At 45.4% G+C, this 274,164-nt stretch overlaps 36 protein-coding genes, 2 long non-coding RNA genes and 3 other non-coding genes across 52 annotated transcripts in view; 18 read left to right on the top strand and 23 right to left on the bottom strand.

Moving 5' to 3' along the window:
* Positions 1-2,399, bottom strand: part of LOC100836960 (transmembrane protein 208 homolog) — a 3,444-nt gene extending 1,045 nt beyond the window's left edge. The window contains exons 1-3 of the mRNA XM_003570022.4: positions 2,262-2,399; positions 1,429-1,640; positions 989-1,073 (exon numbers count right to left, since the gene is read on the bottom strand). Coding sequence (XP_003570070.1) covers positions 989-1,073; positions 1,429-1,640; positions 2,262-2,345 — 381 coding nt within the window. The 5' untranslated portion in view covers positions 2,346-2,399. The remainder of the gene's footprint in view (positions 1-988; positions 1,074-1,428; positions 1,641-2,261) is intronic.
* A 157-nt stretch (positions 2,400-2,556) lies between these two features.
* Positions 2,557-3,604, top strand: LOC100845508 (E3 ubiquitin-protein ligase ATL23). The gene has a single exon (XM_014900713.2). It carries the CDS (start codon positions 2,666-2,668, stop codon positions 3,110-3,112), a length of 447 nt encoding a protein of 148 aa, XP_014756199.1. The 5' UTR covers positions 2,557-2,665; the 3' UTR covers positions 3,113-3,604.
* A 1,737-nt stretch (positions 3,605-5,341) lies between these two features.
* Positions 5,342-8,071, top strand: LOC100844900 (protein FAR1-RELATED SEQUENCE 6). The gene is made up of 4 exons (XM_014900580.2): positions 5,342-7,414; positions 7,739-7,801; positions 7,880-7,942; positions 8,024-8,071. Exons 1-4 carry the CDS (start codon positions 5,342-5,344, stop codon positions 8,069-8,071), a joined length of 2,247 nt encoding a protein of 748 aa, XP_014756066.2.
* A 4,213-nt stretch (positions 8,072-12,284) lies between these two features.
* Positions 12,285-14,071, bottom strand: LOC100836647. Its single transcript, XM_024462542.1, has 3 exons — positions 13,729-14,071; positions 12,980-13,144; positions 12,285-12,892 (listed from the first exon to the last, which is right to left on the bottom strand). Exons 2-3 carry the CDS (start codon positions 13,083-13,085, stop codon positions 12,750-12,752), a joined length of 249 nt encoding a protein of 82 aa, XP_024318310.1. The 5' UTR covers positions 13,086-13,144; positions 13,729-14,071; the 3' UTR covers positions 12,285-12,749.
* A 2,223-nt stretch (positions 14,072-16,294) lies between these two features.
* On the bottom strand, positions 16,295-17,236 carry LOC100836341. The gene has a single exon (XM_010237503.3). It carries the CDS (start codon positions 16,986-16,988, stop codon positions 16,593-16,595), a length of 396 nt encoding a protein of 131 aa, XP_010235805.1. The 5' UTR covers positions 16,989-17,236; the 3' UTR covers positions 16,295-16,592.
* Positions 17,237-22,907: 5,671 nt separating this feature from the next.
* Positions 22,908-23,882, bottom strand: LOC100844590. Its single transcript, XM_003572754.4, has one exon. It carries the CDS (start codon positions 23,621-23,623, stop codon positions 23,204-23,206), a length of 420 nt encoding a protein of 139 aa, XP_003572802.1. The 5' UTR covers positions 23,624-23,882; the 3' UTR covers positions 22,908-23,203.
* Positions 23,883-28,469: 4,587 nt separating this feature from the next.
* On the top strand, positions 28,470-32,094 carry LOC100835722 (hippocampus abundant transcript 1 protein). 2 transcript variants are annotated; one of them, XM_003570018.4, is made up of 13 exons: positions 28,470-28,728; positions 28,815-28,926; positions 29,056-29,168; positions 29,284-29,657; positions 29,984-30,059; positions 30,394-30,480; positions 30,625-30,705; positions 30,798-30,830; positions 30,981-31,034; positions 31,120-31,161; positions 31,278-31,356; positions 31,437-31,507; positions 31,592-32,094. In XM_003570018.4, exons 1-13 carry the CDS (start codon positions 28,564-28,566, stop codon positions 31,679-31,681), a joined length of 1,377 nt encoding a protein of 458 aa, XP_003570066.1. In that variant the 5' UTR covers positions 28,470-28,563; the 3' UTR covers positions 31,682-32,094. The 2 variants fall into 2 exon arrangements, with proteins under 2 accessions (XP_003570066.1, XP_014755429.1); XM_014899943.2 differs by having other exon boundaries at positions 28,691-28,759; positions 28,871-28,926; positions 31,592-32,078.
* On the bottom strand, positions 31,966-35,390 carry LOC100835413. Its single transcript, XM_003570017.4, has 3 exons — positions 34,842-35,390; positions 34,248-34,433; positions 31,966-32,458 (listed from the first exon to the last, which is right to left on the bottom strand). The coding sequence occupies exons 1-3, from the start codon at positions 35,388-35,390 to the stop codon at positions 32,153-32,155; spliced, it is 1,041 nt and encodes a 346-aa protein (XP_003570065.1). The 3' UTR covers positions 31,966-32,152.
* A 740-nt stretch (positions 35,391-36,130) lies between these two features.
* Positions 36,131-39,157, bottom strand: LOC100835107 (protein RMD5 homolog). 2 transcript variants are annotated; one of them, XM_010237502.3, is made up of 3 exons: positions 38,880-39,157; positions 38,692-38,765; positions 36,131-37,695 (listed from the first exon to the last, which is right to left on the bottom strand). In XM_010237502.3, exon 3 carries the CDS (start codon positions 37,669-37,671, stop codon positions 36,511-36,513), a length of 1,161 nt encoding a protein of 386 aa, XP_010235804.1. In that variant the 5' UTR covers positions 37,672-37,695; positions 38,692-38,765; positions 38,880-39,157; the 3' UTR covers positions 36,131-36,510. The 2 variants fall into 2 exon arrangements, with proteins under 2 accessions (XP_010235804.1, XP_003570064.1); XM_003570016.4 differs by having other exon boundaries at positions 36,131-37,726; positions 38,880-39,155.
* Positions 39,158-46,858: 7,701 nt separating this feature from the next.
* Positions 46,859-51,080, top strand: LOC100834802 (mechanosensitive ion channel protein 6). Its single transcript, XM_003570015.4, has 5 exons — positions 46,859-49,164; positions 49,461-49,584; positions 49,689-49,982; positions 50,069-50,271; positions 50,461-51,080. Exons 1-5 carry the CDS (start codon positions 47,189-47,191, stop codon positions 50,741-50,743), a joined length of 2,880 nt encoding a protein of 959 aa, XP_003570063.1. The 5' UTR covers positions 46,859-47,188; the 3' UTR covers positions 50,744-51,080.
* A 737-nt stretch (positions 51,081-51,817) lies between these two features.
* LOC100834501 (heterodimeric geranylgeranyl pyrophosphate synthase small subunit, chloroplastic) lies at positions 51,818-53,183 on the bottom strand. The gene has a single exon (XM_003570014.4). It carries the CDS (start codon positions 53,080-53,082, stop codon positions 52,042-52,044), a length of 1,041 nt encoding a protein of 346 aa, XP_003570062.1. The 5' UTR covers positions 53,083-53,183; the 3' UTR covers positions 51,818-52,041.
* An 8,819-nt stretch (positions 53,184-62,002) lies between these two features.
* On the bottom strand, positions 62,003-62,168 carry LOC112272144. Its single transcript, XR_002965839.1, has one exon. It is a non-coding gene; the product is annotated as a U4 spliceosomal RNA (small nuclear RNA).
* A 6,208-nt stretch (positions 62,169-68,376) lies between these two features.
* Positions 68,377-70,763, top strand: LOC100834201 (tRNA pseudouridine synthase A). Its single transcript, XM_010237501.3, has 2 exons — positions 68,377-69,874; positions 69,969-70,763. The coding sequence occupies exons 1-2, from the start codon at positions 68,454-68,456 to the stop codon at positions 70,306-70,308; spliced, it is 1,761 nt and encodes a 586-aa protein (XP_010235803.1). The 5' UTR covers positions 68,377-68,453; the 3' UTR covers positions 70,309-70,763.
* Positions 70,764-71,458: 695 nt separating this feature from the next.
* Positions 71,459-72,650, bottom strand: LOC100833889 (protein GDAP2 homolog). The gene is made up of 3 exons (XM_003570012.4): positions 72,318-72,650; positions 71,909-72,182; positions 71,459-71,840 (listed from the first exon to the last, which is right to left on the bottom strand). Exons 1-3 carry the CDS (start codon positions 72,454-72,456, stop codon positions 71,618-71,620), a joined length of 636 nt encoding a protein of 211 aa, XP_003570060.1. The 5' UTR covers positions 72,457-72,650; the 3' UTR covers positions 71,459-71,617.
* Positions 72,651-78,306: 5,656 nt separating this feature from the next.
* On the top strand, positions 78,307-78,506 carry MIR394 (microRNA MIR394). Its single transcript, NR_126890.1, has one exon. It is a non-coding gene; the product is annotated as a microRNA MIR394 (primary transcript).
* Positions 78,507-83,886: 5,380 nt separating this feature from the next.
* LOC100843680 (GDSL esterase/lipase At5g55050) lies at positions 83,887-85,533 on the bottom strand. The gene is made up of 4 exons (XM_010238543.2): positions 85,226-85,533; positions 84,999-85,135; positions 84,413-84,902; positions 83,887-84,315 (listed from the first exon to the last, which is right to left on the bottom strand). The coding sequence occupies exons 1-4, from the start codon at positions 85,476-85,478 to the stop codon at positions 84,098-84,100; spliced, it is 1,098 nt and encodes a 365-aa protein (XP_010236845.1). The 5' UTR covers positions 85,479-85,533; the 3' UTR covers positions 83,887-84,097.
* A 2,426-nt stretch (positions 85,534-87,959) lies between these two features.
* On the bottom strand, positions 87,960-90,617 carry LOC100843374 (GDSL esterase/lipase At5g55050). Its single transcript, XM_003572752.4, has 5 exons — positions 90,199-90,617; positions 89,132-89,262; positions 88,808-89,044; positions 88,456-88,705; positions 87,960-88,369 (listed from the first exon to the last, which is right to left on the bottom strand). The coding sequence occupies exons 1-5, from the start codon at positions 90,452-90,454 to the stop codon at positions 88,143-88,145; spliced, it is 1,101 nt and encodes a 366-aa protein (XP_003572800.1). The 5' UTR covers positions 90,455-90,617; the 3' UTR covers positions 87,960-88,142.
* Positions 90,618-93,929: 3,312 nt separating this feature from the next.
* On the bottom strand, positions 93,930-95,194 carry LOC100833272 (dehydrin COR410). The gene is made up of 2 exons (XM_003570010.4): positions 94,827-95,194; positions 93,930-94,737 (listed from the first exon to the last, which is right to left on the bottom strand). Exons 1-2 carry the CDS (start codon positions 95,082-95,084, stop codon positions 94,231-94,233), a joined length of 765 nt encoding a protein of 254 aa, XP_003570058.1. The 5' UTR covers positions 95,085-95,194; the 3' UTR covers positions 93,930-94,230.
* A 4,891-nt stretch (positions 95,195-100,085) lies between these two features.
* Positions 100,086-106,731, top strand: LOC100832960 (protein S-acyltransferase 10). Its single transcript, XM_003570009.4, has 11 exons — positions 100,086-100,281; positions 100,377-100,491; positions 100,991-101,065; positions 101,174-101,245; positions 101,348-101,482; positions 101,595-101,628; positions 102,712-102,821; positions 105,061-105,147; positions 105,268-105,351; positions 106,079-106,144; positions 106,245-106,731. Exons 1-11 carry the CDS (start codon positions 100,233-100,235, stop codon positions 106,417-106,419), a joined length of 1,002 nt encoding a protein of 333 aa, XP_003570057.1. The 5' UTR covers positions 100,086-100,232; the 3' UTR covers positions 106,420-106,731.
* Positions 106,732-112,506: 5,775 nt separating this feature from the next.
* LOC100832649 lies at positions 112,507-113,905 on the top strand. The gene has a single exon (XM_003570008.4). The coding sequence runs from the start codon at positions 112,655-112,657 to the stop codon at positions 113,711-113,713; it is 1,059 nt and encodes a 352-aa protein (XP_003570056.1). The 5' UTR covers positions 112,507-112,654; the 3' UTR covers positions 113,714-113,905.
* A 13,032-nt stretch (positions 113,906-126,937) lies between these two features.
* On the top strand, positions 126,938-131,387 carry LOC100832334 (nitrate regulatory gene2 protein). The gene is made up of 4 exons (XM_003570007.4): positions 126,938-128,671; positions 128,819-128,976; positions 129,599-129,822; positions 130,250-131,387. The coding sequence occupies exons 1-4, from the start codon at positions 127,498-127,500 to the stop codon at positions 130,977-130,979; spliced, it is 2,286 nt and encodes a 761-aa protein (XP_003570055.1). The 5' UTR covers positions 126,938-127,497; the 3' UTR covers positions 130,980-131,387.
* Positions 131,388-131,866: 479 nt separating this feature from the next.
* LOC100843073 (probable serine/threonine-protein kinase PIX13) lies at positions 131,867-134,548 on the bottom strand. 2 transcript variants are annotated; one of them, XM_003572751.4, is made up of 6 exons: positions 134,065-134,548; positions 133,590-133,972; positions 133,093-133,240; positions 132,870-133,015; positions 132,646-132,769; positions 131,867-132,546 (listed from the first exon to the last, which is right to left on the bottom strand). In XM_003572751.4, exons 1-6 carry the CDS (start codon positions 134,141-134,143, stop codon positions 132,080-132,082), a joined length of 1,347 nt encoding a protein of 448 aa, XP_003572799.1. In that variant the 5' UTR covers positions 134,144-134,548; the 3' UTR covers positions 131,867-132,079. The 2 variants fall into 2 exon arrangements, with proteins under 2 accessions (XP_003572799.1, XP_014756584.1); XM_014901098.2 differs by having other exon boundaries at positions 133,590-133,969.
* A 173-nt stretch (positions 134,549-134,721) lies between these two features.
* On the bottom strand, positions 134,722-140,323 carry LOC100832040 (bromodomain-containing protein 7). The gene is made up of 9 exons (XM_010237500.3): positions 139,852-140,323; positions 139,219-139,270; positions 139,042-139,120; positions 138,887-138,932; positions 138,700-138,798; positions 137,107-137,175; positions 136,807-137,023; positions 136,550-136,707; positions 134,722-135,669 (listed from the first exon to the last, which is right to left on the bottom strand). Exons 1-9 carry the CDS (start codon positions 140,230-140,232, stop codon positions 135,292-135,294), a joined length of 1,479 nt encoding a protein of 492 aa, XP_010235802.1. The 5' UTR covers positions 140,233-140,323; the 3' UTR covers positions 134,722-135,291.
* Positions 140,324-142,566: 2,243 nt separating this feature from the next.
* LOC100831736 (HMG1/2-like protein) lies at positions 142,567-144,228 on the top strand. The gene is made up of 7 exons (XM_003570005.4): positions 142,567-142,757; positions 142,864-142,956; positions 143,087-143,144; positions 143,233-143,277; positions 143,561-143,638; positions 143,722-143,817; positions 143,902-144,228. Exons 1-7 carry the CDS (start codon positions 142,717-142,719, stop codon positions 143,923-143,925), a joined length of 435 nt encoding a protein of 144 aa, XP_003570053.1. The 5' UTR covers positions 142,567-142,716; the 3' UTR covers positions 143,926-144,228.
* A 1,449-nt stretch (positions 144,229-145,677) lies between these two features.
* TRNAT-CGU lies at positions 145,678-145,749 on the top strand. Its single transcript has one exon. It is a non-coding gene; the product is annotated as a tRNA-Thr (tRNA).
* A 1,870-nt stretch (positions 145,750-147,619) lies between these two features.
* Positions 147,620-149,617, top strand: LOC100831435 (amino acid transporter AVT3C). Its single transcript, XM_003570004.4, has one exon. It carries the CDS (start codon positions 147,893-147,895, stop codon positions 149,156-149,158), a length of 1,266 nt encoding a protein of 421 aa, XP_003570052.1. The 5' UTR covers positions 147,620-147,892; the 3' UTR covers positions 149,159-149,617.
* Positions 149,618-155,549: 5,932 nt separating this feature from the next.
* Positions 155,550-156,985, top strand: LOC100842772. Its single transcript, XM_003572750.4, has one exon. The coding sequence runs from the start codon at positions 155,638-155,640 to the stop codon at positions 156,700-156,702; it is 1,065 nt and encodes a 354-aa protein (XP_003572798.2). The 5' UTR covers positions 155,550-155,637; the 3' UTR covers positions 156,703-156,985.
* Positions 156,986-157,162: 177 nt separating this feature from the next.
* On the top strand, positions 157,163-161,004 carry LOC100842464 (receptor-like protein EIX2). Its single transcript, XM_003572749.4, has 2 exons — positions 157,163-157,343; positions 157,434-161,004. Exon 2 carries the CDS (start codon positions 157,634-157,636, stop codon positions 160,745-160,747), a length of 3,114 nt encoding a protein of 1,037 aa, XP_003572797.1. The 5' UTR covers positions 157,163-157,343; positions 157,434-157,633; the 3' UTR covers positions 160,748-161,004.
* Positions 161,005-161,106: 102 nt separating this feature from the next.
* LOC100842154 (transcription factor bHLH68) lies at positions 161,107-163,945 on the bottom strand. The gene is made up of 7 exons (XM_003572748.4): positions 163,570-163,945; positions 162,876-163,434; positions 162,634-162,750; positions 162,479-162,550; positions 162,325-162,390; positions 161,786-161,824; positions 161,107-161,692 (listed from the first exon to the last, which is right to left on the bottom strand). The coding sequence occupies exons 1-7, from the start codon at positions 163,884-163,886 to the stop codon at positions 161,510-161,512; spliced, it is 1,353 nt and encodes a 450-aa protein (XP_003572796.1). The 5' UTR covers positions 163,887-163,945; the 3' UTR covers positions 161,107-161,509.
* Positions 163,946-166,155: 2,210 nt separating this feature from the next.
* LOC104583817 lies at positions 166,156-172,435 on the bottom strand. 3 transcript variants are annotated; one of them, XR_002964340.1, is made up of 5 exons: positions 172,080-172,433; positions 170,111-170,178; positions 169,898-170,007; positions 166,425-167,195; positions 166,156-166,312 (listed from the first exon to the last, which is right to left on the bottom strand). It is a non-coding gene; the product is annotated as an uncharacterized LOC104583817 (long non-coding RNA). The 3 variants fall into 3 exon arrangements; XR_002964341.1 differs by having other exon boundaries at positions 166,451-167,195; XR_731842.3 differs by lacking the exon at positions 166,156-166,312 and having other exon boundaries at positions 166,392-167,195; positions 172,080-172,435.
* A 2,211-nt stretch (positions 172,436-174,646) lies between these two features.
* Positions 174,647-177,902, top strand: LOC112271499. 4 transcript variants are annotated; one of them, XR_002964577.1, is made up of 3 exons: positions 174,647-176,823; positions 176,907-177,065; positions 177,373-177,902. It is a non-coding gene; the product is annotated as an uncharacterized LOC112271499 (long non-coding RNA). The 4 variants fall into 4 exon arrangements; XR_002964576.1 differs by lacking the exon at positions 177,373-177,902 and having other exon boundaries at positions 174,647-175,356; positions 175,444-176,823; positions 176,907-177,097; XR_002964578.1 differs by lacking the exon at positions 177,373-177,902 and having other exon boundaries at positions 174,647-175,586; positions 175,671-176,823; positions 176,907-177,097.
* A 4,186-nt stretch (positions 177,903-182,088) lies between these two features.
* LOC100830824 (protein indeterminate-domain 12) lies at positions 182,089-189,892 on the top strand. The gene is made up of 5 exons (XM_003570002.4): positions 182,089-182,283; positions 182,496-182,565; positions 182,751-182,980; positions 184,136-184,535; positions 188,213-189,892. Exons 3-5 carry the CDS (start codon positions 182,791-182,793, stop codon positions 189,426-189,428), a joined length of 1,806 nt encoding a protein of 601 aa, XP_003570050.1. The 5' UTR covers positions 182,089-182,283; positions 182,496-182,565; positions 182,751-182,790; the 3' UTR covers positions 189,429-189,892.
* A 10,285-nt stretch (positions 189,893-200,177) lies between these two features.
* Positions 200,178-211,793, bottom strand: LOC100830516 (protein argonaute 1A). 2 transcript variants are annotated; one of them, XM_003570001.4, is made up of 23 exons: positions 211,572-211,793; positions 206,381-207,045; positions 206,081-206,301; positions 205,859-206,008; positions 205,638-205,771; positions 204,770-204,879; positions 204,535-204,641; positions 204,300-204,438; positions 204,061-204,177; positions 203,566-203,673; positions 203,389-203,460; positions 203,081-203,203; positions 202,803-202,968; positions 202,518-202,639; positions 202,287-202,424; positions 201,963-202,105; positions 201,825-201,887; positions 201,691-201,754; positions 201,475-201,613; positions 201,279-201,352; positions 201,110-201,204; positions 200,974-201,005; positions 200,178-200,835 (listed from the first exon to the last, which is right to left on the bottom strand). In XM_003570001.4, exons 1-23 carry the CDS (start codon positions 211,609-211,611, stop codon positions 200,627-200,629), a joined length of 3,231 nt encoding a protein of 1,076 aa, XP_003570049.2. In that variant the 5' UTR covers positions 211,612-211,793; the 3' UTR covers positions 200,178-200,626. The 2 variants fall into 2 exon arrangements, with proteins under 2 accessions (XP_003570049.2, XP_014756491.1); XM_014901005.2 differs by lacking the exon at positions 211,572-211,793 and adding an exon at positions 207,982-208,230.
* A 2,353-nt stretch (positions 211,794-214,146) lies between these two features.
* LOC100841862 (subtilisin-like protease SBT1.8) lies at positions 214,147-216,955 on the bottom strand. 2 transcript variants are annotated; one of them, XM_024462059.1, is made up of 2 exons: positions 216,816-216,955; positions 214,147-216,684 (listed from the first exon to the last, which is right to left on the bottom strand). In XM_024462059.1, the coding sequence occupies exon 2, from the start codon at positions 216,655-216,657 to the stop codon at positions 214,285-214,287; it is 2,373 nt and encodes a 790-aa protein (XP_024317827.1). In that variant the 5' UTR covers positions 216,658-216,684; positions 216,816-216,955; the 3' UTR covers positions 214,147-214,284. The 2 variants fall into 2 exon arrangements, with proteins under 2 accessions (XP_024317827.1, XP_003572795.3); XM_003572747.4 differs by having other exon boundaries at positions 216,800-216,930.
* A 123-nt stretch (positions 216,956-217,078) lies between these two features.
* LOC100830210 (calcium-binding mitochondrial carrier protein) lies at positions 217,079-221,261 on the bottom strand. Its single transcript, XM_003570000.3, has 9 exons — positions 220,951-221,261; positions 219,276-220,446; positions 219,015-219,133; positions 218,794-218,918; positions 218,452-218,551; positions 218,270-218,347; positions 217,879-217,962; positions 217,618-217,703; positions 217,079-217,505 (listed from the first exon to the last, which is right to left on the bottom strand). Exons 2-9 carry the CDS (start codon positions 220,378-220,380, stop codon positions 217,388-217,390), a joined length of 1,815 nt encoding a protein of 604 aa, XP_003570048.1. The 5' UTR covers positions 220,381-220,446; positions 220,951-221,261; the 3' UTR covers positions 217,079-217,387.
* Positions 221,262-224,949: 3,688 nt separating this feature from the next.
* On the bottom strand, positions 224,950-225,712 carry LOC100841553 (elicitor-responsive protein 3). Its single transcript, XM_024461469.1, has 3 exons — positions 225,478-225,712; positions 225,224-225,365; positions 224,950-225,106 (listed from the first exon to the last, which is right to left on the bottom strand). The coding sequence occupies exons 1-3, from the start codon at positions 225,710-225,712 to the stop codon at positions 224,950-224,952; spliced, it is 534 nt and encodes a 177-aa protein (XP_024317237.1).
* Positions 225,713-230,907: 5,195 nt separating this feature from the next.
* Positions 230,908-234,327, top strand: LOC100841246 (vegetative cell wall protein gp1). The gene is made up of 3 exons (XM_003572745.3): positions 230,908-231,415; positions 231,621-231,675; positions 233,718-234,327. Exons 1-3 carry the CDS (start codon positions 230,966-230,968, stop codon positions 233,933-233,935), a joined length of 723 nt encoding a protein of 240 aa, XP_003572793.1. The 5' UTR covers positions 230,908-230,965; the 3' UTR covers positions 233,936-234,327.
* A 2,957-nt stretch (positions 234,328-237,284) lies between these two features.
* On the top strand, positions 237,285-240,025 carry LOC100840940 (neurofilament heavy polypeptide). The gene is made up of 9 exons (XM_024462109.1): positions 237,285-237,349; positions 237,552-237,826; positions 237,925-238,027; positions 238,116-238,193; positions 238,288-238,411; positions 238,480-238,973; positions 239,113-239,222; positions 239,385-239,474; positions 239,721-240,025. The coding sequence occupies exons 1-9, from the start codon at positions 237,320-237,322 to the stop codon at positions 239,824-239,826; spliced, it is 1,410 nt and encodes a 469-aa protein (XP_024317877.1). The 5' UTR covers positions 237,285-237,319; the 3' UTR covers positions 239,827-240,025.
* Positions 240,026-246,943: 6,918 nt separating this feature from the next.
* LOC104584296 (translation initiation factor IF-2-like) lies at positions 246,944-247,456 on the bottom strand. Its single transcript, XM_010238540.1, has one exon. It carries the CDS (start codon positions 247,454-247,456, stop codon positions 246,944-246,946), a length of 513 nt encoding a protein of 170 aa, XP_010236842.1.
* A 738-nt stretch (positions 247,457-248,194) lies between these two features.
* LOC100840642 (tripeptidyl-peptidase 2) lies at positions 248,195-267,069 on the bottom strand. 2 transcript variants are annotated; one of them, XM_024462225.1, is made up of 35 exons: positions 266,949-267,069; positions 266,426-266,881; positions 265,415-265,493; positions 265,243-265,316; positions 264,866-264,975; positions 264,701-264,781; positions 264,335-264,421; positions 264,115-264,257; positions 263,560-263,710; positions 263,347-263,469; positions 263,065-263,148; positions 262,763-262,950; positions 262,312-262,486; positions 262,081-262,202; positions 261,905-261,984; positions 261,153-261,211; positions 260,667-260,821; positions 259,896-260,074; positions 258,961-259,073; positions 258,709-258,879; positions 258,437-258,565; positions 258,263-258,363; positions 258,055-258,172; positions 255,617-255,696; positions 254,818-254,890; positions 254,085-254,170; positions 253,960-254,011; positions 253,742-253,873; positions 253,327-253,398; positions 252,931-253,023; positions 250,300-250,395; positions 249,254-249,352; positions 249,046-249,162; positions 248,664-248,813; positions 248,195-248,575 (listed from the first exon to the last, which is right to left on the bottom strand). In XM_024462225.1, exons 2-35 carry the CDS (start codon positions 266,787-266,789, stop codon positions 248,417-248,419), a joined length of 4,095 nt encoding a protein of 1,364 aa, XP_024317993.1. In that variant the 5' UTR covers positions 266,790-266,881; positions 266,949-267,069; the 3' UTR covers positions 248,195-248,416. The 2 variants fall into 2 exon arrangements, with proteins under 2 accessions (XP_024317993.1, XP_003572791.1); XM_003572743.4 differs by having other exon boundaries at positions 249,070-249,162; positions 266,426-267,056.
* A 416-nt stretch (positions 267,070-267,485) lies between these two features.
* LOC100829599 (probable phospholipid hydroperoxide glutathione peroxidase) lies at positions 267,486-269,801 on the bottom strand. Its single transcript, XM_003569998.4, has 6 exons — positions 269,492-269,801; positions 269,121-269,197; positions 268,708-268,769; positions 268,437-268,555; positions 267,852-268,019; positions 267,486-267,762 (listed from the first exon to the last, which is right to left on the bottom strand). Exons 1-6 carry the CDS (start codon positions 269,753-269,755, stop codon positions 267,730-267,732), a joined length of 723 nt encoding a protein of 240 aa, XP_003570046.1. The 5' UTR covers positions 269,756-269,801; the 3' UTR covers positions 267,486-267,729.
* Positions 269,802-274,164: the final 4,363 nt, after the last annotated feature.

Genomic DNA, 274,164 nt, shown 5'->3' with positions numbered 1-274,164 from the left:
CACATTTAAACGGAAAGTTGTGTTATCATCTACTCCCTCCTTGTCACGAAGGTTGGCGTATTTGGTTTTATTAAGACAATGTTTTGACCAGTAATTCTTTGTCAAAGTCTTGTCTGAACGAAACCAAATACGCCAATAAGGAGGGAGTATTATATTAGATCGTATTTGTGCAAATCTCTTTGATTTATGACAATAAACAAGTGATGTAGTTTGAAGGTGTTACGGACCGCCGCCACCAATTGGGGATACGCTCGTCACTCGGGGTACCGATGGATCGTACAATCAGATTTGCCCATGTTCAGGCCCCCTTGGATTGGGTAATAGCCCTACTTCTGCCTCGATTGTATGTTATGGGAATCATAGAGTAGAATAGCATTTATAATGTGGGGGCTACCCGATGTGTCGTGGGGACTCGGCAGGTTAAGTTTGTGTATACTGTAGGCTTCTGGAATCCTTCGATTCCTCTACCCCCTTTGCAGACCCCTGGACAACCTTATATATGCGCAGTATGGCTGTTGCTCCTTTGTGTCCGAGTACAACTCCATGATGCGCCGGCCAGGTTTCCTGGTTTCTACAAGAGAAACCTGTGTGACTCCTTTCCAAGTATCTCAGAAGGTTTCCTTCAGGACCCCGGGGTACCTCCGACTAGGTCAGTGGATCCCTATATAGGCCCGGCCTAGGGCCCATGTACTCATGGGCCCACCAGGCCAAGTTACAGGGCACATACTGTATATTTATACGTTGCAATAACTATTCTGCAACAGAGAGTAATAGGCAGTGTAACTTGGACGCAATGATGCAGAACAACACCACATAGCTCCATTTTGTAAGATGTATACTGCATGAAAAGCAGGTTTATATACCCTGGACGAAATATGTTGTTTGTTAAAGAAGGCACCCTAGTAATTTCAGCAGGACAATAATGAAAAGTAATTGTGATGGTTAACAGGAATACAGTATGAAGTCACAAGTGGTTTGTGCATCTTACCACTACATATGTCCACCAAAATTTTCCAGAAATAATAGACGCCAGCTGCACAAAGACTGTGATGTATATCACGTCTTCTAAATATCTGCAAAAGGAAGCAAAAACAGCTTGCAATTCTATCATAAGAAAAGAAAAAAGGAGTACCACACATACAAGTTCATATAATCCATTAGTGAAAATAACATTTATCATTTTTTTGGTTTTTACTATAATAATTTTCACAACATTTCGTGTTCCTGGCTTTATTTCAGTTAGAATGTACATTTCGCATTAGCTGTAGACTGTTCCTAAGGAAGCGGAGAGCTATGGACTATGCAGGCCTTCATACAGATGCATGCCTCAACTCAAAGTTAAAGACTAATTGCAAGAAAAAAATCAATGATTCATCAGCAAGTTAAATACAAAAAGCTAACAACTACACTGTGCAGGTAGTTCCTTACTCGCTAATCCCACCAGTGCTCATGTCATAACCAGCATTCAGCAGTTCAGGTTTATCTTCTTTTCTATCAGATTCAGAGTATTCTGGCTTTGTCATACTGGCAAGTTGCTTGTATGAAAGAAAATATGCAGCAGATGTCACCACAAGGCCAAACCAGTGCTTCCAGGTGAAAGATGAATGCATTATAGCCATCCTCACTACCATGTAAATAACCTGCAAAGAAGAAAAGTTAACATGAACTAGTCCTCAAACTCAAAATAGCCAGCTCCATCATATGGCCCAACAAAAATATAGTACTCCCTCCGTCCCGAAATAAGTGACGTAGATTTGTATAGATTCTAATACAAATCCACGTCACTTTTTTTGGGACTGAGGGAGTATAATAAGATGATGGCATACTTTCAGAAATACCCCCTGATACTCTTACATGAACTCCAATTCGACAAGCGATTACAGAAAACCAAAAAACAGTGCAAGTGTTTCCACAAACAAAACCATCAGCAGAGCGCTCCTTCCTCCCGCAATCCCGCTAGCATATGCTTCTTCTCTACCTACACCCCAATCCCCCACACCAAACCCTGACATGGAAGGTTCAATCCTACGCCTTCCAACAAAAGAGGGTGGAACATACACGAGCGACTACTACAGAGCCCAGGCGACTACTCCAGACAAGACAAGCTAATCCTGTTCTAGGCTTCACCAAAATCACTACAGCAAGCTCAAAATCACACAAACTCCACCAAATACAAAGGGTTGGGCAGGAAGAACTACGAACGTCCCCAAGTAATTCACGGATCTGAGGGACGGAAAGAAGAATCAGAGGGGACCGCTTACGTTGGATGCAAGGATGAGGTTCCAGAGGAGGTCCATGCGCTTCTTGTTCTTCTCCACAATCTTCTTAGCTCCCTGGTTCGCCATGGGCGCACTACGCGAGATCCTCCCCTCTCTGGACTCCTTCGTTTGGGATTTCTCTCTCCCCCTCCCCGTACGAGTCAGTACTTGAGAACTAGGCTTCTTGCCTCATTGGGCCTTTCGTCCCTACTTTAAGGCCCATAAGACCAGATGGCCCAGCACCAAAAGCATTTAAATACAGTACACACCTGCCATCCCCTGCATCCGTCCCCATCCCCTGCATCCCGTGCCATCCCACGACGCCACGCGCCGTGAGCCCGTAACTGCCACCACCGTGCGCGCGCGAGAGAGAAAGAGCTTTGCGAGAGACAGACAGAGAGAGCAGGATGGCGCAGCTTTGGGCCGTGTTCTTGGCCGTAGGGTCTCTCGCCATCGGCATGCTCGGGGTGCTCGGCGTCTGGCTCTGCTACCTGTTCCAGGCCGTGGCCATGGGACCGCCTCCCGCCCCGCCTCCCTTGGCGCCGGAGCCGCGCGACGACGACGACGACAACGACAAGAACGGGCTATCGAAGGCGGAGCTGACGCAGCTGGGCGGGGTCGTCCTGGCTGAGGCCGCGGCCGGCGAGGAGGAGGCGCTCTGCCCGATCTGCCTCGACGCCATGGAACCCGGCCGCGCCGTGCGCGTCCTCCCCGCCTGCAACCGCGCCTTCCACCAGGACTGCGTCGACCGGTGGCTGGCCATCTCGCCGCGCTGCCCTGTGTGCAACATCTGGGCCACGCCGCAGTCGCCACGGGCCTCGCCGGCGGCGACCAAGACTGCCCTGGGGTGTTGACATGGGAGCGGCGGGCGCGAGCGTTCTTGACGATTCTGGGTTTGCTCTGAACTTCTGATCAAGAAGCGTTCTTGACAATCTCTAGTTAGCTTTCTTGGCTCCGGGGAGCGGTTCTTGGTGAGTCCTTGTTCATGGGTTGTCTAGAGGATTCTAGGACGGGACTGCATGAAATTACCTCCATTAATTGTAGAATTCTTGTTAGTTGTTAGAAATCAGTAGGTTTTGCAGATTTGGGTCCTTTTTTCTGGTAGGATCATCACATTTGGCCCGATTTGGACTAGTTGATGAACGAGCAAATACTAAATGCTGTGAAGATAACGAATTATGCTGTGGGATAGCATATTAATCCTATTAATCAGACGTTTTCCAATTCTGATTTTGTCAATTTGATTCTCTCTTTGAGCTATCAATGAGCAAACATTGAAAGCCTGTACCTGTAAACCTGTAATTGTAAACCCATTATAAAACGGAAGAGATTTGTAAACTTTGCAATGCGGAGGTTTGATGCATTCATGGTTCTTTAATAAGATTTGCAGTACTGGTTTGATGCATTCATGGTTCTTTAATGAGTTCGACAGTTATGTTGCTCCACAGTTAACTACTTTGGTCTTAAATCCAAATCAAACGCTTCAAAGTTAGATTCATGTTTCCTGTTCCTTGGCATGTTGGTCATCTTGTGATTTGTGAGTACTGGCAGAGCTTGAAGCTTAAAGTTGCTTCACGCCGTTGATATGCACCCTTCTGTTTGTCTTTTGCCCTTCCATACATGATACATGTCTTCTTCTTTTTTCGGTTCATTTTGAGCATCAACTTATGTGATTTGTTAGATACTCCTATAAGGTAAGATATGCTTCAGATTTCAGTTTACTTATGCGAACGAGTGACTTGCGCTCATCAGCTCTAAGAACGCATGCTTTTACCATGTTCCATGGTTCTGAACTTCACGTTGCGGTGTTACCTGTCCTTCCATGCCATTCTTTCAGTCTAACCAGCCAATCTAGTGCCAATGTTGTTATACTAAATTCATAGGTTGTAGCTCACCTAAATGGACACTAGTTCAGTTCAAGTGTTACTAGTGTGATATGCGGTATAGCATTTTGGTTGATCACCTAAATAGGATTCCTGAGCTAGGTGTGTTACTTCTGTTAAAGGTGCAAAGCATGCAGCCACACTCGTCACCGGCCAGTGTTATTATGCCCGTAGAACTTATTGTTTGTTTCATTGGTACAAGTCAGCATTGGTGGGTCATGGTTTGCATAAAAATGTGATGCAGTGATGGCATGTTTGCATGTTGACAAAAATAGGTAGCAGGGGCTCCTATTTAGATATAGAAGATTCAATTCCCTAAAAAAAGATATAGAAGATTCAATTCCCTAAAAAAAAGATATAGAAGATTCAAGCTAAAAAATGTTCTCTTAATATCTATTTCCAACAATATCTGCTTTTGTATTCGCCTTTTGGGGTTTCCATATCATTTTTTTTTGAAGAAAAAAATGTAATAGCACTCGGTTCCATCCGTTTTTGCTCTGTTTTCAACCCTAGGCTAGAGGCAGAGGTGGAAGATGGAAGGCGTCGTGCTCTAGTATGTGATCTTTAGATTCTTTAGTATGTGATCTTTAGATTCTTTTCCCCTAGAAATTGAATGTGATGGTTTGGCCAAATGTTTCTGAAATTATGATTATATAAATATTTCTGATACAATGGCATAGGTCCCTTTGATTGTTGAGTTTGAGCATGCAACATGAGCATTAAAAATAAGCGAGAAACGAGGTGTAAAATGGGTTAATTCGAAATTGCTGCACGTACGACGAATTTTGTCCGATACCTGTACGACGTCGGCTTCGTGCGCTGCTAGGCTTACCATGCCGAGGCCCAGCCCACATCCAAAGCCCAAACAGCCTCTTTGCCCCCACCAAAATCGGCATCAGAAGCCGAACAGAAATTTCTCCACGACTCCTGATCTCCCATCCACAACTTTCACGCCTCCTCCTCTTCCCTCCAAAACATGGTGGTCCATCTTCACAATCCATCTCTTGCTGATCTGCATATCAATCTGCAGCACTACAGAGAAGTCAGATCGAAAGATCAAACAAAACGAGGTATGTTTGTGTCCTAACAGATACCCTAATTTTTTTTGCATTATTTTGATCCAATCTATAAAAGTTCATACTTTTATAGGATTCGGCTAGCAGCATCTTTGATCTTTTTATTGGCAAATTTAGGTAGGTTATGGAGTCAAATTTGCCTTCGGATGAAGTAGCAGATCAACACAATGGAGTATTTCACGAAGATGATGAAGATGCTTTTATCCTGGAAGAGATTGGGGATTCTTTGGATGGCCAACCTAAGAAGGGGATTATGTTCGATAGCGAGGATGATGCCGTTAGGTTCTACAAAGGTTATGCCAAAACAAAGGGCTTTGGTGTAGTAAGAAGAACTGCTAGACACGGTGATGACAGAAAGCTTAATTATTTTACTCTTGCTTGTAGTAGACAAGGGAAGGCTCAGTACTCATCAAAAAACTCGTATAATCCTAATCCATTGACAAGGATGCAATGTCCAGCAAAGGTTAATTTTGCTTGTCGTGGAGAAAAGTTCTGCATTACTTCGGTTACGCTTGACCACAATCATCCTACAAGTCCAAGCAAATCCAGATTTCTAAGGTCTCATAAGAAACTGGACTTGCATGCCAAGAGAATGCTAGAACTGAATGATCAAGCAGGAATCCGTATGAATAAGAATTTTGGTTCTCTTGTTATGGAAGCTGGCGGCTATGAACAACTCGAATTTGGTGAAAAGGAGTGCAGGAACTATTTGCAAGAGAAGAGAAGGCTGAAGCTTGGTGCCGGAGATGCACATGCTGTTTATCAATATTTTCTCCATATGCAATCAAAAGATCCAGACTTTTTCCATGTTATGGATGTGGTTGAGGATGGACGACTGAGAAATGTCTTTTGGGCAGATGCAAGAAGCAGGGCTACATATGAACCTTATTGGGATGTCATCACATTTGACACCACATACTTGACAAACAAATATAGCATGCCGTTTGCTCCTTTTGTTGGCGTAAATCATCATGGAGAATCAGTTCTATTAGGTTGTGGTCTTTTGTCTAATGAAGACACTGAGACTTTTATTTGGTTATTTAAATCTTGGTTATGTTGTATGTCAAACAAAGCACCTAATGCTATAATCACAGACCAGTGCAAAGCAATGCAGAATGCTATTGAAGAAGTTTTCCCTCAAGCTCGTCATAGATGGTGTATATGGCATATCATGAAAAAGATTCTTGAAAAGCTTAGTGGGTATGAAAAGTATGAGAACATTAAATATACGATGTCAAATGCGGTATATGATTCCTTGACCAAGCATGATTTTGATGAAGCTTGGCTGAAGATGATCAAGAAATATGAGCTTCATGACAATGAATGGCTTGCTAGTTTATATGGCAATAAATATCGATGGGTACCGGCGTATGTAAAAGATACTTTTTGGGCAGGAATGTCTTCAAGACAAAGGAGTGAGAGTGTGAATGCTTTCTTCGATGGCTATGTCAATGCTAGAACAACTCTGAAGCAATTTGTGGAGCAGTACGAGAATGCACTAAGGGACAAGGTGGAGAAAGAAAACAAGGCTGATTCTAAGTCGTTCCAAGAGGTCATTCCATGCATTACTCACTACGACTTCGAGAGGCAATTTCAGGAAACATATACCAATGCAAAATTTAAAGAGTTTCAAGAGCAATTGAGAGGTAAAATCTATTGCTATCCAACCCAAGTGAACAAAGAAGGGTCACTTTTTACATTTAGAGTCAGAGAGGACCGCAAGATTTTTTTTGAAGGAGAGGATGGTGAGATTAAAGACAAAAGGATTATCTCAGAGTTCACTGTCTTGTTCGACCAAGGGGAATGTGATGTGCAGTGTGCTTGTAGGCTTTTTGAATTTCGAGGCATCTTGTGTAGCCACATCCTTTCTGTTCTTGCTCTCATGGAGATCACAGAAGTACCTTCTAGGTATATATTGCAGCGATGGCGAAAGGATTTTAAGCGCAAACACACATTTATTAAATGCTCCTACGATGATATGTTGAATACACCGCTTGTGCAACGCTATGATAATCTGTGCAAGCATTCCCGTGAAGTGGCGGAGAATGGGGCAGAGTCGGATGCATTGTATGCATTGGTGATGGATGGTCTTGGTCAGTTGCAAATAAAGATTGATGCACACCGTGCTAGCCAGGAAGTACAGGAGGAGGATCAAACTAAGAAGCATGAAGAAACAATGTCAAACAAGGAAAAAATCGTACTCAGCCCAATCTCTGCTCACAGCGTAGGTCGCCCTCGTTCAAAGAGAAAGGAATCTAAAGTAGATCAAGTGGTCAAACGATTGAGAGCGAAGAAGCAGTAGGTACCAAAAAGTTTAATTTTTTTTTTGTTATATTATTTCTTGATGTTATAACATGCTAAAGTGAAGAACTATCTTATAGCAAAAGTGCGGCAAGAAATCTAAAAATGGGAAAGACAATAATCTCGGGAGTTCACAGCAAACAAAGGTGATATTTCATTCAGATGTAGCAACTAAATTGTTTGGGCACATTTCATTTTATGAACAAACCTTTTTCGTTAGGGAAATACTCTCTGTGAAGGATATGAGGCTCAAAGTGCTTGTTTCTTTCCAAATGAGTTTCAGGTACTTTGATTTGAGCAGTTGCAATTATACATTACTATACTAATATATGCTATACTCAAGCATTGCTGCTTGTTTCAGGTACTCCAAACAAATGAACCTGCTACACTAATTCAGATCAATTCTTACATTGATATTCTCCAGGTGCTACACTTATGCTATTAGTTATTTATAGTTGATAGAAAGGTTTTATTGATGGCTAATTATGTCATTTAAATTTTTAAGGGAAAGAAAGATGTATTGGATCTTCTATCTGCTACCTTGAACGACTGAGAGAATGCATGCTCCAAAGTACTTCTAAATGGATTGGACAGCCTGATTGATAGCACTGGATGCTAATTTATTTTTATTAATGTAACCGTTGTTTTATATGACTGACATTAGCATGTATGCTACATGGCACTGCACTATGTTTTCTAGTTCAATATATATATGACTGAACGTAATCCAGCACAAACAGATCTTGGTCAGAGATTGAGTGCCAGGGTTGGTCCGAAGGGGAACAGAGCCTAGCCTCACACGCGCAAGGTACCTTAGATTCGTCCTGGGCTTGGGCTTAAATTCGTCATGGGCTTGGTACGGGAACGGGAAACAGACGAAAAGGAGATTAATATGGACGCCACACAGCGTCGTACGCGACGTACGTATAGCAGCGCCGGGGTTAATTCATCTCCGGAGGAGAAGCTGACTTTTATGAACTAAATTTAAGGGCTCTCATACGGTACCCTGTAATCAATACAGGCCGTCCGTTCGTGGAGATCCGGCGGTCCGCAGAGCAATGTACTGCTGGATCAAGCGAGCAGTATAGATCCTTTCGAGGGTAGTTTCGGAACATCATAACTTTTCAGCCCAGCAGGCCCCGCTCCCGGCCTCCCGCACGGCCCACACGGGGTCACGTTTCGTTCCCGCTGCTATTCGTCGGCTCGTCGCTCGCGTACAGCCGCCGCTGCACGCATGCCCGCTAGAGTCCGGCCGTCGCCGACCAGCCCGGTCACCACCGCGCGTTCTGGAACCTGATGAGCCGGTCATGTCATCCATCGCCTCCTGGGCGTTCGACGTCGACATCCCGGCCGTGTGCCCGAATTCGCGTGGCGTCCCTGCTCCAAGGGCAGCAAGATGGTGTGGGAGGACGAGTAGCCGAGGAGGTGCAGAGACCGCTAGCTAGCCTGCAAGAAGACGAGCGAGAAGAGGGGCTTGCCGGCGAGGTCGAGGGCTCGAGGCCTCGAGGGTGGCTGGGGCTGGCGGCCATGGCGAGGCGGACGAGCGGCTCACCGGCGAGGTCGACAAGGGCTGTTACGGCGGCCAGAAGACGACGAGCAGCTCGCCGGTGAGGTCGCGATCGAGGAAGGCGGAGGGCAGCGGCTAGAGGGCGACAACCGTAGAGGCCAAACGAACGGAGGAAATGGGCTGAAGCCCATCAGGAATGCCCGGCCTCTACGAATTAAAAAGAAAAATCATTAACTGCTAATTCTTTTAAACGAGAAATATCTATATTACCCTTTAAGAAATGAACGGCGGATGATTATATACTGTTCGCTCTACCCAGCAGTATAGGGGTACGCTCAAATTTAAAGAGGGGTCTTGTGCATACTGGAGCGGAGTTTCTGAGTCTATACAGGTTAACGGAGGGAGCTGCTATAATATTCCAACACCAGAGCAGCCTTATATCCTAGGTTACGAGGCCAAGGAACTACATATTCTTTTTTCTTGAATGGGAAGGAATTATATATTCATAATCCAAACTCAGACGACATCATTAGGTGATAGAGTTCAGAGTGCCCCGAACGGTACGTACATGTACATCTCCACTAGCAACTTATTTAAACGAGAAGCTGAAAGTTGGAGAATGCATATACAGCGGTTGGTGCAGCCAGAGGTTTTCCATGTCAACACGAAACAATTCCAGTGCCCTTTTCCTTGCAGAAATGCATTGTGAAAATATTACATGTATCTAGACGTTTCTTAAGAATAGATACATCCATATTTGGACAAATTTAAGTCAAGAATTTAGAATCAGAGGGATACTTAATGACCTCTCCACTGGCGACTCCAAGTCCCAGAGTAACAAAAGATGCTCAAGACCAATGTTTTTTTTTTACTAGCCGCAACGAGCTATTTATTACCGGTAGAGGTTCAAGACCAATGGTTGAGAAGAGTTCATAGACCTTACATATTCATTGTAACGGTAAGCGTTGAGGTAAGCTCTAGAGAGATGGAGAAGACGATCAAACAGTGCGCAGTGAAGAAGGTGCCGAGCGCTCCACGGTCTCCACTGTATCAGCCTCATGGTCATTGGGTCCGTCCGAGAAGGATAGCACATGAAGTGCAGAGCATCACCTGGGCAGAGATCGACTATCTCATCTCCTTGTATATAGTTGCCAAAGGCGTTTTTTCCTCTTCTTCTTCGTTTCTTCTTTTTCTGTTTTCTTTGCTTTTCTTTTGGCCCCTGCTGGGGTTTTTGTTGTTGCCTGTACTTGCGCTTTCTTTTTAACGGCGTGTTCAAGAAAAAGGAAGCTGGAAGAGGAGCGCCAGCTCGCTGACGAGAAGGAGGCTGCAAGGAAATCAAGACTCTCAAGGCAAGGTTTTTTTTCGGTCGGTGAAAGACAATCGGCGTAATAAACTGATTATCCCATTTGTTACCATTATCTACCAAAAACATACCCACTTAAGTACTATAAACTGGAGTACTTTACAAGTACATAAATAGATCATTTTACAACAGAATCATTTTGATACCCTTGCCCTTTACTTTTCTATTGTATAATATGAAACAGCAAGAAGAATACATGATTTTTGAAAAAAGGATAGACGGGATTATCAATGAGAAAAAGGAGACAGATAAGATGATGGAGGGAGAGATTACCAAGAACAGCAAACAGGATGCAACTGTCACCAGGAACTCTGAGATACGAATTGGCATCAAGGATTGGTACGCTCCCGTCTCCTGATGCTGTCCATTATTCCTTTCTGTGTTCTACTGTTGACCTGGATGTGGATCACACACCTATACAATGTCTCCCCATTTTTGCATGAGCTGGATGCAAAGCAATATATCCTACTCAATAGAATCCACCAGTTGAATGCCCTGTACCAAATATATAAGAATGTAGGATAGAGCACCATATTCTACGAACCTTACTCCAATTTTGCTCTGTGGTTGCTGCCTTTATCAAGGTTTGAAGTCCTCCGTTCTGCAAATAAGACTAAAACTAAAATTATCATACCAATACACAAAAAGTGGTAACTAAAAAGAAACCTTGGAAGTACATACTAACTGGGTTGCAAATATATTTCGTCCTACAAATGTATAGACACACATTGGCATTCCTTATTGTTTACAGGTGGCGAAAAGGCAGTTGTGCATATCTAAATGAACCAGCAGTAACATCCACGGATGATAACAGCAGGTGGAAGGGTACCAGTACCACCGCATGTATTCCACAGAAGATACATTTTTGGTGCTGCTCACCAGCAGTTTACCAGATAAACATGGCTGCTTTTGGGATCTTCTATAAGTGAACCAGACAATGCATTTTACTTCTCCTATTGTGCTGAACATAAATTTGAGCTTTCTGTTGTACTTCGAATATGATAAGTTTGATCAGAAGGTACTCTTGGATCCCTAGTAATTTGGCATATTCAGGGATTCAGCTAATTATAATATAACCGTTTGATGTTGCATATTGACCATATGAACTCATTAGAAGCTAATTAACTAGAAAGTATATTCTACTCGTGATAGTGGACACTCACAATATCCATGAACAAAATTAAACTGACAGTACAATGCATGTTTTAATAGTCATCTATAAGTCCTCATCTAAAAGTGTGCTTGAAGTTGAAGGCTTGAAGCCATAAATCATGATATACTTCAAAAATTGTCCGAATTAAATGTATATCATGTTAGTAAAGTAAATGTCGATAAACAGCAAAAAAAAAATATTATACCATTATAATCTAACTCACTATTTTGAGTTCTTGGCATGAGCACATTAGCAACCAAAAAGGTTGCCAAAAGGAATAAGAAGAATGGTACAAGAACATAAGAGACTTGTTACCAAACAGAGAATAATGTCTTATGTGATAGCTACTTGGAAATCTTACCTTGACTCACATCCGGGAGTAACCTACAAACTTCCTCAAGTGGCATGAAACAAGATAAAAGCATGTTTAATTTCAAGCATACTACTTGCATATAGCACAAATGGACAAATAAATAAGAATTAGCAGAAGTGTAAAATGCAATAGATAAAAACAATATAAGGGGTATTTTATGCACTTCTAAGGTATACTCAACAATAATCCATAATACTGGGAGGGACTATAATTATTTAGACAAATCACAATTATGGACAGTCAGCATGCAAGGAATCTGACTAAAATCTGAATTTTCCGGCCTTCATGATATTCTCCTAGAGCAAACTACTAAACCTTTAGACAATGCTAATTACTCTAATTCCTCATTCCACGTGGATAGATGATGCAGTGGGAGCAAAAATTCAGTCTTCATCTCATTAGATGATGCTACAAAGAATAATGGGACCAACCGTCATAATTGCAGAAGAATAATGTTTCTGAGCATCACATTTACCGATAAGCAATGGCATCACAAATACCAGCATATACCGTCCCTTCTATCTGATTTAAATCCAATGAACACAAATACAGCCAAACTAATACACTCATTAGACCACTAAATTACAAAATAGAAAGGGTGCGGTCCAATCCAAGTGCTTTACAACAGAAGTGATCTGGACCTAGAGATGTAACTCTCCACAGTTGGTACAATCCGTTGATTTGCAGATTTGTACCCATCTAACCCAGATCTGCATTCTCAAATAAAGAGCTGCACCAATTTTCCACAAAATTCTAGCATGCATAGTTTTGCTGTCTCTGAAAACTGAACTGTGTCCAAGTTTTCACTGGAGCAGAGCCCATGATACAACTCAAATTAACTGTTTCCTGTCATGTCAAGCATCTCATCAAGACCTTTTAATCTCTGTAGTCCTTCACTAATTAAAAACTTAATCTTTTGCTTATCATCACAATGGCGATTTTTCTCAATCTCCACTCTTACTGTCTGCCTCAACTCATCTGGACAAAGAACAGAAACACATGGTTAGCTCTTCAAAGATAACAGCAAACAGCAAGATATAAGAATTTGGTCTAAAAATGGCTCACCACGAGCATGCTCAGGGGCTCGGCGAGTCATGCGCAGTGCCTGCCTATAAAATTTCAAGACACGTGCACGCAAGATAAAAGCTCGCAAATCCATGAATTGAGCCATTGAAGAACACCTTACTTAATAGCAAGCAATGATCACACTGTTTGGATACTCCTGTCACACTGAAAATTCAACAAAATTGAATGGATTATAAATATATATAACTATATAAGCACCAATTATAGCACCTTTGACACTTGCATGTTGTACAGTCAGCCAATTGTGTCAGATAATCCTAAAAGAAGTTTGCACTAAAACAGCGACAAGTATTTAGGAACGGAGGGAGTACTCTATATATACAAGTGAATCAGCGGTTACTCATCAGGAATATAACCTTAGAATGTATTACCCATTCTAAGTTAGTAATTTCACATCAATACTACTCCCTCTGTTCCTTTTTAGTTTTATAAGATGTTCTAGCTTTTTTCCTAAGTCAAATTTCTTAAAGTTTGACCAAGTTTATAGAAATATATACTAATATCTATATTATCAAATAAAGTAGAATATGAAGATATACCAATAATGGATTTAATAAAACTAATTTAGAGTCGTAAATGTTGCTAAATTTTCAAAGTACAAGTACAAGACCCCGGAGTTAACTGCAGAGCTATAAACACCGAGAATTCATACACAGAAATAAATAAAGAAAACATGAACAAAATTAAAACAAACTGCGAGAATGTATCAGATGCAAGGAGCGGCTCACCGCATATACACATCTGGGGCAAGCGAACGGGTCTTCAGGAACTTGGAGACTTAGACGGAGGAGGCAGAATGCGTCCGTTGGCAGGGGAGAGGATACTGAGACCGACCGGATGGGGTCTCTAAATTGCGCGCCGCCGACGGTCTCGCAGGTAATGTAGGGAGCGAAGACCAGGAACCTGTGGGGAATAGAATTCGGGAAAAAGAGGATCAGGATGGAGAGCCGGCAGAGGTCGCCGGAGAGGATCGCTGGGGGGAGGGCTGCGGTGTCGCACGACGGCACGAGAGAGAGGGGCGAGGGTTTCCTTCCCGACCTCGCGAGCAGTGGGATTGTTCTTTTTTTTTCCGCGTGGAAACGGCCGGGAAGGATTGGCCGATTGGGTCGGGCCGACGATCAAGTTTGCTCACAGCCCTGTAGGCTGTAGCTCCACCGGCCCATGACATTCTCCTCTCCTTAAACTCAACCTGATACACTCGGACCCCTGAAAATCACAGACTCGCAGTCACCCAGATCCCGTGATGATGATCGCTCTGCCGTCTGCCTCTCTTTGGTGTGATTCGAAATATTTCCCCAAATATTAGTTCTTCGTAATCCTGCAGCTAAGTTGCATCACAAGCACGACTTAAATTGCCTGATTTCTATAAATTATTCCGTACCTTTAAACCGGCGGTGTTGACGTCTCGATGGTTCTCGCCACGGAACTACGTGGGTGCACACGAGGTAAACACGTAATAGCATCGTTTTAAAACGTATTTTAACAGTGTTTTCTTAAGTTGGCATGGTTTAAAAAGAGAGGTCCACATGGTGCACTTTCTGTCGTTTCTGTTCTAGATCCGCCACTTGCGGCAGGGGGTACACCGTACTGCATGTATATTCAGCGGAGGACTATACATATACTACGGAGTAAGTACATGTTGTTTGTAGATTAGGAACAACGAATCCATCCTACAATAATGTTGTTGTTGTTGACCTACTAAGCTGGATGTGCTAAACCGCAAGCCTAGGGAGCGTAGGTTCGTTGAAGTAACCTTGCGGGAAGCAGTCAGGTGATCGAGTAAACCGTAAACGAGACCTCGGGCCAGATGCATGCACCCATGCAACGCTACACACCACATGCAGCAGCAGCATCGTCGGTCGATGTCAACGCGGGTAGCGCCCCGTTTACGACTCCCAAATGTTCGTTCCCTTCTGCAAGTCTCGATCGGTTTCTCTTCTCTCTCGAGAAAGCAGGGCAGAGACGAGATCTTTCCATCTCCTACCACGCGTGCTTTTACAGAAACCTGTGCGTCGTTCAACTTGGCTTTCTCCGAGGACGTCGAGACTCGAAACAGGGGCGGCCAAGACGTGCTTGGTGCCGCGGCGTCTCGATCCTCTTGGCGTTGGCCACGACGCGCGCGTTGGCGCTTGTCAGTTGTCAGGTAAAGTCCACGCGTCGGCTGCGTCAAGCCGAAGCAATGGTTTGCAGGAGGAGGACGAGGGGGTTGGGAGCGATGAATTATCACGCAGAGAGCTATGTCAATGGCCCCCGTACAGAAATGAAAAGGCAAGGAAGACTAGCGGACCATAATTGCTGAATTATTGTTCCTCGGCTGCAAGCTGAGCCGACCGGTGGTTCGTGCTCATGTAGCCCTGCTGCCTGCCTAAAACCCTGATGGGGCCTACATTTCACATCAGGCAGGTTAATCAGCAGCGGCTGGAAATGGACCTGACTACCGTTGAATCTTTTGGTGGAAATCTTACGGCTCTACGTATTTTGTCGTGTGGTCAGGATGGGACATGGCCCCGTGTGCTGGTGAAATTCACGGGCCGGGGCTGCTCACATGTGTTTGGATTCGAGGCTAGCCATGAATGAGTTTGGGCGTATCCTGTGTTGTTGTTTTGCAGGGATGCTGTCATGCAGAGTGCCACGTTATCTATCTTTGGTACGGAATTAGTTTGGGCTCTCTGCAATCGCTAGCATGCCTCCAAACCCAACTGCTAGTATTCTACACCAGCACGGTCGCGTAGCAACACCGAGCACAGAAGCCCAGATGCCATCTTGTACTTGAAAGTCGAGCCTGCGAATTTCAATCTGATGCTGCATGCTTGTGTGGTCCGCGCGCAAAAGATATGAAAGTGAAACAAACAGATTGTGCTCAACCTATTTCTGTTCCAAAACCATGTAAAGAATGAGGAGAGAACGGGAGACGCTTAGCAGCGGCAACAGCAGACACACCGTGGCAAAGCCAACTAATGGTTAACAGAAACAACAAGAGGAGGAGGAGGAGACCGTTTCTTTAATGTGGCAACCATCTGGCCATGTGCCGATGGAATCTTTGGCACCAGTTCTCCATTGCCCAGCTCCCTAACTACTCGTTAATACTTTTGATTACGTTCCATGCTCAACAGAAAGGCAAAACGAACACCAAAGCAGAAAAAGGCAGCAACTTTCATCTCATCTCAAAAGGAAAAAGGCAAGAACAGTTGTACAGTTAGTCACGCGGTGAATACACAATTCACCATTTTACCTCACCAGTATCACTATAGTGCCACTGAGTTTTTTGTCCACAAATAATCATTCACCCACAAGTAAGATACCAGAAGAATTTATCAGATTAATACAGCACTTGCATTATGGTCCAAACACCTCTCCTTGTTTTCATCTCGAAAAATTCACAGGAGAAAAAAATGCACAGACTCGTGGAGTAGGAGGATCAACCAAACGTTTAGCCCTCATAATTAAGGATCCGGAAGAGTCATTCGGAATCAAGATCGCTGTACACATACGTCTAGCATTTAGCAGGAAGTTATCAAAACAAAACCCAACCTTGATCAGTGAAGTGATTGACCATCATCAACGACGCCATCTACTACTATTATGCTCAGACTCAGTAAACCTCCTCGGGGATGCTCTGCAGCCCGGGCTCCCACTCCCCGCTCGCCTGCATCCGCCGCGTCTCCTCCGCCGCCCTCCGCATGCTGCGCCGCCGGAGCGACAGCAGCCTCTGCTCTGCGTCCGTGGTGCCCGCCGCCGCACGCTGCCGGCCGCCGCGGCGGTCCCCCGGCGCCGCCGCCGCCTCGCCCCCGGCGCCGGCCCCGAGCGCCGCCACCATCTTCTTCAGCTCGCGCTTGCTGACCACGATCTTGACGCGCACCGCGCCGCCCACGTCCTCCCTGGACAGGACGCGGCCGCCGTTGTGCAGCTGCTCGAGCGCCTCGGCCGCCGCCTTGGACTGGCCGTGGCCGCCCGCCGCGTCCCTTGGGAAGAAGCACCTGGTCGCCATCTCCGTGGCCGGCCGCGATGCGAGCGATCTCGAGCTGTGGCCTGGCCTGGCCCCCTTGCGCGCAGGGGAGGAAGAAACTGGTGTCCGGCAGGGCAACAAGTACTAGTACTCTCTCTCTCTCTCTCTCTCTCAGTCCGGCTGGCCTCCTGCTCCAACTCCGACGTTCCTTGCAAGTTACAGCAGAAAGGCTAAAGCAAAGGCAAAGTGAATGAATGTGCGGGCTGTCGATCGAGCAATGTGACACAGCTACATGCTTATATACTAGGCGATGCCTTGCCTTTTGGTGAGCGCAGCCACAACCGTCTCCAGATGTGTACCACCTCAGGTCTCTGACACGAGGACCGGGACCCATAGAGACCTGGCGTCCTCACCACCTGACCTGTCCCAAACTTTTCTTCCCAGAAAACTACTAGTAAATGGGTAGTAACAAGGCTAAATTAATACTATGGTGTAAACAAAAACTGTACTGGCTTTTTTAAGACTGTAAACAATCATGAGACAGAGACTAATTGCGATGGGACTTGAATAGAGAAATGGATGCCTCACATGGCAGTCCCTCTCGCAGAGAGAGAGAGAGAGATAGGAGGGCATCATTGGATCGGAGGAGGAGGCCCTTGCAAGTAACGTATTATCACAAATCGATGACCCGTGGAGTCTACGTACATTTGGTTACGGTGGCGCATTTGACATAGACATGCTTGGCTAGCTACAACAATGCCCCTTCCATGTTCCTCTTCCTGTTTCAGAATTCCTGCCACGATGACACTGGAACCCTGCATGTGTATGCTCTATGCTTATCAACCAATTAACGCATGATTAATTCGATCGTGATCGATCGAGATATAGATGACGGGATGTATGATCAGCTAGCACGTATACGTGTATAGTCTCTAGCGCTTTGCAGGAGCAAATTATATCTTTGACAATGCATGGGGCATTTCCTGATTTATGCAAGACAGAGAACTCGCAATCTTTCAGAATTCAGATATGCGTGTGTCCCTTTCAGAGCTCCGGAGTGAATCCTCGCAATAGATTAGACTCGAGGGGTGGAACCGGCACCCACATGATGACCTAGCTGTGCTGACAGAACAGTCGAGCGTCCGGTCGTGAAGACGTTGATCCTCCCCACATTATATTTTTTGAACCCGATACATCAACCAACGGCGCATTTGAAGCGAACTCATAACCGTCAGTGCTAACAACTCTAGACTTAATTTATTTGGAGCCTACGTGCCATGATCAGACACAATCAGCTAGCCCCCCCCCCCCCCCCCCCCCACCCCCACCCACACACATATCAAACGCGGACGGACGGTGAGCGTCCCAATGATTGACTGCAGATTGTACAGTAGTAACGCGCTACCGATCGATGGATCGAATCCTCCGTCAATATAATCAATGCATGCGGGGCCGAAGTCGATCGGAAGAAGACGGCATTACGCATGCATGACGCGACCGATCAAGAAGTTAGATCTCTTGTCCGTAGCACGCCAAGTCGCCAGCTGCTTGTACAAGTGACCATAAGAGAGATATTACAACACCAAACTAGGATACGGCATCCGGGGGTCGTTGAGCGAGTTTACTTGCCGCCCGGGGACACGCATGCATGTATCCATGCATAATTCATCGATCCAAGCTTGCTAACAGATCGATCATAGCCGCTCTCGGTGGTATAGATGGGAAACGAATTCTTCTATGCTAGCTTGGGGCCTCTGCTCATGATTAGAGTAACTAACTTGTCAAAGTGCGCAGTCTTTGGCTTCTCCAGAGGGTATTACATAATCTATCTTGCTATAGTTAGCTTTGAGGCTGTGTACATGCAGTGCATCGCATGCCATGTTTTGAGGAGGAATTGAAGTAACATGCATGGGGCCGATGCATTGGTACAGCTGCTAGCTAGGCTAGCTCGTAGCAGCCATATTTCTTTGTGTGCAAACCAAACCACTGCATAAATAAATCCATAAACAAGTATACAAATCCATTGGAGCTGACGGGGATAATAGCTTTCTTCACATGCAGAAAAGCTAGATCTCGCGCTGTATTTCGCGTGCGGTGCGACCGGGAGAGCCGGATCCTGCCTGGCCCCACATGCCAGCCGCATCGCAGGGTGTGGATCACTAATAATTAGAACTGCCTGAATACCTAATACACGATTGGTTAGATCTGAGCTCGCGCAGCTTCCTGTTGGGGTTTGCTTCCGCGAATGTTCCTCCCGTGCGTATATACATAGTACACTCTGGGCACTGTGGCAAGCGTAGTTAAATACTACTAGAGCAGAGCAGCTCGCTCTTCTGCGGCTGTTCTCGTTTGCTTGCGTTCGGAGCCCGGAATACATGCAGCCAAGTACGTGAGGTGTCCACGCTAAGGACAAGAGTGCGTGCATGTGATGGCGCTACTTTTCAGGTCGAGATTATAGTACAGTAGTACGTATTGAAGCATTTTGTGTTGTGTAGGCCAACTGCGGTCCCAGAGATTAGTTTGCGTCGAGGACACTGTTTGATCAGCAGTCCGTGATTCCGTGATCTGCCGCAATGTGAACCGCCCTACGCGCGCATCCGACGGCGAATACGGCTATCACGAAGAGCGCCAACATATTTTACGAAGGCGGATTCAGCGGTGAGTAGACTAGGTTGAACAATTAACACCCTTATAACAGTGTTTAGAACGTTAATTTATGCCATCGATAATATTTTAGAGCTAATGGACCCAACATTGGCACACGTACAATAGACACGTAAGTACTACGGAGTAGCATACGAAGTTCATCGGTACTGTACCACGAATGCACGAATTCTTTTCACAGGTAGTAACATGTACTCCAGTACTACATCGGTTGGGCACAGTGCACATATTTATATATCGGGAAAACTCAAAGGAGAAAAAAAAGTGGGGGCTTTGGTAGTGACGTGCTGATGATGCTAGCATGACGTGGCGGCGGTACTATTATTTTTGAGGAAAAAGAGCGTCCCCAGCAGCCTATTATTTTCGACGTGCAGGACGCGCGAACGTGATATCGCGGACAAACAACTTGAATAAACGGTGGTCGGGCGGGGCCACCAGATCAAAGACTCCCGTCCACCACGCACGAACCGATCGCAGGACCAGACAAGGCCTGCGCGGCGAACCCATCCAAGCCGGAACCGCTTCTCGGGAACAGACTCGGGCGGACGGACGGCCCTGATGCGCCGCGCGGTGGAGTTCGTACCCGAGACGTGTGAGCTTTCGCCGGTCGTTGCGTGTCGCGCTCTTTCCTGTGTGCCCCCTCCAAGGCTAGCTCGGTCGCTTTCAGGTAGGTCACATGCCGGGCGAGACTCCATGCCGGGCTTATACTAGCTAGCTGCAGGCCACACCAGCCATCCAGCGACCGGCCGGCACACAGGCGGCTGCCGCGCGTCTGTAAATATGTTTGTGCGCGTCGTTGCATCGAGGCCGGTGCCGTTTCGTCCGGTTGCGCCGCTGTTTCCACCGGAAACCACGGAGAGATCGCTCCCGGTACACGGGGCTCCGCCGGCCTACGCGGCGCTATTGGGTAGGGCACCCGCAGTTTCGCATGGCCGAGACTGATCTCCGATGATTGTTTGCCCGGCGTTTTGTGCGTGCTTCCGGTTCCGGACCTCGATCGGGTTTGAGACGGTGCGTGCGGGGTACGATGCGACTGATAAAGCCCAAAGACCCCGGCGGTGGTTTGATTGGGATAGCGGGGTGTGAACTACAGTAGCTCCTAGCCGGTGGTCAAGAAGGCGCTTGGATTGCTCGTTAATTTCAGGTACGGCTACGTAGGACAGGGAGGGATGTGGCATACGATTGGAATTTGGATCTTAATTCCGGGTTTGAAAATGGTGGCCGGATTACGTTGTTTTTGCTACATATGCATATCCTGTTTTGTGATGGGTCGAATGAGGTGTGGGCCAGCTCTGTATCTTGTACCGTGTCTGCACCGGCAGGGGCGCGAGCTCTGTTTCGTTGCCTCTTAGACTATTTTAGGCTGTACTGACACGATGCTTGATGCTGGTATTAGTTGCAAGTAAATACAATACCACTCCTTATTTTCTTTCCGACAAACGAAGTACGTGCACCCGGGACAGCTACGCTCAAATTAAAGACCGTACTCCTACGTACTAGTATATGTGAAGCGCAGAGTACAACCTTTTGTTTTCTCTGGAAAAAAACAGGTTTCACTTGTGCGTGCCTGTCTCTTTTTAACTTGTTGCATTTTGGCAATGGATGCGGCCACAAAGCAGACAAAAGGGGCAGTGACTATGACGATACGGCAGATCAGGTCAGTCTGTACACACAACACGTATGTTCTTTTCACGTGAGACCAAATTGTCACGTATATACTTTTCACGTGCTGTATGTTTGTTTTAAGGATTTCCATAGGAACATTGAAGACTTGGAATTTTTAAGAATTTCTTCCATGTCTGTCGTTTGATTCGTAGATTGAATTCTATAGAAATTTTTCTTAAGGATTCATTTGTACTACATTTTATATGAAAATTTACATCCACTCCAACCTATTGGAAAAAATCTTTTGGTCCAAACAAACAAATTTTGGCGCAAACAAAATCCTATAGGGCTCAAGTGGACATGATATTGCAATCCTACATTTTTCCTGTTCCTTTACTTTTTCAATCATATGAATCCAATAGTCCCTTAACACCTTGCGATCTGCCCAAGGACATGGCCACAAACCAAAGTGGTTAACGAACAAAGGACGCAGTGCTGCCGGGGAAAAAATTAAAAAATAAATCTATGGGACTGAGAGTCCCCGATGATCAGTGAACTCCGAATAAAACACTAACAGACTGATTTCAGTCTGGTTTTACTAAAATCTTCAAAATTTCATTGATGTTTCATTCTTGTCTCACCAAGATAAGTAAACCTGATTAAGTATGAAAACCTTGTGGAACATGAAGGGAATTAGACTGAAATCCAATGAATTGGAGATCGCAGATAGCTGGATTTAGATAAAACCCTGGGGGTTATCAGGTCGTGTTTTGAAATTTGGTTTTAGACATGTCTCTCGCAAGGCCTTTGTGCCGCCGTGTTCTTTCGACTTTTTTTGTGACGAAAGATAGCGGGAGATCAAGTAGCAAACAACATGCATGACACTACCCATCAGTGCTAGCGTCGCAAATGCAGTCCAATGAAAGGTGACGCTCGAACGAGAATGTAAGAAATGATGGAGTTGTACACCTTGCGACGTGACTAACATTAATATAGATGCTCGTGCATAGAAGATTACAAAGACTACATGCGACGGAAAAAAAAGGTTTGTCAGGCCATCAGTCAGTTCATGACATTGCCGATGTTTTTTCTGATTTTTTGTCTCGTTGATCCGACGGTCTTCAGAGCAACAACACCTTCTCTCGACACTCTGTAGCACCTGAAATTAGGATATCCTCGAAAACTTTGCGATTTCTAGAGAGCTAGATGTCCCAATAAGCGGTGATCAGATGACAAAATCCCATGACAGTTGCTTTGTTTGATCTATCCCATTTCTGCAATTAGTCCATTGTATTAAACCAAAATAAAATTAATTAGTCCATTGTATTAAACCAAAATATAATTAGAAGATAAGAGATAACCAAATATACTGAATCAGTCGATCTCATCCTTATCTAGTCGACTCTGAGTCGATCGAATCGATTAGACGCTGGCACGGATGTGACAGATCGATACCATCAGGGCATCTGCCACTGTTGCTCCCATTGGACCATGAACTGTAACTCTCTCGCGTAGTAGATCTTGTCGTACAGCAGAGGAGGAATCTTTAGGGCCGGGCTGGATCCCATTTCCAAGCAAAGCACTCCACCTGCTCGCTGCCACACACATGCAGACTGTAGTACTACGTGGCTACCTGGCGTTGGACAGCAAGATTCAAAAACACGACAGAGACACGAGTTCTCACACTTCGTCGTTCTTCCCCCCATCTAATCATCTTTATTGATTCGTCCAGAGGTACTGTACGTACATCGATCGATCGGGCGCGGAGGAAATATTGGATCCAAATGTCAGATTAAAATTGACGACATTTCAAAGTTGGGACGCAACCATCGGGCATTCACTACTTTGGCCCAACCAAACCGGTCGCAATCCAGGAATTAACGAAGCTGCAAGAGCCCGAAAAGAAAGAGGAGAAAGAAATCAGCAAAGCTATACACGGAAATCGACGACTACACCACATTGCAGGCAGCTAACTAGTAGAAAGGTTATCAGGCTAGCTGAAAGCAGTCCTCCGGGATGCTGTGCAAGGCCGGCGACCACCGTCCTCCCCTGCGCCTCGCGACGACGGCCGCCGCCTGGGGCTCCGCCGCGGCCTGCTGCTTCTTCGCGTGCTGCCGCTTGAGAGCGCCCACGAGCTGCTCGAGCGCGGGCGGCAGGGCGAAGGCGCCGCCGGCGGCCACGGCCGCGGCCACCTGCTTCAGCTGCTGCTTGCTCAGCACGATCTTGACGCGCATCGCGCCGCCCGGGCTGGCCGCTGCCGCTGCTGCGTCGGCGGCGACGCCGATGGTCGTGCCCGTGGACTGCTCCACGGCCGAGACCGTCTTGGCGTCCAGCTGCAGCCTCGGGCACCTTGCCAGCTTTCTGCCATCCCTCGGCATCGGCGCCTGCGCCGCGGCCTCCAACTCCATGGATCTGATTGATGCCTGTAGCTTCTTGCTGCAGGTGCAGGCGTTGTTCCTTGCTACTCACTATAGCTTGCTCCTGTTTTTTTAGCTCGATCGAGTATGAGTACTCGCTGTCCTGATGGGAAGTAGAGAAATGAATATATAACGTTTCTGCGCGTCTGAAGCTAGGGTTTTATATAGAGAGGTTTACGAGTGAGACAGCTCATAGGCAACTGGCCGTGTGTAAAGATTGGAAAGGGACGCTCCTGTAGGTGGATTTTTCTTCTTCAATGGGATTAGTTAAGTTCCGGCTATTTTAGTATTACGGATACAGCACGTAGTAGGTCCCATGCATCACATGCTGCTGGAGAAATTTCTCAAGACTAGCACTAGTGCTTTCCCTGCAGGTTTGATCTGGATTTTCATCAGCTTTACAAGTGGACCGTTTGCTAGTTTGCTCCGATGCTTGCATTTTAGTACTGTATGTTCTAACTTTAATCCTGAGAATAATGTGAATAGTCCTCTCTGTTGTGGGTCATGTGATGTGATCATGTGCCTCTCTATGCGCGCCTGTACTTTGAGATGAAGGGCGCACCAGATGTGCAGATTATTCGCAAAGAAATTAGATCTACATGCAAGAGAAGGTGCGTGTACGGTGTACCCGTACATTAAATGTTATGTAGGCAGTACGCCCAGATGTACGTACGAGTACGATAGGGGGTGGGTGTGATGAATTGTCAGTGCGTACAGATCTGTACGGGAAGAACTGACCGCGCTCGACATGGAGAGCCCTGAGCCCGCCCGGCCAGCAGAACCAGCAGCTTGTTGATTTTTGGCAGAACGTCTCCACCGACACACATAGCCAGTGCCATGTTAATGCTGACAGTAGTAATGCGCTGCTGCTGCAGCATTAATCTGGGTTTTAGGAGACTAGGCCTTGCCAATGTTGTGTTCTTTTTCTCTCGGAATGGAGGCAAAAGATTTGTCTCATCATATTGATCAACAAAGAATGTACAAATGAGCAGCAAACAAAAAACTAGCCGATCCAGCTTACAAATGGATCTTCGATGCAGTGGCCTAGCCAAGATTGAAGTCACGTTGGTCCAATATTTTTTTTGCCACAATATAACATGTCAACATACTACTCTACTATAGAATTAATAAAAACCATATAATCACGGTCTTGCAAGTATACTGAATTCACAGTTAATATGAAAATTGCATTACAAAAAACCATATTTGCGTGGTCATGAATATCTCGATTATATCATCTTCATCCATTGATAAAAAGTACTCGGCAAAGGACCAACAGAAATTCAGTAATTTGCCTTTGAAAAGTGACGCCGAATTGCAATGGTAAGCTGCACTGCAATGTCACTACATCCATAAATTAGAAATAGGACCGCCAGCCGCAGTGCGATGCTCATCCCTAGGGCCTAGAGCTTCCCATTTTGGTGCAACCAAACAACTTCTGCAAGACGTGATCTTGTGTTCTGAATTTCTAGTTATATGATTCAACATGCCATGGCACAATATTCTTGCGTTTTCTATTCATGTGTTTTAGTAATATTCATGAGATCCGAAGAGAAGGCTGATTTTGTAAAGAAGGCTCGAGAATTGCCGTTCCTCGTTAACAATCCCTTGAGCGGTGAGAATAACATGGAGGCTCGTAATCTCGTACTCCGTACTAAAAGCTGATGATTCTCTTGCGGCAGGTCACCGGCCTCCTCGGGACTTTGCTTGTGCTGTATCCCTTCGAATGTTGATCAATAAAGCCGGTCCGTTTGTTTGAAAGAAAAAACAAAGGACATAAAATTTCGCGCCTATGATTTGGGATTAGGAAAATCGGGCGTCGTCGCGTGAGCGTGGCTTCGCCGGTCCCTACGCCGCCCGCACGAATCGCTGTTGTTCCTTGCGCCGCCCCGGCGGCAGCGTGGTCACTTCTACTTGTACCGTACCGTATCGTGGCTACGTGGGCTAATGGGCTTCTTTGTAAAGGGATTTTCAGGGATCAGGCCATCAGGGGGCATGAAGGGATCTTCAGGGATCAGGCCATCAGGGGGCATGAAGGATCGTTGATTTCTGAGAGCAAAAAGGTGAAGGAAATCAAAGAGGAAACAGTACAGTATCCAGCAGTCAGTAGTACAAGGATGAAGGAAATCAAAGAAGGTGATGAAGTATCCAGCGTAGTATTTTTTGTTTCTGAGAGCAAAACGGTGAAGGAAATCAAAGAAGAAACAACAGTATACAGTAGTCATGAAGGATCACAGGATGGGAGAAGCCAAGGAAATTTCCAAAGACACGCTGCGTCGCTGGCTCACTGCCTACGGAGTCACATGGTGGTGATCGCTATTCAGCTCGTGGGTGCCGGTCCTTGACACGAGTGACACATCAGAGATGCACCTGCCGGCCGGCTGGCTCGATGAGCTGGATAACGTGTCCATTTCTCCACAGAATATCCTCGCCTCAACTCGTTCCTGTTCTTCCGTGGAGAGATGGATAACTGTGTGGGCCATAATACTGTGTATTGAATTGCATTTAAACCTCTAGCAGATGAGGCCCCTGTCTTAAAATCTCAAGAACGATACATAATCTCTGTTCACAAATAAATAGTGTATTTTTAGGTTTTATCCTAAGTAAAAAATATTAAAGATTGATCAATTTTATCGGAAAATATAGCAACACTTATGACACTAAATTAGTATCATTAGATCCGGTTTTGAAATGCAGCTTCATAATACGCCGATTTGATGTCATCTGTGTTCCTACTATTTTCAATAAGTTGGTTAAATCTAAAAATGCTTAATTTAGTACATTTATTTGTGGACGGAGGGAATATGAGAGGGGAAAAAATCCTTTCCGAAAAGGACAAGAGAAATAAAGGAATTGGAATGGATATCCATATTTTCAATAAGTTGGTTAAATCTAAAAATGTTTAATTTAGTACAGTTATTTGTGGACGGAGGGAATATGAGAGGGGGAAAAATCCTTTCCGAAAAGGACAAGAGAAATAAAGGAATTGGAATGGACATCCATCTGTTTTATGTTTTGGATTTTGAAAATACATTCCATGCTAACGGATGGTAATGCCGTTGCAAAATGTCTGCAAAGGTGGATTCTGAAAATGTCATTGCAAAATGGCTAAATGCCAAAAACCGCTTTAATAGTGTGCTTGACAGGATAATATTGTCCTTGCAATGAGACAACAAATTGAGATTCACTTTGCATCTAATTAAAAGGAATTAGCAATCTTGATCAATTCAAATGATCATACTGCCCTTACACAAAACTCCGTGTAGTTTGACTAGTTCAATCTCCGGCAATGCCTTCTCAACATTGTCGGTAAGGTTGCTATGTTGATTCCCTGTGCCTAGCTTGACTAGGCTGTGGGTTCACTTATGGTCTTGATCCAATTTTTATTGGGTTAATATGATATACGCCAGTACAATTTTGATGAATTTGAAAAATATCACTTGAAATCTGCTTATTTTTCAAAAAATATGCCACTACAATGGGTCAAAAGATGTCATGTCAGTGCCATTTTTTGAAAAAATAGCAATCGCAGCTAGTGAAGCCTTTTGAATTCACCAAAATTATAGTGACACATATCAAAGTAAAGCCATTTTTATTTAGTAACTGGACAACCCTGTTGTAATTTGGTTTATAAAACTCAACTCTCTTGCGCTTATAATGGATGGAGAAAGCAAACTGCCGGAGTCTGGTATTGAAGACGGCATTTCCTTTCAATCAGCTCAACACTGGCCCACTAAGCGATCTCTTTCATCAGCCCACCATAACCCAGCGAGGTCGAGGCCTCGAATTACTCTCCAGGCACAGGAAGGACAAGACAACGAAGGTGTTTAGCTGCTTCTTGATACTCTTCGGGAGCGCACTGCTTATATCATACAAACTGATGCATTTGAGCAAAACTTTAAATTCTGAAAGTTTTTAAAGGGTTTGTACTTCACGGCGTAATATGCGTGCAGGAATGTTTACTTGTAAATTTGCTTTCGTATTATCAAATTTCAGACAAAATTGAAATCTTTGGGAAAAACAATAAATGTCCACCAAATTTGGAGGGTGTGCCCGGATTGGTTTCGGAAATATCGAATTACCAGACGAAATGTTTACCGGAATCCGAATTCCCAATACGCTTAACTATTGTGCGGAGCGAAATCGTATCAGCATTCAGCAACAAATCACACGCATCCAGGCATAGCTCCACGACCACAACACAGCTGTTGTACGTGAGCATAAACTGCACAAAAAGCCAAGAGCTTCCCGGTGTCAGAGCATGGTCGGTCCCAGCTTTCCCCAAAGCATGGAAGACCAGCAATCCTAACAAGTGAAGATCCAGGTTCCGATCCCATCAAGAGTTTCAACGCAGCAAGTTACACCCAAAGATCCAATCAGCCCGTCCGAAAGTAGGGTGGAGTGCACTCCAGAACACACCGCTCCGATAACACTGTGCCCCAGGCGTACAAGCAATCCACCGATAATTTCCCCCTCGGTCGCTGTCAAGCCGAACTTTCGCCGTCGCCGCAGCAGCACACCAGCCCGTGGGTGGCTCAGGCGTACGTGCTCGATGGAAGCCGTAACAACAGCCGGAGCTAGGCACACGCGGTCACGGGACTGTTGGGTCCGTTTGGGCGCGCACGCTTCGTAACTTGGCGAAAATGGGGCGTGCCGCTCCCACTGACGGCGTCGATCAGTTGGCCAACCACCCCAAGCAAGAAACGAGCTACGCGACGACGACCACGCCTCCATCATCGATTCGATTCTAATAGCTCTTACTTGAAGCATTGCATTTGCTTTGCCGCTGAGTGGTGGCATCTTTTTCAGGGGGTTTATATAACACTTCATCCCCTCGTTCCCCGGAGTGGCATATATAATCCCGCGCATTCTTTTTTACCTGACCGATCTCAAACCGTGCAAGTCTCAAGTGAAGTCTGAGGTTGCTAGCGATGAAGGACTTTGCGGGGTTGGGGCACTTGTTCGTGGCGGCATTCCTGTTCCACTTCTCCTCATACATGGTGCTGCCGTCGATCACCGACGTGACGATGGAGGCCGTCTGCCCCGGCCGCGACGAGTGCTCTGTCGCCATCTACCTCAGCGGCTTTCAGAACGCCGTGAGTCTGAGCTGGAGCGCTCATGATCGAGGTGGAACAATTGATTTATTATCCTTTTTATTTTTACATTGGCATGCACATTGCAGATCACTGGGCTGGGGGCTCTCGTGGTGACTCCTGTTGTCGGGAATTTGTCGGACAGGTACGGGAGGAAGGCGCTGATGACGCTGCCGGTGACCGTCGCGATTTTACCTCTGTGTACGTGGAGTCTGCACTGCATCATGGATGCTTTTTTTTTCGTTGAGTCTCACTGTTGGTTCGAGATCAGTGTGCACCGTATGTATGTACGTATTGAGATTTTAGAGATGTTTTCGTTTTGCTGTGCAGTTATACTGGCGTGCAACCGCTCGGAGGCGTACTTCTACGTGTACTACGTGGCTAAGATCGTCGCCGGGATCTTCTGCGAGGGCAGCATGCACTGCCTCTCCCTTGCTTACGTGGTAATTATTGCTTAAAAAAAACTAAACCAAACGGGAAATGCGCTCACTGGTCCCACGTGCCAGTGAACGGAAGAGGTGATCACTTCCACTGACCAGGCGAAATCTGTGGACGCAGGCCGACCAAGTTGGCACGAGGCGCCGAGCGGCGGCCTTCGGGCTCCTCTCCGGCGTGTCGGCGGCCGGGTTCGTCTCGGGGACACTCACCGCGCGGTTCCTGCCGACCTCTTCCACCTTCCAGGTCGCCGCGGCCGTCGCCACGGCGGGGGCCATCTACCTCAGGGCGTTCGTCCCGGATTCCGGCTCCGCTGTCTCGTCCTTCGGCGACGACGAAGCCAGCTGCGACCCCCTGCTACAGGACTCGTCGTCCTGCAGCTGCTCCTCTGCCACTTCATCTTCCACTTCCTCCGACGGGGAGCTGTCGCCGAGGCTTCCGCCGTACAAGGGCCTGCTGCCGTCGCTGCCCGACATGGTCGCGCTTCTCACCGGCAGGTCAGGTTTCTTGCTGTGTGACTCCAGTAATTGGTCCCGTTTGCTTCTGAACTTTTGAACTGCTTTATGGAAGTAACGGAAAATGGAGTGAACCCGTTTCGTTCAATAACAGCAGTAATGGGACCAATGTTTTTCAAAGTTTTTCTTTCCTGACAGCATCGTTTCTCAAAGTTTATACTTTATACTAGTACTTCTGCAGTTCTGTGTACTTCCAATCCTCACTCAGAGTAATCCTACAAGATAGTACTCCACAATACTACTCTTCATACCAAAGCAATATGAGCAGTCTGTACTCTGTACTGATGTGCAATTACTGTTCCGTGCAGTTTGACCTTGTCCGCAGCGGCAACGATAACTTTCTTTTACAGTCTTGGTGAACATGGGCTTCAGACTGCATTGCTGGTATGCACCTTTTGCTGTCTCAAAATTTCCACGACCATTTATTAGGAGTTCACATTAACCACAATCAATTCCTCGAAAACAAATCATTAACAAGGACCGGAACTCAGAAGTTGTAGCATTCAACAAACATTTGTCTCCCGAAAAAAAGTAGCTTCATCAGTAAAGTTACTGCACTGTTTTATTTCAGTTGTGTAATCTTCGCTTAATCTTTTTTGCGACAATTTCGCTAAACATAATACAGAATATCGGACTACACATTTCCCAGCTCGCAATTAATCCGTGTTCAACCCTTCTCTGTAAGACACTCAAATTAACTGTTGATTGATTTGCGTAGTACTACCTGAAAGCACAGTTCGGTTACAGCAAAGACGAATTTGCTAATCTGCTGCTAATTGCTGGTGCTGCCGGAATGCTCTCACAGGTACAAACCGCATTGTAACTGCTGAATTGTTTAGTGGTTGCATTCTTGCAGCCCTGATTTTTTGTCAGTTGAAGGCCTCAAGACTATTTATTCATATTTCAAAACATATATTTTAATATTTGACTTCTGATAACACCTTTGCAGCTAACAGTAATGCCAATATTTGCTCCAATCGTGGGTGAGGAGATGCTACTTATTGTTGGGCTATTAGGAGGATGCACTCATGTAACATCCTTTTACCTCTTCTTATCTGTGGCTTGTTAGTTTTTCAGCACACCGCAGTTTTAGTTGCTGAATAAAATTGCCATACATTGCAGGTTTTTCTGTATGGCATCGCATGGTCATACTGGGTACTCTCTTTGAACTTGACAATTGTTTCCCAACTTGTTGACATTTTTGTTGCTCTGTCTGTCACAACTATACACATGTATAGTGGGGTGGTTGTTCAATGTTCAGTGCTACAATAATATATTTCTTGTTTACCCTCTCCAACTTCACAGGTACCATATTTTGCTGCAGCGTTTGTAATTTTGAGTGCTTTTGTTCACCCATCTGTAAGCCATATGTTGCTCACCTTTTTATTTTATTTTTCTTCCAAATAATTCGGAACGAACTTGATGAACTTTTCAACATCTGTAGATAAGGACCAATGTATCAAAAAGTGTCGGATCAAATGAGCAGGTAACTGATTTCGGATTGAAGCCAAATTGCTGATGCTTGTCGTGTATTACCGACAGACAGTTTGCACTTGTAGTTAAGTTTGCTCCTCTAATTTGTTGTGTGGTGTTACTTTATAGGGAATTGCTCAAGGGTGCATATCTGGGATTAGTTCATTTGCCAGCATATTAGCTCCACTCATCTTTACTCCCTTAACAGGTAAGGGTACAAGAATGGATGCATGTAATTCTTGGTTTCCCAAATGGTACAAAATGCGAAATGATCTTCTTGTTTGTCAGCATGGTTCCTTTCAGAAACCAAACCCTTCAACTTCAAGGGTTTCAGCATTATGGTTGCTGGCTTTTGTACGGTAGGCTTTCGTTGGAACACATTACTGAATTTTGGTATTTATCCGTTACGATGTTTACTAAAGGTATTCTGTGTTGTTTTGCAGCTTATTTCCTTTGTCATCAGCATTAGGATGCGTGGAGGCAGATACGGAACAAGCGAGAAAATGAGCGTTGTGCAGAACGAGGAAGCATGATGAATGAGTTCCCGATCGAACTAGCATGACGAATGAGCATCCCCTAGTTTTTTCGTCTACAAGCACAGAAAACACAGGTTGGAACATTAGTAGCTTGAACACAAGGGAATGAACTTCTGCGTGCTTCAGGCCTTCAAGGAGAAATGATGCATGCCACTACCATTCTCAAGAAGGCATTTCCGCTACCACGCCGTGCAAGAAAGTTCAGCTCGTTGTAAATCACATGTAGTCTTACTGGGGACCGACATAGTTACACGTAGCTTTAAAAAGGGCATCACTGGCAATAGCTTAATAGGGAGGGTGGATTAGGGCAATGCTGTTTCTGATTTCAGATGCATGGTCTTCACTTCAAATTAGCATTTACTAGCGGTGTCTGCAGAGTCCAGAACCAGAATCAGACCAAACTGCTACTACATCTAATCAAGCATCAGTCGTACAGTGCGAATTGGGACGCCATGGTACTTGCTACTGTCACCTCCCGTCGTGGTACTCGCAGTCGGCGGCGACGCCGCGCACGGGCTTGCCGAGGTGCGCCTCGCGGACGTCGAGCCGGCAGAGGACGCGGCGGTAGAACTTGGACCGGACTAGGAGGCCCAGGATGTGGGCGCGGGCCCGGAGCACGAAGGCCAGCCTCACGGGCACCACCGCTGGTCCCAGGCGGCCGTTGTTGGGCTTGCTGTGCAGGTTCGAGCCCGCGCCGTAGAGCGGGACCTGCTTCCCCGCCACGGACACCGTCACCACGCGCCCGCTCTTCCGCGGCTGGTAGAACTCCTTCATCTGCAAAGGAAAACACAACGACGCAACGCCCGTCAGTTTGAAATATGCCGCACAGTAAGAAGCGCATCAAACACACACACACAAGCTCCCAGGCAAGTGCCCGCGGTAATTTGTTCTTCCGAGATTAGCACGCAGCAGAACGACTGAACTCTGGAACGCTTTCTTTTTTTACCGTTTATCCAGAAACCTTAAGCGAGAATGTGACCTGGCCATGGCCCAAGGACTAGCGAAAGTCTATGATTGATGGCGCTGTCTTGCTGCGCACTGGGGGCCATCATTTTGTTGGCGCAGTACAGGATTCCCTTTGGCAGGCAGCAGCAGGAGAAAAGCGCACACGCCACAGGCAGAGTAGAGTCCACACCCGAATTAACTAGACGCTAAAGCAGCAGAAGGCCAAAGGCGTGATGTCTGAAACCCAGAAAAGCAGCAGTAAAGGCGTTGGTTGAAAGACGGAACAAGGCTCCCCCCTGCCATTTCGCATTGGCCCTTTGCCAAGGGTGGCAGCAGTAGCAGGCCCAGGCCGGTGGCAGCTTGGAGCATGCAGCACAACAGACTAGCCGTTCTCTGTGCTCCCGGCCGGTCTTCGTCGCAAGGAGAGGGGAGAAGATGTGTTCGACTGGGCTATCTCTGGCTCGGGTCACGTGAACGCCATGCCCACCGGCCAGAGCAGAGAACTCCTCCGTGCATTTTACTGTTCTTCCGGCCTACTGGTCCTCGGAACCGCTGGCCGTCCACAGTATTGGTACTTAAGTTTAATCACGTGCACCTCCCCACGGTTTTGAGAAATTAAATTCAAGCACACGGCAATAGGTCAAGAAGGTAACTGCCTGAACTGTGGATCGCGTGGCCTAATTTCACTGGGTTATCAACTTATTTACCGTACGTGGTGCAAGCTGCTGTAGCGGCTGCTGCCGTATGCTAAAATCCAATCGGGCCTCCGTCAGGATTGGTCCAATGCATGGATAGCTTGGTCAGAGATCATCTGGCGTTCCGGTCTCCCGAGGAAGGAAGATTGGAGAGCCCGGATTTTTTTTTTTCAAACGCAACATTATTTTAGGCGTTCCGTCGCAGAACGAATCAGAACGACGACAAATAGGAAGACAACAGTGGGTGCTCTGCTTTCTCAAGTACCTAGGCCATGGGTCGTATACCGTGTAGTGTGTACATATTCTATTGCTGTACCTGTATCCGCGGCTTTGGTCTTGTTTTTTAATTAAAGGAAAACTCTGCTCATGGGAACGCTGACAAGCCACTGGGACGAAAATTGGACGGCCCATATTTGATAACCCACCGTGGATAGCATAGCAGTGATAGGCCATATGCAGCCGGCCTGACCTCCAGATCACATGGGCTGTGGCTGATGTCACCTTCCCTACACTACAACAAGCTGTATACATGTCGAACAAGCTGTAGTAGTGTTTCTATTGCAAATGGAACTACCTGTTGGCAAGAAGTTATCGCTAAATTCCAAAGCCCCAGAGAGGTTTTTGCACGACAGATTATATGGAGTAGAACAACATTTTTGCACGAGAGACGTGCACCTGACGCGACTCGCTGGCATCTAAAACTCAAATGCGCCAGCTATAAACCTGATCACCCGATCTGCACGGTCATCTCCGCGTTTATGCAGCAATAACCCTAAATAAGCAGGGCAGGAGCGTAACGCTCACATGGCCCCCGGTAATTCAAATTTGCCAATCCAGGCAAAACGCGATTAATTCAGGACAGATGGCAATGGCAAAAGCAGGAGGCAACAACAAGCAAATATGAATAATGAATTCATACGTACGTTCCCGGAGGCGACGGTGAGGTCGTCGAAGAAGATGAGGAAGGGCGTGGCGGTGACGTGGAGGCCGAAGAAGGTGCCCCGGTTGCGGAAGCGCAGCCTGACCGTGGCGTTGACCGACATCATCCTGGTGGGGACGCCCGTCCGGTCCGTGCCGCTCTGGATGTGGTACGACTCGAACACCACGCTCTGCAAGCAATAGCAAATGCACCATCGGCCGGCGCCGGCGCCGCCGCCGCACCAAGGCGAGCGCACTCGTGAGATTTATTAATAATTGTACAGTACTCCGTAAAAAAATCGATTTAATGGCACCACCCAGGAACACGAGACGACCAGTCCACGGAGCACTAGGAAGACAGTGTTTGCATGTTTTAAGGTGGTTTAGGGAAGGAATAATGCTCTAGTAAATGCGCTCCTAAAAATATCATATTCCAGTGACTATTATTCTAGAAATCGAAACCAAAGAAACCGAAATGTGCACTCCGGAGAGTACCGGCGGGGGCGGCGAATGGCGTGTTTCTGAAGAAAATGAGAGCAAACGAGGATTGAACTGGACAGGAAGACAATGGCAGGAAGAGGGGCAGGCGGGCAGCTGACCTTGACATCGACGTGGGGCTTGTAGGACTTGCTGGCGCCCCACAGCACGAGCAAGAAGAAGGCGAAGACGCCGACGAACACGACGGCCCCCAGCGCGTAGAACCTCCACGGCGACTGCGACCACCCGGCGCCGCGGGCCCCGTCCTCGTCCTCGCCGTCGTCCCCGACGCTCCCGGCGCCGCTGCCGTGGCCGTGGCCGAGGCGGCGCCAGGGCACGGCCCCCGCGGCGCCGCCGCCGCCGCCTCCCGAGCGGAGCTGGTCGGAGAAGAGGAGGCGGCCGATGGAGGACTCGCGGGAGTGGTGCACGGCGGCGGGGTGGTGGTGGAAGTGGTAGTGGAGCGGGGACTCGGCCGGGGTGGAGCCGGCGAGCGACATCTTCTCGGCCGCGGCGGCGGCGGCGGCCGAGCCCGAGGCGCCGCCCACGGCGACGACGTCGGGGTGGGAGGCGGCGGGGCTGAGCACGTAGTACGCCGGGCGGCGCGGGGAGCGAGGCGGGGACGACGGCGCCAGGCTCGTCACGTCGGAGTCCGTCTTGGCGTGCCGGGCCATTGTCTCGGGAGCCGTGACGCGATGGACGTGTGTGGGAGGATACGGGGAGTCGGTCTGGGATGCTACTGTGTGAAGAAGCGCAACGGGTTCGGGGCCTGTCTGCCTGCCTTCTGTCCTGCTTGTTGACGAAGGTTTTGAAGTGGGACGCGAGGGGTTTTGAAACGTACCATGCGGCAGTGGCGAGCTTGGGTCTTCTTGTACGGGTCGCCAGCCAGCGAAGCGTGGGGCACCAGCTCCTCCTGCCTGATATTTACACTTGTAAATATTGTCATCAGTTCATCATGAAAAGACTATTTTTCTAGTAACTTGTTAGCAAATCACATGACAGCCACCGCCACATATTCAATGTGATATACTGTGATCTTTTGATCAAATAAATATATTGAAAAGAATTTTGTTTAGAAAATTGAAAAATACGAACACGTAGATATTTTAAAACACACGCATGTTTTTTTATCACAATAGGCTCCGAAGAAAAGACTTGCTTCGCGGTGCACAGCACAAACCGACCGCAAGCAACATCGATGTCCAAGGGGAAAGAAATCAATCCCACAAACATGATGGGGATTGGGCTGCCTTGACATTGGTGGCGAAGAACGCAGAACTCTGCACCATCCGTCCCGTTCGACATACAGATGGCCACCGCATTCCGGAGTAGACGCCACGTTTCGCCGCCTTCTAATTTCCCCCGACATCCACCACCGACGAGTGGGCCACCAATACGGCACGAAAGAACCGCCTCACATCATAAAATTTTCATTGGCACCTTAAACTCACAAAACAAAATCTTCCAGCATGTTCCTGATGTTTGTTTCATACTCCCTCCGTTCCATAATTCTTGTCTCAAATTTGCTCAAGAATGGATGCATCTATTCATAAAAAGTGTCTAGATACATGTAAGATTTCGACAAGAATTATGGAACGGAGGGAGTACTATATTATATACCACACACGAGCAATTAAGCACATACAGTACAGGGCTGCCTTCGCAAATCTCAACCATGTGAGATTATCGGAGAGGTGATAAACAAGGCACTCTGTGTGACTGTGTAGGAGGAGAGACAACAAAGACCACTGCACTAAAATGCCCAAGCGTATATTAAAGATTCCTCATTTCTGATCACAAATAAAGCTGCTTACAGCCGGATGTCATCGCTTCAAACGGGCAGTACGGACACTTGAAAGATCGGGAGCTGTTCTTTGACAACTTTAGTGTTGACTGCTTCGACAAGACATGCCCACAAGGCAGAAGCATCGGTGCGTTACCATCACCTCCTTGATCGCGGAGCACAGGGCAGACAAACACTGAGTGGAACTGAAACTCGCTACGAAGGTCCAGTGGGAAAGGAAATTGCTTCATAGAATGCCAGTCTCTCTTGGCAGTTACTACAGTCATAAGTTTAATAAGAATCGGCAATACTTCAGCTCCAACTGACACCGCCGTACCCATAGGATCTGTGGAGGATTGACCGATTAGATTGCAGAACTGTTGAGCAAACTCTTCGGCTAGCATCTCCCAGTTTGTTGGTGACAAGAACTCGGTATATGGCGACTGATCAAGACGCCCGGCCCATAGTATGGAGGCTATCAACCTCTGGATCTCTTCCTTGCGTGTGGTAGCAAAGGGAGCCAGGTATGCCCTAGCATACTGCAGAGCTTGATCTCGGTTTCCTTGTTTAAGCATGTCAACAAACTGGAACTGGTGAAGCTTCAGCTCAAGACAGTAACTGTTTTGCAAAAGAGCGTCATGATTCTTCATTGCCCAACTCAGAGCTAGCTCAGGCTTCCCAGCCTTCAATGCACCGTGAATCTCATACATATTCTGAAACAGTTGTTTCAGCTTCAAAGATGCTGTGCAACTGGCCTCTCCAATAAAGCTATCACCAATGTCAAACAACGCCTCACGATATAGATGGTTTGCAATAAGTTCATTCAGTACATTTGGTTCCATGTCCACATTCCTATAAGCTTTTGAAATGTCGTGGATGAAGAGTTTCTCTGTGGTCTTGACCCACGTGCTGAGAGCAGTGTTCATTTCTTTCTGGCAGCTTTTGAGTTGCTTCGTTGGGGCCATCTCTTTCAGCTTATTCTTCAGATTAAGAAGAATTTCATGGGTCATGTTTGCTGCAGAATCCCCTTCTGTGCCGTTTCCCTGGATAGCTTTGATGGCCTGGTCAATTTCTTTCTCCACATGGTTCACCAGATCTATAGTCTTTGAGGATTTAAGCTTCTGCTTTTTCACGACACGATCAAATACATCCTTCACTGTGTCTACTTCCATTTCCAATTGCCCAGCCTTCCACAACTGTATAGAAAATGGAATATGATTTGAACACCTAGAACGATAGGTTGCAAGGAAATAAATTAGTTGCACAGCTAAGTAGTATATGAACAAACAAATGGTAGAAAAAGCTTCCCCAACTGAAACTGTCAGGATTGCAGAAAATTAAGAAGCACCACAGATACCGAATCATATACTCACTCCGTCCCATATTAAGTGACTCAAATTTGTCCAAATATGAATGTATTTATGCCTAAAAGGCGTCTAGATACATGTAATAGAAAGTCAGTTAATATGGGACAGAGGGAGTAGGAATATTACAAATAACATATTCAGGCCAGTTGCATAGAAAAGATATAGCAATTATAAGGAATACTTGCTCTTCTCGGGGTAGCATTGAAAAATTAGCATCACTAAGGAACAAGAACAGATGTGGTCTTCTAATTCTCATGCTAGATAAGAGAGGATTATTTTACTAGGATTATATTTAGAAGAGTGGGAACATATTCACAAAATCACAAGCAGGCATAGAAGACAGGGCTCAACAGATAATGAGATGAACAGATAATAAATTAAGGGCTACTGACACTTTTTTTTTCAGAACATACAAATTGCATAGGTCATCGCGCAGCCCTGAATCAAGCTCTGTACGTACAGACAGACTGAACACGAAATGGAGTGGCATAAAAGCACCATACTAAGAGAATTGGACTAGAAGATAAAATGGTTTGCAATATCACTCCCACAAATTAGGGGCATTTAATCTGCATCTCCAATGCACAACTACAGCTCTAGACAGCAGAGAGTAGTAACGTGGATTGCAATATTGCTAAATAGGAGTCTAGGATCATCACAATGTTGTGTCATGAACGGTACTTGTCATCACAGATCACGAATTGACGATAAAAAAAGATCTATCAGTAGATGCTACGAAACAGTATTTTCTCAAAAAAAAACTTCACCCCGGAATTCTCATAAACAGCAACCTACGTTTCGCTAACTCAGTAAAGAAACACTAACCTCTCTTTAAGAAAAAGCGACTGCCCCTGGAAGCACAAGAAATCGACGAGACAAACCCGATAGAATCATAGAACCTGTGACGAGGTGGATAAATTGATCTGAATATATACGCTTATCGGAAGTTGATTGCATCGCCATACAAGCAAATCGAACTTGGATTGAAGATGGCTACCAAAGAGGGGGTTTACCATACGCGGCAGCGAGAGGAAGCCCGATGGCGTGCCGGTACGGGAGTGTCTTGTTCCGACTTCCGACAAGCAGAGGCCAAAGGAACGAACCCTAGACTCCTATGGTGGCTGGATCTGGTTAATGGACCAGTTGGGTAAGGCTTTTTTTCTACTGGACACGGGCTGTCCGCGGCGCCGTAAAGTCCAGCCCGTTTAAACATCTTCGCTACCACCCGCGGCGCCGAGTAACCAAACGGCCGCCGGCGCTACGCCATGGCCCGGCCGTCCGAATATTGCTGAGCCACCCCTCCCTCCGCTCCGCAGCCCAGCCAAGCTCATCCATCCCTCAGCTCCACCATTCATCCTACGGGGTAGATTCTGCAATTCTGCTTGATGGCTCGATATAGGCTAACATGACATGTGATCAATTATTATGATTCTTTTATTTGTATATTTCACCGTTAGAAAATTATTCTTGGATGCAAGATGTGTAGCAGGATTATGTATCCCCTGGTGTCAAGTGTGCTTGGTCAGTAAACTGGTAGCAGTGACATCGGTTTCTACTTTCAGGGGGCTTGAGCTTTTAAGCTTCAGACTCCACATGATCGATTATGGGACTGGCATTAATTTAGTTCTGACTGTAAAGGCGATCATCTGGTTTAGGCATTAATTTAGTGGTTGCTGGGACTAATCTCACTTACTAGTCTTTAAAAAAAAAGGAACTCACTTGCTAGCTGGGATACTTGAAATGGCACTTGTGTCTTTAGAAATGATTCTGGAAATGTCACTTGCAGTGAACAGATACAGTTATGATGACTTCTGTTCTTTGTAGTTTATGTGATTATTCCTAAGAATGTAGAACAGAGATTGTTGTTTAATGTTTATGTAACCATTGCTTACATGTGTTCCTTTTCTTCCAAAGAGCTATACTTTGTGCAAAACCTGAAATTTATTATTCAGAAACTGCATACAGAGAACTGAAGGCATTAATTCTACTTTGTGCTACACTTTGTTGTATTCAGAAACTGCATACAGAGAACAGAAGACATTAAGTATTAAGAAATTTTCTTCCAAAGAGCTACAATTTGTGCATAACCATAAACACTCTTCCTTTTCCTCCAATGTACTTGATTATTCCTAAGGATGTAGAACGGACATTTTTGTATTCAGAAACTGCATTTCGGATAAGGTCATAACTAAATTTGGGATCCCAAGAAAAGTTGAGAAAGTATAGAGAACAGAAGGCATTAATCAATGCATGTGTGTTTAGATACCAGTACCAAATTATCATGGAGATTTGAAAGGAATGTGATACTGTCCAGTAGGTGAAGAGTTTAGTGTTGCTGTTCCCGTACTGGTCTGTGCTAACCTGAAATTCATGTGTGCTTGGACCATCATCACATCCTTACTGTCAAAAACTTGCAGCGTAACAGGTGGGTATTACTCAGTTGTATAGCTAAGCTCATAGTACAGATTTGCCATGATGTAGACAAATTATTTACCTCTTCTTTTTTTGACCGAAAAATTATTTACCTCTTCTTGACGCGAATTCTTAAGGATATTTGGATGTTAATAAATCACTGTTTAAATTGACTAGGATGGAGAGTTGGAAGGCTTTTGCTACTTTGTGGCATTTTAGTTTTAGTTCTCGTTAGTTTTTTTAAGGAGAATTAGATGAGTGATCCCGCATTTTGTATGATATTTCAAATTTGTTTATGTGCCTCTTGAATTGAATTGTTATTATTTGGTCATTCCTTACTATCGTAACAATCATTTATAAATATTAATTATGAAATTAGAAATAATTATTATAATATTATTGTCTATGGGACGTATTTCCAACACCACAGTGTGTCCAGCCATGTTAGGTGCTCACCGTTTTGCCGTTAGAGATTAATCGAGTCTGTGCAGATCTAGTTGTTTGCAGTTTCATCACACATCACCAAAGAAGACATGTGTTCGTACAAGTAGCAATGGGATCGGTGTCTATAGTCACATCACTGATGGCGTCAGCTATGAATCACAAATCATCTTGAATCTCCACCATTGCTCATCGTGAGTCAATAATATATATTTAATCAATATCATACTGATTAAAATCGAAGAAAGTCTTTGGTTTAGAGAATAAAACATCTTTATTTTTCAGAGAAGGCTAAGGCAACATATTAAATCAACCAACACTTGCATGACCATCTTTAAAGTATAAAACATTTACACACAAGTCCATATGAGGAAACGACGCCACCTTTCCTGCACTCGCCGGGGCGCGCTGTTAGCGAAACTTGATGTTGTCTCAGGACCTCCAAACCATGTCGGAGTCAGGAAAATGTCAATTGCCGTAGCAACCAGAAGACGCCTGTAACGCCCGAGTGTCACTCTTGACAGCTCTCTATGTTTCAAGACTGGCCTCACGGACTAACACGCTCTTGACAGCTCTCTATGTTTCAAGACTGGCCTCACAACTAACACATGTCTTTCCAGCGCAATTTGTCCTCATTCATGCGCTCCCGAGAGAAACTTTCAGGTCAGTCACCCATCTTCATCCTCATTCATGCGCTCCCGAGAGAAACTTTCAGGTCAGTCACCCATCTTCAAATTGCTCTCAGTCAAGCACGCTTAACTTTGAGGTTCCTTTCGGGTGTGCTGCTAGAAAAGAAGATATACCTTATTGATATGAGTATTCTATCAATCATGTTAAGCCATAGGGCAGTATGTCACAACGCTACTGATAGTGACATGAGAAAAAGACCTCCATCCCGGCGCAGAAGGTGACAAAGAGGATTGGATGACCATCATAGATCCAACTAGCCAGATCTACGAAGAACTAGCTTCACTAGCTTAGCGAAAAAGTCGAAGCTCGCTGAGCGGAGAAGAAAACAAGGACCCACACGTAAACTACTTGCAAACAACAAAGACAAATTAGATCCTCCACGCCCAAAGAGAAGTGACCGATCGTTTCCCCATACTCCTCCGGTGAGGTTGACGAGGAGTTGGGGTAACTTTATTCTTGACTCGCACAATGCCGCCATCGCCACCATAACATTGTTGCCAATTGACCAAACCCTAACTATGTGGACCTATTACAGCGCCAAGCGCAGGCCCGGGGTCCCCAAACTATTCCCCTGCTGAAGCATGAAGTGGAGGAGGTAGGGACCCATCAAATTGCCAACCAGCGTGGAGGAATGTCAGGAGATGAGGGAGGTGCGACCTAGTTTGGCGGCTAGGGTAGGAATTGAGAAACCTTGAGTCGAATAAATCATCTTTGTGTTCCATACTCCGTAAAAAGAGAGAGCCATTGTCTGATCGGAAAGCATGACATGAAGGAAAGTCAAAGCCTGTTACGTTGCCATTGCAAAGTCACGAAGGAAAAAAATCTAATGGCGGATGGAGGAAAAGACAGAAGGTTGAAATATGAATCATCAATTTAGTTTGATTTGGTTCTAGGTGGATTTTCTTTGAAAAAAATAGATACTGATGAAAGATAACACTAGAAGATCGAGAGTGTAGGAGATAAAATTACATATCGGCACAAAACTCTGTGACCACGGATCTTCGATCTTCCGTTAAGTTCTTTCAACAACCTAATGCATTACACAATTTTTTTTACCAAATCCCAACCATTTTATCACTTAAATAATTTTCTGTGAGAAAAATAAAAATAAATAAAATTGTCAAAAATATAATCGAGGTGTTTGCCTACTAACACACTGATAAATCAAAGTTAATATAGTAGTATAAACATGTAAAACATGAATATAACCACATCTAACAATCAAATCCATCCGCGCAAATGTGTGGGTCACCCGCTAGTTTTAAATAAAAGTTCATACAAGTTACGAAAAGAGTTCCATTTTTCCCAGTTGTGAATATGATAACCGCCCATGGCATGCTTTATTAATCAGGAAACAAAGTTACATCGTCTGTAATTACATCCAAGATAAAGTCCGGAGGGTCATTATGCCAAACATCAGCCAAGAACCCATCTGCACCACTAGCTAAAACATGAGCAGCCTTCTTAACTTCCCTAGGACAATGCTCAAACACCACCTCAACAAAATTAAGAGAAGCCAAAAAAAATCACCATAAATTGCTGCAGCCGGGGTAAGATTAAAACGGCCTCGAATCATCGTGTCAATGACCTCCATGCAATTCGAGATTACCACCAGCCAGTTACACCCCGCCAACTGTGTAAGATTCAGGCCATCCTGAAGGGCAAGAGCTTCAGCCGTAACAGTGTCTTCGACATAAGCGAACTTGCAGTTAGAAGCCGCGATCATCACGCAGAATAGCACCCGACCCTCCATCACCAGAATCAACATTAAAAGGAACATCAACATTCAATTTCACGAAATCTTCCTTTGATCTTACCCAGCCATGCGTAGCAATACGTTGTCCTCCCATTGGGACAGCTGTTGCTTGAGCTGAGCGGGTAGGAGCTTGTATCATCTTACCATGGGTCACCTATCGCCGCACCCACCAGATGTACCACACGGCGGTAGCAAACATATCAATTCTCCTGAGATGCGAAAGCAATGGAGCAGGGGCATCTTTACGAAGAAGCAAATGCGCTAAGGCCGATTCACTCTCCCTGTCCATATGGCAAGCATCATCAATACCTTGACGCAAGCCCAAATGATCCCAAATTGCACGAACTCGATGACATTGGAAGAAGGATTATGCTCTCGCAAGCCCAGATGTTCCCAAGTTTTTACTCCGTATTACTAGTATGTTAGGACAAGCTAGCCATATGTGTATTGGTGAACAGAAAAATGAAAAGAACGAAGAAAAAATAAAAATGAAAGCTTACACCTTGCGGGCACCCTGAGAAGCAAACACCGGCTTCTCTGTTCCGAGACTAACACGTGGTCTTGGAGACGGATTGTCTCGCCGTGGTTAATCAGTGGCAGGCGCCGACTGGTACCGTTCAGCTTCTTTTGTTTTGTTTGATAGGAGTGCTACCGTTCAGCACTTCAGCTATGGTGGTCCTGCTGAAGGAGATTTCATATGTGGTTCGGTTTGCTAGGCGTAGCGCGAATGCGGTGGCTCATTGTTGTTCTCGTCTTGTGTGACTGTGTGTGCTCAGTTCCTGTTCAGTTTGATCTGATCGTGCCCGCCTGCCCGGAACACTAGCATCGGATCAAAGCCGCTTATTTCTCGCAAAAAAGAAAGAAATAGAAAATCAGAAGACTAGCCTGCTGTTAAAAACAGAAGCTCTGCTGAACGGCGAACGCGACAGTAGAAAGCTTGTCGTTGCGTTGCGTTGCGTTGTGTAGCCAATAACGACCTCCGAGGCTCCAAATTCGTGTTCTCCTCCCGTCGCGTTGCGTAGCGCAAATCCGAGACGCGCGGTCGACATGGAAAGGACAGAGGGCACGGCCCCAGCCCAGCGCCGGCCGGAAACCCGAAGGGGCGGAACGGAACCTCGCCTCGCCTCGCCTGAAAACAGCAGGCTCGTCGTGCATGGGCACGTCTCCATCCGCCGGAAACGCCAAACAGAAATCATAGAAAAAAAAAATTCCTAACGATTTCCGGCGAAGCACGCGACAATAGGCAGCCGTACGTGCTCGATCCAGCCCACACAGCTGTCCGTCCCCCAGCTAAAATCATCAATATCGCCGAAGCCGTGGCCAACTGCCCAACCGGCACTCCAGCTAGGAAGGAGATCCAGAGCACAGGCTGAGGTCTGAAAACGGGACGCGAACCAAGACAAGAAAAGCAGCAGCCGTCTCGTTTCTGTTGTTACCTGCCTTGCCGCGTGCTGGGGTCCTTCGGGGCGCGTACGCAGTCACGTGTAGATAGAGCTGCCGATAGACGCCAGCGCTTCAATTTTGCAGGGCCGGAACGCTACGCACTGCAGGCTGGAGTACCGGTCGTACAGTTCCCGAAAAGCTGGGCTCAGCCCGTCGCCGTTGCGCCAGCCCAGCCCCGCCGCGTGGCCAGGGTGCGTTTACTGCAGGAAACCTGGTTCAACGCAGCACGTACAGGCTAGTGCTTGCGTTCCAGCGGGGGATTCTGTTCGTACACGTTGCCCTCTTTTCCCGTAGAGTGGGTGAGTGAAAGTGGAGCAGGAGGAGCATTCTTTTACCGGCCGCATCTTCGAAAAGATGCGACGTGCTACTGGTCACGTAGGAGCTGGTGCTTTCTTTACTCTCTGGTCAAGCGAGTGGTCAGAAAGGGCGAGAGGACACACACATGAATGACATGATATGCGAGATTGACTATGAATCGGGTGAGTGATCTGTCGTCTGTCCTGCGTGCACGACGCAACCTACGATCTTGAGATATTGGAGTATAGATAGACTTTACAACACATGAAACCCAAAGCCAGTGCTAGGATACACGGGCTCCGTTAGTTTGTCCGGCTCCATTAGATAATGTTCCATCCCTTCTCGTGTCGCTCAGCCACGCGCCCGGCGGGTGCTTTTTTACCACTTCCAAAATAGTAGGACGTCCTCTCATGCATGCTTTGCTTCTCTTCTTGTTCTTCTTCTTCTTCAGGCCCGCCCTATGCTTAGGTTAGAAAAGAAGGCCCACCCTAGCTGGTACTTGCCCTCGCCTGATCTGATCAGATGTCGCCGTACGCTGATATTTCCGACTTGCCTATCTTTGTTCGTTTCCTGCCAAATAAAACTGGTCCTTACATTACTGCAGACCGTCCTTGCACTTATTTGTTGCTATCTAGGAGTAATTATGAGATATCCTGTGTAAACGAAGTAAGCAAACAATTCGAGATTACTTGCTACAAAAGTAAGGAAACGATATGCATGACCAAAGATGGATCAAATTAAATGTACACTTGTTTTGGACAGGTATATGGAGCTGCTACTATATGTTTCTCTCCGTTTCCATTTATAAGAAGTGTTGTCAGAGATATCTATTTGTTTGATAACATCACAAGAAAAGAAAAATCTGCAGTAGATGGTTGCCACAGTTGTTGAAGAACAAACAACTATATATCCTACAACTCAAAAGAAGCTATGTAAAAAAAATCCTTCAAACTTTTTTTTTTGAGCCTATACGTTCTCCAGATCTACATCCCGAAACTTCTCCAGCGAAATCATGATCTCTGCAAAAGTGGGAGACGTTTCTTATTACCGGTGTGGCACATTGGGGCCAAGCATGGCCTCATGAATCCGTCCGCTAATGGCCAAAAAAACTAATCACTCCATCAAATATCTTGACACGGAACAGCTTACCGCACCCATGTGAAGAATATATGTACACATTTTCGTTCCGCGCTCTGCTAATCTTGTCCGAAATGATATGAGTTGAGCAAGGGCCCCTCTGACTGAAACCGACGGATGTTAAGCCGACCTCTCTGCTTCTGATATGTATTGTCCATTATTATCATTCCACCTCCATGATTATCATCCATCTGAATCCAACCAAAGTCTAAATCACGAGATTACGACGGTAACCAAGAAACGGACGTAGTGGATTGCACTGGTGGCGTGCTGCGCTAGTTGAGTTTATAGACCAGCGACGGGTCCAAAAGCAGGGGATCGGTCACGAGCTCGGCGTGCATCTACAAGCTTTTTGCAGCGATATGGTGCCACTCTTTTCCCGATTCCTTAAACATGGCCGGCACGATAGACCCGAGATTAGCACGGCCGTGATACAACCGATCGCAGACGACGGCAACCCTCGCCAGTTCCCATTACGCTTGCCGTACGGTTTCTCGTCACGCTTTGCAGGCGACGACAAATTATTCTCTTTGTTTCCAACAAATATCTGTGAGACTGTATAAACAGTTTTTCTGAGTTCTGAGACCCAAATATTGGTCACGATTTTACGGTACACGGTTGACTCCCTCCTGTTTTTTCTCTACCTCGTCGACCATCACTTGCCAAAATACGGTGACGCGCTCCCACTTCCGCGCCGCTAATATGGGGCACCAAAATCTTTGGTTACCACTAATAAATCCGTTTGTTTAGTCCCCTTCCGTTCCTTATCCCGACCACGGCACGCCACGTTACCAAGTTTAAACGTGCGGGCCGCAGATGCGAAAGTGCGCTGTCCCATGACAGGCGCCGCTGGCCGCTGGCCGCGGCCTACAAGTAACGCGGCCCGGGCTCGCGGTTCGACGCAGCGAGGCGAAAAGGTTCGCCAGGTGTTGTCAGCTTGCTGCTCCCTCCCCCAGCCAGTTCCACGTTGTTCCCGAACTCTCCATCGCCTCGTTAATACCAGCCCCCGGCCCTAGCTTCCGCAACGCAGAACCCACTCTTCAATTCCACCGAGTAAATAATTTTTTGCGAGTGTAGCGAACGGCCGCAAGGGGGAGGGATCTGGAGTAGTGTGCGCGCGTGGGTGGTGTATCGTGGTCGGCGGCGATGGACCAGGTTCAGCGGAATAGCAGCAACCTGAGGTCCTACGGGCCGGCCAAGTCGCTGTCGAGGTCGGGAGAGCTGCCCGTACTGGCTGACCAAGGCGAGCGGCGGGAGGTGGTTGTGAAGATCGATGCGAACGGAAACGTTCCCGGCGCAGATGGCGGCGCCGGGCCGGCGGCGGGGAATGGGAGAAACTCGGCCGGGAGCACGCCGCGGGCGGCGGCGAGCGGGGCCAGCCCGCCGCGATCGCCGGCCAAGGTATGGCGCGACGGGAGCTACGAGTTCTGGAAGGATGAGGGTGGCGGCGCCGGAAGAGTGGGAGGCGGCGGTGCTGGGCGCCGTGGCGAGGACTTCAGCTTTAAGAACCGGCCGCCGCAGCCGTCGCAGGCGTCGTCCCCTTCGCTCTCGCCGCAGCAGGCGGTGGAGGGCGGCGGCGAGGACCCGCCCACGCGCCTCATCGGGAACTTCCTCCGGAAGCAGCGGGCGTCCGGGGCCGAGCTCTCGCTGGACCTCGACCCGGAGATGGAGGACCTCGGGAGGTCGCCGCAGCTGTCCGTATCCAACTCCCGTGAACGGGAGGCGCGGGTCTCGTTCAAGGAGCGCCAGAAGCGCGCCTCCTCCTCGTCCTCTTCTTCCGACTCCGATGACGGCGGCAGCCGTAGGCGCGCCGCCGATGACGGCGAGGTGATACGCTGCGCCACCACTTCCACTGCTGCGGGAGCGGGACCATTGCTGCGAGCCAAGACGCGCTCCCGGCTCATGGACCCGCCGCCGCAGTCCCCACAGGCTCCTGTCGCGGACGAGGAGCGGAAGTCGTCCGCCCGGCCTCCCAGGTCTGGTCAATTTCTTTCTGGCCGTATGGCCGAAAAGCCCGGCCAGTCTCCTTCGGGCCGTATGGGCGGCAAGTCCGGCCAGTTTCCTTCGGGCCGTATGGGCGGAAAGTCTGGCCAGATGAGCAAGTCGGGGACCATGGACGAGGAGGAAGACGACCCATTCATAGACGAAGACATCCCAGACGACTTCAAGCGTGGGAAGTTGGACGCTCTCACCATCCTGCAGTGGGTTAGCTTGGTTCTCATCATCGGGGCATTGGTGTGCAGCCTCACCATACCCATCTTATCCCGGAAGAAGGTCTGGGAACTGCACCTCTGGAAGTGGGAGCTCCTCGTGTTTGTGCTAATATGCGGTCGTCTCGTCTCTGGCTGGGTTATCCGGATTGCTGTCTTCTGTGTGGAACGCAATTTTGTGCTGCGGAAGCGCGTGCTCTACTTTGTGTATGGCGTGCGCGGCGCCGTGCAGAACTCTCTTTGGCTCGGCCTGGTTCTTGCCTCTTGGCACTTCTTGTTTGATGAGAACGTCCAACGGGAGACAAACACGCCGGTGCTGCCCTATGTGACCAAGGTACTTTTCTGCCTCCTCGTCGCCACACTCATCCGCCTTGTCAAGACGCTGCTGCTCAAGGTGCTGGCCTCGTCCTTCCATGTCTCCACCTACTTTGATCGGATCCAAGAGGCATTGTTCAACCAATATGTCATTGAGACACTCTCTGGGCCGCAACTAGTCGACGAAGACTACGTGCTTGCTGAGGTGTGCGAGCTCCAACGTGCAGGGGCAGTCATCCCCAAAGAGCTCCGTGCCGCAATGCCGACCAAGAACCTATTGCCGCAAAGGAGCATTCGGATATCTGGTCTAATTTCCAAGGGAGGTAGCAAGCAGCTGTCCAAGGAGAAAAAAGAGCGTGAGATTGATGAAGGGATCACCATTGACAAGCTCCATAGGCTCAATCAGAAAAATGTGTCAGCCTGGAACATGAAGAGGCTGATGAAGATCGTTCGGTTTGGGACACTCACGACAATGGATGAGCAGATACAGCAGGCTACAGGAGAGGGTGATGAGTCAGCGACACAGATCCGCAGTGAATATGAGGCACAGATTGCTGCCAAGAAAATATTTAATAATGTAGCAAAGCCAGGATCCAAGTAAGAATTTCTTTGTGGTCTTAGCATCGTTATCTTCTACTTGCAGGCTACATCATTTTTAATTCCTATTGTCTAGACTGTAGATCAGGTATACAACTGTAGTTTATCTGTAAGAGTTGATGACTTATGTAGATCAGGTATACAGCTGTGTTTAATGTTTGTTGCATAGAGGCGCATTGCAGAAGTTTACATGAATGCTTAACCGAAATGCTGTTCTTCCAGTATTTTAAATGTTGTACTTCAAAGGACACAGTGGCAGCTAATTGATTCTGACTATCAATCTACGAATAATGCAGGTACATATACTTGGCAGACTTGATGCGCTTCATGAGGCAGGAGGAAGCCATCAAAGCTATGCATCTTTTTGAAGGAGCACAGGAGCACTGTAGGGTCAGCAAGAGGTCTCTCAAGAACTGGGTGGTAAGGATCTTACTACCGTTACATCGGAGTCTCACTAAGGAGTTATCATTGACTTCTGACTTCAAGATACCTTTACTGACATTGTCATATGGATTCTTCTGTAGGTGACTGCATTTAGAGAGCGCAAAGCTCTTGCCTTAACACTTAATGATACAAAAACTGCAGTTAACAAGCTCAACCAGATGACCAATATTATCGTTGGAGTTATCGTGTTTGCTCTCTGGCTACTTATTCTTGGCATAGCGACAACACATTTCTTTGTCTTCCTGAGCTCACAGCTTCTTGTGGCAGTTTTTGTATTTGGGAATACTATGAAGACAATTTTTGAGGCAATTATTTTCTTATTCGTGATGCATCCTTTTGATGTCGGTGACCGCTGTGAAATTGAAGAAGTTCAGGTAGGGAATCTTGTTATCTTCCCTATTCATTGAATCAAATATTACCTCACACTCATTGACTGATATTTTAACCACTTGCATTTCAGCTTGTTGTAGAGGAAATGAATATCATGACAACAGTCTTTCTTCGTTATGATAACCTGAAGATCTATTATCCAAACAGTGTGCTGGCCACCAAACCGATTATGAATTTCTACAGGAGTCCAGATATGGGAGAAGGAATTGATTTCTCTATTCATGTTGCCACACCGGTTGAAAAACTGGCCCTGATGAAGGAAAGAATACTACGGTGCGTATCAATGCTTTCATTATATCAGTTTGATCAAATCTGTCTTTGTACGACTTTCATTATGTTAAGCAATGTTGCAATGTTGAGATTTAGCCCTTGTTTCTAGGCGACTTTAGCACAATATAGTGTCATTTGCTGCTTGATCTGACCGCATTTTGCTGTAACTAATGTTTTCACTTATGACTCCAGATACATCGACAACAAGAAGGAGCATTGGTACCCGGGCGCGATGGTTGTCCTCCGAGATGTAGATGACACCAACAAGCTGAAAGTATCCATATGGCTCCGGCACACACTCAACTTCCAGGACATGGGGATGAGGTTCGTGAGGAGGGAGCTGGTGCTGCAAGAGATGATCAAAGTCTTGAAGGATCTTGACATCGAGTACCGGATGTTGCCGCTTGACGTGAACGTCCGGAACGCGCCACCTCTTCAATCGACAAGGATGCCAACAACGTGGAATTATTCCTGAAGCAGCAAACATGCGGGCCATCCTGTTATGGTACCACAGTTGCATTTCCTATTTCCAGTGGGGAGAACTGCGAGAGCCTTGTAGCAATTAGCAGCAGCAAGGAGATAGAGAGAGAGATAACGTGCCCGCGGCGATCAGTTTCTGCGGTCTGTAACTAGTGTGTCTTGGTACATTTGGTGATAGGAATACATATGGTGGCCATTCAAAATGGTGCAAGCAGTGAGTTTTGTAGGCAAGCCTGCGGCTGCCCTGAAATCTTTTTGTTGAAGGCACGCTGCTTCTCCCAGTGCTGAAACTTCTGTTCTGATGATGAAACGAGGCCGCAGGTTCACTCTTGTCTCCTCAGTGTCCTTTTGCCTCTGCGTGAAGCCGTGAACCGCTATTCTCACGTCGACAGCTCATGGCGGGCGGAGGAACAGCTTGCCCTGCGTTGTTGTGAAGTCGCATTCGTGGGCAATATATCGGGCCTTCTGATCATCTCTAGTGCATCCGGTGCAAAGGCACGGCTCGTCGAGCGTTGTCGTCTGGTCAGATGGTGCCCATCAAGCACCACCGGCTGACCAACCCCGCGTAATAGTGCAAATGATGGCGGATGCCATCGCGTGCCAAAGCGAGGGCTGCCGATGCCACCCGCGGTCATCTCTACGTGGGTTTTGGGTGCTGTAGGACAGTAGGACTGGTTTATCTTCCAGAATTGATTACAGGGGCATGGTTTCTCATTTCTGGCGGCACATTGCTATGCACTTTTTTTACCTCAAATCTAATATAACCAAGTTCAGGCTGGTTTTACCATCATCGAAATTTCACCTATATTCAAACAGGAAAACAAGCACAGAGAGCATGCTTCTTCGAAGAGGCTGCTCAAAAACAGGGTGGAAAATTGGGTCAGTTTATACGGTACTCGCTCCGTTCTTTAAAATAGATACATTATTTTTTGGCAAATTTGAGACAAAAATTATGAAACGGAGGAAATACTATATATTGCCATGTATTCCCTCCTATCCATATTAATTGTCGAAATATTACATGCGTCTAGATACTTTTTAGGCATAGACACATACATATTTGGTCATATTTGAGACAATTAATATGGATTCAGAGCTATTGCAGTGCAAACACAAAATTATTGGTATTTCGTCCAATAAGGTCTTCTATTTCATCACATCTTATTTCAGTAACCAGCTAAATTTTCAACAGGGACATCAACCACGCATCTAATGTTCTAAACATATAGTAGTAGCACTACAAATTACGAGTTTCGGATATGAAACTTCACCGAATGTTCGCCCGTCAGACGGTCACGGCTTTGCAGCAGCATCCTGCAGCTCAAACCCCCTCTCCACAGCGTAGTCCACGAAGCTGTACAAAGGCAACACCCTCTCGCCGTACTTATCGGCGAACCTGTCCGCCTCCGCCTTGGCCTGCGCCTTGAGCTCCTCCACGATGCCGAGCGCACGGTCCATGCCCAGCGAGCGCAGGACGCTGGCGTTGCTCCTCATCTTGCCGTTTCCCGACGCGCTCCGTATGTCATCCACTAGCTCGTAGAGGACGCCGATGGTGCGGCCGTATCGCCGCAACGAGGCCTCCTCGTCGGGGCCCGCGCCGGCGAGCATAGCGCCGCAGGCGGCGGAGCACTCGGCCATCTCGCCGAACTTTTTGGTCAGCACCTGCATGACCTCGCGCTCGCCGAGGGCAGTGGCACCGGCAAGGTCGAGGAACTGGCCGGCGGCCATGCCGGTGGATCCCACGGTGCGCGCGAGCTCCGCGAGGACGCGGAGGAGGACGGCATGCGACACGGGGTTGGGGGAAGGGGTGCGGGAGATGACGTGGGTGTAGGCGAGGGGGAAGAGCGCGTCGCCCGCGAGGACGGCCATGTCGGTGCCGTAGGCGGCGTGGGTGGACGGGCGGCCGCGGCGGGTGGGCGCAGCGTCAAAGCACGGCAAGTCGTCGTGCACGAGCGACGCCGCGTGGAGCATCTCGAGGGCGGCGGCGGTAGGGAGCGCCGCGGCGCGGGGCGCGCCCAGGAGCTCGCAGGCGGCGACGCAGAGCACCGGGGGCGCGCGCTTGGCGGCGCCCTCCTTGCCGGCGCCCGGGAGGACGGCGTGGCGCATGGCGGAGTGGATGCTCTCCGGCGGGCGGATGGGCATCGCCGCGTCGAGCTCACCCTCGACCTCCGCGATCAGCGAGGTCCAGTAGCGGCGCAGGTCAAAAGAAGGGGAGGCGGTGGCGGCGGCCGCCGCGGCGGAGGTCCGGATGGGGACGAAGCGGCTTGATTTGGAGGTGTAGGGCAACTTCGGCAGCGGAAGGGGAAGAGGGGCGAAGAGAGAAGAGAGAGCCATGGCGACTCAGAAGCGAAGATTTGGGTTCGGATGTGTGGTTTCTTGCTCTTGGAGTTGGATTTGAGGGGAAGGGTAGGTTAGGCCGTCCTCAACAATTATTTTTTTTGAGAGACATTCCATTAACTTGCATGCATGGTAAAAACACCGGCCGCTAGACAAATTACATCACTTGGGAAAACTGTCAAGCCAAAAAAAGTTTCAGCCTGATCACTCCTCGAGCCAAACGCCGCCAGCACATGCGCTGGTTTATTACAATCAAGTTTGCGATAGGCAGTACGAAACTCGATAAAACCAACAGTTAACAGATACTTGGCTTCTCTAAACATAAACATGGCACCAAGAGGTGTAGCATCATACTCTGATCAAGAGAGAGCTCGATGTAGGATTTGACAGTCTGTCTCAACAATGATCTTCTCCATTCCCATCTGTTCGGCGTACAAAATACCTCGGATGAGGGCCTCCGTTTCAGTCTGTAGAGCTTGAGACGCACTTGCAATACGGCCAGCAGCAGCGAACATGATATCACCCACTTCATCACGAGCAAGTACACCCCAACCTCCACAGTCAGTGGCTGCATTATAAGACCCGTCGATGTTTAATTTAATGAAACCCTCTTGTGGCCGTTGCCAAGCACAAACACCTCGTTCACTCGTGCTCTTCTTCCTGATGAAAACTTCAGTCCACTCAGTACAGTAGTGTCTCATAGAGAACTGAAAATCATCAACAGTAGAGAGAAGTTTTCCCGTGTTAGCCTTATTTCTCTCCGTCCACCAGTGCCACAAGAATGCAACGATAGGAATAGCTTTCTCCATGGAGAGTTGCGTGATCAGATGCCCCACTTTCATAGCCGAAGAGCATGCAAGGAGAGCCTAACGATCATTCTCCATATTAAGGGCCTGTCATCTCTTCTTTACTTCTGAGCAGTGAAAAAACAAATGGTTTCCATTTTCGAAGAGCCTCTTGCAGACAACGCACCTAGTATCCACTAGTTTCACTCCTCTTCGTTCAATGTTAATCCGCAGTGGGTGAGAATTCTGACAGAAACGCCAGAGAAAATGGTGTACTTTAGGGGGACATGCAAGCTGCCAGATATTCCTCCAGACATTCTGCTGCCATTCTCTTTCGCCGCCAGCGCTTGAGCTCTCTGCACGCTCCTTTCTCAGCGAAGAATAAAGGTGCACCTTATAAGCAGACTTCACAGAGAACTTGCCCTTTGTATCATAATGCCTGGCAACAAAGTCATCAGAGTCCTCGAATATCGGAACTTTAAGGATCAGATATGCATCAGCTTGTGGCAAAAAATCCCGAACAAGTGTTTTATCCCACGTCGCTGACTCTTGGTCAATTATTTCGGACACCCTTGTCAAGATATTATGTCCCCTGTGAATGCTAACTCGTCGTGTGATCCCTCTAGGCAACCATGGATCGTCCCATATTTTATTTTTTCTCCATTACCAATACGAAAAATCATTCCATCTTTTACCACATCTACACCCTTTAATATACTCCTCCACACATAGCTCATGCCCGACATAGGAGCAGCATCAAGGATGTCAGTGGCAGGGAAGTACTTAGCTTTGAGAACTCGAGCACATAACGAATCAGGTGACTGGATCAACCGCCATGCTTGCTTTGCTAGCAGGGCCATATTGAACGAGTGCAAATCTCAGAACCCCAGCCCGCCCTCATGCTTCGGCAGTATCATGGTCTCTCAGCTGACCCAATGAATTTTATGCTCATTTTCCTTTTGATCCCACCAGTAGCGACATATCATCTGACTAATCGAATCACATAAGTGTTGGGGAACGCGGTATGCTACGCTAGCACAAAATCAAATTTTCTACCGCTTCCGCCCGGATCAATGCTGTAGATAATGGATCACGAGATTACCACTAGACGCGCAGACCCGTAGCGGAAGTAGAGTCGATGTAGCGCGTCGATGCCGAGTAGTCGAACAGCCTGCTCCTCCTCGCCGATCCCACGAACAGTTCGTCCAAGCGCCGCAGGTGCAGCGCCTCCGAGGTATCCACACGTACAGGGAGGAACTCCGTGCGGCGGACTGCTAGATCCGATCGCAAGGCTTTGGGCGTGGAGGTGCGACGGCCGAGTCTAACTCGCGTCTGAACTGGAGTTCACCCTAGACGGGTTGGTCTCCTCCACTTATATAGACGTCCCTAGTGGGCTCAACACTTGAGGCCCATTAGGAGTCTAAGCCCGATACGAGTTGGATCCGATCCAACTCGGTTCCCACCCCTTAAGCGTGTGACCCTTCAGGTTCGCGGTCAGTCGGCCACGACTACGAGCTCGGACTGCGGGCCCGAGTAACACCTTGCTCGTCCACTGGCACCGACTCAAGTCGATAGTTGGTAGCGGCGCCTAGCAGCACGTGCCAACTCCCGAGTAACCACAAGGTATATTGACGAACCATACAATGTGTCATATGCAACATTCCTTTTGCCTCGCGATATGAGTGTCGAGCTCAAGGCGAGTGCGTGTCATCCTTGTGGATAGCTCGAATCTCTTCTCGTTCCTGTGATACAGATTCCCGAACGGGTTAACACTTAACCCAAGTCGCATGGCCATGCTTTCCGAATCTGATCACTCGAGAGGGCCCAGAGATATCTCTCCGAACAGGAGGGGCAAATCCCATCTTGATCAACCATGACTCGCAGCATGCTTCTCAGCAAACCCGAAAGCTACCTTTATAACCACCCAGTTACGGAGTAGCGTTTGGCAACCCCTAAGTAGGCCGATTCACATCCCAAGCTCATACGATGACCTCAGGTCTAGGACTGGCATATACATCGTACTTGAGACTAACAAATGACAATCATCTCGTTGTGTCTCAGTGCGGGTCTGTCCGACTCAACAATCTCATTGTCGAGTCCATGCTATACGTCGGCAACACCTTGCCCTATGACTTGTGAAACATAGTCATCACACTGATTCACATTGCTAGTCTAGGTTATGTGTCCGCATAACCTCAATGACCAGGGACCATTAGAACAACATCATAGAATACATAGTTTCACAAACAAATCACGTATTTATTGATACATATCAGTGATGATGTTCAAGGACAAATAACTCATGAATACATAGGAAATAACATCATCACATGATTGCCTCTAGGGCATATCTCCAACAATAAGCCCTTTGTAAGATCAAAACACGAGATGGCATATGTCGGTATAGCCTGTGCCACAACTTTAATGAGGACCTCCTTACCTGCACGTGAGAGAGTCCTCTCTTTCCAACCTTGAATTCGATTCCAAATCCTCTCCTTCAGATAAGCAAAACATTCAGATTTGGAGCGACCGACATAAAGGGACAAACCAAGGTATTTCCCTCCTTGGACATCGCCCCTCAAGCCCAACGCACGCATCACAGCCTCCTTCTTGTTTCTCGGGCAATTAGCACTGAACATAATAGTCGATTTGTCCCTATTTATCATCTGGCCTGAACACTGCTCGTCCACATGCATAATATTATTTATCTCCTCGGCACTCTCCTTGTTGGCCTCCATAAGCACAAGCGAATCATCAGCAAAAAGAAGATGGTTAACAGCAGGAGCACTTGGCAAATTTTAATCCCCTTTATTTTTCCTTCCACTTCAGCCTGAAACAACATGGCCGAAAAAGCTTCAGCACATAGCAGGAATAGATAGGGTGAAATTGGATCCCCTTGTCGAAGGCCCCGTCCTGGACTTAGTTGTTCAGTGAGAGAACCATTTATACGAAAACGGTATTTGACGGTGCTGACACATTCCATAATTCTGTCGACAAAGGCGGCACAAAAACCCATCTTCCGCATCACTCCTTGCAGGAAAGGCCATTCCACTCTATCATATGCTTTGCTCATGTCCAGTTTAAGGCCACATATCGTATACCATTTCTCTTTCTCCTCATGTAATGGGACATCTCATATGCTAAAATTGTATTATCCGAGATGAGCCTTCCAGGAACAAAGGCACTCTGATTCTCTGAGATCAACTCCCCCAAGATACACTTCAACCGGTTAGAAAGAACCTTTGACACAAGCTTATACACAACATTGCACAGACTAATTGGGCGTAGGTCTTTCATTCTCTCTGGGTGCTGAACCTTTGGGATGAGTACAACCACTGTTTCGTTCCATCCCTCCGGAATACCGCCTCCCTGCAATACATGTAACACTTCTCGGACAATGGTATCTCCTACCGTACTCCAGAATTTCTTATAGAAAAGAGCAGGCATGCCGTCTGGACCGGGGGCTTTTAAATCTCCCATACCATTAAGTGCAGTCCGCACCTCCTCCTCTGTAAAAGGCGCCGTAAGGAGAGTGTTCATCTCATTTGTCACCTTTGGGTGAATATAATCCAGCGCCTGACCAAGCTCAAGCCCTGCCATGGGGGTAAACAAGTTAAGGAAATAGTTAGAAACCAGGGCAAGCCCTCCCCCCCCTCTACCTCCACTCCAACATCATCTTTCAAACTCTTTATAGTTATTTGTTTCTTCCTCTCACTTGCTGCAGCATGAAAAAAAGAAGTATGTCGATCCCCTTTATCAAGCCAATTCACATGAGCCCTTTGCCGCCACATCACATCAAGTTGTTCCTCTAATCTATCAATTTTAAACCTGAGTACTTGCTCCCTCTGGACCGAACGACTTGTCAGCTCAGCTCGTCTACAAGCTTCAAGACTAGATTTCAGCTCCTTAACTCGCTTTTGAATATCACCCAAAACTTCACGGTCCCACGTTTGTAGCTCCAGAGAGACCAAACGTAGAAGGTCAGCGGCACGCACATTCCCTCTAAGCTTCGCTGTGTTCCAAGCATTTATGACAACATGCTCGCACTCCTCCTCCAACAGCCACTTTGCATCGAATCTTTTCAGCTGCTGAACATTATTTCCACCACGCCCAGCCTTCCTCCTACACCCATCAATCGAAAGAACAACTGGGCGATGGTCAGAGTGTTCTGGCTCCACGTTGCGAACATGATATCCTGGAAAACGATTACACTAGGCTTGATTCGCCACAGCCCTATCAAGACGCTCACGAACAAAACCATCAACTCGATAATTATTATTTCTCCAAGTAAAAACATCTCCTTCAAAACCAAGGTCATTTAAGCCACAGTACATCAAAGCATCTCTAAATTTATCCATACAAATCTGGGATCTAACAGCACCTCCTTGTTTCTCATGACTAAATAAAACTTCATTAAAATCACCCATACAAACCCACGGGAGAGATGACTGATTGTGAAGTTGTCTCCTTATCTTGCGGGTGCCCATATATGCCAGTAAATCTCCAACGGAAACTATCCACTTCCTTTAACCATCCACTTCCTTTACTTCCACGTCAATGTGCCCCATTCCCAACCACCTGAGAGTAATTACTCACACTACATTTGGATGTAGATATTCAAGCCTGGAATTGGGAATTGGAATTGGGCAGGCTTGAATTCCAGTGTATGGATGGTTATAGAATTCACGTGTAGAATTCCCTTCAATTCCAGATGCGAGGAAAGGACTCTCCTCGCTTCATAAGCCAATTCGGAGCCTTCTCGCACTGTATCGGGTGGAATTCGGCCTGAGCTCCCTCCGCAAGTGACTTACCGGTTCAGTCTCCCCCCGAAATTAGAAAAAAGAAACGAAAGAAAGCAGGTGCGAGGAGGTGGGAGGACGCGGCCACGCGGGAGACCTATAGGTTGCCGACGGCGCCTCTGCCCTCTCCGGCCGGCACACCTCCCAGCATGCGGAGCTCCGGCGCCGCCAACTCTCCCTGCCGCCGGTAGTGTGCCGAAGCCGTTGCTTCTCCCTCCAGACAGAGTAGTCGTCATCGCCTCTGCCATCTCGCCGCGCAAATCCGGTGCCGCCGCCTCTTCGTACCACCGGCAGCGCGCAAATCCGGCACCGCTACGGCGCTGCCTATCCCCTATCGCTGTGCCCATCTTGCCCTATACTGCAGCCGCACCTCCCTACAGGCAGAAGTCTGCTGCCGCATCTCCCTTCTCGCCGGGTAGAGCCTCCTCCGCCGCCTGAGCACTCCATCTCGTCTAATCCCCATGAGAATCTCCCCCGCCCCGTGAGCCCATCGGTCGGTGCGCCTTGCTCTATTCCTCTTCCAGCCCCCTCCAATGGAGCAGCACAAGAACCCTAATTTCCCCTTTACTAATAACCCCAATTTCTTGGCCAGAGCTTACCATTCTGTTGCATCATTTTTTTCGGGTTGTGTTGTGAGCTTTAGCTGATCATGTGTCTATCATGTAATTTTGTTCAAACTAATAAACATTTGAATTCTTCAATTGTGCATCCAAACAGCAATTGGAATTGGTGTCTTCTTTGAACTCCATGACTCAATTCAATGACCAACCAACCAATAGAATTGGAATTTGGACCCGATTCAGATTCCTTGATGAATTAGTATTCAGCCCAATTCAATTCCATCCCTCCCAATACCAACATACAAAGGAAGCATTACAGCATCTCCAGATGAGGCCCCCATACGGCTTTCGGCGCAGCCATTTTTAAGGCCATTTGGGGGCGTCAGCGCAAAACTTTTTTTAACGTTTCGTCGTGATCCAGCCGTGGTCCCAATACCAACTCACCCAAGAATATATAAATTGGCAAAATTTAACTAAACTCGTTGAAATTTAAATCAAGATGGTGAAATTTCATTAAACATGGACAATTTTTGTTACATAGTTTAACTAAAACCCTAGCCTAGTCGTTGGCGGCGAGGTAGGCGTCGAAGTCATCGTCCCTGTCGATGACGACGATGTCAGGCTCCGTCTTCACCGCCCGCTTCTTCTTCTTCTTCTTCTTCTTCTTCACCGCCGCCTCCTTCGCGGCCTCGTGATGGCTCCATGCCTCGGCTTCGGCATCTGTCATGCCGAGGCTGAGGCGTTGCGCCTCCTCGGCCTCTCGCTGGCTCTCGCACTCCGCCACCAGCTGCCCCGGAATCTCCTCGGGGTCACCGTCGCTTCGGTGCGCTACCCCTCCTTCGGCACCCACTCCAGCTCAGGCTTGGGCCTGACGAGGCGGTGACGGCCGTGCGCATGGGACGAGGAGCTGGCCTCTGTCTTTGATGCGTAGCGCCGGCGTGCGCCGACGAGGAGGAGGAAGAGGGGAGCCACCACCACCCCATAGCGATGGTGGCCGGCCGGCGTGGGAGCAAGGGTGGCGAGGGGTGGCTCGTTGCCAGCAACGATGACTGCCTCCAGCGTCCGACCCGGCTGCTGCCCGAAGGCTCGCCGGTCGGCGATGTTGTTGTGGACCAACGGGAATGGCCGATCGATGACCCGCGTGCGGCACTGCGAAGAACGACGCCTAGGCGCGGCCGGTGTGGCTGTCCCATTCTGGCAGCGCCTGCTCGGCCTCCGACAGGACGCCGTATAAGTGTTCGGCGACGGCTTGCCGGCACCCCGCGCCCGCCCCCATCGGCGGGAGGGGCATTCTGCCGAGGCTGAGCACCCATCCACCCGATAGGTGGCAGTCCGGCGGGGCGGGGAACCCTACCCGCGTCAGCGCCTCAGCATTGCTTTTTATGGGCGGGGAATGCGGACCGGCAGGGAGGTGTGAACACGATGTTATTGTGTCGTGAATGCGCGGGGACGTGGCCGCATGGCAACCGGCGGTCATTGACCCGGCGAACCGCCGTTACTCGCCTCGGCTGGAGATGCTCTTAGGGCATCCGGGTGCACATGCTCCGGTTTCCAAAACATATATTCCAAATGATGAAATCAATGACACGGTATTACGGAGCATGTGCTCTCAATAATTTCTACGCCTCATTTTTCCTGCATGCGGGGGAAAAACCATGACGTTTTTTCCTACTCATTCTTGTTACTTTTACAGATTGCAGATCAATGTACTTTTTAATGAAAATTTCCAAATACTAAACAAGTTACAATATCTATAAATGAGAAAAAAAATTCCAGAACATTTGAACCATGTACAACGACACTTGAGTTTTTCAAAGTAGATAGAACACCTCCTCCAAGATGCCAGTCGTCCGGCCACTCTCGCTATGCACAATGGCGGAGGCAGGAGGCTAGCAGGGGCCTGCCTCCCCTAAAATTTAGAAATTCTATTTCGTCTTTAGAATTTTCATATTACAAACTTGACATCTTTATGCTTTGGCCTCCCTAATAATTCACCTCTTCCATTCTGGCCCTCCTAATATTTTGTTCCTTGTTTCGCCCCTAACTATGCACTTCCCTTTTGTTGCTAAATGCGCCACGACAACATGTACAAGTAGCCCTCTAGGCATCAACACAACCAATTGAGTGGAATATGTCGTGTGCAAGTGACATTGCCTCGCATTTTATACTGTCAAAGCCAATATTACAAGGAGGGATGTGAGGACAGCTATGTGGCTCGGCTCTGGTCCTATCGAGCTATAAGCATCAACTATAACAACGCCCTATTCTAAATAATATAAGATACCCTTTCCTTCAAAGGAATAGGAGGCGAGCACCAAAGTTAAGATACAAATCTGATACATTTACGTACAAGCTGTTTAGTTTCCCGCAATCAGAAGACATGTTGTTTTATTGTTTAAAACCTAGATATCTTTCTTATTCAAATGTAGTACTCCGTATCAGAATTCATCATCTATGATTACTATTCAGCTATGGATTCATTCATCAGGATCAACAATGAGCTATCTGAAGAATTTAGTACGTATAATATTATGAAGGAAATATGCATAAGAGCTAAATCATGGATTCTTAGAATATTGAGAAGGGGAGAAATTTTATAGTCTAGAGTCTAGACTCAAGACAAAGTCTATAAATGCACCGATTGAACCGTCGTACTTCTAGTCAGCGGCGGGTCCTAAACTCCGATTTTGATTGCACTATAACAATTTAAACTAGACATTGTGGGCTTACCCGGATTAGAGGGAGCCCTGCCAGAAATTCTCAGTTACTGAGTTTTTTTTTAAATATTCCCTCCGTTCCTAAATACTTGTCATTGTTTTAGGCAAGTTTACACTAAAACAGCGACAAGTATTTAACAACGGAGGGAGTAGTTTTCAACCAGCAATTGACGCGCCTCGGTATAACCTCACTAGCTGCGTCATTGCCCCAAGCGCACAGATGTGGGTCATGCGAAGACCACGGTTCTCCCTTTATTCTGCTTCCCTACTAATACAATCGATGTGGTACTAATTAAACAAAAGCGATTAAGAGAGCAACGAGCCAGTAGATGACTTGATGTGGAGTAGTTTTTTTTTGAGATAAGTGTCTTTTTCGTCCCTCAATTATCGCGTACGTGCCGACTTAGTCCCACAACTTATTTTTGGTGCGAACTTCGTCCCTCAACTTGCAATACCGGGTTAATCTCGTCCTCGGCCGGTTTAGAGCGGTCAAAACCAGGTTTGACCCTGACATGGCAGATTAGGGGCGGTTTTAGTTGCCACGTAGGTGTTGGAGATATGCCCTAGACGCAATCATGTGATGATGTTATTTCCTATGTATTCATGAGTTATTGTTATTGTCCTTGAACATCATCACTGATATGTATCAATAAATACATGATTTGTTTGTGAGACTATGTATTCTATGATGTTGTTCTAATGGTCCCTGGTCATTGAGGTTATGCGGACACATAACCTAGACTAGCAATGTGAATCAATATGATGACTATGTTTCACAAGTCATAGGACAAGGTGTTGTCGACTGATAGCATGAACTCGACAATGAGATTGTTGAGTCGGACAGACCCGCACTAAGACACAACGAGATGATTGTCATTTGTTAGTCTCAAGTACGATGTATATGCCAGTTCTAGACCTGAGGTCATCGCATGAGCTTGGGATGTGAATCGGCCTACTTAGGGGTTGCCAAACGCTACTCCGTAACTGGGTGGTTATAAAGGTAGCTTTCGGGTTTGCTGAGAAGTATGTTGCAAGTCATGGTTGATCAAGATGGGATTTGCCCCTCCTGTTCGGAGAGATATCTCTGGGCCCTCTCGAGTGATCAGATTCGGAAAGCATGGCCATGCGACTTGGGTTAAGTGTTAACCCGTTCGGGAATCTATATCACAGGAACGAGAAGAGAGTCGAGCTATCCACAAGGATGACAAGCACTCGCCTTGAGCTCGACACACATATCGTGAGGCAAAAGGAACGTTGCATATGACACATTGTATGGTTCGTCAATATACCTCGTGGTTACTCGGGAGTTGGCACGTGCTGCTAGGCGCCGCTACCAACTATCGACTTGAGTCGGTGCCGGTGGACGAGTAAGGTGTTACTCGGACCCGCAGTCCGAGCTCGTAGTCGTGTCCGTCTGACCGTGAACTTGTAGGGTCGCATGCTTAAGGGGATGGGACTGAATTGGATCGGATCCAACTCGTATCGGGCTTAGACTCTTAACGGGCCTCAAGTGTTGAAGCCCACCAGGGAGGTCTATATAAGTGGAGGAGGCGTACCCGGTTAGGGTTACACCAATCCAGACGCGAGTTAGACTCGGCGTCAGACCTCCACGCCCAAAGCCTTGCGATCGGATCTAGCAGTCCGCCGCACGGAGTTCCTCCCTGTACGTGTGGATACCTCGGAGGCGCTGCACCTGCGGCGCTTGGACGAACTGTTCGTGGGATCGGCGAGAAGGAGCAGGTTGTTCGACTACTTGGCATCGACGCGCTACATCGACTCTACTTCCGCTACGGGTCTGCGCGTCTAGTGGTAATCTCGTGATCCATTATCTACAGCATTGATCCGGGCGGAAGCGGTAGAAATTTTATTTTGTGCTAGCGTAGCGTACTGTGTTCCCCAACAGTAGGCAGCTTAGATGGCAGATTAGAGTGGGGACCCACCAGCCCATCTCTTTCCCTCCATATCTTTCTCTCTCTCGTCTCTCTCGATGCCCCTGATCTGCTTCTGTTGCACGAGAAATAAAACCCACTGGCCTGATCCCGATGCCCTAGCAACGGCGGCTGGTGCTAGGGGAGTCCGGCGGTGGCTGGTGCTAAGCGAATCTGACGGCAGCGACTAACCGGTGGCGACGACAACAGCAGGTGTTGGGCTGCAGCGGAGGTGAAGGTTAGCCTCTCCTTTTGTCTAGTTCTTATGAGAAACTGCTTAGTCTCATCTCTAAATCTCTTTCTGAAATAGGTAGAGAGCAATGGACCCTTTGTTTCTGCCTGTTCGTTTTCATTTCAAAGGGAAATTTGTGCACGAGGGTAAGAGGATGTTCTATGTTGGTGGATGTGTGGCTATGTCTCATATAGTGCGAGATAAGTTGTCCCTTCCTGAGATTAGAGGTCACCTGAAGGATCATTGGCCGGAGATGGAAGATGTCAGAATTTTTTTGCTTCCGGAAGGCTATGTTTTCACTAATGGTGTCAGATTGTTGTTCAATGATATTATTTGCCAGTCTATGTCTGATAGTGTGGAAGGTAATTGTGCTGCAGAACTTTATGTTGAGAGCACTGTGATTATTAATGATAGTGTTGTGCATGATAGTGGTATTGGAGCAGTGACTACTGAACCAACACCATCTATTCAAGACGATGCAAATTTGAATAATATGACAGCGAGTAATTTGGATGCAAGTGGGAAGGATTTGCAGCTACCAATATCTGAAGAAGATGATGCTAGTTCTTCTTCTGATGAGGACTTTATTCCTAGTGATGAATCAGAGGACGACGAAGAAGTGGTGGAAATTACAAAGAAATTTAAAGAGTACAAGAAGAAGATGAGGTCTGGGAAGATAGATTTGGATGAGGTTATGTTAGAGGGCACAAGTTTGGGGAAAGGAAATGATGATGATGGTACCCCTTATGAAGATAGTGACTTTGAAGACTCCTTTGATGAGGTGGACAGTGAAGGACACCTTGAAGTGAAAGAGTCAAGATATCCTAGGTTCAATGCAAATACAGAAGTGCCACAATTCGCACTTGGAGTGAAATTTTCGTCCAAGCATGACTTCAGGCAAGCCATTATTGCCTATGGTATTGCACATAAGAGAATTCTCAGGTTCAGAAAGAATGACAAGAGTAGAGTGAGGGCAGCCTGTGATTGGCATCATTGTCCATGGGTCTGTTTGCTAGCATATACCACTAAGATCAGAAAGTTGGCAAATTACCTCATTTGTTGACAACCATGTCTGCCCACCAAGGAAGGACAACAAACTTGTTACTTCATCAAGGATTGCTGCAAAGTATCGGAAGTTGATTATATCTAACCCGACTTGGAAGATTGAAAAATTTAAAGCACACGTGCAAGAAGAAATGTTTGCAAATGTGAGTTGTGATCAAATCAAGAAAGCCAAGAAGATGGTGATGAAGAAGTGGTTAGATGCATCAATGGGGCAATACTCTAGGATATATGACTATCAAGAGGAGTTGCTTAAAAGTAATCCTGGCAGCACAGTGGTAGTAAAGTTAGATCAAGAGCTAAAAATGCTTACTTTCCAGAGGTTCTATGTTTGCCTTGATGCACTAAAGAGAGGATTTGTGGCAGGATGCAGAAAGGTTGTTGGTTTAGATGGTCGTTTCTTCTAAGGTGCAACAAATGGAGAGCTGTTGGTTGCCATGGGAAATGTTCTTCAGAGATGTCAATGTTGGAGATGGGTCTGATTGGGTATTTATTTCAAATCAACAAAAGGTATGGTAATGTTAAAATTTACAATGTTTCTGAAGATTTACAAAAAAAAAATCTCTTATGGTAATGTTAAAATCTTCAATGTTTTTTGCATCTGGAGGGAATTATTAATGGAGTGAAACAATGGGCACCTCAGGCTGAGCACAGGAATTACAACTGTAAGTTTCATCACTCTTAACTATGACATGACTATGCCAAATAATTCTCATATTGTGACTTTATTATTTGTATCTCGTAGATATGCACTAGATCGAACAAGATGCTAAAGTCTACTGCTAAGGGAAGAGTGAATGTAATATCTGGTTCTTCCAGTGCATCAGCTTCTCTCATAGAACCAACAAAAAGGGCAAAGAGATCAAAGAAGGTGCCACAACTGTGCCTAGAAGACTGAGTATTATGTTCATTTCATAAGTTGGCCTCGAAATTATGTTCCTTTTTCTGCGAATTGTATACTGTAAAACTGCGTTTCTTTTGTGAGAATTATGTACTGTTGAACCATGTTTCTTTTCTGAGAATTTTATATTGTAAAACTGAGTTTCTTTTGTGAGAATTCTATACACAAATGACATGCACATGTATAGATAGATCTCTGGTTGTTTACACACATGCATAGGTGCATCATTCAGAACAGCATAATACAATAGCATTCTGAACTGGGCAATACACCAAACAACAAGAATACATGCTGCTACAAAATGGCAGGTAGCATCCTCAAATTTCTTTGAAAGGGCTGATGCCGCAGTCCAACAGTCGACGTCCCGATTCCGCTGCCGTCTAGGCGTCCAGCCGTCGTCGTCCGACACCCGCCGCATCCCCAATCCTGCTGCCGCTGCCGCAGTCCACCACCAGGCGTAGCCGCGCACACACCGGGGACTAGCCGCTGTCGCCGGTAGTTAGGACCCGTCGGGTGGGGTGGGGATTCTCTTCTTTTTTTTTTCTGTGCCTCGTGGGAACGGGGGAACAGGTGGTTTAGGGAGAGGAGAGAGAGAAAGAGAAAGGAAGAGAGATTAGTTCGTGGGAATGTGGGCTCCACAATAATCTGCCATCTAAGCTGCCTACGTGGCAACTAAAACCGCCCCTAATCTGCCATGTCAGGGTCAAACCTGGTTTTGACCGTTCTAAACCGGCAGAGGACAAGATTAACCTGGTATTGCTAGTTGAGGAACGAAGTTCGCACGGAAAATAAGTTGAGGGACTAAGTCGGCAAGTACGCGATAGTTGAGGGACGAAAAAGACACTTATCTCTTTTTTTTAGAGCACGATGTGGAGTAGATGTTTCATCCGTTTGTTCGTGGTATTGTTGTGGGCTTCAAATTCAGCCCAGTTGTGGACTTGCACATGGACTGTGTGGTGACAAATCCAATTCCACCTGACGAGCTGAAGTGGCAGGTTGATTCCCAAAAAAAATAAAAAAATGTAGGTGTGGCAGGCTCCTCTAAGAAAAGGAGTTGACAGCCTGGATCGAGAAAAGGATTCCCGTAAAAATAAGAGTAATAATTGCAAGACAGTGACTAACTTTTCCTCTTATTTTTACGGGAATGTTTTTGAAATTTCTACACGACGGACAAGACATGCATGTTTAGTGGCAACCACCGTCTAACTTTACTTTCAATGGTGGTTTGACCATGCTTACTAGAATTCTTTTGTTTTTTCTATTATGGGGATTAAACACATGTTGTTTAGAAATTCCTACATTACACATATGCACTACTCCCTCTGATCTTAAATTCTTGACTCAAATTTGTCCAAATATGAACATATCTATTCTTAAAAAAATGAGTATATCAAACAAGCAACGAACGTTGTCTTGTCTTTAGGCATGACGGATGCAGAGTCATCCCATCTGACTGTTGTGAACTTCTGTACAACTTCTGTGGTGATGTGTGCATGATGTGGATGCAACCACAGTCAAGCGTAACGTGCGTCGCACCATACAACATCTTTTTTTTTGCTATATTTATACGTCTACCCTACAAATCAAAAGTACTATGTGCATTTTGTCTACGGGTGAAAAAGGTAGGCATAATCACATACTCACTCCGATCCTAAATTTTTGTCGTTGTTTTAGTTTAACTTTGCACTAAAACAACGATAAGAATTTAAAATCGGATGGAATACAAAAATAGTTCTCTAACTGTCTATAAGACAAGATCCATGAAAATAAATACAGAGATATGAGGCATAAATTCATAAACACAATTAAAATCAACGAAAAAATATAGGGCGCTACACGCTAGGAAGTTTAGTGTCGCATTTTGAGAATAACGCATCACAATCTTTTTCACCTTGGGCCTCTTTGATTCATAGGATTGGAAAAGTCAAGGAATAGAAAAAATATAGAATTGTAATGTCATGTCCACATGAGTCTTGTAAGATTTTGTTTGCATCAAAGTTTGTTTAATTGGACCAAAAGATTTTTTTTCCAAAAAGATAAAGTGGATGTAAATTTCCAATGAAATGTAATATGAATAAATCCTTAGGGAAAATTTCTATAGGATTTCAAGACCTCCTACGAATCAAACGGTCAACGTAGAAAAAAATTCTAAGAATTTCAAGCCTTCAAATTTAGTATGGAAATTCTTTGAATCAAAGATTTCCAGATTCGCAATAGCCACGCTGAATCAGAAATAGGACGCTATTTTTCTATTTTTCTAGTTGCATTTCTCCCTCGCGAAAAATAGAACAGTTATGCAGCACGGTCTGTGGTTCTGATTTGATTCCATCCCCTCCGTTGCCGATCCACAGCAAACCCTAACCATCTAAAACCCCGCCCTTCCGATGGCGGCCGCCTCGCCGCCGCCCTCTCCGCCTCATCCTAAGCGCCCCAAGATGTCATCCTCCTCCGACCCTGAGCCAGAACCCACCTCGCCGTCCGCCGCCGCCGCTGACCCCGGGCAGCCCCGCCGCCGCTACAAGCGCCGCAAGGTGGCCATCCTCCTCGCCTACTGCGGCGCGGGGTATCAGGGCATGCAGAAGAATCCGGGGGCGCGCACCATCGAGGGGGACCTCGAGGAGGCGCTCTACCAGGCGGGCGCTGTTCCCGAAGCTGACCGTGCCGCGCCCCGCCGGTACGAGTGGGCGCGTGCGGCGCGCACTGACAAGGGCGTGAGCGCCGCTGCGCAAGTTGTGTCCGGCCGCTTCTACGTCGACCCGCCTGGATTCGTCGACCGCCTAAATGCCCAACTCGCCCCGCAGATCCGGGCGTTTGGCTACGTGCGCGTCACCAACTCTTTCAGCGCTAAGAAGTTCTGCGACCGCCGGAGGTATGTGTACCTGCTCCCCGTGTTGGCACTCGACCCTAGTGCACACCCCGACCGCGAGGCCGTCATGGCGAGCGTTGGGAGTGGGAACCAGCTTGCGAAGTGCGTGGAATGCTCCGAGAGGGGCAGGAAAGTTCCAGATATTATGGGCCGGGAAGGGAAGGTGCCCAACCCTGAGGAGGAAATTCTTCTTGATGCTTCGAGGGTCGAAACTGTGTCAACCCATGGAGAAATAGGATCAAACGGAAATGCAAAATTTGTTCCAGCAAGCTCTTGTGATGCTACTGTGACTTGCCACGGGGAGGCTGGGTTGGGAGGTGACATAATGTTTGATATACCAAACTCTGGCAATGGAGCAGAAGCTCAAAATGCTGAACTGGGATCAAATGGTGCAGAAAAATGTGAGATTGAACCCGCAGGCAGTACTTCCCATTCTGAAGCTGTACCAACCAACGCCAGTGAACCTTTCTGTTCCGATTCGGTTGTAGGTTCAGTTGATGTTGCTGCTTCAGTTGATGTTGCTGGTTCAGTTGTAACTGAGAAGGAGCATAAATGTGTGCCTGTAGTTGGTGGAGAGGAGAAAATGGAAGTGATGGATATCCAGAAGAACAATGGAGAAGAAAGTCCCCTCACGAAGAACACATTTGCTTACACTGATGAAGTCAAAGAGAAGTTCAATAGGATCCTCAAGTATTATGTTGGAACCCACAATTTCCACAACTTCACCACTAGAACTAAAGCTGAGGATCCTGCCGCCAAGAGGTTCATCATTTCCTTCACTGCTAATCGTGTTGTGAGACTGGATGGGATTGATTTTGTTAGATGCGAAGTTGTTGGGCAGAGTTTCATGCTTCATCAGATCCGGAAGATGGTTGGCCTTGCTGTAGCAGTCATGAGGAACTGTGCACCCGAGTCAATCTATGATGTAGCATTCCGCAAGTAAAGTTCCTAACTTCTTATCAGCTGGCACATGTGACGCGATCTATTCCGTTTATGCATACTGACTTATGCTTGTTTCACATTCTTCTTACAGGGATATCAGACTTAATGTGCCTACTGCGCCTGAGGTTGGACTGCACCTAGATGAATGCATGTTCACCTCGTATAATGCAAAATGGAAGGATACACATGAGGCGGTTTCAATTGAACCGTACGCTGAGGAGGCTGAAGAGTTCAAGGTCAAATACATATTCCCTCATATTGCTGCAATGGAACACAAGGAGGGAGCTGTAGCTCTCTGGCTGCACTCATTGAACAGCAGGAACTATCCAGATTTCCGTTACATGGAAAATGCTGGATCTGAGGCAAAGGTCGATGCTATAGTTGAGAATATGGAAGAAGCACCGATGCCAAGCGGTGATATAAGCGAGTAACCACTTTTCCAAAGGGACATGTAAGAGATGCATACCTGTGATCATTGTATGTATCCTGAGATAGTTGATACGTTGTTTCGAATAAAGACTGGAGAGCAAAGGTCAGTGCAGACATCAAAATGGTCAGAAGCATGGTTATTTGCTCCAATGCTTCCTTAAGGCTATACACCTGGCCTGGCAGGATGGAGGTTGACTTTGTCAGACTAGAATCTTTAAGTTGATTGATTCAATATATGCAACTTTGTTACTTCCAGACTAATGAAATATTGAAATATACTTATGGAACTTCATGGAGTTTAATGGGTTTAGTCAGGATACTTATTGAAATATTGTGTGGCTCAGACCTGAAGTTGTTGCTTCTAGTCTTTTCAGGTTGGATCATAGCAGCAACAGTTTCTGTATGTAATCATATTATATGCATTTGTTATGTTAAGCTACAAAATGATTCCGGCTCATATCCATGATAGGGTGATAGTTGTTTTTTGTGTTACTTAACATATCGCTATTTTAGTATGCAAATCTAAAATATTAGCAGTCCAGCTATGAGATATTTACAGATAGATTATTATTTTTCCGATTTGCATGCCTGTGAAGTTCATGTATTTGCTCATGTATCCGCATTTTGCTGGAATACCTCAACTTGAGCACTGGTTCCGACAACCCACACTAGTATCCTGATTGCTGATATGCAGTTTCCATGCTAAATGACTTGTTCTGTTGCTGGTGATGATCAAATACAGTGAAATACAGGCCACGATGCTGCATGGTCCAATTCTAATTCGTTGGATACTCTACTCTTTTTTGCTTTGAACACAATGTGGTTCAGCAAAAATGCTTTGTCCTTCCCTATACAGCATACTCAGCGAAGCTTGTAAATTCAGGGACTTTGTTGAGGTAGCATTGGGATGCTAGTATATTTTACCTCGGCCATTGTCATTTCGCATTTTTATGGCTTGTTTCTCTTAAGTTCATTTCTGAAGTTTTTCAATTGAAGGAGCCTGCTCTTGTTCTGTTGGGTTAACATCATCTCAGCACGTCTTACTGTGTTTTCCGTTGTGCGGTTCAGAATAAGATCATGTAGGTGCGTCAACTACGTTGCAGTGGTTCTGCGCTTTCAGCCTGTTGGAGTAGAACTCAATGGACGAGCAACAAAGTCGAATAATCGGTCTCTTTATTATTACCCCTTTTACTTCCACCAGTATCAATTTGTACAGATGTTTTCGTAACAAACGAAGATCAAGAAGCCTGCTAAACTATTAAACTACAACCGGAGGCTGAGGCGAGGCGAGCGCAGGGTGCCGGCTACTAGCTAGGAGATGCAGCGTAGCGAGTGCAGGGAGGAGGAGGTGTCCATGGACGCGGCGTCGTACATGCAACGGCGCTCGTTGGCCTCGATCCCGTAGTCCATGAGCGGGCGGCGCTCGAGCTCCTCGTCGTGCCGGCGCGCGCACTCCGGGACCTCCAGCTCCCCCTTGTGCACGTGCGCCCACAGGTACTCCAGCCTGCTCATGTACCTCAACTTCTCGTACAACCTGCAAGATCCAAAAAATTTATTCAACGTCGAATCGAATCAGAAAGAAACAAGAATGATGCGTCATACCCGGAGCTGAAGAGGAAGCGGCCGACGGTGGCGAAGAAGAGCCGGGTCTGGAGGCCGGGGTGCAGGAAGTACACGGCGCGCAGCCTGTCCCTGGCCGCGGCTGGCAGGGACTCGTACGCCGCGCGGATCGCGCCCAGGCCCGGGAAGTTGTCGCCGCGGTCGACGAGGGAGTGCACGTACACGACCACGAACTCCCGTTCCCCGACCTCGGGCAGCACCCGCTCACGCAGGTACGCCTTCAGCGACTCCTCCGCCCGCCCGCCCAGCGCGCGTGCTGCACCGTACCAGAGAAAGAGAAAAGGCCCGTCAGTTAACTCAATTCCACAAGGCAAAACGCCTCAGGTTTTGCGCAACACGAACCTGATCGATCTGAGGACACGCTGCGGGTTAGTGGACTAACTGAACTTACCGGGGAAGTGCTTGCCGACGATCCTGACGACGGCGCGGCCGCTCTTATCGCTGCCCTGCACGGTGATCGCCCGACTGCGCTCCAGCAGCAGCAGCAGCTCCGGCTCGGCCGTCACGTCCTTGGCACCGGTATCCACCATGACTGTGATGTGTGATCTGATCAACCACTAGTAGTGAGTGCCCACCCTGAGCGGAAAGGGGAAGGAAGGGGCCGTTTTAAATGGTGGTGATCCCGATCCGATCCGAGATGGGCAGACGTAGGACGGTGCGGTGGGCTGGTTCCTGGGCCGTTGGGGGATGGGCACAAGCGGTGTGGATTGGCGCGGGATCCCGGGAGAATATGCGGGGCATATATTGGTTCGGGGTGGGGAGTGGATTGGCGCGGCGCTGGGGCGGCGGCGGCGTTTCTGTGGGCTCGGTTTCGGCCGGAGTAATAGAAAAGAGTACCCGGTCGGCTTGCTAGCGCAGAAGTGCTTCGGAGTTTTGTTGATATCCTAATTCTAATATCTTCTTCAGAGAGAGCAATGAAATAAAAAGGACATAAAAATGAGGAGTGTCGGCAATAAAATGGAACATGTCTAGAAAATGGTACGTACTACTGTGTCCAATATACGGAACCATATTATGTGACTCAAATTTGTAATATTTCGGTACTTAATATGAGACAGAAGGAGTATCATGTGTCCAATATATGGAATCCCTATCTGTCCTCCCCATTTGCCCATTTCACCTGGTATTTTTTTTTTCATTTACATTCTGTTTTGCAACTACATACATGATTTGAACACCAATTCAAATTGAAAGGTATATATTGGAGCACACATGATTAAAGAACAATTCGAATTCAAATTCGATTTCATTTGTACATAACATCACCAAGATGAGTGGAGTAGGACGTACAGCGCCTCTCGGGCTCACTCACCACAAATATACCGTGCATATCGCCATCATGCACGTTGGGACAGATGATATCGCCACACCTCTGCGGTAATATCCGATCGACCTGACTTGACCTAATTAAAACCATATATGCTCGCTCCACCACTCAAAGCAGCTGGTGCGCTGCGTACACCTGCGGTCAAAGCACGCAGGAATATGACTGAACGCGGCGGCTACAATCGGGCCGGTGGAGCGCGCGCGTCGTGCATGGATTCCCAACGCAATGATCGATGGCCGACGGATACGCTAGGCTGCTCGATCGGCGCGTTGGCCCCTGCCACTGCCGGCCAGGCAGCCAGTGGATGGCGCCGGAGTGCTCGGGCTCTGCATGCATGCAGAGAGGACGCAAGGGGCGTACTATCCCGCGCGCACCGGCATGCCTCGGCGCATGATTACACGGAGGACGCCACGGCGCAACGTTCCTCGCCTCGTCGCTGTGATCAATGAGCTTCTCCCTCGGAAATGATGGATGCTGCATATGCTGCGCGCTGGCTAATTTTTACCCATTCATTACACCCCGTTTGCCGTAGCTCTCGCTCTCGATGGGGCAAATCTTTTGCGCAGGGAGAGGGGGCGATCGAGCAGCTTTCGGTTGATATATGGTTTGTTTCCTTGCAACGGCGAGCAGCCTTTTTCTGAGCTCGTGGCAGAGCTAGCTTAAGCTCGACTGCTGGCTAGCTGTGCTGCTCCCTCCGTCCTAATATCAGGATCGTTAATTTAACTATCGAAATATAAATTATCTGATTAAAAAACATATCATTAGAAAGTTTATTTGATTATGAATCTAATGATATATTTTTTATTTCATTTGTTAGTTAAATTTGTAATTTTAGGGTGCGTGTGTCTCATGTGTTGGGAGAAGGTAAGATTTATATTTTGTTAGTAAGATTTAGCAATGGCAGTCATTTTCGCTGCAGCCTTTTCGTGCTGCCAACTGCTGCTACTCCAGCTCTTGATCGATCCTCCTAGCGTGCCTTTCGGGGTGTAATAGTAACCTTTTCTTCCACGTACTCCGTGCCGTGTAAAGGCAATCGATCGACCAAGCGTAGTACGACTACTCGTAATACGAGCGGTAGCGTGTAGGAGCATGCGTGTATGATTGGGTTTTCTGGCATACAATCGGAAGGCAAGCACTCTAGCCTTTGGCGTAGCCTCGGCCCCCATGGACAAGATTGCCTTTTTGGCTTTTTCTGGATGGATTTGTAGCCTTTAAATTTTTGCGAGGACTGATCATGGCAGCGTCCAATGGTGTTCCCCAATCGTGAGCAATGTGTTTAATCTACATACTCTAAACAAAAGTGAAGACTAGAAATGCAAAACATAGGGTTGGATTGGTGGACTATACTGGAGTGAACCAAAACGGACATAGGAGTACTACAAATTAAGGAGTACGGTGAACAGGTTATGCATGATGTTTTGTACTACTTCCTACTTACTTGGGGTTCAAAATTCTGCTGCGGTTTTGATTTAACCTGTACTCTTTTCTTTTGCGAGGTTAACCTGCGCTGCATGCAACTCAAGGCAGGTAAGCCTTTAACTCGGTATATCATCATTCAAGAGAAAACTGGGCGTAATGTGTCGGTGGATAGACTCCCCGATCTAAGGGGAAAACATGTTCGATTCTGATATAGTGTCATCTGGCAGTGTGGGGACTAGTACTAGGGATAGATGGAGTTGATGATAGGTTGGTGAGATGGATCTGGAGAAAATTCAATGCCGATTTCAATCGGCATGCATGCATGCACGAAGCACCTAGCCTGCACTGAGTTTGCTGGAATATATAGTCCAGTTTACTATTTTGAATTTTTTTTCAGCAGGATCCGATGAGAGGGAAGGGGGAGGGCAGAGGGAAAGAGACGCCGGGTAGGTGACAGTGACATTGGCGTGGAAGGAGGAATTTATGAGCCATCTGGGTGGGGCTGAGAGCATCATCAGTGAGGGTACATCGGGGGACAAAAGGGAAGAATTTGGAGCAGCCTCGGTTTGCTGCCGTGCCCACAGCCAGCTATTTCCCCCTCTTTTCTCTCTCCCGCGCCACTTCTGCTGCTCCATGATCGCAAGCTTTGCCCTTCTCGCTCATCATCAAGGCTGTGAGTAGTGCATCCACTGTTGTATCGGCATCCTAAGAAGCGGCTGTGGTGCGGTTCTACTGTAGCGGCGCATTCATGTTCTTTGTACCGCATCCTGCCGCGCCTGCTTAGATAGTCAATGGATCCCAACAGGACGACAGCATGGTACTAAGCCGCAACGGTGCGGTTCTACTGTAGCGCTCGGATAGTTCGTTCGAATATAAAAAACATACTCCCTATTTTTTTCTGCTCGTTTCTAAGTATTTAGAAACGGAAGGAGTAAAATAAAAATTCTTCAAATTTCATATTTGCCACTCAAAATTTGCGCAGATGCTCAAATGTCACTCAAAATTTGCCTGTTCCAGATATGACACTCAAATAATGCATGGGTACAAATTTGTCATTACCGTTAGTTGACCGCTAGTTGATTGTTAAGTCAATTGTTTTTTTTTTTCAGGTCATGGCAGAGCTTCAGATCATGGACTCCTCCATTTGTTCGAAAGCGTGAGCGAACAGGACTGGCCCTACAAATTAGCACCTACTCAACTACTCAAGGATTATGTTAGTTCGGAGGTGTACATTCCAGGCAAATATTCGTTGTGCACTAGCAAGCTAACACCAAGTGTCTAGAAAGAAGAAATGGATGTGTGGAACCGTGGCAATTCTATTTCCTAGGTACAATGCAAAACGATTTTCATTTTCAATACCATTTGCTTACAAAAATTGGTATCAAACACCATTTTCATACCATGTGCACAAAAAATGAAAATAGCCAAACGAATTTGCTTCAGCTTTCAAGGTAGCTCTGTTTGTTGCTTTGGAGATAGCTTTTGTGAGCAGTGAGCACTGTCGTAGATTGGTTTTAGGCTAGCTTTAATTTCAACACCGCGGCTCGAACGGAATGAAATCATGTATCTTTGGATCGGGAGGGACGATAACCTTGCATGTTCTGGACAGGAAAATTGAGACATGAGAGGACAACAAAATCATGTTGAAATGCTTGTGAGCACATATGCTGAAATTATGATGAGTTTTAGTATATTATTCTGCATACTACCTAGACGTAAAATTATCTTTTCATCTTTTATTTAATGATCAACTAGCGGTCATCTAACGGTAGTATCATATTTGTACCCCATGCAAAATTTGAGTGCTATATTTGGAACAGGCAAATTTTGAGTGACATTTGAGCATCTGCGCAAATTTTGAGTGGCAAATATGAAACTCTCGATATAAATATTAAGATAGTTTTTATGAATTCCATAGTATTTTTTTTAGGGAAAATCCGTAATATTCTTTTTGACAGATAAGTAGGTGCTGCATTTTCATTAAGACGAGGGAGAACCGTACAACCTAAGATCAGCAACGGAAGGACCGAAGGAAAGAATCGAAGAAAGAAAATTATCAGAGACTGACGGATAGTTCGGCTGTACAAAGCAAAGGACTACAATGCAAAAAGCCTCCTCTCATAACCTGAACCTGATATCATCAGCATTGAGATTTGGCACCACTATGGGACCAACGTCTTTTCCTTCAAAAACTCACTTGTTTCGCTCTTTTCCTCAGGTTCCACCCGACATAGCACGTCAATGTGACATCTTTCTTATTTTCATCAGAGCTTGGGCCTCTAGAAATACGTTTCCTCCATCCGGCCTTTTACTGTGTTGAGGCATTCAAAAAGATCTCATGAACCTTCTCATGAATCTTCTCGATGTCGAGGCATTCAAAAGCAGTAATCTTTTTTTTGCACAACGTGCAGATAACCCTCTCACAAAAATCGAAAAGCATACAACGGAATCGAATATTAACACGTCTAAATTGTCTGAAACCTAATAAAAGTTTGAAGAAAGAGTTGCACATTGTCGCGTATCTTTGAATAACTCGTGGACTGTGATGCTACATTTGTTTTCCTTTCCATATGAGACCGGACTAGTGGAGCTCGCCAAGACCAGTCGCATGCATCGCAGACGTGTCTATTTACTGAAGACGCGGCTTTGATTTACATGTCAGCTGTAGAAGCCGGAGCATGTATCAGACATTCATATTTGGGCTCATTTTGGCGTTGCTGAATTTATTTTATAATCTGCTACGAAAGATAAAAATTTGATTAGTCAAACACAAAAATTGGCAAGAAAAGCTGGATTATCAATGCCCAACTCATCGTTAGTGGATCTGGTCAAGACATACGGCGGGTCAATGAGGCCAGTTTTTGGCGAGAGATAAAATGCACGCCAACGATCGCCAGGTCAGCAGATGGAGCGAATGTACGAGCAACGAGCTCCTAGCCGAGATATGAGCTGGATAATTCCGCAAAAGGAGGAAAAAAGACATGCCATTATGTGGCAGTAGCATCAACGCCAATCTATTTTTAATCCAGCAGGGAGATCACGTTGGACACATCGAAGCTCCCTGCAACCCTAAAGAGTCCCTGGCACCCACTCTCCACCATCACTCGTCTCAATCCGGGTCCTGCCAAAGCCTACAAACCTACACCCCACCAACGTGGCTTTCTGGCCGTGACTACCCCACAAATACAGCCCAATATAATTCCACTGGTCGTTCTGTATTTTCATGGCTGAACTTTTGCTCGCAAAAGAAACATGTTTTTTTACCTCCTTTTGGCTGTAGGATCAAGCAGGAGAAGAAAGGAGTGCAGCATAGCCCCCCGAAAAAAAAGATCAGATCAGATTTATTACTGCTAGTACTAGTACTAGGAGTACCAAATTAAAATCCCCTCAGATCTCCCACGGCGCACACGCGAAACGCAGAGACCAAGAAGAAGCACAATCCCATCCATCCGATCTGCCCATCACCCCCCAACCCCCGGATCTCCTCGCGAGCCGCAACCCTAGTTTGCTCCCGCTGCCGTCTCTATAAATACCAAGCCCAGCTAAGGCCACTTCTTCATTCCAGTGAGAGTAGCAAGCAGTAGTACCCCGGTCCGGTGAGCAGTGGCGGCCATAGATGCAGAGCTTGGGACAAGCAGTAGTAATAGTCATGTGGGTTTGCCAAAGGGGCGCTTACCGAGAGCTCTTTGGCATTCTGTCCACCTCCTTGCGAGTCTCGCGGGAGATCTCATGATCTGTTGTTGAGCTTGCAGATAGCTTGGAGGTGGGCATACTGCCAATGGAGCTGTGTAGGCTTCCCTTTGTAAAACCCATATGGCGAAGATCAAACCAGCTTGCTGCCTGGTTTTTTTGTCCTTATTGGGCGGAGCGTATTGCCAGATTTGATGATGATATTCTCTTTTGTGGCCTCTTTTTTTTCTTGGTTGATATTATGGTTCATCATGAGATTTTGAGCAAATTAGCTGCCTTGTATGTGGCATGCAGTTCTTGATCTGCCTTTTACATCGATCTCTTTTCATTCGGCACATCGATTTCAATTGAAGTGTTTTTCCTTGGCTCGTCATGTCGGAGGAGAGAGATAGGGGATTTCAGCATGGGCTTCGTCTGGATCCGTCTTTTAAACTTCTTCGAAATTCGGATCTCTAATTCTTCCTTCTCGCTATTTTTAATTTCCCCCTCAGGGCTCTTCCGTGTAGCAGCCTTCAAGGCATGTGACAAAAGGGAATTTCTGTCGCCTATTCAAGCACGAGAATACGGTACTGTATATACACAACTGTACTCCTACTGTACAGACGTACACTTTGTTTCTGTCTCCTAGATTGGTTAGGGTTTTGTGCCTGACAGGTAATGGTAATGATGAGATATAGTTTTCTTTTTCTGCGCCTTATCATTTCCTCTCTGCGCATCTGCTTCTTTACCATTATTGTTTTCCTCGCGTTCCAATAATTTTTGTTGTAAATGCATGCATGCACTCGATCAAGTTGCAGTAAGAACTTCCATGCGCTTCATCATTTCAGCTGTAGACCCCCTGCGTGCTAGGAGTACTACACAGCTGTTTCTTGCGAATTTTTCTGTTTGTACTCAAGTCTTTTGATACTCATGTTAATCCATAACCTGAACCCTCTTCCTTATCTCTCTCTAGCTTTTACCAAAATCTATTGGAAAATGCAAACTTAGTTTCTTTATGAATGATCGAGTTGCCATGTTCTATTTTTATTTGATTGGTTATGATAACTTGAGTTGATCACATGTCTCGTGAAGGGAAAAGAGGGCTATCTGGATGAAGCAGATCTCATCATCACCGTAGTAGTTAAGTTGATCAGATATTTGCTAGGCGGCAGTTCATCATGAACTGACACTCTTTGCATTACAATCTTTTTCATTATGGGTCTGATGTTACGTGGATAGACATGGATTTCAATCTTCTGGATGCCATGACAACTCGTTCTATATATGCATGGTCTATGTTACTAGTACTTCATTACGAAGTAGTAATTTTCTATGTGGTGTTTAACATTTACAGGTGATACATCATATATGTATGCATTTCCATATTGGCCTACTGAGAACATCTGTCCGAACGACTCATAGGGGCCGTTAAAGGCTACATTTACATCTATATCTGGGTTTTGTGGTCATGTGTTAGATTTCTGTTATGTGAGTTCCTATTTTGCCTGCATACGAAGTACTATACATAAATCAGCAAGTTCGGTGAGAATTTGTCTTCGCTATATCCTCGGTAGTATATTGCTCATAAGGAAAAAGGGGAAAGTTCATAAATTTGTTCGCCACTGTAAAACTGCAATGACATCTCTCTGTGCCTATTTTAAGTTAATGACCTTGTATCCAGACCATTTTCTTCACAATCTGTTTCTTTCTAAGATGATGTATACATGCATTAATTGGGATGCATGGTCCAGCTTTAGAACAGAGATGACTTCAATTTTGCTGATCTGCATACTTATCTTTCAGTTCTATCCTTTTGATGCTGTCTGTTTCCCAAATAGATTCAGTGCATTCGATCTCACACCTTTCCCAAATAGTGCATTTGTTCCTCTGATAGCTAGATCCGTAAGAAATTACGTGTGGTAGCCGTCTTGCATGCATGGGTCGCAAATACTAGGCGAGTAATTGTCAGGGTTTTTGGTTAAGATTTGTCCAGGGTGACAATTTATCGTGGTTACTTACAAACAAATTAAACCAGTTTAAAGGGAAAATGTGAATTGTTCACCACGTGCTGTGAATTGGACTGAAAATCAGCTGAGACGGAACTAGATGACCGGCGGAAGTAAGGGTTAAAAAAATATCATACATCCTGAATTAGCTGACGTGAATTTGTACCGATTCCGTTGGCTGGCGGAAATAAAGATATTTTTATAGAAATTCCCGTCAGCTATTTGTATAGATTCCGTTGGCTGACGGAGAGATTCTTATACAAAATCCAGGGACGGAGGAAGTACAAGAAAACGGACTCTGTATTAATGTTTAGGACTGCAATTTACGATGTACTCTCTCCTTCAAAAAGATGCGCAGTAATTAGGATAGAAATTGTTCTCGTGTATCATAAAGTGGCACGAGGAAGTGTGCTGCTATCTCTATGTTCTTTCATGTCAAGCTAGCTAGCATGCAGAGAGTAGGGTGATGAGGGCGCCGTGTGGGATCGAATCAAATCATTACGGACACACGGGCCGGGCAAGATTGAACAGCTGCCCCGCTAATAATGAAAATCTGACACCTTTTGGTCCTGGGTGCATAGAGAGTCAATGAACGGGAGGAGCTCTGTGCAGCTACAAGGGGTCATCACTTTACATGTTTTAGGCTAGCAGCCTACCTAGCAGTAGTACTCTTCTGCGGCCTCTCTCTCTACCATCTCAAACCAAACTAAAGCTGCCATTATTATCACCCTTCGCAACCCACCTGCATGCAATGCAAGAGATCTACTGCCACTAGGGAGTACCATGTAAACGAACAAAAACAAAGGAGAGATGCAAGCCGACTGCAAAAGAGAGCATGCAATTCGTATCCAGCGCTAGCTAGCTATAATCCTTACTCGTAGCTCCCTGCTGTGGATCGATCAGTGCCTTCACTTGCACAGCAGCACAAAGGCCCGACCCGTATCATACCAAAAGATCCCCTTCGATGATGGCGCGGAGATTTTATGCCCAAACCGGGCAACCGGCCGGAGCAAGAGCGGGGTTGGAGCGTACTGTGGCGGCACCGATGGAGAGACGATCGGGGTGGCATCCGTCAGTGACCGATGTGCCATGCCATGCCATCCCAACGATCTGGAGCTACGTACCGTAGCCCCACAGTTGCGCACGCGCCATGATGCCGTTTATGATACTCTCCTCTGCATGCAGCTTCCCCCCTTTTCTCGTCAGCCGCATCACTGTAGGTATAGCTATCGAGGGGAGAAGAGATTCGATCAGGCCGGCCGGCCGGCCGGGGGATGCGTGCCTGTGCATGGCATGCAGTACTTAGACTACTAGTATTTGCAGGATTTGGATCTTTTCTCGCTGAACAAAGCTAAAAAGGTTTGTTGTACTGGCTGGATCGACTTTTGGGAAGCTAGCTCTGGCCAGGTTTTGATGTTGGCATGCAATGGCGCAATGTCGTGTTTCAGCGCCTCCGGGGTTCGTATGGTTGTCCGGATTGGGTGCAACTTTTTTCTGATAGCCCAGTTGGGTTTCGTACATGCTTTCTCTTCGTTGTGACCACTGAACTGAACGGGATCCAAAAGGAGAAAGCAAGACTGTATTTCGGTGTGGCATAGCGATTGAGATCTTCAAAGATAATACTTTAATTATTTATGCCATTGTTTGCCCACACCTTTTGAATTCATGTCTTTTGCCCTAGTTAATTAAGAACATATTTTACCGTTTTGTTGGGATGTTGTGCCAGGTCTTGCCCCATTTAAACATTTAGAGTCAAATACACTTTGTATCCATTGTTTATGATTTTGTTACAGTGTTCACCCCATTTAATTTTGTGTGCCACATTTAACACAATTTAACAACGTTCTAAGAATCTGACTATGCGAGCTCACATATTAGGCCAACATAGCAGATGATTGGATGCCAAATCAAAAGCACAGAGTTTCTCAACATTTTTCTTCTGCTTGGTCCACTCGATCCACACCCGGTCCGCTTACCTGCATGTTCCAATTCTTAGTTCGGCCCAACTTAACCAAAACCAGACACATTGTTTCTGTTTTAATTGAGCCAGACCCAATACTTCCAATACTTGTGTGTGTTCCTGGTCTAGTCGGGTGCTTCATCATATCGGGTGGACATAATTAGATCGGGTGGGTAAAGCGGGTCGGGTCAATTGGGAAGAAGAGAAAAAACCCTGAGACTTTATGCATTTGATTTGGCATCTAGTCACCTGCCATGCAGGCTTGGTATGTGGGCCTTCCATGCAAGATTCAAGGAAAGATGTTAAATTTGGTAAAATGTGGCACAATGTAACAGTCGGTAAATGTGGCAGAAAATATGAAATGGAGTAAATACTATCATAAATTTACAAATAAGAGGTCAAAAGTGAGAATTTGCAACCTGCTACCCATGACAACTTGGGCATCCAAACATGAAGTATTTTAAATTATCTCGGCTTCCTACTAAATTTGTAAAACTCTAAACAATATTGTTTAATTTGATATAATATGGCAGGATTTAACATAATTTGTTAAAACTTAACACAAGTTGATACACCAAACTTGTATCTAGTATGCATTCTAGTTGTTTGCATAGATAGTTTTTTTTTTGCGCAAGTTTGGATAGTTATTTGACATGTCATCCTTACATGTTGGTCCAATTTGTCATTTCAAGGAAAAATAACAATATGAGGTAAAAGTTGTCACAACTTAAGTCATATTAATAATAGTGCTAATTGTTGTCTGATTTTCTTAGTGGATTGAAAATGTCACAAACTTACAAAACTTGAGCGGGTTATCTTTCTGTGTATGCCCTAGCAAGGATCCTGAGCCATGTTGTACTCCCTCTGATCCTAATTTGCACTAAAACCACGACAAGTATTTAGGAATGGAGGGATTATAGTTAACAAAATTGCCGAAATGATCACCCTTTTCCTTGATTTTTTAGAACAGTCACCCTTTTCCTTAGTTAAACAAAATCTTCTCCAAACCGTTTGAGCCATTTGATCTAGATCAGCCCACTCTGTGAGAAAGATACCAAATTCAGAAAGAAAATTAGTTGAGATTTTGGTGAAGCTAAGTACTAGAGATTTGAAAAAAGATATGGGTTTGCTAAACTTCAACCGCCATTTACTTAGTCGGAAAGAAAATTAGTTGAGGACAATGCATATGCATGCCATGAGTGATTAGCAACAAACTAAATTGACGTCATGTGTGAGAGAATGAATAAAAGTAACAAAAAATTGCAGCCCAGATGAAAACTGCGAAACTGACATTGTATTTGTATTTTATTTTTTTGACAGCGACATTGTATTTGTATGTGAGGGAATGAGTAAAGTGCAGGGATAATGCTTAGTTCCCATTCAGAGTCAAGGAAGCCTCAAAGCGATCAGTCTTCAGGCTTTGTCCGGCCCAGGCCCAACGGCGGAGATCCGCTTAAATAAAGGGTAGCCCATGAGCCCTGCTTTATTTATGGTGCCACCGGCTATTGCTTCTGCAGGCTCCAGGTTAAGGCCTGCTAGTTTAGAATCCCTTCAACCCTGACGACGACCAGGCCCAAACTCGAACGAAACAGCACGCAATGTGAAACTGAACATCGTGACACAAACTTGTAACCCAAAAAAAAAAAATCCTTACCATTAAAAAATAATTCGAAGATAGTTTTTCTGATACCAGCGAGTTTTATACCCGCTGATCAACCCGGCAAATCCTATGTGTATCTGTATCTGTCTACTGCTTTTATTTATTGAGCGGTGTCCGCCGCGTATACAAATCAGAGCATGGCGAGCTGGATGACGTTGATGGGGTTGACGAACGTCCGGTTGCCGGCGAAGATGGTCTGGGCGGCGATGCCAGACACGGCCTGCGTCGGGTGGTTGCCGTCCCAGAACAGGTGGTCGTTGCGGTTGCCGCACAGCGGCACCGTCTGGTTACACCCCGACGCCCCGAATGGCCCCGCGCCGCAGCACGCCGCCTCCAGCTCCGTGAAGCCTGCAAACAAACAACACACAGCATATCTAAACCGGTGCTTCTGTATACGGGGAAAATTAAGAAACGCTGTGCCTGGGCGATGAATTTGATTGCTTACTCCAGTCCTTTGTCTTGGGGTTGGCGACGACGAAGGAGACCATGGTGAAGGCGTCCGCCAGGGAGTAGGCCATGCCGGGCAGCTCGTGGGACAGGTCCTGCAGCATGGCGGCCACCAGCGGGTAGGACCGCAGCGAGAGGTCGTTCAGCGGGTCGAAGCAGCCCTGGGTGCCCATCTGCGCCAGCCGCCGCAGCCTCTGCGACGGGGTGCACCCCAGCGGCGGGATGCTGACGACGCTGAACTTCCTCGCGCCCAGGTGGTACAAGGCCTTCAGGTAGTACTTGTAGGAGGCGACGAGTCCAAGCAAGAACTTGATGTCGTTGCTACGGGAGAAGGAGTACTCGAACATGTCGTTGCTGCCGACGCTGATGAAAAAGATGGACCTGGAGAGGAGGCTGGCCGTTTTCTTGGAACCTGCAGTCTCGCACATGTGCTCCACAACCGTCGCGAAGTACTCCAGCTGCAGGCTCATCGGTATCACCTCACCGACCTGCACATATATATACAAGCCCAGATCAGTTCTACTCCTAATTAACAACGTGTCACCTGGTTGGAAAAAAACAACAACAACGTGTCAAATGTATACCACGAGACGGCCGGTGTGGTCTCCAAGCCCTGACCCTCCTGACGCAAAGTTGATGCCCTTGAACATCTGTGATCTGAGTTTGCGCCCCGTCAGAGAGAGGTAGGCCGGTGGGCTCATCGCGAACCCAAGCAACTGAGCTGCTCATCGAAGCGGTGCGCCACGTTGTAAAGCTTGTTTGCACTGTAAAAGTGTAGTAGTAAATCACATTGGCGTGTAGATGCACGTACCCAGCTGGTCTGCCGTGTTGAAGCCATTGCTGAACCGGCCGGTCGGCTTCGAAGTGGGGAAGTCCACGCCGTACTGTGGGAAGTTGGCCCTGCCTTCCTTGCGGGTGCCCAGGAAGTTGTTGTTCCCGACGTCGACGGTCGAGTCGCCGAACACGAAGACCGCCGGGACGAGCCGCGTATGCCTCGCCTCGGCGTGCTTCGCCACGAGCACAAGCAGGAACAGAGCCACGAACAAGGCCGTTTGGTTGGCCATTGGGGGCCGCTGCTGCCTGCTGTACTTGGGCTTTCGTTTTCAGGTGATGGATGCTTCAGAGTTGGTGATCAAGGAAGCGTATATATAGGTCCCAGGAACATAAATTTGCCGGGAGAATGCATAGAACAACGAGTTCTCATCGAGCATCTCGCCATGTTATTTCGATTGTTGTGCTGGAGCCTCTGAGCAACTTGAAGTTTCAGGTAGCTGTATGTCCTTATCCATGTTTTAAAATGGGTATAGCTGTAGTAGAGTTGAGGAACGTACGGCCGAATATTCTAACGAAACCAAACAAATTAAGGTTATGTTTGAAAAAGTCCTGCCTGTGATGACTGGTGACTAGTGAGAGATCGCGAAGACGGAGACGTCAGGCTGGCATATACAGGACACAAGAAGAGGAGGCAGGAGACAGCTGGTACAGCTTAGGATATATCAGCTGGGAGTATGGGACCAAAAACGGCACGGCCTGCGCAAATGTAGTGACATGTTTAGAGCTTGTGTTAGGATTTAGCACCTGGTAACGACGTCACGACCTGCATGATGTCCCTTGGTTCACCCGGTTGCTGGAATTCCCATAAGTTTTACACCTGAGGACTCATTTGGCGAATTAAATGCTTGCATAAATTGTAATGTCCGTCTATAGCACAGTCGACTGGGAAATAACATTCTCGGTCGACAGTGTAAGCATCAGTTGGATCATCTAATATTTCATTCAGGAGAGACTTGGTTGGTCCCAAGCTTGAGGCCTGGAATCGATTGGTCCCTCGTCTAGGCGCGATCCGGCTGACTCAGGACCGAGATGTATTTCGATGGAATTTACGTCAATCTGGGTCTTTTATGGTCAGCTCATTCTACCACGCTTTAGTCAATACATGTGTTCCCCCATGAATCAAAACCTTTGAAAACTCAAAGTTCCGCTTAAGGTGAAAGTTTTTATGTGGTTTCTGCGTCATGGGTGATTCTCACAAAAGATAATTTACTAAAACGAAAGTGGCATGGTGACCCTAGGTGTGCGTTTAATTTGCTCTCACGATGAGACAATCAAACACCTATTTTTTTACTGCCAGTTCGCTCGTTTTGTATGGTCCACCATTCAGGTGGCGTCTAATCTTCGCCCGCCACATAGCATATCAAATATTTTTGGTAATTGGCTACATGGCATAGGCGGTAATTTTAGAGCTAAGATTTTGGTGGGAGTGGGCGCACTTTGTTGGTCGATTGGCTATGCAGGAATGACGTTATTTTTAACCATAACCGACATCTCTATCTCTCATGCAGGTTATCTTCCAGTATACACATCGATTCCGTTCTTGTGCGTTATTGCAGCAGGAAGTGGGCATGACTATGGTTATGGTTGCCTGTATTCAAATGGAGCGAGCTCTCAAGGAGATTTTTACCCACAAAGGGTGGCAGCGTAAACTACTCCCGGAATGAGCAAAAGTAGCATTAAGATTCCTGCGATATGATAAAGAGCGTGGTATTTAACTACTCCGTATCAGAGATGAGTCCCCTAACCATAGGTCCTCTCAGAACGAGGCTTACGCGTCCCCTCATACCCTAAAGTTGCCATATTGGAAGAATATAGCTTTGACCTCAGTTACGCGTTCTATAAAAAGGGAAATTGCTCGGGTTGTCCGAGCAAGGTGTTGGTTGTCCTCGACACATGAGTAAGGTTTTAACTACCAGATTCCATTTTTTCCCGAGAGGGTGGATGAGAGGATCAGCGGTAACCATGGTAACCGAAAAATCTCATCATTTGACGATGAGATTATTTCAATCAAATTTCGAGGTCACTTTTCATTTTGAAGATGATTATGATTACACACATGCGATTCTGCAAAAAAAAACTATAGTACTCCAGATAGTGGATGGAGCCACCTCTAATTCGAGGATCACATGTTCATTCGTATCTTAAATTCAATTATTTCAAAAACACGTTTTTTTTTTGTCAAGCAAACCCATTTTATAGGGGACTGGAAAATATGGTTACCAGGTGGTAACTGAAAATACCGCCTCGGGGCCAAAACCTTGCCCAAGAGAGTGTATTTGAATGCACATCTTCTCCACCAACAATTCATACTTTATCTTTATTTTGGGGCTTGCAAAGTAGCACGAGACTCGTGCAAGGAGATGGTTAAAACATGAAAAGAAACCAACAAAATATAATACATGAAATGAAACAAAAAGGTAGAAACCGTTTACTTCAACCTCGCGGAATAAACATTTAATCCCTCCGTCTCATATTAAATGACTTCTTATTACATGTATCTAGACATATACGTCCATATCTATACAATTTTGAGTCACTTAATATGGGACGGAGGGAGTAGTATCTTTCAAGTGTTACTACCATCGAGTTAGCACAAGTATTTTGCATGTTCGAATGAGTTGCTTAATTAAGTTCATTTATTCCTTTTCTTTTGCGGGAAAATTGTTACTCCGTGACTCATTCAAACATGCAAAAGAAAAGGTGTAGGTCTCGAAGAACGTAACCAGCATAACAGAGATAATATATTGATCTTAGAATCCACATTACACGACACCACCGGCTACACAAATTAAGCAACAGACTAAACACCACCACGCATATCCTACGCACCAATATCACCAACACAGACGCAGCAAATCTACAGCACAACACGATCACGCGCGCGCGGTCCTAATTTAGGACAGGTCCTCCACTAGCTGCCTGAAATTTACGGGCGCGGCGAAGCGCAGCGAACCGTTGTAGATGGCCGCGGCGGCGAGCTTGGACGTGGCGTGCGTCGGATGCAGCAAGTCCCAGAAGAGGTACTCGTGCCGGTTGTCGCACAGCGTGGCGTTGGGCGTGCACCCGGACTTGCCGTTGAACCTGCCGGAGCCGCAGCACGCCGTGGTGACCTCCTTGAATCCTGCAGCAAAACAAGTAGTCTCCCGTCAGTCTCTGAACTTCTGTTCTGAGGAAAGCATTTGTAGTTAGTCAGGTTCATATGTGTACCTAGTCTTTGGGGATGCTTCATGATGTTCTGCACGACGGCATGGGAGCTCCCGATGGAGTACTTGAAGCCACTCAAGGTCACGCTGAGGCCATGCATGGCGTCCTTGACGCCCTTATTGAGCCCACGAGTGAGCTCATTCAGGACATCGATGCAGGCACCCAGAGGGTGCAGGCTCCTCGGGTAAGGGCAGCACCCGATCGGCGGGACGTCGATCACGGCGAACTTCCTCGCGCCGAGAGCATACAGAGCCTGCCAAAGACATATACACGCACGCTTTGCTCCGGTGAGGATCTTCTTAGGCCGGTATATAACACTCTGCAGAGAGCCACAGTCAGAGCAGAGGTTTCGTACCTTGGAATGATTTACGTACAGCGAGACGAGGTTGGCAGTGAAGAGCTGCTTCTGCGCTGCCGTCGGCGTGCTGTTGGCCGAGAAGAAGGCGAAGATGTCGTTGCCGCCGGTGCTGATGAGGAACAAGGATCTCGACAGCACGTCGTCGGCTGCTTCTCTGCTGATGCGTGCGGAGATGTTGCATCGGAGAGTGGCGAATTGCTCGACCTGCTTGCTCATTGCGACGATGGAGTCCCCCTGCGCACACGGAACCGTTGTTGGCGCGAGTACGTATGGGGCGCACGTGAATTGACAGCGTGCAACAACTTTTGTTTCGCTGCTTACCGTGGTGTCAAGAATGCCTGACCCTGCAGACGCAAAGTTTACTCCCAGCAGCCCTTGCGAGATTTGCTTGTTGGTCTTGTTAGCCACCGAGAGGAATGGCGGGGGGCTTCGCTTGAATCCCATGTTAAGAGCTGATGAAGTTGACAGAAAACTTTCGTCACGAGAGAACAACAAAAGTCTGAGACCAGCCGTGCAAAGTAGTCGCACAAGAAGCCTGAAAATGTGAAGAATGAAAATGGGGGGCGATTTCTTGGCCACGAAGATTTTTGGAGGCGAATTATTTGCGGTGCCTGATGTATACATTCATAAACCAGTCCGTCAGCGTGCTCAGAAAGAGTAGTAAAAGGGCCAAATGAGTGAGCATAATGAGTGACCGTTCCCGCCGCCGCACTGCGGGACGCTGCCACGTTTTGCGAGCCTCGCATCCCAACGTCTGCGCGACTGCCTCGCGGGGGGAAGCGAGATGCAGAGGCAATTGATTGCGCACAGGCCACTTCTCTGCAACAGCACCAACATATGCGTGGCGTCACGTACATCCTGAAACTGCCGGCTCCTCTTGCCCTCCTTCGCGTGGGCTTCTTCACAGCATTTGTAATTATTTTCCCTCTGTTTAACAACAGCTACATATATTTGGAACAATTAACCTCATAGTTTGCCTTAATTCAGATCACCTGTGTTAGTAGTAAGTAAATGCATTTTTTCCTGACTATCTTTAATTTGCAACCCGAAAAACAATGAAAAACTGTTGGAGATGTTTAAATCCGCATGTTCAATTTCCTGTTTTCCATCTTTCTTATCCGTCAATTCGAAACATTTTGGCCCAACCTCAACAAACTAGTTAAAGACGGTTAAGGTCACTAGCACCGTACACGATTTAAGTGCAAGCATTGATCAAGACACGCAGAAAAAAGAAGCTCTAAAGCTTGATAGTTAGCGGCCATGGCGCCGCTACCTTAAGCTACTCCAAGGCCTCAAGCCTGTATGAGCTGCTGCAGGCTGCAGCTAAGCGAGCTGCGAGAAAAAAGAGCCAGCACACCTGACCTAAGCAACAGTCCTGAAAGACGTACCCAAGAAGTCGATGCCGTTGTAGCCATTGCTGAACCGGCCGGTGGCGCGCGACGTCGGGAAGTCGATGCCGTTGTGCGGGAAGTTTGCCCGCGGCACGGCGCTGCCCGGCAGGTAGTTGTTGCTGCCCACGTCCGCCGTCGAGTCCCCGAACACGTACAACGCCGGCACCTTCGCCGCCGCCGCCACTGAGACCCAAACCGCCGCGAGAGCAAGCAGGCGCAGTGCATGCCTCGCCGGCGTGACTGCCGTGGCCATGGCCGGGTGTTTATGAAGTTTGCGTTTGCGCGCGCGCTGTGTGTGATACACTGATACGCGCTGGCTAGCTTAGCTTAGCTGCTCGGTGAAGCGCAGTGATGGCGGGCTAACACTAACAATAGAGGCTTCTTTAACTTTGGGAGTGGGCCGAGACCGGCAAGGGTAATGGCACGGCGCTTTAAAGGGAGGGACCGGACGGCAAGCGATGGTGGCTCGCTTTACGACCGGCCGTAGGGCGTGGCACGGCACTAGCGCTGCTAGTCCTGCTAGCACAGATCGAGTTTGGCTTTGGTAAAAGACTAAAGAGAGACGATGATTTGGCGGCCCCCGCGCGAGTGCCGCCGGGGTCCGCAGCGCCGTGTATATTCTACGTCGTGTACTGCCTGTGGATCTTATTTCTGTTGCCACCGATAGACTGAACAAAGGGAGAAAACAGAGGAGCGAGCGATGGTGACTGCATGTCGATTGGCAGATCTCTGAACGTAAGTTCATATCAATTTTATTCCTTGATGTTTCGCTCTCTGACAGACGCTGTAGTGCCTTCAAGTACTGTGTTAGCTTGAAACGGTGAGGTTCCGTTTCGAAGAAGTAAAAGAAAGGAAATGCATGGTGAAGCTGCTTCTTGTGTGAAAATTAATCGCTAGACCTAAGCCGGGTAACTTACTTGGCTTGGCTAAGATTGGTTGCTTCGATCAATCCACTTGTCATACACCCACCATTCTTACGCATATTCTACCTACAACCGATTCGTTTTGGAAATGTGCGGCTAGCAATACACGTTTACAAGCCTTGAAGGATAGAAGAAGGCGGTCGGAATCTAATCATGGTGCAGCAGTTAGTTACTTTTGATGTGTGCATTTGATAATTGAAGCGAGCTGGAGCCTAAAAGACTGGACACCCAAGGTTGCGCTAGCCTATTCTTCTACGTTTAAAGCATCTAATAATTCTCTCTTTACGTTTAGTTCTTTTCATATTGGTCTTACCATGCATTACTTACATCTGAAGCTAGCAGTGCCAGATGCAGCTTTTTTGCTTACAGAAAAGAAGATCCAATGCACATATACTTGCATGAGATTTCTTTCCCTTTTCAAAGCGACAAAAATAAAACGACAGCAATGGACAGTAGTGCAGCCTTTTCCTTTCGAGATTGAGCTAATCTCTGCCTCACTTTCAGATGCTGTGATATCTGCACGAGCACCTTTTACCCGTTTACCATATGTGTTACGCCTACACCGAGGTTGGCATGCGTCACCTTTTTAGCAGACGAAAACGCGGCCATTTGTGTTGTCAAGTATGTATTGCAGGGATACAATACAATGCTCAGTGAAACGCTATAAAATACTCTAAGTGACCGAGTCATCGAGTGTACGTGTGATGGTTGTTTAATCCCGAATCGAGTTGGCACCACTAGCTAGCCACGAGTGTCAGCAGAACTTAGCAGGACCTAGCTTTTGTACAGAAGTATAGTATATTTACAGCTTTTTTTCTCCACTTCCGAAAGGCACGTGATCGTATGATTCGTATCCACGAACTTACGATCGAGCCGTTCTCTTTCCAGTACGTGCAGCCCGAAGCACTCGATTGTGACTCGTTGATTCCTGCGCTACTTATTCAGGTGCAGATACAGATCCGCCATCGGGACCGTATCGGTCCACCAAGGACCAGTCCCCGACCATACCAGCATGGGATGAGAGTGTGTGTTCGATGTTATGCTTCTTGACTCGAGTTGCAATTAACAGTTAACACTCCTGAAATTGGATCGAGGTGCAGTCACCGGTTATTGCAGTACTAGCTGTCTGGCATGGGCTGCTTGGGCAACAAGGGTCGAGTAGCAAGAGGCCCGGCCTGCAGCAGGCCTGCATCCTAATATGGCCACCACCCACCAGGTCCCCTTTCTTTCTTGTTCTTTTCCAAGCGCATGCGGAAGCGCGTGCAATGGTGCAAGATGATGCACCGTGCGCTCCGTGCCGACTCGGTCGTCTTCTTATTAAGCCTGCTTAGGGCCCTAGCATATAGTACCATCTTGGAACCTAGGCGTAGTGTTACAGAGCTTAGACCATATGCATCTCAGAACTAGCCGCCTCATGCTACTCACAGGGATTTTCTTGAAACCTTTTTAAGGGGAAATATGATTTTTGTACCTTGATTTTTTTACAACTCATACACTAAGAATTTTGTTGGGCCAGCCCACTTGGACAGAGGAGCGTGCAGAGCAGCAGAGGGGAAGCTGCTGTTTCAGAGAACTCGCAATAAACGTGCAAGAGTTTCAGCAGAAAGCCAGCCGCCACTAAAATATTAGAGCACGTTCACTACAGGCCGGCCCATTGGAAACTAGTCGGACTACTATTTTAGGACACTATTCAATCAGGCTCATTGCAAAAAAATATCTTAATTTCAGGCCCATAGGCCAAGCATGGCCCATAGGAATACTGCAGAATTTCAGTTCTGCTCCGTAATTAAGAGCGTGTTCAGCTAAAGCGATTTTTTTATTCTAAAAGAAAACGATAGAACGATTTTTTTTACCGTGACCTACCGTTGAAAAATCCACCCTAAATTTTCGACAAGATTCGCTCTAGTTCCATACGGGTTATGGAAAAACAAGGAGGGGCCACACGCTTCGGTCGGGGCGCGGGACCTAGGTGGGACACGCGTGGGTTTGCTGGTTGGGAAAAAGAAAGGAAGGACAGGGATCTGACTAGGCAGGTATTCTTTCTTACTAATATTACACTAACATGTTCTGATATTTGTACAAATTATTTGACGGTCCAAACGAACACGGAATCTGATGAAAATATGCTGATTTGTTTAAGATGGTGTTTCCCACCTACAGTAAAAGGTTCGAAAAATTTGGAGCAAGTTCGGAATTCCGGAAATCACTGGAATTCAAATTTGGTTTTAATTAAAAGAGGTCTAGTAAACTAATTCCGATTACCGTGAAACTATATATGGACTCAACTTACATATATGTGAGCTGGTACAAAAAGTTTCACGTCAATCGGGATTAGTTTACTACCTTTTTAAATTTAAACCAAATTTGTATCCCAATGATTTCCAGAATTTCGAACTTGCTCCAAAAAATTTGAAACTTTTTCTATAGGCCTCATATTTCATCTAATTCTAATTTCATTTGGACCATCAAATAATCCATACAACTATCAAACGTGTTAGTTAGCGTAATGCCAGTAAGAATGAATCATTACCTGCCCGATCTCCCCCGCGTGTCCGCCTGGTTCGCTCGCTGCCGCCTGGACCTGCGTCTCGAGAGTTGTACGCAACAAAAATCAGCGGAAGCTCGAAACAGAAGCACTAATCTTTACCGGCAGGTACCGGGCACGATAAATTAAATTTGGGCGTGTTCAAGGCGTCACAAACTCACACTGTCGATTAACAGAGAAAAACATTTAACGAGAACAAAGTTAGCACTGTAACAGCTCAGTACTGGGCAAATGTAGTTTCATACAGCCTCAAGCAAATGTAAAATGCAACAACCATATACTGGGCGGAAATCATTAATATCAAGGCATAAATGCATAATGCCTAGCAATAAACCAATACACAAGTGCCCTTATGTAGACAAACCCAACAACATCCGGAAACCTGACTCTAAGCCCGTGCACAAGCAGCCATCACTGCACCTTACGGGCTTCACAGACCAGACCTTCAAGACGATCAACCCCGTCCACCCTCGACATAAAACGCAAAACAGAACACAACACAGCGAAACACTTCGATCAAATTCCGGTCCCAAGTCCCGATCCAGACTACTACGGCTCCGATTAAGCGGTGGTCTTGTGCTCGCCGGCAGCGGCCTTGTCCTCCTCCCCGGGTGTCTTGTGGTAACCAGGCAGCTTGTCCATGATCTTGCCTAATATGCCCTTCTTCTCCGGGCTGCTCACCTCCTCGGTGGCCGCCGGCACCGCTGGCGCGTGCACCGGTGCTGGGGCAGCATGTGTGACAGCTGGCACCGCAGCAGCCTCTTCCGGCTTCTTGTGGCCGCCAGGAAGCTTCTCCTTGATCTTCTCCAAGAAGCCTTTCTTTTCCTCCTCGGGCGCCACTGGCGCCTCTGTCTTGACTTCGTCGATCTTCTCGACGGCGACGGCTCCGTCATCATGGTGGCCGCCGTGAGTCACCACAGGAGCGGGGGGCGCCGGTGTGGGCGCGGCCGTCTCGGTGTCCTTGTGGCCGGGCAACTTCTCCTTGATCTTCTCCTTGAGCCCCTTCTTCTTCTTCCTCTTGATCACCTCGCCGTTGTCATCGATCACCTCCTCTTCCTCGTCACTCGACTGTAGAAATTCACCGTCACGAGGTTAGTACTATTCATAATAGCCATGTCATATCTTTATGCAGCAAAGCATTCATGTTTTACACTTACCGAGCTGGAACTGGAGCTGGATCGCTGCAGCTTGGTGAAGAGGCTCTCCTTCTTCTCGCCATCCTGGTGCTCCTCCTCCTTCACCTCGGGCTCTTCCACGGAGACCTTCTCCATGCCGGTGACCAGCACCTCCTCCTGCTTCTTGTCCTCCTCTTCCTTCTTCTTACCGATGAACTTGTCAAAGAGGCCCCTATCCGTTACCTCCACCTGATCGGCCTCACCGCCCTGGTGCGACTGGGTGCTCCTCTCATCCTCCATGATCGATCAACCGGTGAAAAGAAGAACACAAACGGATGAGCAAGTATTGGTTGGTTCTTGGCTTGTGGCTTTTGCTTTGGCTCTTCGAATGATGAAATGTGTCCAGGCTAGAGGCGCCCTTATATAGACGCCGCGAGCGAACGTTACACCTGTAGAGGCGTACGTGGAGCTGACTGAGCTGTACGTGCAGATCGACATTAGTTATTGGCGCAAAAGAAAAGAAAAGGAAGCAAGGCACGGTTCTACTACGTCGCCGGTGACAGCGTGTCGGCCGGAAATAAAGATGTGACGGGAAGCCAATGGGGACGCGACGCACGTCAGGTTTAGCGCCTTTAGGCCAATGCGCTTTGGACGCATCCGCATCTCGAGAGGTCGGTCGGTCGCCATGTGGATGTGTACTGTAGGCAGTAGCGCACTCGCCGGGGCCTGGCCGACTGCCATGCGTCGGTGCGGTGCTCTGTGCCCCTGCTCCCTCTCCACATGTTCCTGGTGTCTTCCCGCGGATACAGCGTCGATTAGTTCGAGTAACGATGACGGGGCCAGTACATTCAGCAAAGCTGATTGCTTCAGATTTACCGTGTGCTACTGCGCACGACGCTGGTTGGTAGTAGTAGCAGTGGCTAATTGCACGGTAACAATTCAGGAACGAGAACGGTTTGATCCATCAAAACTGCATCGCTGTCTCGCGGCGCCAAACTTTTCCGCGATGGTTGTCACGGCATCGTGCGCACCGAAAGTCGATCATGGCTCCAGCTAGTTTCGGACGGTCTGTCCCAGATTTGGCCGGTCAGTTTTTCAGGTCTGGACAGTGAAAAGAAATCAAAAGGCAGACATGCCACCGACATTTTCATGCGACAGCTGTCGTCGAAGCGAGAAAAGAAGAATGGCCAGTTTGATCATCCATTGCATTCCTCACTGCTAGGTAAAATAATTGCCGACCTAAGAAAGAGAGGAACGAAGAAGACATGAGCTTTCTCTTAAATAAGAGATGATCTTTTCACATAAGTGATGAGTCAACCTTTGCTGGACGGCAGACCGTCTGGAGCACCGTAACCTCCCTTTCAATGCGCGTTGTCCTCTGTGTGACCACGAACCGGAAACCAAAGCTCATATTCTTATGGGCTGTGTTTTCACGAAGTCGGTGCTCCACGAGGTGCTGGCCAGAGAGCTGGTGCACTTTCCTGCCTTCCTCACCCCTCTAAAAACCTTGTGGAGTGGCTATCGACCGGGGCCCGTAGGCTCCATGGCAGGGTTAAGGCTGTTCGGTGCCTTATCAACCTCTCTCTTTTGGCGGGTCTGGAAGCTTTAGAATCTTCAAGGGAGCCACTCCGGTTGCCGCCAGACTCGTCGAGGACATCTTTGTGGAGGCGGACTTGTGACAGGCCGCCGGCGCTCGCGCCCTTAGCCAACTTGGCCACCTCCCCTTCATGTGCGTCCTCCGGACGTCGGTTCTAGCTAGTGCTCTCCTTGCATAGCGTTTTCTTTTACTCTTTTCATTTCTTTTCTTTTTCTCTTTTTTTTGAGCCCCTTTGGGTCTCCTTGTTGTCACCGTTTGTACTTGCATTTTCTTATTAATGAAAACGACACGTTGTTAGGCGTGTTAGAGGAAAAAAAATCTTATTGTACTTTCTCCGTCCAACAAAACATGTCTCGAATTTGTCAAAATTTGGTTGTATCTAGACATGACTTAGTGTATAGATGCATTCAAATTTGGTTAAAGTTGAGACATCCTTTGTTGAACGGAGGGAGTACTAGATTTTGCATTTTCTTAATGTAACATTTATGTAATAAAAGATGGTGCTAGGGAGTGCCTAAAAATATTTGTTTAATTAATTTTATTTATCTAATCATTCATTATAAGATATAGTACTAAGAGATAATTTATTGTACAACATGTTCTGTAGTTGACTTTTTCTAAATGACACGAAACACATAACAAAAAGACATTCTGATCTATCAATCATTATACTCGCTTAGAGTTGCAAGTTTGTGACCCTCGGGAGGGTCAAAGAGTACCCCGAGGGTCACCATGTTGCACCTCTGTACTCGTTCCGTCTCATATTAAGTGACTCAAATTTGTCTAAATATCAACGTATCTATATGTACTAAAATACGTTTAGATACATGTAATATTTCGGGTACGGAAAGAAGGATTTTATGCCTTAGAACTCCCCGGCACATCGGGGTGGCAGTTTAAACAGTCTGATTTGATAACTTTATCCCATGGGACCAAATCCACTCAAGGAAGGAAACCCGACCTGCTTTGCGATGTTTCGCCCGACGGACCGGTGGGCTCTTTGCCATCTCGGCCCCACATGTCAACGTCGAACTCGCTGGATTTCTCTCGTCGTCCTAGTCACGCACCCCCGGTTCAATCACTCTCGCGACGTGCCAACTTGCAACCCTTGATACAGTAACGAAGCCTATCACGAACTCTTCTTTGCTGCCGCTCGAGTGCCGGTGGCAGAGGAAGATAAGCACCCGATGGAAATCAATGTTAATGCATGCCATCCAACGACACTTTATAAATCCCGACGATTAGCTCTGAACAAAATTGCTCACGCTACTGTTACTAATTAGATTGGCTTGGTTACTTGATCAATTGATTAATTAGTGGTGCTGGAAAACTGTTGGACAGTGACCCATGGACAAGCGTCGCGTCGGCAGTAAACTACTCCGGCCTGCAACATCGGATCCCTGCCTGGGTAGCCACTGGCAAAGCCTCCGGCTTTTGCACCCGGATCGTACATCGTTCCACGCGGCAGACATGGGTTCCAGGAATCGATTCAGTTTAGCGGCACGCGAGGCGCTCACTTGATACGGAGTAGCTGTCTAGCTGATGAGTGATGCCCCCCACCACATGCCTCCACAGAGCAAATCAGTACCTTGCGCGCAGATAGGCTCCTTCCCCCGTGCACCCCGACGTACGTTTTGCCGACTACGTGGGGGCCCCGGAATCGCTCACCGTTCAAGCGTGCAACAGGAAGCTGATGGGAACTTGAGATGCACAGCTTATTCTCTTTCTTCAATATTTTTTTGCGGGGAGTTAGAAATACAGCTCGATGTGTACGGGATTCTAACTGATGTGATGGGAGGTGACGGTCTTCGCATCTGCCATCGGAACCATCACGGCAGTGTGCTTTGCCCCGTTGCCCGGCGTCGAATTGGAAAGACGTTACACGACGATTTGATCGACTCGTTATCAGCTTGAAGGATTCTCCATTTCGCCTAGTTCTTCCGTTTGGCGTATAGCCCGAAGAACCAACTGTGCGTACGTACCACATCCATGGTTCATCACTGAGAGGTGAAAACTCATGTGTCGTGGTCATCAGTGATTTGATCCAGGCCGGTGGCCGACAACATGTCTACATTAGCTTTCCGAGAAAACAAACAACGCCCCATCTTGGATTTCTAATGAACACTGCGAATGGTCCATGCTCAAGTCAGGCCTTCAAAAAGAAAAAAAAAATCGTATCCACAACCACATTAGAATGTAATGAACACTACGAATGGTCTATGCCCAAGATTCGTATCCACAGCCACATAGAATGCTACTGCAACGGATACCATCCAGCGGTCCGTTGCGAGATTTGTCTTTCTTTCTTTTCTACAAAGAAAATGGATGCACGGAGTATAAAACATCTCAAACATAGTAATAAAATGAAACTAGATTTCTTGTACCTTTGATGACCGTTACCACTGCCAGAACGAGCTGATAACGTGTCGCTGTTGTTGCTCCCATATTGGAGTCGGCCCGATCTTGTCGATGAAAGCGGGAAAGTCCTTCCATACCGTTGAACGCACCATGGGCAGGTGGGCAGGAACACACCCCTTACAATGCAAATTGCGAAACCGTTGTTCGTTTGATGAATCGACAAGGAAATAACCAGAAACAACAAAATACGAGTCGCGAGAACTACTGACTCCATGGGAGCCGTGACGCCTACCCAGGGCGAGGACGGAGTTAGGAAATCAATCTCCTAGATGATGTCATCTCCACCGTCGAGGTGCCACCGTGAAAAACTCATGAACCTAATCAGAAAAATTGCAAAACTAGATGTTGATGGCACCAATCTTCATGAACTAATCGGGCTTTGTGTTTCAGATATTTGAAGTCCTCGCCTCCTCGCTATGGGCTGAAACGACAATACTGATCCCAGCTTCATGGGCTTCACCATGCAGGCCATGGATATAGATCTCGTTTGGTCAACCCGTCAAAATCTATATTTACAACGTTGTAAGTAGCACAACAACATATATGGTTGACAAAAAAAGTGTCCAAGTCTGTAACCATATGCTACATGCTCATGTGATATCCCGTGGTTCGTGGCGCGCATGTTTACACTCAGCTGAACGCACTAGCAAATCTCGTGTTTATACCAATCCTGTTTTCGAGAGCTATAAGTTTCGTGTTTATCTTCTGATCTGTATGTCACGAGTGCTGCTAAATCTTACTCCGTTCCTCCGATCCTAAATTGTTATCAAATATTACATGTATTTAGATGCTTTTAACAATAGATACATTCATATTTGGACAAATTTGAGTCAAAAATTCAGGATCCCAAGTATACCACAAAAGCCTGAACGAATTGGCCTATAACAAGAATACTTTGAACTTATGCTTTTGTTACGTGCGGCACTGCTGCAACTCCAACCGTACTATGTACAGTACCATTGTGTGTTCCTGTAGCTAGTGTTCTTACCTTACTGTACTTCGGTCAACCGATACAGTCAATACGTGTAATTCCTGATCTGAACTACTCCATTCCATAATGTTTGTAGTACTAAATAATGTTTGTTTTTTGGATCATGATATCTGTAATGTTTTTTAATCAGGCGGCAGGTAGACAGGGTCATACACATGGCTTGTTGCGATCCACAGTCCCCAACAACACCATGCCGTCCCTTCCCCACTTACTTACAGATCGGACCCACTTGCTACGATAAGACAAACATGTCAAGGTTGTGCTGGCTGCCATATGGCCCCCACCTCGTCTCCACCCTAACGGAACCCCGCTCCTTCTACCGGAAAACGTCGTCTCCCAAGCACGGAAGTCGCCACGCCGGTAGCCCTCCTCACTCCTGCCGCTTAGCCACCCCCTCACCGCCACCTCCTCCTCGCCGTCGGATGCGACGGCGGCGGCGGCAATGGCGTCCTCCTCCGCCGCAGAGCCCGGCGCCCGCCTCTCCGATCGGAGTACGTTCTCCGTTCGATTCGCTTCGTCTCGATTTGGTCCTGTGGGTTCCGTGTTTTGGGTTTTGATCTGGTGTTCGGGGTTTTCTCTTGCGCAGCGAAGAGGTCTCCCCTGGGTTTGAAGGCTATGGTGCTCCTGATGCACGTGGTGTTCGTCGGCGCCGTCTTCATGCTCGATTCGACCCTCGATCGGCGGATCCATCAGGAACCGTGGTACAATTCCCACCTGATTTTACCTAGAAACCTCTAATTTTGCTTGGGTCGAGTCCAATTTTAGGTTGTCCTGTCGATTGTTATGATGCGTCGAAGCTTGGTACCAGCTCTAGATTGGTGGCAGGGGGGTTATGTTTCCCCGCTTTAATTGCTTTTTAGAAGCGTATAGTTTGATCTGATTTTTGGAGAAAAGTAGCTTTCGGTGTGCTGGCGGGTTAGTCATCTGCGTGTGACCATTATGAAACACAAATCATGTAAGCACAGCGGAGAGGACGATGCCCTTCTCAGTAGCAATTTGGATTGTATGTTTTGGTGGTATTTGGTAGTTTGTGCCTTTGTTGTAGTGCCACTGTGCTTCACATTCCAGTGCAGTGTATAGGGATCATAGTTTCACCCTTATTTGGACTTCAAAAATTTCTGTTCTGACTTCTGAGGAAGTATAAATTTCTCTGTTCATTTTCTTTGTCGAGGATCTCTATGTGACATCATTTTATTACAGGTATATTGGAGCGTATGGGGTGCTTGTTCTGGTCACCTTGGTGCAATACTTCTACACAGCTGGTTCATCTCCAGGGTATGGAACAGCCTTATTGAATTTGCTCTCATACTCCAGCTTGTGACATTATCTATTGAATCTGGGAAGTGCCCGACTTTGTGTTCTTTGGGGCTCCTGTGCTTTCAGGTATGTTATTGATGCTATGCAAGCTAGTGGCGGGATGCATGCAACCTTCATCAATACTGCCACTCTTTCAAAGTAATGTCTTAATCTGCATAGTATAAAGTGTTCATAACTTGTGCGAGGTATACACTGATATTTATAGTTTCTTGTGCGTGTGTTTTTGATGATTAAGAAAAGACAATCGAGTTCAAAACATGGAAGCTTAAAGTCCCCCATGAACCGGCCTCAACTAGAGAAACCTAGTGCAATGTCTTCGTCATCATCATGGTTGCATCAAATCGTGGATCTTTATCCTCCTGGGTCAAGCAACAGGTAAAGCTCCATGTCTTGAGAAGAACGTGAGTTATTATTTAGGGTACTTGCAGTAGATTCACTTGTGGTTGCTCACTCTTATATGGTTTAACATTCTTCTACTGTGATTTAGGGATTGGACGTGCGCATACTGCAAAGTTTTTCAGGTTTGGTTTTATCTTTTAAGTTTGTGGTGCTAATGCTTACATAGTTAACGATATGCAAATGTTCACTATGGCTATTGTTTAAACAACAAATTGATCTTCACATCAAGTGTGAGTTGGTGACACATGACATTTTGGTGAGCCTTGAGTTATGTGCACATACGTTTGGCTGAATTTAGCGAAACTCCTTTACAGCTCTGTTCAGGAATTGCAAATTCGATCTTTAAGAATTCAGAAAATGGAATGACTGTTGGTTATACTACGTGATATAGTTGAAGTAGTCTATTTTCAGCCTTCACACCCTTACTTGAAAGAGGTTTGTGTCACTTTATTGAGTTAGTGTCACTTTAGTCCTAAAATTATGAAATTGCGCAGTTAGGTCCTAATTTTATTTTAAGTGGCTCAAGCGAGGTCCTAAGCTGGTTCTGGCGTGTTTGACCCGCATACGTGGCTCGTTGACCAGGTACACGTCAGCAAGGAAGCCCACATAGCATAACCAATGTCAATGTAATTTAGAAGAAATCCCCTCACGGAATGACCATCTCTCTTATTTCTCCCCTCATTTCCCTTTCGCGAGAGGGTTTCCGTGCAATTGGTTATGGTCTGTGGCCCCTTGCTGACATGTACCTGGTCACCGAGCCACGTAGGTGGGTCAAATGCGCCAGAGCCAGCTTAGGAACTCGCGTGAGCCACTTAGAATAAAATTAGGACCTAAGTGTGCAATTTCATAATATTAGGACTAAGTGACACCAACTCAGTAATAGTAGGACCGCAGATGCATTTACCTCTACTTGAAATTGTTTCATTTTATTGCCTATCAGAGAACCATTTAGGTGTCCCTAGATCATTATGAGGATCTTTACTGTCCCTGAGATCATTCTGAGTATCTTCTTTGAGATATTTAATTTTTAACTTGTTAGCAAAGTGGCGGGTACGCGACTCTGAATTATAATATGAATTACTATAAAGTTGTTCTTCTCACCTGTCTTTGTGTCATTGGTTTGAGGCTACACTTTAAAAAGTAAATCCATGTAAAGCTGTTGCTGATTTTCTAAGTTCAGTTTTTGTTACAACACACTTTTGCAGCCACCTCGTACCAGGCACTGCCATGATTGTGATAAATGCGTCCTTCAGTTTGATCATCACTGTGTTTGGCTTGGAACATGCATTGGCAAAAAGAACCATTGTCGGTTTTGGTGAGTTTTGACATGTGTATCTTTTGCAGTATATTCTGTACATTACATATCGACTATGCATGTCTGTTATATATTCTAGTGTGCATGCTGTAGAAACTCTGCATGTGTGTTTATTGGCTTGGTTCTGATAGTGCATACACATTTGAAGGAGCCTACTGTATCCATGTATACTGCATTAAACTTCATTCATGTGACTGCCAATGCATGCTAACTCATGTTTCGGAGTATTTATACCAACCAAAAAATCTCACATTTTTTTTATTTTCATTTTACCTTCTGTGGTATCCAGCATGCAACATGGTTCCATCTTTTTCTCCGAAAGATTATCCACTTGATATATTAAGTCAGATGAGATACAACAGCCCCAGCAGCAGGGAGAGCACCAAAGTAAACAAAATTACAAGGTTGCCCAGAGTCACTAAGGCTAAGTCCACATAGTCGCTAGCGCTGGAGGTTTCCACCGTGGTCGCCTTACCAAAACATTGGCAAGCACAATTCACCACACTGCCTCAGTAAATGCTCACCACGGAGCCAGAGGAAGAAAGATAAGCTGTTATCGCCCGGGATTCTGAAGAACATGTAACAGCTGTAGATTGCACTCGGTGCCGCGCCCAAACTCTTGGAAGGACCACGTGCATCAACGACGAGCTTTTGTAAAGCTTGATCTCAGGCGCCGAAATCTCGAGAGACTGCTATTCACCCATCGTGACCGAGGACCAGAAGCTGGACCTCCCAGGAGGGAGGTTCTTGGGTCCCGTTAGGAGGCAAGCTTGCCAAATAGAGGTCGAACCTTGCATATTTGAACCTGATTGTAACAAAAGCTGGACCAAACAAGGCCCTCAGATGGCCAAATCCAGAGGAAGATAGAGCACAAGATGCAATGGAGCTTGATATTTTTCTATCCATAGCTCCAGCATCAAAGTGGGTCAAAATCCAAGTGTGGATTTTTATTGCGGAGAACAAACTAGACGCTACAAGAAAAGAAGCCACAAATCTGAAGGCCTTGTCAGCAATAACTGCATGTGAGAGCCTAGGCACGCGAGCGCCCATCAAGTTCGAAGCACCAGACTCATCGTCACCGCAGTGGCCTTTTGCTGGCATGGGGCGTTGCAGAGAAGCATGGTGGTTCAGATCTGGGTGAGCTTTATTGCAGAAGCTGGACTGGTTTAAAACTTCGACGAAATTTTGGTGATTTCGGTGGTTTTAACCTTTTGGTCGGGTAAATAAGTTTGACTATGATTTGAGCCCAGCGTAGAATAGTTAAAAGGGACTTGAAGGACTGGAATGTACCTAGAGATTTGGCTTTTGATAGGGCTGCATGGAAATCAGCAGTCCATGTGCCTGAACCTTGATTTACTCTTTTGCTCTTTTGTTACTTGCACTTTTCTTTTGTTTCTGTTTGGGTTTCATATCTAGCCTACCCCAACGTGCTTGGGACAAAAGGCATAGTTGTTGTTGTTGTTGTGCCGGACAAATTTATGTTCCGCTATAATTTCAATAAATTTATGAACCAATGGGGCAGCAGAGGGGAAAAAGTGGTTGAGATGGAAGACTCGGGAGACGGGAGGCTAGAGAAGAGATGCAAGGATAGGTTAAGGTTTCTTGCAGTGAGTAATGGTGATTGGTGAGGCATGAAGAAGCTCTGGCGAGTTCTCCCTCCTGTCGGACTCCAGGCAACAAATGGCATACCGCACAATATATTTGTGAAAGATATTAAGCATAACATTGTAAAAATAAATTTGATGAATCGACTTCTATTATTTTCATGTGACCAATCTAAATTTCTAATAATATATAGTCGGTCAAAGTTTAAAAAAATGGCCGCATGCTTTGCAGACGGGGATTTTGACTGAAAGTAAAGTGGAATGGGATATTATATCGACTATCGGATGTAGCCTAGAATTTATTGAATGGATTATAAAATTTAGCTGTACGAGTTGAATTCTGTGTAAAGTTGCAAACTCAATTCTATCAAAACTGTTGATACTAGGTAGCACTGTAGCTGATCTGATTATTCTTTTAACTGGCGTATTAGAGGGAACACACCCTTTTCTTGTGCCAGATATAAAATTAAATTTATGCTGACTGCTTAAAAGTTTAACTATGCATGCATTGACATTTTCTCGTTCTTTTTCATTGCACATTTACACATTGGAGTGTCCAAATTGGAGCACATTGTCATGTATATACTCAATTATTAAGATTGTTCTTGCGGTTGTATAACACAAATATTTCACAGGTGGTACATATTTGAAGAAACAATCCTGTCTACCTGGACCGTTGCTCTGTACATTGAGTCGCTGTATTTAGACATTGACAAGGCCTGGTACGATAAGCTATTCTCTTCTAATCATATCACTGCTCATATGATGTGGCTTCAATCCTTTAAATTTTGAACCTTCCTTTTCCTGCTATCTCATGGATCTTGTTTTTATTATCATGGCAGGTGGAAGGATTTTATTGGTGTAATCCTGTTGGCAATATTGATATTTATCCTAATATTCCTGCTGCTGCTATTGATGTTTCATACGTGAGTTTTCTAATCGTATGACGTCTATAGCCATACAAGGACTTTTAATTAGTGAAAAGAACGGTTGAATGGTGCTACCATTTTTTATATTTTATCTTGAATTGTTAGGTTGAGAACAGATGATTATAATTTCTTTTTGGGATAAAAGAGGAAGTCATGGATTTGAGCATGCCAAAACATTACTCCCTCCGATCCATAAAGTGTCGCCCACTTAGTACAATGTACTTAGTACAAATGGGCGACACTTTTTATGGATCGGAGGGAGTACTATCTACTACTCCCTCCGATCCTAAATTGTTGTCAAAATATTACATGTATCTAGACGCTTCTTAAGAATAGATACATCAATATTTGGACAAATTTGAGTCAAAAATTTAGGATCGGAGGGAGTACGTACTTAAAAGGGCATTACAATATGCCAATGGTTGAACAGATGCACCTTTTTTTAATTGTATTTTTATGACACCTCGATCTTTCATACAGTAATACCATATTATCAGTTTACATAGTTACAGTAGCATATAATGCCGGTTGACTTGAACATTGACTTTTGGGTTAACCCGGCAAATAGATAATCAGTTGACAAAAGGCCAAGCAGGACGGAATATGAGCAAGATTTTCATATATTGTTGAAAATGCTATAAAAACTCCATGACACAACAACAAAACCAAAAATAGAACTTTCTCTATACTGTCTGTTCATTTGAATCATTTCTTTGTTTTCCAGTTATATTGCTCTTACAAATCAAACAACCTACGAAGTGGCGAGAAGGAAGAGGATATTCTACTTGAGGTATGGAATACTAGAAGTGACTTAGGTTTCAGTTTGAGATAATTTATCATTTATATATCAGTAATGCAGCAGTGAAACATTTGAGTTGTACTACTTGCAGGGGAGCTCCTGACAAAGTTCATCCATTCAGTAAAGGCATCTGTAGAAACATCTATGACTTCTGCTTCTCTAGAGAGAGTGGTTTTGTTCTGGAAGCTGTGCCCCCACTCGAGGAGCTGGAAGCCAGAGCTGCTCCTTACACATGCCGAGACATATTTTGCTGCCGGTGCTGTTGATATATGTGCTCTACTGTAGCATTCTTTACCCCCTCCCCCCCGGCATGTACTGTAATTCATTCTTCAGATATATTTTTTTCGCCAATGGAAGCAAGCCTTGGATGAGCTCACCAGTAGATGTCCTTTCAGTTCATTGTTCATGTAAAAGCTCATGTACATTTCACCCCAAAAAAATGTATGTGGCCCGAGGTCCAGTTGGCTGTTGTGCCTATGATGTCTGAAAGTAGGTTGCAAGGACAGAAAGTCAGAAACTGTATCGGGTGACCGTTTGTGCTTGTGTAATCTGCAGTCGAGTTGTGATCGTTGATGTGAGCGTTTTTCTTCAGGTGTATCATTCAGGGAGGAAATTGCACATTCCACTTTGGGGACGTTGTTGCGCAAAACACCAGCCGGAGTTTTTTTTTTTTTGCACTTTTCACCGGTTGTTGGTCTAATCAATTACGGCTAGGTCCCAATGGGTTGTTTGGTCACTTAATAGAGTTTCTGACGGGTGTATCCCACTAGTCAGCGTCGCGTCAACGTGGCCAAACCCACTTGCCACCTCCTGCCACGGCTCCGGACCAGGACTGAAACAAATAAGAGAAGCTCTCGAGAGATTTTCTGTACTTTGAACCATCCGTGATGATATTTATCAATACTTTAAACCATATCTGCTTTTGTTTGTTTCAATCCGGGTCCAAACCCGTTCCAGCGTGGCAAGTGGGTTTGGCCACGTTGGCATTGACTAGTGGGACCCATCCATCAGAAACTCTGTTAAGTGGCCAAACAGCCCGTTAGAATCTAACCGCAACTGATTAGACCAACAACTGCTGAAAAGTGCAAAAATTTCATCCAGCCAGTGTTTTGCACAACAACGTACCCAAAGACCAGTGGAATATGCAATTTCTTCGTCATTCAGTCCAAACGGGCAGCCGGAATGACGTGAGCGTTTAGGTTACACTTTTGAGCCATTTGGAGGATCGACACGATGGGAAGTGTCAGAACCGATGGATCAATGTGGTCTACACAGAGATCCGACCTCTCGAAATTGGAGAGCGATAGAGCATCAGCGTCAGCCATCACCATGCATCTGGGCATCCTCTTGTCGTCTTTGATCGCGGCCGGTTCTTTCGTGCCCTCTTCTGATATGACAGGTCCTCTACACACTACCAGGTTAAACCTACACTAGTACACCAGCTCACCGTGGGAGTTGGTTGCAATTCGTGACCCAGCAAAAGTGGTGGCAGTGCATGCCCTACCCGGCTCTAATTTTCGACGGACAGTACCAAGTGCTCTGCCTTTTCATGAAGAAGAATTTTGTGCAAGCAAAACGACGAAGTCCGTTTATTTTGTCATTTCTTCCTTGATCCCGTTTCTGGTTGTCTCGGTCCCGTGCCAAAAGGAGAGATAACGACAGCTAGTTGATTAGTTGCCGCAAAACAATACTCCATCCGATCCATAAAAAGTGTTACCCATTTTATATTAAGTGGGTGACATTTTTTATAAATCGGAAGGAGTAGTATAATAGATGTTATCATGATGTGTCATTCTCTGTTGCACGTACTTCTTCACAAACCAATACATAATCCCGAAAGGGACCTGAGGTTTGATCTATCACGCCACTATATGTTAAGGATTGCATTACGCTTCACGCCATCATTTCCTAGCTGCCACACCAAATGAACAAAACGAGAGCATCAGTTGTCCTGTTCCACACCTTCTAGTCTAGATGAAATGGCCAATTTGCCTGCCCTTCTTCAGAAAGTTCTTCTGTTCCAGAATTTGGACAACACTACATGAGTCCCGACCTGATTAACATCAAGCAGCCTAACCTTGCAGGGTTTCAGTTATATATTTTTTCAGACGGGAACATGTGAAGCTGCCATCAAATGGCGCATCGTTTTTAATCTTTTCTGCAGCTACATGCTGAAAATGTGGGGGCGGAAGCATCAATCTTCTGTTTTCTCGCTGTTACAAGTTCAGAACAGTCTCGTTGGCTCGTTGCTTCAGCTGATTATCCTATTCTCTCTTTCCTGAGGAGGTCCTATCGCATTTGCATTTGCAATTTTCAATGGTCGGGGTTACGGCTGGTGCAGGTGCACGCCAGATATCTCCATGTCTAGTATCTACACCTAACTACCTCCACAGTTCAGCAACATCGCCAATGCACGTAGTCCGCAGTCACGTTGAGAGTGACCGCATCTGTTCAACTTTCAGCGAGAATATTACAATAATAAACGTGATCCGGTATACATCATACTATATTAGTTTACTTACCCACGATTGCTTCTATTCGACTAATTTCCATAGTAGGATAAATTAATTAGTCCAAAGATGACGTCGAAGCAGAGCACCCAACCTACACTACGTACTCATATCATCTTCAACAACCTTTAATTCCCACGTCCATTTCCAGCAGGGCAATGCGACCAGACATCTCTGACATTTTTAACACTAGGCGACACGTTCAAGTCAGGAACATAAACACCAGATTTGTCGAATGCTTTGGTCGCCTTTGCTGATCAAATCCGCGACTTTTTTGCGTCGACGAGGTCCACTTGTCGATGCCCACTTTGTGAGGCTGGTCAAGAAAGTCATCGTCGGAACAAACTCCTCCCCCGGCCAAATTGACTCAATCTTGGCTGAGAGAATCAGGCCCAACCAACTAGTTGAATGCGCCGAGGTGGCAGATACAGACAGGAACTGGCCGGATCGGTTTGTATTTTCTACTTTACTCGGCAAATTTATCACGAGCGATTAGCATTTAGAACCGCTCGTTTCGAAATGGCATGTCGTCTTAAGATACTGTCGTCGACCTAAAATCCACGGCGTGTATATTTTGAGACCTTCCGCAATTCGCATGAGCGTTGGTCTGTCTCTGTACTGAAATCCGCGGAATATCTCGAGGCTTCGGTTGTCTGGTCGATCCATTCCAAGATGACGCCAAAACAGTGTAAAGTCGTGGTTGGGGGGATCCATTTGTAGCTCGTGCACAATGCAGTGCTCCTTGTCCACCGGGAAAAAACTAGTAGCAAGCAGCCGGTGTGACGTCCAAGTTGGTGCACCGCAGCCTCTTATCCGTCGTACATGCAGGTGCAGCTAATTATCAATTGCACCACATGCTTCGAGCTCTGAACTGAATGCTACTACTACTACCTCCTCAGGCTGCATGTCAATCTGGATATAAACTATGGAGTACTCCAATAATCAAGGGTGACCTACCACGTGCGTTTAATCCGGCCATGCGTGGATCATGAGATGGCCGAGTGATGATGCGTGGGGATTTCGCTCGTTCAGAGTACCTATCCGGGGGCGAGCTTTACATCAAGATGCATGCACTGGACGAGGTTGATCTGGATACGTACTTACCTCAGTAGGGGGTTTGGTCTTAGTCGTTGGAACGATCGATTCAAGTCAAGCAAGCATCGGGTCAGAGACGCTAAGACTGAAGAGAAAAACTGCGATTTTAGCTTGATCAGATCATGTGTGAAACAGACAATTAAGTCTGTTACGGTCTCTTGGTCCGGATACAGAGCATAAGGACTATTATCCCATTCCCAGGGATGCGCCATCCTGCCGTCCGTGAGATCCTATATATTCCTATATACACGTACGTAGTCCGTTGAGTCGGACTTTGTTTTCTTTCCTCGAGTTCTCCGTTTGTTCTACTATGACTGAACTTGGCTCACTGACGAAAAAACGTGAGTTACAGGAGTGAGGGCAAAACGGAGAGCGAAACGCACAGCCGCCGGAGGCACGAAGGGTGGTTTCATTGTGCCATTTGACGACGCTCGGTGGCCATATGTGCACCGCCCTCTCTCTCTCTCTCTCCTTTCAATTTTTTTCACGTATCCGAAAAAAAAAACTCCTTCGGTCCTGATTTTGGCGGCGTTTTAAATTTCCATAACGAAACTAATCTTGTTTTGGACAAAATTGCCCCTGCCATCAGCTATCCTCACAGACCTCACTGCAATGACGGGTTTCGTGCTGGACAGAAGTAAGATGAAGGAAAGAGTTTGCTGCACTGCGATAATTATGTGAGGCGTGGGTGCGCTGGGGGTGATACTAAGGGTCGGTTTGGTTCCCTGGTAAAAACGGTTCTAGCCTAGCCGGGCAAGGCCTTCCATTTGGAACCATAAAACTATTCTGACTTTTGGGAGAGAGCTAGTCAGAGTGGTCCAGAAAATCCTTGCCCACCGGGGAGAGCCAAATCGGCTCACTTCCAACGGCAAGTCCGCTTCGTACGAAAGAAAATATCGGTTCTTCGCGGAATCACGACCTCGTCTTCAACTACTCGTCCCGATCCACTTCTTCCGTGCCTGAATCTTCAATTCTTCTCCTCTCTCCCATGGACTCGTTGCTCGGTTTCTCCATTAAATAAAGACCGTAACTGGTTCTCTGATTCATCAACAAGATCGTTGCTAGAGTAGAAGAAATAAATAGATCTGACAATTCATGTCCGTCCGCAATCTTCTGCGAGGCATCGGCAATTAGCATCCCAATCTAAGAGTTTGTGAACCGATGATGGATGGAAGAGAATTATCCATCTTCGATTTTATCTGTCTTTAGCCAAACATTAGGATGACAACTTTATATTATAGCCTTTTTTCTTGATACAACAAAGGCAATGAACCAAACGGTACAGCCATGGCAAGGATAGCGAAGCCGAGCTACGCCGGCTGAGCTAGCTCGGCAATGAGCCAGCTGAGCAAAGAAACCAAACGCACCCTAAATGGCGTTTTTGTTAGCTAATGACCACACGCAAAAAGACTGCATTCAAAACGAAGGTGCCCTGTAAATCATGACAGATGGAGTATTAACACAATTTCTTTCTTGTTTTGAAAATTCAACTGATTTAACCGACAAAGTACTGCATGCAACATTTTTTGTACGTCTCTCACATCGAGAACTTATTGCAACATAAAAAAAAATACTGCATACACCATTTGTAGCATTGAAATAGATTCCTTTGCAACATAGAAAAAAATCAGAATGCATTTTTACCTCTAGCGGACACCATCTTCGGGGATTTAAAACTCTTGGAGTCTCATTTGAGCCGGACTGGGTCACCACGAACCCATTCCCCTCGATCCTTCGGACTATTGAAATTCAACCTCCATGAAGTCATATGGATCAAAACTCCATGGGGCAAAAAGGAGAGGAAGATCCATGGTGCCCTCGATCTAGGACAAAATAGGAGATAAAACTATGGGAAGATGGGGAGGAGGGCGTGCGTGCATGTTGCGTTGCTATGAGAGCCTACTAGCGAGGCGTGCGTGTTGTGAGCTGGATCCAACGGATAGATTTGTCAAGGGAACCAGATCGTTTTCCGTAATTTTTGGACATATTCGACTTTTTCGAGGTCAAAAGTTAATTTGCGAGTTACTACATCAGACTATATAGTAATTTCTTGGTGCCATAAAGAAGGAAGTTTGTGATGACTTACAAGAGAGAAACACTTGTATGAAAATACAAAGTTCAATTCAACACACAAGACACAAGCAAAAGAAAACAAAAGAAATAATATAGCGTCACCTTTTGTCTCTGTTCATGTTACTCCTTATAGTAAAACTTGTTTTTTTTTATCTTACCTTGTAGATCAAATAAAGATCTACTCCCTCCGTCTCATATTAAGTGACTTAAATTTTTTCAAATATGAACGTACCTATACTCAAACAACGTCCAGATACATGTAATATTTCGTCACTTGATATGGCACGAAAGGAGTAAACTTACAGGCATGGTAAATGTGTGGATTGAACCGAGATCTAACAATGTACAAATACTATGCATGTATGGTAAATGGAGTACATCTTTCAAGGTCACAACTAAAAGTTCTAGAACAAAAGATAAAGGCCTGCTACTAATCCAGGTGGTCCTACCACAGCTTTTCCAGGGGACCGATCCATTCACTCCGCCCGTCACGCCACCAAACCCAACACAAGTAAACCGACATGCCCAACCTCTCTCCGACTGCCAAGTGGGACCCAACCCAAGAAACCTTTGGAACGTCGTCTGCGTGCCAAGCATGACCTGCGTTTACACAGCTCCACGCCTCCACCGTTTCCACAACCCACTACTCTTTATATAACGAGCGGCCGTGCGATTGACCCCTTCCACGGCTTCCTAGGGCGTTCCATTCCATTCCCCGAATCTCACTTGCCTTTTTAAAAACGCGCCCCTCCCCTCCTCGACGCCGCCGCACATCGTCGATCCGATTCGATTCCATTGACAGCGCTTCCCCGATCGAGCCAGCATGGTGGTAGGGTTCCGCCGCACGATCTCGTTCCCCGCGCCCAAGTCCCCCTCGGCCGCCGCGCCGCCGGCGGGGTCGGATGGGAAGTCCGCGGGCTACCGCGTCCGCTCGGCGAGCCTGCCCTGCCGGTTCCACCCTCTAGTGCTCCAGCTCGACGAAGACGTCGCGGCGCTGCGCGATCTGGTCGCGGGATCGGCGTCGTCGGCCCGCTCGATCGCGGAGGCCGCCGAGCAGCTGGGACGGGTGCTGGTGTCGCTGTCCGAGCTGCTCCACCACCCGCAGGCGCAGGAGCCGCTGCGGCGGCTCGGGCGCTCGCCGTTCGCGGAGCGGCTCCTCGACGACTTCCTCCGCCTGGCCGACGCGCACGGCAGCTTCCGGGCCGTGCTCGTCGCGCTCGCCGCGCTCCAGGCCGAGGCGCGCGCCGCGCTCAGGCGCGAGGACGCGGCGCGCCTGGCGTCCGCCGCGCGCGGGCTCCGCCGGTCCGGCCGCGACCTCCCGCGGATCGCCACCTCCGCGCGCGCCGTGGCCGCCAAGGCACCGCCCCCCGCGCCCGCCGGCCTCGCGTCGGACACGGCCGCCCTCGCCGCCGCCATCGTCGACGCGGCCGCCGCCGTCGCGTCCGCCTCGGCCGCGGTCTTCTCCGGGGTGTCCTCCCTCTCCATCGCCGCCGCCACGGCCCGCGTCGACGTCTTCAGCACGCCCTGCTGGATGCCCTCCCCCGCCAGATTCGCCAGCACGCCGAGAACCAGCCACCACGTCGTCGTCACCACCAAGCCCTCTTCCATGCGCATATGGTGGGTCGCCGACCTCATGCGCTGGATGTCGCGCGCGAAGCGCCGCTCAGCCAACAAGCAACACGCCGAGGGCGGGTCTTCCGACCAGCAGCCCCAGCAGGATGCCTCCGTGGACCCGGAGGAGGAAGAACGGAAGACCGCGTTCGAGCGTATTGACAACCTTGGACGGTGCATTGCGGACGTGGAGAACACCGGCGAGAAGGTGTTCCGGGCTCTGGTCAACACCAGAGTCTCCCTGCTCAACATTCTCAGTCCAAGCTTCTGAAGAATAATCCCAAACCATCAGAGGAACCCATGAAACTTTTAGACTTATTGTGAAATTGTATATACAAATGGGCCTATCACCATGTTTAGGGAGCTGCGTTTTGTTAACGGAGCTCATAGCAGAACAATAGTTGCAGCAGAAGTAAACAGATTTCCGTTTTGTGTTGGCAACTCTGCATGTTTTCTTCAAGCCTGACTGCCGGAGCCGCAAGTTCAAGTCTGAACTTTGCGTGAGTCACGCGCGCACTTTCGAGTTGTTGTTGTGTGGTTGAGACGAGTGGCGATCGTTTCCTGTCCAATCGTTGGTTGCGAATTGCGATGGGTGGGTTCACGTGGATGGAATCATGTGTTGAGATCGGAATGGCGATCTGCTGCGGGGTTTTCTCCAACGCGATTCAATCGTAAGTCGAGGGTGCTCGACGTTGCCGCCAATTACGCCGATTCTCCACGAGTGCTGGCCGTTTTTCCTGCCGCTTCCTGTACGCGAGTACGCGACTTAAGACGGCAGGACTGCCAGCTTTCATCTTCGAAGTCAAATGTTGTCTCTGCATGCGAGGCAGATCCATAACGTTTCGAGACCTGAGCAACCAGTCCTGCCCAGGGTGAGCTGGCGATAGCAGCACTCAGGAGGAGATGGCGTCCCTGAATAAGACCTCACGTGCAAAGAGACCGTGGATATGTTGAGATTCAGTAGTGTGCCGCTGGCAACATCTTCGTGTCTCAGCTTCGTGCATTCTATAATGTCGCTTTGTTGCTGTTATACGTTGGTAGCAATTGCCTGGTAGCGCTCCACACAACTACTCCCACAATTCCATGGCTCAACAGATCGGTCGACCTACATGCATGCCAGTTCTTTCTCTACTCTACGATTCAATGCTCTGATTTGCACCGAGATATTGTTTCTCAGCATCTCAAAGGACTGCAAGCATCCCTGATCGTTTATTCTAATCAACATGTGACGATTGGAGATCACATATCTCAAGTCTAACCAAAAGCAAACATCTGCATCAATGCATGCGTACGTACATAAAAGTATCCTTCCTCCGGATACACCTCGACTCCTGCAGGCACGAGTAACTTGTCTATTCCTTGAAGCTGATTGCAAATTTTGTCGTCAGATTAAACTGGTGTGATTCCCGCTAAATAGACCTGGTGGTCAGTGTTGTAAATATGTTCTAGAGACAATAATAAATTTGTTATTATCATATTTCCTTGTTCTTGATAAGTGTTTATTATCCATATTATAATTGTATTGACAGGAAACTAAATACATGTGTGGATAAATAAACAGATACCGTGTCCCTAATACGTCTCTATTAGATTAGCTCGTTGATTAAAAGATGGTTAAGGTTTCCTAACCATAGACATGTGTTGTCATTTATTAATGATGTGATGGACAGACCCAAACCTAAGCATAGCTTTTGATCGTGTCACATAAGTTTAAATTGCTAATGCTTTTATTATGTCAAGCATCATTTACTTAGACCATGAGATCAAGCACTCTCTAGTATCGGAAGAATACTTTGTGGACATCAACCATCATCTCGTAACTGGGTGATCATAAAGGTGTTCTTCAAATATCTCAGAAGGTCCTTGTTGGGTTGTATCAATCAACACTGCGATTTGTCACTCCATGTGACTGAGAGATATCTCTGAGCCCTCTCGGTAATATAACATCCTAACGAGCTTGCAAGCATGTGACTAATGTGTTTAGTCACGGGGATATTATATTGCGGTACGAGTAAAGATAACTTGCCGGTAACGAGATTGAACTATGTATGGTGATACCGACGATCAAATCTCGGGCAAGTAATATAGCACGAGACAAAGGGAATTGAATACCGGATTAATTGAATCCTCGATATCGTGGTTCAACCGATGAGATCTTCGTGAAATATGTGGGAATCATTATGAACATACATGTACCGCTATTGGTTATTGATCGGAGAGGTGTCTCGGTCATGTCCACATGTTCTCGAACACGTAGGGTCACACCTTAACGCTTAATGTCGCTAGGGTTCGATGAGATAAAAGATGATGATATCGAATTATGATTCGGAATCTCGGATGGGATCCTGGACATCATGAGGAGCTTTGGAATGGTCCGTAGATAAAGATTTATATATGGAAAAGCTATTTCAGGGTTCCGGAAAAGTTCAGGGTATTTTCGGTATTGACCGGGAATATTCTAGAAGGTTCCGGAAGTTCTCAAAAGGTTCTGAAATGTTCCGGAATATTCCTGAGAATTTATTTGGGCCTTTATATGAATTAGTTGGAGCAATCTAATTAATTAGAGGAGAGGGAGAGGGAACATTCGGGGACTCCACCACGAGGTGGAAACCACGTACATGAGGAGCCCTCACGTGGGAACGGACTCCTTCCCCTCCCCTGGCCGGCCTAGCTCCTTGGAGGAGGGGCAAAACCTGGCCACCACCCCCTATATAAATAGAGGTGAGGGGGTAGGGGGAGAGAACACACCAACCGCTCAGCTGGATCTGTCTCCCTTGAGCCCCTCTCCTTCTCCTCTCTCGCGCACAGCGAAGTCCTGCCCGCAGAGCTCTCCACCATAGCCACCACCATGCCGTCGTGCTGCCGGAATCTCATCGACCTCTTCTCCTCGCTTGCTGGATCAAGAAGGAGGAGACGACGTGAAGCTGAACGTGTGGATACCAAGAAGGTGCCGTCGGTTCTGCACTGAGATTGATCTAATCGAAAGTTTCACTGCGCCAACAATGATTCCATGGTCGTAACGCTTTTTGGTCTAAAGGATATGATGATCATAATCCCTCTCATTACTTACATCTAGTAGATATGATCTAGAGTTTTTTCTAGAATTTTTTTTGTTTTCCGTCCAACAAACCCAACCCATCAGTCAGGCCCTCCAATTGTTTAATTGGAGTCCGGTCCGGAGACTATCAAAACCTGTTAAGGAAAGCTTCTGCCTTGGTGCCATTTCCACGCACAGTCCATCCTCTGCCGCCTATACCTGGGACGGGGTTAACCGGCGATGAATCGAACCCGGCAAGCCAAAAAAGGCTGGAGCGCACGTACATTGCACGACTCATGTCAGCAGCTGCGAAGTCCTACTGAAGAATGGAAAATGGTACGCAACCACATCACATGTGGCGTTCAAATTTCAGCGGGGAACGGACGGACGGACGCACGCGCGGGGGATTCCGTATCGGCGGACAGATGCGTCTTCCCGGATCCCCGGACGTGGCCATCGAGGCATCCATCCATCGGGTAGCTGGCCGCGGTGTGCTTGGACACGCGTTCGCACGAAGCATCCATACCGTATCGTCACAGCTTCCTACAGCTTTCCCTTGCACACCGTGATGAAGTCAAGCAAGCCCCGGTACGTGCCCAGCCCAGGTGACACGGGAGGAAGCTGCGCGCGTGGCGGCGTCAGAATATGAAAATGCGGGCATGCAGGTTTGCCGGTTGGGTGGGTGCCCGACCGGATGGCCCAGAGTGCCCCTGCCCGTCGACAGACTCGTCCCGTCCGATCTTTGAACCCGTTCGGTAACTCTCTGCTCCTCTAAATTCTGAACTCCACTCCCCGCTCACTGTCATCCTGCTCCGCAGACAAATACTGGAGTTACAAAAGTGTTCGGTAATCAACTCTTAACTCCAAGATAAGAAAATCAGTGTGGGGCTGAAGTGTTACAGGTCTTTGCCACTGAAACCTGACTGCGGGCTGTTGTTCAAAGATTCAGAAGAAGAAAAACTATACTTGCTGAATAATTGTTGCTGGCACTCGACTGAACATTTTTTTGCAGAAATCGAACACATCAAATTGATGCACAGAATCAGGATCATAAACTGATGTAAAAATTAAATTTCTGAACATTCTGTTGTACAGAATAGAAACGAGTCAATTTGATGGACGTTGTACAGAATGGAAAGTGGCAAAGGATCTAGGGGAAATCAACTGAAAACCATCGATGGACGTTGCAACTAGCAAAGGATACAGGGGAAGGAGGGATGGGGTCACTTCGGGTAAGGAGGGAGATCTTGTCGACCTTGAGGCGCTTCTCAACCGACGACCTGCAAGTGACGAACCGGTAAGTGAATGGCAGAGGCGGGTAATTTCCTTAAACTTCTAGTGGCAATTGTGAAACTCGTGTGCGCGGAGTGGATTTCGGAATGCGCGGAGCACCAAAAATTCGACTCCGTCAGACTGAACTAGAAGCCACTCCGCTCCGCAACTTCGACTCCGCGAAGTTGGAGCGTTCGGTGCGACTCCGTCCGCTCCCGAAGCAGAGTTCTGGAGGGGAGGGCTCCCGAACGGGTTCTTTCCTGCCCGTCCAGCGCGTCGATCGTTTCGGGTAGGGTGCCTATCGCGGGTACTCTACTCCACTGCACTACTAGTGCACTGCTGAACGTCCTTCAGCAGGAATGCTGCTGAGTGCTGATGACAGACTGTAGAAAAAATTTAGAGCAAGTGACATGCTGTGAACTCGGTAATAACGCTCCGTGCGGGTGTGTCATCGAAAGCTAGAAGAGCAGAATTATTCCTTCTTAAGGAAAAACAAATGAGACTAGCACAGAGACTGAGCTGCACACAGCTGAGGGATGAATTATGACTCTTAATAGTAAGTCTTAACAAAACAGTCTAGCTCCACCCCTAGTTCCTGCAGCAGTCAAAGCCAGACAAATTCTGCAGGCCACAGGAGCACACAACCACATGTTACCTATGTTCGTTTGACTTTTATTTATTTATTTAGAAAAGCTTCTACTGGGGGCCTCATTGGGCTGGTTTTCTAGAAAAGCATAACATTTTAACTCTTTTCCTTCTGTCGGCTTACATTTCTACGTACTGGGCCGGTTCTCTATATTCATTCGGCCGTCGGATGTCGTGCCAGCATTTCTTGTGCTTTCTTATCTGGACCGAAATGGAGGCCTTTCACTAATTGAAAGAGTGGATCGACTCGTGGAAGGCCGACTGCATCGACTTGGTCTCATCCCGGCCCGCTGAAAAGATTTCAGGATCCATCGTGTTTCATGCGTTGTACTACCACCAGATCGACCTCTTCGTTGTTCTCCAAAAAAGGAACAAACGCCTTCTTTTTCCCTGCGAAAGCACAAGAATTAACCACTTTCTCATTCGAATCTCTCCCTGAGTTTCCAATGTGCCCAACGGGCAACCAGGGCCTAAAGATTCACACGCCTCAAACAACATTCCACGCCACAATGATTTGAACCCCGTTGCGATCCATCCATCTTTGCCCAAACCTGCTCCATTCTTTTCCGGCGCCGTTATTGCACGGCCACACTGTTTGCTACATGAGCTGCACCACCAGGGCCTCCGCAACTTGCGGTGCAGCGCCAGTGCTCAGGCGGTCTACAGTTCTATCCACCTCCTGGAGATCGCGAGAGGCGCGGCCTGCACAGTTTCTACTGGACCAGATGGATTCTCCTGGACCTGGCAGCTGCAGTATGCCTCATTCTCTGGTCTGATCTCTGATGAAAGAATAGAATCTCCCCGAAGGCTGGTCAGCCACCAACCGCTCTCCCCATCATTGATCTGCAGATCAGACGGGACGAATAATCGATCGGCATGGCTGCGTCCAATTTTCTTCTGGGTGTTCCATGTGCAGGACTGCAGTGTTGTCCAGGGACGCATGCAGGGGGGATATGGCGTGCAATTCCGTTGCTAAATGCTACTACCAAGTGGCTTCTGGTTATGCTGCATAGTGAAATGTCGTTTTTGAGCTGGCCACACATGCATGCATGGAAGGCAGTTCAGTAGTAAATGGCGCCTGAACAGCAAAAGGAAGCTGCCTGGAGAGCACAATCTTACCTGCATGTTCGCCCGTGCATCCTGGCGTGCTTATATGGATTGGAGCGTAGCACTTGTCTCCTTCGTAACGTTCCCTTTTCCTTTTTACATCCTGGACATGGGTTCGTGCTTGTTCGAGGCGAGGCGAATGCTTGTGTGTGGTGCTCTCTTGCTGCTTGCTGCATTGGCTGGCGTGCAAAATCTTGACCACTTCCAGAAAAAGTGTGCGAGATCCAATTAATAGGCCCAGTTCTTAGCGCCGCTAGTGTACTAGCCGCTTTAATTACAAGTTGTTGCCCGGTGCAATAGTGTCTCCGTGTGAGTGTGCGCAGTGTGCGTGCGTGCGTGCTTGCTTGCTTGTTCAGTGTGGTCACCGTTGCAAATCCATCATGGGAGTAAACCTTTTTTTCATGTCCTATGACGAAAAATACACACTCGCAGTGACAGTCCAGCGCCGAACAGGCCACCTAGAATCCTAGATGAAGCAACTTTCGCCACAACTTTACAGTCGGAAAAGATAAAATCGCCAGGAAAAGATAAAGAAGAAGCAGGTGAAAAAAAAAGACCACCACCGAGGCGAAAGCAGTAAAGCGCCTGAGGTGTAATCTGCGGTGAAAGCTGGGATAAGATTCAAGGCCAAAAGCGCAGGGGGGCAAAAGGGAGCGAAAGTATATGCGCATCAGTACGTGGTCTGCACGAGGAGAGTGGCTAGCTTTTGCATTTTTACCTCGAGGTGGGAGTGAGACTTGACCAAATGCAGCTGCACATCACTGCTGGAGGAGTATGAGTTCATTGGAGTACGTGAAAAAGATGGCGCAGCTAGGCCATCTCTCAGGTAAAAACTGTAAAGAACAGAACGTGTCATGGCCCTTGGATCAGATACTCGGACGATGATGACCCTCGGATGATGCGAGGTGGCCGAGCATTCAGTGCTGAAGTTTGACTGCCTCGGCGAATAAAAAGATATAAGCTCTTACGGCAAGATTAGTAGTTACAGCGTGCTGGCCGTAAGCATTATCATGCCATCTTTGAATAATATAAATAGCTAGCATGTATAGTAAGTTGGATATAACATGTATAATAAGTTGGTTATAAAAAACACTACTTTATTAATAACATGTCCACATTACAGTTTCACATGGTGGCTAAGAGCATGTGTTGCGGCTGGTTACACACCTCTTTTCTCTCTCCTCTCTCTTTTCTCCAACTAAACATCAAAATAATATTTTAATTCTTGTAGTCAGCTTATAGCCCACTATTATTCTTACTCTTGGTCCGGCTTTATATCATTGTACCACTGGTGCTCCACGTAGAGTGGAGTAGTCTCTACTGTTACCTCACGTCCAAATTGTGACAAGGATGGCGTACTACTCAGTAAACAATTAACCAAGGCTGTCTGTCCTGGCTTAGCTTGGAGGTTCGCGCCTAAATTAACTAACGATTTTCAACTGTTCGTGCGCTAGGTGTGCATGGTTCATAAAGTTTTGACGATATAAATATAATCCTACCACATATAATAAGATGATAGGCAATAATATGTGTCTTGCTAGTAGCAGAGGTGAGGTTTACCGGTGCTTTATATGGGTAGGTCGATGTATACAATTTGACACCGTCAAGTGTTTGATCAGAAGTCCGTGTATACATAGCATCCAAGTGTTATTTTGGCAGGATCTCTTTATCTTATACTCTCTGTTCCTAAATAACTCATGACTGTTTTTTAAAGTTTGGCCAAGTCTATACAAAATCTACTAAATTCTACAACATCAAATAAGTGTAATATAAAAATATATAAAATGACAGATTTAATAAAGGAAGTGTCTATTTCTCAGTCGACTTAGCTATAGTTATTTCTCAGTCAAAATCATAGCCATCCGATTAAAAAAAATCGTCTTTCGCACTTGCACGAATCTCCAATGTTAGATCGGATGGTTGTTAACATCGACGTAGAAACATTTTTTTCTCAGTTGTCTTAAAAATAGCAAAATGTTTAATAAAACTAATTTCGAGTTCTATATGTTGGTTGATTTTTCTATGAACCTGGCCAAACTTGATTTTTTTAAACTTAGGACAAAGTTAGAACTTCTTATATTTAGAAACGGAGGGAATAATTATTTAATCTCTGTAATTTGAGTTACCACATGGAGTTTCAAGATGGAAATATCAAGAGGCAACATTGCACAGAACTACGGCATTATCCCGTTCTAAAAATGCATTATCCAAAGCAAGCGCTTTTGCAACTGGTTATACAATCTCGGCCTCTAAGACACCCTTAAAGAGTCTAGGAATAACACGTTCACTTTCTTGTGAATATTTAACCTCAGTCTAGTGTGCGGCTGAGTACTATGTATATTTAGAAATTAGAAGCTTCGAACACCGAACTGACCAGGGCTTAAATTATGGCATTCCCTATGCTCGTAGGCACGGTGCCACAGAATGTGCACTGGAGTATGAATTTTCTATCAGTTCGCTCAAGAAGAACGGGGATCAATGTAACCATGTTTGGGTAGCAGTTAAAAACAGAGATATTTTTTCTACGTTAGATTTTTTTTTTTGGAGAAACTTACAAGAAAGAACTAAAGGTTATGTTCATCGGCATAGATGTTTGAGGTGTCGTTGATAGCATCTTGCTCAGTGCTGGTAAATTTGCAACGTAGCCGTGGAGCGTAACTACTCACGTATTATTTGTCTCAAATTGCCCAAATTCAGATTTATCTATGTGTTAAAAACATCTACATAATGTAATAATTCGACAAGTAATTTCGACGGAACAGTAAATTTGACTACCGTTAGTAGTGTACGGTCTGTGATGTCTTAATCTGACAGGGTATGCAACATACAGATAATCTGCCATGGACATGGATGTACAGTGTGAAGTGGACAGCACTAGGTTTTGTTCCGAATATTAGTACACGCCCTTATGATTTGATCTGACACGGTCTTCGGCGGATCGAGCCAGAAACTAGAGAAGAAGGATGCTAATTAAGACAGGTTTCATGTGCTATAGTTGTGATTCTTTCATAATTTGAGCTAATAACCAACACCTTCTTTAACAAATATCTTTGCTACGGGTGCTACAGCACGTCTAGCACCGGCCCTGCCACCGCCCCTGGACACGGTGAAGCGTATAGCGTTCCTAAAGCAATATGGGTTTAGTTTAACTAGCTTTAAGAAGAAGAAAAGGAACATGAGTAAGGTAAGGTTATTGCTAAATACTTTCCTTCCTTTTTATAAGATGTTTAGTTTTGTCCGAAGTTATAAAAAAATTAAAATTCGCAAATTCATAGAAAAATATGACTCTAACTAGTTTGATCAAATCCGTCGTGATATCTCTTTGCAGTATACTTATTGGGTTGATAGACATTTTCTAGACTTGATCAAAACTTTAGGACAAAGCTAAACTATGCATAAGAAAACGGAGGGAGCAGTAGGTACTGAAACAGCCTTTAATGCTGATACATGTTGCGTTGCATTAGATGTTTCAAAGAACAAAATTATCGTCAATAGTCATCACACACAGCAGAAATGTTCGGACACTTTACTTTGAAATGCGTGACAATGCACTGCGCAACAGCACACCTGTGAAAAAAAGAATAACCAGGACAAGAAAAGCTATGGTCCCAATGTATGCAAGCGACTTATCTACCTATGCCGCTATACCTCTATACGTGCATCAGTACTTCCTTTCCCGTAGCATGAGTTGAGTGCATGAGAGGAGCGTGTCGCTTTGTTCCATGCATGCAGTGAATCTTGGAAGATAGTGGCCTTCTTCCTCTTGTCGCTCTCTGGTATCTCTAGTGGGAGCCATGCTGAGCCGCTTTCTAGATCCTAAGTTCCTAACTGGTCCAGATCGACCATACGCCAAATTAACCTATTTGCTTGTAAATTATGACTTCTTGGTTGTGGCCCCAATTCACAAAGTAGAATATACGATCAATTTTGTGACTATAGTTGCTAACCGTGTGCTCACCTTTTCTCTACATCTTCCATGGTAAAGTTGATGATACACTGGATACACAGAAGTAATGGAACAGTAGGGTGCTGATCTGGGTTGCTTTTAAAATGTTTGGTGAATTGGTGCAGAAGGTCTACTCCCTATGAAGTGTCTGACAGCTTGCATTGCTGGAAAAAATTAACCAAGACCTAACTTCACAAGTGTGCTCTGGTCTGGACCAGCTCGCATCAGGATTTTTTTTCTTTTTCTTGGAGTGGTATTAACATAATAAATGTGTCAAACATTCTTACTCCCTCCATACAACTGTCTCAAGTTTGTAAAAATTTGGATGTATCTAAACATGACTTAGTGTATAGATGCATTCTAATTTAGTTAAAGTTGAGACACCCTTTGTTGGACGGAGGAATATATGATTTATGTTTTGGTATTCTCTGTCCAATACTTCCATGGGCTATTGGTGCATATATATCCCTCACAAGGCAGCAAGCGTGCTATCGGACAGTTCCACCATATTAAGTCTAAGTAACAAGCAAATCCCACAGATCCTTCACTTCCTCCTTGTGATCAATACCCAAGTCTGTATATGAAGTCACCGTGTGTTACGGTTGCAGAGGTGACGACAACCTTCAATTCCTGTGAAGTACCCGAAGAGCGACCGTCGGGACAAAACATGTGGCTTGGAATGACGTGCTAGCAAGCTAAGATTGGTAACTGTCCTAAATGACTGCACCGATTCTTTCGCTGGACTCTGCATTCTTCCGCACAATTCACAGAACATGTATGCGGCTTTGTTAACACTAACTGTCAATTCTAGACAGTCGATTCCTAGTGAGCTGTCTTTTCTACGGTTTCAATCATCTCCCGGAAATAGTTATAATCAAATTTTGAAGGTGACACCAAGAGCTGTTGAAACTATTGAAGCAAAACACATGCTTTGTTTGGTGGCATTAATTTCTAAACTATATAAGTGAGCTATTCTCTGTTATCTAAATGAAAATTGCAGTTTAGTCGGACCACTTATTTTAGGAAATCTATATAACATATAAAGTTGATCCCTACTAACTGCAATTAATGTTTGCAAGATTGACATGCAAGGTATCCACATCATCATTCACATCACGCACATTATGGGCATTTAAAGGCTCCACATCACCATCCACATCATGTATTGTTGTACATATTTTCATGATATGTATGTCAATTTTTCTAAGATCTGCAAAATTCAGCTTGACGAAGTTTTATTTTTCGGTTTCTTCAAAATTGTTAATGTTCATGCACATCAAAATTACACATATTGTTTTGTTGCATAAGTATGATAAAATCGTTTTGTCCTACAATATTCATATTTATTTTCCATTAAATCATATTATTATCATTTGTTTCTAAAATCATATTCAGATATGCATATAGAATTTTCCGCGGCAACGCGCGGGGAATCACCTAGTTATTTATATTTACAACACACCAACAATGTTTAACATCCATACAAACAAATTTCAAAATGATTTTATTACACATTTTATAATTTATAAAATCAATAATAAGGTATTAACGCATATTATATTAAATAAATTAGATCACATTAATTACGAAATATTACTTTATAATATTTACATATCATGCTTGTATTTTATTATTCGTTGATATCTAACATCCCGAAAAACATAGCGCGAATTTATTTTTACACAATATATAATATTTAAAAAATATGTAATTTAAAAGACATTAAATCATATTAACTCGAGAATATTATTTTACCATATTTCCATATCATACTAGTATTTAAAGTTTACCATAACATATTATTATATATTTAACCATATTAATACAATAGTAATGCTCCCTACAAATGTATTAACTGCATTATACTCATACTACAATTTCTATTACATTTTTAAAGCATTAAATCATATTAATAAATTAGTACATTATTTAATATTACAAAATTAATATGTTAAAACATTAAATCATATTTAAAAAATTAGATCATATTTATTCTGAAATATTAATTTACAATATTTTCATAGCATACTAGTATTTATTGTGGCACATGATTTTATTAAAGAAATTAATAAACGATTAACGCTCCAGACAAATATAATTTATTTCATTATATAGTATGAAAATAAATGGTATTAAAGCATATTAATTGCGAAATATTATTTTACCATATTTTCATATCCGAGTAGAATTTATTTTATATTGGAGCTTATTATGTTTTAATCATATAAGTAATTAGTTTTTACATAATCAATAATACTCCCACATCCATAAAACAATGCATATTTGAAATACCTAACGTCTTATTGGTAGTACTTAATAGTAAAGTGCTAACAAATAAAACAGTTTAATAAGTAATGAATTAGTTAAAACTCATATAATCCCTCCGTCCAGATTTACTTGTTTACTAAATCTGAGACAAGTAATTCCGGCCAGAGAGAGTATTATTATTGGTGTATATACCCCTAGATTATCTGGCATGTGAGGTTTGGAGACACGTTCGCCGCGGCGTTTTAGCCATTAAGTGACAAAGGGATATTGCCTCTGCTGCGACTCTGTGTTGACAATCATCTGACCGTCTCCACCAGATTTGCTACTCCCGAAGAGATTGGAGTGATCCACAGACCAGAGCCCTGAAGAAATGAAACCTTAGGGCCCGTTTGGAACGAGTGAAAAACATAGAAAAAGTGCAGGAACACTGTTCATACGGGAAAAGTTCTCTTTGTGGCGTTTGGAACACAGGAACGAGCATAGGAATTTTTCAGGATAGGAACTCAAATCCTCTACTTTTGCATGCATTCCACAAGATTTCTAACATCTACTCCAACCTCATTTTTTCTACTTCCTGTGTTCTCAGTTTCCTGTGTTCGAAACAGGTTTTTGTAAAACTTTCCTGTGTTTTAGATTCCTTAGTTTTGCATGTGCATTCCTTTCCTATCCCTTTGTTTTTTCCTGTTAGTGTGTTTTGAATTCCTGTGTTCCAAACCGGACCTTAAAGTAAAAAACCAAAGAAAAAATGGAGTAGATGGGATGTAACAAAGAAAAGGTAAAGTGAAAGAGGACCTGTCATTGGTATATGATCATTTCACGTTGGTAACTTTTGTCGTGCCTCTTTTGTTCGGTTCAGATTTTCCAGACCCCTCACTGCTAATTGCAGCAATTATGTACCATCAACGGATACTTACCTTTGGGAAAAATAGAACAACAAAACATACTGCGTGCCCCCACAGCGTATCTTCACGGCAGCAAGCGGCGCGTCGCACTTTGGTTGATCCGCTGACGGAGACCGGTCAAGCCCGTACGCGGTTGCAAGCAAAGACCTTCCGCCATCATCAAGACTGGCGTCAATGCCACCAAACCAAACCAAACCAAAGCCTGCGCGCAACTCCATAGAACTCTCTCTGGCCTCTGCATCGCCCAAGCCAGCCAGGCGCCGCCCACCTCGCTTCCAACAGGAAACCAACAAAAGAGGTAAATTAAGAGAGAGAGGGTAAAAGAGCATGATGGACTCTCCTTGCCTTGGCTGTCTGTCCCCTCCGTTCGCCGTCACATTGCCCGCACTCGGGATAGATACAGAAGGCCCATCCCTGTGTCGCGTGTCTTCCCCCTTTCTTTCCCAGGCAAGAAAACAACCAAGCTGCCACAGAGATAGATAGAGGAGAGAGATATCGAGTATATCCCTGCGTGTTCCTTCCTCTTTTCCCCCTGCAAGAAAACAAGCGCAGCCTGCCCCCATCGACCCCGGAAAAAGAAGCAGCAGCGAGTGCAAACAAATTTCCGCAGCAAAAAGCAGCGCAAGAGGAGATTCCCACCACCTCTCCTCCCCTTTGCTCCACTCCGTCCACTGTCGTTGTAAAAGACCAAGAGAACTCGCGCGTTGCCCCCATCCGCTCCTTTCGCGTCGATATCATTCCCCCATCAAACCCCAAGTTCGTCGGTATCATCATGGCGAGACGCCGCCGCGGCTAGTTATAAGGCCGGGCCGACCCGAACCCGATCGTTCGTGAGACTCGGGAACTGATTAGATTGGTTGAGCGGCAAGCCGGCGGCCATGGGTTGCAAAGGGTCGAAGCTGGACGAGCAGGAGGCCGTGGCGCTCTGCCGAGGGCGCGCCGACCTGCTCGCCGCCGCCGTGCGCCATCGCGACGCGCTCGCCGACGCGCACGCCGCGCTCGCCGACTCCCTGGCGTCCATCTCCAACTCGCTCCAACTCGTCCTCGTGTCCGCGTCTGCCCCGACGCGGCTCACGCTCCCCGCCGCGGGCAAGGGCGTCGACCCTTCCCCGCCGCCGCCGCCGCCGCAGGACTCCGCCTCGCCTCCGCACTCCTCGTCGCACATCAACTTCGCGCCGTCCTCTGGATCCGAGTCAGGCTCCGTGACCTCATCGCCTCTCCACCGCCTCGCCGGCCATCAAGAGCAGTTCCGCCACCCTCACCCGTACCCGCACGCGCTTCAGTTCCCGCATTATGGGTACGGCTACGCGCCTGACCCTCCGTTCGGGTACCCGCCAGGATCGCTGCAGCTCTACTACGCGCGGAGCCGCCCGCCCCCGGCCTCCGTCGCTGTCGAGCAGCGCGCGGCCCCGGCGGAGCGCGTCTACTTCGGCTCTTTCGAACCGGCGGGTGGGAACCCGCGGTATTATTCGTATGGAGGCGAGCCCACGGTGGCAGGTAGGGCGGCTGCACCACCGCCGTCGCCGCCGAGGGCGAGCTCGTGGGACTTCTTCAATGTGTTCGACAACTATGAAGTGCACGACAACTACTGTTATGATGCTGTCAACGCTGGGACCACGGCAACGACACCGTACACGCCGAGCAGGTGCTCGCGGGAAGTGCGGGAGGAGGAGGGCATCCCGGAGCTCGAGGAGGACGACGTGGTCGTCAAGGAGGTGTCCAGCGAGTACTCCACCCCAGGCAGTGGCGGCGCCCTTAGCCGACGTAACTCGGTCAGCGGGGTGAGCAGTGGCATCGCCGAAGGCCATGAAGAGGAGAATCATGTTGTTGACAAGGGAGTGGTCATCGGCGGTAGCGTGGCACGACAACAGGCACCATTGCAGCCTAATGTCGCACCTACGATGCCGACTCACCGAAGGGCATCCGAGAGCGCCGACATTGCCAGCAAGATCAAGGCGCAGTTTGTTCGAGCAGCAGATGCTGTCAGGGCACTCGCACCAATCCTTGAGGCCAGGAAGCGGAGGTACCATTCCCGCAGCTCAGTGTACCATGGTGAGCTATTTGTTCTTTCAAGAACTTGCATGTATTCTGATTAATTTAGTGATGTTGATTATATGATGACTTGGTGAGCCATTGGTTCCTGACTTGCATATATTCTGATAAGCTTCGTGTCACTAACGGATCGATTATTTGAAATAGTTTCGTCTCGGATGGTGTCGGCGATTGCACTGCCGAATTCAGTGTATGGAGGTGAAGAGTTGGATATTGGAGGAGAGAAGGTGGTGGGAGGGAGAAGCTTATCTTTAACCCTGCAGAAACTCTATATATGGGAGAAGAAATTATACAACGAGGTTAAGGTATATAGTTTACGAGTGAAAATTCACCTTTATTTTTCATTGTACTAATCATGGCCTGAATTGACTCCACGATGTAAGGATATTTTACTCTCTTAGGCACTTTATCTAGTTATGCAGGACGCAATTTCTTGATTGAATCCTGTTTGAAACCACTGGCCGCTGGGTACAGGTCATTAACAAGAGGAAGATGCCATTCATTTCATTATTTCATTGTTGTGAAGTTTGCGTGATGACACTGACAGAATCCTTAAGATGGCACCAATAGGAAGCTATGCGGAAATATAAAATGTTGATCCTAGGGTGCTATATAGCATAATAGAAGACTAAGATCAATGTTTTCCTAGCAGTGCTGCTTGATTAGAAAATTGCTCATTTTGATAATATTGTATACAGGTCTTTTCTGGGGAGCTAAATCCCAGATTAGGAAGATTTATGTTCGTGGGGTTGTGGGTTTCTCTTCTGATGCTAGTTTTCTGTTTATTTAAATGATGCTACAGTGCCTTTTTCTTAGATTCCTTAATGTGTGTTTTCTATATTGGGGAGGTTATATTATTTACATTTTCCTACCTGTGGTAGCTGCTATGCCATATGTGATCAGTTTTATTATGTTCTCCTCTTCCAGTCTGAAGAGAAAATGCGCCTCCTGCTTATCAAAACCTCCAAGCGGCTGAAGTTCTTGGATCAGAAGGGTGCTGAAGCTCACAAGATTGAGGCAACTCAAAATTTGGTCAGAAAGCTGTCGACAAAAATAAGAATGGCCGTGCGAGTAATTGCTAAGGTTTCGAAGAAGATAGACAGAGTAAGGGATGAGGAATTGTGGCCACAAATTAAGGCATTAATCCAAGGGTATGCTCTTTTCTTTTGCTGACATATTTAGGCAGACATTTCAATTTTGTCCCATGGTTGCCTGCTTGTCTAGTTTGTACAATAATTGATGTTATCAGTAATCAACTTTTTTTTACAGCATCAGTAATCAACTGTTTTATTCAGTAGGTAATTTATTAAAAAAGGCAATTAACTTGCAGTGCAGCTGACTGACAATCGATACATATTGTAGAAGCTAACTCTACAGTCCTGCATTTACATCTTGCGATTCTATTCTACTCCACTTTACTTCTTCTTTTTTTTACTTATGTTGTCAAATAATGAAGATTTCTATGTTTTTAACATAGGCGGACCTTCCTGAATATTTCCAGTTTCTTTCTTAATTATCTTGCAATTCATGTCCCTGTGAAAGCTACTTTCATCAGAAGACTGATAGCCCTTTTTGTAGGTTTGTGAACATGTGGCAAGATAAGCTAGAGTGCTACCAGATACAATGTGAAGCAATATCGGAGGTGAAAAAATTGGATTCAATTGTTTCTGGTGGAATCAGTTCAGATTTAGCAATGGAGCTTGAAGTAGACTTGGTGAAATGGATTGTCAATTTCTCCTCTTGGGTGAGTGCACAAAGAAGCTTTGTAAAGGCACTAAATGGATGGCTAGCCCTTTGTCTCAACTATCAGCAAGAGGAGACACCTGATGGAGCTCCTCCTTATTCTCCTGGAAGAGTGGGTGCACCTCTTGTGTTTGTCATATGCAACAGCTGGTCTCAATGTATGGATCGAATTTCTGAGAAGGACGTGGTTACTGCTATGCAAGCTCTTGTGTCCAGTGTACGCAACCTGTCAGAGCAAAAAATTGTTGAGCTTAGCGAACAGATCAGTGTAATCCGGGAACGAGAAAAATGGAACAAGATACTGGAAAGGAAGGCCATGGAGATTAGCAAGGAGACAGATACACTAAACAGAAAGCTAGCCCTAGTGCCAGGCCGGCAAAGCCTGCTTCCAATGGCAAAAACATACCAGGCCCATTTTCTTGAAGCAGACAACCTGCACATAAGTTTGAGGCGTGTACTTCAAGCTCTGGAGAGCTTCGCTTCCAGTTCCTTGCAAGCTTTCCAGAATACTCAGAGACATGCTGAAGAGGAAATGTTATCCAGAGAGAATCCCAAAGTTTCATAGTCTGATATGTTTCTTCTAGCACTACAGCGAACACAACACAGCTTGTAAAATAGGAGGATCCTCTTACAGGGCGGCGATGCTGAATGCACTAGGCGAATGGTTCCCGCTGATCAAAATTTTGGTGAAGAAATTCTGACTTCTGAGTTATAGTATTTGATCGAGATCTGACAATGTAGTTCTGGCAAAACTTGGTCCATAAGATTAGAGCAGTTGCTGAAGTGCATACGGTGAGGTGCTAGGTTTTGGTGAAATGGGTATGCATTGTTCTTCTTAGTTTTGTTGTTGCCTCTTGGCTTCTATATAGCTGAATGTTTGAATGTGCAATGGTGGAAGCATCTGTTGATTCGATGTACTATTATGTACTCCCTCCTTTCCTAAATATAAGATATTCTAGCTTTGTTAAGTCTATCGAAGAATCTACCAACTTCTACAATTCTGAATTAGTTTTGTTAAGTTTGTTGTGATAAATATCTTCATGGTATACTTATTTTAGATGCTAATATATTTTTCAAACTCATTCAAACCTTTTCTTGGTGATTTAGGACGAAATTAGAACATGTCATATTTAGGCATAGAGGCAGTACATACTGAATCCATCGTGAATCAGACAATCCAGAATGTGAAATTCGATTCGGTTACCAAAAATACCCTACGTTCCTCCAACTCCAAGTAACCCTTCTCCAGGTCAATCTCGTACGATATCTTCTTAACGTCCCCAGCAAAGGCCGAAGAGGTTCTTAGCCAAAAGAAGTGAGAACTCTTGCTGGGAATCGTAGTGCATGGTTTTGGAAGAAGGGATGGGAGGTCATCGAGAGTGCATGGAATTTGTGATGCACTTTTCACTTGAAACCATTGCTTTTCTATACCTTGTTTACAAATTAAAGGACTCCTGGAGAACATTTGGCATCCAGAAATTTTGCTTTTTATATCTCACATAGAGATTACTGCACATCGATATACATGTATGAGACAGTGACACATCAAAAACCACATGATCTGCCGAAGAGAAAACTCAGAAGAGCGATGCGGCAACAACATTAGCACGGAGCAACTGATCAACTCGACTCCCAAGGCAAATGCAGCAAAACAGTCATCTCTCGCTACCTTCCTCTAGGGGGCGGATGGCTACCGTGGCCACCGGCCCATTCCGGCGCCGGCCCTGGCCGCGGCGAATGGCCGCCGTAGCCGTGACCGCCGCTCCGCGCCGTGGGCCGCGGGGACGCCGAGCCGACTGAGCCGTCCGGCCTGGAGCTCCTGGACGACATGGACTCGATCTCCTGGAGCACGGCGACGACCTCCTTCATGGAGGGCCGGTTGGTGTGCTCGGCGGCGAGGCACCGCAGCGTGAGCTGGGCCGCCCGCTGCGCGCCCCTGGACGAGTACTGGCCCTCGAGGCGCGGGTCCATGAGCCGGGCCAGCTTGCGGCGGTCCGCCAGGTGCGGCTTGGCCCAGTCCACCAGGTTGTGCTGCCCGCTGGGCCGGTCCGTGTCCAGCGCGCGCAGGCCCGTCAGCACCTCCAGGAGCACCACGCCGAACCCGTACACGTCGCTCTTCACGTACAGGTGCCCTGCAAATCGAACAGAACAGACAGTTCAACAAAATTTCTATCACCAGCAAAATACATGGAAGCATTAATTGTTGATGGCGTGGTGTACCGTGTACGTACCTGTGGCGACGTACTCCGGGGCAGCGTAGCCGTAGGTGCCCATGACACGGGTGGTGACGTGGCTGCTGCCGCCGGCGGGGCCGTCCTTGGCGAGGCCGAAGTCGGACAGCTTCGCGTGGAAGTGCTGCATTTGCGGAGTGCGGAACAGAGGAGCGACTTGTAATTAGACGGGCGCTGTTCTGGAGTACCGATGCACAATCACGGCGCATATATACGTTACGTACCGTGTCGAGGAGGATGTTGGAGGCCTTGAAGTCTCTGTAGATGACGTGCTTCTCCGACGAGTGCAGGAAGGCCAGCCCACGGGCCGCGCCGATCGCCACGCGCAGCCGGAGGCTCCACGACAGCGGCTGGAACGCGCCTCCGCCTTCTGGTGGACACAGGATTTTAGAGCATTGATCACAGCAGATACGAGCACCGACCGATCGATCCCAAAAGGGAACTTACTGCGTGGCTCGCTTCTGAAGAGGTGATCCTCCAGGTTGCCTTTGGCCATGTACTCGTACACGAGCAGGAGCTCCTTGTCCTCCCAGCAGTACCCCAGTAGCCTCACCAGATTCGGATGCACGAGCCTCCCTAGAAAATTCACCTCGGTCTGCATGCATCCGAATTCCCATCACGATACAGTTACCACAACAGTCAACAGAGGAGGGGAAATCCATCCAGAATGACATCATCAGCACAAGGTAAACACAAGCCAACGTGCCCGCGAATCACTGAATCCCCCTGCCTTCTGCTAACAATCATGGAACGCATCCTTACCATGAAGACACCACTAGCTCATCAACAACTAGAATTTTATATGGTGCCCAACGAAACTAGCAAGTGGTTGATCGAGAATTATGTCATGCACAGCCCACGTGAAGGCGACCATAATTCATTCAGGAAATGGTTCGAGTTGACCAAAAGAAGCCGCACAAAAAAGAAAAGAAAAGGAGTTTCACCTGCCATTCTTGGAGTCCCTGCAAGCTCTCCGGGTTGAGCTTCTTGACGGCGACGGCCATGCCGGAGCCGCTCCTGGCGGGGCTCATGGTCTTCTCGTCGACCCAGCCCTTGAACACCCGCCCGAACCCGCCTTCCCCGAGGAGCGTGTCCGCCTTGAAGTTCCTCGTGGCGGCCTTGAGCTCCGCGAACGTGAAGATCCGCAGGTTGGGCGTCTCCAGGATCCTCCCCTCCGTGCTCGGGCTGGGCTCGCCTCCAGCCACCGGCCGCCTGCTTCCGCTGCCGCTGCCGCCGCTCGGGGGCTTGTTGCGAGGCGGCCTCGCGGGGCTCATTGCGGCGTGTGCATTGGGCTGGGGCGCCACCATGCCGGGTCTCGCCATTGCTGCTGCAAGGCCATGAACGGAATTACATCGCAAATTAAAGGATCAAGAAGATAGATTAAGAATCAACAAAGACAAGTTGACGATTGCGCGGTACCTCGGGCATGTGCATGATGGTCCATGGCCTTGACAGCCTCCACGTCGGCATCTTCGGAGGAGCCGAAGCAATTACCCATGGTGGAATGGAAGCAAAGCACTCGATCGTCGATATATCTTCTCTCCTGTCAGACTTGATGGATAGCTATATCCCTCGTGTTGTCGACGTCAATGGATCATATCCCTCTCCAGGGTCCAGCTACGTGCTTCGCTTAAAGAAAGAGTGAGCTAGGCAAATGTGACTTTGGGCATGGCGTGGGGAGGAGCGACGAGGCCTGCGCGTTATGGTAGTGGGTGGTGGGTGGACTCGTGAAGTTGTCATGGCGCATATCACGGAAAAGAACAAGCCTGGACACCTTGTTCCAGTGTTAGGAATAACAAACGAAGACCCCTCCTACCCAAACTATAGCTGCCGCTGTTGGAAATATCGGGATCTGAAGACGTCGCTCGAGCACACGGCGATTCCTCAGGTATCACTGGGGAAAATAGAGCCGGAGAATGGAGAACATCCTTCTGACAACCTCGTCCGACTTTTATTCAAAATCTACTGCCAAGCTAGTGAGTAGTACATAATATTCCTCCGATCCTAAATTGTTGTCGAAATATTACGCTTTTTAAGAATAGATACATCCATATTTAGGTAAATTTCAGTCAAAAATTTAGAATCAGAAGGAGTAGTATTGTACAACAGATGGAGCCCATATAAATGGGGGCTCACATTTAATCTGGAAGTTAATTCCAAACAATATGATCAATTAATCCTCACATCTATTCCTGCCCTACTAAGTACTGACACGCATCTAGTGCCGATAAACAGCAGGGAGAGAACGAACCGTTCAGTTTGGCTAGTGCTCTTGGCACCATCCTCTATCAGAAATCCTGTCAATTACATCCCCTTATCTGATACCCCTCTAAAATGAACCGTATCTAGAAAAATGAAATCACGATGGCCCTAGCTGCAGGGCCAACCAATGTTTCTGTTGTTGTAGGATCAAATGCCAAGATTCTGCTCTTCTCCTGCTGTGAATCCCCCGCTAGCCGGGAGTTCAGCATTTATCCCACTCTAGTAGACAGCTCACTTACCTCCACCAACCATGTGTTTTCTTCAGCCAGCTAGACCATGTTTTCTGACGAGCAAAGATGTAGTTTCCAACTGCTTCAGCATGGCACTTGTTCATATTCACAAGATTGACTCATATTAAAATCAGTGACAGTGTTAAAGCCACTACTAGTGACTGGAAGAATTCCTTGCTTCCGTTGAGATATCTGCTGATGGGGACAGCACAGATTGAGGAGTTCTGCTGGAGTAACTTTGAATCTCATTTTCGTTAGCGGACACGTCCGTTGTTTGGACAAGTTTGTCATTATCAGACTTTGAAATGATAGATGACAGAGAATTAAGCTCGGGTAATGGGTCAGGAGAAGCTGAACAGAGTGGAGTCTTTGGTAGGGATTCATCCTCCCTAACCCATGCAGGACCAAACTTAGTGCCGAGTGGCAACATCCACTCTAGCCTTTTTGCAGCCACAGCCCAGCCAATGGAGCCAAAATCTGCAGCAAATCGTGCAATGCTCCTTGCACAAGCATGCTCCATGTTTATGCCGACCTGTTTTAATAACCAGTCATAACTGTTTCAGAGGGAGGATCATCAACAAAGACATAACATGGCAGATCAGTGAAGAGAAACCATAAAAAAGTTTTACAACATTTACAAATTCACACACAAAAAAAAAAAATTCTCCTTTGGAGGCAAGGGGCATGCCAACTTGCAGGTAATTTTTTTTTCTATTACTTTAGGGGACATCTGTTTACTTCGAAAGAACATCAAAACTAGTGTGACAATTGACCAATGGGTTACACTAGGATACATGTCCAATTTAAGAATCCTGTACCTCCTAAAACAGTTCAATTGATGTATCTTGTGAGGTTCATTTTACGCAACGAGATGCTGTTGCCCTATGATATGTACAAATCACTAATATTTTGATGCCAGTGATACCAGTTTAACTGGCCTTATAATCGATGTTTGTGGCTTATATCACCCTGTAAGTGTCAACTACCTATACTTCAAGCTCTTAAATACAAAGCATATAAGAACATAGGTCTGGATTTTTCTCTATTATATGACATAGCAATGATAGCACCAAGTTTACAACAACGGTCAAGGGTGCACATTATCATCAAATAGTAAGAAATTTTCATGAAACCACCGAAAGCTGCAAATGCATAATGATGACTAGGGAAAAAATGAAGTCATCACTGAGTCAAAGAAAAGTGGCTTTTGGAAAGGAATATAGCTTTATTTTCTTCCACAAAACAAATCTACCAGCTTTCACTGCATAATAAAAAGTTGTACATGCGCACTGCTTGTTGCCATCATGGGATCAATGTGAGAAACCTCATCAGGAAAAATATAGACAATTTTGTTGGATTCATACATGTATGTATCCAAGTAAATACTTACTGGAAATGTTTAAAAAACTTACTGGAACAAGGAACTTCCTAGAGTCACCGAAGATAGCATGAACAGGATGCTCATGTGCATTTGTTGACCACCCAAACGGCTTATATGTGCTGCGACGACTCTCGTCTATAACTAGAGAGGTTTTGCCATATTTTGTAAACCCTTTTAGTAACGAAGACTCTGAAATAGTTAACTTAGTCAGTGCAAAGTTTAGAAAATTCAGCTTTTGTTCATTCAATAATATGGGATGAAAGATTCTTGCAGACTTGGGTCACAAACCTGAGTAGTCCTCATTCATATCCAACTTTTGTTTACCGAGCCAGCTAACTGTCTGAACATTCTGCTCATTAGCATCGCCAAGTGCTTTGACTGCCTTTTTAAATTTATTTGGCGGTCTACCTCGTCTAACCACTGGTTTTTGCTCTGCTTCGTGGCCATCTCTTTCTTTTCTCAAGCTCTCAAAGTTTCTTTTTGCAAGATCATGAATCGCTTTAGCCTGCGTATACAAAATGTTCAAGAGATCTTATTACACAATGGCAGAAACGGGGTACTTCACAGCCCTTCAGACAGGATTATTACCTGGCGGAAGTAAACAGTATCTAGTTCATTGTAGCACATGGCATTTGAGCTAATTAAGAACACATCTTCCTGCAAAATTACAAAGTAAGTATAAAATAGGAGAGGAAGGTACAAAAACAATTGCTTGTATCCATAATATAATCTCCACAAAGTACAAAAACTTTAGTGTCTAACAACAACACATGGAAAACGGGAAAAGAGAAAAAGTTCAGATAATTAGCATGTCCAAACAAGAAATACCCAGTACATACAAACCATTTTCTATTGTACACTCACAAAAGTTCCAACAGGAGAGGAACTATTTTATCACCACTACTCGATATCCTCAAGGATCCTAATTGCAAACTCCTCCAGTTATCTCCATGCACATTGTACAAGTTCAGCATAAGGTCAGTTCTGATTGGACTAATTAAAAATATACCGCCTTCCTTAATAAGCCCTCAAGCCTCCATTGCACTGCCTTCCTCATAGAAGCCGCTGGGTTGACCCGGAAGGCCAAATTCAATGATAGAGAAGACTTTAACAAGAATTTGGCCATGAGAAACCTTAAATATCGCAAAAGAAGGGGTATCCTGATAGAGCTGCACGGGGAGATGACACTAGTTGTCAGGTCAGAAAAAGGTCTGGACCATAACCATAAGCTAGCACCGTTTAGAAGTCATTCCTTATTAATAAGAACCAACCACCTTTGCCCGAGGATAAAGGTAGGAGAACACATATGAGCAACATCTTTTCCTGACTGCAGAGGAATCAAGGTCCATCTAATTAACACTAGACATTTAGTATCGTTCCAGATAGCAATAGGGAACATCAGATACTGCAACATAAGAACATGGCTAACCACAAAGAGCACGTCGTAATAGTGTAACAGGCTAAAAACACAAGCAGGGACTGACTGGGCTAACCACAAAGTGCACACCGTAACAGTGTAACAGGCTAATAACACAAGCAGGGAGCCCGGGACTGACTGCGCTAACTACAAAGAGCACATCGTAATAGTGACTACAAACACAAGCAGGAACTGACTGGAACTTAAAATAAGAGCTAAACGTAGAGATGCCTTTGATGTCAACATTCAGACATACATACAAACAAATAACACTACAAAAATTATGTCAAAGCAATCATAGATGAATGTAGATAATGGCTGCTAGTAACTAATCTTTATTGTCATCTAAGTTTATGAGTGTCTACTGAGAAAGATCGGAAAAGGAACCTGATGTTATAAAGGTTTAACAAATTTGGAGCATTGGATATATGCATCCAATGATCAGTGCTCAAAAAATAAAGCACCTACAATAGCTAAAAATGTCAAGGTATCATCACACAGCATTTAAGTCCAACTATGTAACGATCCGTGCTAAAAAAATAAAGCACCTACAATAGCTACAAATGTCAAGGTATCATCACGCAGCATTTAAGTCCACCTATGTAATTTATCGTTTGTGTATGTTTGTCCTGTCGTGTTGCTCTCACCCATTAACAACAAATACCCTCAGGCAGAACAAGCGACATCTGAAATGGAAATAGTGCTCCCCAAAGAGGCACACTAATGATAAACCAGAAACAGAAACAAATTAACACAACACAAACCTGAAACTGCTCCAGGCTTGAGTACTTCCCGCTTGATAGCTTCTCCCGTACCGTCTGGAAGTCCATTGGGTGATCGACGATGTCGTGATAATCTGGAAGCTGCCCAAACACCACAAGCTGGGGATCAGGATACGCAACTTAAACACCTCTGACAAACACCATGTTGTATTCAATGCAGCTAATCTACCTCCTCAGAATCCACAGGCTCCGAGAACACCCCATGGGTGTCTTTCCTGATGCCGTACCAGGAAGCAATTATCAGAAATTCAGAAACGTAGATCAAACAGAACAGAACAAAACACAGAGGCACATGGCAGCAGTATCAGCAGCACCAGAACTCACTTCTGGAGCCCATCAAGGATAAACACAAGCAGCTTTTGGTCCGGCAGTGGCGTCATGGGGCCAGTATCAGACACTTGCTCTGTAATAATACACTATGCTGGTTACTAAGATTTCTCCCCCCCAAACAAAAATATATCAGACAAATTTTCCTTTTCTACCAGACAGGCAGACACTCACCTTGCGAGGAGTCGGTCGCTTTTGCAGAATTATTGATGCTGCTGCTCCCAGCCTGCAATAGGACGGGAAATTTAGTAAGCAAGATGTGAAAGATCTGTGCCAGAAGAAGTCGCGAAATCTACGGCGGGCTTCATTTCGCAATCACAGCGAATGTTTGGTGCGTTGACCTGGCCAGAATAGGCATGCTCCCTCTGGAAGCTTGGAGAGCAACAGATCCGGCGGAAGGAGCACTGAGGTCGAGGCGGGAACGAGGAATCCCAACTCCGGCCCCACCAGATCCGTGCTCGGAACCGTACGTTAAAATCAAAAGTTTAAACTTCTGCGACTCCACAAAAACAAGCCCCTCTAAACTACCCGCGGATTAATCACAGCCCACGAAATCCAACACAATGAATGAATTGCAAAATGGAAAATCCCGGATTCAGCAAAATTCTAACCCGATCACACGCAAGTGCGCGGGGAAAACTCCTAATTCAGCAGGGGTCACCTCCACTCCGGCCCATGAGACCACGAGAATGCAAATTTTAGCCCAGCTTATCAAAACTGAGCTCAAATTCTTCGCAATTCGGCAGACATTAGCATGCTTTTAGAAAAAAAACTTCAATTCTTCGGGTACCCGGCAGATATGACAACCTTGTCGTGATCAGCATCGGCAACTGCCCTTCTCTTGCGGTGGCTCGCCACATCCTCCTCGTCCGCTTCGAGGATGAGATTGACTTCCTTCTCGCGTCCGGGACGGCGGCGACCAGATCCACGGCCCTCCTCGTCCTCGGAGGGGGAGGCCGAGGCAGGTGTGCGGCTGCGGCGGAAAGAGCGGCGCAACGACGAGGAGCTGGTGCCGGACTTTTTAGGGAAGCGGAGGTAAGGGTTGGCGGTGCTGCCGCGGCTAGGGTTTCTGGATGCGGAGGAGGCCGCGGCCTGGAGGCGGAGGCTGCGCTTCTGGATGTCAACGAGGGAGGGGCGGCCCCTCTTCTTCCCCCTCGGAGGTAGCTGCCGCTTGGCACTGCTGCCCATCGCGCGGGAGCTCGCGCAGCGTGGGTCAGGACGACGGGATCGGGTGCTCCGCTGTTTGGATCGGCTTCGTGTGATTTAGGGGTAACCTTGTCAGAACATGCCTTGACGGCTTGTCTAAACTCTTAAATTACTCCTGGCCACCCGTGTTTTCTTAATGATGCCATGCCTACTTGCGAACAGCACAGTATGTACAACAAACAATACCGAGTACTTTCTCCGTCTCCGTCACAAAACAAGTGACGTGGATTTGTATAAGAATATAAATTCACGTCACTTATCTCCGGACGGAGTGAGTATAAACTTAGTGCATCTCCAACGATAAGCCTCCGTTTGTTTTTCTCGTTTGTCTATTTACAGGGTGTCTATACAGCTGGTAAGAAGAAATATCATGTTGTCCAATGAAGACTCTCATTTGTTCAAAGTGGTCCACCTCACCCATTTGTTCCCAAATTTGGTGAGAAAATAGAGATTCCTCATTTGTGCAAATCTTGTTTAAAACTTGTCCATTTGGTCCACGTGTCAAACACATGTGAGAAGGATAAATGAGAGTTCTCATTAGACAACTTAATATTTTTTGCAATTTCATTTGTCCATTTGGAAGTGTCTGGACAATTGGGGAGGACGAATAGGGATTCATCCTCGAGAAACCCACATATGCCCTTATTTCTTTGACAGATGGCAGATTACAATGATCCATATATTGACTAAAATTAGAGGCTCGTTGAGCAGGAGGAGACACACGGGCACCCTTAATGAAAAGAGACACAGACAACAATATGCAATTGGTTTCACTTCTTTGCTTTTTCATTTTTATTCTGTCTCTTCTCGTCTTTGTGTAAGGGCATCTCCAAAGAAAGCCACAAAATTCTCCTCATTTGTCCATTTTGTCCATACAGTTCATGATCAAATTATGTAATTCAATGGAAACCTTCATTTGTCCAAAAGTGATCCACACCTCTCATTTTTTCTCCAAATTTGAGGAGAGTATAGGGAGTCCCCATTCGTACAAAACTTCTTCAAACTTTGTCCACTTGTTTTTTTGGCCCGCATGTCAAAGACTCATGAAAAGATAAATGCGGAGTTATCATTGGACAACTACATATTTTTCACACCCTCATTTCTCCAAAGACTCCCTAAATGGACAAATTGGGAGGACAAAGGGCTCACCCCAGTGTGTACCATCTTTCTCCTTCTCGAACCAGAATTTATCCCATTAACTGGCCATCAAAACTAGATTGGGTGTTTATTTTGTTGATTTTGGAAGTTGATATAGTGTGAACCTAAAACGGTAACATACCACTCGAAATTGGACGCATCAGTTGCACGTTATTTTTGCCAAATTTGTAGCTCACGTAGTTTTAACAGTAGAGGCATCGAACAGAGAGTCGTTGTTCTAAAAAGAAGGAAAAACAACCATTTGTGTTGTTCTAAAGAAAAGAGAGAAAAGTTTGTTTTCAACCCTATACTCATAAACGAAGTCCGAAATGAACCCTGACTTCTTAATCCTTGAAATCGGAACCCTGGCCTTGTTAATCCCGGTCAATTATGACCTTAAAACTGTTTGGCACATTAGGAAAAGGATGATCTCGGTCGGGATTTCTGTTTTAAACCCTGATCTTTTAGGCAAAGTTTGAATCAGACCCTAGCCTCTTAATCATTGGATTTCGAACCCTAACCTTACCAATCCTGATTAATTAAGGCCTTTATTCCTAAAAAATCTGTTTGGTGGACTGATGTGGCGTCAGGATTGCTAAGTAACCACCACTCATCTTTGTCTTATAAGGACTCGCGGTTGTCGTATTCAACGTTGCTGAGCTATGACATGACCAGCCTGTGGGGTCATCAAAACTATTCGATCTGCACAACATGGTGATCTGATGACGATGATAGATCTCGGTCACATTGTATGCGAAAATTAAAACTGACAAACTCGATAAAGCCATCATCCACACATAGACGCAATCACGAGAATTTGTAAATCTAATCATCAATCCCAAACCATGTCAGTGAAAACGATCCACCGAACACAAAATTTAGGATTAAGGTTAAGACCGATTCAACTTGTCACAAAGTCAGGATTTAAAATGATTTTTTCTCAAGAAGAGAAAGAAGAGAACAGCCCTCGACATGGAATGGAAGCCCAACAGGAGGAGTCTGACACTGACGAGCATCTTCGGCCCGAACTAGGTTTGCCACGCGGTCTCAACTCTCAAGCCTGCGCACGCCACGGCCTGCTTCCTGCGCAACGCAAATCTTACCGCACCCACGCGTCGCGCGGGTCCTGCACCGACCGTCCCATCGCTCAACCTTTTCCCCCTGTTTCACGCACACACACGCGGCCCCGCACCGCACAACGGCTCACCCCAAAAGCCAACAAACCCAGCCAGCGCTCCCTTTCCGCCTCCCCAAACCAAAGCACCTCCCCGGCCTCCGTCCTGTCCCCCCGCAAAACCCTAGCACCGAACCCGCGTCGGCTCCAACAACATGAAGGGCAAGGCCGACACCTCCAGCAAGGGCGAGGGCAGGTGAGATCTCCGCCCTTTGTTGTCTGTGGGGGAATCGAGCAGGGTTCTCCTGCCATGGCCGAACGATTCACATCTGTGTGGTTGTGTGGCTGGTTGTTCGTTACAGGCTCAAGGCCGCCGGCGGTGCCAGCAAGCGGAAGAAGGCCGCTGCTGCCAGCGGCAAGCCCAAGCGCCCGCCCTCCGCCTTCTTCGTCTTCATGTGAGTCATCGCTGTTCACCCTGCTCAGTCATCTCCCAGATCTTCAGATCTGATCTGTTTTATTTTTCCGTTGAACTTTTGTGGTTTCACCTGGAGTTTTAGCATGTTTTCGCTTCTTTTTTTTCCACAGGTCTGAATTCAGGCAGGAGTACCAGGCAGAGCACCCTAACAACAAAAGCGTCGCCAACGTGAGCCACCTTACCACCGTGTCAGTCCTTTTGTTTCTTTGCTTGTGTAGAGATATCTGATTATTATTTTTGCCATGGCGATAATTAGGTGAGCAAGGCGGCAGGCGAGAAGTGGCGATCTATGTCCGATGCAGTGAGTGCTTCTTTGCGATGCTCAAACTAATCTCCTTTTAGATCTTTGCTACTGTACATGTCTGTTCCTCTTTTTTTAGCATACCTGAGTTGCTCTTCATTACAATTTCTGCTTATTTTATTTGTTACAATTACATCTGAATGGTTGTATACTTGTATCAAATCTACATCTACTGTTCCAGCGCGCATCATTGTATCCAGTTTAACAACCACTCCTCGTACTTATTACAAGTGATGATTGATGTACGCAAATATTTGGTTCATTGAACTATTCAATTTGTTAGGACAAGGCACCTTATGTGGAGAAGGCTGGACAGAAGAAGCAGGACTATGAGAAGACCAAAGCCACATTTGATAAAAAGGTAATCTTTGGAGCAATTGTAGATTTCTCAATTGTAGAGTTCTCATAGTTTTAGTGCTAATTTGACTTGTCTGGTTCCATCAGGAGAGCACAAGCTCCAAGAAGACCAAGACTCAGGATGACGAGGGCTCTGACAAGTCCAAATCTGAGGTCGATGATGAGGACGCTGGTAGCGACGAGGTACATTTTGATGGATGACATATGTTTGAATGCCAATAGAATTGCCTGTTGTTGTTATTGATCATTTTAATTTTCTTTTTGCAGGAAAATGATGAAGATGACGAGTAAATAGTGTATCTCAGCATGAGGTAGCAAATTGGGTGTTGGGTCCCCGGTTAGTTTACTAGTTTGCTATTCTCAATGTTAGATGTTGGAACTTGAAGTAGGAGTGTGTTTCTGCGTGAAGGGGCCCCTCTTAGAGTTGTACTCAGTTTGAGAAGATGTTTTAGTAGTGTATTAGCAAAGAAAAAGCCGAATGCTACTAGCTGTTCTGTTGCTTTTCTTTTGGTAAACGCTGGTGTAAAACTTGTTTCGTTCGCTAATCCCATTACTATCCGGCCATTGGCTTTTAGTTAATTATTATATCTCACATTCGACTGTATATGCGTGATTTTTTAATTTTTGTGCGCTCCTTTGCATGCCATACTGCAATGTCCATGTCATGATCTTAGCAGTGCAATGCATCGTGTTAAATGAAATCTATCTGATCTGTTTTGCTTTATGCGACTTCATCATCCCAGTTCTTGTGGAGTAACAGTCACAATCACCCCAGTTGTTGTTTGCTGGAGCTATTTTGGAGCTGCAGGGTATTACGGAGATTAGTAGGTTTCGTGATGTAGTCCTCATGAGCTATCCAGATTTAAGATGATTATTATGTTTTTTTGACAGGGAGATGATTGTCGTGTTTGTGGTGCTGAGAACATCTAGTTATACTTGTCTGTCTTTTTGAGTGATTGTTATACTTGTCTTTAGTGCGAATATTTAAATATATTTTTGCCATAAATAAATGTAACTGAAAATTTGAATATCCAGCAAATGTAGCGGTATGATAATCTGCTGTTAATTTTCAAGCTGTCGTGAAATGCAGCTCTATGATAATCTGCTGTTCGTTTTCACAAGGGAACTTCTCCCATGTCTGGTGATGAAACTACAAAATACAAAACATGCATAAACTAGACTAATCTTGGAAGTAAATAGCCGCATGAGTCGTTCAAACCAGAACTTGCAAGACAGCTTGTAGAATCGAGGATGAAGATAATAGAATCAACGAGGAAGATCAAAGTAATAAAAGTAGAAACTGCGAGATCCACTAGCTTAATGGAGTAGACGGTAATGACTATGCCAAGACATCGATGGAATTGAGAGAACAATGTTCCATACATGATCGACTATGCCAAGACATCGATGGAATTGAGAGAACAATGTTCCATACATGATCGTCTCCGCCATCAAGACATCATGCTACACAAACCACTTGTTAGAAGTTGATCCATTGTGACGCCATCCTCGATGCCGAATCAGCGGTAAAAAACGAGGGATACCAGCTAAGATCACAACTCTTTTTTTTTCTTGCGACAACTAGGATCTATCGTTTTAGGCCAAGAAATATTTGGTCGTTGCAAAATCAGAAATTAGGCCCAAATATAAAAGAAGTAAAATACAAGAAGAAAATATCTACCCTAAAATGAAGAGGAAATATGTTTCTGATTTTTTTTTGTAACAATTACGTCTTGCTAAAAGGGCAAGTCGTAGAACTTTTCATTATATTCACATTCTTCTTTCAAATGGAATAGACCATCTGCCTAGATCTCCGGTGAAAAAACAATCAGAGTTGCATAGACATCTTCCAATTTCAAATTTTATACTAAATCGACAAACGATCCAATCGTTTCAATTTGTTTCAGAAAAACCACAAGTTCCTTTTTTGTATCGAAATGAATCTTACAATCAATGGAACCGAGGGCGTCACCAAGGAAAAAGGAGAGTTGATATCTATGAATGTATTGAATATTAAATTACCAAATTACTGTTGGCCGTCCTGCTTCCGTAGCATAGTGGTAGTGCGTTCGCTTCGTAAGCGAAAGGTCGTGAGTTCGATCCTCACCGGGAGCTGTCGTTTTTGCAATATTTTTATTTGAATTTTAGTCTTCCTTAAAGGAACAATCAAAAGGAATTGCTCCTGTATGAGATGAGAACTGAACGGAATTGACGCTGCTGTATGACCACACTTGTCCGGTCATGTGGATCCCGTGGAATATCGTACCAGCGTCGCAAGGCTTAACTAGTGCACAGTTACACACACGTGAGCCGACAGGCTAACATCCAAGCGAACAATTTGTTAACCACTCTACATTTTAGCAACCGGCATATGCTCCAAAAAGAAAGTGTAAGCAGAAACCAACACGTATGGGAAGACAACTTGAACACTCGTTCTCCAAGCAATGCCTGTTTTTTGTTTATTTATAGGATGATAACTACACGCGAACGAACGCCGGGCTATGCACCCTTTTCATATCAAAGATGCGGCAACTCTGCGATGTACATGTCGCCATCATGCTCATCACGCCTCGGCTAACTTCTCCATGGCAGTGTGCTGCCAAGGCTAGTTGCCCCGCTTGATTGACGTCTTTGTCCGGTCGTGCCGTCTTCTCTGAAGCGGACGCCGGCAGTCGCTCGTAACAGATTTATGAATACATTTGCATCCGCTTCACTGTACTCATGTTGAGCACTGTACGAGGGGAAGCAAACGGCCCAGCTTCAGGGACCAACGGCGCACTTGAATACGCACATGCTGATGAAAAGTCGGAGAACGGACAGCATGGGGAAGAAAGAAACCGGTGCTGACCCTAAAATCGGCATGGGAGTTGCACAGTTGAGGAATACACAACGGTTGTGGAATTCATGTTTTCCACTTTCTCTTTAAGGCGTGGGATATTTCGTCCTGTTTCGAGGATGCTTGCCTTGAGTTATGTTCAGAGCGAGCTGTGGAACTTTCAAAAGATGGTCAAAGTTACTAGCCTCAATTGTTTGATCTATTTTAAGTCGTATTTCTGGGTTGTTTTATAGGACATCCAACCATCAATCCATCATCCTCTTTAGGTCACTTCTTACGTACACTGTAGATTAAAAGTTGCACTAAAACTACACACCATATGGTAGCCCGTACTATTTTTAGCTTGTTATTTGTTTGGGATTCAAGGTAACTGAGATTTTCTAGAAATTTGAAACAAATAAGAATTAGAAAGAGTAACAAAATTAGTTCCAACTTCAAGAATACGACAAGTTTCTTACTCCCTCCGTTCTTTAAAAGATGTCATATTAGTTTTCATTAAAACAAGACTTTGACTACAAATTACTATGTTAATATGTGATTTATATGACATAAAATTAGTATCGCTAAATTCATTATCAAAAGTACTTCATGATACTTGTGGTTTCATGTCATATAAACCACACTTTAATATAGTAATTTGTGGTCAAATCCTTGTTGATAACGAATCTAACGATACTAATTTTATGTCATATAAACCACACCTTAACATATTAATTTGTGGTCAAAGTTTTGTCTTAATGAAAGCTAATATGACATCTTTTAAGGAAGAGAGAGAGGGAGTAATGTCTATTCCAGCAATACATACAACACAAGATTTATGAAAGTAGCACAAATTGGAGTTGTACATAAAGCATGCAATAAAATAGGAAGCTGAAGTGTGAGTGGTGCAGGTCACCTGCTGCTGCTAAAGTATAAGAACACAAAAACAACGTGAAACTGATTAATTAGGCGAGAACACAGCGTGAAAAAAGGCAACCCCAATTTGTGAAAATACAGTGGAAACATGAGCTGCCATTATTAATCAAAAATAAAAGGAAAATGCTAGCCGTGTGCAGCCTGTAGCATTTCACACGAGGAAACGTGCCATCAAACCCATGCCAATATTGTCCTAGTGTACAACTCACGCCTCCTCATGCAGAAAGTCGGAAGTACCTGTGGACCAGGTCCATGATATTTTCCCAAACGAAAATGGCACGCCATCCTCTACAAAAACACCCAATCCTCCCTTCCGTCCTGCGTATCGGGAGCCCGAAGCCAGGCTTTCCTCATCGGTTTCCTCTGTCGCGAGATCGCCCGAGATTTCCCTTGACCGAAGGAGGGAATACCTAGAAATCCCATCGAATTCGCGTGTCCGCGGCGCCCTCCTGTGTGCTTTGTGTGCTCGATCGATTGGCTATTCGATTCGATCGGCCGGACACCGCCATGGGATTGGGGAACGAGGCGAGCTCGTCGTCGTCGGGGCTGGACTCCGCGCCGCTGCTTCCCCACCACAGCGCCGTAAAGGGCCACCTGTCTTCGCAGCCAAAGACTTTCGCGAACGTCTTCATCGCGGTGGTCGGCGCCGGCGTGCTGGGCCTGCCGTACACGTTCTCGCGCACCGGGTGGGCGGCGGGGACCGTCCTGCTCCTCTCCGTCGCCCTGCTCACCTTCTACTGCATGATGCTGCTCGTGGCCTGCCGCCGCCGCCTAGCGGACGAGCACCCTAAGAAGATCAGCTCGTTTGGGGATCTGGGGGACGCCGTGTTCGGCGCGCCCGGGCGCCTGGCCGTGGACACCATGCTGGTGCTCAGCCAGGCCAGCTTCTGCGTTGGATACCTCATCTTCATCTCCAACACCATGGCGCACCTCTACCCCATCTTCCCTCCTTCCTCCAATATCTTCCTCTCACCCAAGGCGCTATTCATGTATGCGATGCTGCCGTTCCAGCTCGGGCTCAATTCCATCAAGACGCTCACGCTTCTCGCGCCGCTCAGCATCTTCGCGGACGTTGTCGACCTCGGCGCCATGGGTGTCGTCGTTGGCCAGGACGTGTCCGCCTGGCTCGCCTCGCATCCGCCCGTGGTCGCGTTCGGCGCCCCGGCCGCGCTCCTCTACGGCATCGGCGTGTCTGTCTACGCCTTCGAGGGCGTCTGTATGGTCCTGCCGCTGGAGGCTGAGGCCGCGGACAAGAAGAAGTTCGGCGCCACGCTCGGGCTGTCCATGGCGTTCATCGCCGCCATGTACGGGCTGTTCGGTGTCATGGGGTACGTCGCATTCGGCGAGGCCACGCGCGACATCATCACCACCAACCTCGGCAGCGGGTGGCTGTCGGCGGCCGTGCAGCTGGGGCTGTGCATCAACCTCTTCTTCACCATGCCGGTGATGATGAACCCTGTGTACGAGGTCGCCGAGCGCCTGCTCCACGGCAAGCGCTACTGCTGGTGGCTGCGGTGGGTGCTCGTGGTTGCCGTCGGGATGTCGGCCATGCTTGTGCCCAATTTCACAGATTTCCTCTCCCTCGTGGGGAGCAGCGTCTGCGTGCTCCTTGGGTTCGTGCTGCCGGCCACTTTCCACCTCAAGGTGTTCGGCGCCGAGATGGGCTGGCATGGGGTTCTCAGCGACGTCCTGCTGATGGTTCTCGGCCTCGTGCTAGCCGTCTCCGGCACTTACTCATCGCTGGTGCAAATCTTCCACTCATCCAGCGCTTAATTTCTAAATCGCCAGTACGCACCGATGATTAATTTGCTCGGTGCCCTGTTCTCATCGGCGCTGGTTAAGCTTTCGTGTAGTCGTTCACACTACTACGGAGAAGGGGATTAGTCGATTAGGGGGAACTTCCTGGGGTTAGCTATTTGTTGATCGGGGCAATTGATTTATTTGCCTTCATTGGCCCTTCTTTTCGGATTATATTATGTCCGAGATTTACTAGTAACCTGGGTGGCATGGAGAAATCTGTATGGTTTTGCTACGACAGATCCCATGTCTGCCCGTAGCAGAAGCCTACTGTAATGTGTGTATGTCCTAGATGTTCCAGCTGCAGCGCAGGATGGATTCGATGAAAGGACATAATTTTCAGAATTTACTTGTGTAGCAATGTCCTGTGTCCTGTGTCCTGTGTCTCTGTATTACGATTTACGGAGTAGTTTGGCAGGGCAGACAAATGAGTTACGTTCCAACCGCGAATCAATTTTATTTCACTTTCCCCACTGTTACATGACCAACATTCTTGACAGAACTCTATTCTGACATCAAACATTCCTGACAGAATTCTATTCGGACATTTAGTGAAGTGAATCCACTGCTTAAGAACCCAAACTTTTTGAGAATTCACCGCATCATGTTTTGGTGTTCTTTCTGCAAGCATGAAGAAATAGGGAAACCCAAGAGAAGAAAAACGCAGCTCAACTCGAAAGTCCAGTTAACTTTAGATGGCTATCTTCATGAACTCAACAGAAGTTGCAAGATCCCAGGTAATACGAAAGGTAAAGAACCTGTTCCATGCACTGGTAACCAAACATTATCATGGCATATTGGCATCGTACTGAAGTTTACTGTTCGCCTTCGAGAACCGGTAAGAAAGTCGGGCTTGTCTGCTCCAGTAGCAGAGAGATGATTAAAAATAAAAATAAATGTTGGTGCTTCTTTCATAGAAAGCTTGGGCAAATTGTTCCATTGCCTGCCTCGCGCACACGGCGGAACTGTGATTTTGGCTCGCAAGTCGCAACCAAGCGGGTGTCAGACGCCAAGACGCTACTGAAGCTGAAGCCAGAAATATGTCTGCTTGGTCTTCAGAGTTTATACATGACGCGAACCATTCTTAAATAATCTTGGAGTCCGACAACGCAAATACGCAATGATGGATGAGGCAATCAAGAACAACAAGAGGCAGGGTATGTCAATTGTCAAGGGCTCAAGGCTGTGGCGTCTGTTCGACGAGCTTGATAGCTCGAGGCTAGCTGTTTTCTTTTTTCGGCTGTGAAAATTGAAAGGGAGAGTAATAGGTACATGAACTAGCTGTTGTAGATAGGAACAATGGTCAAAATAACTTCTGGTTGGGGCCTGGGGGGCGTGTCCCATTGTCAATTGCTAAACTTGTTGCTGCTACTCAGTCTGTAAAACTTCAAATACTCCGTACTAAAGAATGAAAAGCTCCCTTTCCTGCCAAAAAAATATCCTGTAAGCCTTCTCCCTTATCAGGTGAAATATTTCCCTTTCTTCTTATCTTCTCCCGTGTGCTTTATGTCACTTTTCTCTCACCTCCTCTGTTTTTTTTCTCTCTCCGGGCAACATTGTCTCACAATGCAACGTTCCAAGCTGTTACTGTCAGGGGATAAGGGCTGAACTTTTAGCCACTGAACTAGCGGCTACGTTTTCTCTAAAGCATCATCATTTGCTCGGCCTTACAATATCCAGATAACATCTCGTATGCTCATTTCTTTTTCAGGCAGTGCCCCTTTTATTCTATGATCTATTGCTATTTTGTCCAATCATGATTCCTCAAATTGTTCTTGAATTATTATGATAAATCGATTTTGCAGTGATCCTTCGTTTTTTGGGGTGTTGAATTTTTTTTCATTACTTTTCTTGATGGGATCGGGATTGACTACCTGATTTTCTTTTCCAGAATACTTGACCATTTCTTTAAGATAGAACAAGTGCACAGGAAACATCTTTACTTTCTAATTATCAATTATGCAAAATAAGTTTTACTTCTCAACTAGTACAAATTACACGAAACACTACAATCTGAATTTTTTTTAAGTTTGTTATATGATACTACGGAGTATATCAGTGTAAGAAATCAGAACTTGCGTCACCGTAGGTATGTTGAACGTTTAAAAAGACTGCAATGCTGTGCTTGATGGGATATTAGAAAATATAATGTAAGAGTATACCTGAATACATTGTGCATACAGAAAATAAAACACATTAATGATTCGATTAGATAAGATAACTGGTGGGTGAAATGAAACCACAGGTAGTCCACCTTTCACAGCAATACCTCTCAAACTTGGATCCAAAGTGTAACATCCCAAAAATTTCAAACTTTTACATGTGCATTGCATCCATAAGCATCATGCCACAATTGCATTTTTGAATTCAAATTTGGATCTCAAAAGGTTTTAAAAGATTTTTTTATTCCATTTTAAACCCTAGGGTTTTCACCCATTTGAGCTTTGGATCTTCAAACCAATAAGGTTTATTTATAAAATGGGTTTATTGCATAAATGAGCTATCCCATAATTTTTGGAGTTGAAAAACTATTTTATTTAAATAGTTATATAGCCTAAAGGCATTTATAGGGAAAATGTATTTTTATATATTTTATTTTGAGGGGAAACTACTCCCAAAAGTTGTATCATGATAAAACATGATTTTACAAATTTTCTGAAATTTATTTGGACCAATTTGGAGTTCAAAATCAAAAGATATCAAAGAAATGAGAAAAGGGAAAAAGAAAAGGCTAAAAGAAAAAAAAAGGAAGGAAACCGGACCGGCCCGGCCAAATGGGCCGAACCGGCCCAGTCCCGACCGCGCCCGAGCCGAACCGAGCCCGCCCGGTTTGCGCGCGCGCGCCCGCGGTCACTGACAGGTGGGGCCCACCTGTCAGGGCTTTCTTCCTCATTAGGAAAGCCGCCCGCGTCACGGCGCCGTGTCCGCGCCGGATTCGCCGCGCGCCATCGCCGTTCTTGGAGATTTCGGCCTTCCCGAAGCAACCCGAGTGCGCCCCTATAAAGCCCGGAACCCCCTCTCTTCTTTCCCCCACTTGCTTCACCCTCTCCATGCGCCCACCCTGCCGGATTTCACCGCCGACGAACCTCGCCGCGGCCGCCGTTCTTCGCTTCGGGTCAACACGATGGTGAGCCTCCTCGCCCGAGACCAGAATTTTTGGAGCGCCTCGGCTGTGCACATCTTTTGACACGCGTGGTTTTGTTTATGGTGCCCCCTAGCCGCCGGAACCGTGCCGCCCGACCTCGCCGAAGCCGCGCCCACGCCGCCGAGAGTCCCCACCGTCCTAGGCGTCGCCCTCGACTTCTTTTCACCACGCGAACCGCGTCACGGTCTTCACCGCGCCGCGCCACCCCTCTCCGTCGCTTTCCCGAGCCCCGGCGACCACCGGAACACCCCGTCGCTGCCCCGCCCGCGCCGCACTGCCGCCGGACGCCGTTCACCGGAACCCTAGCCGGCGGAGGTGAGCCCGAGAGCTCTCAACCGTCCGATCTCATTCGACGGCTGAGATTAGATCGTTTTATAATTTTAAGTGAACCGGTATCGTCCAATCAGGAGCTGACACATGGCACTGCTTAAATAAAAACAAAAATAAAATTTTAATCCCGGATTTGATTTAAATGACACTTTTGCAGAAAAGCCTCTGTAACTTCAAATTCTTATAACTTTTAAACCTTTTGGCCAATTTTGACAAACTTTACCTTTTTGGAAAGCTCTCAACCTGTAGAATATTTTGGCACTGTTTAATTTTGAATTTGAATATTTGAATCACAGTCATTTTATAGAATAGGGTTTAATGCCATTTAATTCATAACTAATTATTTAGAGATCCTTTTTAAATGAAACCAGTGCCCAAATTTTTTTTATTCTCTATCCATTGGGACAGAGAAATAAATATTTTAAATTAAATTATTTGGTTGATGCTAATAAAACTTTAATTTAGGGTTTTAATAAATTGTTTTTGCCTTTTGTTTAAAACCCTAATGCATTAATTTTTAATTGTTAATGCTTAGGATCAGTTGATCACCCAAATAAAATAAAACCCAATCATGTCACATGTTTGCATTGCATCATAGCATATCTTATTTTGTCGTGATGTGAATTGTGTGTTTATGTACGTGTATGTTTGTTTGATCGTATAGTTTTCTCGGAGAGCGAACCTTGTGACTGTGACGAGTGTTTGAACTCAAACTACTGTGACAAAGGCAAGTTCACTTTGATCATTATCCCATTACCGTTGTTTTTAAAATACTTATGCATTAGTGTTGCTTGTAGAATGCATTGATAGGATTATTACTCGTACTTATGTTAACTATGACTTGACCTATTAGTGATAGGATTACCTTTGCCATTATCCTTCCACCAATTGCCATCGTAAGTAGTTGGATGTTATGCTATGTTAATATACGTGGGAGGGAACCTCAATTACCTTGAAACTGTTATTATAATGTATTTTGGAAACCTGGCAAAAACAACTTTAATGAATCGTCCTGGGTGGGCTGCTGTGAGGAATTGGAGATGTATGCGACGTCAGGTCCATTTCAATGGGTCCATTTCTATGAGTCATCTCGCCATTTCTATGGGAGCGCCTGCGTTGCAACTGAGGAATGCCACCCGGGATAACCAGAGACTGGACTAGTTTCCTGTTTAGTAGCTTCCAGTACAACCACATGGTAATGTGGGCTCTGTCAAGATGGATGTAAGACATATGATCCTGGATCCGAGGGATTGTGTAGATGTAGCCGTGTAGGTGGGAACGTAGGTCCCTCAGGTGGTCTGGGTGATTATGGTCTGAAAATTCCTGTAATCGATCCCGTTGCTACTCTACCCTGAGGACATCAAGGGATTAACACGTCGATTTCTGTGGGAAATGTGTACAACCTGTCGAGAGTGTCAAACTAAGTACTTAGCCATGTCCCCGGTTACGGACAATCATGAGCAACTAGATATTGGGGCTGTAAGGAAAGTCTCACTCATTCCAACTTCTTAATTAAAATGAATGGTTTGAACTTGGGTTTAGGAGCATTGATGTTTCTACTCGATGTCCTTAGATTAATAGAAGCATCCGTGTTTCTACCCGGTGTCCAATAATTAATAATAATGTAACATTCAATTGTAGTAGGACAAACTATGTTTTGCTACCACGCCATAAAGCCTGAACCCCACTATACCTCAAATGCATATACTTGGTAGGATTCTGTTATAACTTCCAGGTGAGTTTGGCAATACATTCAATGTATTGATCACGTAGTGGCTGCAATTAATAATGCAGGTGAATCTGACGAAGAGTGAGGTTTGTCGATGTTTTTTGGGTCATGTGCTTACATTCCAACATGCTCTCTCCTCTGGGAGTTGTTGAGGCCCAATTGCTCTATCTTTCCGTTGCAGTTTTATGATACAATGTTATCATGGTTTTGAAACAATATTTGTTTATGCTGGCCTAAGAGGTCATGCAAGTTTGTAAGTACAATTAAGTTCTGGATGATACGATGTAATAAAGTACAAGACCTTTGTACCTTGATGTTATATCTTGAAACTGTGTGTGCTAGTGAGTCGATCCAGGAAATAGCATAAATAAGCACAGAGATCGAACACTGTAAGGAGGAGGATCGCTTCACAAAGCCAACTTAACCAAATACAACCTCCGTACCAAAATAAGTGTCGCGATTTTCATTGTATCTAGACATGTTTCTTTGTATAGATTCACTCATCTTGGAAAAAAAAAATCAGCACTCATTTTGGGACAGAGAAAGTACATTTTTATGACTCCAAAGTTTGCAGGCGGAGCGAGTTTGTAGGTGAAATGGAGCCAAGATGAAATGATGCTCTCTCAAATGCACACTTGCAATATGCTTGGTTGCCGATCAGGTCAGGGCCGAGCGGACCCGCCGGCGGCAGCATGGCTCGGCAAAATTTGTTGCGCGATGTAGATCACTTTTTCGGAAGGAAATTTTATCGGCTCGCACCGACCCAACCCATCCGGCACCACAACGAAACGCAAAACTAAACAGAAACACATGACATGAACACAACACAGACGATAAACACCCTGTCAAAAAAGAAAGAAAGATAAACACGGTCCGATTACCGGGCCGGATTGATGACCCAGCTGGGCCGCCACGATGTTCCACGAGACTGCGAACCCAAATCTAGCCTGTCCAGGTCCAGCCCACCCGGAGCAACTCATTCGCGACGTCGAGCGCCGCAGCCACAGACCACAGGTGGCAGGCGCCGGCGTGCCGTACCCGTACGCTTTTGCGGAAGGAGACGCGGCACCAAACCAAAACTGCAGCACGGCACCGCTTCACCGGCTTGATACCCCGCCGACGGCTCAGGGATTGCCACGTCTTCGCACACAATTCCCCTTGTCACCAATAAATCGGAGCAAAGAGGAAGACGGTCGCAACCGGGGACCCCACGCAAACCTAGAAACGCCCAATTTCCAGATTGTGATCGCCATGGCCGCCACGGGATGGGCGGACCTCCAGCCGGAGCTCCTCAGGATCGTCACGGGCGGCATCACCGAGCTCGCCGACATCGCCCGCTTCCGCTCCGTCTGCACCACCTGGCGCGACGCGTCGGTGGAGGCCGCGGCCGCGCCCCCGCCGCAGCCCCCGTGGCTCGTCCTCCCTTCCTCCCCGTCGCGGCTCTTCTTCTGCCCCAGGGAGGACCGCCTCTACCCGGACCTCCGGCTGCCTGTCCCCGCCCACCACCGCCGCCGCCGCCTCTACGCCTCCCCGCACGGCTGGATCCTCGCCATCGACCCCACCGATCTCGCGGCGTCCCTCCTCCACCCCTTCACGGGCGCCGCCCGCCCACTTCCGCCGCTCCCCGGCTTCTTCGCCGAGACCGATGACCTGGCCTGGGACATGTCGCCGCACGGGGTCATGGTGTCCTGCGGCGAGGGCGTCCTGTTCTGCGCCCTCGACCCTATCGCCGAATCCTGGGCGCCGATCCCCGCCATGGCCGACTGCAACGTCAGCAGCATCAACTACGCCCTTGGCGATTTCTTCGTCTTCGAGGAGGACGTGTGCCGCACCACCATTGTCGACGCCATCACCCTCGCCGTCCAGGCCGTCGTCCCGGCGCCCCATGTCGATCTCCCTACCGAGGCGCGCGTCGTGGTCGCTGGTGACGAGCTCATCCTTCTCGTCAAGTCCAAGTGGATGTACATTTTTGGTGACGATGTGGACTTCACCAAGGCATTCCACGTGAGCCACAGAACCCCCGGTGCAGACTGGGAGGAGCTCACTAGCATCGGCGAGCGGGCACTGTTTGTCGATTCCTTCCACGGGTTCGTTGTTGGGACGGCTGGATTCAGGAATCTTGAGAGCAACACAGTCTACTCGGTGGACACCAAGGAGGTGAATGACAGGCGTTCCAGCACGGTGAAGTACAGTTTGTCAGCGTTCAGTCTGGAGAGCCGGTGCTCTAAGAAGCTTGCCTGTCAGCTGAACAAGCTCAAGATGTCTCAGCGCGGGGAGGCGCCGTCGTGGATCATACCGAGCCTTAATGAAGACTGAGTGAAGTCCGTGAAATCGAAGGTCCTGGTTCTTGTTCGACAGTGAAGAATCAGTGATAGTATCCGTCTCCGTGTAAATTACTAAATTATCAGATGAACTTACACTTGCGTTTGCTCTGTAGGGAAGCTCTCATGTGCGCATGTTTTTCTTTGGTACATCGTTATGTCGTTTAAACACACTCAGATTTTGATCACTTAATCAGCACGAAGCTGATGTATCTGTTGTCAAATTTCAAGTTTCAGTCAGTACTCGAGACGAATAAAGGTTTGGAAATATTAATGTACTGCATTGAGCTTGTTGAGTTTCCGGTGCTGGTTCAGTAATCTAGCTGATTTTGCTTTTCCCTAATGTTCACAAGTTGGTAAATGCTGAGTCTTGAGTCTACTCAGGCTACTAACAATACGGATAACTGAGAATCAATGCCTAACAAGATGTCAGCAATTTGCCTATGATTACTGAGAATCAATGCCTATGTAGCTTGATGATTTTGCAGAGAGATTTAGGTTCTTCCTTGCTATGAGAAATCAATTGGTGCGGCCTGATGTCTTCTAGTTTGAACATGGAATCAGAGCATGGCAAAGCGACGCCACGCGGGGCAGGTCAACGTTCAAACCGACAACGACAAGAGAGCTCCATTGCAGGTTCGAGCAAAAGTTTCTTCTCCCTCACATCATTCCCGATTTCCGAATGAAACCAGAGCCAAATGATGCCACTGCACGGGTCACTCACAGTAACGAGGACTACTTACCGGTGGTACGAGGACGGCACCGATTGGTTTGGCCTTTTCTTCCATGGCGTGTGATGCTGGTTCCAAGACTCCAAGTCAACCAGCAGTCGCATCGCATTGACAGCCACGGGACTATGAAACTGGTCGCTCGCTATCTTCACAGCTGCGTACCGTTTCCAACACGATCATCTTCCGCCGGTCACCATGGCGTCCACTTCCATGCACCCTGCTTTTGCCAGATTCTTGCTCATCCTCGTTGCCACTCTGTCCCGGGCCGCGCACGCCCTGCCGGTGGCGGCGAGCTGCTTGCCCGAGGAGCGGGACGCGCTGCTGGCCTTCAAGGACGGCATCAGCAGCGACCCAGGGGGCGTCGTGGCCTCTTGGCAGCGAGGAGGCCAAGAAGACTGCTGCCGGTGGCGAGGCATCCGGTGCAGCAACAACACCGGGCACGTGTTGGCGCTCCGCCTCCGGAACGTGCCACCGGGACCCGAGCTCGACGATCGCGGGTACTACGCGGGAACGGCGCTCGTCGGCCGGATAAGCCCCTCGCTCCTCTCCCTCTCGCGTCTCCGGCACCTTGACCTTAGCCGGAACTATCTGGAAGGCTCCCCCGACGCTGCCGGCTGCGCTCTGCCGGCGTTCTTGGGCGGCCTCAGGAGCCTGCGCTACCTCAACCTGTCTGGCATCTACTTCTCCGGCGAGGTACCCCCGCAAATCGGCAACCTCTCGAGGCTGCACACCCTCGACCTTTCCAGCGACTTCGACGCGCGGCTCATGCGCTCGTCTGACCTCTCGTGGCTGGAGCGGCTACCATTGCTGCAGCACCTTAGCTTGAGCTCGGTTGATCTGAGCAGAGCACGGGACTGGCATCGTGCGGTGAACATGCTCCCTGCTCTGAGAACCCTCCGCCTCTCTTCATGCTCGCTTCCTGCCAGCGTGCATCAGTCGAACCCTCCGCTGCTCTTCCGCAACTTCACAAACCTTGAGGAGCTCGACCTCTCCATGAACCAGCTCGAGCACCCTGCTGCACCCTCCTGGTTCTGGAACTTGACAAGCCTCACTTCTCTCAACCTCATGGGCACCCTGCTGTACGGTCAGCTCCCTGATTCTCTTGACGCCATGGTGTCCCTTGAGATTCTTGATTTCTCCTACAACGGGAACATGGCCACCATGCCAAGAAGCTTGAAGAACCTCTGCAATCTGAGGTACCTGGATCTTGATTCCAGCCTCGCGGATGGTGTGGACATTGGCGAGATGCTGGAGAGCCTGCCGCAAAGATGTTCATCCAGTAGGTTGCAAGAATTGTACCTTCCAAACAACGGTATGAGTGGAAATCTGCCAGATTATAGAAGGTTGATGCATCTGACAGGTTTGCGCGTTCTTGATCTGTCTTACAACAACATCACCGGATACATACCACCATCTTTGGGGAACCTGACTACTTTGGCCACTCTTGACATCTCTTCCAATAACCTCACTGGATTGATACCAACAGGACAAGGGTATTTTCCAAGTTTAAGTACCCTCGTGTTATCTTCCAATTACCTTACTGGTGACATACCCGCAGAAATAGGGTTCCTTGCTAGTTTAATCACTCTAGACCTCGGTGACAACTACCTCACTGGACCTGTTCCATCTCAGATCAGTATGCTTTCTAATTTGACTTACTTGGACCTTAGTTTGAATGCCCTTGTTGCTGTGGTCACAGAAGAGCACCTCGCCAGCTTCGTAAACTTAAAAAAGTTGGACTTATCGCAGAATCTCTTAGTCAAAGTAGAGGTTAATTCAAAATGGAAGCCTCCTTTCAGTCTGCACGAAGCAAGTTTTGCCTCCTGCTTTATGGGTCCTCTTTTCCCTGGTTGGCTTCAGTGGCAAGTGGAACTTTTTTACCTTGATATCTCAAGCACGGGTATAAACGACAGGCTTCCAGACTGGTTTAGCTCTACATTTTCAAAGGTGGTAGATCTGGATATATCCAACAATTCGTTATATGGTGAATTGCCTGGTAATATGGAGGCCATGTCACTGGTAGAAGCCTATCTCAGCTTAAACAAACTTACTGGACACGTACCAAGGCTGCCAAGGAATATCACCGTCTTGGACATCTCCATGAACTCTTTATCTGGACCCCTGCCTTCTCTTGGAGCTTCAAGACTGCGAGTGTTGATTCTGTTCTCGAATCGCATCGTTGGTCATCTCCCTGTATCCATTTGTGAAGCAAGAAGTCTGGCTATATTAGACTTGGCAAACAATCTTCTCATGGGAGAACTTCCTTCATGCTCTGCAATGGAAGGCGTGAGATACCTGCTTTTAAGTAACAATAGCTTCTCTGGCACATTCCCACCATTTGTACAGAGCTGCACAAGTTTGGGTTTCCTTGATCTCGCATGGAATAGCTTAACCGGAACATTGCCAATGTGGATTGGGAACTTGATGCAGCTACAATTTCTACGGTTGAGTCACAACATGTTCACAGGGAAGATTCCAATTGTCATCACAAAACTCAAGCTCCTTCATCATTTGAATCTAGCTGGCAATGATATTTCTGGTAGCATCCCACGGGGTTTGTCAAATCTAACAGCTATGACACAAAAGGCAGGAAAGGTTGGTTCATTTCCGTATCAGGGGTACGCAGATGTGGTGGGTGAATACGGAAATAGTTTGTCAGCGGTCACGAAGGGGCAAGATCTTAACTATGGTGTAGGAATTTTGCAAATGGTGAGCATTGACTTATCATTCAACAGCTTAACTGGGATAATTCCAGAGGAAATTGCTTTCCTTGATGCACTGTTAAACATAAACTTATCATGGAACCACTTGAGCGGTAAAATTCCAGACAATATTGGGGCCATAAAGTCACTTGAATCACTGGACCTCTCAAAGAACATGCTCTCTGGAGAAATCCCTTCAAGCTTGTCAAGTATAACTTACTTAAGCTTCTTGAACTTGTCTCAGAACAATCTTACAGGAAGAATACCACCAGGCTCACAACTTGACACCCTCTACCAGGAACACCCATCTATATATGACGGCAACAGTGGCCTTTGTGGGCCTCCTCTTCAGAAGATTTGCTTAACAAATGCTACAACAAAGCAAGATGGACAAAAAAGATCTAAGCATGGTTTTGAGCCAATGTCCTTCTATTTTGGACTCGGTTTGGGACTCATGCTGGGACTCTGGTTGGTGTTCTGCATTCTTTTGTTCAAGAAAGCATGGAGAATTGCTTATTTCCGCCTCTTTGATAAGCTTTATGATCAAATATATGTGCTTGTGGTTGTTAAATGGAATAGCCTGACCAGAGCAGGAACAGCAAATTAATTATCAAAAAGCAGCCAATGTTTGATTACAAGTTGAATGGAAATCTTCAACGACCACCGCAAGCACAAAGAATTTTGATAATGATTTCTTTTGCATGTAAAATAATCCCTTTACCTTTTTAGCATGTAAATGTAATACTTAGCGTGGACCAAGAGCATCAGTATTTCTCATTCTGCCCACATTTGAAGTTCAGGGAAAATTGTATCAGAGGCACACCTCTGTTATTTATGCAGTATTCCAATTCACATTCTAATCAATATCTTGAAACATGGTATACATGTCTTAAAAATCCTGAATCTTGATTTATTGATGTGCATTCTTTTCCCACGAAGAACAAGGCAGATGTCCACTTGGTCCAGTTCAGTCAAATTCTTGGTCAGGTTCAACAGCCAATTTTGCACACCCCCGACTCAACAGCAAACTTAAACATGTACTAACTCTGCTGTGCAACCGCAGCATTAGCTGGAAAATGTCAGCAACTAATTAATTAGAGTCGATTCAGGCGCTCTCTGCAACAGCAGACGTTACAGATCAACAAGCTTAGAAAGTGCAAAGCAAACGAATTGCAACCTACAAAAACATAAACTAGCACCATAAGCGCCAGAGGTCACCAGTTGTCGTGATACGTCCTGGATAACTTGTCCGGGACGATCGCCGTCGATCGGCCACGGCAGAGCGGACGATCGCCGTCGATCGGCCCACGGCAGAACTACACATAAAAGCTAGCACTTGGCAGCTACACATCAGTTAGGTAGGCATGCATCACCGGTACAGGCAACCCCTGTAGGCCGGCGTCCAGTAGTCCATCGCCGTGCCATCCCGGTACACTTCGGGGGTCCACGAGACAGGGACCAAGCAGAGCCCTCTCCCCCTCAGCCCATGGGGCTCCCCCTCTCCCCTGCTCGTCTCTGCTGCATGATCTCCCCACGGGACGTTGTTACAGCCCTGAAATCGTTACAGGAACAGACTATTAGTTACACGCTAATTCGGGTTATCTTTGGTGGGGAAAAAGGGGGATTTTGCAGCAGCATTTTGAACCTTGTTCCTGCTCGCGTTAGTGTATGGCTCACTTAGCAGCTGCACAAGGTAAGAAAATAGGAGATCAGGAGGCTAGTTAATCAGGAAGGATAGCTCAAGTCTCAAAAGGGGTCTCTCTGTGACTGTGACGGCGACAAGTATGCGTGCACTGTCCTTATCTCATGTTTCTGGTAGTGTGTGAGACATAGGACAAGTTGAAACATTCTTTATGTTGTTCTTGGGTATATATAAGCATGACTAGGAAGTCCACTGATAAAAGGAAGCACAACAAGTCAATATCATAGGTGGAACCAGCTAAACAGTCATTGCAACGATTCATTGCATCTTTGAAGATACCACGGGTGGTGTTTCGTGTGTGTCTATACATTTCTCGCCTGGAGTACACTTTCTTTTTACTAGGAATGTCAAGGTGGGTATAGGAATCTTTTACTTTTCCTGAAGCTTTTGTGGCTAGGTCAAAATATACACAGAGCGTGCATGCAGGCAGGCAGGCATTTTTTCTGAAGAATATCATGCAGAGAGTTTTGTAATGGTCTTACCTGTACTTGCTCGTGCAGAAACTTGACATACTTGATCGTTTCAAACAGCACCGATGCTGTATCCGTCTGCTCATATGTGCAATTTACACAGGGAGTTAGATAAAACAATATTGCAGGTTCACGTTCACTGTTGTCGACATGAATAAACACCAACCTTCCCAAACGGTGAAACGATTTGCTGCAGTGCTGTGATCTTCTCCCCCAGCTTCACTTTAGGAACTTGTTGCTACATTCAGTAATCCAATGATCACCTCCAAGATACTAATTGAATGGTTTACTATCGAATATTTAACCTTGTTTCACTGCTACCTTGGGAGGTGATGCTGTGGACGCCTCTTGCTTAGACTTCTTGACGGTGCTTTCCCGCCTTTCCTCTGATGGCCGCTTCTTGCGATCACTTGCCGCTCCGCTGCTACTACTCCTTGCCTGCAACACCACATATGCCACAATTCAGAATACAATATGGTTTATGAAAAGCTCCCAATTGCTTAGTAGTTTTGCACTAACAGGCCATTGGTGCCGTATCAAATGGCATGGTTTCTGCAACTTACTGATACAATCTCCTGCTCTTGTCTAGCGCTGTCAGACCGATCAGCACATCTCGCATATGGTTGCACCGACATCGGCTCTTTGGTTGATCTGTAATCTCCGAAAGAGCCAAAATCTGGCAGACTCCTCATGCCGAAGGGACTAGACTCCGTGTCTCGGCTCTCCTGGCAAATCTTGTTAAGCGCTCCTAAGCCTGAATAATCGAGGCTGGCGTGCATGCCAGCACTAGTGCGAGTACTAATTTGCTGCAGAAAGGAGGCCATGGGGTTTGCATGCTCTTGCTGCTGGTGGTGGTTGCTGCCTTCCTTCACCTGATGGTGGCCGTCGGCGGCGTAGCATGGCATGCAACTCATCATGTTCATCCCCGGAGCCTCAAGCGCAGCATTAGAACCACTCCCCAAGAACAGCGGCGAGCCGGCGACCTCGTACTTCATCGGCGAAAGGTCGGAGCCAGCTGGTGCGGCATAACGGCTGCCTGGGACGTCCTCGAACATCTCCGGCGTCACGTTCTTCGAAGCCAGCAGGTCCAGGAAGTTCTCCTTGTACCCGGTGCTGTTGCTTCTGCAAACAGAAAAGAGTGACGAGCATAATTGATTAACTTGTGATGTTCAACTGATCATCCACATCAAGCATGCCATGGCATTAATTCCCAGGATAATTCTTAGGGATAGGGCATGCATGCATATATGTACTCACAGTTCGCCGTGGCTCCAGGCATGGCCGTGGACGTGCTCGCCGATGGGCAGGCGCATGTCGGCTGCCGCCACGGAGTCGGCAGCGAAAGCCGAGCCGTCGAGAAGCGCTGCCGTAGACGTCCCGGCGTAGGAGCTCCAGGAGGGGGCGGGAGGCTGCTGCAAGGCCGCATGCGCCTGGTGATACTCCCACATGGCGACGGCCGGTGAAGAAGCAGCGGGGGAGGTGCAGCTGGCAGAAGAGTCCGGGCGATCGGCTGCGTCCTGCCGGGGCATGAAATACTGGAGGTGCACCTCGCCTGCGAGCTGGTGCCGATGCATAGCATGCGTGGCCGTGGATCGATCGAAGGTGCAGTGGGCTCAGTGGAGTGGACCAAAGTCGATGTGGGGGCCTATTTGTAGTTGCAGCCTTGCAGGCGTTCCGATTTTTTTTTTCTTCCTCTTCTTCCGGTACGTGAGGTTATTTAGGAGGATATGCACACGGTGGCATGACGAAAGCATGCGGGAAGACATCATTGAGAATTTTGTGTGTCCCTTCTTTTGCAAAAATATTAATGTATTATACATGCTATGGAGTAGCCATGCTCTAAAAGTTCCAGAATATAAGATTGTTAGGATATAGCCGGTGTGATTCTGTACCTTTTTAAGAACTGTTTATGCAAATCTTAGTGAAGCAGGGCTAGCTACGTGTAGCTAGGCCTTAGATTTTTATTTATTTTTGCGCAAAGCGAGGCCTTAGATTAATCTCTACATGGAAATGTCGTGCAGTTCACCTTCTTGGAAAGTTGAAGTACCTAACGTATTGTGTATTTTGCCATTCAGTTTAGCTAGCTACAGCCTAGAGGCTTCCCACTTTGTGGTCTCACTAACCATCATTTGCTAGCTCGATCGACGGCTGAATCGTTGCACTAAAACCACGACAAATATTTAAGAACGGAAGCAATATATAACTATATGTATTGGCAGATTTTTCTTTGTTTAAAGTAATAATAGCATATCTCTAAAATTTACAAATTCAAGATTTTAAGGTTATACTCACATGTGTCTCTCTTAACCACGTGTATAAATTTCTTCGGATTCAATATTAATTTTCTTGCATGCATTTAGCCATTTTTTATTTGGTACTAGTGTTTTGCTTTGCTATCAGAACTAGTGTTTTTACTATTAAACCTATATTTAATCTCTCTATTTATACGATGACTCGGTTATACCATTTTTCAAGAGGTGCCATGTAAACCCGAATGAATGGAGTATATTTTAGAGAAAGGTATATTTTACATCTCTCAACTTGTCAAAACATACGCAAATGGTGTCTTAACATTTTTCCATATAATTTTTGTCCCTCAACTCTCAAACCAAACATTAATGGTCTCCCGTCCTATGCAAAATGGTACCAATGCTGACGATCATGGTTTCAGGCCCGAGCATGCCATGTTGGCCCCCGAACTCACTAGCTAGTCCACAATCGCGATGTAGCAGGTCCGGGGCCAACATGTGATGCCAACGTACATGACACCATGACATATCGACATAGATACTTCTTCACATGGTGTGAGGGAGCGTTGGTTCCAGTTCGACAATTGAGGGATGAATAGTATACAAAAGAAAGTTGAAGATGCCATTTGCGAACTTTACAACAAGTTGGAACACAAAAATATATTTTTATTTGTAGGTTTAACATATTTGATGTATATAGAAGTTTCCAATGTTTTGAAGATGCATAAGAATAGCAACATTTTATGGTGAGACACATCAATTTTCATGAAGAAATTTAAGGTGCACAAATCCGTACCTCTTTGATTCAAAGAATTGCAAACCAGAGTAATTTTTTCATAGGATTGATTTGCGAGTAAATTTTAGAGAACCACGGTCTTTGGACCAGTCATCTCACTGAGCTCCAATCTTTGCTAATTTGTCCAGAAAACACACAAAACCTCACAATTCGGTCAGACTGTTTTAACTAGCCCTAAACCACACAAAACGCGAGAAGGCAGGTTACTAGGTCGGTTCGGGTTCGACGTGGCACCTGACAAGTGGGGCCCTCCTTGGGCTCGGTGAGACGACTGCCCCAAAAACTGTGGTTCCTTGAAATTTACTCTTCATTTCCACTAAATTTCATATATAGCTAGGTAAATTTCTACTCACTCCAACCTTTTGAAAAGAAACCTAAATTTTTCATGTGCACAATCAAACATCATTTGAATCCTATATTAGTTAAAGATGGCATGCCAATTTGATCCTATATTTCTGCATATTAAGAACCCTACCTACAAATCAAAGACTCTAAATATTTACTCCCTACTTTTTACAAAGAATGGCACACACAGTTACACATATTTCGAAGTCAAACTTTGACCAACAGTTTAGACCACTAATATGAATATTATATGTTATAAATTTTATATGTTTGAAAACGTTTTTTTAAATACGAATCCAATGATGTAATATTAATTGCACCTAATCCTCGTACCATAAGATCAAAGTAAAATCTCAAAATGAGTGGCGTCATTCTTTGTGAAAAGCATGGAGTAATTTGCATCGAGAAAATGCAATGTACGGCATAGCAAATTGAATTCTGACAAAGAAAAAGGACGATCATAACCCGGCAGCCTTCTCACTGACTATTGCCACTATACGATGGATGATGCCATGGTCCTACAAAGGTACCTTTTCAACGAGTGGTACGGAGAGTAACCACATACTGACATACAGGTTCCTCGTGCACACTTTCTAAAGCACACGGTTTCCTGCAACAAGAGCACCATCACTCAATGCCATCAGATCTACTAGATCTGTTGTAGAGATAAAACAAAGGAATCATGTATGTTATCGAAGTATTTTTTTTTAAAAAACTCGCACATTCATCGCAGCTAGTAGTACTGTACCAGTGTAGCACCAATAATGCAAAGCAACCCTTTCCCTCTACCCCGACCATATGCTTCCCCAAAAACCGTTGCATGCTCTGTACCAAATGATTCCTGGGAAGATAGAATGCAGCCTGTACATGAATAAGATACGTCTTTCAGAGGTGAGAGATCTACAGCATACAAGTTAGGTAAAAGGAGCCACACTCAACTTGGAGACGTCATATCACGTCACTTTGGAATTCGGCAAATACCAATCTCAGCTGACCTTTTCCTCAACTTTACTGTGCCCACGGCCGCTGGTGTATTTATCATTGCTAAATGAAGCCATGGACATCAAAGCTCCGGTTGAAGAGGAATATTCTCAGACAACGGTAAGCAGCAGTCACTTCACTGGGTGGTCTTCTTTGCACTTGAGTGGGTCAGAGTGGATCGACCTCGGTGCCATGGGCGCCATGCATGGAGATGGAGGGCAAGCTGCAGCTTACATATTTTCTTCTTCTCTTCTCTTGTTAGTTCGCTACTCACTAGCTGCACCACCTTGTCTTGTTTCTTCCATGTTCTCTCGATCTCTGGCTCAGTGAGCGTTGGATCAGCAGGGAGGGAATGCAGTGCCTTGGATTGGAAAGAGCTAGCCATAGGGTTGGTGAGTGACGGTGGTGGTGGGCCGAGGCAAGGTTTCGATCAGGGTTGCAATCCATTGCTCCCTGACTCTTCCGGACACGCATAAGGTATGTGAATGCCAGGAAAGGCTGGAGCCTGCAATCTGAACACAAATTAAAAATCAGCAGCGGCTCATCTGCAAAGGGATAACAGGGAAACAGCATAACATGTTGTCTGCTTTCATTAACCGAGGATAAGGCATCTCTGTCTAGGAGGTAGTTTAGTTTGAAATAAGTTTGAGGCTGAAACTGTGTATGTGTGTGGCTGCATAACACTCGGAGCCATCAAGTTGAACTTTCATTAAGATGGAGTTGCAGATACCAAGCACTGCACAACATTCCCTTTTCTCTTATCTAAACAGAAAACTAGGATGCATGACCAAAGTATGCATTGTCTTTTATGAAAGTACCAAAATGAACTCTTGTGGATAGTGCATATTTCTGTCACCAGGTAACAAGTAAATAAAGAGCACACTCCCACTGAACGAGCGACACTGCATTCAGCTAGGTTACAGCCAAAATGCCAACTTAGACTGAAATTTGCCACAGAATACTGGCAGTATTCGACTAGCCCAAACATTAATGAGATTATAGTGTAAGCAATTTTGATACTTGTCTTAAAAATTCAAATTAGCAATTACAGCAAGGCCCCAGGAAGGAAGGAATCACACCTTGGCACGTGGCCAGGTAAAAGGGACGGTAGTGGAGTATAAGCTTAAACTGTGTCCCATCACAAGCAGCATGCCTCAAATATACTTTCTTCATACCAATAATATCCTGGGACCCGCATATATTCTAGAACAAAATAAAGAGATTTGGAATTTAATAAGAAAACTTCCAGTGGGAAACCAGAATTGATTTTGGCACTTTGTCAGCGTGATAACATTTGGTCAATACTCAAATGCAGAATGATGGGCTTTGAATCTATTAAGATGGAAAATTTTAATTACAACTCTTTGATATGTTGAGCACTAGACATGGAAGACTGGTGGATGCTTGCAAAAACTTACGGTGACGCACACTCAACCTATAAAGTCCTTACAAAACTCATCACTGGTCACCGTCCTAATCCGACCCATAAATGTTGGCCTTCACATGAATTAATTAGAAGAAGGGGCGTGCACGCGCAAATAGTTATCAGTAAACTAGTTGTCTTCAGGGGTCAGCTAACTATAACTGGCTGTCTCATCGACCAAAGGAATGAATTGAAAGGGACAGCAGGCACTTTTAATTAGGCTCTTGTTTAGCCAGGGATAAACAACTTCGGGATGCATTATGAAAAGAAAATTGTTTCCACTGCCGCCACCCTATCCCCATCCATGGTGCAGGACACCCATTCTGCACTGCGGAGAGTTATGTAAAAAAGCATGGACAAGATAATTTTTCCTCTCTAGGCTCAAACTCAGTGTCAAATGGCCATTGGGGTGAGATGTCAACCTTAGTGGGAGTTGGCAAAGTTTTCAACTTGAGCTTCGACAAGCGACAGGAAGAATCACCGCCCCCCACAAAATCCCATCCACATTTGCAACATGGTTAAGAAGACCAAAAATCAAGCAATTCAGGGCCATCACGCCTACTAATAAAGGTCCCTTTAAGGCAAACTAATAAAGATCTTTAAGTGGTTATATTATATATTACTTGAATGACTACACAAGGACCCTCCACATTTAGGAAAGGGAGAGAGACAAAACAGGGATAGGCAGCATTAAGCACGCGCAACATATATTCTATTAGAAGAGGCAAAGCACATCAGCAGGAGCCCTGTGTACGGTGAACCTAAGTTACATGCAAATAAAGCAGTTTCTTTTGTTTACTCCAAGTTGACCCTGTCTCTAAAATGTGTCAACCACTAGAATAATATAAGAATAGAAGCCTGAATGCAAGGACAGACAGCTATTCCCCTCTCAATTTGAAAGATGTCAAGCGTGAAGGTCCCCCACTAACGACTTAATAGGTTGGTGGAGGTCGAAAATGATGGTTGAAAACAACACATTTCAATGAGAACAGTGGCTTGGATCTACAGGCAACCATGTGGTGTTATTCAAGTGCAGCAAACTATGAGATGGATGTATGGAAGTTTTGGACTCTTGCTGTGCCCCTCCCCTGTCGTGACATGGAGCAACTGTACAAGGTTCACTCTGGTTAGGTCAAAGGCTTTGAGCACGCTCAGTGAGGAAGATGGTCAAAAGGTCAGTCATGTCTCTTGAAACGTCCCGTGGTGGATATTATGTTACAATATGGTTACTATACATATTGGTGCAAGAGCTAATGGCTCCATCACTAATTGTAGCTACATGCGAAACTGTGAATCCGTACTAAAGGACAAAATAGTAATGCCTATCATATTCAAATTGTCACTTCATATGTGGGAGAACGGAAAATACTCTGGGACACTGGGTGGATGCAAAAAATGCAAGTTTCCCATCTGCTGCAAGCTGTTAGTGAGAATAGAAAGTTCACATATATCTTTCTACTTGAATAAATTTGATAATCCATAGTAGTTAACTTGAAACTGTTTACGGGGAAAAAACTTAGCTCCACTGAAGTATATCCGTCCTACATTATGTCTATAGGAAACCAGAAACTTCAAAGTTTAACCATCAATTTTTGTGTGAAGTTCACTATTGTTCAATTGTGAGAGTTAACTACAACCTCATAGGTATGAACAGAAAGTTGCTCGAGAAACATCAATAAATGCAGTTTGAAGTTTAAGACTGTTCTCTTTCAATAATCAGGGCGAGCAGAATTGTGTTAAGAATCTAACACTAGTTGAAAGGTACCAGATAACACAACCAACCAAACATACCGAGGTCGCCAAGGTGGATGGCAGTGATGATAAAGGGGACGAGTAGTCAGATCAAACAACTAGTCGCAGGGTAGACAATCAGAGTTAAGGTCGCAGACAAGATCTGCCCTCTGCATGACAGGAACAATTTTTAAAAAAAAAAAATCAGCACAGTAGGAACAGTAAATGTTGCAGAAAAATATGTCATTGAGTCCTCTAATGCATATTACTTACACAGGCTAAGCTACAAACTCATTATTTCTGACTTTAATTGCAGAAACCACGTTAGATCACCATGTCCTCTGGAAAAAAAAACATGTGTGCAAATACATCAAGAACAACTCAGCGACAATTTTAATACAACAAAAACAGTACACGAAAATCTCTTCCACACTACACATATTCTAGATTTCTAGTTTTATATTCAATCTCAACAAGTTAGTTGGATAGTAAATGATTTCCATTTGAAACAAAAGCAATATGTAGTTACCATAAAAGAATGGTACAAAATACATAGTACTAATGTATAATTGATGTCTTCTTCGGCAATAAAGTTAACAATCCAGGGAATTTAATAAATTCGTATTATTATCTCATATGAATATATTACAAATTTATTGTTTGATTAGTGTGATCAGGAAATTTAATAAAGTCGTAGTATTATCTCGCATAAATATATTACAAATTTCTAAAAACAAGGGTTCCGTGATGTTTACTCTATTATATATATTATGTGCAGATCTCCTGTATATTGTTGAAAAGAATGGATAGGTAGGCCAATATTCCCATATCCTCGAAGGATACAGTTTTGTGGAAGACAAAAGCCTGATTTATACGGCATTGACCAAAGAGTAATAGCTATATAGTTTCCCTATATGGGTCAAAGACCCGATGGAGGAAGAAATGAGCATTTGAATACTAATGCGAACCTTTCATGGCATTACAATATGTTCAAATGGAAGATTTAGTAGTACTGATTACTGAAGAGTAAAAATGATGCAATTGCTAGTATTTATGATCACTTCGCACCCCACACCCACACACATGGCTAAATCCTCACTGTGCCCCTGCACCAGACGATGAGAAAATACAAACACACAGAAAGAGAAAAGAGCGAAGCATCAGCTATTTTTTGAAGGGGAAGTATCAGCTATTTTGCATAAGAATAATCAGATATGAGAGCCAGGCAGCAATTTACTCCCCAATACAGGACCACCAAAACACAATATCCATGAAAACAATTACACGAACTGTCAAAAGATCTCTGCCTGATCTACTATTGGTCTATAAGACACCAGGAGAGTTAAAAAATGGGGTCCTAGTGAGTTAACCATATCAATACGCACAGCATATATACACTAGACATACATTACTAGTATTAGTAACCATTGTTAATTAAACTATCACAAGACTAAGCATTTTTGTCTCATATGTGTGCGTCTAAGAGTAGTACTAGCCAGATTAAACACCAATGCTAGTGCTAACACACAAATTATTTTCAATGGCTAGTATTTGAAGAAAATATTACTGTGACTTTCAGAAGTGCGCTTGGATGCAGATCATAAAAAAAAAGTCCACAGCATAGAATGGAACACGTCTGGGATCTCAAGAGGTGTAGGCTTCAGATATGTTGCCCTCCAACGGTGCATGAGAATTGTCACCAAAACCAAGGCCTCTCGTCTTCCTAATTGGTTGGCGAATCAGGTTTCGGGGGCGCTTTGCTCAACAGCGTCCTGGCTATACATCACCTTCGGCTACTTTATACACTCTACTTTGATTTGCATCTAAACGCACATATTTTAGTCACAGTAGTATTTGCTTAAAATCAAAATTAGTAAAATGCATAAATCATGGTACCACTCATTCATTTGCGACCAGAAATATTACTATTATCATCGACTCTGCTGTGGAAGATGGAACTAACTAGCCACATTACCAGAAACATGTTAGATGTCAATTCTCGATTGGAATTTCGAATGAGCATGCACGAGTGCACGACTCGAGTACTAATCACCAATTCATCATTGCTGCTACGAATTCCTTGGATATCAACCGCAACAACAAACCTAAGACGGGCAGCGTAACTAGTGGGAGACGTGCCGCTACGAACTCATGTGGAAATACCAGATCTGCTCAGTTGGCCGAAGAAGCATACAACCCACGCCCAAATACCCAATGCAGCAAATGTTGGAAAGCGGCTCACCTCGCCTGCGGTAGCCGCAGCCGGGACCCTGCCGCTGCGTGGTCGTCGAGCGCGCCCCTGCCCGGCGCGCGCCCATTAGCTCCCTGGAGCGTATTGCGTACGATTCGCGAAATAGGTGGGCAGGGCTTCACGGGGGAAAGCTGCTCCGACTCCGAGTGGTTAGTTTCTGAACGTCAGCGCGGTGCTGCTCGCGCCTCCTCGCGATGCGAGCGGCTCCGGCTGGATTTTCGATCGACTGGGCTCGCGAGGCGCGGGGACGTAGGGGCGGTGATCCGATTGCGGAGGGGCGGCGGCATTGCGTCGCTGCGGAAGACGACGAAGATGCAGCCCCGGCTGCGCGCGCTTGCGTGGCCAGGCCGCGTGGGATCGGATGGGTCGCAACTCGCATCGGCTAGATGGGCCGACTAGCCACTCGGTGTAACAGTAGTCTCCAGGGCCATAGGAGGCCTCAAGGAGGCCACAGAGTTCGTAACGCACGCAACAGGTGCCGTCTCCGGCCCTGGGCCTGGGCCAGAAATGTCCTGCCTTGCTCCAATGGATCTGCGCTGCACCGTGGACGGAGACGGACTGGACTTGGCCTGAGTCAGAATGTCGCTCGTTTGCTGTAAAAAAAATAAATCTCGCTCGTCAACGTCTATACTCGCGGAAATGAATGGCCTACGGGGCAGTGGGGCATGCATGCGCCCGTCGCGTTCCACTAGGGAAAAGGCGTATGCCACACTTGCATGCAGCTTGTCTCGCCTTTGGATGGGAAGCCCCGCCTTTGTGCGTTTTTCAGTCCGACAGACACGTACATTCATGGCACTGTAGTCTTCGCTGGATAGTACTAGCATGCAGCACAATTGCAGCTTGCACATACTTTCACCATTTCTTATCTTTCTATCTCTGTCGCGCTTGCACCCACCCGCCCGCACGCGTACTATACGTCCCGACTCCCGACGCTCCTGATATACTCCACTCCTACCTGAGAGTACGTACCTGAATACCTATATACTCCTATATGGATATCATACAGACATGATAAATCCAAAGGAATCCTTAGATCCAATGAGATGATTAGTGAGGCCAAGAAGATGGGCGCCTACGGCCTTGGAGCCGCCCGTGACCGTGAACCCTCCTTCAGGTCATCAGATTACACAGGCGACAGGCCTATGACTTCGGAGTATCTCTCAGACTCACGCAGCGGCAGCGTGTATATTTTTCTCATCTTTCCATCCCAGAAATGGGTTTCTCAGTTCTTCTCACACTAGCTAGTCGGTGGAATACCCAGAAGACAGACATGCATCGATCCTCACACGCTGGTGTGCATGCGCACGAGGCCCGGCTAGCTGGCCCCCTCCATCTCGTCATGGGAATCGTCCAAAAACTTCGCACATGGTCACGAGTCCAGTGATCGATCGTGGCTTCAGCTCCACTACCAAAGGTGTACGCGCGTTGCTGTGTGTTTTTACATCTGTGACTAGCACAGTGAAAAGAAAGTCTGCTGTGTATGTAGTGGAGCGCAGACATGCATACCGGCAAAACGCACGTATACGTCTCTGGTAATATAAAAGGCGCTAAACAGGCAACAGCTAGCCCGTACACGTGCGCCGGAGTATATGATCTCGTTTGACATTCTACTTGTCGGATTTCACCTCAATTAATTATCTCCACCCCATCTAGCTAGCTTAATATAATCCCGCGATTCAAGTGGTTCAGTGGTTGGTTCCATATTGGTCGATTCATTGAACCCACGATTAATCGATCCCACATGCGGCCGCCAGCCGGGACGCGTGAATCGGCGTGGACATCTGCTCTACTGGCGGCTCTGCTGCATCAAGCATGCATGCATGTCATGCTGAGCGACGAAAGAACTCGATCGATCAATCGGGGTAAAAAGTACGCACCTCGCTCACGTGTCTAACTGTCTACAGGGTCTTTGTCGTGTGCATACAAATATGTGCAGTGATAGGCGCGCGGACACTTTTGATGTGTGTCATTATTCGAATGGACGGGCATGCATGTGTCCCTCTGATTTTTCGTTAGACTTGGCCAGGCTCATGATTTGCAAAAGATCTGTACGTACGTGTTCTCGCTCCCCCGTGAGTGTCGCAGAGATCGAGTCTTTGTTCCTGCTTGAGTTCAGATCGAGACTGTCACGTAATTAAGATCGTGTGGCCCGCCCTTCTGGCTTAAGCGTCGTGTTCACGGGCCACGTACACGTCAGGGTTGCGAATCTATATAACTGCCAAAAATAGGTTGCAAGTCTATATATACCAGCAGATCTCAAAAATATCACATCCAACTGAATTTGAGATATTTGAGATCTGTACGTCAACTCTTTGGCAGGCAGCAGTTGGCCGGACAGCACCAACATTTGGTTCATGCAACGTTTTTCTTTTGGAAATCAAAATTATATACCCACCCCGTCCAATATTAAGTTACGAAATATTACATGTATCTAGACGATTTCTGGGTATATACACATTCATATTTGGACAAATTTGAGTCATTTCATATGAGACGGAGGAGGTATCTTGACTGTTATATAGTTGGATCGATATATGGATGGCCCGAGAGCATGAGACTCTCCTAGACATGAGTACCTAAATATTCGGAGACAGTGAATCACGAGCCGGCACGCTTTCCCCTGTACACCGGCGTGGCGAGGACGGCCGTGGCAGTGCGCGCCAATATGTAACAACTTTAAACCTTGCTTGCCCGGCCCAGCGCCCCGCCGGTCGACCGGTCCCCGGCTGCGCGCGCGTACCACCGGCCAGCATATACGCGGATCGCGCGCTGCACTCACCCGCTCCGAGCGATCTAGCTAGACACTGCCCGTGCCCGTAGCGACTGCAAGCTTTGGCGCCTAGTACTGTGGCCACGCGCCAAGGCTGCCGCGTCCGCGCGCTGCCGGCCGGCCGGCGCCAGGAAAACGGGAGGGGGCCTCGGCGCAGCTCGTACACTGGCACCGGGCTGGGCCACACCGGCGACGCGACGTGCCTTGGAGGCATGCGTGCATCGGCGCGCCCTTGAGTACGCGCGCCGCCTGCCAGGTCGGTCTGACTCCCGATTTAAATGGACAATATTAAGCATCCAGTGGCGTTGCATTGTTGGCTTATACTACTGCAATTTGCTGCTCCTGCCGGTCGGGCGGCCGCCGGGGCCCCGATCGCCTCTCGCGGCACGGACTGGCCGATCGATCTTCTCTGCTCGAGCGACGTGCGCAGGCAGCGCAATCCTGCGCCGTTACTGTAGCGGCAAGGCGGACAACGAAGAGGGGGGCATCATTTAATTGGTACGAGCCTAGTGTCGCTACGGACTACAGTGCCCCTGCATGTGACTTCAGCTAAAACACTATGCTTCGTGTGCCTCTGGATTCCAGTTCCAGGTAAAAAGTGCACGACGCATGATAGATGTTGGACGATTGCAAATTTTAAATTGGTCGAGGAGTAGTTATGTCTAGATCAATCAAGCTATACATAACCTCGATCAGTGGCGGAGCCAGAAGTGGAGAAGGGCGCTAAGGTGGATCTGGTGGCGGTATACTTATGATTAGTCCATACTTATGATCTAGGTAGTCAATAATTCTCTTCTGATCATCTTTGCTAGGCCGGTGATACAACACACGTGGCACAGGCCCTGGCTCCGCCCCTGACCTCGATCTGTAAGGGATAATCTATTTCAAATCGACTGATAAATGATTGTTTCTATATTGGCAGGCTCCATGTTTTATAAATTGTGTACATATCTCGGAAATAAGGGTTCTGGCTACTGCCCAGTAACCGCATTTACCACCCCGCCTCCCCACAGAACTTATTAAAAAAAATTATTTTGAAAAATTAAATTTAAGTGCTTACTATAGGGATTATACCGGACATCATTTTTCAACGCAAATGAGTGCTTGCTGTAGCGGTAGTTTCGCACCATATCTCAATTCTGTGGGTTAAAATCTACACTCCTTTCTTTCCGTGAAAGCATATAGATTTTCTTGATTGTTTTTTTATATTAGCAATTTTTCAAACGCAAATGAATGCTTAATGTAGCATGTAGATTTGAAAATTTAATTACCAAGAATAGGGTACACTAAATTGCTGCACATCTTCATTTTACCTTTTATTTACCACATTACCCTCTCCAGTTCACATATAGATGATGCTTCGATCAATAGTGTGTATTCTTAAAATATTTATATTAGAATCTAACAAAATTATTAATTATATTATGCATGAAAGTGTTTTTCAAAGAAATATGTATATATGAGTTTCACCTATCCAACCAAAATATTTTAGAACTTATATATTGTCAAAAGTTGTAAAGTGTGACCAAACATGTTATTCAAAACAACAAGCTTTTTAAGGCAGGATCTTGAAGATCGTTTGTATATGTCCAAGAAACATCATTGTAGCTGACAGATGGGAGAGACATGAAACAGTATTTCATTAGCAAAAAGGGCAAGCGAGTGGGACACGGATGTCATGTAAATTGGTTGCACACCAATCCTCCTAGAGAATAAAGTAGACCCTGATCTTCAGGACCAAAGCTTTGGTCCAATGATGAGAAGTGGAACGGGCACTCGGGGTGATTTGATCATACGGCCGAAGCGTGTGTATGCCAAATTGCCAATAGATTGAAGCCGTGTACTGCTGACTCATATATGCATGGAGAGTGCAACATGGATTCATGGAACATGGAGAACAGAGACAAGCTTTTTTTTTCCCGAATGACAGAACAGAGAAAAGTTAGTCTATTTGTCCTGCTGATGGTAAGTGTCCCAAGAAAGAAATCATGGAAATTCTACTGCTAGATATACAGGTTGATATGATGATATATCTATCTTTTCTCTAGGTGCTGACTGGTGCCGTGACGGCAGGTTCCACCACATCCAAATTGTCATCGACCTAATTGTAAGGTTGAAGGCAACATGGGCCAAGACTGCTCCAAGTAGCCTATGTCAACATCTCTACATATATAGGAGTATGTTGATTGTCGAACAAAAAAAATTGGGTACGTTTCAGTATTGTAGACTTCTCTCTCTCTCTCTCTCTCTCACACACACACACACACACACACACGCAGTCCTCGAACATCCGTCCCGAAATAGCCGCTTGCCCTTTACACTTTTATTTGCAAGTTCTGTTAAACTTTCAGTGAAAGCACGCGCGTATATTTTCCTGTTCATTAACTTTGTTAGTTAAGACAGTACAGTAGAGATATGCACAGTGTAGAGGGCAAAGCAACTACCCAGTCTACCCACATCAGTACAGCAACAACGACTAACGCAACAGGTCAAAAGAGAATCACACTGGAGCAGCAATGGGCCCCTGCAGGCTAGCTCGTGACAAAGAGTTGGGCAATCTGGCGTGAGCGCACCGGGCAGAGTGACGTCCGTGACTGAAGGAGCCTTTGGAGGTTTGCATTGCATGGCTTAACCCGCAAGCTAGCAAAGCTCTCTCAAAGGGGAACTACATGTTCTTATTCCATCGTTATTCCCTCTCATATTCTTCGTCCCGTATACCAAGCTTGGGAGGAAGAATACCCGAGAATATAACTCCTGCAGAATGAGTAGAGACGCTCTGTCCACATCGTCATCTCTCAAACGGAGAGACAGAGGACACGCTAAGATACAAGACGTGGCCGAGGACGACAGCTAGCTAGCGAGGTCGCACGCTCGGAAACAAATACTGTGTATGTTTCTCAATCCTTCGCATGTCTTTCAGAGGCCTCTAGCACGTTGTTGCGCATGCAGTTGCGCCCACACCTGTTAGTAAGGATATATAGCATGTATCGGAGTCAGGCCGAGACGAGACGATGTACTGATATATCAGAAAATGCATTGTTAGATTTGAGCCATATTATATACTACTCCTACTAGGTTCAGGTCGATACGCTATGTATTCGTAAGCGACTGATCCATTCCACGTATATTATGTTTTCTCTCTGTAGACATGTCGTCCTAAATTAAATGGTCACTGCACCTGTCGAATAAGCCAAACTCTATACCACGAGTGACGTGCACGCCAGTAAACAAGTACACGAAAATTATATTTTAAATAGATATCAATTTTCTCTGGATACAGCTTTCGGTTGAGCTGGAGATCCCAAATTCTATCCACAGTCAACAAGTAAGCTCCTATCATTTCCACTCCAAAAAGAGGAACAGCGTCGAGCCGTACAGAGCGCGGCCCCGGCCCCAAGCGAGAGAACACGGCAGCCATATTCCTGTGCAACCACTCTCTCTCTCTCTCTCTCAACACGGACCGGCAAGTAAAATCCAAACGAGGCCTGCATAATTGTGCAACATAAAACCAAGCAACGAAATTCCGTCCTCCCACGGGATGACGGGAACACTTGCCTCCCGCGTCTCGCTGTCGAATCGCGGTGGAGATCTACAGTGTCCCGGCCTCCGATTTGCAAACGGGGCTCTTGCGGCCCGTCACGACAGCCGAGCTGAGCTCGACATACTGGTAGATATTTTGCTATGCATCGTCAGTCGAAATCTGGAAAAAGATCTCTCAGCGCAACGTAGCGAATGGTTTTTCACGGATGGGGTCAAGCCGTACGCGTGTGGTGGGCCAATCACATCGGCGGCTGGAAACTGTTAGTTGGCAGACGAACGTCAGGCGCAGGCATATGCTAATGCAAGCTCTGCATGCATAGGAGTATCAGAGTATATATGTCGCGCCTTGAAGGCAAGCTACGCCCAATTCCCCTCTCACCTAATGCTTACTACAGTGGTCCGTATCGGCTGTCTCATTGCTAGTGCTAGTGATACGATCGAACTGTAGATTTCATTTTTCACAACATGGCCTTTGTTTATAGGTTTATATGGTTGGTGTGGTATAAAGCTGGGACAGCGAACCATCCGGTTTTAAAAGATTTGCTTGACGGCCATGCTTTGACTAGGCAAATAACTTAGATATATATAGTCCATCACACTAATCATTGTGATAGCGAACTTAATAAGATTCCATGTATGTGATTCGTGGTTGGCAAATCCACGTACCGGACTAGTTATCTAGGTAACGGGGCCATAAGGACATGGAAAAGATTGAAGCGTACAATCACTGCACCAGGAAAACATGCACAGAGCTGCATACTGCTATAAAATTTCCGATTTTCAACATGGTGGGCCTGCTATAAAACTAGATGACGCGTTAATTACTCTGAAAAAGTGTTAAAGCAAATGCATAAATAGACGTTTAAAATTAACTAAAATTAATGGGAAAACATATTAGGTGCCTCAAGGATGGCTCTCCTCTCTCAACGCACCGTTGGCGCCTACTTGGCGATTAATGCTGCTCCAGATGTTGAAAATGCTAAATGGATTTGGCAAGCCCATGTCGCAAACAAGGTCAAGATCTTCGCTTGGTTCCTTTAATTTCAAGAACCGCCTAAACACGTGCATGAACCTGCTACACCAGACTCTTCTCACGTCTGCTGCATGCGAGAGATGCTCAGTCTCCAATGAAGATCGACATCACCTGTTCTTCTCATGCCCATTCATGGTACAGTTCTTGGATGCTCTTCATATTAATCCTCCGAACTTGTTGTTTGAGGAATTATGGTTCCTCTTCCCTCCTCTTGGTTTGCCAGATTGCTCTTGGCCTTTCATCTTAATTACTATCCTTTGACGGATTTGGAAATCAAGGAATGCAAAAGTCTTCTCAAATGAAGACATCCCTATCCGTACTCCAAGATATCACATTATGGTCAACTCTTTAGATTGAAATGCAACTCTAAAAAAATAGCACCCGACATGTGGCGTGACCATTTCTCAAAAAAAAGTGTTCTTGTTTTACATTAAAAACAATATATACCTAAAAACTATGTGACAAAATGATCTATAGAAAGAAAAAATTCTAAAAAATGAAACATGATTGAAATGATGAGTTGGCATGGTTTAAATTGATAGATTAATAAAAATATCAATGAATACATGAAAAAAAGACATGCACAACTTAATGTGATGGCATGCATGGTGTGCATGACAATGTGGTGTGCTCGATCAATGAGGTGACATGCTTGCATGTTGAGAGAAATCATGTAATGAGTGCTCCTAGTTAGATATAGAAGATTCGCTGTGACTATGAGCAACCAATGGCGCATATATGCGACTGTGCACTTAAATAAGCTGGTACCAAAATTGAGCTTATCATTTCAAAAATCTCTAGTTAGATGGTTTGCCCCTCGAGACACCGAACCCATACGAGTTGCGCCAGTGAGATGCTCCGGAATAGTTTTTTTTCCTCCTAATATCAAAAATTTAAAACCGTTTTTGAACTGGTGGGCATCCAAATTACGAGCCGTTTTATAGTTGCGTTGGACACGCAAAATATTTAAAATTAAATTTCATGTTGATAAATCCGTGTATTGACTTATGTCTCATGGATATACTCTTGGTTGAGGCATAGCACTCTGGAATATAAACCTATACAAAGACACGGGTTAGAAAAATAAGTCTAAAAACAGTAAGGACAATTCATAAGGCACGACACAATGCACGAAGACACATGTCAACAGGATGTGATCACGTGAGGCGCTGAAAATGTTTCTCTAAGAAAAACATTTTCACGATATTCGGAAGTTTGTGCCTTGCCATAGGCTTCTCAGGCCCGGCCCATGTGGCCCGACAGCTTTGCTCATCGATCGGTTCTTGCCTCAAAAGATAACTGTGATCTGAATGGATGCCAAGAAAAATATAAACTCCGATTCGAATGAAAGCACGCGAACCCCGTGTTACTCCTTCTCCATCAAACGGCGACGACGGCCGGGACGGGCAGGCACGGAATGTCAGCGAGAGTTGAAGGCCGTGACGGCATACGCCGATCGACCGAATTTTTTATATTTTGGTTTTGAACGACACACGCATACACACACATATGCATAGTCACACGTATAGACACGACTCGTATCATATACGGCACGCACCCTCTCCCCGAGCCTTCAATTCCACACGGTTGCGAAGAAGGCTCTTCTCGCGAGCCCGTGACGCATGCACGGCACCGCCCGCACGGACTGCTAAGTACGTTCCTTGGAGCGGTCCGGCCTACCTGGGGGGCTGGGGAGAACCCCAGATCGTGTCCAAATTGGTACTTTGGTAGTGCCCGTGCAAGTGCAAGAGAGAAAAGACATGCATGCGTGCGTATGTATGTTAGGGGCGGCATGCTTTGGGCCTGCCTAAGCAACCAGGCGCACTCGTGACATTTTTTTGTTTTGGCTAAAGTTCCCGTGGGGGGCTTAAAACAGCCCAGCTCATTTTTCGGTAGTGCAAGGAACCGTGCCTTGGAGCTATACGCATATGTTGCGCGTAACCTGTACGTACGTTGTGGCTAGCTGTGTGTGCGTACTACGTGTGGTTTTGCAAATTGCTGTATCAACTCCTTACAGAAATTACCTCTATCTGTTAGTATCCAGACATTTGTGACGAACGACAGTTCTTGAGAAAAGAAAAACAGCAATGCTATATCGCTAAATTAATTGTGCACAGTGCACAGGCCAAGAGCAATCTAGGTAGTGCAGAGACGTGCCGTTCTCCTTGGTACGTGTACAGTTCGAATAGAAGCATGGGTACGTGATCAAGATGTGTGTAGACTGTAGAGTTATCACGTAACATTTCAGATATCTAGACGTGAATCAGTGAGTGATGTACGCACGCACGCATAGATAGATCCAACAACGACCGCGTGCGTGGTGTGTCGAACCTTACGGGTCGTCGGGAAGTGAATCCACAGCCGCTTCACGACTCGTGTGCGTGAGCGTGCGGGCCCACACACTGGGCTGGACCCAGTCCACAGCCGCTTCACGACACCGGCCACTTTGCCTCCGTGAGCTTGCTCCCGACGACTGTATTGTACTATCTTTCTCTCTCCGCTCTTCTTAATTTCTCTGAGCTGTACATAGAAACTTACCTCAGCCCGTTCAATGTATTTCCCCGGTCGTACGTATACGCCTGTGTAGGCCTGGTAAAAGAGCTGGAACTGTACACAGTATACAGCAGTAGCTAGTTAATTAGTGAGGCAAAAGGCGAGAGAGAGAAAAGTATGACAGCGAGATGAATGAAAGGAATGAGACAGCAACCTTCTTATTAGCCTCCTCCATACCCTCTCCTCCTCTCCCCACTTCTTCTCCCCCTTGTCAAGGCCAAGCCAGAAACAAGGAGACTAGCTAGCTAGTACACCAGCTAGCTAGCATGCAGCAGCACAAGGGATAGATAGACAGAGAGGTATGGAGAAGAAACAAAGCTTTCGTTTTTCTCTGCGTACGTGTGTGGGTTTGGGTGTTTGCGCGCGATGCGCCTTTGTTCGATCTTTTGCTCTAGCTTATTACGGCTTGTTTCTGAGTGCAACTGTTGGTTTGGAATTTCACTGAGAAGTTTGTTCCTTTGTTCATCCCCACGACGATTGAGCCCTAACCCTTTGGAGTTTTTCTTCCCAGATTCTGCTTGTCGATTTCCTTCCTTGTTTCAGATCGATTCCGGCCGGGCAAATACACGCGTATGAGATAGGTATGTGCCCTCGGCCCTCTCCCCTCAATTGGTATTTTTCCTCCTCCTCGTCCGGGAAAAAACTTTCTGGCATCTTCTTTCTATGTCGTGTACTGTTAATGGTTATCTCAAGTGGTTGCTGACTTATTTGTTCTTGCCATGTCTCACATAAATCACTACTCCTTTTTTTTCATTTTGAAATGAAGGGAAATTTGCTAGCTAGTCCCCAAGCGAATCTGAGTGGTGATGGCGTCCAATTCATCAGCGGCGGCTGTGGCAGCGTTGTTTGGAGTTAGGGATATTGGCGACCACCAAGATCAGATCAAGCCGCTGCTCGCGCAGCAACACAGGCAACAACCTCTCATGGCGTTGACGGCGGGGCCAGACCAGGCGACCGCGACAGTGCCACCCGTGAAGAAGAAGAGAAACCTACCAGGCAAGATAATTAAGCAAGTGTCCTTTGATCTGCAGTTCCATTCATGCATGCATAGCATCGCATCTCTATCCCACCTGACCAATTGCCTGGATCCGTTGGGAGTTCCCTTAGAGAGAGCTGCCTGCAACTCTCTCTGAGGTGCACATGGTTTCTCCATATGTCGATCTAATGAATTTATCGATCTGGCCTTTGTTTCTTCATTTCGAAGTTTTGATTCGCACGCAGAAGCATTAAATGTGTCTTTTAGAAAAGGAATTGTATGTGTTAGAGTCCAAGATTTGTTTTTCTGGATTTAAGTAGCATGGAAATGGTCACATATGCATCTGTTCTTCGGTTTCAATTCTCTCGCTTGTGTCGTGCCCAACGAATTTCTTTCATATCCTATACCTCGATCCAATCCCAATCCAAGTGTGGTCGTCATATCTTTTACTCACTGATAGGAGTATATGCTTCATTTAAAGCTCCTAGTCTCACCTGAACAGTAGACTAGTAGAAAGGACCTAAATAATTGTTCCTTGATTTTTCCGCATACTCCTTTTCATGCGTCGCCTTAATTTGAGTATTTGTGAGTAGACAGATCTGTTCCATAATTCTTTCTCTATTCCAGAGCAAAATTCCTTCGAATAGCTAGCTAGCTAGCCAGTCACGGGTCACGAGTATCATCAGTTCCAATTGGAAAAAAAAATTGTTTTTTTGTGTGCGCAAGATTCCATGTACGTGAGCTGTAGTTCTCTCCTCTTCACCCTTTGCAGTTTCTTCCTCTTGGCAATTATGAGAGATACAGATAGGGCCGGGGGCCATGACACGATCGTCGTTAATTCTTTTGTTCCCTATATCGTATCAGTTTGCTGCAAATGCCCTTTTGCGTCTTTCTTCCTCAAAGTCTCGTGCAGATATTCTCCCCTTTGTTGCCTCCATTTGTCCCCTTCCTGACCGAACTAGCTAAAGGAAGATATGTACGTACTAGTAGCTGCCGCCACCATTATTAGTTAATCATGCACGCTTAACTCACTACTCGTTAATCATCAGCATGCATGTAAATGCGAAGACGTGATGAATTAAGCATGCATCCTAATTGTCATTGAGCAAATAATCTATACATCGATCTATCGAGATGCTTAGTACATATATGATGATGCATGATCGTACATGCAGACCCAGACGCGGAGGTGATCGCGCTGTCGCCCAAGACGCTGATGGCGACGAACCGGTTCGTGTGCGAGGTGTGCAGCAAGGGGTTCCAGCGGGAGCAGAACCTGCAGCTGCACCGGCGCGGGCACAACCTGCCGTGGAAGCTGAAGCAGAAGGACCCGAACCAGGTGCAGCGGCGGCGGGTGTACCTGTGCCCGGAGCCGACGTGCGTGCACCACGAGCCGGCCAGGGCGCTGGGGGACCTCACCGGGATCAAGAAGCACTTCTGCCGCAAGCACGGCGAGAAGAAGTGGAAGTGCGAAAAGTGCTCCAAGCGCTACGCCGTGCAGTCCGACTGGAAGGCGCACTCCAAGATCTGCGGCACCCGCGAGTACCGCTGCGACTGCGGCACCCTGTTCTCTCGGTACGTATAAATTAATATCGTCTTCTTGATGTATTGATTGGTTCTTATTCGCATAGCTAGTGCATATACTCTGAGCGCATGCATGCATGCACGGGTTCTCATGCGTTGCATGCATGCATGCTCTGCTAGCTAGCTGCTCCCGTTTTCTGCTGCATGCATGCATGCTGTCCTTTGATCGACAATGGTGACTGTGTGTAGTGCTGGATAACGATCGATCATGGTAACTGATCAGTTCAACAGGCAGTGGTTAGTTAGGGTTCTGTCTGGGCTTGTCACTAATTCAGCACTTACTAGCTAGCTACACGTGATTAGTTTGTTTGAGGGAAAGGGTTTGCTAGTATAGAAGAGGAGAAGGAAGGACAAATTAAGCTGACAGAAAAGTCACACGGGAGAACGTACAGGAGAGATCAGGAGGGCATGCATTAACCGGGGACTTGGCAGTTGCTCACACAGTAACACACGTGAATGGCCGGGGCCAATGTACGTCTCTTGACGTGTCTTGCTGGGGTGCAAATGTTCCAAGCTTCGAATTACCCCTATGTTAACTCCTCAAGCCTGGCTCAAAAAGCATGTTTTTCCCTGCTTGCACAAGTACATGCACGCACTACATACGTTCGTGCGTACTCCAGTCGGTAGGTGTGCGTCACACACACACACACACTGCTAGCTGCGTGAATGCCGGGGCTGTCAGTAGCACAATCTTCACACACAACCACGCACCGGACAAGACATGGGCGCACACGTTACGTATTTATACAGATATAGCTCAGTCTCAGAACGACATGGCTGAACTGGGTTGCCACGTAACGAAGAGCAAGCCTAGCTAGCCTTGCTGGCATATGCATGAGCTAGCTAGATGCGCGGCGCAGGGACCTTTCGTTGGCCGTGTCAGAGGAGCAAAGCCAGGCCAGGCCAGGCCAGCAGCAGGTTCACGCGTCACAGCTTTCCTTTCCTTGGATACGTTACTCCATCGTCCAGGCCCTCACATATCTCTTCACATGGGTGCAATCCTCAGGACCTTGCAGCAGAGAGAATCTCTCTCTCTCTCTCTCTCTCTCTCCCTCATTGATGGATTTCGGGGCTGGAGGCTGGAGCAGGTGGTCACCCTATCTTTCACTAGTTCGGCACACATTTCTCTAACTGGGAGGAAGCGTATATGGAATGCATCGGCAGAAGCTGCGGTTGATTGAGATGTGGGTTGAATGATTTGTTTCACGGCGATCTGCTGTCTGCATGTGCAACATCTCATTCGCATCAATAATTCTCGACGACCCCGGCAGGCCAGGACCCGGCCGGCCTATCTTTCCTGCTCTCCTAGCTAGCTAGGGATCAGTACAGAGCTTGTTTTTCCTCCGATATTGTTCTTTGGAACCGAGCTTTGCTGCAAAGTCTTCTGATGTTCCACTTCCTGGCTTGTGTGTGCTCTGTCGCCCATGGAAATTTTAATATCTACTACTAACCTCACAAAATTGTGCTGTGCCTACTGCCTTTTCTCCATGGAATCTTCCTAAGTTACAGTACTACTGCTGAACCTAGCTATCACAGTAGCATAACATGCCAAGCAACCTCCAGACTGGTTTCCTCTTTTTCCTCCTTTGATTGACATGAGTTTCTGGGATCTCGAGCTGTCATTGAGTGTGATAGAAGTGAAACCAACAGGTTTTAGTCAAACCCTATACTTCAGACTCCATCACTCCAATGTATTATATACAATGCGAAGATATATTATCTACTCCTTAGGAGGGCAAAATGAGCTTCATAGTGTGCCCGAACAAGAGACTAGAAATTCACACACTAATACAAAAAGACAAAATATTTACACCGCTAATTACTGTGCTGTATAATGAAAAAAAATCCACCCTTAAAAGCATTAGAATTGTATGGCAAATAAAACTCTGTTTGATTTATTATGTATTATATTAACAACCCATTTTGGCTTACCTGCAGTAACAAGAAATAAATTCTTTAAATAACTATATTAAAAACTAAGAAAACTTTTTTGCATGTTTGAAATGATTTTTTCCCCCAACGATTCCTCTTCTACTAACAAGAGTAGACTTGAAAAATTTATGTGTGTTGCTGAAGGGAAACTCGATGAATATCTTGCTAGAAGATATAATGCTTGGATTATTGAGGTTTAGTTAGTTTCTTTTCGGTGTTTACGTTCTCATCTCTACAAATTTATTTACCTGCTCAATTTGGTATAAATTTTGGGGTTATATATCCGTCAAGCAAAACATTTACATCAAGAACCACTCACATCACTTCTATATATCACTTTGTTTCTTTTTGAAGTCTTCTCTCAATTATATTTCATATAGACTCATCCTCTAACTACTGGTGAGAAAAGATTGACCTTTTTTAAGTTTGATTAAAAATTTAGTTTGAATCCCTTCATAATATATATGAACACAGATATATGAAAATATAAGTCTAACTTAGGGTAAAATTCAGTATTTTTTTTTGCTAAATTTGGGAGTAACCTCGGCTGTAATTTAGGCTTAATATTGTACAATTTATATTAGTGTCACTCGGAGGTAAGAAATATCAGAGACAGATACTTAATGACATAATTAAATTCATATGATTTCCTTAATCAGCTATTTTCTCATATTCCTTAATTTTCTTATCATGCAAACAAATACTTTGACATGGATGGAATATCTCAAAACTACCTGGGGTAGATTTATGTAATTTCTGGAAGAGAAAACTTCATTATAGTTGCATTGTTCACATGATCGTTTGACAATGCCCTAATCCATTATAGCCCTAGATAGCCCCACCATACAAGGAGTCTTCCGAACCAGATACACTTTAAGTGTTCAATGCTCCATATGCATATATCCTTGTATTTTTGTTCCCTAAAGAATAATGGCGCAGTATATACTACTCCTCAATTATGTAAGAAAACGTATTCTTTACTCTTATGAAAGAGTCAATTGGTGGCAGTGGTCCGTCCTTCTCACATCATTTTGTTGTACAAAAATCTTACCTCTTTCTAACACAAATAATTAAATGTACTGGAAAAGGTTGAGATGGAGTACTATATATATAATGGTGATTTTAATTTTTAGTCTTATTTATATACTCATTTCATCTGGAAATAAGTGGCGTGGATTTGTATAAATTCTTATAACAGGTAGGAGTAGTTTAATTTGTTTTTTCCACAGCAATGTACGGTTATTTATCTGCCTACTCTGTTTTAACTGCAACCGTACAACATATCCAATTTTCTTCCATTTATACCAGAATATTTACACTGTTTGCATTTGCACGGATGACAAGACAGCATATATTGCATGCACCCTGGGCAAGTTCACGTGTTTTCTGTATCAAAGTCCTCAGTACTGTATGGCACACTGTCCTGGCACTTCCGTCGTACTACCGTACCAGTTTACGAGGCAAAGCTCATGACCTGTAGGAGTATTTCTCAAGCGATCGACTCCTGCTCACAGCACATATTGTCCTTTGGTTAATTTGATGCATTAACTGCATGTATACTGTATATATGGCGCTTACATGCCTGCATGGATGTATGCATGCAGGAGGCTGTCCTTCAATTCGGTTGATCTTTTTACTTTTGAGAGATCCTTCGGTTGATTAATTTGATCCTTCGGTTGATTAAGGAGTATATAATTTGTCAAATTAATTAAGCTTGCATGCATGCGTTCATGCAGGAGGGACAGCTTCATCACCCACAGGGCCTTCTGCGACGCGCTGGCCCAGGAGAGCGCGCGCCTGCCGCCCGCCGCCGCCGCCGCCCACCTCTACGGCACCAGCGCCGCCAACATGGTGCTCAGCCTCTCTCATCAGCAGGTCCACGACGCGCACGGCCAGTACCACCAGGCGTCCCCGGACCTCCTCCGCTTCGGCAACGGCATCTCCGCCCGCCTCGACCACCTCCTCTCGTCCTCATCATCCCCCGGCGCCGCCTCAGCCTTCCGCCACCAGCTTCCGCCGCATCCGCAAGCACCGCAAGCGCTATTCCACCTCGGCAGCAGCAGCGCAAGGCAGGAGGATCAGTTATTCGGCGACGGCGGCAGCAGTAATAATCCGCACGGCGCCTTCTTGCAGGGCAAGCCGTTCCACGGCCTCATGCAGCTCCCGGATCTCCAAGGCAACGGCTCCGGGGGCACGGCGTCGGCTCCTCCTGGCCTCTTCAACCTCGGCTACATCGCCAGCAGCAGCGGGGCCAATAGCTCCGGCACCTCCAGCCACGGCCACGCCAGCCAGGGACACATGACCAATGACCAGATCAGCGAAGGAGCCGGCGGCGGTGGCGCGGGGTCAGAGAACTCTGGGGCAGTGTATTTTAATGCCAGTGGAGTAAATTTTTCAGGTGGCGAACACCAACAACACCAAGTTGTTGCTACTGCTGGGATGTACAACGAGCAGCAGCAGGCCGTGATGCTGCCGCAGATGTCTGCCACCGCACTGCTCCAGAAGGCGGCGCAGATGGGCTCGGGCTCTAGCGCGAACGGCGCGTCCGTGTTCGGCGGGTTCATGGGCTCGTCCGTGGCCCAGCAGGGCCGTGGGCCCATGGTCGACCAGGGCCAGATGCACCTGCAGAGCCTGATGAACTCGCTGGCCGCCGGCGGCGGCGGCGGCGGCAGCGGGATGTTTGGTGGCGGGGCCAACGGCAACAGCCGCTGCATGATTGATCCCAGGCTGTATGAGATGGAGCACGAGGTGAAGTTTAGCCAACAGGCGGGCAGCAATGGAGGCGGCGAAGTCACGCGGGACTTTCTCGGCGTGGGTGCTGGCGTGGACATGAGGGGGATGTCGGTGGCGGCGAGAGGCGAGCACCAGGGCGGCGGCGGCGGCGGCATGAGTTTCTTGGAGACCGAGATGAAGTCGGCCTCGTCGCCCTTCAATGGAGGCCGGATGCAGTGATCATCAGGAGCTATCTAAGCTTATACAAGAGGCATGCATTAGGGTTATTTACAGGTATGGTTGGGGAGCAAAACACAAATGTTTTGACTTGTCAGACTAAAGTTGAATGCAGAGACATGGCGGCCGGTGGGCATGCAAGCATGCAGGGGCTTCCGCTAATTCAATCTGAAGCTAGGTGATCAACTGGAATCATGAGAATACCTTCTGTTTAGTGCCAGTGCTCCTGCAGTTGGATCTTCTGAAATGTAATTGGGTTACTTTATATACCGGTGGAGATAGTTGCAAATGCAATAAGGTTTGTAGCTAGGTTAGTGAGGTAGAGGGATGATTGGAGACTTAAGTGCGCCTACCCTCTTTTGTTTTCCTGCTCTCTTAATTCGTTTATCCTTTGGAACAAAAAAGAATGTTGTTACAAATACAACTGCCAGTAATCATTTTAGCCGGCATGCATGCATGGATGAGTCGATCGTTTTCTCCAATAGCTCGTCATGTTTATTGCGTACAACCATGCATGCATGACAATTTTTTTTCTAGGATACACCGAAGGAGATGTATCATCCATTAAAGAAGAAATCTACCAAGCAGTCCATTACACCCTCAAACGAGGGAAACAAAGCAATATTCAACACACTCCCGTCAACTCCAGAGTCTCTACCACTGGAAATAAATCAAAGCTGTCACCAAGAATCCCTGCTTGCTTCCACGCCTGTCCTTCAATTCTGATGGCCATCAAGATGTTGCTGTTACTAGCACTACGCCGGAATGTGTTACTGGCGCACGAGCTTACAGTTGGTTCAAAAAATTCATCGTCACTGGACGTCGTTGAAGGAATCCAAAACGAATACCAGTGGCGGTGAGCAACCACCACCACTGCTAGTGGAGCACCGGTGGCGGTGAAAGCACTCGTATGACCAGCATCGCCACCGGTGCTCTAGCACCCGTGGCGGTGGTCATTCACCGCCACTGGAGCTCTTTGGTAGTCACCGGCGTACGAGCACTAGTGGCGGTTAAAGTGGTCGAAAAAACAAACCGCCACTGGTAAGTCGTTGGAAGAATCTGAAACGAGTACTAGTGGCGGTTAGCTTCCACCGCCGTTGTTAGTGGAGCACTAGTGGCGGTGCCAGCACTCAGGCGGCTTTCACCGCCACTAGTGCTCCTAGTACCAGTGGCCGCATCAGTTAACCGCCACTAGTGCTCCTCAGAAATTCTCATCCCGTTTGAACCGCCACAGTGGCGGGCAGATTCTTTGAACCGCCACTGGTAAGTTATCTATAAAGCAAAGTTAATGTGGCCTTATCTTCCTCAGCTCGTGCGTCTCTGGACCAACTGCGGCTCCTGAACACACAGGCGACGGCGAAACTCTGCCAAAATTCCATGGCGCCGGCGGCCGGAAGGTTGCTCCCTTTCCCTCTCCTTCTTCCTCCTCTCCCTCTCTTTTCCTCTAGCTCCTTCCTCTCTTCTCTTCTTCCTCGATGTGGCTGAAATGACGCCGGTGGCCAGGAGAGCTCGATCTCTCTCCAGGAGCTGTCCCGGCCGGCCCCCTTGCTTGGGAGGTCCCCCACTCTTCCCCTAGCTCCGTTTCTCCCTCCCCTCTGTCGTCTCTCTGGTTGCTGCGCGCGCACCCCTCCCCTCTGTCTCTCTGGTCCCCCCTCTCTCTCTACTCCCCTCTCTCTGTGATTAATTAAGCTCTCTCTCAATAAAATATGTGTTGAATGTGCATGTTCCGAGGTCATCATGCCATGTTTGTGAATTTTTTTGTTTGTACATGTATACGGGCCATCGTGCCGTTTGTGTTCACATGTGGGTGTGGGTGGGTGTTTATTTGGCAAGTTTTTGCAATATTTGTAAATTTTATAGCAAAGGTCATGCCGAAATTATGTGTGATACTATAAGTAACTTGATTTATGTTTGTTTATCGTGTTTTAGCTCGATGAGCCGTGCTTGGATGTACGAGGAGACAAGAAATTGCGAAGAGTGGATAAGAAAACTGAAGGACTTCACTGATGTCGCCACGGAACATATGCTGAGAAAAGGGGACGACATGACATGTTGTCCATGTAGCAATTGTCGTAACACAATGATGCTTCTGCCAAGCGATGTGGAGTTGCACTTGCTCCTACACGGTTTTGTGTTGGGTTATTCACGTTGGACTTGTCACGGCGAGGATGCCATTGAAGTTGAAAGCGACCCAGAAATGGAGAACATGGAGCATGATGATCCACCCGACGAACCATCCCGTGGCGAAGATCAAGAAGTTCCGCAAGGCAGGGTGGCCGAAATGCTAGATGATGTGCACTTGCGTAAACAGTTAGATGACGCTGACGATGAGATAGTGTCCCGTAAATTCCAGAAGCTGAGGGAGGACGCAGAGACGCCGTTGTATGAAAATGCAGGGCCGGACAAAAGTGTGCTGGAAGTAACGCTCGAACTTCTCCGAATGAAGGCAAAATATAACATCGTGGACTCGGGATTCACGGATATTTTGAGTTACCTTTCTACAGTTCTTCCCGCGGGCAACATGTTGCCTAAGAGCACGTACGAAGCGAAGAAGGTTGCATGTCCGCTCGGGTTAGAGGTTGTCAGATACCATGCTTGTCCGTTGGACTGCATCATATACAAGGGTGACTACAAAGACATGCACAACTGTCCAGTATTCAAAACATCCCGATACAGGAAGAAAGACCCCAATCCTGATGGCCTCCCGGAGGAAGAAGTGACTCGTGGTCCAGTAGCGAAGACGGTATGGTACTTCCTGTGTGGTAGCCGGCTGGAGCGTTGGTTTCAAAACGAGAAGGAGGTCAGGTGGTTCATCTTCCACGACCCGACTCAGAAGGATATCAATCCTGATGGGGTGTACCGTAACGACGATGGTGTACTTAGACACCCCGCCGATGCGGCTCAATGGAGGACCCTGGACGAGGAGTTTCTAGACTTCGGCGCAGAGCCCAGGAACATCAGGTTCGGGATGAGTATGGACGGAATCAATCCGTTCGGAAACATGAGCAGCAAACACAGCACATGGCCGGTGATCTTGTTCATATACAACCTTCCTCCGTGGCTTATCATGAAGAGGAAGTACATCCAGCTATCCATGCTCATACAAGGCCCTAAGCAACCGGGAGCTGATCTGAACGTGTATCTGGAGCTACTGAAAGATGAACTTGCGGAACTTTGGAGTACGGGCCGAAAGGTTTGGGACGCTCACAAGAAGGAGGAGTTCACCCTTCGGGCGGCTCTGCTGACATGTGTGCATGACTACCCTGGGAACGGGAACTCATCTTGCCAACGCACACATGGGTACAAAGCATGTACAAAGTGCGGGGATGAAACGAACTCACGGAGGCTGCCAGTTTCACAGAAGATTGTGTACATGGGACACCAAAAGTGGTTGCAACGCGATGACCCATGGAGGAAGGACAAGAAAAACTTCAATGGGAGGACAAAGCCTCGCCCGAAGCCCAGGGAAAAGACTGGGCATGAAATCTATGAAATTGTTAGAAACTTGGAAGTTGTTGCCGAGAAAGCAAATCCGCAAGCGAAAGAGAAGGATGGCGATAGACCTGTGTGGAAAAGGAGGTCAGTGTTTTGGGACCTGACTTACTAGAAATTCTTACAAAGCCGTCACACCATAGATGTCATGCACGTCGAGAAGAACGTGTGCGACAGTTTGTTGGGCTTGCTAATGAACAATGCAGATAAGACAAAAGATGGGCCAAAGGCACGGAAGGACATGGAGTTCTTGGGCATAAGGAAGAAGCTGTGAGCGGTAAAGGAAGAGTCACCGGAAAACCACAATGGTGAAGTCACGGTAACGACACGATGTAAACCTGCGTGTTACACCTTGAGCAAAGCCAAGTTACACAGAATGCGTCAGTGTCTCCACAGCATAAAAGTTCCATCCAACTACTCGTTCAGCATCAAGAGACTCGTTGACATGAAGAGTCACAAGCTTGTTGGCATGACATCTCATGACTGCCACGTGATTATCACGCAGTTACTTCCAGTTGCAATAAGAGGTGCCATGGAGCCATGGGTCAGAGAGACGGTCATGAAGCTCTGTGACTTCTTTGACACAATCGGGCAAAAGCCCATCACGGTGGAACGCTGCCTCCAGCTAAAGGATTCAATGATACAAATTTTGTGTGAATGTGAGATGTTCTTCCCTCCAACATTCTTCGATATCATGGTACATCTGATGGTCCATATCACCGACGAGATAATCCTACTAGAGCCCTCCTTTCTGCACAACATGTATGGGCCCGAACGATACAACGGGGTGCTGAAGCGGTATGTTCGTAACAGAGGGCATTCGGAAGGTAGCATCATGCAAGGCTACCATGCAGAAGAGTGTGTGGAGTACGCCACTGATTGGTTGGCGGATCGCAAACCCATAGGAGTACCCAAATCACGACATAAGGGCAAACTAGAAGGTGAAGGTGGGATTGGCCGGAAGGTTCTGGATGTGTATTCATCGGGGAGAGAGGACGACTATATGAGAGCACATACAATGGTGCTGCAACATATGTACGAGGTCCAGCCTTTCATCGACATGCATATGGAAGAACTTGAAAACCGGTACCCTAACAGGAGTGCTAATTGGATACACAAGACCCACAATGCAACATTCGCCGTGTGGCTCAAGAGTTTTTGGTATGCCAGGGTGGCGGCAAATGAACAAGAAAGGACCGCTCAAAAGTTTTCGCGGCTACCCGATGGCTGCGTGAAGAAGTATTCGGAGCGATGAAGACCACAATGCGTAGGGGTCAGAGCAATTGGGGTACCAAGGCCAGAATTTTTTTGAACGAAGATTGGGAGACGGTGATTCATAAGAAATGGCCGAGGATCACAGAGGAGGAATGAGAGGAGTTCGAGGAGAAGGAAAAGGATCCAAATTTCAAAGCAACCCAAGAGTGGTACGCGGCGCTACCGCCTTGGCAGTCGTGGTATCGAGGGAAAGAAGCCGGTGTGGGAGAAGGAGGACGCCGAGCTTGCGGCAGGAGGGATAGTCCCTCCTGTCCCAACAATGCTCCGTCGTGACCGGTCCACCACCTTTGTGCGGAGTACCATGACAAAAGAACAGTGGGCGGGCCTGAAGCCTATCCGTGATGACCAGAAAGTTTTAATCATAAGGCCTCAACCACCACTTCTTTTTCAGTTTAGCTTCTAACACACTCACTTATAAATTGGCACCGACTTTGTCTTATTTCAGGACAAGGTTGCCGAGTTTGAGTCGGAAGGCTCCCACGACGAGCTCTGTGCACAGTGGGATTCACCACTAAGCTATGCTCTAGGAAGAAATGAGCATGGGGGCCATATTCGAGCCTTAGAAACCGGGGCCCTTTGCCGCAAAGTCTTTCCTCAAGAGAAAGAAGCCCGGAGCCGTAAAAGAAAGGCTGAGAAGCACGAAGAAATAATAGAGGTGGCGAAAAGGGCGGCGAGGGAGGAGTTTTTCGCTTGCTTGAAAAAAGCAAGGGACTCCGGCCACACTATGGAGGAGTTCGTTGCTACATATGATGGCAACCGGGGCGCGACACCTAGGCCACCCACTCCGCATGATCATCAGTCGACTCCGAATCCTTCGCCGCCACCGTATAAGAGCAGTGCTGGCTCCGGCACCGAACTCCCGAGTGACCCTGATGGCCCATCTGATGACATCCCGGTAAGCTCCTCACTGGTACCATAGTGTATATATATACTCAATTACGTCATTTCTTCACACCATAACACTAACGTACGTATGTTAATTTGTTTGTCATGCACAGAAGAGTATTAAGTGCCGGATATTGATGCCATCCACCGGGAATCCGTTAGGCGCGCGTGGTCTGCTGATGCCAAGAATGCTGGTCGTGCACAACACGCCCATGGCCCCGGATCATGTCAGGGTGTAGGTGGACTCTGTGCTCCCAGAATTTGACAAGACACCGGTTCCTTATCCTCCAGAGGAGGAATCAGTGACTCTAGGGCAATGCCGGGGCACGTACGTCCAGTGGCCCAGGAGGTTGGTTGCCCTCGCTACCCAACCTTCTCCCTCTCCGTCGTGTCCCGGAGCATCTCCACCGGCTTTCGCTCGATGACTTCCCTCTCCATCGCCCCGTGGCCCATCCCCCAATAAGCCGTCACATCCGGATTCACCAACATCGGGGCAAGGAGGCTTCGATTTCGAACCAACGCAAGACTGCAGCGATGATGACGCTGCACCGGCTCATGTGCCGCCGCCTAATCCGTCGCCACCCCACCATAAAGACAGCCAACCCTCACAACCACCACGACCTGCACCCGTGCCACGGAAATCTGGGGCGGACGCGCTGGAGTACGCGTCTGGCAAGCAGGTCTCCTAGACCTTCAAGGATCAAGAGGAGGCCGAGTTTTTGAAACGCCGGCGCACCAATAAGAGGGGGTCCAAAATCGGCAAGAAATCGAGTGACTCGAAGAGTAAAGAGTTGGACTCAACGGGCAAGCAATCCAGCAATCCGCCAATAATCGAAGGGAATTGGGAAAACGGGCCAGATATTTTGAATATGAAGCCCCCCCCCTATAGCTGGTGATTTAGTCAGCCGAGCCTACTTCGTGGCCAGGGAATTCGATAAAGTGCTGATGTTCTACCCTGGACAACCGATGGTCAGCCTTAAGGACCTAAGAAGCTTGCCGCGAGAGATGCAAGAGCTACATGGTTATTACATGGCAGCATCAGCTAATTCTGCACAACATGGCCAACAGATGAATGCGAAGGTGCCAGAGTATTATGGCTTCTATGATGCCGAAACAGGGGACCTGCAGACAAAGGAATTTACCTTCGGCGTGGACTTCCTTGACTTGTTTCACGTCTTCAACCAGAAGTGCTTAGACAACAACATGTTAAGACTCTGGTGTGTATACTTCACAAGAGAGTCCTTCCGCCTGAAAGAACCACACGTTGCCATCGCCGATCCTCTCCTGTTCAGCAAAGCAACCAACGGTCTAGAAGAATGGAAACGGGGTTCGAGAGAGAAGACATTTTCATACTTGGCTAAGTTCTTCGCAATGCACAAGCAACGCCGTTATGTTCTTACACTCTACCATTTAGAGTAAGTTGTTCTCACGACCATTGCTTTCTTTCTCGTTCCACTAAGTTGTTCTCTTTTCGGTTATAAATGTGTGTTCTTTTTGTAAACAGCGAACATTGGGTGGTGGTGGCCTTCTCTTTCGAAGAAGCGTCGGTGACGTATCTTGATCCACTCCGACGGAAGAAAGGCTATGAGCCGCGCGACTTCAAAGCCGTCGGAACACTCTTCGAAGAGACGTGAAAAAAGGCGGTGACTGACTATGAGGTGCCAAGCTACGGCAGGAAGAAAATGACCTATCACAGAAACTTCGCATGCATACAGCAGCCGCAAGGGACGGTCTTCTGTGGATACTATTGTGCGTACATCATCCGCAATTGGGTCACCTGTTTCAAGCCCAAGACGAAGACGACCTACCAGCAGATGGCGGATTACTTCAAGACGGAATCAGAATATGGACACAACCCAGCTGTTCTTGTGTTCGATATTTAGAGGGAGATAGCCACCATTCTCAACAAAGAGGTCCTTAAGAAAAACGGTGATTTTTATGAAGGCGGGGTTGTGCCGATGTATTGAAACTTTGATGTACAATGTTAAATATTTAATATCTATCATGGATGTAATAGGTTTTCGTCTTATTTTTGTAATAAGTTTTGTGAACGAATGCTGTTATCTTCATGGATGCGTGATTTTATCATATATATTGTTGTTATCTATTGATGTGCTGTGATATATTGCTGTTACAGGAATGTTCTAATATAAAAAAAATATTTTTTAAAAACCGGAAAAGAACAGTGGCGGTTCCTGTTCACCGCCACTGGTAGAGTACAGTGAACCGCCACTGGTGCAGTACCAGTGGCGGTGCTAGTGAACCGCCACTGGTGCTACAAAAGCATACCAGTGGCGGTGAGGCATAATGGCCACTGGTATACCACCACTGGCGGCGCTGGTAATTCTGCGCATTACAGTGGCGGTGCTTCCCACGGCCACCGGTGCACTTTTCGGAGCTCCCCTACGGATTACCAGCGGCGGTTGTGCAAACGTTAGCACCAGTGGCGCAGGCTTAGTGGCGGTCCGGGTTACTGCCACCGGTGTGTAATCCGGACTGCCGCTGCTAACATTTTCCGGAGTAGTGTAGGTACAACCTTGTCGAACACAACACTGTTTCTATGCTTCCAAATCATCCAGAGAAGACTAGTGTTGCGCTTGTAGCTAGGTTGCGTCTCGCATCCCCTCGAAGATGCACCTCATCCCACCACTCGCCAAGGTAGAAAGCTCACCTGGCAGCCATTGAATAGCTCCCCATTTGCAAAGGATTTTCCACCATACCTGCCCATTGCATGCATGACATTAAATCCAGGGGTTTCAACATCTTTTTTGAAAAAATGGCACATGATATTTTTGTTCAAAAAGCTTGTCACATGCTCAATGACATAGTGGGGCGGGGGGGGGGGGGGGGGCAGTTTTTATGGGGCACTCATCTGTTGAGGTAATACGGACGCGTCAAGGGTATTGAAGTGACATATGCATGTGTTCATCTTGTACGTACGTGTACAACGGAGAATCGAGAACGAGGGGTTTCAAAAAAAGAGAATCGAGAACAGCGCTAGCGGTGTATTGAAACGGTTTTTTGTATGCGTTTGATTAGCGAATCAATGCAGAGAATGCAATTACTGTTTGCGAAGGGTATTTGCAGGGCAAAGGAACACGAGGGCGCCTGTGCACAATTTAGCGCTGCCGGTGCGGCCTGCTTCCTCTCTAACAGCTCGTGCATCGTTCTTGTTGGAGTTGGACGCATGCAACGCATGCATTTGTAGTTAAGGATTAAGGTTGCATGCACATACAGTTTCGATCCTCGTGGAACGGGACAACCAGACAAGCTAGCATTTTGGTAATTCTAGTACTCCGTACGTTGCAACAATAAGTCCAACCTGGATCTTTTTGCGATGGTCTGAGGATTTTGTTTTCGTGATGGAGGACTAGCTACAGGTGAAGATCAATCGCAGGTACAGTCGCTTTCATGCTTCTAAAATAACGGAACGGGCGGAAGGAAAGCGAGGCCGAGTTGGCACATATACATGTTACTACCTCCGATCCTAAATTATTGTCAAAATATTACATTTATCTAGACGTTTTTTAAAAATAGATACATTTATATTTGGGCAAATTTGAGTCAAAAGAATTTAGAACGAGAGGTACTTGGCAATATGGCATCCATGTACGTAAATGACATTTACGGCGTATTCATCCCAAGAAAGCATAAAATCAAGCAGAAGCGGTACATTATTCATACATTCTTATGTACTACTCCGCAATATAGCTAGCGCGTAGCGCACATGCCCAATTGCATCCATCATGAATGACTATAGATCGTCGATTATAAATCTTACAGATCGACGCAACTAGCCTTGTGGTGACCTCAAGAGATGTCCAGATCTGCCGCAATAAGCATATATGTCAATCATTTTTTTTCCTCAGCCTCCATATATACCTTCACTCCAAATGAAATGAGGCAGGCGAATCTTACATATCCCACACGTTGCAGCTGCCGCTACAATTAAAGGAAAGAGATGAACAAGAGCACAACCGGTAAAAATGAACCAGAACGTACTCCTGATCAAATCTGCTTAAGAGCAACTGGCTTGCGCGCCCGCCGGGGCTAATCGACAACGGCAGTGGACGTGGTGGAGCGGCCTGTTTCTAGCGTTGTCGCTGCTTGCTTGGCCACACGGCCGGGGTGAGACCGTGAGAACCTTCATCCCACGAGACCCGCGTAAAATATGTCCCGCTGAAAAGGTCACGGGGCGCTCTAGCTTGTTTCTGGGCCGGGAGAATCCTATGTGCCACGACATCGATCTCGATGTATCGTGCAGCGTGTATCCCGGCTGCAATCATCGCGCAGGAGAAGCGAGCCGTGCGATCGATCCCTGTTGTGCAGGGTCCGTAAATCTCTAGGTCTTTAATTTTATTCGTGCAATCCTGGAAGGAATTCATGTATCAGACGCACAGCACAGATGGAGAAGTTCATTTTTTAAAAGCACAGGTAGTGATGGCTCGTACTACTGCTTCGGTACTTGGTAGGGGTCCGTTCAGCGTTCAGGGGCGTGCGTGTTGCAGCGTTGGTAGAAGTACTTGTTCCTCGCTGCACGGCAATAGTTATGCTAGCTTGTCTATATAACTCAGGTGTTGAAGCCTCGCGGAAAAAACATGTACTGTACTACCACCGTTTCAGAAGTTCTACCTTTCTCGTGAGTGACCAAGTTTATAAAGATATATGAACATCTAAAATATGAAATAAATATATTATGAAAATGTATATCATCATAGATTAAATAAGATTAATTTAGAGTCGTAAATGTTGTTAGATTTCTCTATAAGCTTGGTTTCGAAGTTTGACTTCGGACAAAATAGGACTTCCTCCATTTGAGACAGTACCATTTGGATTGGCTAACCTTTCGAAGAGAGAAACAGACAATCAGCTTGTTTTTTTAGAGCAAAAAAAAAAAGAGAGCTTGTTCAGCTTTGAAATTTCAAGAGGTCCAGGAACGACACAACGGGTAGTCAACTAGTCATCGCACTGCAATTCCTGGTCTGGAATTCTGCACAGATGTTTGGATTCAAAGTACAATGTGCGTATGGTGAAGACAAAGAAACTACGCAATGCCATTTGAAAACCTGCAGGTAAAAAAGAACTGAAGTGCGCAGCTTGTCCTGAAAGCATGGTAGCGCTGCAGAGGTCACTTATATTTTATGTAACTACAGAGGGTTGCTTTCCTGCGGCCGCAACGAGAAGATAGGCAAATACTATGGTTTCACTATACCGTACCAGGAACAAAGGTCCAAAGTACAAAAATACTGAGCTAGCTGTAGGTTTACATCTAAGAACATTTCGAGAATCGCTCAGTATCCTTATTGAATGCTCGGTGATAATAAACATCTAATGACCTGGCACTCTTTCTTTTTTGCGAATAATAACCTGGCACTCTGACCAGGACACCTCAGCAAATGACTCACAGCACCAGAGTTACCGTGGAAAGAATTCCGAGAAAGCTTGATTTTCCAAGACATTAATCTTCAAAACAGTAGTTCACCAAAGCTCAACAGCAACACGATTGATGAACACGCACATTCGGCTGTGAGTGTGGTTGCCACCTGAATTTAACAGTAAAACATGACACGCTTCACGTTGTCCTTTAGGTCAGGCAGCGGTTTAACAGCAACGTTCCCAGCAGCTCTATTGCTGCGCGCACTAGCAGGGCCACGGCTTGTCGTGGCACCACTCATGGCCGACCCACTGTCGGAAGTATCCGGTTCCAAGTAGAACCGAGCTCGAAAAGCCGCAAGATGAGCATAGTATGCAGGAGGCACTGCACAGAAAACCAAACCACTGAGAATACGCAATTTCAGAGAGCCAATATTACTTTGTAAATCAACTAGATAAAACAGAATCGAAGTTTTTTCTCACAAAAAAAAAACAGAATCAAAGTTTTGACACATCCGCTTACCAATTGATACAGAACGAGTGCATCTTGCATAGCTGCAACACAAGGGATAATTGTTAGTTTTACTGGTCATACGTGTAAACATTGAAATAGAACTGGTGAGACAGTAATTCAATTAATTGGCGTCATAGTAAACTACGTGTAGCACAAGTTGTTCGTGAGAGTCTGCAAACCGTCGGCAGTAAATTTGTTTTCATCCCACAGGACATGGTAATGCGCAGGGCGGCTTGTTCCCTAAATGTAATGTAAGGTCAGTTCAGGTCCATCCCATCAACGAAGAATCCTTATTTCAAGTATAGAAAATTGACCTGAATGCCAGCATGGCTACAAAGGTAGAAATCAAACTCGGTAGGATGACATATCTTTGAATCAACCACAGTTCCTAAAATAAGATATAAGATGATAATGAAAATATCACTTTAAATCAAGGGAGCTTTCAGGCATAGGTCGAAAAGCTATACAAAACAACTAAACTCACCAACAAAGCAACAACTTATTACTTACCAGGTAATATGTTTCCACTTTTTCTATCAACACTGTGCTGATCATTGTGGTTATTAGCAAAGAGCCGTGTATGATGACGCTTCTGGACCACCACAAAGGTAACAGGTGGCTGATAATTGGGCTCCAATGATGCACAAGCCTAGTTTATTACACCAAAATGCCATTTCAGATTCAATGAAAACCTAATGTGAGAAAATGTAGACAAGATAAGCTCACCTTTCTAATGGCATCAAGCTCATACAACAGAACCTGATAGAACTGCCCTTCACTAACACCATCTCTGAAAAAATCATGTTAAGTATGTGGAGTTCTGGACAATAATGTCGGATATGCTTAGATGAGATTAGTACCTATAGAATATGATCCTCTGGGGTTTCTGTCCAGTTGATCTCTTAAAAGAAATGAGAAGTTCTCTGCATAATCAATAGAACTTGTATAATATATGTATACCATGCAAACAATATCAGATATTGTGAACAAGATCATACCTAACCATTCCACCAGCTATACTCCCTCTCTGAGGATCTTGCTGCACTTTAAAAAGATCTTGTATCAACTCCTGGCGACGGGTTTGTGCACTCACTAATCCAGCATACTTGGTGATCTCAGGCCAATCTTGAGAAGCAACAACCTGCATGAGTATGAAATCATTACAAGCAATTAGACGCCCAGGGAGATGTGAACATAGCAATAGTAAAACTGAAAAGTGGATGCTCGACATGGATAGAGCAACCGTTCGTCCAGAATATAAGTTTTATCATATGATATACATATACTTAATATAATTTAAGCTTGACACATAATGCACCTACAGCTGCAATGGAAGGGCTAGAATCCTCTCCAGGATGAGGATGGGTAACATCTGCACCGAATATAATGGTTGGTCTGTCACTGACAAGGGGAATTCTCCTTGACAAAGCATTGACAAGTACAGTATTTCTTCCTCCCACCTAGAAGAAAGTAAAGGAATTCAAAAAAGAAGCATAGAAAGAGAACATGGTTCCCAGGTTGACAGTAGGCAGAAGATGCATGCCAGGACAAACCTTAACATTGATTTTAAGGGCGACATTTGCAAGATACTGCTGGTTCATCTTAAAAACATGTTTCGTGAGACAGCATTGAGAGACCAATCCAAGATCTGTCTCACATATTCTTTTGAGATCACCTGAGGAATGTATGTAAGAATAATAAGTACTCACCTCTGTTCTTAAATATAAGATGTTTTGGTAGGCTATATTGACCTACCAAAACGTCTTATATCTAGGAACAGAGGAAGTAGTATTTGCATCAGATAATACTCTAGTCATCTTTTGAATTAAAAGGCATACCATAAAGAGAACCATTATTGTCAGGTAAAATTACAATAAGCAGGTCAAGTTCCCTGCCCTGTGGTTTCAACACAGTCATGGAATCTTGATAGCGTGCCTTGAGTGCTCTTTCTACATGTTCAGGTCTCGCAGTTAAAGGAGGAAGCAGAGGATCGATTGAAAACTCCTATCGTGAGAGTATCAATCGTGTGAGAGATCAGACATTAAGACAACATAATACAAGTAGCCATACTGCAAAAGATATGTCTGAAGGAATTGTTTAGATGACAGAGACCTACCATCCCAGATATTTGGCACATGACAGCCAACTCATGACAGAAACTCTTTGCTGCACTATCTTGGACATGTCGTGAAAAGTTAATGCATGTCCAGTCCTTCACTCTCCCACCATTGACCATTTTCTGTAACAAGTGTATTACCAAGAAACTTAATTTGCAACTGTACACAGTATTGTCAAGCACAAATCTTCTATATGATGATCGACACAGATAGTTATTGAGAATAAAGCAAACCAAATATTGGATGAGACACACAGAAATACCTAATTTATATTGATTTTATTTATATCTTACTTCTAAGAGCATACCTTATTCTTCATATTCCATTGGCCAATTCTTGGTAATACATCTTTCTCTCTGCCACTATCGTGGTATTTAAGCTAATAGTAAAGGACGGTAGTCAGATATCCAGGAAAAGGGATAACATATATAGACTTGAGAGTTGAAATTAAGATGCCAACCATGTGCTAAAACATTTAGCTTACTCTAGGGGGAGGTAAGATACGAGCTTCAACTGATGCAAGTTTCTTATCAATCCTTATACCAAACTCCTGCGCATATGGATCCTCATGGTATGCATTGTGATTCACTGTCTGATAATAAAAGATAAAACAAGAAACAAGTTCAACTTATAAGCCAATCTTCTTGTCAGAAAAGGAAAAGAAACTGGATAATGATTATATCTGCAAGAACAAAGACAGATATCTGCGGTACTATACAAAAAGAGCAATTTAAACCCATCAAGCCACCTTAACATGCAATAACATGTTTTTGAACATCTTTAATACCAAATCAAATTAACGGTAAAAAAGAAAACAAAACCAGATCCAAATAGAATAGATAAATAAATAATCTCAGGAAAATGAACGACTAAACCAGAAATAGATCATCACAAGAAAGAACAAAGAAATAGAAAATACTGCAGTTAACAGAGATAAATCAGTTAAAAATAATTTATACCACAACTGTAGCAGGGTTACCTGCAAAATGTCCAGCTCCCTCTGTTGGGGGCGCTGGCAGGTCACTTTAAGAAGAGCAGTTATCTGCTTCTCATTCAGTCGTTTTGAGTAACGCTGTCCCTCGATAATCTTACAGACCTGAAATTTCAAGGCGAAAGGAGACAGCTGATGATATAAAATGAAGTGTCTATAACTCTTTTACTCTATATAAGTATATAGCATGTTGAATGGAGATAATAGAGGTCGTTAAGGATGCCAACCTCCATGGGAAGGTAATTTGGCCTCTGTGGATTGCCCACTTGCAAGCAAGGCAAAGTAGTATGCTGAATGTTAAAACCGTATGTCTCCTGGAAGTATCGCACTACTGTCTTCACAGTACCATGATTATCTATAGGGAAACTGTCCCAGGCCAAACAAAGCAAGTGCAATAATCAAATAAACATACAATACGCTCGTGGGCATAAATGAGGCTTCATATGTAAGAGAACTACATACGTTAACTCTCTTGTTGCTTGCGAGGTAAGGCCAGATATACGATACTTTCTGCGCATATTGCCTCTATGTGTGACCTCAACCTTTACACCTCGTAGAGCCTTCTTGATCTGATCAGTTGGAAAAAGGAGGGAAGCTTGTACTAAGTCAAGAGTGAGCACAAAATTTCAAACTAAGCATTGTGTACTGAAAAAGCATATGAGCATAAACCATGTGATAGTCAATAGAATAACCTAACCTTCACCCGATCAGCATCTGATAATGGTCTAACTGATACGTTTCTGTTCAAAAGTTGTGCAACAAAATCAATCACAGGCAAAGGCTCGATGAATGCTGTAGATGACATATCTGCAAGAGAAAAATGTCAAGCTACCTCAAGATGCGAGAGAAGACCAGAATCAATTTAATGGCCTCTGCCACTGTATGATTCATATCTTAGGACTGGACTGAGCAGTGAACACATGCTCTACTCATTAAGCAAGCATAGAAAATGACAAACAAATATAAACATAAATACAACATCTAAGACTCTTGGTTTCCAAACACAAATGAATAAATGATCCCAACTCCTAATGACTGCTATGTACGATGACACTGAAGTATGATACCTTGCTTTCCAATTATTCATCTACAAAAATGTAGAACAAAGATGCTACTAAATTGGTGGGAGTTGATAAGAAATGGGAACAGGAAGTCATATTGAGAGGGCGGTTCAAATTGTGGACACCATAGTAGGAGTCCTGTATATTATTTGCTCTCAACATTACTGCTCTACTGGAGCAAGCATGGGTCATGTCATTGTAATTTGAGAGCTTTACATACGTCTGTTGAATAGCTACTAATCATCCTAAAAGTAGAGGAGGCCAGAGTGGGGAAATATTAGGGGAGAGAATTTTTTTTTGAACTTTGCTGTAATAAAAGACTATGTACCAGCGATACCTTACTTTAAAGTTTCCAAGAAGGAAGTTGTGTTTATCAATAATGACTAGTACAAGTTATTATGGTATGAAAGCATTCTAAAATGGTTATTATTCTAAAGTAAGAGTATGATTGCTCTTCTCGTAGCAGTACTATGAATTGTGAAGACGAAGAGTTTGGGATCTAACCAATATTCAGTGAAAGTCCCATCTGTGTGGGCCGTATGCTCTGGTAAAAGCCACGCCAACTTTCCAAGCCATCACCGAGTTGCTGGCGCCTCCCTAAGTTAGGTGAATAAAATGACCTGGCAACTGGGGAATACCTAGACATGAAAAAAAAAGAAGAATGTTCAACAGCTATGCTAGCAGAATAATGATAATGTTGCATAAGCACGGTGGAAAAAGATTACCTTGCTGTAGGCAGTTCACGTAGAACGATGTCAAGCACTTGAAGAGCTTCTTGAGGAGCATCTGCTTGCCTCCCAGCCAAAAACATAGCTAAATGATGGAGATCAGCGCGCGCCGCGAACTTTATGACGACCGTAAAATGTTTTTCACGCCTTAAGACAGGCAGATATATTAGTAAGGAACATACACTGTACCAGGTCACGGATATGTTCAGAATCGCATACCTTTGTGCAGCTTGCGCACCACCAAGTCTATCCTCCTCATCCTGAAGAATAATTTCAAAGGTCCTAGAAGTGAATGGCAATGGCCCAGCAGTATATAGGCTCTTCCTTCCATCATAGGCAGGAAGACTACCACCCAAATGAGATTGCCTGAAGAGGGTTACAAGCTGCCCCATGACTGCACGATTGACACCACGTGAAGGGACGTCGGGAGTTATAGAGACCTAGTGTCATATAAAATGAAAGCTCATGAAAGAAATGTACTTCATATGTATAAAAAGTTCTGCGAGAAGGGGACCTTACATCATATTGATGAAGATCTTTATCAGGCAGTTCAGCAGAGAAATGATTTGCTTTCACGATGCACCTATTGCCTAATTTACCCTTGCCAGGGCGCATTGGAAATCTTACAGATTTACTCGATGGTGGTGCTAATTGGATACCCTGTCCAGAGGAACTTTGACCTAGGTTAACAAGTTGCTGAAACTGTAGCTGGAGTTGTCCAGTGTTCATATCAACACCTAGTGAGGATGAGCCAGTTTCCCGCGGTGAAGGAGTAACCACAGGAACTTGGTGCTGAACTTGTGGGGCTTGGTGCAGTTCGGGAAGTGTTATTGATGGAGTAATAGGAACTCCTCTTCCACCACCGCCACTCCTACGCCCGTCATGGTATGGTTGTGACATTCCTCTTTGGTTTGGGCCACCGTGGCCATAATACCCATGTGCTTGATACTTAACAGGACCCCCAGGTGGTTGCTGTGATGCTGGATCCTGGTAATGCCCACCACCACGACCTCCTTGTTGAGAATATTGAGTATTGGCATGTGCCCGGTTGCTACCTCCACGCTGCTGACCTCTCTCAACTCTCTGTGAAGGGCCCTGTCCAGGGGTTCTTGTAGCTTCCTGAGTTTTGGAACTTTCCCCGGAGCTAATGGCAGCATATTGTTTATTTTTCACCATAGTTAAAGCTGCAAGGTGAAGAAAATTATAATTTCACTATTGATCTTCGAAAACATAAGCAGAAAGTTAGCAGGTAGCTCCAAGGTATATATATATAGGAAGATGAAAGCGAAAGAGTATCAACTTGAACTTCAAATAAAGATAGAGAACCGAATGACCAAGCACAAAGTAAAATAATGAGGATGGGGAATTGACCAGCTTTTGCCATAGAACTGAAGACGCTACATATGCCCAATTTTATGGCCTAAACTGGCAGATGGGATTTGCAACAAAAAATAAATCAGGCAGCAGCGTGCACAATAACAGAGCCTCCACCATCATATGGATACAACAGTTTTTGTTATGTCCCCAAATCCCAAAAGCAAAGATAAATCAAATAATTTTTAAAAGTGATGCATTTGTTCACCACAAAAAAAAAAGTTATAAACAGCAAGTAAACTGATTTTTTTGTCAAAAATGAAAGAAACAAAAGGAAATTTCCTTATATGTCATTGATTAATGGCCACTTAGGTCATATGCCACTGAAAATCCCTCAATTGGTCCATTAGTTGGGTTAAATGACCTCTTTTACCCTCAATGGCACATAAACAAATTTGTTGCTGCTTCGTGGCTTCCTGCTACCGCAGTGTATCCTCAGGTTGCTTGTTCCTGCTGCTGTGTGACAACACCAAATATCCCACCATGATAACACCATAAAATTGCACACGGCAACACTAAATTGTTTTAAACATAATCACATCCACATGACATTTTTAACATGAGAATTAACCTTTTTAGTACCACCGTGGCAAATCTGAAATTTCACATGACTAATTCCGCACAACAATTTATGAAACTCACAGATTCACAGTTCAAATCAAAACAAGTCCATAACATGGCTATTCCATGACAACCAAATGAAATCCATGCTGTAATGCAGACGTCGTGAATAGGAAAAATCTTGCCATGGAGGGGTTGCTGAGCGTGGCCTTGCTGTGGAGGTCGCCGGGCGCGCTCTCGATGTCATGGCCGCCATGCGCTGCCTCCCTGAGCCTGAGGAGGCCGTCGGGGAGGCCTAGCTCTCGCTGGACACGGTGTGGAGGCTGTCGGTGACGGGATGGGGAAGGTCACCATGGGGTGGCGCGCAGGGGAGGAGGCTGGTGGAGGAGCCGCCGCAATGGGAGGGTTTGCTGAATGACGACTGACGAGCAGCCGGTTCATCGCTGTGTTGCACGAGCGCTAGACGGAAACCTTTTTTTTTTCTCAGAGAAAAATATATTTTTGCTCATCAATTGTTAGAAAAGTCAAAAAAAAAATCTACAATCTCGAAATTGTATATGCTTGTTCACCAAAATTAGCAAAAGGGATATTATTTAGAGAAAAGTACTCCCTCCAGCATTGTGGAAGTATATTTTCGTCTCTCAACTTATCGAAAAGTATATAAATGGTTTCTTAACGTTTTTTTATATATTTTTCGTCCATCAATTGTCAAAACTGGATAACAATGGTCTCTCCCTGATGCGACGTGGTATTAGTGTTGATGTTCATGGTTTTGACCTCAAAATACTACACTGGGTTAGGTCTTTTTTGTTTCTTTTGGACTCAAGGGGTAAAACGAAAAATGATGCCGATTTGATAGGCTAACATAACAATTATGGGGCCAAAACCATAATACGATGGTACTAATACCGCTTTGGAATGGACAAGGGACTATTTGTGTCAGTTTCAACAGTTAGGGGATGAAAACTGTACGAAAAAAAAAGTTGAGAGACCATTGAGTACTTTTCGACAAGTTGAGGGACGAAAAATATATTTTTCTCTATTATTTATCATCTCCTGGTTTTGACTCCATGTGGCGTTGTTTTTCTGCAAACTTTTCTCTATCGAATGCCACGATGACGTTAGGTGTTTCCTCATAAATGGTCCCGAACAAAAATCGTATACATTTGGTTCCTCTGTGCATCACTGCATCAACTATGTAGTCCATTTTAATTCCAGATACATATCTAATATCACATGAAACAATCAATCAATTCAACGAAAACGCTGCTCAACCAGTTAGTTTGCGTTCAAAATTTAGTGTGAATTACTATATGAAACCATACAAAACACGATATGCTTTCGAACTTTTAAGTGTAGTGGGATTGGTCAAATTTACTTTTCTAGGTATCCTGAGGTTGGTTAATCTTGCACTTCTAAGGACCAATCATGCTCATGGAGTCATGGTTCAAAATTCATCTGGGTTTATTGCTCTAATATCACGTCAAACACAACATATCATCTCTTATAAGCATCCAACTTACCTACCGCGACCTAAGTTTGAATTTCTTATACGGATATAGTGTCAGTATAAATTCCTGCTAAGGCTAGGTCTCAAACATGGGTGTGGACAAGCATGCATATTTAATTGATAGTTGAGAAGCTTCCTGCTAAGGCTAGGTCTTGAAAGCGAATCATGTGCCCCCGTATGGGTTTTGATGATTCATGACAAATTGGTTAAGGGACTAATGTGCAAATTGAGTGTTTCAGATGCTTAGTCTCATGGATGAAGAGTTCCAACCGGCGTTGGAGATCCCTCAAAATTGAAGATAGGAAGAAGGCTTGAAGCATCAAGGCTTACGGGCAGGCTAAGGATGTTTTCTAAAATTTCTGTGAAGAATTGTCTTCAATTTGAGTATAGGACAAGCCGTACTATTAAGAGGGGTTCCAAGCGGTAAGCTGGTTGTGAAAAATTCATTTTCCTTATGCTCAACTTAGGATAAAAAAATGTGTGTCTTCGTTATGAAGAAAGTTGAGTCTAGGATGTTTCGAGATTCGTTGTCTTCATGTGTGAAGAAGAGCTCGAATGTTCCTGGATCAGTTTCTTCAGACTGAAGACTTGTTTTGTTTTCAAAAGGAGTTTGAATTCAAAAATGTTTGAAAAACGTGGTGTTGGTTTTTGGTCTGACCAGTCAAACTATTTGTTACGATGATCGTTGGCACTTGAAGAAAAATGTCTTCGATGGAAGACGGAGACCGTTGGTGTCTCGAGACCGGTGGCGTCTCAATTCTTCAGTGGGGTTCAACGGTCGGTAACGGCTAGTTTTTCCAGCCCGGCTATATAACAGCCAACCCCCTCTACCATTCGGTGGAGATCTCAAAAACGATTTTGTAAAGAAAAATCTTAGAGCTGAGCTGAGCTGAAGAAAATGATATCTCCCTCCTAGCCAAACGTTGAAGAACTTGTTACTCTTGGTGTTTGGCAGCACCTAGACGGCTAGGCGTCGTTGAAGAGCAATCAAGGTATGATTTGCCTCAACTAGTCTGTGAAGCCCTGAAGATCGCCTCTGCGAAGAAAGATCTATCACGAGTAACTGGGAGAGACTTTGGTCTTAGCTCAGGAGTATTGGGTGGACTTGTGTGTCCGCGAATCTTGTGTGACTCAACCCCCTCAACAGAGACGTAAGATTGTGCCAACAATCTGAACTTCGAGAAACAAATCATCGTGTCTCTGTGTCCGGGTGATACCTTTCCTCACCTATTTATCTTCAATCTTCATTAACTGTTTGTTTCAGTTTGAACTGCTCTGAACTGTCTTCAATTACTGTTTTTCTTCACTGTATTCCGCTGTTGTAACTCTGCTAAGTCTAAGAAATGCTTTGTGTCTTCACTTGTTCTATCCTGTTTGAAGAACCTGTTTTAATTTGAAGTAAAATTTGATAATCTTCAATTCAACACACACACCCTCCTTCTTGAAGACATACTTGATCTTTCAGGTCTCTAACATGGGTGGACAAGCATGCATATATAATTGGTAGTTGAGAAGCAAAAATGTGTAAAAATGTTTTCCGCACAATTGCACGAAACACCGTACTAGTTCATATAGCCTAGAATATTAGCATCTACTGATATGTGGAGAAGTTGGTAACACATATCACGGGGTGAGAGATTTTTTTTCCTCCGAAAATGAGCCATTTTATTGATCCATCATGCTGATACACAGTATAAAACCCAGCCTATGCGACGATGACAAAGCATCGAGCCAATCGAGCATGAGATGAATGAAAGAGAGTTCACTAGTCCTCTCTGGCATCATAATCGTACTGTAGACCTACCGTCGATTAAAATTCCCTTTTCATAGTACGGTACCATTTTTCTCATCCAAAGAAATATATGCCGAGCACTAACGGCTAGCGAGAGCGACATGCCAATCTGTTCTCAATCTTTCCTCTGTGTTCCTCGGCGAATGCACACACGACAAAGGTCAACACCGATGATCGAACAGTCGAAGGCAGCATGCCAGCATCTCGCAAGTCCAATCAAATTACTCGAGATCAAACAAAAGGGAGCATCCACAAGACCACAACACAAAGCAGCTATATGCAGATACTGGAAATCAACAGCTACCGCGATGGCTGCAACCCTGACAGTCTTACCACGCGTCATAAGACGAAACAGAGACAAACAGGAGCTGGACGATCTCCTAGTCGTAGCTAGACTCGACGAGCCAAAACAACAAAACACAGAGAACGGAGAGACAGAGCAATCAAATCCAGGAGCAGAGAGAGGGACATACCTTGATGCGAGTAGTGTCCGTTGTCCATTTGGAAGTCCATCCAAACTCCCAAGGCCAAACGACGATCCCCCGGAACGTCCGGCGTCGGTGCGTCAAGGCGGCCGGGCCGGCACCGCGCGCCGATAATGGCAAAGATCCCAAATCCGCAACCAACAAGAAAAGGAAGGAGAGGGAGACGTGAAGGCAGAGGGAACAGAGAGATGCAGCGATGCGGGTAGTTCTTAATAATTCTTATAGGACAAGATAATAATATTTGGTGGTGGGTGCGTGGGGTCTTCTCTAGGTCCCGGCCGGCCTCTCCTTCCGTTCTTGCCCGGCCGTGCGCAGAGAAAAAGACACACTGTGTATCGTGGCGGCTGATGCAATACCGCACGTACAGCCATCCCAACTCGATCGCCAGATGATGTTGCTTGCTGCTACCTAGTGATCGAGATGGTGAGGAGGTGCAGCCTGCAGGATATCTAACGCAAGGGCACAAGGACCACTGTGGGTGAACAGCATGGTGATTGCACATCGATTGGTCTCGCCTGTAGGACTAGTTTAATTAGCTGGATTGTTGCCTCCATCGTGGGTTTTGGTTTGGCCTAATGTGCTAGCTCAGCCACTCGCGCGCCCCACGTACAACCACTATAATTGGTTTGTTTTGGGGCTGATAACCCAATGGTCAATTTAATTAGCAAGTGGTGCTTATCTCCTCTGGGATAACGATGCAATGCAAGGTTTAGCTAGGAGTACTATACCTCTCTTATTGTACTATTTTCGTAGTAGTTTACATGAAAGATGAAAGTGCCCCGTCACACGCCACAAGGGCCAGCAAAAGAAGCCTCTGCCCATTCCTGGCAATGGCGAAAGCTAACGAGATCAGGAAAGTGATCTATACGACCCTGGGGGGGTGCGACCTAGTGCTGGACCCAACAGATTTTGCGATTGAACTGTGCACGAAGTCCAACTCCCGCAGCATGGCCCAGATCATCTGATTGGACGATAACTCGATATGTGTTTAGCGAAAGCCGTTTTTAGCCGTTAGCAAAAAAATCACATGTTCTGACCGTTTTCGCAGGTTGTATCTCAATTGTTTTGGGTTTTGAGCCGATCTTCCGATATCGAGACACTTAGTACATTTTTTTAATAGTTCTTTGTATGAGTGAAACCGAATCGAAAAATTTCCAGCCAAATCTGGTGGGATAGGACATGTCTTTTTTGCTTATCAGAAAAATCACCACTTTGACCGTTTCCGTGGGCTCATGTTTTCTTAGGTTTTCACTGATTTTTCGATATCGTGATCCTGGTACATGAGTTCTTGCCACTTTTGACCAGTCATGAAAATCACTGTTCTCCCTTTTCGTTTTATGGGTTTCGGTCCATTTTTCCAATATCGTGACCCTCACAACAAGTTTGTGGTCAGTCTTATCAACCTGTCAAAAAAACATTAGCGTTCTCGTCAATTTCATGGCTATAACCCATGTTTTTTGTGACCCTCTGATACACGATTTCAGGGAGTACTTGTCTGTCAAGGAAAATCACTGCTCCGTAAGCTATATCTGATGTTTTTTTGGGTTTTTGGTGGATTTTCTAATACTACTATAGTTGGTACATGATTTTGGGCCGTTTTGGCTAGTTAAAAAAATCAGCGTTTTCCATCGCTATAGCTTATGTTTTTTGGGGCTTTCAATATTCCAATATTGTGCTCCCCTTAACACGGTTTTGGATCGGTGTACAAAAATGAGCATTTTGACCATTTTAGTGTGCTATAATCCGTATTTTTGGGTTTCAAATTGATTTTCTGATATCGCGCCTTCTCTACAAGCGGTTTCGGGCACTTTGAGTCAGTGAAGAAAAATTACCGTTTTGGTCATTTTTGTTGGTTGTAGCTTTACATATTTTTGTGTGTGTTTTTGATTGATTTTTCGATACAGTGACTCTAGTACACGGATTCGGAGAGTTTTGCGCGCCTGTCCAGAAACATCAACTCATTGACCATTTACGTGTGCAATACCCCATGTTTTTCGGGTTTTCCACCGATTTTCCAATATCCCGACCCCCCCGGCACACTGTCTCGAGCCGTTTTTGGGTCAGTGCAGAAACACCGCCGTTTAAACCATTTTCGCGGGCTATAGCCATGATTTTTGAGTTTCCGACCGATTTTTCGTCTAGCGTGACCTCGATATAGCCCTTCATGTTCCTCCACGGCCACAGCTGCACCGTGAAAAGGCACCGAGTCCACGTCGAGGGCTATTTGCATTCCCTGCGTTCTTCCGTGATCGCAGCGGCCTGTTGTGGCGGCTCGTCCGTTTTTCTTTTGGGAAAACACATGAGTACTTGCCACTTCAAATTGCTTCTACCGATGCCATGCGACTATATTCTCACTTAAGTTTGTGTTTGATAGTGTGTGCAAAGTCTTTAATACTGGTGCCGGTATGTACTGGCGCGATTTGCACCGTTGGATCTGTGCGCCAGAGGCTATCACGTGGGGGGGAGCAGTGGTCCGTGCGAATCTCGACGAGGATCCAACGGCCGAAACCGCGCCGGTATTAAAGCCGATGGTGTGACCATATTGTGCTTTTGCAAACACGCATGTAAACACTTTTGCATTATATACACACCTAACAAGAAGCTAATCAAAGGCCAAACACCTTTGAATTTCGACGTCATCTGAATATATACCACTAATAAAGATGAAGAGATCACTACAGGCCAGGCTGCCAGTTCCGGATCAGCGCCCTTGAGGAGGCTCAGTAGCCGTCGAATTACCCTGGAAGAACTTCTTGGAGGAGACGAGGATCGGGCTACGCACGACGTGCTTGAGCGAGACCCACTTGAGGTGCCCTTCCACGACGCCGTCCTCCATCGGCCCCCCCGTACTACTCCCGATGGTCACCGTGAATGCCTGCACCTCGTTCACCTTCTTGAACCTGAGCCTGTCCGGCATCACCGTCACCGACAGCGACGCCGGGGCCTCGACGTTGGCCACGTACACCGCCTTGCCGCGCCCCACGTTCGTCACGGCTCGATTGACCTTCACGACGTACGGCTCCTGGTCGAGGATGACTGCGATGGACGGGTAGTTGAGGTCCTTCTCCTGGACTACGGGCAGCCTCGCGCACGAGATCGGCGGCGCCGGGTGGATGATGGAGTTCACCTCGTGGTTGCTGTACCCGAGCCCGCAGAGGTAAGGGATGTAGTCCTCGGCGCTGAGGTTGTACACGAGCCCAGGGTCCATGGCTTTCGCCGGGTTGATGAAGCCGGCGCCCAAGGAGAACATGTTGGCCGGCTTGCCGTCCTGGTCCAGGATCGGCATCCGGCGGTGGTCCCTCGTGTCGGTCGTCGTCATCATGGCCGACTTGATCGCGGCCGGCGACCACGTCGGGTGCGCCTTCTTCATCAGCGCGGCGATCCCGCTGATGTGCGGCGCGGCCATGGACGTGCCAGACATGATGTCGAACTTTTTCGCCAGCTCGTTCGGCGGCTGCGCGAGCCCCGCGGGCCTGGGGACGCCCCCGATGATGTTCACCCCGGGGCCGGTGATGTCGGGCTTGATGATCCCCTGGTTTTGCTTGCTCGGGCCCCGTGACGAGAATGGCGCCACGACGGGCGACATGCGGTTGCCGTACTCCGTCCCTTTGAAGGCCAGCTGCGCCGTCGGGTTCTGCGTGGAGTTTATGTAGGCCTCGATCTTTTCCGCTGTCAGGAATTCGACCTGCGTTGCCGGGAGCGCGTGCGCCTTGGGTTGGATCACGGTGCCGGTGAAGTCGGGGGAGATTATGATGAAGGCGTCGGCGCCCGCGTCGCGTAGCATGACCCCCTTCTCGAGGTTGGTCGCGTCGCCGCCGGTGTGGCAAAGGACGATCTTCCCGCGGACGTTGTCGGCCGTCAGGAGGCTCTTGTTGGAGCACGTGCCGTCGGCGCCAGGGTCTTTTACCAACGGCCGCTGCACGCTCACGTATTCCCTCGGCTGGTAGTGCGATTCCCCGCTGATCTCGGCCCCGTCGCCAAGCAACACGTTGGCCACGAACCTCCGGTCGTTCGTGGCCGCGGCCACGGTGAGCAGCCACGGCGCCTCGTTGGCGACCGTTGCCGGGTCCGGCCCGTTGTTGCCAGCGGCCGTGCAGACGAATACGCCTCTCATGATGCTGCTGAACCCCCCGAGCGCGATGGGGTCTGCCGCGAAGTCTCCCGCAGAGTCATCGCCGAGCGACATGGAGAGCACGTCGATGCCTTCGTCGACGGCGTCGTCGATGGCCGCGAGAATGTCGTCGCGGTCGCAGCCCTTGTCCTCGAAGCACACCTGGTAGAGCGCCAGGTGCGCGCGCGGGGCCATGCCGGCCGCGGTGCCGATGCCGCTGCCCATGGCGTTGGCGCCGGGCACGAACGCGCCGGCCGCCGTGCTCGAAACGTGCGTCCCGTGCACGCTCTCGTCGATGGGGAGCACGGGGTCGTCGATGCCTTTCCACTTCCACTTGGCCGACTCGTAGAAGGACCGGGCGCCGATGAGCTTGTTGTTGCACGCGGAGCCGTTGAAGTCGCACCGGCCCTTCCACTTGGCGGGCGGGGGCGGCATGCCGGTCCCGTCGAAGGACGGATGCCCGGGGCTTATGCCGCCGTCGAGGACGCCGATGATCATGCCTTCGCCCATGTTGCTCCGGTTCCACACGCCGGGGTTGAAGATGGTGGGGCCGGTGAGCCCGAGCACCCGTGGCGTGTGCGTGGTCATGAGCGTGTAGGTCTTCTCCGGGATGGCCCTGACGAACCAGTCCATCTTGCTCATCCTGTGCACCTCGTCCGTGGAGAGCCGGGCGGCGAAGCCATTGACGACGTTGCGGTAGGAGTAGATGAGGCGCGGCAGGGCGCCCGGGTCGGCGGCGAGCTCCTCCTTGGCCATGTCGCACACGGACGACAGCAGCGAGGCGTGCCAGCTCGACACGTTCTTGTACACATGCTGGTCGTACTCGTAGGGCTTGCGCACGATGATGAGGTAGTTCCTGTGCGGAGCATTGTCGTTGTGGGCGACAACGCCGGTGGTGGTGGCCAACAGCGAGGCGGTGAGGAAAAGGAGGAGGACGGCTAAGCGCTCCCGACGATAATCCATTGGAGAAGAAACATGCAATTAATCCAGCTGCAAAGGAAGGCGAAGGGGTCCAAGAGAAGAGAAAATATGCATGAATGAGATTACACACGAGAGATTGCTTCTTGTCCTAAAAATGGTCTGCCTGCAAGGGTAGTAATTAAACCTGTGTCTGCACGTACGTGGATACGCCTAATATAGAAGTGGTACGCAAGATTTGAGGCGGCTTGTTTGCGCCACGAGTTCTCCATTGTTGTATGCTTCATTTTGAGCTTCACATGTGCAGGACTCTGCACCCCACGTTGCCAAACATAGAAATGGAAATGCAGGCATAAATACTCTTTATCCAAACCCAACTGTTCACTCCTGCCGACTGTAGTGATCTCAATGCGTCACCAGCCGCAAGCTATGATCTGGTGTTCCGACATTCATGTGGAGTGCAAAATTCAGATGCAACTATTTTTTCCTGCAAGAATACAAAGCTAGTATATGATCGTATTCACATATTCTCCCAAAGGGTGTTTACATGTCATACAAAATTTCTGTAGCATAGATGTTGCGTTTCTACTCAAAATGGTAATGACCAAGTTTCAATGCCTATGTATCAAAACTGATATACACTAGTTGGTTGTAACACCTAAAAAACTGGATGGTTCGACAACCGCAATTACAATCCTCTAGTCAGACCATCCCAGATGTTAGTTCATGAGATCGACACGAAGATTCCACAGGTGCTGAAAAAGTCGTTTCATGATCAAAAGCTCCTTGCAGGAAGCTCTTGCTCAGGAAACATAATTGTTTTCAGGAACTCATAGGATGTAAAAAATAGTGCCCCTTGTGATACATACATTACCAACCTTGGAGTTAAACCCCTGGAAACAAAGATGCCGAACGATAATTTGAATTAGTCTAACAGGAGTTGGTACAAATATACATCAAATATCAAGGTAAGTCAATAGTATTATTCTCTATTAATGTTTGTACCTGTAGAGACCCCGCAATCCTTCTTGCTCAAAAATTTGTTTAAGTGCATGAAGAACCCCTTCATACTTCCTAACGGGGCTGAGTGCCTAATTAACGTATATTCAAAATTAGTTCTGCAGCAACCATTACTTTAGATTTTTGAAGAATTGAAGAAAAGAAGTGCATAGAACTGGGAAAAAGAAGACAAAAGCATGATTTCTTGCCAAAGTTATTCGTATACTGATATAACTGGTAACGTGGCGTAAGCATGTGCTGCATTACCTGTAACTGTACACGCGTCTTGACAACATCGAACGGAGTTGTAAACAGAGCAGCAGTTGACCCAGCAAAACCTCCACAAAGAAGCTGACATGTGAAGGAAGAAAGGAGTTTAACCAACCCACCAGCACTTCACATTAAAATTAGGTTTTAGGAATGTGTAATTGAATTGAATCGAACACATACTTAAAGGGATGTGGAGTAATGTGTAATTGAATTGAATCGAACTCATACTTAAAGGGATGTGGAGTATTTTTATTCATATTTAAGGTAAGTGGGTATCAATACAAAACTGAATTTAGTGATGAGAACTGGCCAGAGTACTAATTCAATTCTGAATAAAAAACAGCATAGAAAATAAGATGCTTTAACAACTTCAGGTTCAGGAGCTAACCGTCTGGCCAGAATCAAGTTTAGCATCAGCAGGTGATGCATTCAACAGAAACTGCTTCAGACTCTCGTAGGCATAAAACTGCAAATTTCAAAAGATGTGAACACCAAAATCAAACCGCAAAAGCAACTCCATAATTAAATTTTGGGACATTTGGGTGTGAAATTGTTTAAACTTTGAGATACCTTTACTACAGAATGTGGTATATTTCTACAAAGAACAGCACCCCATCCAGCATATAATGAAGCAATGCCACCCCTTTGAAGACATCCTACTAAAGCCTTCCTGATGTCATGGAACTCTTATTAGAGCCTGAATAAAAGTATAGGGAACTGCGAGTAACAGTACCAAATAATTTCAACAAGAAACACAAAGACAAGTTATTGACATATTGTCAGGATACAGAACTAGGGCTGATGAATTAGCATGTCTCTGCCATTTCTTGTTACTGGTTAGCACAGAAAAAGACGCTTCTGAGAAAGGAAAATGAATAAACAACCAATAAGGGGGCGATAAAAATTAAATACCAGCAATTCTGATACTGTGAGCCCATTTGCATCTGTTGTTTTATGTATTCACTGGGTGTAAAAACAAAGGATGTTGCAATACTAGAACAACCACCAGCAGCACAATGAGCAATTGAATGATAGTCCTGAAGAGATGTCAATGTAACAAACGCATATAAGATTGAAGTGTGTATGAATGAAACACTAGTTAGATACCAGTTGTAAAATTAAACTGAAATCACCTTTGGCAAAGTAGGCAGAAGAGCTCCCTTTACTATTTCATAAGTTAAGGTATAAATAGCTGAAATTGGTGCCGAACAAGCAACTTTGCTAGCAAGCCCTCCATAAAGACCTAAAACACCTGTAAAAAATATATTTGTCAAGGATGAAAAATTCCACTGTAGTAATTAATGTTTTCAACAGGAAACTGTACATGGAAATAAAATATTTTTTCGGAAAACTGATAGCATGTCAATGTGTATAAATATCATCCAAAACATTACCTCTCTCAACAAGGGCGCGCCTTAGTATGTGGTAGAATGAACTTTGTCCAGAACTGTTAGCCTGAATAATGGTTTTCACTGTATCTACTGGATGCAGAGAAATACTGACAACTGTCCCAGCTATTGCTCCCGCGACAGCATGCTTGTTCACATTAACAGCATCATGACATCGACGTCGAAAGAATGATCCAAACTCTGGTGAACACTTCTCTACAGAATGCTTCTGAGACATATATTCCTCGCTAGTATATTGATCTGCATTTGGTGGGTTAACAATAACAGCATCAGCTGCCAGAGAAGATGTGCATGTCAAGTCCTCAACTTGAATATGTTCGCATGTGCTAAAAATGTGTTTTTCCAGCATCATCCTCGCATCTTTGCTGACTTCCATTTGCTCAGATGAGCAAGCTGATGAATCAGGATGTTCTCTAGAAATATCCACATGTTCAGTTGGCATGTTTCTTGTTTGACTGAAATAGTTACCCTCCCTTCCGAAGCACTCATCTTCCTTAATGTCCATAATGCTGGAAGCAGCATCACTATTAGTTCTTATCTTTTCAGTTTTTGTGGGGTATATATTTTCACATTGCAAAAAATTCATGTTCCCGAGTTTATTAGTGAGAGGGACATGTCTCCATGTGAAAGAAGCACTGAACATGTTGCCACATGATGTGACTATTAATATCTTCTTCACCAAACTAAGATCTTCATGAATTGATTTTGGTGTTGATAAACAGGTTTGAGATGTAAGACCAGTTGAGCTTTCAGTACAGCGAGCGGTCAACGCGTGCCCTTTTCGGTCCCTGCTAAAGCAAAGAGGGTCTTCCTTATGCAAAATCCCATCGCTCACAGATCTTTCATCAGTGACAGAAGATTCTGGCTGACCAACAAGATTCCAGATTCCTGTCAATGCTGATACTAACTGAGTAGTTAATCTTCTATCAGTATGTCTGCTAGCTGATTGAGTACTTTGAGATTGACAATTGGCACTGCGATCCTTTCTAAGAAATGCATCCGGCTCAAATAACTGGTGCGCATCTAATGGAAGCCGATGATAACTGATTGTTGATTTTTGAGCTTTTGAGGCTCTACAATTTGAGCTCATCTTTTACAAACACACAACAAGGTAGTCTTTCATAATGGAGATGTCAACCAATCAGCTGACTGAGATCTGCAAGAGGTAGGAAATGGAAAAACAAATTTAGCATAGCAAAATAGCTCTCACATGGTCTTAAGCAAAAGAGAAGTATCTTGCATGGGAGATGATCTAACTATAAAGGACATTTGAGCTAGGTACTAACGGCATCGCCAATGGAGCATCGCATTGTAACACTAACTTCGAGTACAAACGACCAGCAATCAGAGTGACACTAAATCTGGCTGACGTCCTTTCTTATGCCTTGCACACAGAGCGAATTTGAGACAGCACCACGAGCAGTAGCGCTAAGCTCAAAATCCAAAGTGCTCCATTCCACGAGATATTTCATCGAGCAGCCTATACACGCAAGGTAGATTATCGAGTCTTTACCTCGCAAGCTGTACTCCACTAACAGACATTTCATCGAACACCTGACATGCGCAGAAACACGCACTCGATTCGGCCTAAGCGAACAAGAGGCTCTCCAAGGCACTACCTAGTGGTCTACGCTAGTTCGGGGTCAAAAGCTTCCCTTACCTTGGGGCTGCTGAGAGGAAACTCCCGGTGGCTGCTTCGCAGGATGCTTCACAGGAGGAGGAGAGGTAAAAGCTTGTCTCCGCCGCTTCTCCTCCCCCGTCCGGCTCTACCTGCTTGCAAAGGCGGAGAGGGTTATGGCCTTATGGGCACGGCGTCGTGGGAGCTGGGACTTCCATCTCTCCGGATGTTTCGAGGCCACCGCCCAACGACGTGCAGCCGCACTGTCGCAGCCAGCAGCCTCAGGGAGTGTTCGGAAGTCCTCCCACTTCACGAAATCCACCGATCCAGCTTCCCAATCCCGATTCAATCCAGCGTCGTCGGTGGAGTGAAAAATGTTCGGTGCTGCTCCCATTGGCTGCTGGGCCGGAAGCCCATTAGTACAAATTGTATCCAACCGAAGCCCAGAATTGGAGCACCCAATCGAGCCTGCGGAGTGGCCATCGAGGGGGATCGAACCGTCGAGAGATCGAGGATTCGAGAAAGACCGCGGGACTGTACGGGCTGATCTCGCTGACTAGGATGCCGTCGGCAAGCTCGTCGCTCGCGCGTCAATCTGGGGGGACGAGTCAGGAGAGGCGGCTAGGGCATGCGGGCGTTGTTCCTTGGTCGCGGCAGCTGCTCCTTCGGCGGGCGACTCGGCAGATGTGGCTGCGACGGATAGGAGGATTGGGCGAGGGTAATGGAGGATTGGACGGAGGGAGGAGGAAGTGGACTACTGGAGGACAAATGGAGGCGACCCTGCCAGCAACAAGTCTATGGCATCCAATTGCAGTCGGCTCGAGGAAAGGAGGTGCTCTGAACCGTTTTTCACTTAAAGCGGCGGCAGTATTCCGTAATTTCACGTTGCTCCATGTTTTGCTACTCCAGGAATCTCCAAAAGAGGTGCTCCGAGTTTTGTATAGCAAATTGGGTTGGCTTCCCGGATCTACCTTCTTGGAGTTATAGTGTTCGGCGTTGCTTCACGGTGGAGTTTTGGAAAGTTGGAAGCCAGAGAACATCCGAACACACCTCAATCGATGGGGAAGAGCGCTCCGGATCCGCTTATTCACTCCACACCATTTTCATTGGGGTGAGATGGTATTTTGATGAACATATTTGAATATTTTAATTTTAATAACACGATCAATTGAACAATACTCCCTCCGTTCCTAATTAATTGACGCCGGCTGTTTTGCAAAGAAACCCCTGTAAATTTTTGAAATAAAGTTGCAGTCCACATTCTATTGGAACTTTTGCGACAAAACCCTCTGTTGTTTTTGAAATCAATGCGCAGTCCACGTTTAATTGAAAATGTGGACTGCAGGTTTATTTAAGAAATTTACAAGGATTTGTTTGCCAAACAGCCGGGGCCAATTAATTAGGAACAGATGGAGTACATATGAGCTATTCGCTTTACAAAATTATACCATTGTAGAAGAAGTGTGAATTGCGTGCTATAATTTTTGTGACACTCCTTCCGTTTCTAAATTCTTGTCGTTATTTTGAACAAGTGTGAACGGATGGAGTACATATGAGGGAGTATTCTATTTTAATCAATCATTTCTATATTTTTTTATAAATTGTAATTTAAATTTAGGAATCTATGACTACCAACGAATCGATTGCATAGTACTTTTGGTCAAGGAAGCCGAGTGTTTGGCTCCCTTAGTCCACATCTCCTGCAATGGGACGGAAGGATTTTTTAGGTCTCTGATTTGTCTTATTGGAAGGTCTAGCATAGCATGTCTAGTGTCACGTGATTCGGGCCTCGCATCGAGGGTGTTTTGACAAAGGTGGTGTCGATGCTTCTTAGCGGTCCTCTGATCCCCCCTCTCCTCGATGGAGCTTTCTTTGATGATGACGTCCATGAGGTGGTGCAAAAAACTTTCCTTCGTTGGTCTTTCAATCCAGAATGGTAAGTCTTCGTCCATTTCGTTGGAGTGGCTTCGATGGAGATATCTATGGCATGGAGTTCTACATACCCTATTCTTCATGGCTAGACAGTCGGCTTCAGCTAGTGCCTAGCCTGGCCATCTACATAGATTGGGGGCGGTAACTCGCCGTTGTCGCCGATGTGCATTCCCTGCCTCAAGGCTCCATCGTTTGTGGCAGCCTACTTTTGCGCGATTCAATGAGACTCGAGTCGTTACACTATCGATCCGAAGAAACTCTTTGGCAGCTAATCCTACATCTAGCTCTGATGAATTCTCGGGCGATGCAAATTCGAGGAGGAAATCAAATGCCATTTGGCGTTCACCTTCACCGAAACCATTCCATGTAGCGATGTTTTTGGCTTTTTTCTTAATAACATATTCCCTTGCAAACTGTTGGGGATGGACATCAACAATGCAATAAACCAGTTTGTTGACACTAGAAATATGCATAACATAACCACTTCAACTTGTAATGGACTCTGCAAATAGTGCCGACCAACAAGTAGGTAGCAAAATAAACACGATGTGCATAATACACGCAATGGTTTGCGTGGGAAACCTCCTCATGGTGAGTAAAAACCACGGGACCGACCAATCCACTACAATTTCCACTGTTGAAAATGGATAAAATTGAATATTCACAACAAGAAAAATAAGTTACAAACTTGTTATTGGCATCAACAACAACCACTCTCAAGAGGAGCAATAAAATATAACTTCAAAAATAAGATATAACTTTAAACTAACTAGACAGAGATACACAATTTATGTCCCCTTGGGTTTTTAGATTATTGTTCTTAAACCGCTGATCCAAATTGTGTGAAGCTTGATAGATACATGGTACTAGGAGTCATGAACAAGGGACAAAATTTCTGCTCAGTCACATGTTTGACCCCTCAAACTGCCGACATCCCAAGACTGCGCACCTCTATGTATCCACCAAATAGATCTAACTAAATCAGCCTCTAATTAGGTACTCTGACCATTAGTCCTCATACCAACTGACCAAAACAACGTGCTCTAAGTGTGGAACGAACTCATCAAGTTTGGAGCCGATCCAACCACGTTTGAGACTCCAATGAACAAGTTTGGCGACACAAAGCCACCAATCTGGACATAGTTTCTTTTCCTCTCTTTGGTTGTGTATGGTGTGTTGCTCTTATTCCCCCTTGCTCTCTCACAAACCAGCCACCAAAGAAACTCTTAACCGAGGAGACAAAGCCTAGTTTTTTTTCCTCCTAGCTCAAAGAGGCGTCTCAACCATTGGATAGGGTTGAGATCAACGATTCACGTGAGCTGGATTTTTGGGTTGTATAGCTGCATTTGACTACCAGCCACTTCAAGGCTCAAGCACAACACAAAGTGACTACATAATTTATTACTTTAGGTTTTATGACGTTAACTCGGAAGATTGAGAAATATGAAATTCCCATATGACATAAAAACACAACAAACCGTTTTCCCAGGGGTTGTCAAACATGAGTACACCGTCGATGCAAAGTAAACGGTCAAAACTAAAGGTCGCAAGCCGAAAGTAGCAACGAGGGGAGAAACAGTTTAGGAAGCTGCTCACCTATCTAAACTACTTGTCGACTTTCAAATACCACCAGCTAGTGATAGACAATCCAAACATCACCGAACGCTCATTTAGGTCTAGAGTTAACCTCAACCATCATCATAAAGGAACGTCCACACATATGCTCATGTCCAGAATGCATTGCTAGTGAGTAGTGACACTTCTTTCCTGGCAAACAGCTAAATGTACTTCAGAATCTTGGAGAAACTGCAACAAGTGTTGAAGAGATCTCCTCCATGCACAAAAACACACAGAGAAAAAGAAGCATAGCGACGAGCGTTTCACGGATTATTATATATTCTTGCGATGTCCGTTGTTCGAGCGAGTGCAGAAGAAGAAGAACCTCCTCCACGGGATGCACGGCAGCATGATGTTCAGAAAAGGCTTGTACACAACGAACTGCTGCTGCCTCGGAGGCACGTAGCTTGACTTCAGGTTTACCTGCATACGCTCGCGTTGAGATCCATAAGAATCTGTTTGTTGCAAACATTGAAATGACCAAACATTATATCAGCTAGTGAGTGTCCTCACGCCGGAGAGGAACTTGAGGCCAAGCTTGAGCTCTCCCTTGTAGGTGCCATCCTGGAGCACGATGTTGTACGGGACAGGCTTCATTTGCAGGAACTCTCTCTCGATGCCCTCCCTGATGATATCGCCGACGTTCACTCTGCACAAGGTTGGAGTTAGACACTGATGATTTTTCACTCCGGAGTTCAAATTTCTCATTTCTTTTTCCTTTTTGACGACAAGGATTTGGCTTTATTAAACAACAGAGATCACTCACCTGGTTTCGCCAACCAAACTGTCCTCAGAGAACTTGTCTCTCTCCATGATCTTGAGCGTGACCTCTGCCAACAACCCCCTGCACTCGACGGGTGATAGCGGGAACCTGAACTTCTCGTTCCACCAAATCTTCCTATGCTTACCTGAGAGCGCGAAAACAATACATACAAAAATCGACCAGAATTTTCGGACTCGGTAAATTCTACAACGATTCCAAAAAAAAATTCATGTTGGAGCAGTCTGTTGAGCACCTACCATGTGTGATTTTACTGGTGCGGATCAGCTCGCCGCACTGGATGGTTACGTAGTGCCTCTGCGGCCCTGCGCACGCGCAAGCAGAACTGCATGGGTGAGCACAGTGAGATGCTACAAGAGTCATTAGAGATTCTGAGAAAAGGATAGCAACCACGGACGGACCTAAGTGATGCGCATGTTTCAGCCCCTCGGCGCTGACCAGCAGGAGCTCCAGCACTCCATACGGCGTCTCCATGGAATTAAAAGGGGCAAAGGAACATAATGCAGGAAGGGGACATATATATTGATCGCATAACTCACGGGAGAAGCAATTAAGAAGTTCAGGAGTTTCAGCAGTGCATTGAATTGAATACGAGAAATGCCGATGAACTAAAGGCGCAGGTTTAATTGTTGGAAGCCAATTCTTAACGTTCCCGAACTTGTTGCCAGGTTTCAATGAAAAGTTAGGATCCGGAACGTTGTCCCGGATCATCTAAAAAATAATAATTCTTTACGTTCTTACCCACAAAAATTCCACGTCATCATACTCCAAAGATGACACCGATGTAGCAACTTTTTTCTAAATTTGAGTCCAAATGCCGAACTGATAAATTAAGATGACTATTATTGCAGTTAATCAGTAGAAATCCGACGGAACTCCAGCGAGCCGTATTCGTTGTCAGTGTGGCTGAATCGGCGAAGGCCGGCGTCTCAATCGTTGATGGTGAGAGTTTAGTCGATTTGGGATTTTCATGTTGCAAGTTGTTTCATCATGCCGAAAGGAACCTATGTTGTTTGCTCAAATGCATGACAGGGATGTTGCAATTACTCTCACAGCTTGTTTGGCATCCATCATTTGGACATAAAATTGTAGAATACATTTTTATTCAAAAAACAACTTGTTTGGTTGGCACGAAATTATCCACAGGAATTCAATGTCAAATTTCAGGGAATCACACTATAACTAATCTCAATTTCTCTCTAAATGCCATCATTTCTCTGGAATTGTCAATCATTCTTCAATTCCATGTGATAGACAAACATGTTTATTCACCCGGAATTCAAATTCAACCAAATGAAATCCTATCAAAAATTGGATTTCATTTCATTTTGATCAAATAAAATGAATTCTTGGTTGCCAAACGAGCTGTCAAGTCTATTGCGATGGGTTGTTATATGCATCAAACATGTTTCTTCTCATGTTGCCTATGTTGCAAGGAAACTAAGATTTGCTAAATACCTATTTTTGGCATGGGTATGTTTCAAATGCCGCAAATGACTTCGGTTGATTTTTCATGGGCTCTTGAAAGGATGTTCCAAACATATAGGAGAAATGTCACATGCAAGATTTGTTCGTGTAAGTATCGGATGCCCTGGAATTAGAGATGTAAATGGATTAAATCGGGTAATGGTCTTTTCATATCTTTTGCCATAATTTTTTGGCAGATTCGAACGGAGCGGATAATGGTCGGATACGGATTCAAATGTGGATTATATCAGACTACGGATTCGGATCTAAAACAGCGCGGTCTTGAACCAGAAGCAGACAAAAAACATCGGATAAATACATGGAAGAACATACGATTTTATTTCCACCATGTAAAAATCAAATATTTAAATGAATGCATAGCTATCCCTATGACATATTCGCAAATATCTTTTTCATGAGTTAATATACAAGAGCTTGGAAGGTGGCTGATACTTGTATACATTCACAGGAAATAAAGAGGAATATCAATGATTTACAAAGTCAAAAGAAATTGTAAGCTGAGCTGATTGCAAGTGGTACCTTGGGTGCTCTAAGCTTGAAAATTAAAATAGGGCTATTTGTGTACAGGAAGTCATTGATTAATTAACACAGAGTTGGCCCAGGCTGCTCTGCTTTTGTGGTCGAACAGACTGATGTCATCCGCATCTTTATCCATCACGTTGAGCAGCCGGAGCAATACAGTTGGTAGCACAACAATGCCGTGATGTGCAACCGCCCAAGTGCAATCGAGATTATATTCTACATTTGAGCTAGCCTAATTTTATTGGATAATCCTAATTGGCATCAAATAATCCGCAAAAATAATGGATAATCCACATACATCGGTTATCAACATACCATATCTGCTACCCCTTCCGTTCCATATTAAATGATCCAGATTTGCCCAAATATGAATGTAACTATATCTAAAAAACGTTTAGGTACATGTAATATTTCGGCACTTAATATGGGGACGGAGGAAGTACCATGGACCTGTTGGTTAGAGACCCGAGTACCATGCCTAAGAAAAAGTTGAGCCTGATTGAAACTCGAGGTTTTATTTTTCTTGCGGTCAGGCTAGATTGGGCTAGAATTGTTTGGTCGGGGGACAGGTCTGACAAAGTATCAAACAATAAAGTTGTACATGGCTGCTCATTTGCTATTGTTTTTATTCTATAAAATCCATCACGTGCCTTCCATTAGTGTCAGACAGTAGTGGGGCATGTCCAGGCGCTCAAAATCGGAGGCCTCGTGCGTGCTTGGCAGGCTAAACGGAGCTGGGGGCGCCCGAGATGATTAATGTCGGTCGCCGGGTCAAGACGCGCCGGGTGCCACGCGGCCGCCCCCGCGCATTCCCGCCGCCCATTATTGCCGCATTCACCCCCGCCGGTTCGCGTTCCGCCGCTATAAAAGCGGTTGCCCTCGGCGGTGCTCGGCATTCCCCTCGCCAGCCCCTCCTCCCTCGCCCTCTCCTCTCCTCTCCCTCGTGCACTAGATGGCCGGCAACAACTGGGACGAGCGGCGGCGGCTTCGCCTCGACGAGGCCGAGGCGATTCGGCAGGCCGGCTACCTCTCGCCGCCGGACTGCCGACTCCCCCACGGCTGGCAGCTCAGCTAGGGCGGCAGGCCTGTCGCCCTGGTGCCGACGGGGGCGCGCCGGCAGGAGCGCATCTGGGCGCACTTCGTCCCCGTCCTGACGCTGGAGTAGCAGGCTTCGGCGGAGTGGGACCGCGAGACCGGCATGGGCCGGTCTCTTCGCCGACGAGCACGAGCGCGCCGTCCGCGATGTGCCGCACCCGACGGTGCGGAACAACATCGACGGGCGGCACGCCTTCTGGCGGGGGCGCTCCGTCGACGACGTGCTCCGTCAACGGAGGCGTGGCCTTCCCTCCTCCACCGGCCGGACGCCACCACTACCTGGGCGGTGGCTCCGGCTCCTCGTCGTCCACCTCGGTGACAGCGCACACCCTGGCCCATCAAAGATAAGCCGGGTTCTTCGTCGGCCCGAGCACGGCGGGCCACTTCGGCGCTCATCCAGCCGAAGCCAGAGCCGGAGGACGGGACGCCTCCTCCGGAATACGAGAGCGCCGCCATCGAGCACCGCGGCGATGACGACCCAGAGGAGTACCCGGGTCAGCACGCCGTCGAGCGTGCCAGCCAGGAGGAGGCGGAGCGGCAGGTGGTAGAGCGGTGCCAGCCCCTCGGCTACGCGTCCGAGGCCGAGGTCAAGGCCTGGCCGGCCGACGAGGCGGCCAAGGAGGCGACGAAGCCGGCACTCGCACCGGTGAAGCAGGAGCCGGGAGTCATGGTCCTTGACTCCGACGATGACTCCGGCTTCAACTTCGACATCTCCGGCGACGACGGCGACAGCATGGGCGACTCGTGGATGGACCGCCTAGACGACTAGTTTTTTCTATTATGTAAATTATCGCAAGTTTAATGAAATGTCACCGAACTTTATGAAATGTCGCATATTTTGATGAAAACTCGCCTAATTTAAATTTTCTTCGAATTTACTGTCGAGGCCCCGGCTAGGACGCGACAAGCCCCCAAATTTTTCTTTGCACCGGCGCCCCCCCCCCCCCCCCACCTCCATATGGCCCAAAAATATGGCAGGCCGGACGCCATATGGGTGGGACGGCTGGAGTCGCTCTAATTACAACAAGAAAAGGGCCATGCCAGGCTTCTACTTTCAGGACACCAAGCAAACAGACTTCAAATTGCTCCCAGGCACTTCTTCGCCCAGGCACCTTGCCGGGAAGCATCCAAACACCCCCTATATCTAGTGGATATGGGATTGTTCACGTATTCATTGTAGCGAATTTTTAAAATTCTACATCAGGAAAATCGGATGTGCATGCGGATTATTTTTTTAGAACAGCCACATATATCATTAATTGAAACCAAGTTACATGAACAAATAAACATGGAAACGAAAAGACAGACCATTAAAAAAAGTTATCCCGGAAAATTCACAGAGCAAACCCAACGGATAGAAAAATAATGTTTCCTCGGAGTTACTGCACTCGTCGAAGCCAGCGGCCGCCGCCAACCTCCAACGCCGACTAGATGAACGCTGGAAGAGACGCCGAGCCTTCACCATTGCCAGATCCAAAGAAGCATCATCGCCAACGAGGGTTTGTTAGTCGATGAACAACACATGTCGTTGTGGCACGTGAACCAGGGACGTTCCTGTGCCGCCTTGAAACCAGATCCACCGCATCCCATCGACGAAGTCATGGAAGAACGACAGATCCACCACCTTCGGACCAACATCCTCGCTACAGAGCAACCATCTCACGCCGCCCCCAACATTTTTCCCGGATAAGGAAAAACGTCAGTGCCACACCGAGAAATGGATCTCGCACGATCTGAACAACGGCAAGAAGACCAAGCTGTTGATCTGAAGGACCGACAAGCACACGATGCCATCAACTCCAAATCGCCGTCATGAAGGTCGCCGCCGGTGTGACAATAGAGTTGAGGCAAGTTTATTCGCCGGACGCCGCTCCCACCACCCCAACGACGCACAACAACAAACAAATCCTAACCTAAACTACTAGGTCAAGACGAAGGAGTGAGGTCCCTTCTCCCTCATGCCGCCGGAGCAGCAAACAGAATGAGAGGGGGACCAACGGCTTTGGCGGTGGAGCGGAGGACGTTGGACGCCGCCCCACTCACAGCAAGACCGCTACGAGCAACGAGTGTGGTCTTTTGTTGGGTAAATTTCATAAAACCACAGTTTTTGTGGCAGTCATGTCGATGACCACAGTTAACAGAAAACCGTTCACAGAACCACACATTTTGAGTCAAGTTGTTTCAGTCAGCTCGAAAGCGAGTCGTTTGACGGTTTCGCTTGATTTCTTACACGTGGGCCCACCTGTTGTACGCCACGTCCCAACCCGACCTGACCTGTTAGCCCGTGATTAAAACCCCAGCCACCTTCTCACTCCCGCAAGTTTTCAGGGCCGACGTGGCGTCTGACAGGTGGGCCCCACCGGTAAAAAATCAAGCAAAACCGCAAACCATCCGGTTTCAGGCTGAGACAACTTGACCCAAAAAGTGCAGTTCTTCGGAAAAAAATTCGTTAACCGTTGTTCAGAGACACGACTAAAAAAAACCATGGTTTTGCGAAATTTTATTTTTTTGTTTGCCCGTATACTGCTACAGCAGTACGCTAGCCCCGGTGTCAGAACCATTTCCCAGTCCTCTCTCTCTCTCTCTCTCAAAAAAGAAGCATTTCCATAGCCGCAACGAGACATGGCCGCTCCAACGGCAGCCGCCGACACCGCCGCCCCGCCGCCGCCGCCTCCTTCAGCCCCGGAGACCGCGGCGGCCTCTCTTGCTCCTCCTGACATGGCTGCTCCGACCGCAGCCGCCGACACCGCCGCCCCGCCGCCTCCTGCTCCAGCCCCTCCGGTCGCCGCTCCACCACCTCCTGCTCCAGCCCCGGAGCCCGCGGCAACGGTCTCTCATACTCCTCCCCACGTGCCCGTCCCAGCTCCAGCCGCCGACACCGCCGCTCGCCCACCTCTTCCTCCTCCAGCCCCGGAGCTCGCGGCGAAGGTATCCCATACTTTTCCTCCTGCTCCTCCTCAGCCCGATGCGCCGGCGCCGAAGAAGCGGAAACCAGAAGAGGCAGGGTTCCACACCTCTTCCTACTACAAGATCCGCGCCACCGTTGCCGACCTCCGCCTCCGATTCGTTCAGGTCCGCACCGCACTCCCCCAATGTACATTCTTTTTCCCCTACTAGTTAGTTGATGTGCATATGCGGAAATGGCTAGTTGTTTGTCTCTTAACATCGGAAAAGCTTCCCTGAAAAAAACATGTGCGGATGTGCCTATGCTTGCCGTGTTATTTTTATGTTAAGCTGGTAACATGTTCTAAATTGTTTTCCTATGTTTTTCTTTAAGGTTTATGAAGCTACTGATTTCCGAAACAGTGAAGCTGCTCGTGAGATTCTGAAAGGTATTTTCCCCTCTCAAATATGTTTTGTTAGAAAGACATTAGCTGTTTCACTGAAACGATATTACCCAACTTATGATCTAGGAAAGAAAAAGAGAAAATAAAACTTTTCGTGGATCCGAGTATCAACAGTATTGCATCATATAATTTAATTTCATCCGGTATCCTCAGTTTTTTTCTCCACAAGTCCGGCGTCAAGTCAGTGACTGTGGAGGTTGCTGAGGTGGATCATCAGGAGTTGTCTCTCCTGTCGTGGCGGGAGGCAAGGAAGGTTTTCTGGTGGTGGAGGGGTTCTCTGAGTGTGAGATGGCAGAAGGACTTCCAATCGTTGTTGGGGAAATGGTGGATAAGTATGCAATAGGAGCTTATATGAGTTACCATATTCTCTACGTTTACATCTTTTATCTATCACTAGTGAGTGTACACATGCAACTATACGATGCTCATTATCTATTCATATAAAATATGAGCTATCTATTCCTTATTCTGTCCTGGATCATCGTTAACAATTCATATAAAACTTGAGCTACTGAAGAAGTCAAAGTCGAACAAACATGTCCATGTCATTATGTATGTCAGGTTGTCCTACAGTCTAGCATCGTTAGCAGTTAGCACTTCTCATCTAATCTCTGTACCAGCTGTGCAAACTCTAAGAAAAATGAGACTAATTTAATTAAGTTGTAAATTTTACCACTTTCTCTTATCTATTCATTTTAATTTACTTGCCAGCTTAATTTGTCTTATTTGTTCTTGGGTACATCAAAGTTTATATTAATTGTAGGATGATAGACTGATGTTTATGCAACATTTGTTTCTGCACAAAATATCGTTTTAGTGCAGGAAGAATGTAAGCACTGAAAGGCAATGATGGACCACATGTCTCTCTTCTGAATGGTTATTGGTCTATCTACATAAAAGTATCTATTTGGTTTGACAATGTTCAATTAGGTATTAGCAGCAAATATTAGAGAGACGAATTTATACATTGAAGAAATATAACTATCTAACTTGAGAGGTGGACAAAACATACCATGAATGAACTAGCTGTTACAAACAATATTTGAAAGAGGGGATACAGAATAGAATCCTTCCGCCTCTTGTTCAAAACAAGTTTCTATTCAGATTGTGTAACGATTGAGATTTTAGCTTAAATATTTAGACAGAGCCCTCCAACATCCAAATCAACCTTTTGGTGAGCAGTGCAAACAGTCTTGGTTACATGGTCAGTTAAGTGGTGATGCCACACAATCATATGTAGGCGGTACCGACAGTCCAGGATGGCAGCATAGGTTTGATTCAAGCCAGAAGAGATGAAGAGGCTTGATAAATGACCGTCAAAGGAGTAATCAATGCCAAAGCTGCATGCATGCACGCTTTATTAATAATCTCAAGGGAAAAACTAAACTCTCTCGATGTCAAGCTTTTATGCACAACAAAACTACCCACATCACAATTATGAGAATTGCAGAGATGCTACCTAGCAGTAAAAGGGTGGTAGATAATGAATGTCTGAGCTTTACAAGGGTCTCTCAAACATGCAAAGGAGATATTTTCGAACTCATTGGATACATGAACTGTTCCCTGGAGATTGGTGTGCCTCTCAATCTGCCTAGTCTTAGGGTGTTTAGTAATGTGGAGTTATGGAGATGTTTGTTGGATTATGATTCACTTGTATTATATTGCATTTGTGCTTGATGCACCCTCTTATGCTACAGTCGTGCACATTGGTGTACATAACGCATTAGCTTATCTTTGATGTCCATAACTTGCATCCTGTTGACATGTGAAAACATGAGTTTTTTAAAATCATTTTCATCTGACTGCAATATGTTGATGTCGTTATAGATGTTCAGCACTGTTAGTTATGCAAAACTATTATCTTCACAACACTGTTAGTCATATTTTTTTTGTTTCATTTGTCAAACTTCACTGGCCAGTGAAAATAACTAAAGTAATCACCTGAATCGCCCCATGTTCAGTTCAGTAAACACCTTTATCTCTTAACATGGCTTGTTCTTGACATGCATTCTCCATTTGTGTTTCAGAGATAAAAACAGTCATGGAACTCTCCAAGAAGATGAGGCTCGGTCTTGGTGCAGCTTCTGAACTCGCAAAACCGTCAGAGAAGCCTTTAGCTGTAACTGTTAAGGATGGGCCCACAGAACCAATTCCATCTGGAGAAAGGAATCAATTTCCTCAGACAGGTCCTACTGCAATCTCTCCTAATAATGCAAATGATGGTGTGCCGACCACCCAAGCATGATAAGCGGTAACCCAGGGAGCGCAGTAGGAAATAATAGGAGGAAACCCCAAGCAGTGATACGGAACTTCACCCAAAGCACCTCGACAAAATTGTGCAAGGGTCTTGTGTGGTTGGTGGATCGCCTATAGGCTGGAGTTTTCTTGTATGGTCTGAAGGTAAAATAATTTATTGTGGGTTGGCCAAAGAGGTGTTTAGGGCACACCAAGCTGCAAACTGAAGTATTGTTTTCACATTCAAGCATTCTTTACTTGTACTCTACTCTCTCCAATTGGTAGAGGATGATTTAGTTTCAAAGTAGTTAGCATGTAACTGGTTTGTCCATGACATTCTGCTATTGTATGAAGTGTTAATCTATTCAAGTTAATGGCATTTTGCTCCTCGTTCTAAAACAAGTTAATGATTCAAGAGAATGAGAAAGATATCCGTGTAACACACAAGGGAAGCTAGTCTGAAGAATAGTGAAACTGTGACATGTGAAACTGCCAAAGATGGAACCATCTACGGAGTACTTTGGGAATTCGGGGTATGTTGAGTTCACCTGCTTTGTTATGCAATGACTTGTCGTAACTGGTGAAGGGTGCTGACCCAGAACTACCAGTATTTTTTTTTTGTTTTTTAACCACGACCCAGAGCTCCAGTTGGTTCGACCGGATGGGGGTATGGTTGGAGAGTAAGATTAACAGTGGGCTCTAAGTTCACTATAATATTTAAATATTATATCTGGAGCGAACAGAAGGAAAGAGAAAAGAAGTGGGATGTAAGATAACAGCCAGCAGTTGCAACACAAGCTCCTAAGGGTACAATGGGATGATGTCAGCCTTTTCTTAGCGATGCCACATAGGATAAAATCTGACGTGGAATACAGAAAAATTAAGAAAGGCATAAGACTTCTCTTAATTAAGAGATGATCTCTTCACAAGAAGAATAAGGCAAAAAAAGACAAATTCCCCATTGTACTAGATTTCACCTTTTCTTAACATTTATTTATTTATTTTTATCCATCTAACCATTAATTGTAAGATAAGTCAATAAGAGATGACCTATTGTACAATATGTTTTCTTGTCTTTTCTAAATGACGTGGAACACATAAAAAAGAGTTGCCTTATCAACCATTGTACATGCCCTAAGCACTCGATGAGAATGAGATGTGGGCCAAGCACTGATAAAGTAGCAAATTCTTATAGCCAACTATTATACATGCTAACTTTTAAATGACTATAGACGACATGTCACCAAGTTATAGCCAGCAACAGGCTAAACCATTAATCTTGCTCTAAGCGGTATGTTAAATTGTTAACTACTCCCTCCGTTTGGATTTATAAGGCCACGCGGAATTTATGAGAAACTTTGACCAACAATTGCACTGATAATACAAGATTATTGCGGCACAAAATATATATTGTCAGATTCATATTGAAAAACTCTTTCTAATGGTATAACTTTTATATACATATATAAATATAATTTGAATAATTGTTAGTCAAAGTGTGGCACAAATTTTAAAAGGAGCCGGGCGTGTACAATGGGGTGACGTCAGCTTTTTCTTAGCGATGCCACATATGATAAAATCTGATGTGAAAGAGAGAGAAATAAAGAAAAGTCGCAAGCCTTCTCTTAGTTAAGAGATGATCTCTTCACAAGAATGATAAGGCAAAGATAAGGCAAATTTCTCATTGTACTAGATTTTGTCTTTTCTTAGCATTTATTTAGTTAATTTTATTCATCTAAGAAATAATTTTAAGATATAACAATAAGAGAAAACTCATTGTACAACATGTATTGTTGTCTTTTCTAATTAACGTGTCACACCTAAGATAAGGCAGTCTTATCAACCATTGTACATGTTCTTGTATACCCAAACGGAGTGAGTATCTGGTGGGTGCATGGTTGCATGCTGTTGCTTTGATTATGCTTTGCTAGACTTCCCATCTGTGGTCAATATTTTGGTTGTGTTCATCTTTTCCTCTTTTTTTTTGAGAACCTCTCTTTACTTCCCACAAAAGAAAAGGAAAAAAAAATCCTGGAATGAATGTGAAAAATATTGCAAAATCGGTGGATACAACTGAGTGCGTTGTTCAGCAATCAATTCGGTATCTCCGATCCGAGAAGTACGGACACAACAAGAACGGAAGGCCGCCTGCATGCTGCACGCAGGGTGTTGAAGACCGGCGTTTTCCTATAATTAGATTAGTGGACTTGCTAAAAACAGCACCTTTTGATTTCCTCTTTTCGGAGATAGAAAAGAGAAAATACGGTGTACTTACCCTATTTTCGCTCAAAACATGCATGGTCAAACCTGCCCAATTTTATCGCCACGACGACGAGATTTACGCTAGCAGCATTTGAATCGGTCATGACGAACGATTGCTATATTTTCCACCGGTATGCATGCATTTAATTTTCTTGACCGAGAAATATCTTTTCCCATGAATTCTGCAGGATTAATTTGATCCGTCAATCCCGGCCGGCCAGCTTTGTTGATCAGTCCGCAATCCCCCACGAATCCTCTCGATCGGGTGCGTCTCCTGCTATTCCCAGAAGCGCCCGGTTCGCAGCCCGGGAGCTGGCCGGGACGGACGCGTGCGTGCGTGCGACACTGCAAAGGCGCAGATTCCCGGATTTGGAGCTACAAAGGCGCCATGGTCCGCGCAGCAGCGCATGCAACGCGCCCGAGCAACAACCTGGATCGCAAGGCGATCGATCTATATTGGCATGGAAGAGGGGCATTTGTTGTTGGCACCCAAGGCGATCCATGGATCTCACCATGACATGGGGGGATCGCCGAGGCGGCGGCGGCGGCTTGTTCTTGTTGCCCCGCGCGCGTGAAGAAGGCAGCCGCTATTATAAGTACCAGGGCTCTCCCACCCCCGCCCGCTCGCACAAACCAGACGACACGGGGCGACCAACGATCCAGGCTCGGAACGGGAGCCGCCCCCTTTCGACGACACCCCCGATCGAGGCATCATCATATCCTTCTGCATTATCGTCGACAGGTAATTAATTCGATCCTCGCGTGGTGTACGTCAATAATTCCGTCGTCGTCGATTCTGCTTCGCCGCCGCCGATCCATCTTATCTTCCGGATCGATCATCGAGGCGGTTGCGCTGCATGCGCGTTCAATTAGGGCCCGTAAGTATGTTTCGTCGAGTTTGTTCTTTCCTTTGATCGCTTCCAAGAAATTAACGTGTAAACGTACGGGACTTTCCTGCCGTATGGATATACTCCGTAGATTTGAAGCTTACGATCTCGCTTTCCCTTGTTGGACACGAGGATTTTGATCTCCGTTTCGACTTGTACGCGTGATTGATTTTAGGCGCGCTGCATCGTCGATCTTTGTTTGTTTTTAGGTATTCTGAGTATCATACGACGAGATCGTCGAGGGGATGGCGAGCTACGACGACAATGAAACCAATGTAAGATTTCTCTTCTACCTTGCAAATCTCTCTAGCTAGATCATACTGTATCGTTTCTCCTTGCATTTTTTCGACAAGTGAATCCATAGCATGCATCATCAATTTCACAACTACGAGGGCAAATAAGGTGCGGAATTGGCACATTAGCAGAGATTTGCAGCCTTTCTAACCGATGCGATTGATTCCAAATCTGTTCATCCAGCTAGTGGAGGACGAGTACGACGACCTTGATGATTTCATAGTCGGAAGCGAGGACGGCGATAATGTGGCCGGGGAGGAGGATCAGGACTTACCGGAGGCTTATGAGGATGAGGATGAGGATCAGGAAGAAGAGGAAGAGGAAGAGGAGGAGGAGCCTCCGGTTGGCCAGCAGGAGATCCTTTCCTTTAGGGAGCAATTAAAGGCCAATGCCAGGAGAAAATACCAGGCCAACGCCGGTAGCTGCTCATCGTCCGTGCAACCGCCGGTCAATTCCACGTGAGTAGTATGGCTACATGATTGCAGCTGCTTTCGTCGTGATTTTCCTTGATTATATTGCATCTTAAGTTCTTAACATTGGCTGTAATTTGCTGTAGATTTGGCACCTTCTTTGGGCCATCCACGCCTGCACTTGCTCCCAGACTCATCGAGGCAGGGTGCTCCTCGATAATGAAAGATATTCAGAACGTGCCGTCCAGAGTACGTGCTACTACTAAACCTTCATCTTTGCAGAACCTCACTCTTTGAACTGTCAAGTAATGTAATCGCACTCGATGATGATGTTCAGAAAGTTGCTGTGCCGCCGGCTTCCAAGACGAAGCCAGATGCAAGCGCCCACCAGCAGAAACCCAAAATTGTAACTCAGGTTTGACTTGACATGACCATATTTATACATGTTGTTTAGGATGTTGAGATGCGATTTTCAGAATGGGGTACCGTGTTTGGGATTATTTTTGTAGGAGAAACGAAAGGTTGATACGCTTCGAGAGAATCGGGACTACTCGAACCTCTTCTCTGACGATGCAGATACCCCACCAATGAAGGAAGAACCTGAAATTAAGCCTGTCGTGGCTCCTAAATCTGGTGAGTAAGCAAGCTCTTACGAACACTAACTTTCTACGGATAAAGTGATTAATCCTTTTGACATCCAGGTGTTGAAGTTGGTGGGATGAAACCGACGCATTCTGCTGGAAAAAAAAAAGTGCCTGCAACTACAACCCAACCTGCCAGAGCATCCACGGGCCATGGACCCATCCAGAGTCGTGTGCAGAGTAAGGTGTGTTCTCAGGTGAAGCGGCCTCTGCCAAACGGGCGGAAGACGAATAATGCTGTCAAGAACGGATCCATGTCTCCGAAGGTCATGAAATCACCGGTGTTACAGCCATCCTCCAATGGACAAAACCTGCAGCGCTGGATGCAGAGCAAGAAGCCACTCTCGTCACCGGCTGTCCAGAGGCAGCAGTCACAAATCCAGCGACCACCGCAGCAGAGTCAGAGGCAGCAGAACCACGCCCTACCGTCGACGCAAGCCAGGAAGATGAGTTCTTCTGCCCAAAGCCAGCCGCCTTCCCAGAAGGGCTCTGTTCAGTCCCACGACAGGCCGAAGTTAGGACAGAGACAATTGGCTCCTTCCTCAAAACCACAGGTTGACATTTCTTGATTTATCCCTCGTGTTTTTGTCCTTAACACAGCTCCGTACATTCTGTTTTAATCCTACCGATACGACAATCCTATTACCTGTCATTTTGGAATGTGTAACTGAATCTAGTTCTCCATGCTTGCAGCCATCTCGAGCAAATGCAGTTTATGGCGATCAGGCAAAGAAAAAGGGTGCAGTGAAGAGGAAACCCAGGGAAGAGGACAAAGCTATTCAGATGATCAGATCCATGTTCAAGTACGGTTGCCTCTCATCCAGTTGTCTTGTTATTTGTTCACTTTCCTAGATCAGTGATTTATGGGGGACGAAAAACGATGTTGTGGCCACTTGAGATGAAGCTAACTAGACATATATTGGATGTATATGCCCTGATTGCTGTTTTTTGTGCTTGATGTACAGATACAATCCTGATAAATGGGCAGGCAGGGATGAAGATGATAGGGGCATGGAGGCAGATTATGCCAGCATACAGAAGGAAGAGAGAAGAAGGTATTCTTAAAAAGCGATGACTCAAATTTGTCTAAATATAGATGTATCTATTTCTTAAAAAGCGTCTATATATATGTAATATTTCGACAACAATTTAGAATCGGAGGGAGTACTTTCCAGTTCTGTCTATGCATCCTTCGTAGTGAAACGTAGAGTTGTTTTGTTTTAGTTCACATACATTGTTACATCTGATTTTGCATAAAATGCACTGATTGTCTCCCTTCCCCTTATGCCTCGGACATTCAGTGCAAAACTTGCAAGAAAAGAGGATGTCGAGCAATATCAACTGATCCAGGAAGAGGAGCGGCAAGAGCGGGCCAGGAAGAAGAGAAAGCAACGGGAGCAATCCTAGAAGGTTCCCGGACCGTACGGACACCTCCGTTTGCGTAGCGAATGTTATCGTATTGCTCGCATTGCGGTGACGCGCCTAGTAATGAAAAGTGTGCACTTTAATACGGAGTATTATTTTCCGGGACATAAAGTTAAGGATTGTCATCTCACAAGTCACGAGACCATAGATTGTTGAATTTTTATGGTCTGTCTTGTTCGCATCGTTTTTCTTTCGACCGAAAACTGGAGGAGAGACTCCGACAGTGTGTGCGCGTCCCCTAATTGTAAGCACTTTGACCGAAAACTGCAGGAGAGGCTCTGACATTGTGCGACCCCTGATCCTAAGCACTGGGCAGAAAGTTAAGCAAATTGCAGCCAGAGTTATAATGACGACCACTAAAACAGTAAAATGCGACAGAAATAAAACCGTGGCAGCACATCATCAGCCTTACACCGTATGTGTTGTGGAAGGACAGGGCGACAGAGGGTGCAGAGTTGTGTCACGATTTCAGGTCATGGATGGAATCGTTACTTGTGTTAGAATGAATTTCTTGTTCAATTCCATTGATTGATGATGATATTTATACAAGGTGAAAAGGCACCAATACATGTATTGGTGTCCCAAACTTTTGCCTTCGCGTCCCAAATTATTTGGGACGCGAATAGTTACATAACTAACTGCCTGATTAATCATTAACTAACTAATAATTAAACTGATCATAAATAATTATTCTCAACACTCCTCCTAGATCAATTTGCTTCGTTGATTTGTATAATCTTGAATCATCATGGAATCTTGTAAACTTGTAATTTCCTCCAAAAACCTTGTGGGAAAAATATTGAGGAAATAATAATAAAATTGATATCTTATAAAAACTCCCTTTAAAAACCCAATGGAAAAATTAAGGAGAAAATGGTATAACATATTTTGAATATTGCCTCTTGATAATTCATATTGAATTATGTTGACAATAAATATGTCTTGTATATTATCTGTAAAAAACCCGGTGGGGAAAATAGAAAATATGACATATAATCTCATGTTAATATTGTCTCATTAAAAACCTTTTATGAGAAACTAGTGAGTAAAACTCATAATAGGAAAATAGTGCAATATGATGTTGTGAACCGGTTAAACTCAGGTGAACACACCCTCTGATGCTTGCAAATTTTTAAGTTGTCGCATACCAATCCCATATACACATTTCTGAAATGTGGAGTTGGGTAAGGACTTAGTAAGCAAACCTGCGAGATTATCACATGATTTGGTTTGCAAGATATCTATCTCCCCATTTTGAGGATAGAATAGTTTAGGTGCAATATGTTTAGTTATATTGCTTTTTATATAACCTGATTGCATCTGAGTAACACAAGCTGAATTATCCTCATAGATAATCGTTGGTGATTCAATTAAACCAATACCACATGATCGTTGTATGTGGTTAATCATTCTTCGTAGCCATACACTTTCACGAGATGCTTCATATAAGGTTATTATTTCCGAATGATTTGTGGATGTAGCCACTAGGGTCTGTTTAGAAGACTTCCAGGATATGGCTGTCCCACTGTGCAGGAACACGAAACCGGTCTGAGATCTGGCATTATGGGGATCAGATAAATAGCCAGCATCAGTGTATCCGATTAATTCAGAATCTTGGTTTTCCTTTTGGAAATATAGACCTAGATCTCTAGTGCCTTGTAGGTAGCGAAAAACTTGCTTAACTCCTACCCAATGGTGTTTTGTTGGAGCTGCGCTGTGTCTAGCTATTAAATTTACCGCAAATGTAATATCCGGCTGGGTGCAATTTGCTAAGTACATTAATGCTCCAATGGCACTAAGATATGGGAATTCAGATCCCAAAATTTCCTCTCCATCACCTTTTGGTCTGAATGGATCTTTCTCTACGTCTAGAGATCGAACTACCATAGGTGTTTTGCATGGATAGGATTTGTCCATGTTAAATTTCTCCAAGATTTTCTTGATATATGTAGCTTGGTGAACCAATATTCCCGAAGAAATGTGCTCAAGTTGTAAACCTAAGCAGAACTTGGTTTTACACAAATCTTTCATTTCAAATTCCGTCATTAGATGATTACGAGCCTCATCAATATCATGTTTGTTGCCAATGATGTTTAAATCATGAACATATACAGAGATAATGCAAAATCCTGTTTTGGATTTCTTGATGAATACACATGGGCAGTCATCATTGTTAGAGTAATCCTTTTTAATGAGAAACTCACTTAGTCGGTTGTACCATATTCTACTAGACTGTTTTAAACCATATAAAGATTTATTCAACTTTACACAGTACATGTTGCGTCTTGCGTTAGTATTCGGAATTTGGATTCCATCGGGAACCTTCATGTAAATATCCGAATCTAATGACCCATAAAGATATGCAGTCACGACGTCCATCAACTACATAGATAGACGATTTTGAACAGACAATGAGATTAAATATCGGAAAGCAATTCCACTCATAACCGGAGAATATGTTTCATTGAAATCAATGCCGGGTCTTTGCGTGAACCCTTGTGCTGCTAGTCTCGCTTTGTATCTCACCACCTCATTATTTTCGTTCCTTTTCTGGATAAAAACCCATTTGAATCCCACTGGAAAAACATTTGGAGGTGTATGTATTACTTCTATAAATACTTTTCTTTTATTGAGCGAGGCTATTTCTGCTTGAATTGCATCTTTCCATTTAGGCCAGTCGGAGCGTTTTTCACACTCAGCTATGGTTTTTGGATCATGATCATTTAGAAGGTTGTTTGCAATCTTAGTTGAGAAATATGTGTCGACGAATGTAGTCTTTCTATTATATGTTTCTCCGGTATCTAAATAATTTGTGGAAATTTCATTTACCTTTGGTGACTGTTCGCGATTTCCCGTTGCGGTTAAGTCTAGGTTTTCCGATGTCCCAGCATCAGTAATTGAGTGCACTATTGAGCTGGGTTGTGGATGTTGGTTATTCACAGGGTGTATATTACCCAATTGATCTCGCTCAATCAAATGTTGACTCACATTTGTTGTTGTTGTTGTTGTTGTTGAAGGAGGTTCAGAAGGTTTATTCTTCTGTTTTCTTTGCCACGGCTCCTTCGTTTGTTCCTTTTGTTGCTTGCTGGAAGCTAGATCCTTTTTAGTTGTCGTATTTCTCCCCCTCTTCCTTTGAACGGTAGATGCAGGAGGTTGAGTGGTATTTATAGGTACCTCCACTCTTTCTGGTACGTTCTATGCAGAATTATATGATTTAGTTACACCTTTGTAATCAACAAATGCGTCTGGTAAATTGTTTGCAATATGTTGCAAATTTATTATTTTCTGAACTTGTTGTTCAGTTTCTTGAGTACGTGGATCAGAGGCGGAAATGCCTTGAACATTCCAATTGATTTCCTGGCATTCTTGTTTTTGGTACTTTAATTCTCCCCCTAATGCCGGGAAATGGTCCTCATTAAAAATACAATCAGCGTACCGGGCAGTGAATAGATCCCCTGTGAGAGGTTCTAGGTACTTGATAATTGACGGTGATTTGTACCCCACATAGATCCCCAATTTTCTATGTGGTCCCATTGATGTACGTTGTGGTGGTGAGATCGGTACGTATGTAGCGCAACCGAATTTTCGCAGATGGGGAATAATTGGTGGATTTCCACATACTAATTGAAGGGGAGAAGTAGTGTGATATGCAGTTGGTCGCAATTGAATTAAATCAGCGGCATGTATAACCGCATGACCCCAACAAGTTGTTGGTAGATTACAATTCTGTAATAAAGATCTTGCAATAAACTTAATTATCTTAATAAAAGATTCAGCCAAACCATTTTGTGTGTGGACGTATGGGACTGAGGGCTGAACTTCGATTCCTAATGCCATGCAATAATCATTGAAGGCGCGTGAGGAGAATTCAGCGGCATTCTCCATTCGAATTGTTTTAATTCGATGCTCTGGATAATGAGCTTTTAATTTAACTATTTGGCTCATTATCTTTGCGAATGCATGGTTTCGTGTGGAAAGTAGAGACACATTAGACCATCTTGTAGATGCGTCAATTAATACCATGAAATACCTAAATGGTCCAGACAATGGTTGAATAGGGCCACAAATATCTCCTTGAATTCGTTCAAGGAACTGTAGTGGTTCCGCATGTATTTTAAGATAAGAAGGTCTTAAAATTAGCTTGCCTTGTGCACATGCTGTGCATACAAAATCCTGAGATTCTGTGAATTTCGCTTTATTAAGATTATGACCAACAGAATTATTAATAATTTTTCGTATCATCCCGATACCGAGGTGACCAAGGCGATCATTCCAAGTTTGGAATGTATTGATATTCTGAAAAATTATTTTATACACAACATGGGCTAAAGGTTTTATGTATGTATAGTACAATCCGGACGATAAAGAAGGAATTTTTTCAAGAATTTGTTTGCCATATCCATTACTTTTTGTAAATAGGAGAAATTCCTCATTGTTGTCATCGTGGGTTTCTATATGAATCCCATTTTGATGGATATCTCTATAACTTATTAGAGTACGAGTTGAATCAGGATACAATAAAGCGTCCTTGATTATTACTTGTGTACCCATAGGAAGTGTGATGATGGCCCGTTCAGAACCAACAATTAATGTATCGCGTCCAGTGATTGTCAAAATATTTCCTTGCGTTTTAGTAAGGGTTTGAAAATATTTTGTTTTCCTAAGTATAGTATTTGTGGTGGCGCTATCCATAAGGCAAAGTTCTTCGTCCATTTTGGATTGACTCCCGTAGAAAACTATATATGGAAAAGGAAAAAATTTAATATCATTCTTAATAGATATATAGAATACATACAAATTTATTTATGTATTAAATTGATTAATACGATCGTAATTTACAATACATATGTCAAATATGTAGGTATCGAAGTGCTGATACAATAATGTAATATTACAATATAGATGACAACGATCACTATAATTTAGTTACAACAATACTTATGAACGTAAATATAGATAATATCTATTTCGAAGATAGGTGAACTATTCTAGGTCTCCAAACACATCATTTGAAGTGAATTCAATGATCATGTTCTCCGTGCTCATTAGATCCCCGGACGATCGGATTGTCGGGTTGTTGCTTTTTGGAATTGTCGGATTGGAAATTGAAGTGTGATTCAAATCTTGATCTTTGATGAGCAGTTCGCTTGCGGCCTATGGATTGTAAGTACAGATCTACCAAATGACGAGGGGTACGACATTTCTTTGTAATGTGCTTGTAGCACCCACATTTTTTACAAACTTTAGATTTGTCGTATTGTGGTTTGAAAGTGCCTTTCCCCTTTTCCTGTACACGTGGCTTGTTTTTCTTGTTGCCCTTTTGCTTGCTTTTGAAGTTGTTTAGTCGATTATCCGATTCATTGAATTTGTTGTTCTTCTGAAAATTAGCATGTACTTCAGGCAAAGGTGCAGCGCCTACAAGACGCTGATGATGGTTCCTCATTAGAAGTTCATCATGCTTTTCGGCCTGAAGTAAGACATGGATAAGATCAGAATATCTAGTAAATTGGCATGCACGATATTGTTGCTGGAGGATCTTATCGGCCGGAAGCATAGTGGATAAGGTCTTTTTGATCTTTTCCGCTTCAGAAGATTCTTTATCGCAAAATTGCAACTTTGAACAAATTTTATGAACGGCATGATTGAACTCTCCTATAGATTTAAAATCTTGTAGGCGTAGTTGAGTCCATTCATGTGTGGCTTCAGGCGAAATTACGGCCTTCTGCTGTTCATATCTAGTTTTAAGGGCAAGCCATAGTGTGTATGGATCTTCTTCCATGAGATACTCTAATTTGAGATCAACATGGATGTGGTTTCTTATAATGTATAAGGCATTATATTTGTGTAGATCTGTGATTGGCGGTTGTCCCTCTATAGGAGGTTGTATGGCCGCTGAAAGTCCGTGTGACGCAAGGCTCACTTTTACGTCCATTGTCCAAGTTGGATAGTTTCGACCGTCGAGGGCGAGTTCATCAAACTCTTTCCCGGTCATTTTGTCCTACATGGGATTGAAAAACCATTGATTTTGTCAATTAGTAGCAGGTAAAGCCAAAATATTGTGGTCATTGTTGTAAGTAAATTGCAATAAAATGCATAAAATTTAATCAATGTTAAATTCATATAGTGTAGACCTCAAATAACACTTTGAAGATAATCACCGATTTATTGGTGTAGATCTCTCAGCTTTACGCGAATTAATTCGCTGCTTTCAATAAGGTGTATGTTCCCACAGAACATTCAACGCAATATATCGTTTTACCGTTATTGAGAGACTGTAGCACCTTGTGTTATTTAATATTGGAAGAGCACGTTGAAGGTAGTCATTGTGCGTATTTACACAATGTAGACCTCTCAGCACTACGCAAAATAATTCGCTGCTTTCAATAAGGTGTATGTTCCCACGGAACATTCAACGCAATATATCGTTTTACCGTTATTGAAAGTCTATAGTACCTTGTGATTCGTATATATTAAATTGAGGTAGTCACATGGTGATAATTTTGTTTATCATGAATGGAGATTTTTTTTCTTGAATCAAGTCAATTTTTGGGCATTTTTGGTGCCTTTTTGGGACTTAATTGTTGAAGCAAAACTCTCAAAAATGCAAGAAATAAAGATCTCAATTGCAAAGTGTAAATATCACATGTAATAGGGGATGTATATTATACAAACACATTGAACACGACAATATTTACATTGACATTTACATAGGAATATGTCTTTAGTAGAAATATATCCTAAAACCACTGGAATGTAAATAAATATAAGTGCAGGGTCCTACAAGTATGTAAAATACAATTGATAAATAGATACATGGACCAAATCGCAAATAGCCGGAACTTTCGGGTTTTTCTGCAAAATGGCCTTAGCCAGTGGGGAGGGCACGCGCGTGCAAGCGGCTCGGGGTGTGGGCCTGGGCCTCGGCGGCCTTTCGGCCGGCCCAGGTCGGGCTGAGGGGTGCGCACAGAGGGGACAAAAGGGGGTGGGTCGGGCGGTTAGGGTTAGGGTTTCCCTGCCTAAAACCGCCGCCGCCTCCACTGCTCCCCACACCCCGCCGCCGCCGCCGTCTTCCGTCCGCCCGCCTCCCTTGCCGGCGTAGTTAGATGGAGTAGGGGAGCCCCCCCTCGTTGGAGGAGGAGAAACCGAGGGCGGCCGGATTCCAACCGCCGCCGGCCGGCCCATCGCGGTGAGCGGCCATGGCGGCCGCAAACTTGCGGAGGAGGCGCCTCGCCTCCGGGTGGACGTCGTCGACGACCTCGCCGTCATCTTCATCGGCCGGAGGAACGAAGTTGGAGGCCGGAGGTGGAGCGGAGTCGGCGGCCGGAGGCCCGGCGTCCGCGACCAGTGGAGCGGCTTCGGCGCCCGGCGCAGGAGGAGTCGGAGATGGGAGGAGTGGCGCCGTGCCGTCACTCGCCGGGCACGGCCTGTACCCGTGTACGGGGCAGAAGAGCGGTAGTAGGGGCGGAGCAAGGGCGGCCGCGAAGTCGTCATCTTCACCTATCATGGGCGGCGCCGGGCCCGTGAGTATCCAGTCCATCGCCGGCGAGCATTCCGGTGAGGCCGGCGCTGCGGGGTTCGGTGCAGCCATGCTGGGGCCGGCGCGAGACTCCATGGCGGCGAACCGGCGGCCGCGGCGAACATTGTGGCCACCCGAGCGGGTTCGGCGGCGGCGTGGTGTCCAGCGGCGACGAGCCCAACGACGGCGGTGACGAAAAGATCCCCGACGACTTGCTCCTTGGCCGAAGAACTCGAGGAGGGCGACAAGAACTATAGGCAGATCATAGATTGCCATTGTTTCTCACCTTTTTTTATTGTAGAGCAAACGTGGCTGATAACGTGTTAGAATGAATTTCTTGTTCTATTCCATTGATTGATGATGATATTTATACGAGGTGAAGAAGCACCAATACATGCATTGGTGTTCCAGACTTTTGCCTTCGCGTCCCAAATTTTCAAATTTTGGGACACGAACAGTTACATAACTAACTGCCTAATTAATAGCTAACTAATAATTAATCTAATTGATCATAAATAATTATTCTCAACAACTTGCTTCGATAAAAATTTCAGGAAGAGGAAAAGTAGTACTCCCTCCGTGGCTCCGTTTATGACTCAAATTTGTTCAAATATAAATGTATTTATACCCAAAAACGTAGATACATGTAATATTTCGTCACTTAATATGGGTACAAGATGGTAAAATTTGATATCAAAAGTAAAATCAGATTATTTATTTTAAAGTTTTTAATAACCAAGGCTTGCCCCAGCAATAACCCTTAGCATACCTAGTATTCATCTCTCTCCAAAAAAAGAAAAAGAACAACTATCACCGAAGTAACTCCTGTGCGCGTTTTGAGAAGATGTTTACTTTCAATGTGCCTTTCCGCCTCAAGTTTATGCTACAACTGACAAATCGATGGCCTCAATTATAATCCAATGAGGTAGTACTTGCATCCCTCAGTTACCATTTCAAGGAATAAAATGTCAATTGGAAGAAACATGAAGCAATGATCCAACAATGACAGAATATACTGGACCTACTGGTGCCGGAGTATATGGTAAAAATAACCACTTAAAAAGGAGGCAAAGATGGGGGAAAGCGGACATGCATCCACTGCTTTTCGTAAGCTGATACGTGTGCCCATCCTATCTCCTCAATCAGCTGGATCTTTAGATCGTAAAGCTTTTTCTTTGGTTGCCCAGACTCATCTTGAATCATGTCATTCAGAACCTAACCATCATGAAAGTAGCTAATATGAGGACCCGAGTTCATAGGTAAAGATAGAAGCAGTGGGATCTTTTCCACCTCAAGAGTATACCTTTAATGCTGTGCCAAATCTTCCGCAGCGCCTCTCACGTAAGACGGTCAGAGTGCCATATTTTGCAGATTTTGCATCAACCCACTTAATTAATTCTTTGTAATTCTCCTCAAAAGCATCTTTAGCAGATGTCTCAGTTGACTCATCAGGCTGTAATCAGAGAGAGATTTTTTTTATCTCCATAAGGAAAACCTTAACAATATGCAGACATATCCTAAATTACGTGCTCTAGACTTGAGACTGCCATTTCTGAAAAATGGACTAGACTAGAGTAGATCATCAAAAGAGCAAGATGTGGAACCCAGTTTCTAGGTTATGACAATTGATACTATGAGTACAAAACATAAATTTAAAGAACTCAACATTCAGGTAAAGAACATACAAGATGTGAAGGAAGATAATGCACCTTTAGCGACTCAATCTCTGCCAATGCAAGACCCTTTTGGTATAGTGCATCAGCTAGCTGGTCTCGTGTTTCTTCCATCTTTTTCTTAGTTATCTATTGGGCGGTAAATATTAACAACATTCAGTAGGAGCTGATACATTTGATTAACATAATAAGGAGAGAGATACTAAATAATCTTAGATACCTGTGACTCTTCCTCCTCAGGATCGGGTTTTAGAGACAAAATCTTCGCCAGTTGCTCTTTGTCAATACTATCCTGAACCTCATCAGCTGCAACAATAACCTGTGAACACCAAGAAGATCATAGACAATGTAAAAAAAATCAATTCTTCTTATTGGAAAATAAATATTGACAGTCAAGTAAAAAATGGAGATGCCTATTGGAGCATGTATACTGGCATAGAACTTCAGTACTACCTCCGATCCATAATAAGCGACACTTATTATGGATCGGAGGGAGTAATATTTCTACATTTTATTTCAAATTAAGAATAAGATGGCATTTATTCTGACAGCAAAGAATTAGTCTCCATCAAAATGACGGTGCTATTTAAAGCGCGGTTGAAGAGAACTTTGAATAATAAGTTCGACCTTGACAATTCTATATATTAGTTAACTAGTTGTGAGATCGTAGACCGTGTGATTGGCTGATGCATACCTGGAGTCTTGATGTCCTTAAACAATGACGAAACTGGTTCATGTTTTTCTACTTACCACCACAGATGATAAACAGGGCTGCATTTGAAAAGTGCAACTTGACCTTTCACCTCAGCTTATGGTGGTTACTTTACTTTACCTATTTAAGAAGTATGGCCTATGTAATTAAGGACTAAATTCAGGTCTAAAACTATTCAGTTTTGCCAGCATTCTGAACATCAGAATGTATGAATGAACTTCATGCCAGTTTTGTCAGCATTAAAAATTCCCTATTCTGAAGGAACTACACTCATGATAACTTCTATTGCATCAAGTCAACTAATGGATCCGATTTATTTTGTAAAAGGCTAAAAGGCACATCATGTTGCCCCTGGTTGTTTCCTCCCCCTGGCATCCTTTTTCTAAGGACATTAACCCAACTGTTCAGCAAATCGAATCATAACGACAGCAAAAAGTTATGAACACTTGAACAGGAAGTGTGATTCATATAAAGACAACACCCTTGTTCATAGTAGTTAAGTCAACAGTTTAACTTAGATGCAGTACAGCATAAATGAATTTAATACCAGTTACCTCTTTGTGATGGCTAATCTTATCATCAGAAGGTGCTTCCTGAAGTACACATTCCAAAATTTTGGCAAGCAAAGGTGTGTATTTTGGATACTCTGACTGCAATATGATAGGAAACAATGTAAGTTAATTGACATCAAGAAAACAGCAATGCAACTCGATATTGTTCACAATTCTGATAACAGTTATCGCTTATCGGAGGAGAAAGAGATCATGTTTAGCAAGAAAATTCACAAGAGCAGCATCTTATTGCATATGTTAATGGTATCTTGGTACGTAGAACAACTTGGATAGGAGCAGATGTACCCTATTAATTCTTCAAACAACAAATTCTCATAAAAATATAGAAAAATAAAAGCATGCATGAATCTTCAAATCCAGATTGACATGATAAGTGAAATATGTGAATGAATTAATAAAAATATTCAGAAAGATGAAAATAACCACATAAAGGATATTACAAAAGCTCATAACAATGCTTGCGTATAAGGGCAATTCCAGAGGGGCGACCCAAATCGGTGCCCAAAAGCGTCCGATTTGGTCCGTTTGGGTGGCGACCCGGACAGGTCACCCATTTGACGTGATGTCCGGCCTTCAGCCGTTTGAGTCTGCCAGTGCCCCCAATGCGGCCACCCATTTGGTCCGGCAATCGACATGTTTTAGATAATTGTGGCCATTCGATGACAAGACAAATGTAAAACAAATAATCCAAATTATTACAAATCATCCAATACAAATAGTTTACACAATCAAATATAGTTCAGACATTGAAATAAATAGAAAAAATCCTCTACTGATTTCCTATGTGTGTCCACATATGCTCAACTAAATCATTTTTGGGCCATTGAAATAAATAGTAATCATCATATTGGGCCACCCCTTCCATGAGATGCCTGTACAACAGCCTCCTCATCCGATAGCGTTGCCAGAACAGATGGGCAGGAAATACAGGGTTGGTACGATAGAAGTAGTCCTTTTGAACATGACCAGCCTCTCTGTTTCTTTCTAGTGTGGGCGCACGGCCCTTAATCGAACCCCTACGAATTGGAAGCTGTTTCTCGTTGGATTGATGGATGAGAAGAGCCGCACTCACCAGCAATTCGGTGTCATCGTCGGAATCCTCATCGGACGAGGTGTCGAGGAAATGATGGAAGAATAACTACTCATCAGTTTCGGCCATGGCGGGCGGCACAAATAGCAACTCGGGCCCGGTGGCAGCGGCGTAGAGTCGAGGATGGAAATGGGTTGCCGTGTTGGGCCAGCGTTTGGTCCGTTCGGACCAAAAACGGACCGGTCCGCGCTAAATGGGTCGCCCCACTGGAGTTGCCATAAGGCTGCTCAGTTTTGTGGCTCAAGGTACCGTCAGACACCCCTTGTTTGGAAATGGTCCAAGGACGGACGACACTCCTCCAACTCTTGCTATGCGCACTTTTTCAGGGAGCAATCAAGTCGCCTAGAAATTAAGCTGGAAAATCTGAGCACCTCCATGGGCAAGGTTCTTCGTCTGACTGGCAATGACAGATACTGGACATCTGAGTGTCTTGCGAGGCAGACTGCAGCATGCTTCCATGGCAACCAATCCGTTGGAACCATGGGGCACCTTCTAGTGGACTGCCCCTTCTTATAGACACTGTGGCGCAAAGTGCTTTCTTGAACCTGATCTATGGCATGGCTCTGACCGCTGGCGAACACTTCATCTGCTGGTGGCAACTCGCTGTTGATTTCGGGCCCGTTGATTTCACCCCACCGCCACTAAGGAAGGGCTGATAATGCTCAGTGTGGTAGATCTGGAAGCAGCAGAATGCTGCCATCTTCAACGAGAACCTAGCTCACCTCACTGCTCGACATCATCCATGCAGAGGCATGTTTCACGGTTATGGGTACAGCAGCGGGAGCAGGCCTACCATCCATGTGGAGGCACGGTTGTGGGCTACAGCAGGGGTGGCCACCCTTCAGGCATGACTGCTGGCAGAGCTTAGAACTTAGGGGTTTGGCCTGTGTAGCGGTTGCATTTGGCATACTCTTAAACAGTTAAATAACCTTTTCTATCTATCAATGCATTAAGGCGCTCTCCTGGATCCGATCGACCATGCGGCTGCCCGTTGTCGGAGAAGACTTCATGGATTGATGACGTCTGGCCATACGCTCCACCCCTCACGCATCCCAGAAGGGCATCTAGTCCTTCATTATGCTCACGGCGTGGTGGATCTGGAAGCATCGCAAAGCTGCCACCTTCGACAACGCAGAGCCTGACAACGCTGATCTTCTTGACACTATTATCAAAGCCGGAGCGCAGTTTTCAGTGCAGGAAGGAGCAGTGGATCGACAGGCGCTGCTGCCAGCAGCTCCTAGAACCTAGTCTTGTGGTGTTGTAAATCTTGGGTATTTGCCATTGTGCATAACCTTTTTTCTATCAATGCATCGAGATGCAAGTGAAAAAAATAAATAATATATATATATATATATATATATATATATATATATATATATATATATATATAACTAACATAATGCTAACAAAGTGATACATTTAACAGCACAAGGACATAATAAAATCATCACATCTGGTCTTTTCCTTATCGCATCTTAAATCATAAGGTTATCAGATGACTAAGGAAGATAAGCCATCACTACCTTAAGAGAAGCGACAAGCTCGGCCCAAGCAGACTTCTGATCCTCACTTTCTTGCTTGATGCTGGAAAGAAACTTTATCTTGGTATCTCGAACCTAATAAACCGATTTCATGTTAAGATCACATAACTCCCTCAGGAATTTCAATTGCAATAAGCAAAATCATTTTTATCTATGATCTACAAACAACATTTGTCATGATTCTTTGGAAGCAACAAAAGCCCAATGTAACCTATCCACAGACCATTTATCATTTACCGACAAACATCTTTTAAATCATGATTATTTTTTCTTATGAAAATGAGTTGAGAGCACATGAAACAAAACAATTATGTTAGAACTTCAACAACAATATGAATTCAAGTGAACAACATTTAATTTGCTGCTGAAGGTGCAAACCTCCTCATTTAACCGCTCAGAAATACTTTTCTTCATTCCAATCGAACCCCCCTTTTCTTTACTATCATCAACCTGCAATTTGCATAATCATACGCAATACACTAAATATGTGAGACAAACATAGAGTGGAATACATATGGTGAGTGAAAACTGAAAACTAACAAGGTTGTATTGTGAACCTATATGAATTTACATCTGAACTGGTGGTACAGCATTATACGGACGATAATAACAGCAAGAAATAAGAAGTGAGCCTAGGTTGGGGGGGTGGATGTACCACTTGAGTCCTGACCACCTGGGTTCAAGCAAATTTGGGTTCTTTTTCTTTGAAGAAATTGAGCTTCATTTTGAAAAATAGCAGCGAGAAATATAGGAAATTAAAGGGAGTTGGAGAATTTAATCCAGTGCTACTGACCTTTGATGGAGGAATGGGGCATAAAATACTATAAGATGCTGGAGCATGCTGGTTTTGTTCATTGTTCTTGTTGAATGAGCTCACGATACCATAGGTTATGGAGCCAACTAAAACAGCTCCAGGTGGAGCACTCTGCAAAGCATTTCAATAGATAACAGGAAAACAAATAAAAAAACAGATATTGATATCTAATAAAATTACATAAACAGGATATGTACCTTCGGAAATTTTTCTCCAGATGGTGGACCCACATAGAATGCTTCAGGTTCACTAAAAATGTAAACAATGTTGGTGAACAGGCGTTTTTGTAGTAAGACAGTAGTGAAAATTCCAAAAAACATACCCTGGAACTAAAATAGAAGATTTGAAGGTGCCATTTCCAATTACAGGGCCATCAGGTTCAGAGTAGAAACTCAATTGAATGAAATCCTGCAATTAGGTTTTAACATCTACATGAATCCTATCGGTAATTGGTAAACAAATACTCTACATGTACAAAATATATGATAAGCATCAACAGGTTCGCTTGCAATTTGCATACTAATTGGACATATTGAGAGAAAGAGCGACCCATTGTCCATTTGGAAACATTTTAATGGTAAGAGGATAATGTTTCACCCCAAGTTCTGTGGAGCAAAAGAACACATGAGGTCTATCCGTCAGGGCAAAAGAACGCATGTATTACCAGCTTACGCAATGCATTAAAACATATATTTCAGATAATCATGAGGCTCCGTCTGTGTTGAGCAACAACCTTAGAAGTTTGACCCTCTATAGCACTGTGATTCTATAGATGAAAAATAATACACATCGATGACAAATATTAGTAGTGGTCCCAGAGGTACAAAACCACATTAAAATATTATATGTCCTTGCATAGGATAATTCACACACAAAAAAACAAAGTTAAATATGTATAGCATTGTACCTATATGAGCCCAACCAAAGGGCAAATATCATGGCTTCTATGTCAAAATATCTTATGGTATGCACACCGAACAAGAAAATTCATCAAGACATCATAAAGCATGTACTCAAACGAGTCTCATTAGCAGCATGAGTAATAGATGTAATACCTTTTTCTCTAGTTTCCTCTCAATAAAGAGAACTAATTGCTTCAGCTTCTCCAAGAATTGCACATTTTCATGCCTGCACCCACCCATAAGATAGATTAGTGCAATAAACCGTTTCTTTACGGAAGCAACAAACTATATGTATTGCTTTCCCTCTCTAGCCTTCAATAGCTATCTGAGTTAAAATTACATCAGAACTAGACCACATTTGAATAAATGCAGTCTAGATGACACAGGACTAAGCTCATTCTTAACATCAGCACTGGTGTTCTAATCATATTTTGTATTCCTGACAACCTCTAATTTTGGGGTAAGAATGAACCAAAATTGCATAGTCAGAGAACGCCAGAGTATTTATGGGGTGATAAGAAGGTCAATCTCTATGCTGACTTTTCATTCTCAATGTATACACTCTTATGGCTTGATGTTTCACAGTGGCATCACTCTTGAACTTGGGCTCACTTTGTGGTTGGTGTACTGGACTGTGGAATTTAGTTAGGGGAATCTTTACTAAATCTAGTACCCCCTCCGACACATATTACTTGTCGCAGATTTAGTACAAAGTTGCACTAAATCACCGGCAAGTAATATGGGTCGGAGGGAGTAAGATTTTTCTGTTATAACTAAAAAAGGGTGCTTCCAACTAACTGCCACATCCATAGGTAGGAAGAAACAAATGCTTTCGAAAAACCACTGCAATGCCATTCAACTATATCATCTTGTGAAGAAAGAATACAAGACTAGAAGTCCTGACATATTTAACCATATATATTGTAATACTTGGTAGGTGGAAGAGATATACCTTATGTACAATTGCAGTGTGTATTCACCTTTTAGAAGTTTGACATAACTAGGATAGACATCGCCAGAAGAGTAAATACACTATTAATACAAAAAGGCAACATTCTAAGTCAGTAAGAAGGATCAGATATGTAGGTTGAACTAATAATGGGGCAAGGAGTAGGGATGTTCACTTTAACCCTGAAAAGAACAAGCCACAGGAAACAGGCTGAAAACACCAAAATATGCTTATTCGGTATACGGATGGTATGAAATCTCACCTTAGTCGGCATATTGTAAATGGTGAAGTTTTCATAATGCAAAAGGCAATCATATCGTATTACCAAACACAATGTCGGCGCAACACTTCATGGGCATGTGATGGTTCTTCCCTTTGGTCACATTTAGTCATATTGGTGCTTGCAAACGCAAGCTTTACTATTGCTATATATATGTCTCTAGTTGGATTGTTGTGTTTCATATGGTTCACTGTTTGGTACGAAATTCACTGTATTTTGGTAAATTCAAAAGGCAGTATTGAATTCTAACTGTTCTCTCCTTATCTATAATATCTATAAAGTTGATCCCCACTAAAACTCATTTAATGTTTGCAAGCTCAACATGCAAGGTGTCCACATCACCATCCATATCCCCACTAAGGTGCATTCAATGTTTGCAAGCTACACATGCAAGATGTCCACATCATGCACATCATACAACCCACAAGCAATTCATTTTGGCAGCACCCTCTATAATTCAAATTTTTTAGCACCCAAGACTTTTCATCTAAAAATTTCATCAACTACCCATATTTTTCTAAGAATTTCAAATATTCAGGTTCCCACATATTCTCCTTTTTTTACGAAATAGTTAGTGTTCATGTACATAAAAATGCTCCTATTATTTTGTTGCAGTGTGTTTTGTATCATGAAGTCGTTTGATTCTACAATATTCATATTTCTTTTGTATTTGATCATTTTATTATCATTTGTTCGTAACATCAAATGCAAAAAATCAAATACTCCCTCCGACCCATATTACTTGCCTCAAATTTGCCCAAATATGAATGTATCTATGTTTAAAAAGCATCTAGATACATGTAATATTTCGACAAGTAATATGGATCGGAGGGAATAGAATTTTCCGCAGCAACGCACGGGGAATCACCTAGTATATAATATATCTCAACTTCCAACGTGCTAACGACACTAGTAGGGCTGCCGTTGGGTATCCATCATCCATACCCAAACCCAGATCCACACTGTTTGGGTAGGGTAAAAAACGAGATACCCATCTACTTTAGGCATGGGGAGGGTAAATACCCTATTACCCATTAGTTCATCCATACCGATAAACTTCATTATTCCATCCTAACTTAACCAAGCTCCTCAATTAGTCAATCTTCTCTCTCTTCTCACCAAAAGATATTTGCCATGACTCCATCAAAGCAAGTCGCTCGCGCCCATCAAAGCAAGCCGTCCGGAACCCTATGGACGACGGGGGAACACCTTTGCTCCATGTCAGACTGGCATGAACTGCAAGTCTTGGCACCACCATCTTCGCTGTCACGCACATATGCTACTCAAGTCAGACACATCAATCTGTTTCTGCGAAGCAGCACCAAGCCGTGGATGTTGTCTGGCTGCTACCTCAATCCACCAGCCTCCGCTGACTCATCACAACGTCGCCGTTCACTAGCCGTCATCGATGTCCAAGCTCCAGTTTCTTCGCCGTCCTCTTTTTTTGATCCTCTATTAACCTTTGGTTATCCTGTGCCCACTGGGCAATGCCCAATTTTGATGGGCGTGGGCAGTATGAGCTCCGACAGGTATGGGGAAATCTGGGTTTGGGTGCAGGTACATCCAAATCCTACCCAACGGAAGTGCTAAACGACAGACTAAGCTGATTACTACTACTTGTTTAGGTGCAGATGCATACGGGCCAGTATGGTGCCTGCGTCTATAATACTGTCCGCACATGACAATAGGCCAACAGGGGAGAGGTGCCATGCTGCGGAGGGCAGGATCAGCTTCGCTGAAGGCAATGGGATGATGGAACTTCAAGCACATTCAAAGGTTTCAATTCTGGAATTTAGTTTAGTGTTGTGACGCATTTCTGTTTATCTATTTAGTACAGGAACAAAATGGTATCCTTAGTTAGAAGAATGGGTAAGACCTAACACAAGTATACTCAGAATACCGGAGTAGTGCAAGCAGAATAGAGAGGAAAAAGGGGGAAAATGTTTTGTCAAGTGTACGACTGGCATTGTCCAATAGCCTATAGGGTTTGTCTCTTGTACTCTAGATGTGCCATTTGGTCAACAATGCAATGCAAATATGCAATACAACTAATGTTACACCAAGTCCATGACAGAGAATAACAGCTACTGGAATCACATCTAAACCCTCCTGTCATTGAAGTGATAAAGAATCACAAAAATCTAAGCGAAAATAAGTGTACCTTATTTGAATCTGATATTCTGTAGAACTGAGACTCGAACTTGTTGTCGTATATTCTGTTGTTAAGAAGTGGCAGGTGGGGCTTTACTTCAGCACCGTCCTCTAGTTTGAATTTGTAACTGTAGAGGTTCAGAGGGAGGGAAGATTGTGAAAACCAAATCAAGGATAGCTAGAATGCATAGGTATCCAAGCAACAAGCATTAGCTCACGTTAAAGTCAGTGCAATAATTTGCTTGCCAGACGGTAATCTATCACGAGTGGTGGGAAGTGGACAAAAATTACAATCCACTGGTCTGTAAGGTATCTTGATCTGCAAGAGCTATAAAAGTCAATATATGGTAGAGGAGTAATCAGTCACAGCCTTTAATAGATTCTTGACCAACCTTGTTCAGAGTGGCAACAGGAACAAGCTTCTCTGATGCTAATAGTGATCTAGCAACAATACGCACAGGTGACTCGCTGCCATCAAGGGCAATTACTTTCTGATCAACGGATATTCCATGAAACACAATCTGCAAAGTTGCAACCGAATATATTTAGCATATCATCATCTGTAAACCATAAGCTATGCCAGTCTAGTTACAAATTTTAGGCTTTTAGCTAGGCAGCCAAATACTAAAGTTGATCAGTAAACATTGGAAATAGATAAAAGTACCTCGAAATCAACACAGGTAGGTTCATGGCTAGCAATTCCACTAGACCAGAACTGGGCTATAGACAACTCCAAAGTTAAGCCACCTTCAACAGGAAAACTGAAATTCTTGAGAGAAGGTGAAGAGAAAGTAACAACAGCCTCCCATTTAATAGGTCGCTTCAGTGGAGATATCTGTCATGTACCCATATTTGATGTTAGAATTTGAACCTTGAAATCATAGGACTGAAGATAAAGTCTTGATGTAGTGTATACCTGAACAGTATCCAAAAAGAATCTTCTTGGAGTATCAAAGTCTGATGTGCGCATGGTAACTTCCACCCACGAAGCTCCAATAGGCACATTTATGAACCTCCTTTCAATATGCCCTGCAAGCAATAAGATCAAAACAAACTAACGTCTCTCTATTTTGTGTCAAACCAGAGTGAAATTAATTAAATATCTGGAAGCATATCCATATAAGTGGGAAAACAAAGCATGTGCCAGAGTTTTAAATACTCCCTCCATCCAGGTATCGAAGGCCTATCTCTCTCAAAATGTGATTCACAAATCCAAGGCCCTTCTTACATGTCTCCCTCTAACTACATGCATTAATTCACTTGGTTTCTACTTAAACATTAATTCCTTTGCATGAATTTGAGCCATTTTTTGCTTTGGTACTAGTGTTTCATCTTGGTACTTGTGTTTTCTACATTTAATCTCTCTTCTATGCCTTGGTTATACCATTTTCCAAGAGAGGCCTTTGATACCTGGACGGAGGGAGTAACTAAAAGATGGTGTTTGATATCTTCTGATCATGGTTCAGCATAGTAATAGATCAAGATTTGTGACAAGGAAGCTTGAGCATATTCAAAGCGATCTTAACTGAATTTGCTTAAAAAAAATTCATTACAGACTTTTAAGAGGACACAGGTGACAGGTGCAGACTTTTAACCAACCAAAATCCTAATAGCCAGTCATTTTGGATCGATCTGTGAGGTTAGAAGTACAGAAGATGATGCTAGGGGATGTCACATCTGCACATGGACTCCGTGGACCTATTATCTCCAAGAGTGCACTTTGCGCACTTCAAAAAACTTTCCAAAAGTTTTCATGAATGTAGGGCACGTTAACAGAATGTGCGTAACAATTACAATATACTTTTAAGTAAAATCAGGGCTTCCAGCAAGGAAGTGAAGAAAAATGACTACCTGATTTAAAGTAGAGTTTGGAAAGCGTTAATACTGGAGGTTCCCCCGATAGAGCAATAGGCTTTATTACAGTAATTGGCACTCGGAAAATGGGTCCACGCCAAGGTGCTCTGCAATCCGTTCCATAAACTTCATAGTAGTGAAGACCACTGCTGATATTAGCAGGATTTACAACAATACTGCAAAAAGGCAAAGCAAAACAAATAAAAGCATGACTCTTGACAAAATAAACAGGGCATGTGATTAAGTTATTTACTACAACTAATATTGTGCATGTATATAGCTGAAAAGTCTTAGTTTCCTTTGTCAATTGTGTGGTACTCCCTCCCCAAAATATAAGTCAAATAAGTTTTGTCCCAAATCAAACTTTTTAAAGTTTGACCAAGTTTATAGAAAATAATATACATCACAGATAGTGCGGTACTGATATTTTTTTCTATAAACTTGGTTGGTCGAGACTTTAAAAAGTCTGGCTTAGGACAAAACTTATATGACTTAGTTTTAGGAAGGAGGGAGTATGATATTAACCTACAGTACACTATAGCTGTGATGTATATTATTTTTTTATGTCAAGTTATTACATGCATAAAATATTAGAGACAATCTAGCATCAGTAGTTATGTTTCGATGACGCAAATATGCATAATCATTGCCAGATCCTTATAAACCTGAAATCTACCCAATTATAGCAAGATCCACCACAAGTCCATGTTTCAAAATATATACTCGGGAATCATCTAGTTGTCAGTTGAAGAGACAAAAGATACGAACTTGAAACTGCGCCCGTTGTTTGTCAACAATATATACTCAGGAATATTAACAACTGAGCTATCAGTGGAATGCAGCTGCAAGCACTCTTCAAATGGAACCAATTGCTCCAAATTACTGGCATCTTCATGAAATTTTGGATCAAGTTGAACAGTCCACTGTAAAGCAAAGAAAGCACATACTTCAATTCTAATGATTAAAACAACATAAAACATGTAGTGCAGATTGCATTTTTGTGCTCCCCGACAGAATCAAAGTGGTAAAGCATCTCTTTAATATCTGGTACACCTTACAATTTTGTGCTTCCGAACAAATACAAAGTGGTAAAATTATTTCATTTAATCTGGTCATAAATGCGTACACTCCTACTAGGCTACCAAAGATGTAAATGATGACCTTACAGTGGTAAAATAAAAGGCCTACTTTCTTTGTGGAGAAAGGAAATATAAAGCATGCTAGGATAATCGGAACAAGTTACAAGGAACTGACCTCACTCGTCTGTTGGCATGCATTACTACCACGTAGATATATTCCTCTTAGTCTTGGAACTGCAATTTAGACACCCTGTTATGTTTCAAACATAATAGGGATCCGATATAATATATGAACTAAAACATCAATTAGTATGGATCCCCAAGTGTTTCTACACATGTTAGTCGATCAGACCCCATTTGTTCTGCCTGATCTGTTTGAAACTGCTATTCTAGGAAGGCAGCATTGCACAACAAAAACAACTCCCTCCATTTCAAATTATAAGACGATCGCTTTGTCATAAGTCAAACTTTTTAAAATTTATAGAGAAATGTATTAATATCTACAAGATCAAATAAGTACACAACAAAGATATATATCATGCCGGGTTTAATAGGAGTAAAACTAATTTTGTGTTGTAACATCGCCAGAAGCAACAGACACACTGAAAATGTATATAAGATAAGAATGAGCATAGCACAAGGTATGAGGATGTTAAATTACATCTCCAATCAGGGATAGCAGAAGTATATAGCATAAAGCCCAAATCATATTTCATAATCAAGTGCACACATACGCAACACCACCATTACTCAAAAAATGCTTACTTCAAAATAGACCACAACTTCAGTATAATTTATTAAAGCTTTAGAGTAAAAATTGCCTTTGACGGAAAAGAAGAACCTTGCGACACTTGATTGAATGAGATTTATAAGGTCATTCGTCAGAAGATTTATTACATAAATAATATGAAAATAAATTACGCTTACTTGACTTCCCTACTTGATTGACTGAGATTCTGTAGGAAACAAGTGGCAACTTCTTAGCCTGCCGTGCATATTCAAAAGCCCTGACAACAATATGATGTTAACTCAAATCAACAGCATTAGAATAAATAGATGTTTACCCTCTAGTGCATAACAAGGAGAAGATAATATGCGCTAACCTATCAACTTGCAAAAGTCCATGCCCTGTAGTCAATTTCTCCTCTGGTACATCACTTATAGATGCAGCTGTATTCTCAATTGCCTTTCTCACAGTGTAAGGGCTTAATGGGATGCCTTCAGCCTAAAATATATCCATCATTAAAATAACTAAATACATAGTGCCTTGATTTACTAAATAGCAAAAGAATGCTGAACACATTGCATTAATGGAAAATGTTGGCCAGACAAACCTTCATGGCGCTAACAAGAAGAGCAACCCCACCACAGGCAGAAGGAGATGACATGGAAGTACCATTCATCAGCATGCGAGATTGAAGTGTCCATGTTGGTACAGGGGCCACTGCTCCACCAGGCGCACTAATGGAGACACCAAGATCCCCATCAGCAGTAGGGCCTCGACTTGACCTTACAAATCCAATCACAAACTTCAATTAGAACTAAATCTTTTGATGTTACTATTTAAACACAGGACTATTTATATCTAAGCAAAGTTTTCCTTATAAACAAATAAAATAGACAGTAAGGTTTCAGTTTGTGGTGAGCTCAATTCTTATATCAGACTTTCTTTAATTGGACAATATATTTTGTTTTTCCGTTCTCAGCAAGATGAACTCAGATGAAGCCATTGTTTGAAAATTATATTGTAAAATGTCATAACAGAATCACCAACTGATTACATACCATGTGTATTCCATCCCCTCCGATGGAGGTTGTACGACACAGTGAGCTCCAGCAGCCATAGCTGGTGAGACATAAGCACCAACACCAATAATGCTTGAACTAGTACCACCAGGAGCACCAACAGTGTTTAAAGCGGGACCATTGTTTCCAGCACTACTAATAAATATAATACGATGCTTGTCTACAACCTGTGAAATAACATAGAGCTCTGGCTAAATTCCTACAAAACATTCTGAGAGAGAAGACTAGAAAGGCGAAGAAGAGTATGGATAAGAAAAAAATAGTACGGAACAGCAGCCCACCTCATTAACAAGATCAATGAATCTTCCATAGTCAGGAAGAAGAGTAGGCTCACCATAACTCATATTAATCAGATCGCATTTGTGCTGTATATACAAGAATTCAAGGAAGCAGGTCAATAGAAACTGAGGTACCAGGTAGAACAAAAAAAGTTGAATAATTATTACTCAAACATTAAGCACTTGATTTGGAAACATTTAGAAAGGAATTGTAGATGTACAAGAAGCAAATATGCTGTCATTTACACTGATAAATGATTCACAAAAGGGAGGGAGTATTATCACCTCTACTGCAGCTATCAGGGCCCTAACCAAACCTGTTCCTGTCTCCATTGATCCTAAGCGGGTATCTCCAATTCTACAGGAAATCAATTGTGCTCCAGGTGCAACTCCATTAAGCAAAGGTTGCTGTATAAGAACATTTCAATAAATTAGTGCCTTAAATAAGTGCCTGTATATTTTCGGTTTAAATGAAAAGCCAAAGGTTGAACAAAATACTTCAGGATGAAAAGCAGCTGCAATGCCTGCAACATGGGTAGCATGTGGAGAGCAATCAGTTACTATGCTGACGAGGTTCCCATCATCGTACACATTTGCTACAAAAGAGCATGCATCTAATTTGCTAAAAATTCCGAACTTCCTCTCATGCCTGCAAGTAAGTTTTTAACAGATCAGGAATGAAATCTATGGATGATAACTTTTTATGTTGTAGAAGTAACATAGACTCACATAAGATAATATATGAAAACAGCATAACATGTCTAATAGATTATGTTTATAAAATTGGTAATAACTTACTAAAGCATCTTTTATCTAATCATTACCATCTGGATCACTAGATCTACAGATCATACATACATTTCAATAGAAATAAAGTAAGAAACAAAATGAAATATTCTCTGATCAAGGCCTTAGGAACAGTTACAGCTTTAAGCACATGAAGTAGCCATGGACACAACACATGCAAATAGAGAGAAAGATGTCTTTCCGGATAAGAAAAGAGCCATGAACTGTGTCTACTTTCCAACATCGACACCACAAGATCGATCATACCTGTAGTTTGTCAATGGAACAAAATCTGCTAATTTTCCGCAATTTTTGTCACCCTCAAGCCCCTGAGTATCAACTGCAACCCTCCACACATCACCATCATGCCATACGACAACATCAATCACAGGCCCCCTATCATCATAACCCTACAGAAACAAAAATAAGATGTGTACAGTAGCTGAAGTCAGCTAAAACTTCTGGGACGATACGTTCACTTTCTTACTTCTGCTTGTTTCCTCAGGCAATCAAGCCTATTTTGTAGGTCTTCATGAGCCATTTTCAGTTTGGCATCATCAGGCTTACTGTGTTTCTGCAATCATTTTCAGTGGAGATAAGCCAATTATTTAAAAGGTGTTTAAACAATCTCATAAGAGCAGAGTGCAAGGCTGTCAGCCCAGCAGTATTCATATTAGCTGGAATATCGACTCAACTTGAGTAAAATGTATGGAAATTCACTTATTTTAATAGCATTGCTTATCTCCTAGCTGAACCACTTCAACTATATGCTACATCACAAATATGCAACCGCAAATAAAACCAAAAGTGTGATCAGAATGGATCTAAATGCATTCAGAGAAGTCACTCCAACCTTTTCAAATTCGTTCAGCTGGCTCAGAGCCCCAGATATTGCTTCTTGGTTTTCTTCATCCCATTTCTTTTTTCTTTCTTTCTGAAGTCATAGTGAGTAGATTCTTAAAAAACATTGACAGCGGTATAAAGCCTTCAGAATGCGGGCATTAAATATCAAATTTACCTTCAACCGAGATATGAGTGTGTCTGTAAAGAGTTCATATACTAATTTGCAACCGATATGCCACTGTTCAGAAGGGTTCTTCCATAAGGGGTTTACAACCAAACGAGTGCCTGGGTGCAAACAGAACTTAGAATATCAGGGAATCAGGGCAGGAAGTTGCCTTTCAAAATATGCATATTCTTGTAGGCATGGAGAGTTACAGACAGCATATACTGACAATGTAATGCACCATTCAGTAAAAATTTGCCTACTATCCTAAGGAAAAAACTTGAGTTCAGTTCCAACACATCTTGCTAATTTGCGTAAATAAATGTTGAACTTCGAAATGTATCTCATGAGATTATTAATATAAGCTAACCCAGCAAAGTATGACCAACCTGAAGCACCAACTATAGCACCGTCAGCATCAGCTTTCACCACTTTGGATGTGTCAACGTCACCACTACCCGTGCTATAAGAGCATAATCGTTCATAAATACATCATTATAGAGAAGTTTGCATCTGCAAAAGAAATAGAGCAGTTCCAAAATTCTGGAAGTGTCTAGGTACCAATCAATAACGTCAAGAATCTTGGGCTTCCCATCAGAAGTAGTCTGCAATCCAGCTGCTGCCGGATCAACTCCAGAATCTATTGCACATGCAAGTCAAATCAGCAGAAAACAACGAAGACAACCAAATCCTAAAATTTATTTAATCGCATGCCAGAGTCAGATCCATCACAGATCATCCAAGAACCAAGACTCGCTATAACCATGTAACAAAATGAGAAAACTTCCAAAGTACCATCCACTTGAATTGTAAATTTTTACTAACCTCTTAACTGTGAGCTTACTCAGCATGCTATCTTAACCTTACATGACTACTCGCTGGAGCAGGTCATTTGTAATAAAAAAGGGTTGTGTTTCTATAGTGAAAAGAGGCAACTAAGTTCTGTGCTCCAACATGGCAACATGCAATGAGATGTTATACTACAATCATGCAAACCAAGAAAGTGCTGTTACAATCGAACGGACCAGATAACTAGCAAGCGAAGTCATCCCCATAAGCTGCAAACAGGATTATATTAAACATCAATTCAGCTCCCATATAAGTCAATTTAGCCCTTTCATGGACCATCAATGTCCCACATGAGACAAACATTACAAACATGGGCATAAACTGCAAGTATCAAAAGAAAAAATACAGATGTGTTCTACACAATTGGCAATAGCTTTTTTTTCCGGGTAAACAATTGGCAGTAGCTGTGGGACTGAACTAGGAGAAACCCACAGCCCTCAAGTAATGACTCAAAAAAAAATCCCAAAAGCCTGTTGTCATAGAGAAAACTGAAGCTACACAGCTCAATGTAGTCGCCCACTATCCACTTGACGCCATGATGTAAGAGAATTCGGCCGCATCTCAAACCTTCACAGATCAAAGTATGGCCTACGGATCGAACAGAAATGCTACCGCCTCGGCGAAATCCAGTATCCAGCTTAACGGTGAAGTCAACTACAGCCAACCCTGAGTGCAGCGACACGCATCGGCTTGGTCGGAGAAGCAGAGAGGAGGTGCACTCACCGAAGATGGCGATCAGCGCGCCGCGGCCGTCGTACTCGGGGTGCTTGGCTAGGAAGCGGTCGACGCCGGTCTCCTTCTTCGGCATCAGCGACTCGAGAAACGAGGGCTCAGTGAGGTGGAACCCAATCGCGGCGGCGGTCGTCTCCTCGGCGGGTGGCGTCGGCGTCGGCGAGGAGGACGAAGAAGGCATCGCGGTGGCCGCGACGCCTGTGCTAGGGCTCGGGCTCGGGCTCCGAGTCGAAACAGCCGCGACGGTGGGGAGTGATGCGGAAGTGGCACAGGCGGAGACTCTGAGGAAGACCCGCAGGTGGGCGACGGGTTTATGTAGGGGCGCGGCTGCGGTTGCGCAGCTCCCGTGCAACATTACGCTTCCTTCCTTCCTTCCTTTACACTTTCCAACGGATTTTTGCTGTTTGTATTGTGGTGCTGTTGCCAATGTTCAGTTCGGTGCGGAATCTGCGTGGAATGCTTTTGCTTGTGAAATGATGATGAGGCAATGGGAGTGGGTGGATTGGGGATATACCAGAGCTGATGCACCAGAGCAGCAATGGAGACTATGCTCAACGCCCGCTGAGAAGCGACCGTGAGGATGCTCCGCGGACTGGAAGCCGGTGGTTGGCTAGGGTGTCATTCTGGCCGATGCTGAATAGATAATCTGGCATATTCTTTCATGATAAAGTACAAGGAAAATCCAGAGGGAGATGATGGGAGATACGGAGTATTTGTAACGCTAGAAACAGTTTCTGTTCGAGAGGTAGTCTTCATATTTGCAAAGTGCAAACAGTCCATACGGGTGTTTAGAAACATCAGCTCTGCTTTGTAACGCCCGAGTGTCACTCTTTATCAGCTCTCTTCTATCGAGACGAGCTTCCGAAAAGAGATATGCCAGTATGTCACACATTTATACTTATCAATTATGATATGTCATACAGTAACGTAGATAATTGATTCTTTCGCAAATAGGCATGAATTTCAAGTTTTCAAATCCGCCACCCTGTTCAATTGCATCTTATCTGGAGCAAGGGTGCATTGACAATAAAAGCTACAGAGAACATTCGAATGAACAGACGGCATGTATGCATGACATGTCAAAACGTGTTCCTCGGATATATCATAACCAACATAGACACAAGATATATCTATTCAGCATAGAAATTGATGTATTACGCCAAATCCATTACACGACGTCATATACTACAAGAGTATAACATGGCCAGTTCCAAGCAAAGCCTTTATTAACAACATTATTGAAGCTTCAGGAGTCGCGGTGCAGTAACGGGTCTAATTGATTCAAGCAGTAAGATTTAAGAACTCGCAAGCAGCTTCTTCAGGTCCTTCTGCAGAGATACGCGTAAGAAGTAAAAGTCAGGCAATGAAGTTTGATGAAATGGAGCAGAGATTGCAATGTTGTTAGTTTGGAACTTACCTCGATGCTAAGTGGGGAAGTGGTTGGTGCGTAGCGATCCACGACATGTCCCTCCTTGTCAATCAAAAACTTGGAGAAGTTCCATTTGATGTTGTCTCCGAAGATGCTGCCTTTGCTGGACTTCAGAAACTTGTAGATGGGTGCGACATTCTCACCATTAACATCAACCTAACATATAATGGAAGTCAAGTTAGAACTCAGCTTCACCGCGAAAAAAAGAAAAGAGTTAGAACTCAGCTGCTTGCTTCTCTGGTCTCACTAAGCAACTGATAAGCGTAAACTAAATCATGTTTCCATGCATAGATAATTCTAGTGTGTAAAAAGATCAAACAAGAAAACCAAACCAGTTGCTATTTTCAGAAAGGAAGAAAAGTTAGTTGCTACAACAATTGTCAGATTTTCTAATATCAACAGAGGATGCAGAGTTTACATCACACAGGCTACATACAAAATAGAGAACACTTTTTGGATTGAATTTTCTCGGTCAATTTATTCTTACTGATCATGGATGCAATCATGCTGTACACTCAATCTGATAATCGTTTCTTTCACCTTGAAAGGAAGAAGTATTGTGCACAAATTTACCTTGTCGAAAATTGGATACTCGGCTTTGAAGCGAGTGCAAGCAAACTGAACAATCTCCTCATTAGTGCCAGGTTCCTGCCCACCAAACTGGTTGCATGGGAAAGCAAGGATCTCGAAACCTGTAGCAACATCAAATTGACAACATTTAGCTCTTTTGCACGTTATTGATCATAACTCATGATGAAGAACTGATCCTATGAAAAGATTACACACAGACAAAAGAGACATTACTCCAATGAAGGAACAAGCAAGCAATACATCACTCACTCACCCTGGTCCTTGTACTTCTCATACAACTGGCTCAGTTCCGTGTAATTGGAATTGGTCAGGCCACTGCAGTAGTTACGGGTAACAAAATGAGTTAGTTATACATCTCTCAAACCATGGAGAATGAGACAAAATAGAAAAAGAATCAACGACATGACACTTAATCAGTTAATCTGCACAAAAGGTAAATGTATTCATGTATAGATAACTATCGTGCAAAAGTCGATCCTACTGAACGAGAATTACTACTGCGGCTGACTGAGTACTAAATGGTAGATTCAAACTTGAATATGTTCAAATTGCGTAACAAAAACACATAAACTGTATATGTTCAGTTGCTAGGCTGACAATACTAAATGCAAATCTCGATTGAAATGTAAACTATATAACAGTAAATGAAAGGGACATAGTTGTTACCACTGGGAAGCAACATTGACGATGAGGAGAACTTTCCCCTTGTAGGTGCTCAGGTCCACATCTTTCCCACTTGCATCCTGCGGGCACGAAAAGAAGTGTTATTTTGGCTTAGTGTTACAACTCTCAGACATAAAAAAACAACATAGATACAACCTCCCCGGAGTTTGAATAGGAAGACCTCGACTAGAATTTTGGCTTAAAGAACCACACAAAGGCTTGTTCGAGAAAATGAACTACACACAACAAGGGCTGAATAACAGCGCGATCAGGAACGGGTACATGTTCAGGCGCAACTGCAAATACGGGAACTCCGCAGGGACAAAGGTGCAAAATTCGATTGAAATAACGAAGGGAACTGGCGGCAGGCAAACCTTGACGGTGAAGTCGTGGACGGAAGAGGCGGAGGAGGCGGCGGCGGCCATGCTGAACAGCGCGAATCCGGCGGCGACCGGGCGGACCAGCGGCGACGCGGCGGCGAAGGCGGAGGCGCGGGGCACAGGCGGCGCGACCGGGAAAGCGAGGCGCGGGCGGCTGTTCGGCAGCAGCACGGAGGAGGAGGAGGATGGGGAGACGGCGGCGCTTCTCAGGAGGCGGATGTGAGAGAGGAACGACGATGGGGCGGGGCGAGAAGGCATCTGGGGTCGGAGACCGCGTTTTATAGCGGAATGCGGAAAACGGGGGTTGAAATAGGATATTTGCTTCTTGCGGAGTGTGCCTGCGCTTCCCAGGGTCTGAAAACTCTGAACACGGACACGCAGTGACCACGACGTATTGGCCTTCTTCGCCTACAGGTGGGGCTTGGCTCTCGCCACGTTCGACGTCGCTGGTCTGCCGCGTGTGAATAGCATCACGGGGCTCGGGCGCGGGGCTGCGCCGCCCGGTCGACATTCCTCGGCCCGTGCCGTGCACCTGCCTTCTTCTCGGTCGGGGGGCATTTCACACGGCTGCGACGCGTCAGTTTAAAACATTTGAATACACGGGCGCGGCGGCGCGCTAGCCTACTAGTTGAAGATACGGCGCATCAAACCGTTGACGTGTTCCGTGACGCTGTCACGTCCGGCTATAGTCGTAAGCGTCACTTTGCGTGCAAGCCGTAGAAGCTTCTTGAACGGATTTCCATCATCGTTTTTACACCCGTGCGGCTGTGCATGCGAACGTGAGAGCGAGTCGTTTGTATGGGTCCTTGTCCTCCTAAGCCATCGTACTCTACGAAAAGACAAAGGGATGTTCCCTGACCGGAAGATGCCCTGGTTTTTATGCCTTTTCCCTTATTGTCTGTGTTTACTGTTTACCTCGGTTAGGACGGTGGAGCACGTCGGCTGGCGAAAGGGAGGAAGTGTTCTCTCCCGGCACGACCGCCGACCCTTAGCATGGGCATGGCATAGGTGGTTCCGCGTCGAATAGTTTACGGCTCGGCGTCGCGTTGCTGCTCCCCGACCCGACAAAATCTAAAATGGATCCTACTGAACCAGAATTACAACTCGTCCAAATTTAAAATAGATACATTTATTTTTGACAAATTTGAGACAACTAATATGAATCGGAGGAAGTAAGTTTTTATTATTTTTATTCTACCATGATATATTTTGTTAGTTTTCCTTGTAGATTATAGCATGATAATAAAAAATAGAAATATTATTGTAGTTAAAAGAGTTCTTGTAACAGTAGTGTTGTAATAAAATAAACCTAAATTATAAAGAGCTGATGTTTTTTATGTGGCTGATTCGTGCGCACACCAGTGATTGGTCCAGCGCTGCTTCATGCCAGCTTGGTGCTACTTGTGCATATGGAGGCTGCATTTGGATGTGGTCACTGCTGTTACCTGCCCGCATTTAATAACAATGGCCATGTTATGCACTGGGAACCACGCTCATCCTCTTCTTTTATTTCCTCACCCGACACTGTTCCCTTTGCCCGTCTGTTCAGCCGCTCTCATTCGTCTCTTCGGCGACCGACGATTTGATTCGACTACCAATCCCGACGACTCAATCCGGCGGCCAGAGATTTTGTGCATGGCTGGGTCTACGCTCCTCGCTCTCAAATCCAAGGTGTGTGATGGCTGTGCATTTTTCACCCTCATCCATCTCTCCTGCATCTCCTCCTGCTTCCTAGTGTTTGTTTCTGATCTGCGGCGATTCAGTCCGGTAATCGACAAAATTGCGTGTTGTCGTTACTGCATTTCTCCCCGCCCTTTCCCCATTCATCAGTGGTCCTCGCGTGTTCGTTATTTTTGCCAAATTTTGGTTAATTCGGAGTGCATGCAATCGCGAGTGGGGGGACAGTTTAGGATTGCTTCGTGCAATTGGAGTTGTAGATCTGTGTTTTGATTTCGGCATGCCTTAATTTCGACAGTAAATTTCTGTTTGTTATATGCACAATTTTCATGTGATTTCGTGTGGTTTTCTGTTTGGGTTAGGGATTGTGGTTGTGGCAGATTCCCGTTGAAACGGGTTGGCTATTCTTGGATTAGGGACATGATTTTATCGGGCTTTGGTTGGTAATTTGTTACTATTTAGGGGGTGACCCCTTTCATGTTTGCGATTGAGCTAATTGTTTCTCCACGAAGAGTATGTGTCGGTGCTAGGGAAGGGCTGTTTAGTTTTCAAAATTGAAATATCGTGTTGATGCATGTACATCCGTTCGGGCGGAGGAGTTTCAAATGGAGGAATCATTTGGTTGTGCGTTATCTAATTTTTAGGTGAAAATTTTGGTTTATCTAGGGGTCGTCCTTTTTTTTCTGGTTGCAACTTGTTAGTGTTACGTCTATTTTTGCCCTTCATTGTGGTGGAGTCTAAACAGTTCTAGGTTTGATTTTAGGAATTGTGTCATGGGTGGAGGGATTATTATGATTTTGGCACTATTGGGGTGTATTTTTGCGATTACCGTCCTCGATCGGATCTGCCTTGCCAATCCATTTCCATCACCTGCATCACAACACATAAACTGGCAACTTGATGCATGTATGCATGGTTACTTTTTGTTTACTGCACATCAATTTAGGATTAAACAAGATGGCAATTTCATTTATCATGCATTGGTTACTTGGTACATTTCGAGATGACACCTTACTGTCAATTTTAAAGCTACTTAGATTTAGATTAGATGCGAGCAGATTTTTTTTTTACACATTGGCAGTTTGATGGTTGTAGCCATGATTCCTTTATGCCTACTGCAATCAACTTATTTCTATATAGCATGGCATCAATTAGACCAGTCAGGTGACTTGATGAATTTAGTGGTGGTACTTACTGTCTACTGTCCATCAACTTATCTCCATGTTGCATGACAATTCCAATCACAATGCACTGACAGTTTTGTATATTTTGGCATGGCAGCTTACAAACTACTATATGGAAAATTTGAGTAACATATCATGACAATTTTAATCACAATGCTTAGTTATGGTAAAAAAAATTGACTATGCTTAACAACTTGACTTTGTATAACATGGTAGTTTCAATCACAATGCACTGGTAACTTGATGGAATACTAAATGACCATATAATTCACCCGGCTACTTAGTATGTACATATGATGGCAATTTTGCTTAGATTTCACATCAACTTTTTTGTATATTAGCATGGTTACTTGAGTCAATATTAATTGTTTTTGTGTTTTTTTTTACCACAGGAACTGATAATTTCTGAAGATTCTATGACATATTGTTTGTGATTAGTACCGCTATTTGTAATGTGATGCCTATCTCCGAGGAAAACTGTAAGTTGCGTAAACCTTTTCCATGTGTAGTGTATTTCTACATGAATGACATGTTTTGTAACGATGGTAGCTTCAGAATAGTAGGCCCGGTAATTTCAGTCTACTCAGTATGTCAACTTCAAATCTGGAAGGGGTAAATGTCTCATTGGTAGTTTTAGAAGAGTTGGCCTGATAATTTCAGTCTATTTAGTATGACAACTTCAGAATAGTAGGCACGGTAATTCCAATCTATTTAGTATGCCAACTTCAGAATAACAGGCATGGTGATTTCAGTCTATTTAGCATGTCAACTTAAAATCTAGAAGGGGTGTATGTCTCATTGGTAGTTTCAGATTAGTAGGCCTGATAATTAAAGTCTATTTAGCATGATAACTTCAGAATAGTAAGTGTGATAATTTATGACTAGTCAACATGACAACTTCACATCTAGAAAGGATGAATATTTCACTTGTAGTTTCAGAATAGTAGGTCTGGTATTTCCTGTCTATTTAGCATGGAAAATTCAGAATAGTGGGCCTGGCGATTTCAGTCTATTTAGCATGGCAACTTCAAATCTATAAGGAGTGACTGTGTCTCACTGGCATTTTTAAATAGTAGGCTGGTACTTCTAGTCTGTTTAGCATGGCAACTTCAGAATAATAGGCCTGATAATTCTAGTCTGTTTAGCATAGCAACTCTAAATCTATATGGGATGAATGTCTCACCGGTAGTTTCAGAATAATAGACTTGGTAATTCCAGTCTATTTTTAGAATGGAAACTTCTGAATGGTAGGCCTGGTAATTCCGGTGTATTTTAGCATGGCATCTGAACAGCAGGCCTAATAATTCCAGTGTATTTAGCATGGCAACTTCTGAATAGTAGGCCTGGTAATTCCATTATACTTAGCATGACAACTTCAATCTAGAATGGATGAATGTCTCACAGGTAGTTTCATAATAGTTCATGTCTGATTGGCAGTTTCAAAATAGTAGGCCTGATAATTATAATCTATTTAGCATGACAACTTCGGAATAACAGGCCTGATAATTTGACTCTATGATTTAGCATGTCAACTTCAACCTACAAGATGAGTTCCAACATCGTGTAGTTCAGGTCAACGAGGTTCGTAATTTTAGAAATTTTAGCATATCAACTTTCATCTGGAAGGATGAATTTCATACTGGGTTGTGTCATTGCCATAGGGATGGTACTTTCAGAAGCTTTATCATGGTAACTTTAACCTGGGAAGATTAGTTTCACACCGTTTTTTGTAGCATCACCCTTTTTTGAATTTCCAAGTGAGATTGAAGTTTAGTATAGTTACTTGTGTGCTTTTGTTTTCTAGAT

Source organism: Brachypodium distachyon, chromosome 3 (assembly GCF_000005505.3).
Source record: "Brachypodium distachyon strain Bd21 chromosome 3, Brachypodium_distachyon_v3.0, whole genome shotgun sequence".
Lineage (NCBI taxonomy): Eukaryota > Viridiplantae > Streptophyta > Magnoliopsida > Poales > Poaceae > Brachypodium > Brachypodium distachyon.
This window is presented reverse-complemented; position numbering and strand designations above follow the sequence as displayed.

What these genes read in the sequence shown, in the direction of transcription:
- LOC100830516 (XM_003570001.4), bottom strand. Translation starts at nt 211,611, where the DNA reads ATGGACTTCCAAATGGACAACGGACACTACTCGCATCAAG. An exon ending in AAGATCTTCATCAATATGAT is followed by an intron (nt 206,302 to 206,380) that starts GTAAGGTCCCCT and finishes ATATGACACTAG; the next exon opens with GTCTCTATAACTCCCGACGT. An exon ending in AATGGAATATGAAGAATAAG is followed by an intron (nt 203,204 to 203,388) that starts GTATGCTCTTAG and finishes CACTTGTTACAG; the next exon opens with AAAATGGTCAATGGTGGGAG.
- LOC100842772 (XM_003572750.4), top strand. Translation starts at nt 155,638, where the DNA reads ATGGCCGCCACGGGATGGGCGGACCTCCAGCCGGAGCTCCTCAGGATC.
- LOC100832649 (XM_003570008.4), top strand. Translation starts at nt 112,655, where the DNA reads ATGGTGGTAGGGTTCCGCCGCACGATCTCGTTCCCCGCGCCCAAGTCC.
- LOC104584296 (XM_010238540.1), bottom strand. Translation starts at nt 247,456, where the DNA reads ATGGAGTCTCGCGCCGGCCCCAGCATGGCTGCACCGAACCCCGCAGCG.
- LOC100843073 (XM_003572751.4), bottom strand. Translation starts at nt 134,143, where the DNA reads ATGGGTAATTGCTTCGGCTCCTCCGAAGATGCCGACGTGGAGGCTGTC. An exon ending in AGGGACTCCAAGAATGGCAG is followed by an intron (nt 133,241 to 133,589) that starts GTGAAACTCCTT and finishes GGATGCATGCAG; the next exon opens with ACCGAGGTGAATTTTCTAGG. An exon ending in CTTCAGAAGCGAGCCACGCA is followed by an intron (nt 133,016 to 133,092) that starts GTAAGTTCCCTT and finishes TGTGTCCACCAG; the next exon opens with AAGGCGGAGGCGCGTTCCAG.
- LOC100836341 (XM_010237503.3), bottom strand. Translation starts at nt 16,988, where the DNA reads ATGGCGACCAGGTGCTTCTTCCCAAGGGACGCGGCGGGCGGCCACGGC.
- LOC100841246 (XM_003572745.3), top strand. Translation starts at nt 230,966, where the DNA reads ATGGCCGCTCCAACGGCAGCCGCCGACACCGCCGCCCCGCCGCCGCCG. An exon ending in TCCGCCTCCGATTCGTTCAG is followed by an intron (nt 231,416 to 231,620) that starts GTCCGCACCGCA and finishes TTTTTCTTTAAG; the next exon opens with GTTTATGAAGCTACTGATTT. An exon ending in TGCTCGTGAGATTCTGAAAG is followed by an intron (nt 231,676 to 233,717) that starts GTATTTTCCCCT and finishes TTTGTGTTTCAG; the next exon opens with AGATAAAAACAGTCATGGAA.
- LOC100833889 (XM_003570012.4), bottom strand. Translation starts at nt 72,456, where the DNA reads ATGGTGGATACCGGTGCCAAGGACGTGACGGCCGAGCCGGAGCTGCTG. An exon ending in CGTCGGCAAGCACTTCCCCG is followed by an intron (nt 72,183 to 72,317) that starts GTAAGTTCAGTT and finishes GGTACGGTGCAG; the next exon opens with CACGCGCGCTGGGCGGGCGG. An exon ending in CGCTTCCTCTTCAGCTCCGG is followed by an intron (nt 71,841 to 71,908) that starts GTATGACGCATC and finishes TGGATCTTGCAG; the next exon opens with GTTGTACGAGAAGTTGAGGT.
- LOC100840940 (XM_024462109.1), top strand. Translation starts at nt 237,320, where the DNA reads ATGGCGAGCTACGACGACAATGAAACCAAT. An exon ending in ACGACGACAATGAAACCAAT is followed by an intron (nt 237,350 to 237,551) that starts GTAAGATTTCTC and finishes CTGTTCATCCAG; the next exon opens with CTAGTGGAGGACGAGTACGA. An exon ending in CAACCGCCGGTCAATTCCAC is followed by an intron (nt 237,827 to 237,924) that starts GTGAGTAGTATG and finishes AATTTGCTGTAG; the next exon opens with ATTTGGCACCTTCTTTGGGC.
- LOC100845508 (XM_014900713.2), top strand. Translation starts at nt 2,666, where the DNA reads ATGGCGCAGCTTTGGGCCGTGTTCTTGGCCGTAGGGTCTCTCGCCATC.
- LOC100832334 (XM_003570007.4), top strand. Translation starts at nt 127,498, where the DNA reads ATGGGTTGCAAAGGGTCGAAGCTGGACGAGCAGGAGGCCGTGGCGCTC. An exon ending in AATTATACAACGAGGTTAAG is followed by an intron (nt 128,977 to 129,598) that starts GTATATAGTTTA and finishes CTCCTCTTCCAG; the next exon opens with TCTGAAGAGAAAATGCGCCT. An exon ending in ATTAAGGCATTAATCCAAGG is followed by an intron (nt 129,823 to 130,249) that starts GTATGCTCTTTT and finishes CCCTTTTTGTAG; the next exon opens with GTTTGTGAACATGTGGCAAG.
- LOC100833272 (XM_003570010.4), bottom strand. Translation starts at nt 95,084, where the DNA reads ATGGAGGATGAGAGGAGCACCCAGTCGCACCAGGGCGGTGAGGCCGAT. An exon ending in CCAGCTCCAGTTCCAGCTCG is followed by an intron (nt 94,738 to 94,826) that starts GTAAGTGTAAAA and finishes GAATTTCTACAG; the next exon opens with TCGAGTGACGAGGAAGAGGA.
- LOC100841862 (XM_024462059.1), bottom strand. Translation starts at nt 216,657, where the DNA reads ATGGATTATCGTCGGGAGCGCTTAGCCGTCCTCCTCCTTTTCCTCACC.
- LOC100834201 (XM_010237501.3), top strand. Translation starts at nt 68,454, where the DNA reads ATGGCGGCCGCCTCGCCGCCGCCCTCTCCGCCTCATCCTAAGCGCCCC. An exon ending in TATGATGTAGCATTCCGCAA is followed by an intron (nt 69,875 to 69,968) that starts GTAAAGTTCCTA and finishes TTCTTCTTACAG; the next exon opens with GGATATCAGACTTAATGTGC.
- LOC100830824 (XM_003570002.4), top strand. Translation starts at nt 182,791, where the DNA reads ATGGCGTCCAATTCATCAGCGGCGGCTGTGGCAGCGTTGTTTGGAGTT. An exon ending in GAAGAAGAGAAACCTACCAG is followed by an intron (nt 182,981 to 184,135) that starts GCAAGATAATTA and finishes TCGTACATGCAG; the next exon opens with ACCCAGACGCGGAGGTGATC. An exon ending in TGCGGCACCCTGTTCTCTCG is followed by an intron (nt 184,536 to 188,212) that starts GTACGTATAAAT and finishes GCGTTCATGCAG; the next exon opens with GAGGGACAGCTTCATCACCC.
- LOC100840642 (XM_024462225.1), bottom strand. Translation starts at nt 266,789, where the DNA reads ATGTTGCACGGGAGCTGCGCAACCGCAGCCGCGCCCCTACATAAACCC. An exon ending in TCTTCTATTTTAGTTCCAGG is followed by an intron (nt 254,012 to 254,084) that starts GTATGTTTTTTG and finishes TTACATTTTTAG; the next exon opens with TGAACCTGAAGCATTCTATG. An exon ending in ATTATCTTCCTTCACATCTT is followed by an intron (nt 248,814 to 249,045) that starts GTATGTTCTTTA and finishes CTCTGATTACAG; the next exon opens with CCTGATGAGTCAACTGAGAC.
- LOC100844590 (XM_003572754.4), bottom strand. Translation starts at nt 23,623, where the DNA reads ATGGAGTTGGAGGCCGCGGCGCAGGCGCCGATGCCGAGGGATGGCAGA.
- LOC100835107 (XM_010237502.3), bottom strand. Translation starts at nt 37,671, where the DNA reads ATGGAAGTAGACACAGTGAAGGATGTATTTGATCGTGTCGTGAAAAAG.
- LOC100843374 (XM_003572752.4), bottom strand. Translation starts at nt 90,454, where the DNA reads ATGGCCACGGCAGTCACGCCGGCGAGGCATGCACTGCGCCTGCTTGCT. An exon ending in CAACGGCATCGACTTCTTGG is followed by an intron (nt 89,263 to 90,198) that starts GTACGTCTTTCA and finishes CAACTTCATCAG; the next exon opens with CTCTTAACATGGGATTCAAG. An exon ending in TGTACGTAAATCATTCCAAG is followed by an intron (nt 88,706 to 88,807) that starts GTACGAAACCTC and finishes TGTCTTTGGCAG; the next exon opens with GCTCTGTATGCTCTCGGCGC.
- LOC100842154 (XM_003572748.4), bottom strand. Translation starts at nt 163,886, where the DNA reads ATGCATCGGCACCAGCTCGCAGGCGAGGTGCACCTCCAGTATTTCATG. An exon ending in GCCTGGAGCCACGGCGAACT is followed by an intron (nt 163,435 to 163,569) that starts GTGAGTACATAT and finishes TTCTGTTTGCAG; the next exon opens with AAGCAACAGCACCGGGTACA. An exon ending in CTAACGCGAGCAGGAACAAG is followed by an intron (nt 161,693 to 161,785) that starts GTTCAAAATGCT and finishes TAACGATTTCAG; the next exon opens with GGCTGTAACAACGTCCCGTG.
- LOC100832040 (XM_010237500.3), bottom strand. Translation starts at nt 140,232, where the DNA reads ATGGGCAGCAGTGCCAAGCGGCAGCTACCTCCGAGGGGGAAGAAGAGG. An exon ending in ATCCTTGATGGGCTCCAGAA is followed by an intron (nt 138,933 to 139,041) that starts GTGAGTTCTGGT and finishes GTACGGCATCAG; the next exon opens with GAAAGACACCCATGGGGTGT. An exon ending in ATACTGTTTACTTCCGCCAG is followed by an intron (nt 137,024 to 137,106) that starts GTAATAATCCTG and finishes TTGTATACGCAG; the next exon opens with GCTAAAGCGATTCATGATCT.
- LOC100835722 (XM_003570018.4), top strand. Translation starts at nt 28,564, where the DNA reads ATGAAGGACTTTGCGGGGTTGGGGCACTTGTTCGTGGCGGCATTCCTG. An exon ending in CTGCCGGAATGCTCTCACAG is followed by an intron (nt 30,481 to 30,624) that starts GTACAAACCGCA and finishes ACACCTTTGCAG; the next exon opens with CTAACAGTAATGCCAATATT. An exon ending in TATTAGGAGGATGCACTCAT is followed by an intron (nt 30,706 to 30,797) that starts GTAACATCCTTT and finishes CATACATTGCAG; the next exon opens with GTTTTTCTGTATGGCATCGC.
- LOC100834501 (XM_003570014.4), bottom strand. Translation starts at nt 53,082, where the DNA reads ATGGCTCTCTCTTCTCTCTTCGCCCCTCTTCCCCTTCCGCTGCCGAAG.
- LOC100836647 (XM_024462542.1), bottom strand. Translation starts at nt 13,085, where the DNA reads ATGGCTCAATTCATGGATTTGCGAGCTTTTATCTTGCGTGCACGTGTC. An exon ending in AGCCCCTGAGCATGCTCGTG is followed by an intron (nt 12,893 to 12,979) that starts GTGAGCCATTTT and finishes TTCTTTGTCCAG; the next exon opens with ATGAGTTGAGGCAGACAGTA.
- LOC100831736 (XM_003570005.4), top strand. Translation starts at nt 142,717, where the DNA reads ATGAAGGGCAAGGCCGACACCTCCAGCAAGGGCGAGGGCAG. An exon ending in AAGCCACATTTGATAAAAAG is followed by an intron (nt 143,639 to 143,721) that starts GTAATCTTTGGA and finishes TGGTTCCATCAG; the next exon opens with GAGAGCACAAGCTCCAAGAA. An exon ending in AGGACGCTGGTAGCGACGAG is followed by an intron (nt 143,818 to 143,901) that starts GTACATTTTGAT and finishes TTCTTTTTGCAG; the next exon opens with GAAAATGATGAAGATGACGA.
- LOC100841553 (XM_024461469.1), bottom strand. Translation starts at nt 225,712, where the DNA reads ATGGAGACGCCGTATGGAGTGCTGGAGCTCCTGCTGGTCAGCGCCGAG. An exon ending in CACCAGTAAAATCACACATG is followed by an intron (nt 225,366 to 225,477) that starts GTAGGTGCTCAA and finishes TCGCGCTCTCAG; the next exon opens with GTAAGCATAGGAAGATTTGG. An exon ending in AGTTTGGTTGGCGAAACCAG is followed by an intron (nt 225,107 to 225,223) that starts GTGAGTGATCTC and finishes AACCTTGTGCAG; the next exon opens with AGTGAACGTCGGCGATATCA.
- LOC100842464 (XM_003572749.4), top strand. Translation starts at nt 157,634, where the DNA reads ATGGCGTCCACTTCCATGCACCCTGCTTTTGCCAGATTCTTGCTCATC.
- LOC100830210 (XM_003570000.3), bottom strand. Translation starts at nt 220,380, where the DNA reads ATGAGCTCAAATTGTAGAGCCTCAAAAGCTCAAAAATCAACAATCAGT. An exon ending in TTCTGCCTACTTTGCCAAAG is followed by an intron (nt 218,919 to 219,014) that starts GTGATTTCAGTT and finishes ACATCTCTTCAG; the next exon opens with GACTATCATTCAATTGCTCA. An exon ending in TCACAGTATCAGAATTGCTG is followed by an intron (nt 218,552 to 218,793) that starts GTATTTAATTTT and finishes CCATGACATCAG; the next exon opens with GAAGGCTTTAGTAGGATGTC.
- LOC100844900 (XM_014900580.2), top strand. Translation starts at nt 5,342, where the DNA reads ATGGAGTCAAATTTGCCTTCGGATGAAGTAGCAGATCAACACAATGGA. An exon ending in TGTCAAACAAGGAAAAAATC is followed by an intron (nt 7,415 to 7,738) that starts GTACTCAGCCCA and finishes CTTTTTCGTTAG; the next exon opens with GGAAATACTCTCTGTGAAGG. An exon ending in CTTACATTGATATTCTCCAG is followed by an intron (nt 7,943 to 8,023) that starts GTGCTACACTTA and finishes TAAATTTTTAAG; the next exon opens with GGAAAGAAAGATGTATTGGA.
- LOC100835413 (XM_003570017.4), bottom strand. Translation starts at nt 35,390, where the DNA reads ATGGCCCGGCACGCCAAGACGGACTCCGACGTGACGAGCCTGGCGCCG. An exon ending in AGCCCCACGTCGATGTCAAG is followed by an intron (nt 34,434 to 34,841) that starts GTCAGCTGCCCG and finishes TATTGCTTGCAG; the next exon opens with AGCGTGGTGTTCGAGTCGTA. An exon ending in TCACCGTCGCCTCCGGGAAC is followed by an intron (nt 32,459 to 34,247) that starts GTACGTATGAAT and finishes TTTCCTTTGCAG; the next exon opens with ATGAAGGAGTTCTACCAGCC.
- LOC100834802 (XM_003570015.4), top strand. Translation starts at nt 47,189, where the DNA reads ATGGACCAGGTTCAGCGGAATAGCAGCAACCTGAGGTCCTACGGGCCG. An exon ending in GTGAAATTGAAGAAGTTCAG is followed by an intron (nt 49,983 to 50,068) that starts GTAGGGAATCTT and finishes CTTGCATTTCAG; the next exon opens with CTTGTTGTAGAGGAAATGAA. An exon ending in ATGAAGGAAAGAATACTACG is followed by an intron (nt 50,272 to 50,460) that starts GTGCGTATCAAT and finishes TTATGACTCCAG; the next exon opens with ATACATCGACAACAAGAAGG.
- LOC100832960 (XM_003570009.4), top strand. Translation starts at nt 100,233, where the DNA reads ATGGCGTCCTCCTCCGCCGCAGAGCCCGGCGCCCGCCTCTCCGATCGG. An exon ending in CGCCCGCCTCTCCGATCGGA is followed by an intron (nt 100,282 to 100,376) that starts GTACGTTCTCCG and finishes TCTCTTGCGCAG; the next exon opens with CGAAGAGGTCTCCCCTGGGT. An exon ending in CATACTGCAAAGTTTTTCAG is followed by an intron (nt 101,629 to 102,711) that starts GTTTGGTTTTAT and finishes ACACTTTTGCAG; the next exon opens with CCACCTCGTACCAGGCACTG.
- LOC100843680 (XM_010238543.2), bottom strand. Translation starts at nt 85,478, where the DNA reads ATGGCCAACCAAACGGCCTTGTTCGTGGCTCTGTTCCTGCTTGTGCTC. An exon ending in CAACACGGCAGACCAGCTGG is followed by an intron (nt 85,136 to 85,225) that starts GTACGTGCATCT and finishes TTCGATGAGCAG; the next exon opens with CTCAGTTGCTTGGGTTCGCG. An exon ending in CCCCAAGACAAAGGACTGGA is followed by an intron (nt 84,316 to 84,412) that starts GTAAGCAATCAA and finishes GTTTGTTTGCAG; the next exon opens with GCTTCACGGAGCTGGAGGCG.
- LOC100829599 (XM_003569998.4), bottom strand. Translation starts at nt 269,755, where the DNA reads ATGCCTTCTCGCCCCGCCCCATCGTCGTTCCTCTCTCACATCCGCCTC. An exon ending in TCCACGACTTCACCGTCAAG is followed by an intron (nt 269,198 to 269,491) that starts GTTTGCCTGCCG and finishes TCGTGCCCGCAG; the next exon opens with GATGCAAGTGGGAAAGATGT. An exon ending in GTCAATGTTGCTTCCCAGTG is followed by an intron (nt 268,770 to 269,120) that starts GTAACAACTATG and finishes TAACTACTGCAG; the next exon opens with TGGCCTGACCAATTCCAATT.
- LOC100831435 (XM_003570004.4), top strand. Translation starts at nt 147,893, where the DNA reads ATGGGATTGGGGAACGAGGCGAGCTCGTCGTCGTCGGGGCTGGACTCC.